Source organism: Acartia tonsa, chromosome 6 (genome assembly GCF_053477335.1).
Source record: "Acartia tonsa isolate MP-2025a chromosome 6, ASM5347733v1, whole genome shotgun sequence".
Classification (NCBI taxonomy): Eukaryota; Metazoa; Arthropoda; class Copepoda; order Calanoida; family Acartiidae; genus Acartia; species Acartia tonsa.
In genome coordinates this window covers 39336968-39544509 of record NC_137265.1, presented here as the reverse complement: position 1 = coordinate 39544509, position 207542 = coordinate 39336968, and the positions used below count along the sequence as shown (strand labels likewise).

Here is a 207542-nt window from a genome sequence, read left to right as displayed (position 1 = left end):
TAATATAATTATGTTTAAATATTAAATATTAATGATTACAAAGGGCGTGTCTATATAATATAAATTAAATATTAATGAAAGGCTAAAATTTTGTCAAAAGAGGAACATGCATTTAATTACTATTTTAAAAAGCCCACCAACTAAATTTTAATTTTAAAATTTAGTGAAGTAAGAAATTTTGGGGGGAAAATTTTCTTGAAGTAAAGTGCCTTTACTTATTTTGACTGTCCAAGTTTGCACAAGCTAGATGGTTTTAATTTTCTAGATAAACCTGGTAAAAAAGAATATTGAAATAGAACACTAAAATTGAATTAATTGCCCATTGCTATATCCCTTATGCCTGTCTTTTTCATCAAACAGGGATAACAACATCTGTAAGTAGCGAATTATAAAAATATTAACAAACATCATTAACAGGAATTTCGATTTGCTATACAGATCTTTAAATAAGGACATTTTGGTGTTTGGGTGAGGCTTGATCATGGGCATTGGGCATACCATCTCCTGTACTATTTTTATTCCTCATATCTCCCTTCATCTATTACTGGAAGGGGGAGGGGTAATAACTCAAAAAGCACACTTCGGGGAAAATGAACAAACAGAAAAAAATTAACTCCTCCCCCCATCAACAATATAAAAATACATTTATAAAATGGTGGAGAAAGTGGTCTTCAATATTTCATATAGTCCCAAAAGAGAGCTATAATATCCAAAACCACTTTTTGTGACGTTGAGGGTGGTCCTTTTATGAAACTCACGTTGAATCTTGCTTTACAAAGGAGTAAAATTCTCTGGTCTGTATATAATAATTACAGTTTTCTATCTTGAAAAGGAGCCGTGAAAATCACGTTTCCCCCAAAACATTTCAGACGGACATACGGACGGACATTTCAAATTATAGAGTAGCTTTGCTATTTGCAACAAAATATGCAATATAATGTAATTAATTTCTTTTTTTTAGGGGGGGAGGGGGCCACATAATTGGGCAATTTGAACCTTCAGGGATGGGCAGTGGCTGGGATGGGGAGCGTTTTTTAACACTAGAGGGGAGATTGCCCCCTACAGTTCGAACTCCCATGGAAGCTATTTCTTATGTATCAGATGGGGAAGGTGAGGGGGTGGGGTCTCTATGCACCCCTCTTTGCAAAGCTTCAAGCAAAATATAACAAGTAAAACCTACTTAGAGTTTCGGAAAAGTGTGTATTATATTATAACAATTACTTTAATTAAAAGTTAAATAGAAAAATTTACAATAAGTATTTAGTCAACGCTCAACAATGTTAGCAAAATGGTTGAGGATAATTTTTCAGATTGTGGCTGCTGTTATTTTTGTTTTTCAAGCACAGGATAGTTTTTACTATTTTCATCATCCTAGACCCTCAAAAAAAAAATTTTTGTTTGGGGGTTGGGCGGGTAGGTGAAAAAAGAGATGTCATTGTTCAATATGAATTTTGTTGTCTGCTTGTGTATTATTAAATATTTTCATTGGGTTTAGACTGCTATTAGCAGAAGAGATTCAGCAGCATTATTTGCGCTAGTCCCCAAAGTCTTTAAAATTAGCCAAAATAAGAAAAGTTGTATTAGTTTCAGTACCCAAAGTAAAAGAACAAAGAAATTAAATTTTAGGTCAATTGTTTTATCCCTATATCCCTGTTATTTGCAGCATCTTAGGAGTAATTATTTTTAAAAAATATTTAAGGTTTGCATCAAATGAAACCTAGGTGTAACCTAAAGCTAGATATGCCGCAAAAAGTTTTTCACATTTAGATAAAAATAATAAGCAATACATTTGTACCGAAATATTAGACTTTACCCCTTTTAAGAGCTGGTTTGTTATAAGTTAGCAAAAAATATATTTATAAAATATTACGCATTTTACCATGGTATGTTCAAATGTTGTATGTTTTAATATGGAAAGAAAACAAAGTCATTCCTAATTAGGACAGAAGTCACTGGAAATTGATTTAAGGAAGGCTACTTATGTCCTTAATCTAACAAAATCTAACTTAAGGAAGGTGACTTATGTCCTTTGTCTGACAAATTCTTACATTAGGAAGGCTGCTTATGTCCTTCATCTTGCAAAACATAGCAAATTCTTGCAAAACATAGTAAATTATTGGAAAACTTAGCTTTTCTGTCTTTCACATAGCAAATTCTTACAAAACATAGCAAATTATTGCAAAACATAGCAAATTCTTACAAAACATAGCAAATTCTTGCAAAACATAGCAAATTCTTACAAAACATAGCAAATTCTTGCAAAACATAGCAAATTCTTACAAAACATAGCAAATTCTTGGAAAACTTAGCTTTTCTGTCCTTCACATAGCAAATTCTTGCAAAACATAGCAAATTCTTGCAAAACATAGCAAATTCTTACAAAACATAGCAAATTCTTGCAAAACATAGCAAATTCTTGCAAAACATAGCAAATTCTTGGAAAACATAGCTTTTCTGTCCTTCACATAGCTAATTCTTGCAAAACATAGCAAATTCTTACAAAACATAGCAAATTCTTACAAAACATAGCAAATTCTTGCAAAAAATAGCAAATTCTTACATAACATAGCAAATACTTGCAAAATATAGCAAATTCTTGCAATAGGAGTCCCAAACTCAAAAACAAAGTTTCAGCGCGAACCGACCACCGGTTTTCAAGATATGGTGACCTGGTGTCCTTGGTAACGACGGTAAGATTTGGGAAATGGTTCGAATCCTTAGTAAATTTGGTCCAAAAATATTTTGACACTTAGTCAAATTTTTGAAGAAAAAATACCCAGGTGACACCAAGCATACCTACTGAGAGGACACCAGGTCGATAATATTTTAAGTGTCAAAAAATTTTCCAAATCTTACCGTTGGTACCAAGGACACCAGGTCACCATATCTCAAGAACCGGTGGTCGGATCGTGCTGAAACTTTGTTTTTGAGTTTGGGACTCCTATTGCAAGAATTTGCTATACTTTGCAAGTATTTGCTATGTTATGTAAGAATTTGCTATGTTTTGCAAGAATTTGCTATGTTTTGTAAGAATTTGCTATGTTTTGTAAGAATTTGCTATGTTTTGCAAGAATTAGCTATGTGAAGGACAGAAAAGCTATGTTTTGCAAGAATTTCCTATGTTTTGCAAGAATTTGCTATGTTTTGCAAGAATTTGCTATGTTTTGTAAGAATTTGCTATGTTTTGCAAGAATTTGCTATGTGAAGGACAGAAAAGCTAAGTTTTCCAAGAATTTGCTATGTTTTGTAAGAATTTGCTATGTTTTGCAAGAATTTGCTATGTTTTGTAAGAATTTGCTATGTTTTGCAAGAATTTGCTATGTTTTGTAAGAATTTGCTATGTTTTGCAAGAATTTGCTATGTTTTGTAAGAATTTGCTATGTTTTGCAAGAATTTGCTATGTTTTGCAAGAATTAGCTATGTGAAGGACAGAAAAGCTAAGTTTTCCAAGAATTTGCTATGTTTTGCAAGAATTTGCTATGTTTTGCAAGAATTTGCTATGTTTTGTAAGAATTTGCTAGGTTTTGCAAGAATTTGCTATGTTTTGCAAGAATTTGCTATGCTTTGCAAGAATTTGCTATGTTTTGTAAGAATTTGCTATGTTTTGTAAGAATTTGCTATGTTTTGCAAGAATTTGCTATGTTTTGCAAGAATTAGCTATGTGAAGGACAGAAAAGCTAAGTTTTCCAAGAATTTGCTATGTTTTGCAAGAATTTGCTATGTTTTGCAAGAATTTGCTATGTTTTGTAAGAATTTGCTAGGTTTTTGCAAGAATTTGCTAGGTTTTGCAAGAATTTGCTATGTTTTGTAAGAATTTGCTATGTTTTGCAAGAATTAGCTATGTGAAGGACAGAAAAGCTAAGTTTTCCAAGAATTTGCTATGTTTTGCAAGAATTTGCTATGTTTTGCAAGAATTTGCTATGTTTTGTAAGAATTTGCTAGGTTTTTGCAAGAATTTGCTAGGTTTTGCAAGAATTTGCTATGTTTTGTAAGAATTTGCTATGTTTTGCAAGAATTAGCTATGTGAAGGACAGAAAAGCTAAGTTTTCCAATATTTTGCTATGTGATGGACCAAAAACCAATTTTATGCAAGATTTTGCTATGTGAGGGATCAAAAAGCTAGATTTTGTGCGGTGAAGGGAATCTACTTATGTCCTCAATCTTGCAAAATCTTTGTTAAGGGAGGCAAGTTATGCCCTTCATCTAAAAAATTCTCACTTAAGGAAGGCTACTTATGTCCTTCCTAGGAAGGTGACTTCTGTCCTAATTTAGGAATGACTTTGTTTTCTTTCCATGATCCAAAAAATGTAAAACTATTTTGGTGTTGCATCATTTGAATTTTTGTGTTATAAATTTTTGGAAGTAATTTTAGAAAATATCTATATGGGCTAAAAGTCTTAAATATTCAACATCTTCTAAATATTCTTTTAAATAATGATTATGGATTTCATTCTTTTTTTTTTTTGAACAATTGATGATCTTACTTTCATGCCATATCTAACTATTTTTTATTAAGTAACCACCTAAATATAAACAACTGGTTAAATGGAAACTAGAAACATTTTTCCAGTATGGCTTCAAAATTATTCATATCCGCTGGATTAGGACCTGTTGTCATCCATACTGAAAAATCATATATTATAGCATTTTATTAAAGACAATTTTTAACAAATCTCAAAATAAAAATCATAAGATTAATACCAGTTTTGTTAACTCAGGCCTTTGGCCAATCCATTAATGTATGAAATGTTTAATTCAGGAGTCAATCTGGAAGTATTTTCAGTATCCAGTTGTGATGCAAACATCATCTATTCACCTGAGCCAATTATCTATGCCTCCACCTCTCATCTACATTTGTTACATCACTAAATTTGACTATGAACTTGCCAAAGAATATGGATATAGTTCTGTGTCAAATTTCCTTGCTGGAAGACTAAATGGTAATAGATACCCTGCCTTCTGGACAGGTAAAAAGAAATGACAACTTTGTTTTAAGCAACCAGTTAAAATGTATCATTTAGAAAATTTTTAAAATAAACATGTAACAATAGATCTTTCAGACACCTTTTCATTTGCACATAAATTTTGGAAAATGAAAAGGTTTTCAATTATATAAATTAAATTTTTTACATAATTAATTTTTAATACTTATTTTTTCTTTTTCACAGGCAACAAGAAAGGTTCATCATATGCTGATTTAGTAGAAAAATTCTTTGAAAAAAACTTTACACAGGTGAAAGAAAAAATTAAGTTAATCATATGATCATAAATTCTAGAATAGTTATTTCTTGCATCGTATTATAAACATCTTTCCGCGGATATAGAATGTACAATTCGGCACCTCGGGGCTAAAAAACTGGTTTTAATCTTATGATTGTACATTTTTATATTCGTAGAAATCTGGATATAAAACGATGCTAGACATAGTTTTTTCGTATGGATGAGAACCGGTTCCTATCCACCGGATTCGAATGAATACGAGAAAAATTTATATGAATTTTATATAAGGTTGAAGTTTCAAATGGTGTTCCTAAATTGATATTCTTTCCTCATTCTGGTTACTGTCTCAATGTTACAGGAACTTTCAACAATTACTTTACTTCAGATTTTAATAAACATATTAAATTTTCTGTGTTGATTTTAAATAAATAATTTTTCCTAAAAATTTAATGCAATGATAATAATAGTTGAAATTATTATGCAGATTACAAAATTGGTTCAGATATTAATATCAGGACAAAGAAGAAAAAAATTAGAGTTTATCTTGCAACAGGTAATGATTTACCCTAAAAATTGAGTTAATTTTGAATTATTGGCTTTCAAAAAACACTTTATAATTAAAAATCTTTTATACTGTCAATAAACTGATAATAAGTTAACAAATTTAGATAAAGTGTATGCCAATGCTCTAACCATGGATAGAAGTCCTCTAACATCTTTCATAATTGAAAAACATGATGAAGACAACTCAGACTACAAGGTTGATGATCTCTCATTTAGCATTGTTGATGATACCATCTTTGATGGAGATACATGCACTGACTATGCAAAGTATGACTCAAACTATGAAGATTGTTTAGTCAAACATTATGGAGAAGAATTGAGCAACATTTATGGTTGCCAACATTTTCCACCATGGATAGGAGGAAACTGCACTTCATCTGGTGAAACAAATAAAGAATATAATGATCCCTCACTTCTGGATAAAGTATGGGGAGACATGGACAAACTGACTGATGGATTGCCTATAGAAGTAATGAAGAAATGTAAACAACCATGCAAGAGGTAACTCTTTATTATTCTAGTATGAAAACATTCAGATGCTAATTACTTTTTGCAAAATTCCATAAAATTATCCATTATTAAACATTATTATTAGATAATCATAAAGATATTAAATAAGGTTGAAAATCACCAAGATTAAGAGAACAGATTGGCCATTTTACAAGTTAGATCCACGTCTAACCCTTCTGATGAATGATGAAACTGTAGTGGTCCAGACGGTAACAAATAATTTCATTTTTATTCAAATCAAAGATCTTAGAGATAAGACTATGTACAATAATCTAATGTATGAACAGCCTCAATGATGAAAAACAAAATATCCCCATCTGTAGATTAAACTTATAAGTAAAAAGGTTTGAATCAACCAATCAAAATTATAAAGTACAAGGAATTAATAAAATGTTGGGTATCAGTATGTAAATTACATTCCAATTTCCCCTCCTTCCCTGATCATAGCACATATTGAGGTATAAAAATAAATATTTGTACTTCATTAATTTAATGTGCATATGTTGATTTTTCAATTGTGCCTTTAAAAAAATTGAATAATTAATTTGTGAGTGGTTTTTTGTAACATGTTTGTGACCTGAAATTATTAAATAAAAATTGTTAGAACTAGTGGTGACCTGAAATATTGTTATTAAATATTAATCAATAAAACTGTTTTATATTTTAGGCAACATACAGCTTCACCATATTTACCCTCATAGTGGAACTAGGTATCAACAATTTGTTCAATATCTAATTTTTTACAGTTCATACATTTTGTGTAAGGTTGATGTTAAAAATATTCTGAGTTTTAAAAAGTTTTTTCATTAAAATGCATTAATATCCATCATATAGAAATCAAAATCTAGTAGCTGGAAAAAGTGTCCCAAAAATCAGCCATGTGACACCATAAAAATGAGTGAGATGAGAGAAGTGGGAAAGAAAACCCCAAAAAAGAGATTGATAAAACCTCATTTTTGTGACGTCAAAAGGCCGATTTTTTGAGACACTTTGGCCAGTTACTAAAATATATATATCTTATTTAAACTTTTATTTTTTTATCAAGCAAAATTAATGTATACAAAATAAGCTATTAGATAAAAACATATGCTGAATCTTTCAGGAAGTGCACTTGGATTGTGGTTAGGATTTTCAGCCATCAGCTTTTATGATATGGGTAAGTCAATTCCTTTTTATGTTTAATATAAATATGGGGGAAATGTGATTTTCTCGGCTGTTATTTAAAATAGAGAATTGTAATTTTCAGAGAAGATTCGTGAGATATATGTAAATAAAGTCTATACAATGTCTGTCTGTCATTCAACAGACCTAAATACGTTTTTTTTTAAAAGTTTTCTTAGATTTTCTTTATCATGACAACTTAATACATAATTTATATCTCAATTTTTCTGTTTGTCTATCAATGTCATTTTTGTACTTATGAATATTGTCATCCTTGTTTAGGAGTAGATGCTTGGTTTGGACTAAGAAAATATCTGGGAGGATACAATGTTGACAATCGTGTTCATTCATTTTAGTTGTTAGAATTAGGTAGAATTACATACTATTTATACTCATCTAATCTTATTTAACAATGTATGATTAATATTGTACATATTGCATATCTATGTAAATTTTGTTGTAAATATATATTTAGGCTTATTAATCAAAAGTGATTATATTTTATTGTTGTAAAAATATATTCTGATAAAAATAATTCTTTTAAATATATTCTTTACTACACTATAGTTATGGTTGAATGTTTTATGAAAAAATGACTTGAGTGCCAGATGTTATTGTGGCATATCAGTTTACTCTACTTTTCGGGACAAGATGAGGAGGGGGACACCCTCCACATTTAACAGTTTTCAACTATAAACTTTTTAAAGGGGAGGTTGGAAATTTAAGGCGATTAAGGTGTCCAACTAAAGCCTAAAAGCATGGTATATCAAGTAGGAATATTCCCTGCAAAGCAAACCAAATCAATCCATCAGTAAGCGAGATATTAAGCTACAGACAGAAAGAATTTTTAAAAGATCTAGCATCTAAAGGGATAAGACAATGGCCAATAAATTGATATAAATCCCAAATGATGATACACAAATTACCCCTTATGTCGATTAAAATTAGTGGTTGAAAATGTTTAAACTCAACTTAATGAACGAACCAATCAAAATTCTCTGAAGTCCTCAAAGTTGTTAAGCCAACGAATAAGAAAACATTATCATAATACTTTGGGGACCAGTGAATGAATAGTCCATTGTCCCCTCTCTCTCTGGAAAAAGATAAATCCAAATATAACCCTATCCTGATTGTGAATTTAGAAGATAGCTCTTTCAATAACACGTGCTTCTCCAGCTAAAATATAAAAAAACAAGAATGATTATGTTCAAGACTGGAACACCTCTCTAAATAAATAAGATATACATGTAAAAAATATTTAGAAAAAAATGAGTGAAAACCATTTTAAGGATAAGGCAATGGACGATGATTTGATGTACATTCCAATGATGATAAACAATATTAGTAGATAAGAATTTTGGATGAAAAGTTTAAACCAGCAAATGAAGATGATAAAAACAACCTAAAATTTTGAAACCAACTAATGAGGGGAAGCATGTTTATAAAACTAGTAAATTTACATTCTAATGTCCACTCCCTTCCTGCCTTTTTAGAGTATATGAAAGCAAGAACTAAAGAATCAATTGAACACCTTACACCATGCCACCCATTTTTAGTAGCGAAGCTACTCTATAATTCGATATGTCCGTCCGTCCGTCTGTCCGTCTGAGACAGAATAGGGGAAACGTGATTTTCTCGGCTCCTGTTTAAGATAAAAGGCTGAAATTTCTTGTAAACATTTCCCTTAATATGGAGCATAATTAAGTATAAAACATGGATGCCAGTCGGAACCCTTTTTAGCAGGTTTTAGGCTATTTTTATATTTTTCTAATTGTTCTCCATATCTTTGGTGTTTAGGGTCCGATTTTAAATTTTTTTTAGTTTTAGGTATCAAATTTAAATTTGCTGTCGATAAAAGAAATCAAACATGCGGTCCGATTGCCTTTTTGCAGGTTTTAGGCTATTTTTTTATTTTTTACATTTTTCTCCATATCTTTGGTGTTATTGGTCCGATTTTCAAATTTTTTTCAGTTATATATATCAAAATTAAATTTCCTGTCGTTTTAAGAAAACAAACATGGCAGTCAGACTGCCTTTTAGCAGGTTCTGGGCTATTTTTATATGTTTTACAAATTTTCCCACATCTTTGGTGTTTTTGGTTCAATTTTCAAACTTTTTTGGAAAAACAGTATAAAAATAATTTTTCCATTTGTTATGAGCATCTTTTATGTCGTCATCATACAAAATAAAACAAGGTTTTGTGTTCACTTTCTCCGATAAATCTATTCTTTATTTAAAAAAATACACTTTAAATCTACTTGTACACATTCCCATCCACGTTTTTGTGCTTCGCTACTTATGGATGTTGTCATCCTTGTTCTTAAATTATGAACTTACTTCGCTTTGAACAATGATGACTGGCTTAGATTTGTCTGAATACATCTTTTTAGATCTGAAAAAATTATAATAAATCTTTATATAAAAGTAACAGGATCTGTGTCTGTAGATCTGTCTGCACCAATGGAACTAGCCAACCCGATATGGTTCTCTTTGACAGTGATGCTTCTTTTAGTTACAGATAAGGTTTATAACTATTTCCTTACAAGAGAAAGAAAAATTTTTTTTTTCTAAAACTAAATTAAAAAGTGATGGGTAACCCTCCCCCTCCCCCATTAAGTGTCGCTATTCTATTAATCTGGTTAATTAATCTATTAATTTTCAAAGCGGAGCACCTCTACAATAAATAAAGTTATAAAAATGTCCTCAGATTTATGAATACAAAAAATTAATTAGACTTAAAAATTAATATTCTGCTAGCTTATTTGGTACTAATACTCTTCAAGTGTTAATGTTCGTTCGTCCTATTGATTTTAGAGCTTCGCTTTTGTGGGCGATGTCGTCCTTATTTTCAATAACCTGCAGTAATTAAAAATTAATGAAATAATATTAAATTCATTCTTGCAGTACTCTTGTATATACTATGTAATTCTGCAGGGACACTAGCATGTTTATCATACTAGTCCCCAAAGTCTTATAATGATAACATTTTCTTATTCGCTGTCTTAACAACCTCAAGGACTTTTGTTGAATTTTGATTGATTTGTTTATTTGGTTGAGTGTCCAAACGTTTAAACCACTAATTGTAATCTACAGAAGGGATAATTCAGTGTATCATCATTTATATAAATTTATCGGCCATTGTCTTATCCCTGGGTAAGCAAATAACACAAATAAATAAATAATTATAATTTAATTCTCAGTTATAAATTAAAACAAGGATGACAACTTCCATAAAATAAGACACTAGGACAAACGAACGTTAATATTTTTGAAGTGTCCCAACCTACTGAGCAAAATACTGATTAAATTCTAAACAAAATTGTACTTAAATTTGTTACGAAATTGAATAAATATATAGGATACTGTTTAAAGACATACATTTTTAAAGAGTTCATTAAAAGTATTAGCATGTTTTAAATGGACGTATTAGGAATTTTTAAAAATAATTAGTACGCCTTCCACATCATTTCTTAAAGTGAAATCTATAGAGCTATACCTACTAATATTCCCAATTTAACTATCAAAGCTATCCATTACGGACAAACCAACCATAAATGTATAAAAGCTTTGCTAGAAGATTGCGTCAAAGCAATTTTGTACGTACACAAGACTTTTGTAAAACACACATTTTATATAAATTTTTAAAATTTTTATAACGGTATTACTGTACATTACTACATTTATCCTCATATAAAGGTAACAGAATGATAGACCTGTCTCTGTGCATGATTCTAGCAACGTATCTCATTTACCGAGCAAACGATATTGGTCTTCCTAACAGATATGCTTCTTATATGTCCAACGAAAGTTTATATTTTTTTTTGGGAAGGATCTTCCGCCATCCCAAAATAAATCGCCCCAAAATAATTTCCTCCTCCAAATTTTAGTAAAACGAAGTAAGAGGTAAAAAAGGTTATTTTTATGTAAAATATTTTCAAATGCTCGGCAGCCTTAACCACAGTCACCTCAGCCGCGTAGCTTTCAAGGCCACTCAATTTGTCTTAGCCACTAAATTTCAATTTAGCTACCAGGCGGCCACGTGGCTTTCTCAGCCACCTAATAATTTTCAGACTCAGCTACAGCCACCAAATAAGCCTCAGTCACAGATGCGAATTTTGAATTCAGCCATCCATCAGCCGCGCGGCATCCAAACACTTTAACCTCAGCCAAGCGGTTTTTTATTTGATATAGTCATTTGAGAATTCTGGTCTTCTTTTTGGAAAAATAAGCCAATCTAAGCTGCAGCCACCCCAACTGTAAGCCACATTTAACCATAGGCACTTTCATCCTTCAAAATTATATTCAGCCACACTCTGCCGCAGCCACCATAATCTGCAGTCGCAGCCACAGCCACACGTCTGATAACCCTTGAAAATTGCGTTTATTGTTTACAAAAAATAGCAGCTCTGTCAAAAAGATAAGTTTTCTCGTCAACTAAGATTATACTAAGGGTGATAAGAGTAGGATATCTCTTTAAGTTTATGTCATTGTATTATACAATTTTAGTTCTCCAAAGAAATGTCAAGTTTTATGAGCATTGTTGTTGATAAAATATCCAACCTTTGTGAAGAAAAAAGTATAAATTATTTATTGATTTACTAATTGTCAATTAATTTTGCAGTAATAAAAAATGTTATTATGGTTTACATTTGTTTTGGTACTGAGCAAGTCTCTTGCTTTAATGGAACATGAGGTACTTATATAAATATAAAATGTAAAAAAGTTCTCTCAGACTTCATCACTATGATTTCCATATATTGTTTTTAATTTAATATCTTGTAAACTAGCATTATGTCTCTTTAACTTAGTTTTATAATTGTCATGCCTATGTGCCGGGCAACTCTATATCAAAGGCGTGCAGGGGGTTTTATAGGCAATTTAAGGGGGGTTGAATTCCTCTTCACAACTCCTTACACCACCATGAATAATTTCAACTAATGTGGAAGAGTGATCTGAATGTGATTTTGGATGCCTATAACCAGAGGTGGACAGATAGGGGATGTATGGGATTGGGGAGTATATCCACCTACCTAAATAAATTCACCTCCCTTGACAAAGATAAAAAACTCCTCTGATTCCCTCCTTTAAACAGCCAATCTGTTTTTTATTATGAAATGAGTTCTAAAGAGTATGCAAAAAAATGTGGAATTTTTAAAAATAAAATTGCGCGGCTTGTGTTAATAAAAGTGTTACACATACAGTTAGAACCGCTATGAACTCTATTTTTTTTAAATATAAGAACGGTTCCTGTGTGGTCTATAGATACCCAGCCGACAAATTTGCGAAATTTTCGCCAACTTTCGCAAATAAATTGCGAAAAAATGGCGAATTCGCGAAATATTTGCGATTATATGTTGCGAAAATTAGCGAAAGTTTGCAAAATCGCATATTTTGCGAAACCTTGCGAAATCACGACAAAACTTGCAAAAAAAAAATTGCGAAAATGTGCGAAAATGCTTTTTTTTGGCGAATTTTTTTGGGTTGCTAAAATATACAAAATCGCAAAAAAAAAAATTAGATAAAAGTTGCAAATTCGCAATAAATCTTAAAATGTGCTAAAACTTGCTAATTCACTTAAAATGAAAACTTCCAAATTACCTATCTTGCTAATAATTGCTAATGATTGCAATTTAGCACTAATTAGATTTATTCCCAATCTTGCTAATTAGCAAGTTTTAGAAAATTTTGAGATATAGTGCGATTTTGCAACTTTTATCTTAGCTTTATATTTGCGATTTTGCATACTTTATCAACCCTAAAAATTTGCCAAAAAAAAACTTTTTCGCTTATTTTCTCCCTAATTTTTTTAATTTATAATCTTGCTAATTAGCTAGTTTATCACATTTTGAGATTTAGTGCGATTTTGTATATTTTTGCCAAATTTTTCAAAATTCCCAATCTTAATTAGCAAGTTTAGCATATGAGATTAAGTGCGATTTTGCATATTTTCGCCAATTTTTGAAAATTTTCAATCTTAAGCTAATTAGCAAGTTTAGCATATGAGATTAAGTGCGATTTTGCATATTTTTGCAAATTTTTGAAAATTTTTAAGCTAGCTAATTAGCAAGTTAAGCATATGAGATTTAGTGCGATTTTGCATATTTTTGCCAATTTTTTTAATTTTCAATCTTGCTAATTAGCAAGTTTAGCATATGAGATTTTGTGCGATTTTGCATATTTTTGCCAATTTTTGAAAATTTTCAATCTTAAGCTAATTAGCAAGTTTAGCATATGAAATTAAGTGCGATTTTGCATATTTTTGCAAATTTTTGAAAATTTTCAAGCTAGCTAATTAGCAAGTTAAGCATATGAGATTTAGTGCGATTTTGCATATTTTTGCCAATTTTTTAAGTTTTCAATCTTGCTAATTAGCAAGTTTAGCATATGAGATTTTGTGCGATTTTGCATATTTTCGCCAATTTTTTAAAATTTTTAATCTTGCTAATTAGCAAGTTTAGCATATGAGATTTTGTGCAATTTTGCATATTTTCGCCAATTTTTTAAAATTTTTAATCTTGCTAATTAGCAAGTTTAGCATATGAGATTTAGTGCAATTTTGCATATTTTCGCCAATTTTTTAAAATTTTCAATCTTGCTAATTAGCAAGTTTAGCATATGAGATTTAGTGCAATTTTGCATATTTTCGCCAATTTTTAAATTTTTTTTAAAATTTTCAATCTTGTTAATTAGCAAGTTTAGCATATGAGATTTAGTGCAATTTTGCATATTTTCGCCAATTTTTTAAAATTTTCAATCTTGCTAATTAGCAAGTTTAGCATATGAGATTTAGTGCGATTTTGCATATTTTCGCCAATTTTTTTAAATTCCCAATTTTGCTAATTAGCAAGTTTAGCATATGAGATTTAGTGTGATTTTGCATATTTTAGCCAAATTTTTTTAAGTTCCCAATTTCCCTAATTAGCAAATTTAGCATATAAGATTTAGTGCAATTTTGCATATTTTCGCCAATTTTTTAAAATTTTCAATCTAGCTAATTAGCATACATATACATATATTAAAAACGCCTAAAAAAAAAGTTTTTCTAAAAAGTAAGAGACAGCTAGCGGCAAATATTTGAACTATATAAAGTAAAAATTTGTTTAACTCTATTTTAAATGTGCAATGGAAAAGACAGCTCTCCACAATTTTATACAAAGGGAGGGAGGGGACATTGGGCTGTTTTTTACACTAGTCCCCAAAGTCTTAGTATTGTTCCTTGGCTTAACAACTTTAGGGACTTTATTGAATTTTCATTGGTTGTGTTATTAAGTTGAGTATTTAAACATTTCAATCACGAAAACTAATCTACAGAAGAGGTAATTTGTGTGTCACCATTGAGGATATGCAAATCCATTTAGATTTTATTGAGAACATTTCCCGTTAGATAGACAATTGATGTTTTTTGGGTATTAATAGGGATGATGTGAATTGTCTTTCTTATATACCCATTATTTAGTTCAAAGATGAAAACGCACGAGCATTGTCGGTCAAATATGCGCACTAGACCAATAGCAGTTACATGAGGTGCATGTGAGAGCATATGAGCGGTCAAACTGGAAACGTAATAAACAGGGAGGGATTGGGGATTGGAATTTAAAATATGCTGCTACCCAAATTTTATAAAACGTTTGCTCATTTTGGTTGGCTTTTAAAAGTTGGATACTTTTCTAAAATTTATATAAATATTTACCTCAAACTAAATCAAATACAGGATGCCTAACATTTGAAAATTAAAAAAACAGTGGTGCTTCGCTGATAACTTTGTGTTTGTTCGTTAAGATCTCGGTAATCATTAAACTGATTAAGTAATTCATTTTAGGGAAGCTTCCATAGGTCCGTTTTTAAGCAATTTTAGTTTATCATCTTATCTTGTTTATCAACATTGGGAATGTATGTATATCAATTTATGATCCTCGGCCTCTCAGGGCTAATTAATTTTATCTTATAATTGTACATTATAATATCCGCGAAAAGCTGTTTATAATACGATGTTAGCTTATGAAATAAAATCTTTATGTTTTTTCTTCCAATATGTGAATAATATTCAAAAAGATGCATATTTTGTTTTATAAGTTGACCTCTAACTCATCAAAAAAAGTTGATTTTTAACTTTTACCTGTACAGAGACCACCTGGAGGCCTGGAGCTCCGGAAACTGGAGGACTATCCAAAAAATCTTAAAACTTGGGAAATTCATCATATAAGAATGATTTTACGTATGTAACATAAGTTGTGTATAGAGAGAGATAGTTGTGTATGTATATTTATATATTTTTAAAAGCGAAGCTTTTCTATAATTAGGGTAGGTCCGTCCGTCCGTACGTCCGTCCGTACGTCCGTCCGAGATAGATAGCTTTTATTCGTTAATTTAGGCAGGTTAGAATTGTCCTATCGATTTCAAATTTTGCATGATGATTCCTGTAGTAGTTAGGTACGATTTAGAAAGCGTAGCAACTCTATAATCATTACCAGAATGTCCGTACGTCCATTTTAAACATGTTGATTTTTCTACTTTTTTAACAACAAATTTTTATGTGATCTAGTTATCCGTTTGATCTGATTTTTTGTATATTGATTCATGGGACAACAAAGAACAATAGTATAAGCGAAGCAACTCTATAATCAAGTCCTAAAAATGTAAGTATGTCCAGAAACATTATCCCGTATCAAGCAGTTTTTGAACAAATTTACTTACAATTTTGCTTCGACTGTTTCGATTCTTTTATATTCTGATTATTCAGTTCAGACACTATACAAGTGTTAATGTCCGTTTGTCCTACCGTTTCAGTGCTTCGCTTTTATGGATGTTGTCATCCTTGTTAAAGAGCAATTGAAAATTTAATGCAAACTCAGGGATCTAAAGTGATAAGACATTGAATGACAAAATTACCCCTTATATTATCAAAATTAGTGGCTGAAACGTTTAAACACTTAACTTAATTAACCAACCAATCAAAATTCTCCAAAGAAAAAAAATATTACTATAAATATTATAAAACTTTGGGGACTAGTACATTAAACAGCCCATTGTCCCCTCTTTCTCTTCAAACTTTTCCAACAAATAATCTAATTGTTCATAAGGGGTAATTGTCAAAAAAAAATCAATCTTTTATCTTCTATAAGAGCCGAGAAAATCACGTTTCCCCCAAACTAAGACAGACGGACATTTCAAATTATAGAGTAGCTTCGCTACTGATAAAAAAAACAATAAATATCAGAGAGAGAGAAAGGGGACAATGGTTATATTACACTGGTCCCCAAAGTTTTACAATAACGTTTTCTTATTGGTTGACTTAAAAACTTTGGGGACTTTAGTGAATTTTGATAAGTTGGTTTATTAAGTTGAGTGTTCAAACTTTTAAACCACAAATTTTTAATCTACAGAAGGGGTAATTTTGTATATCAATTTATCGGCCATTTTCCTATCCCTGTATAACATACACTTAATCATAGAATAGTTGCATTTATTCAATTGTTCATTAAAATTTTTCCAGTTTGGCTTAAAAACTGACTATTATCCCCTTGATTAGAACCGGTTCTATGTTCTGAAGCCTAAGATCTCAATAACTACTGAACCGATTGGGCTTTCTATTTTAGGTAAGCTTAATATTTGTCTTGTGATAGTTTTAGGCTATTTTATTTTAAGTCGTGGATTGGTTTTAGGCTATTATATTTTAAGTCTTGGGAAGGTTTTAGGCTTTTTAACTCTCCCCTTTGAATACAGAGCCACTAGAAGCTAGGGGCGTAACCGCTAGTATTATATAATGGATTATTATTACATGGATTTTACACAAGATTATCATGTTCTTTAATAAATTGAAACTATTAGCTGGCTAAAAGAACAAACGCTCTTATCCACCCACTTTACCCCACCCCTCCCCTCCTACTGGAAGAACAAACTAACAAATAAATGATATTCAAGTTAGTGAACCATTCAATGAAAATTCAATAAAAGTAACTTATATAGTTAAAAATTTTCTAAGTTGTACCTACGTACTACAGGAATCACCTTGCAAAGTTTTAAATCGATGGGACAATTCTAACCTGCCTAAATTGACGAAAAATATGACAATTCTAACTACTTAAATCTATAATACAAAGTAGAACGATGTCTGTCTGTCCGTCTGAAGCTTAAGATCTCAGTAACCACTGGTCCTGAGATGGTTTTAAGCTATTTTCTTGGTGGGTGGGACACCCCCACCGAATGAAAAATCAGGTTAATCAAACATCTTGGTGCAAAGCCCCTAGAGGCTTTATATATCCTATATAAAGTAGTAAGCGTTTTTTGTCTGTCCCGAAGGATCTCGCTAACCGCTAAACTGATATTGTTCCCCTTTACAGTGAAGCTTCTTATAGGTCCTGGTAAGGTTTTAAACTATTTTTGGAAAAGGTGTCTTCACTTCCCTCCTCCCAAAAAAAAGAAAATAGGTTGAAATCTTTATTTTCATCAAATCCTAAAAGGAATAGATTATTTCATCGTTAGATGGTTGTCCGCGGATAGTAAAATGAAAACTTGTAAGATTAACTCCAGTGTTATTGATTTTATTTTACCCTATGCGGAAAAGTGTTTATTGTGATACATGACCCAAGAACCGGTTCTAATCCAGCATAAATTTATCAGATTCAATACCATACCGGTTAAATATTTGTCTGTTCTTGTATATGGAAATTTACGGATAATTAAAATTGACATTGAATTTGAAATTCACTTAATATAAGGTGTAGAAAACAGGGATCTAAAGGGATAGGACAATGGCAAATGTATTCATGTACATCCTCAATGATGACACACAAAATTACCCCTTCTGTAGATTAGAATTAGTGATTGAAATGTCTGAACACTTAACTTATTAAGGCAACCAATAAAAGTTCAATAAAAGTCCCCAAAGTTGTAAATCCAACGAAAAATACTAAGACTTTGGGGACTAGTGTAAAAAACAATGTCCGCTCCCTCCCTGTGTATAAAATTGTGGCGAGTTGTTTTTATATTTTTTCAATTTGCCATTTACATTGGATTTCAACAAATTTATACTTTATATAGTTTTAATTTTTGCCGCTAGATGTCTCTAACATTTTAGAAAATCATAATTTTTTTTGGTATTTTTGATATAAGTATGGTTGTTTAAAAATTAAATAAGTATATCATATTTATAATAATTTTCTTTTTCATTTTTTTCCGGTATTTTGAAATTTTTTGTAAGAAAGAATAACAAAATCTGAACAACAGACAACAGTATACAAAATTTGAAGATTTTCAGCATACGATAGAAAGTATTATAGCCTTTATCACCTAAGAATAAGTATATGAGATTCTCAATATTTAACTTCCGAACCATAGGTTAGAGTTAAGCATATCTCAAGTAAAGTAATATGAATCCGCCAATATTTGCAAGGAAGATTAGAAAAACATTGGCGAACTTGCAATACTTCTTGAGCCAGAGCTTACAATGTTTAGATGAAATATGACGTAAAATTTTGTGAAGAATCTGCAAATAAACATACGGATCCGCTGGGTAGATTAGGAGAATGACTGCTAATTTGCAATGATACGTAAGCTAGAGCTATAATAATAGCCGCGAAAATAAATAGACAAAATTCGCGAATTAGCAAGAATTTGGAGGGAATAAAATAGAGAAAAGCCGCAAATTCGCAATGATTTTGAGGAAAAAAGAGAATAGCCGCAAAAATAAAAAGATAAAAGTCGCGAATTTGCAAGAATTTTGAGGAAAAATATAGAGAATATCCCCGAATTTGCAAGGATTTCTTGAAAAAAAGCCGCGAATTCGTTAGTTTTATCTGCGATTTTTTTGCGATTTATAAAAGGCGAATTTATTAAAGGTGATGACAAAGAATCGCAAATATTTTGCGAAAAATGCTAATTCGCGAATTTTCTCTATTTTTTTTCGCTAAAAATTAGCGAATTTGCATATTTTCGTTCTCTCAAAAATCTAATTAACACAGTCGCAATTATTAGCAACTTTTAGCTTGCTAATTCACAATTTTTAGCAACTTTTAGCTTGCTAATTCGCAATTTTTAGCCTTTACATTTCGCACAATTTTCGCGAATTCGAAATTTTTCGCAAAAAATACAAAAATTTTGCTAAAAACTGCTAATTCGGCTTTAATCCCTTGCTAAAGTTCGCGATTTTGCTTGGCGAAATCGCAAATTTGTCCGCTGGGTAGGGAGCTACGTGTTAAAGTGTCCTAATTGAATTAAAACTTGGTATGCGAGTAAATTTTGGGACATTTTACCACCTAGCTCCTAGATTATTTGTAGCACAGGAACCGTTCTAATATTTCAAAAAAAATATAGGTTATAGCGGTTCTACCGGTATGCGTAACATTTTTCTACTATTAACACAAGCCGCGCAATTGGAAATTTAAAAATGTCCGCATTTTTTTGTTGCACACCCTTTAATTCACAAAGGAAGGATGTGGAATCTACCCATCATGCAAGCAGTATGGTCAAGGACAGTGGGAAATTCTAGAAGATTGTACAAAGTAAGAGCTTTTTTAGTTTGGCTTTGAAATCGACTGATTTTTGCTGGATTAGAACCAGTTCTCAGCTATATTGAAAAAATCATGTATAGAATCGTAATACAGACAATTTTCAACAAATATTTAAATAACAATTATAAAATTAGAACCAGTTTTCTTTGCCCATTGGGGCTCACAAAACTGGTTTAAATCTTATAGTTTTTGTTTTAATATCTGCGGAAAGCTGTTTATAATTCGCACCAATAAATAATTATTTGTGAATTGTTTTCTAGCATTTGAAAAGTTTATGTGATTAACAAATAATCATTTAAAAATCTAATCTTGCCTAAAATAATTACAAATTAACAATTTCAAGTATGTTGTTGATAGTATTGGTGTATTCAGGTACATAAGATGCACTTATAATGCTAATGGAGACCTTGTACAAGAGAATCTAAAGTGTCCTGGTGACCTGGTTTATGCTGAAGAATATGGAGAATGTGTGGAGTATGACAGGGCAACTCAGTGCAAAGTTTTTCAGGTAACAAAAATTTAAGATTGCTTAAGTTTAAATTTGAATTTAAATTTAGAATTTTTTAATTAATCTGTTGTTTTAAACATCAATTCACAAAGAATCATTTATCTTAATAAAATTAACCTGCTAAACTCTAGTTTAAAGGCATTGTATTTACAAACAAATACCATAATTATTTGATAATATTCAGGAAGGAATTTATCTCCTTGACTGAACAAAATTACTATTACATCATAATATTAATCCTATCTTTTTACTCTAGGAGACTCCATGTTTTCTACAATGTCCAAGAGTTTATTTACACTCACAAGGTAACCTGATAGTGATTCAAAACAAAATTCCAGCAGTTTGACAATTTTTTTTATATTTTGAGTTTCAAAATCAGATTAACTTTAGTAAGTCATTTCAGTGATTTGAATATTATACCAGGGATATCACAGTGGGATCTTTTGCCAAAAAACGGGACATTAAGGGTAGAAAAAATTAAACATCAATAAAAAAGCTTGTATTTGACAAAATGATGTAATTTCTTTTGCTTTAACTCAAAAATAACATAAATTTTGCTCCTGTTAACTTCTAATGTGCATTTGGTAAGTACGTCTGGCGGTTTTGGAGGAGCGAAGCTATCCTATTTTTAAAAAATCTATAAACCTTCATAACTTTAGTTAGGATAGGAATATTTTAACAAAATAAACGTCTATGTAAATATTTCTTCAATGCAGCCAATGTTTGTGAACATGAATATAGCGTCAGGTGCACCCAGTTCGAGTCCCGGCATTTTTAGGTAGGTCCAGTATAAGTAAAATAGGACACTAATAAGGCATGTTTTCTAATGTTTTTTTTACAGATATAAACAACAATAACATAATTTTCAAAACACTTTTGATTTTGTGTTAATACCTTTATTCTAAGTCTAGCTATCTTCATTTAAAGTTTGTATAAGAATATAAACATAATTGCTTATATTATATTCTCTCTCAAACGTATATTTCTTACTCTCTCTCAGACGCATATATAATGTTTTTGCAATATTATAATTAATCCCCGAATTTGAATTTCTGCTAAACCAAAACCAGTTAGAAATACAATTTTTTTCAGAACACATGAAATTTAGCAAATTTAATTGCTAAAATAAAAGTATTTTTAAATCATCTTTTTTTAAGGACTCCTTGTTCCCTTAAATGTCCATTAAAACCACGAGAACGGCAAAATCGTTAAAAATCACACCTACGGCGGCAAATAACGGCGAAACGGTTTGCCGGAGGTAAATAATGCATAAGTAAAGAAAGTTCCGCCTCAAAAAGTTAGAAAACATTGCAGAGATGACTTTGGGCTCTAAAATGACTCCTTCCCCCTCTAACAAGGGAAAATTTCAAATTAACAAGAACGAAATTGTTCAAACCATGCAATGTAAAATGCTAAATTACTCAAAAACGGCCGGGAGGCCCCAGGTTATGAAAACTGTTTTAAACACAATACATGTTGCATATTAATATTATTATTGCAAAACCCAGGGCATCCTGGCCGTTTTTGGGTTAAATGGAGAAAACTGATTTTTTGGGGTTAAAAATCTTAATATTTTTGGTGAAATTTTCTCACAAAATGTCAATTTACATCACCAAAAAAAATTTTTTTTTTAATTTTTCTTTAATTAGACATTGGTACAGGTATCTGAAAAGTACCTCAATCAAAAATTATTTTCATAAGATGAACATAAATGTATTTTTTGTTGCTTTGAAAAAATTGTGTAAAAAAATCTGGAAAATCATCAAAACTGAAAAGAAATTTTTCACTACCTTTCTTAAAAATGGCATAAATCCGCCAAAAATGAATATTTTTTAAAAATTTCTTTTCTAGCTGTCTACTTACAGCCATTATTAATTCCTAGGATAGATAAAAGTCAATTTTAAATTTTTTGGATGTCCCACTGGATCCCACTGTGGATATATGGGTTGGACATTGGATCTAAAATTTATTTTCTTGGCTGTCTTAGACTTTGGGTAATAGACCTAATGCAACTTTTATTAATTTTGCTAAATTATGAGACTTTCAGAAAAGATAAAATTACACTTACTATTATCTACATATTTTCACAGCATTAGAAAGAACTATTAAATTGAATTGATATTTCATTGTCCCATTTCCCTGCTTAATAACACATCTTTTAAGGAACTGCTATACAGTATCAGGAAAAGGCTATTGGATGCTTTAGACTTAGAGGTAAGCTATTTCATTTAATAATAATTCAATGATATTACATAGAGAATGGGTTACACCATTAATAAAGTCTTAATTTTGGAGAATCATAGAACCAAATCTTGCAAATAAGGTGCATGATTACACAACCAAGCATACTACAGACAACCAACCCCTTGATTGTACAACATTTGTCCAGAAGCAGATATGAATGGTACTGAGGTGCTTCTGTTTTGAGCTAATGCATTCTCCCTGCTTTTAAAATCAATGTTGTTCTTCTGACATAGCAGAAGTAGGAACCTTTTTTGATGTCTTTAGTTTTGATGCAGTGTTAGACCGAGCATTGACTAACAGCAGATCAACAAAATACATATTCATAATATGCTTTTTAAGGTCAATATTTTGGTGGCAATGCATTCTATCAAAACATGAATGGTTTGTACCTGTCTCCTGATGCATATTCAACACCTGTCATAACTCACTGGCTGGTCAGTGAACTGTATGGAGCTCAAAATGGTCGTATCAAGTAAGTTCATATGAACTAAAAAACAATAAGAAGCTCTTTATAATGCCTATAAAAAAGGGGATGAATTTAAAAACTATTGGCTGAAGTATCCCGAATGACAAATTTATCCCCTTTTTATGGGCACTATAAAGAGCTTCTATCAATAACTCTTTATCATCTTACAAATTGTCTCATCACTCTTAAGATGAAAAATGTTTGGCTAGGCAAATCATAAGTCAAACATGCATACTTAACTTTATTTCTTGGAACCTTACTGATGCTAGAAAAGATACTTCTTACCATTATTTAAAACAACATTAACATTAGCTAACCACTTGAACATGCTTTCAGAAATAAGAAGTATGAATGGGCACGTTGTCCCTTTGACAGATGGAATAATGGATGGGAAGTTTTGAAAGAAGCTGGAATATGGGTTGAAGATAACACCATGACAACAACATGTTTGAGAGGAGATGAAGATATTATTACAACAACTGCTGGTCCAACAACTACCCAAGGACTAACCACACAAAGACCAACCACCCAGGCAAAAATGATAAAACAACATTTGTTTTTCTTCACTTAGATCTACATTTACATTTCTTCCTGATCAGGGATAAGGGGTGGGAAACCTGACCAAATATTAGGTCTCAGCCTCCTTTTTAAAGTGATGGGGCAACTTTTCTTTTTTGCCTATAAAAACAACTCATTTCCTCCAGTTCCTAATTAACTGTAGGCCAATATCTAATATCCAATAGCCTGAAACTTGCTTTCAGCATTAACCAATTAATTAATAACCAACGCTTCTTCCAGTTCCTTATTGGCTAAATTATTTCAAGCAAATATAAATTTCTGCTATTAGAATGACAACAATGGAACTGCGTCATCTCGTAACTGTTTTTTTAGGCCTAGTTGGAAAATAGGCCTGGAATAATATTTTCTTATGTTTCCCATCCCTTATCCCTGTTTCTGATATTTCCAATGGTTCTTAAAGATATGGCAATGACCGATAAATTGATGTACATCTCCAATGATGATACACAAAATTACCCTTTCTGTAAATTACAACTAGTGGTTAAAACGTTTGGACACTCAACTTAATAAAAAATCCAATTAAAACTCAATATAAGTCCCTAAAGTTGTTAAGCTATCGAATAAGAAAACGTCATTATTAAACAATTGGGACTATTCTAATCAACAGCCCTTTTTTATTTCCACTATGGTAACTATTTGCGGAAAATATTTTTTATGTAGTATAAATGGGTCATCTTTTGCAAATATTTTCATTTGATTTGAATCTGCATGAATTGAGCAAGATAAACTTTATCATCTTTATACCTAGGCACCAACAACACAGACAACAACTGCCAGACCAACCACACAAGCACCAACCACCACAACACCCCAAACAACAACAACAACTTCTGGTGGTGTGACTTGTGTTAGGGTAAACCTATTAACTTAAAGACACAATGTGTTCTACATTGCTTAGTTTACACCACTCTGTTTGTAAAGCTGGTTTGCTTTATAACGTTTTTAGTAGCAAATCTACTGTATAATTCAAAATGTCCGTCCGTCCTTCTGTCTGTCAGACAGGGAAAGCGGTAAACGTGTTTTTTCTCAGCTCCTATAAAATATAGAAGGCTGACACTTTTTGACCACATTCTCTCTCATTAATAAGGAGCAAAACTAACCAAAAAACATCCGATTTTCAAACTTTTTGAGATAACAGTATCATAAAACTTTTTTTCGTTGCTCTGAGCATCCAGTATGTAATTTACTTTGACCATTGGTATGTTAGTCATCATACAAAATAAAATAAGATTTCTTGTTTAGTTTCTCCAATAAATCTATTCTCGATTTTAACAAATACTCTTTAAATCTACTTGTATGTATTCCCATCCACAATTTTTTGTGCTTCACTACTTATGTTTGTTGTCATCCTTGTTTAGATTATGATTTACATTTATATGATTAGGTTAATTATATGAAAATGAAATCATAATATTTATGGTTAATTTTAAATATATAGGTATAAATATTCCAGGGATCTAAAGGAAAAATACAATGCCTGATAAATTGATATAAATCCCAAATGATGATACACAAATTACCCCTTCTGTAAATTACAGCAGGTGGTTGAAACGTTTGGACACTGAACTTAATGAACCAACCATCCAAAATTCAATAGAAGTCCCCAAAGTTGTTGGGCCAGTGAATTGGAAAACGTTATTTTAAAAGTTTGGGCTTGGGGACTTGTTTAATAAACAACCCAATGTCTTTTCCCATCCTATAAATATTAAATATTCACACACCCTCAAAAATTGATGAAAATTTGTGCTTTATTTCAGGAGGGCCCAGTAATGATTGACAGATGTATGAGTGATTTCAAGTGTTGCAGATGGAGCGGTAAATGGGATGTTGTCAATTGTCATTGCAATAATGATTTTGTCTACTCTGAGGTATACATAAGTTTTTTTTTGTAGTAGCGAAGCTTCTCTATAATTTGAAATGTCTGGCTGTCTAGATATAGGAAACAGTATGGGTACAGGGTAATCTTTCAGCTGCTAATCAATGTAGATAGTTGAAAGTTTCTGTGAAAATTCCCTCCACTGATGAGCATAACTAATATGGTCCCTTGGTTTATTAGCCATACAAAAGAAAAGACAAATTCATATTTTATGCAAAAAGGTTTTGTGATTATTTTATTTAGACATTCTATTTTTTTGTATGATATTAAATATCTGTTCAAAACTCACTTCGAATGTATATTCATCCACAATTTTTTGTGTTTTTCTTATGGTCGTTATCATCCTTGTTTTGAAAATCAAATAGACAATTCCCATTGGTCCAATTCAGAGATTGGGGATCTAGATACTAGATATATCAATCTTTAATTAAAGATTTTAACACTTTACTCCTACTTTTGAACTCACAAAAATCGATACATTATAACTTGGATGTTGAACTAGATTTTCATGTACTCTAATAGAGTGATACTCACAGCTGGCTAAAATAACCATCCAGTCCCCTTAACCCCATACCCTAATGTTAGCAACCTACACTGTCGACAAATTTTCCTCTGTCAATAATAATATATCCACGTATATTCAATAAACTTACATTCTTACAAACTATCTGTTAATCAATGATTGTTTTACGCTTCTATACGTGCTGATGTTGTCATTCTTGTTAAGGATGTAGAGTACTGCACCTGGGCTGATGTAGAGGGATGTTACAAGTGATTCTCTTCAGCTAATATTCTTGTTAAGGATGTAGAGTACTGCACCTGGGCTGATGTGGAGGGATGTTACAAGGGATTCTCTTCAGCTAATATGACGGTGCCAAGATCTCTGGATCACACCTGCGATGATGCCAAGGACTGCTATTAATCTATCTATTTGTTTGCATAATATTATCTTTGTATAACCTAAACTAGCACTTTCACTTATACCTTTAAATGGATCACCAAACACCCCTCCAATTTTTATTTTTAAGGAGAAAAAAGCATGTTTTTACCCCCTGCGGGGCTCCTCTAAATCTTATTATAACCTAACCTATAACCTAGGTAAAATAAACTAAAATTTAGGGTTTTCAAATCGGTGGTCTATTTACGATGTGAGGAAAACCGCTTTATGTATTATGATATCTAAGTAAAAATAAAAATATAATTAAAGGTAGTTCTTTTTAGAAAATTTTCAACTGATGCTATTCTATTATTTTTTTGTGTATACTATAAAATCTCTAAAAAATTTACTGAGATTTAAAGCTTCAGACGGACATTAAGACATCCTGCTACTTTGGATCATAGACTAGTTGCTTCGTCTCTAGCATCTAGGGGAGGGCAGTGATGTAAGAACTAAAAATAGCTATAAAACCAACTCAAGACATTTTCAAAGCTTTTCTTTAAGAAAACAATTCGGTCCAGCTGTTTTAGAGATCTTGAGCTTCAGATAAACGAAAGTAGCAAATTTGCTTATATCGGGAGTCTTAGTTTTAAAAATCTACAAAACCTAACTCTAATTCACAAAATCTGCAAAACGCTGCTTCCCCTTCCAAAGAGTAGGCAGGTAGAAGGGGAGTGTTTGTTTACATCAAAATTTTCTGCTAGGCCTACCATAGCACAGTAAGGATATTTTAATAAAGTTCAAAATACTGTTATTTTTTCTTTCATTGTTCGTGTTCATGAATAAAGAAAAACTAGGATGCGTCATATGTTTAAATTTTTATGTGTTTTTAAATGTTATTTTGAGGTTTTCAAAGTTTTACTTTTCAGAGTTTAAATAAATAAAATGTAAGAAATCGACAATATTTGATTAATTTATATATAGTTTGAGATTGTATTTAGTTTGATTTGATTAGCAGGTTGACTATTTTAATTATAGCGAAGCTACTCTACAGTTATATCAAATGTCCGTAAGTACGTTAGAAGTCGTTTAGAATGTTATTTTTGAAATGCCTTTATTTTCAGGACAAATCCGCTGGTTAAAATGTCTAGAATATATATCATACATACATTCATTCTATAATATAATTCTTTAGTATATTTAATTGGATAGATCCTAGAAACTTAGCTAGCTACATATTTCTCTGTTTTCTTTTGACTGGGGGAAAAGCTTATTTAAAATCTCATATTATAAAAGACATTGACTGCTTGGAGGAGGAGTAATTCAGCTCATACCAATAACGAAATTAATTCGGAAAAAATTCACGAAACCTATACGTGTTTTTCAGCTGTCGTTGGGGGGCAACACATCGTACAATTGACGACCTCTCCATTTGCCCCCCAAATATTATTTTAGATTTATTTTACTTGTTGGTTACACCTTATTCCTGGGAGTAATTGAACTGTAAATTCTACTGGTCCCCAAAGTTTTATAGAAATCTTTTTCATTTTATTTAGATAGTACTACAAACTTTATCACAAATAAGGGGGGGGGAAGTTTGTACACTTATAGGAAATAAAAATTCAGTACCAAAGTTTGGGAGGGTCGTATGGGCTTGTTTTTAAAGTTATCAACCTAATTCTTTTTGTAGGCTCTCTTATATGACTTGATATACACGGAAAACTTTGAAAATTGAATTTTGGGACTTTCCCTCTAGGGGCTAGTGGGGCAAAAGACCCCCCGAAACACTAAAATTTTAAGTTATGAGCTTATTTTTAAAGATATCGAGCTAATTTTTTAAATGGAACCTTTTATTACATAGATGAGTTGATTAGCCACCCCATATTTCATTTTTGCACTTTACTTCTAGGGGCTTTTGGAGTAAAACAACCCCCCCAAATACAAAATTTATAAGTTTTGAGCTTACATGCCCCTAGAGGTAAGGTGCAAAAATGAAATATGGGATGGCTAATCAACTCATTTATGCAATAAAAGCTTCCATTTAAAAAATCAGCTCGATATCTTTAAAAATAAGCTCATAACTTAAAATTTTAGTGTTTTGGGGGGTCTTTTGCACCACTAGCCCCTAGAGGGAAAGTCCCAAAATTCAATTTTCAAAGTTTTCCGTGTATATCAAGTCATATAAGAGAGCCTACAAAAAGAATTAGGTTGATAACTTTAAAAACAAGCCCATACGACCCTCCCAAACTTTGGTACTGAATTTTTATTTCCTTTAAGTGTACAAACTTCCCCCCCCCTTATAACTTACAGAAGCGATTATTCTGTTCATAATTAATTACCATTGTCTTATCTCTGACATTTATAAATATTTTACTTCCCTAGAATGGCTACAACCCGTGAGGTAGTAACTGAAACACATGTACAGACCAATATCAGATGGGATCCAGGAATATTTACAATTACATTTGAATTTTGAAAAAAAAACAGCATCGGAGACGCCCCTAGAGAGCATTTTGGATACTTGAGGGAATGGGGTGTGGTGGAAGTCGACATTTCACTAACTTTTATAAAGGGATAGATATTCTTTTGTGGGGAGGGTGGGCGATTTCTCTTAAGGTGTTGGTACTCTCACCCAAATTAACTACAAATCTTTCATGACCTATAAGAACTTCACTGAAGAAAAAAACCTTATGGTTCAGCGGTTATCAAGATCTTTTCTACTATAGGAAAGGCACCTTTTATACATATTACATTCCTATTTTAAGTAAGTAAAATATTTCTAAAATGGCACTCATATCTTCGCTTTTTAAAAGACCCAACAGAAATTTTAAATTTCATAATAAATATATAAATCTTAGTTTATCGCTATTTCTTAACACCAAACGCTTTTCTACAGTATAGATTGTTGATATGGTTCACGGGATGGTTTTAGGCCATTTTACTCGAAATAATTGTGTAAATGTAAATATATGTGCAGGGTATATAAAAACACTTCCAGGAGCTTTGAAGCTTGTTGCTGTGGTAAGTCAACATTGTAATAAAGTACATTTTTTTCTGAAAAAAGATATGACATTAGAAAAATATTACTAAATTTCAAAAAGTTAGTTCCTTAAAGTAGGTAGGTACCTAGGTATGTATTTGATTTTATTTGTCAATCTAAAAAATCCCTATGATGCTAAGTAGGTAGTAAGTGATAAAAATCCCTTTGAATAATCCAAATTTTCTTAATTTCGAATTAGGCAGTCTAAAAAGATAGATTAGGTTAATCTTTAAATTAATTTTACGGACAGATGTATCTTTATACATATATTTATAAAGATTAGGTCCCTTGAGACAGCGGGTCAAGTACTTGTACTTGAGCTGGCCCTGGTGGCTAGCATACAAATAAAAGGTCCAAACAATAAGAAACCATGGACACACACACATACGGACAGATATGCATAGATGAACATTCAAACCTTTAGACCTACAAATAAATATATTATTATATTTAGATAGTTGATCTGGTATGAATGATCTGCCTGGTAAACTCTCCACCTTACTGGAGGAAAAATATATGAATTTAATATATTATTATATTTAGATAGTTGATCTGATATGTATGATCTGCCTGGTAAACTCTCCACCTTACTGGAGGGAAAATATATAAATATATTATTATATTTAGATAGTTGATCTGATATGTATGATCTGCCTGGTAAACTCTCCACCTTACTGGAGGGAAAATATATAAATATATTATTATATTTAGATAGTTGATCTGATATGTATGATCTGCCTGGTAAACTCTCCACCTTACTGGATGGAAAATATATAAATATATTATTATACAGGGTGTTTTTTTTAATGGAACAAAAGTATTACTTAATATAACCCACTTGCCATTGACAGAAATTGATAATCTATATCTTAAATTCTTCATTGGGTTGGGGAGTTTTGTATAAGAAAAAAATGTTTAGCGATTCTCAACAAATTATGCCTTAAAAACCGTTTTTTCCAAAGTACCTATTTTTGGAAGATTTTTGGATCATGATCAATTTAAAAAGTGTGCAAAAATGTGTACATTTTTAAAAATCAAATTGTACGGCTTGTGTTAATAGTAGAAAATTGTTACGCATACCGTTAGAATTGTCATAAACTCTAGTTTTTGGAAATACATGTATCGTATTCATGCTATTTGTAGTATAGAAGCTACGTTGGAAAATGTGAGAAAGGTTTAAAAGTTTTTTGTAAGTTTGGACATTTTACCACGTAGCTCCTAAACTATACACAGCACAGGAATACTTCTTAATCACCCAAAAACTAGAGTTTATGACAATTCTAACAATATGCATAACATTTTTCTACTATTAACACAAGCTGCGCAATTTGAATTTTAGAAATGTACACATTTTTGCACACTCTTTAAATGGGTCATGATCCAAAAATCTTCCAAAAAAAGGTACTTTGGAAAAACCGGTTTTTAAGGCATAATTTGTTGAAAATCACTAAATATTTTTTTCTTATACAAAACTCCCTAACCCAATGAATAAATTAAGATATAGATTATCAATTTCTGTCAATGGCAAGTGGGTTATATTAACCAATACTTTTGTTCCATTAAAAAAAAACACCCTGTATTTAGATAGTTGATCTGATATGTATGATCTGCCTGGTAAACTCTCCACCTTAATGGAGGGAAAATATAAATATATTATTATATTTAGATAGTTGATCTGATATGTATGATCTGCCTGGTAAACTCTCCACCTTACTGGAGGGAGCATTCAGGTAACGCAAGGTTTTGTATAGACCCGGGTTAAATTATTCCAGACCAAACGCGGTAAAAAATGAGTTTGACTGGTCCAAAAAGTTTTTTTTTTTTTGAGGTATAAATTGTCAGAAAAGGTCTGAGTCTAAGACAAAAAATGTTTGAGAAAGGTGGTGGGGGGGTTAGTCTATCCAGTTTAATTTCCCTTATAACATGGGTTTGAATATAACTACTTAAACCTGAATAAAAAAGGGTTTAATCAGTATTTGAGTAAGCGTAAAATAAATTAAAAAGACTAGGTAGGTAGAAAACTCTTTAAGTATTCATTAGTTAACATTATGTAGAACATTATCTTATATAAATATTCAACAAATTAAAAAAAAACTCAAGTATAAACCAGTGAGACCCTGTATATAAGAAAACTATACTAAACCTATATATTTATTTTCAAGTTGGAGAATGGTACATATTCGTGTGTATGACGGGGTTCTGGGTGTCAACCATTCTTCTCATCATGTACCTGCTACACTTCATAGGTTAGTAAATATCAGGGATAGCAGGGGATAAGACGTTAAAAAATATATTTCCTTTATAGATTGAAATTATAAGGAAAGTTGGACATTCTAGTTTGAACTAGCGAATAATAATGTAATTTGAATATAAAATTTTTTTTCCACAAATGAGAGATTGTGTTTTTAAAAAAACTTGGAGTACCTTCCTAATAAATTTTGGTAAATCCAAATTGGGAATAGGGGGCATATCATGTTATTTTATGTCATGAGAAAATATATAGGTATTATTTGCAACCCAAAAGTGTAAAAAATCAAAAATAACAATTTATTTAGAAAAATTTCATGTGATCCCCTGGTTGATGCTTGAGTTTGGTTTTTACCTGATATGGAGCTTCTTCTACTTTACAGCCGCCATTGCAGTAGCGGTTAAGGTAAGTTTTTTAAGGCTACTCTACAATTCAATTTTCTGTCGTTCTGTTTACACACGGAGGGACATCCTCTATTATATAAAGTAGTATGTTTTTTTTTCTCTGAAGCTTAAGATCTCAATACCTATTGAAATGATTGGTTTCTCTGTTTTAGTTAGGTCATGTGAGGGTTTTAGGTAATTTCGTTATCAGATTAAGATATTTTTTTAGCCCCTCTCTGCCCTTAGTCGATAGTTAAGAGATAAAGTAATGGACGATAAATTGATACATGTCCCAAATTACGAAAGTCATTAATATCCCCGTCATAGATTGAAATTAATGGTAAAAAAGTTTAGACATCGATAGTTTGTACCACCAAATCATGATTTTGTTTTCTATTAACTTTCTAACTAACGAATGAGCGAACATGGTTATAAACCTAAATCCCTCCCAGTTGAAAAAAAAGACATAGTAATTCTTTAACTGTTCTAGGCCACGGTTGTTCCCCTCATGGCGGCGGCGGTATTTGGATTTATTGGAATGTTAATCTACGGGGCCGACGCCATCTTAAAGTTCCAAGGCTGGAGGGCTGGTAAACTGGCACAGGTAAAAGTCATTTATCGCTTCATATTATAGACAGCTTTTTGTTGATAGTAAAATAAAAAGTTTAGGAACCAGTTTTGTTGGCATTTTTCATTATGGCTGAGAACCAGTTCAAATCCAGCGAATATCAAACGGTTTCGAAGTACACAACACCCTCCCTTATAAAAATCAAGACATTTTATCATGTCACCAAAAAAAGGCTAATGCTAATGCAAATAAATACCAAATATAACGTTTTTGTATTTTTTTGTAACAATTACAATAGAAACTTGGTGGAAAAGATTATTTTAACAAGAGCTTAAAGTAGGTATGTAATATAGAGATTAGGGATGGGCCGGATATCCGGTCTTGCCGGTTATCCGGCCATTTTCAATATCCGGCCGGATACCGGATATTAAAACTATCCGGTTACATGATATCCGGCTGATTTTTAACGCCGGATATCCGGTAAATTGCCGGATATTGAACGTTGGCCAGATATCCGGCAAGAACCAGATATCCGGCATTAGAAATCAGCCGGATATCCGGTATCCGGCCAAAAAAGTATCCGGCCCAACCCTAATAGAGATATCTTTATAAACCAAGCATTTTTGTTTAGGGTGAACGAAAGAAGACAACTCAAACTGTGACAACTGAGCCAAACTAACAAAATCTGCAATTTTAAAGCAAAGCTTTGACCTACACCAAAATTATTTATATTTTTGTACGCGACACCACACACCAGTTATGTAATGTGTATGATACGATACATTTTTTTCAGTATGGCTTAGAACCAGTTATAATCCAGTGCAGTGGTTATTAATCGGTTTCCAAGCAATACTGGAAAAAAGTTATCTCCCAGTCGTAATTTTGCGGCTACCTAACTTTTGGCCAACAATGCGATATTCGCGGTCCCCCCCCCCCCCCCCAATTTGGCGGTTATGATTGTTCCGTATGTCCGTCCTCATTTTGTACGCGGAGAATAATCTCATTTGACAAGCTTCATCAGTATTTTTAAAATTTTGACCTAAGCTATGTTTTACTTTTCTACTTAAAAAAATATAATATTTGTCCTAACAGTGATTCTAAGCACATTTCAACTGAAATAAAATAAAATGTATACCTTCATAGTTGTTTTATGTTTGTTTGTATATTTATAGTTTTTCTGAGCTTATTTATATAATGTATTTTAAAAGTTATAAAAATAATTAATAGAAATTAATTTTGGATTAAGACCAAACCCTCAATTTTCCCTTTTTGAGAACATTGTACAATATATTGGTATAGACGTTTCCTTATTAGGTAACTAACTGGGTATTTTTTAAAATCTTAATTGGATGGTTCAAACTTTGTTGATCATCATTAAGGATTATCAATGTATCGTCCATTGTCGTATCTTTTAAGATCCCTGACCTGAACCTACTGTATAGCTGTAAGCTCCAGTCAAAAATAAAGGATTGGCCAGACTTTGGTCTTTGTCCGCTATTCTTTCATTTAAAAAGTTGTGTTAACCATTTGAAACTTAATGTCTTCCTGTGTTCTGTTAGGTATTAACCTATTCATTTTAGATTAAATAATTTTTATTGCATTTAATTGAATTGTAGAAATAATAAGGGTAGTTTCAAAAAGAGCATTTAATAATTATTGCAGTATGGGGTCGAAAAGGATTATTATCCGCTGGATTAGAACCGGTTCTGAGCCATCATGTTAAGTCATGTATTGTATCTTACTACAAACAATTTTCCACTAATAATACTCATAAAATCATGGCCAGTAAAAGCAGAAAGCTGTCCATAATACGATGCAATAAAAAACATTGGAATTATTTTTATCAATTTACCATTTCAAATCCTCTTCTTGAAACTATCCCTAAGATTGTGCATAATAAAAATCTACTTAAATGTGATGTTTCTATATGTTTTGTGTTTTTGACTGATCTGAAATATATTTGTAATCGTTCGTTTTACTTCTATATATTTATGCGTGTCTGTACGTCAAATAACGCAGCCTAATTATAACAATAACAAAATTAAATTCGTAAAAAATTCACGAAAATCTTTGTAGTATTGACAACCTCTCCATTTGCCCCCCTGAAAATTATTTAAGGTCTGTTTCGTATTGTGGCTAACCCTCCTGATTGATAATATAGTAAATACCGAAAGTATTTAAAGTGCAACTTGGGCGAAGCGATGTTACATGGCAAATAGAGGGCAATTCCTCTTAATGTGCCTATTGAGCACCAAAGCCACTCATTATTTAAATATAATGGAAATAAGGTGCCCTATCCCTGTGGGACTAAGTACTCAATACAACAAAAACCTAACTGAAAAAAGAAATATTAAAACAATCCTTTATATTTTCAATTTATTTCAAAATATTTAGGGAGGGGATTTGCTTGACTAGGCACTTTGAAGGGAAATCGCCAAAAAAGGATTGATAAATTATATCTTTGCCTGATTTGTTCACAAAATTATTAACGTTTTAAGAGGTAACAGAATAACAAAAATAATCTAATAAAAAATTGGCCTAAAACTAATAATACATCATCGGTTACATTAATTTAACAAAAAAAGAATAATTAACACATAAAAAAACTTGAAACAATTTATTATTAAACCTAAACATCTTTAAATCATTAAATCTATTAATTTTACAACAATATTAAGAAATGCTCGAGTTGTTTAAACATATTAAGTAGGAAAATAAATAAGCTGGGCGAAACACAAAATTAACAATCAAACAATAAGGTGTGAATAATGGTAACGATATAATTCTATTATGGATTGCTTTGTATTTATTTATGCTTTAATTTCTTCGATATTTGAAACATCAGAAACCTGAAAATAAATATATTTTAAAATAATTTTTAAAGTTAATTAACAGAAAAATATCTATCAATTTTTGATTAATTTATTTTATAATTCCAGAAAGAAACTATTTTGTCTTTAACCTTTCTGCCATTAAATAATTCAATTCTGACTCTTAGTAAACAGTTATCTATCGCATCGTATTATAGACAGCTTTCCCTTGGTCCCTCAGGGTTAACAATACTAGTTTAAATTTTATGAATTTTCATTTTAATATTCGTAGAAAATTGTCAATGATTTTTCAGTATGGCTGAGAACTAATACATTGGATATTCATCGGTTTCGGAGACATACTGAAATAGTTATTTCTCGCATAGTATTATAAACAGCTTTCTGCGGATATAAACTGTACAATTATGAGATTAAAACAAGTTTATTAGGCCTGAGATGCCAAAGGCAGGGGCTAAAACTAGTGATGGGAATCCGGATCCGGAATCCGAATCCGGAATCCGCCCAATTTTCGGCCTATTTTGGAATCCGAATCCGGATCCGGAATCCGTTTTTTATAGCGGATTCCGGATTCTAAATTGGTAGGCTAAAATTACCGTCTTGAGTTTTTTCTTACAACTCCCTCTTAATTTTTTTTGTACATAACAAATTCTAATAATTACTAATGTGATGTAAATCAAATGTTTAACACTTTAAACAAATCAAGGCTTCAACCAAGTAACATAGTGTTAAATTAATGAAAAAAGCTATCCCTCTGTGACGGACAGGGGCGTCCAAGCTTTTTTTTTGGGGGGGTAAAACATTTTAGGGGGGGGGGGTAATTCGTGTTTGGGGGGGGGTAAAATGGCGCGCGAAGCGCGCCGAAATTTTTTTTTACCCCCCCCAAAATTTTTACCCCGGGGGTAAAATTTGATTGGGGGGGGTAATTACCCCCCCTAAAGTCTGTTGGGGGGGGTAAATACTCCCCCCAAATCTGTTGGGGGGGGGGGGGGTAATTACCCCCCCCAAACTAATTTACCCCGGGGGTAAAATTTTTGGGGGGGGTAATTTAATTATGTAAAAAAAGCACCTACCTAATCTATTAAGTTAATAAGTACTATCCTATACAGAAGTAGTAAGTAAGGTTTATTTGACTATAGCTTCAGATTTCATTACTTTTAATACTGAGTTCTCCTTTTTAGGAAAGCTTCACATAGATCCCATGATGGTTCCACACTATTATAGGTCAATCCTTTGAGTGGTTTTAGGCTATTTTTCTCCTCCCTTTTTACCCTTTAGAAAACACGAGTTCTTAGATGCTAAGGGCGCCACTACTATCTATAATACAAAGTAGAACGATGTCTGTCTGTCCGTCTGTCTGTCTGTCCCTTAAGATCTCGGTAACCACTGAACCGATCGGATTCTACTCTTCAGGGTATATACCTATTGGTCCTGTGGTGGTTTTAAGCTATTTTCTTGGGGGGGGGGGGGGGGGGTGGGACACCCCCAACCCCCCAAAAACAAAAAAATCTCCCCCCCCATTTTTTTTTTTTTTTTTTTTTTGCTGAAGATTTCCTTGGTCCTTCAACGAATTTCGCCTTAATTTTTTTTATCACCTCTTGGGAAGCCCCTAGAGGCTAGGGGCGAAGCCGCTAGTTCAAATATATAGTAGTATCTCATTCTTTAGAACATAAAAATACAATAATTAACTCACTAACCAATGAACTAATATGATTATACTTTAAAGTGAAGCGTCTTATAGGTCCTGGTAAGTTTTATAACTAGTTTTGAGACACCCTGACATCCTCCCAAAAGAAATCGCCTATAGAAATTCTTTTTCATTATTTAATGAAATATTTAATTTAGTTAGGTATCTATTTTATGGAATCTTCAGTGCTTTACAATTACATCATAGATCCCCGGGATGGTTTTAGCCCTTATAAAGGCCCAAGCAAATAAAACATGATCAAACTATTAAATTTTTTGTTATCATGGTTAAGAACTGTTTTAACTGGTTGGACGCTCTTTAAGGGGCGTTTCTTCGTTTTTTTCACATAAGCTTCTCTCCTATTTCTAGCCCCTGCGGGGGGCGAATTGCTTAACCATGTGGGGCAATCACCTAAACCAATATAACCTATCCTAAAATAAACTATCAAAAGCCATTTAGGATATACTTTTCATTAACTATTAGGAGACCAAACGAGGAACATAAAATATATTACACCTCAAGGCTCGAGTCACACTATGACTTTTTTTAGGGGGGGGGGGGGGGCGAGGATTACTCCCTCCCCCCCAAAAAAAAAATTTTCAGTAAAATTTTTTTTAAGAACATTCAATTTGGGGGGGGGGGGGGGAAATACCCCCCCCAAAAAATCTTTTTTAAAGAACATTTATTTTGGGGGGGGTAATTACCCCCCCCCCCCAAAATGGTTTGGGGGGGGTAAATACCCTCCCAAAATCGTTGGGGGTGCCTACGGCACCCCCAAGGTAGGGGTAATTTTTTTTGGGGGGGGGGTATTGTTCACAAAATTTTGGGGGTGCCAAATGGCCCATTACCCCCCCCCTTGGACGCCTATGAGTGACGGACGGCCTTTTAAAATACTGCTAGAATCCGGAATCCGAATCCAGAATCCGCCAAAAATAAGAATCCGGAATCCGCAAGAATCCGTCACTTTTTTTGACGGATTCCTTCAGAATCCGGAATCCGAATCCGGCCCAAAAATTCGACGGATTCCCATCCCTAGCTAAAACAAATGGTTTTAATCTTATGATGTACATTTTTATATCCGCAGCAAACTGGATATAATACGATCCTATACATGATTTTCAGTATGGCTGAGAATTATTCCAACGGATATTGATCGGTTTCGTAGACTACTAGACATAAAGGAAAATATTATTAACTTTTACATTCAAAGGGATTATTTCAGACTAAAACAAACCTTGATATTCTTAACAACAATATTATTTCACTGTGTAGTGTGTATCTTATATATAATCTTACCTTTTCTTCTATAGTTTCTTTTTGATTGTGTTGATTCTCCCCGCTAAGTTCAACGTCATCGTTCTTGCCATTAATGGACTGTTCAGATGTATCTTCACAAATATTGCTTTCTTCATCAATCCCATTTTCTAAATATAACAAACAACTTTTTAAACATTGTACAAATCAAGAAATGGCCAGGAATTAGGTGAATGCGCAAAAACGACTAGCGTCTTTTCTCTAGCTTCATGTGTATTATTGGGTCTTTAATGTTAGTAGTTGTACAGGATTTTAATCCGTGCAATAGCTCAAGACCAAAATTTATTTCTTTCAAATAATATCGAAATGTACCTAGACAGGTAGTTTATTACAATAGTCCCCAAAGTTTTTTGGTAACGTTTTCTTATTCCTTGGCTTAATTATGGGGACTCTACACTTAAACATATAATTTTTATCTACAGATTGGGGTAATTGTGTGTATCATCATTGGGGATATACATCAAATTATCGGCAATTGTCTTATCCCTTTAGATCCCTGAAATGTACCTGTAGCAACTTTACTATCATCAACCTCCATATTTTCATCTTTGTCTTCAGTCATTTCACAATCATCAACATCATCTTTACTTTCATTTTGTGACGCCATGTCATCACCGCCAGTCATGATGTCCTCACCATCAACTTGTTCCAACTCTTGTTGACTCGACACGCCATCATGGAGGTCAGTTTCTGTGGCATCAGCTGATGTATCCAGATCATCTCCGTCCTGTTGACCCAACATGGCTGTTTCTATTTCTGTGTTGTCGTCAATAGAGGGATTGTCCTGAATATAATTGATTATTATTGGCACCTAAGAAACAGCTTCCAATAATCAAGCATGCAGTGAAAATTAACACAATTTTTTTTTTTTTACTTCTTGTTCAAACTTTATATTATTTGGACTTTGAAAAGCGTTTATGTTAATAGTTAAAAATATAACAAAAAACGATTCATCTTTATTCATTCTTTTCGAAATAACTTTTTTTAACATTTACTGCTAATAGTAATCACTACAAAACTCTCCTACAACAGAAATTTTGTCTTTAATAACCCCGGGGGAATAATTTATTTGCAGTTGTCCTTTTCCGTCATGACTTAGATAATTTGCTTTTAAATAAATAACAATATAAATGGATATAGAATACGTGAATATATTGACAGGGTAGAATTTGTCGTAAATTTAGGTTGCAAATAAGAACCTCATATATTGGTCAGTTCATTCATCCAGTAGGGGGGATGGGAGTATCTTTATTTTAAACTGGGAGTATCACTTTCTTAGAGTACATGAATATCTGGTGCAACATAATATATGAATTTAAATAAAGTATTTGAACCTGTGTGTTTAGAGTTGTATCAGCCTGTTGTGTCTCTCTGTTGGGGTCATCTGTTACAGGGGCCTAAACATGATTACATTTGCATATTTTTATTAAAACATAGACAATTATGTACATATTTAGCGGCGCATTGGAGCTTGGATGAAATATAATAGAAACTTTTATATGGTAAATTCATTATCAAATATAGTGGATATGAAGAAACTGTGAATAAAAATGCTAAAACCTTATAGGTAAAAGTACTTCATTATTCTAAATTTCGGACGGACGGACATCTCTAATAAGCGTACCGTTTTTCATAGTAACCTACATGCATTAAAATATACCTACCTTCTTTGTATCAAAAATCTAAAAATTTATTAGAATAATAAAAATATATATTACCACAAAATTTTCTTTATCTTTCTGTTCGTGTGTTGCGTTATGTGAAGAAGATCTGGAATCTTTATTCTGTGTAGGTGTAGTGTCTGACCGGGACCCAGGAGCAGCGTCTGAACGGGAACTTGATTTCCTGTGATGTGAGGATGACTTGTCACGCAAAGGTGACCGGCTACGGTCCCTCCGACTACGACTAGATTGTCTGGAAAAAAAATATTGGTGTTATTTCGAAAGAAAACCAATTTGTTTTCCATTGATTATCTTAGTTTACAACCTTTATGGCATGGTAGAATATTATACAATATTTTATTTTTAAATTATCTGAAATGTGATAGAGCAATTAAACTGGAGGCAAAAGGGGTATTCTTTAAATGATTCCTGGATTTAATATATTACAGCTAAAAAGAATTGAATTTCAAGCAACTTAGCTAAAAAAAACGTCCAAGCCTTTTTTGAGGTGGGTAAAATGAGGGGTTTCAAAGGTTTACACCCCTCCCCCCCTTTGAGCGTATTTATGAATTGGTCGCTGATTTCGGCAAACACCAATGCTTTTTTTGCTTTAAAGTTTTTTTGAAAATGCATCTCCAATAGACTATAAAAGTTTTAAAGATTTTTAATCAATATAATAGATTTGAAATCTGCATAAAATTTTAATGATTTTTTATAAAATTCGTTTTTTATATAATTCTTTATTTAAAGGCGCAAATACGATTTAACTTAATAAATTTTGACCAATAGGATAGCTGGATTGGAAACTACCTACGCTCCAATTGGTTGAATGATGTACGTCACTTAAGCTTCTCCAATCAGAGCGCAGATAGTTTTCAATCCACCAATCACAGATCTCAAATTATTTAACTTAATTTGTATTTGCGCCTTTAAATAAAGAATTATATAAAAAACTAATTTTATAAAAAATCCTTAAAATTTTATGCAGATTTCAAATCTATTATATTGATTAAAAATCTTTAAAACTTTTATAGTCTAATCTCCAATGTTACCTGGTAGAAGATGATTTTTCTCTGGATTTGCTTCTTCGTCTGCCAATATCATACTTTCTCACTTTTATGCCAAAAGTATCACACTCCCCAACACTATCAACCTATTCAAATATAAAATACTAGCGGCTACGCCCCTAGAGGCCTCTAGTGGCACTTTAGATGTTTTTGTTTGTTAAAGTCTCTACGTTACTTCTTTATGTTACGTTGAAGTCTCCCATATATTTTTTTGTCATTTCTCTCGGGAGGGTGGTTATACCCTCCCCCAAAATAGTTATAAACCTTCCCAGAACCCATGAGAATCTACCCTTTTAAAGAGAACCCAATCGGTTCAGCGGTTAGCGAGATCCTTCGGTACAGACACACAGACAAACAAACATCCTGTTACTTTAGTATAAGGATATCGAAATGGGCACATGTTGTAATAGTTATGCTTCGTATTGTAGACAGCTTTCCGCGGATATTAAAAGGAGAAATTTTAAGATTAAACCTTAGAGCTAACAAAATTGGTCATAATTTTATGATTTTTATTTTAATATTCGTGGAAAATTGTTTGAAATTTGTGCTCTATGTGATTTTTCAGTATGGCTGAGAACCGGTTCTAATCCAGCGGATATTGATCGGTTTCGAAGCCATGCTGGAAATTTTGTTTTATTTATATTATACCTCAAATAAATGGTTGAAATCAACTTTCTTTGGTCCCAATTCTTTAATTTCTTCTTTTTTATCCGCAGGTTTCTTTAGTTTTTCTCGCCTTTCTCTGTCTAATTCTTTCTCTCTTAACCATGTCTAATAAAAAATAATTTATCAGTAAAAAATGAAAATATTTATTACGCTAAATAACGCTAATTGCCTTTGCCCCTATGATTAAGCAACTCAAAAAGGCAGGAAGCTTGAAGGGGGGAAAAACCTAAAACCATCCTATGAGTCATGACTATAGTTCTAAATTAAAATAGCTTAAAACCAGCTTGGGCCATCTGTAAAGCTTCCCGAAAAAGGACTTAAGCGTTTCAGAGGAAAGCAGTATTATTGGACAGAGAAAAATCTTCTAATATACATACTTAATAATCTTGTTGAACATCAGCCTGTAAATTACTCCCTTAAGAGCCAAACATATACTTTCACTTTTTGACGTATTTATCTTTAAGATAATATATTCAATAAATTCCCAAAGCTAATTTTATTCAACATTACTAAAAAAAAATGTTTCAACTTACATTCTTTTTTTTTTTATAAAAGTACAGAGTAGCTGCGCTGCCAATAATATTGTTACACCTACCTTTTCCGTCTCTGGCATGACAGCAAATTTAGCAGGAGGTGAGTAGAATCCGACCATACCTTTGTCTTTACACCGTGCAATATGATCTTTTCTAAACATAAGCATATTTTTACATTAACAATTAGGAAATTGTGCATATTTTGTAACATTACACCGACAATATATTTTCTTACATTAAAAACAAGGATGACAACAGCAAATCAGAAAAAAAGGTCAAACGAACAATAACTCTTGTAGAGTGTCAGAACTTAATGAGCAGAACAATAATTTGTAAGTCCAAATAAAATTGTATATGAATTTATTGGAAAATTGCGTAAATACATGATACAATAGGTACAAAGACATACTTATATTTCTAGCATTTGATTAGAGATACCTAGCTTATAATACTGTCCTTTGTTGTTCTAGGAATCATTATTTCAAAAACAGATGAATACGATAATTATATCATACATAAAAGTTGTTGTCAATAAAAGTTAACAATCAGTATGTTTTAAATGAACGCAGGGACTTTCTAGTACCGATTACAGAGTTGCTACGCTTCTTAAATCGTACCTAGTATGTTTTAAATGAACGCAGGAACTTCCTAGTACCGATTACAGAGTTGCTACGCTTCTTAAATCGTACCCAACTGTTATTGGAATCATCATGCCAAGTTTGAAATCGAATTTACCTTTCTGTATGGTCTTTCAGTAAATCTTCCCTTGAAAATGCTTTCCAACATAACAGACAACTGTACCGTCCAGAATTTGGTGTTTTACCCTAAAATTAGGAAAGTTAAAACCAGGGATCTAAAGGGATAAGACAATGGCGATAAATTGATGTACATTCCCAATGAAGATATACAAAAAACTCTTCTGTAGATTACAATTATTGGTTGAAACGTTGGGACACTCAAATTAATAAAACGACCAATTAAAATTCAGTTTAAGTCCCCAAATTTGTTAAGTCAACGAATAAGAAAAAGTTATTAAAAACTTTTAGGGACTATTTTAAAAAAACAGCTTGTTGTCCCCTTCCTTCCTGGTTAAAACTAAGATAAAATTAAGTGATAATAGGGGATACAATCAAAATGATTAAATTGATGTGCTTTCCAACGTTGATTAATAAAATGACCCTCTTAAGAAGGTTAAAATTACATTATAAGTTAGGATACTGCTGGTTTAAACCAACCAATCAAGATTTATTTTGAAAAAAGACTTGTATTCAAAAATAATACCTTGATTGAATAAGAATGATCTTTATGCTCTCTGTGGCTGTTCAGATGTTTACTGGAGTCAAAAACCAGGTTGCACAAAACACAAGACAATGCCTCGTCTGGATTGTCAACAGCTGGAACAATGCCTACCTCGCGGTCACCCTCAAATCCCTGGAAAAAATCTCTATGAGAACGGATTCACCCCTTTCCCCCTCCCTTTTATTTTTAAAATAAATTAAAAATAATGGGGAGGGGTTTAGTTTTCCAATAGTTTTTTATTCCTTCAGGTCAGATTAGGTAAGATTATTTTGGGTAAAAGAACCACCAAATATGATACATGATACATAAATCTAAATTATTTGTGTCTTATATTACTTTTTATTAAATGAATGGGAGATTCATTGAAAGTGAAAAAATTCAAACAATAATATAAGAGTAATTTGTATTTTAAAAAACATATCAAAAAGATAAAAAGATACTCGGATCAAACTGACAGATACAACCTAGGCATAGAATAGCTGCGTCACTAAAAATCCAATGATTACCTCCATTGTGATTTTCTTGATAGGTTTCTTTTGTTTATTATTGGAGGATTCCGGGCTTTTCCTATCTGTACCTAAATATTTACTTATTTTTCATCCAGAATTTTAAGCGCAAACTGAAAGACCTAAAAAGCTTGAATCTAAGCAAGAAATTAGAAATAAGGGCTGATAGATTAAGAAACGGAAAGCACGCAATGTGAAGGGGAGAATGGGGTATTTCATTAAAACATAAATCTTTAATTAAATAGCCAAAATTTTTTAAAAGTGAGAAACGTTGTACCTATTCTTTTTCTAAAATCACGCAGAAACAAATTCCAAGATGTTACTTTTACCGTTCGAACAGAAAATACTAAAAAAGTAAAGATTCAAAGGGAATCTAAAGCTTATAACTATGATTTTGAAAAGAACTTCTTACCAATTTAGACAAAAAAAGATGAATTTAACTATGAAAATTGTCAAGTGACAAGATATGTATAAGTTTCTATAAGCCACACACTTAAACTAACAAGTGTGAGGTACTGTACTATGTATATTGGTTGAGCTTGGTTTAATCAACCTGTACTATCTGTGGCAGGTGTCCCAGTCCCGGCAGTCTTACCACCAGAGTCACAAGCAGTCTCTCCACTAGCATCAGCTGTCTGATCTGCGGTAGCATCAACAACTCCATTCTCAACTGCGGTAGCAGTTTCATCAGCAGCTGCTAATTTGCTGCTAGCACCATTAGTTTCAATGGCGCTTTCTGTTGCAGCAGCTGAATCAATTGCAGCAGCACCAACTCTGTCATTCTCTGCGGCTGCAGCTGCGGAAGGAAGATGGTCTGATTCGCCAGCAACTGTGTCAGATTGGTTGGCAGGATCGTCGCCATTGCCATCGTCCTTCGCAGTGGTATCTTCGTCTCCTGTTGCTTGTGATTCCTGTGCATAGGTGTGTTCATTCATAGGTGTGTGTAGTAACATTCATCCTCTCGGGGCTTATCAGTGAGTAGTGCTTTATATTATTGCTAATGACGCAACAAAACTATATAAATTTACGAGGTATTGCGCGCATTTAGGCCAATTCAATTTCATAGATTTTGTCCTATCTTTTTTTTTCTCTTGCTAATTTTTTTTTAATTACTTTCAATTCTAATAAGGATAATAGTTAACTATTTTTGGTTCATGTTATAAAATTGGACAGAAAAAAAAGGTTTTACCTGTTGTATTTTCTCATCATCCATGTGCACATTGTCATCCTTGTCTTCGCCTGGAGGTCCAGATAGGTCAGGATACTCTTCCTTGAAATATAAGTCAAAATTATTTGTATTTTTTAGATTTAGGAGGTCGAAACTTATCTACACTATTTCCCCTAAAAAAAGTTATTAACCTTTCCAAGACATATAAGAAGCTACATTGTACAGAAAAACCATATCGGTTCAGCGGTTAGCCCAAAAAAATTTGTTTAAAAAAAAACTTCTTTTCATACCTACTGATTTTAAGTGTATGGTCTTCCCCCTTCCCCCCTATCAGTAAGGCCTCCAGAGGCGTAGCATTTATATAATACCTCATAATCTAGCTCCTCTCCAGTGTCAGTAAGGGAATCTCCCACTCCATGTTCAGCCATTTTTACCCTTCTTTCTTAATTATAAATCTGAAAAGGTAAAATATGGTTATTAATGTAAAGATATTATTTTGAAAAAAATAAACAAACGACAGAGGACAGACACCCATGTGGGGATAAGAGAGATAATGGGATAGTATAATAAAGCATTAGGTGGGGAAGGTTGATTATTCCAAAACCATCAGTCATTTGGAGCTGACTTCAGACCAATGCATTTTCAGGGTGGCCACAGACTTTTTTTCAAAATAGTATAAAATAGTATGCAAAAAAAAAGTAAATAGTATGCAATAGTATGTAAAATTTTAAAAAATAGTATGCAATAGTATGTAAATTTTTTAAAAATAGTATGAAATAGTATGCAATTTAAACAAAATAGTATGAAATAGCAAGCATTTAAAACACTATAGGGCCTTAAAATGTTGGTTAGCTATCAGGAAATCATTACTTTCTTGTCTTATTAGATTGAAAAACATAGTAACAAACACCAACATTCTATTCTGAAAAAAAATTTTAAAAAATGAGCTAAGAATTAGTAAAAAAATAAGTTGTTTATTGACTACCTATTAAAAATTTTGGACTAGTAAAATAATTTTGTTGTGCACAGTGTCATAATTCATATCGTGATTTTAAAAAGAAATATTATATAAAAAAATTGAAAGTTCAAATATAATAATAAATAAAGGTAAAGTTTCTGACAGGGGCGTGCAAGCTTTTTATTTTTGGGGGGTTAAAAATTTTTTAAGGGGGGGGTAATTCGTTTTTGGGGGGGGTAAAATGGCGCGCGAAGCGCGCCGCAAATTTTTTTTACCCCCCCCAAAATTTTTACCCCGGGATAAAATTTGCTTGGGGGGGGTAATTAACACCCTCTGAAATCTGTTGGCAGGGATAAATTTATTTTACCCCTCCCAAAATTTACCCCCGGGGTAATATTTTTTGGGGGGGGGTAATTTAAATTTTGTTAAATATATAGTATTAAAAATGCGCGCGAAGCGCGCCAAAAATTTTTTTTATTAGAGATTTTTTATTTTGGGGGGGGGGGGTAAATATCCCCTCCTAAATGGTTTAATAAATAATAATAATAAAAGTTCAAATAATAAATATTTTACAACAAAATGAGAGGATCTTTCTAATGACATAGAGAAACACATTATATTTATATTAGTTTGTTAGGAGTTAATCATAAACCTCAGTAACCTGTAGGATCATTTAATAATAAAAGTACTCCTCAATGATATTAAAATTTATAAGGAGAAATCTTTACATTGAATGTAGAAATACCAATAACTTTCAATAAAGGTACAACAATCTGAACTGAAAGACTACTTTCTTCTGTAAACATTTCTAAAAAAAAATTGAAAACAAAGTAGCGAGTTTGCCGCATTTTCACAGTAGCATAGATAGGCATTTAGGTTAGGTAAGTGTTAATGATTGCCCCGCAGGGTTAGAGCCCCCCGCAGGGACTAGAAATAGGAGAAAAGATACTGTGAAAATGCGATGAAACCTGCTACTTGGCTTTCTTTTCATGATCAAAAAAATCAGTTTGTTTTAATTACCTAAAAATTGAAGATTTATCTGAAATCCAAAGAAATAGTGGAAATAGTATGCAATTTTGGACAATAGTGGAAATAGCATATTTTTTTGGAATAGTTTGCATAGTATGCAAAAATAGTGGAAATAGTGGAAATAGTGGAAATAGTATGTTTGTGGCCAGCCTGCATTTTTTTACAGGCTGTGCATTATTTGAGGTTTGTTAAGCCCTAAATGTAGATTTATAACAAAAAAATTCAGCTTTAAATGCCAAGACGGTATACTTTGAAGTAAAATAAGGATTTATAAACCTTAAATGTAACAAGTGCAGGTCAGGGATCTAAAGGGATAAGACAATGCCAATGCATAGTATATTTAATATCTAGAACTTTTAAAGTAACAACTTTACATAAATAAACCATAGGTACCTACTCTGATTCAAATAATTAAAGTTACAAAAAATAAAGAATTAGATTTTTTCAATAATCACAGATAATTTTTCACAGCCAAATATAATAATTAAACGTAATATTTAGGTACTTATTTAATCAATTAAAGATTTTCAGATTTGACAAATGCTATTTTCAAAAGTTGAATTATAGCTATTTTCTTAATCAATAATACTAATTAAAATTCACTGGTACAAATTGGATTAACTTTGTAGAATAAATGATATAGAATTAACAATATACGCCAGAGAGGTTGGGGATATCTGTCACTAATGGTTTCAAATTCATAAAATAATTAAAAACTTCTTGAAATTCATTAAAATCCTTTTTGGTATAAACTATGCTAGCCTACCCTTAAATATCAATTACTTGAGTAAATTTGGTACAATTAGTAAGGAAATCCCGTTTTTGTTCAGGCAACTTTCTCATAATCCTGGTGATTTCCTTAAAAGTGACTTGTTGAGAACCGACCCCCTCCCCCCCTCCCTTAAGATCCTGCAGATTGTGGGGAAAAGACACCCTCAGACTATTTTATTTATCAATCTTCAAAAACAATTAGGGGAGGAGGTTCAGTGCTTAACAGGCATTTTAAGAGAAATCACCATAGTCTTTGTTTTTTAATTTAACTTAATATTTCCCGGATTTTGGTATGAATAGCTGTATAGACATTTCTGATGACACCATGAGAATATGAACCATACTGTCTTCAACTACATTCAACACAACTTTCTAAATTGAAAAAAATATATATAAAAAGTATCAATGAGAATTTTTTGTAGCGAAACTTCCCTAATTTTGGTCCTCAGTGAGTCTGTATTGTTAGGGTTTTTTAATGCTGTTTATTCAGAAATAAAACAGATAAACTTCTTATTATGATTCCCCTAAGCTTATTTTGTTCTTTCATAGGTTTGACACTTTCGTGCATGTCACCATAATTTTTACATTAAAGCAAATTACTGCAAAATCTCAGTGCTGTAACTCTTTTTTGATAAAGTCTCATTTTTTGGAGTTTCTAAAAGTGGCAAATATATTATTACTTCCAACTACTCAATTTTGTTATATTCTATTTCGCTAATTAAAGATATTATCATCCTTGTTTTTAAATCCCTATCCTTTGAACAAGAAACACTTGTTTGTTACTGAATTACTTAGGACAAAATGTAAGTAAAACTAAAGCAAGGATGTAAATAATAATAAAAGAATATTTTTTCAATAAAATTTTTTTTTCACTCATCCATGAGTAACGCAACAACAACAAAATCCAAATGTAAAATTTGATGTACTGACATAAAAAAAGCTAAGAATTTCAGGGAACTTCTAGGGATAAGACAATGGACTATAAATTCATGTTAATCCCCTGAAAAATTTGGAGGCAGCCCCCAAAGTTTTTAAGCCAACATTGGGTACAAATCAAAACTTAATACCCCCGGCCCTCCCTGATCAATATAGAATTTAATTACCTCTGGATTTATAATTTCCGCGGCTAGAAAATGATTAATCCTCTTGATATCCACCTTCACCCTGGCTGAGTCCATCTCATCCATCTCCCAGGGCTCAAATCCTGGTCTGAATAAATATATCCTTATAATGTCTCTCTGTTTGTCTGTATGTTTGTACTGAAGGATGTCGCAAACCGCTGAACCGATCAGGTTTTCCTTTACAGGGTAACTTCTTATAGGTCTTGAGAAGGTTTATAACTTTTTTGAAGGAGGGTATCATCCCCCACTCCCCCAAAAAAAATCACCCCGCAGAAAATTCTTTCGCTCCTATTATTGGAATGAATAATGCGCTACTGAACTTAAACAATTATGTACATCAGCTAGAAATTCCTGTTTATCTAAGTTTGACGGTTTATTGTGTCTAGAGTTATAAATCTATGTAAGAAACATTATTTTTTTTTGCAATTACAGGGACAATTTTAGCAGAATTGGTGGTGAGTGTTGCCTGCCTCCCTAAAACCTTACCTTAAAATCGGTGCTTTCAAATTCTTCAATGTAGTCTCGACCCTGACCTCGTCATTATGTATGTAAAGATTGAGAGTGCCCTCTGTCAGAGCATGTATGGAGAGAACAGAGCCAAAACTTTTATATTTTTCTAGCACTGTGCGAAATCTCTGTTTAAAATAATATTATTTATCTTATAATTAGCAACTGATGTATAGTATAGTTGTATATACAGAATCAGACAACTATCTCCCTCCCTTTTTCACTGAACTTTTCCGTATGCTACCAAACTGTTTTCTGCTACTTGGGTGAGTTAATATGCAGACTGGCCAGCCAATTTTGAAAATAAAAAACGTACATAACGTACACAAAAAAAATACGTTACGTACATAAAAAAAAGTAAAAAAACGTACAAAACGTACATTCCTAATAAAAATAAGTTAAATAATTTCCTAGTTACCTATTATCAATACATTTAAGTCTACTAGCAGCTACCTGTAAAGGAGAACCATAGCGAACTGACAGACACAAGATATCCTCTTACTCTATTTAAAAGAACTAGCGTCTACGCTCCTAAAGGCCTCTAGGGGCACTTGAGGAGGGGAGAGTTGAATTCAATAAAAAAAACCTGGATGACAACATACATAAGTAGCGAAGCTCAAAAGTTATTTATACACATCTGGAAAAAAATTAACTTAAAATCAGTGAGCAATTAAAATTCATTTTTGGGGGGAGGAGGTAGTTTTTTTTTCTAAAGTCAATTTCTCTTGGGAGGGTGGATGGTGACACTCTTCCCCAAAATAGTTATAAAACTTCCAAAAACCTATGAGAAGCTATCCTGTTAAGGAGAACCATATCGGTTCCGTGGTTAGCAAGATTCTTTGGTACAAACAAACAGACATCCTGTTATTATGTACAAAGTATATCCTATTATAAGGACCAGCGACTACGCCCTTAGAGGCCTCTAGAGGAACTTGATTAGGGGGGGGGGGGGAGTTGAATTAAAAACCCATTTTTTTTATTTAAAAATAAAAAGTAAAAAACAAGGATGACAACATCCTTAAGTAGCGAAGCTCAAAAGTTATGAATGGAAATCTGGGAACTATATAAACTATAGAGTAGTGTCGTAAAAAATAAGCATTTAACTTATTTAAATAAATCACAAAACCTTTTAAAAATATATAATAACGTGAAAATCTAGAAATAAATTCAGCCCCCCAACCAATAAGCAAATCTCAATGAAATTTAGTGGAAGTATTAAGAATGAAAACTAATACAGTCCCTGAAAATTACAACCGTCTATCAGGAATATGAGTAGAGAAAATCACAAAAACCTATACATCTAGGAATCGATCTAGCACTGCAACAAATAGACAAACCTTAAAGAAACTTTTTGAAAATATGTAGAATGTGAATTTATTTATTTCCTGAAAATTTCAGCCGTCTATCTTGAATAGAAGTCGAGAAAACCATGAAAAAAAGAAAATCTAGGAATAGATCTTCTAGCACCCCAACCAAAAGGCAAATCTCAATGAAAATATGTAGAATGTGAACTTATTCAATCAAAAAACAGGAGCCGAGAAAATCACGTTTCTCCGATAGCATAACGGACTGACAAAGTGATTATAGAGTAGCTTCGCTAATAAATTTTTTAGTGAGGGAGGGGGGAGTAGACCACCACCATTTCTGATTTCAATTTTAAAAAGAAAGAGAAAATAGGGGAAGGGTGGTGATTTTTTTCTAAGAGTAATTTCTCTTGGGAGGGTGGTTGTACCCTCTCCCAGGACCTATGAGAAGCTACCCTGAAAAGGAGAACCATATCGGTTTAGCGGTTAGCGAGAACCTTCGGTACAAATAAACTGACAGAGAGACATACATCCTGTTATTACGTACTAAGTATATTCTATTAAATAAAGTAGTAAGTTTTTTGTCTGATGCTTAAGATTTTCATAACTACTTCATACAGTTACCGAGATGGTTTTAGGCTATTTTTCTACCATTTTGAATACAGGTTCTTGAAGGGTTATGGAAGGACAGAGAAAATAGCCTACAACCTCACAATGATCATGTCGGTTCAGCAGTTAGCGAGATTCTTCGTTACAGAAAAAAAGGATTTATAGGATAAATATATAATAGGATATAGGGTTATTTTGTCTATTGCTAAAGATCTCAAAAAATACTAGTCTTTGATACAAAGTAAACTAGTGCCTGTCTGTCTAAAGCTTAAGATCTTGGTAACCACTGAACAGATTGGGTTCTAATCATCAGGGAATATATCTACTGGTCCTGTGGTAGTTTTAGGCTATTTTCTTAGAGTGTGGGAAACCCACCCTCCAAAAAAAATCAACCACCCCTCAATTTATTTTTATAAACTAATGGAAATCAGCGGGGTGGGGGAACCCCCACCGCACCCTGGGGCGAAGCCTAAATGAAAAAAATAATCACAATCTTTTTTTATATTTTTTTTTGGACAAATTTCCAACAAACGATTCTATAAAAGAGGGGACGAAGCCTCTAGAGGCTAGGGGCGACGCCTCTAATCCTAGTAGAAAGTAAAAAGCTTTAAGTGTCCCTCCCCCAAAGAAAAAAAAGAAAAAAACCATCACAGGACTATTAGGTATATTCCATGAAGAGTAGAGCCCAATAGGTTCAGTGGTTACTGAGATATTAAGCTTCTGATATACAGACGGACAAGCAGACGGACAGACATCATTCTACTTTGTATTATAGATAATATACTATTTTTGTAATACTTTTTGTACAAATACAAATAAATTTACAAATACTTTTATACTTATATTTGATTCTTATTCTTTAAAAACTGAAGATACCAAAAATCCTAAACTGAGCACCATATGATATCTCGGAAAATTTACCCAAGTATATAAAGAATTTGAAAAAAATTATCGTAAAATCTATTAAAGGGGTAGTTGCATGAAATGCATTTAAACTTGAATTTAGTCAACTGCATATCTCTTTCTGTTCAATAGTTTAAACTAAATCTATAGGACATATATTTCAAATCCATAAATTTAAACTGTAAGTTTTAATAACATATATGCATAATTTACCTACATATTTTTGTTCTATGAAAATTTAAGATAATATTGAATTTATTTAATATAATACACCTATAGTTTTTGTTAAAATTTTCGTACAAAACATACAAATTACTTTTCTGCTAATATTTGATTCTTATTATTTTTTAAAAAACGTAAAACGTACAAAAATACAAATTTCAAAATACGTTACGTACACATATCAAAATAACGTCCAGAACGTACACAGATTAGATGCGTAACGTACAAAACGTACAAAACGTACACTCTGGCCAGTCTGAATATGCTTGACACCATTGGTTGATTTTCAATGACCCAATTGAGAGTCGGCACAAGGACGTTGCGATGGTGAGATACAGTTATTTAACCCCTTCTTCTCCTAGTTTTTTACTATAATTAATTAGCGCAGCTATTCTATAATTAGGGTATGTCACAACGTACGAGTAGTTTAGCTTTTATTAGTATTCTGTTTTAGTAGCGAAGCCACTCTATAATTCAAAAAGTCCGTCTGTCTATTGGAATGGGGAAACTGATTTTCTTGGCTAATACTGTCAACTCTCCCATCATTATGGAGCATAATCTATAATACAAAGTAGAACGATGTCTGTCCGTCTGTCTGTCCGTCTGTCCGTCTGAAGCTTAAGATCTCGGTAACCGCTGAACCGAATGGGCTCTACTCTTCAGGGAATATACCTACTGGTCCTGTGGTGGTTTTAAGCTATTTTCTTGGGGGGTGGGACACCCCCAACCCCCCCAAAAATGAAAATTTACCCCCCCCAAAAAAATACTCCTGGTGCTGCTGGTGCAGCTGGTGCTGCTGGTGCAGGTGGTGCAGCTGGTGCTGCTGGTGCTGGTGCAGAAAATTATTTTTTTCTAGGGGCAAAGCCCCTAGAGGCTAGGGGCGAAGCCGCTAGTTTACTATAAAACGTCCATAGTGGTTACACAGACATAGAGATAATACTATTCCTTGATATCTTCAATGCTGAGAGAAACATTGACCCCAGGAAGAGGTGGAATTTTATAGTCGGACCAATACTTGCGTTGCAATACCTGAAAAAAAGTTTTCATAAACTTAGGCTAATCGGTAATGCTCGTTCTTGTTTGATATCTAAGAAGAACTATCATACAGGGATCTTAAGGGATAAGACAATGGCTGTATAACAAAATCACCCCTTTTGTAGATTAAATTGATTGGTCATAAGTTTGGACACTACTAGTTTGATACCAACCAATCAAGACTTAATAAAAATGAAGTAAAAAAGTTTTTGATTCCACGAATAAAAAAAATTATTGTTTAAATCTTTGGGTACCAGTATAATTTACAGTACATTTCCTTCCCTCCCAGACTATCAAAGATCTCACTAAAGTAAAACTAGCATTTTGTAGATAATATTTTAAAATTAGGAAAACTTTACAAAGTCTATTAATAAATATGAGACAAACAAAATCTACATTTCAAGATGGAACTTATTTCCCTTGTTTGTCTATTGGATGTAGGTATAAATTTATATATTATGGAGAACTCAAATATGTTTAGTTGATGCTTTCAAAAAAAAATTCTTTTTTTATAATGACTCGGTGAGTTGAGTTTTAATCTTAATAATTTTAATACAAGATATCAAGATAACAAAATTACAAAACTTTGAGGACTGGTATAATAAACATCCCAATGTCCTTTCCCTCCCTGATTTTCTAGTCCCATGTATAAAACTTACCGTAACAGGCACATCATGAACAACTTGTCTGTTAGAGGTAGCCCCACCGAGGTTCACCTCAAAGGTTAGGTTAGGAGAGTTGTTTCTTTTAGTCAGCTTCAACTTCAGTCCACGCACATTTGCAGATTTTAGTGTTGTCAAATTCTAAGCAAAAAAATAATTTCATATTTGATCATATCTACCTAATCAAAAGAAATATTTATCGGTAAAATTAAATTAGTTATAAACTTTCAAAATACAATAATTTGGCATTCTACCTTTCACTGCCAGTTGAGCATTAATAACTAAATTTTATTTTTTCTACTATGCCTAGCCCCAGCGGGGATACCTAGTACACAGTACCCATTATAACTTAACCTAACCTAAACTAGTAATAAACAAACAAAAAACTACACATTTTAAACATAAGAAAGTAGGGGTTCAGTAATCAACTAGGTATTTTGTGTGAAAGAACCAAATAATTTAAAGGGTACTATGCACTAACGAGAGCAAGTTATTTTAAGAACCTTCCTTAAGGTTCTTAAAACCTTAAGAACCTTCCACCTTGAGGACAACATCAATTTCAACTATCTGGAAACCAAGAAAGCCATAAAAGCTTGTAAAGCTTCTAAAGCAGCTGGTCCGGACAATATCTCCAACCTCCATCTCAAACACTTAGGAGACAACTGTATCAAATACCTCACCAAGATCTTCAACATCTCCATGAACACCAGCATCATCCCCGACATCTGGAAGACCTCCATCATTATCCCGCTTCTTAAACCCAACAAACCTGCAAATGAATCTGACTCCTACAGACCTGTTTCACTCCTCTGTCCTGCAATTAAAATCCTTGAACGACTTCTTCTCCCAACATTAACCAACAACCTCAACATTCCAGTCTTTCAGCATGGCTTTCGCAAAGATCATTCAACAGTCACAGCATTGAATGACTTTAACATCCAGATCTCTAATGGTTTCAATGAGAAAGCTTCTATCAAACCTGATAGAACTGTGCTACTCCAAATTGACCTAAGCAAAGCATTTGACATGGTCAATCATGACAAACTGCTTAAAGATCTAAATCAATCCAACATCCCTGGCGCCCTCAAAAGATGGTTTTGCTGCTATCTCAAAGGTCGTCAATCCAAGGTCAACTTTAGAAATCATCTTTCTAAAAGTCGGAATGTTAGAGCAGGAGTACCACAAGGAGCTGTCACCTCTCCTATCTTATTTAACTTTTACCTCCGCCATCTACCAAACCCTCCCAAGAACATTGTGGTTGTCCAATATGCCGATGACATCAGCATATATGCCACAGGTAAACCACATGCAGCACTTGCCGATGCCATCAATAACTATATACCTGAAGTGCTAGACTTTCTTGAGGAGAGGGAGCTAAAAGTTTCTCCTACCAAATCCACAGTAACCTTATTTACACCAGACACAAAGGAGTTCAAGGAACACCCAATTGTCGTAATTAAGAATGAAGTGGTAAAATTGGAGCTGAAACCTAAACTACTTGGTGTCACTTTTGACACCATGTACACTTTCTGTCACCATATTAAAGCTACAGTGGATTCTGCAAAGACCAAAGTCAACATTATGAAGTCCCTGGCAGGCGCCACCTGGGGGCAAGACCAGGAAACCCTGTCCATGACTTACTGTAATGAATGTTATTATTTAAGGACTTCTGTGATTTCCCCCAAACAAGCAAGTGGATCACGTGCAAAGGAAATTAAGAAGCCTAGAGAAGAAAGAATCTATAGTTTTATCTCTATTGTATTATGTACGTCCTTAGATGGTTTTATAATGTTGGAGTTGTACCAACCAAGCCTTCTTTGTATGTATAGTTTTATCATGTTTTAATGATAGGGCCTATCAATGTAATTTGATTAGGTTTCCAAGGTTTTATTTTATATTTATATCTAATTCTATTTTCAGACCAATTTCACTGTAAAAAATGTATGTACATCTTATGCTAATCTGTGATGTATTTAAGGTAAATATTTATGTATATTAATAGTATTGACGAGTCAAAGCAACCAAAGATAAAGTGATACGCTCCTAATACGCTCATAACTACGATTATTCTATTCATTATATAAGAAAGACACGCTCCTAATGATATAGAAATACGTTTGAAGAATGAAAGTTTCATGGCTTTAGCTTATACTGTATTCTCTAGGCCTATGGGGAATGCTGTGCACGCTGGATTCACTGACACAAGCAAAACCAAACCGAGAAGAATGCCATGGATTACTCAAAGATTAAGCTGCTTGGGATTGGCCCGTGCTTTACCAACTCTTGCACAATGTAAGATTTTAATATTTTATTTTATTATATTTTTCCATTTTTACAATGCCTTTGTTTTATGGTAACTAATCTTGTAATAATTGGACACTGTAAAAAATTAATGTCCACAACTTTTAATGTGAATTGGTCTGATAATTTTGTCCTTATAAAGCTTTTAAGAAATTATTAATAGATTCAAACAAAAGTAAAGTAAAAGACAATTAATTCTTTCTTTCTTTTTCAGGTTTTTAAACCGTTCAAAGTATAACCAAAGCTTTATAAAAGTATTGTACATGAGCTATATGTGAACAGTCTGAAACTGTGTTAAATTTTTCAGAGTGTAAAGTGACTAAATACGGGTTAGTTTGGCCAAAACCCAAAAATGATTTTTTACAGTGAATTGAATCCTAAAGGTGAGAAATAAAATATTTCCCGTACACTTACAAAGCCATAGTACGCAGTGTACTGGAGTATGCTGCCCCAATCTGGAGCCCCATTATCTCCGAAACTAGCTGGCAAAAACTACAAACCATCCAAAACCAAGCCTTAAAAGTTATCACAGGCAACCTGGCTATGGCTTCTGAAGAACACATCCACAGAGAATCTAAAATCCTACCTATCAAAGATCATTGTAAAATGATCTCTAAACAATTTCTGTTGACCAACCATATCCCTGGACACCCTGGATACAAACACGTTCATAAACGTCTACCACCAAGATCTCACTTAAAACCAACCATCCAAAACATGAGACATGAAATACAAGACCTCCTACCTGTATCCAGAGACAACCTGAAAGCAAAGCAAAAGATAATCCATACTAGAGAAGTATCGAGAATCTTGGCTAACTATCCACCCAACAAAGTACTTCAGGTTAATCCACCAGAGGTCAACAAAATGGAGGCCAATCTAACAAGATCTGTACGCTCACAGTTATCTCAACTAAGATCTGGTTATAGTAGATTACTAAACTCTTATTTACACAGAATTGACGATAATATAGAAGATAAATGCCCGCTCTGCAAACAAACCCCCAATGACACTGTTCACCTGTTTAACTGCCCCAAAAACCCCACACATTTAACTGTTTTATCATTATGGACTCAGCCTGTTCTGGCGGCGAATTTTCTGAAACTTGACGAGGGCGTAACTTGAACAGAACACAAAAATTCATCAACTGACGAGATTTCCCCTGGAGGCTAATCAATCAATCAATCAAGAACCTTCCAGCATTGAACCTTAGCATTTTTAGTGAATGTAATAAGTTTTTGTTTTTGGTTTTATATGAAAAAAAAACTTTTACAGTTATGTTCAGAACGTTTTGGTGCAATATCTTCAAATGTTAGGCATAAACCTAGTATGTATATTCACCAAAAAGTTACTAAGGTTTACTGCTAGAAGGTGCTTAAAATCACTGCTCTAGTTTGTGCATAGTCCCCTTTAAGATTTATCAAACTACATAGGTAACATTTATGGTAATATTTTCTAACCTTATGAATAGCATCTGGTGAAAATTCAATAAAAATCTCATTATCCTCGCTAGAAACACCTTCCATGTTGTATTCAGAGAACAGTTTATCCTAAAATGGATGCAAAATATACGTGGATATTATTACAGGGGAAAATTTGTCTCTCTTATTGGTCAGTTTGTTCATCCAGTAGGAGGGGAGGGGATGTGGGTTATCGTTATTTTCGCCCGTTGTGAGTTTCACTTTATTAGAAAACATCAGGGACTAGGGAATAGGATTCAGACAAACGATTACAAGTGAAAATTTTTCCACAACCCTCTTACCACTTCCCTTAAGCTACAACAAAAAACAAGTTTTACGCCAAAATATCTAATTTTCGGTAATTTAAAATGGAATTAATTGGCTGAACCACAGCCCCTAGAAAACCTAGAGTAAGATAAAAGTAATAATACATCCATTATCAAAGAAAAATAGCAGAACCTTTCATTATCAAATTGTCAAAACAAGAAGTTATATTACTGTATAGTATAAGAACATAAAACCGTTGCAAATGGGCTAAGATTTGCAACGGGTTGGTCCGGAGACCATTATTTTAAAGGTCCTTGGGACCATAAAAGTTACATGAAAGCATTAAAAATTATTTAGTGTAAGAGGTTAAATCATTATGCCTTTAGTTTTGTTGAAATGGGCGTAATAAAACCTTTTATAGTTGTATATCATATCAAAGTAATCTTAGCAGTTTCAAAGATCTTAAGCAGAAAAAAAAACATTCTATAATTCATTGTATATTATCAATGTATACCTTGTCAATTTCTCCCCAAGCACTAGGACCTCCCAGAACTGAATTTGGCTCGCTAGATATCAGGAACATATTATCTAAACAGCAAAACTTTTTTTTTCGCCTTTTGTTGCCGACTAAACTTTTTGGTTAACCACAGACTATAAAAGCGAAGCTCTGAAACGGTAGGACAAATGAACATTAAACACAAAATTGTAAAAAAATTTGTTGAAAAACTGCTTAAATACAGGATAATGTTTAATGACATACTTATATGTTTACACTTTATTATAGAGATGCTTCGCTTAGAATATGATTATGTATTGTGTTGTCCTAGAAATCAGTATTCCAAAAATTAGATTAAACGGAGAGGTTTATTCACCTATATCTAACCACCCTGCAGGCTTATACCTGTAGGGATAACAAGTACCTAATATAACATAACCTTATGTAATATTATATACAACTAAACGAAAAATTACCCCTCCCTTATTTTCATTTTGTTTCTAAGTAAGTGGGGGTTATCTATGCTCCACAAGAAACTAAAAGGTAAGCTACCTGGTGTCAATCTAAGCACACATTCCTTGGACATTTTCTCAACAGCTGTCAAAATTGTGTGGAACTTTCTGACCAGCCGTGGCTCAACTATTGTGGCGCGAAATCTCATTTTTAGTATAACGTAGCTACTCTATCATGTGTTTTGTCTGAAACAAGCAAGATCAGATTATATTACAGAAACAAATGTAAAAACAAATTAACAAAAGCAGAATGAATAATAAACAAAACGACATCATCCCTCCAATCGACAGTGGAGCATCTAAAAACTATTTAATCGAGAAAAAAAATTGGTAAAGCTTCTTAAGTTTTAAGTATGAGGAGAAAATAAGTGTTCCACTTGTCAATTACAAAGAATCTGCCAACAAACTTTTTTTAAAATTAAGACTCTTGTTTTTCCTTCTTTTCTTCACGTTGCTTTAAAATGCTTTCAATTTCATCTTTATGTGGGAAGTCATCCAGGGCCAGGGCTTTTTTTAAGGCTGATGTCAAAACAGTACTCAAGTCAAGTCCACGCTGCAGGGAGAATTCCAAAATTTCTCTGGTTTTCTCTGGATGTATCAGTAGACTTACTTTTGTTGCAGCATTGACGATGCCAGCGTCATTATTCAATGTATCACACAAAAATCTGAATAAAATAAGAATAGTTTAATAGTTTTCATGAAAGCTGATAGATACCTTTTTAAAATGAAATAATAACGTTTTTGTCTTTTCAAGCATGTCAAACAGACAGACGGACAAAAAATGTATGGAGCAGATTCGAATAAAAAATAGGAATCTAGACTAAAAATTAAAGCTGTCTATCTAATATAGCAGTTGAGAAAAACACATTTCCCTTACAATAAGGAATTTATCTTTTTAAGCATCACCGACAGACAGACGAACAGAATAATGTATACATGCACATATATCATAGGAATCTTCAATGAAAATTTCAGCTGTCTATTTTCAACAGCAGCCAAGAAACACATTTCTCCTAAAGCGTTACGGACGGACTGATCGACAAAGTTAAAGCTTCACTAGTAAAAATTGAAATAAAATTATTTTTTCAATAATAAACCTACCTTAATTGATCAAAGTTTTTCATGTTAAGACAATATCCTTTTTTCTCTTCTCTTGTATCCATGTTCCAATATCTAAAATTTTATAATGTCTTTTAACATACTATGAGTAATAAATGTAGCAGATCTAGATAACTAATACTTAAATTGGACCTATAAGAACATAGTGTAGGAACAATTCGGCCAATTTAGTTTTTATTTCATCCATATATAATAAGTTAATATTTTTTTTATCCTTAATTCAGCCATTTATAGGAGGGAGTGTGACATTCCCTCTCAAAAATCTCTCCCCCCCTTATTGTAACAGGTTAATACTTAAATTTTTTCCAAATTAAAAGTCCCCATATGAGTTAATTAAAATACATTAATCTTAAAAATCTACTTTATCCTCAGCAACTTTTTTCAAAACTTTAGCTCTAAAAAACTAGAATGTTAATTGAAGTAAAAAAAAACATTTTTATAAATTCTAATGTGGAAATGTATAGAGAACAAGGACATTTGCGTCTTTTAACAATTCATAAGATATATGCACTGCAAACGCTACTATTTGATTCCCTCTCAAAAATCTAACCCCCCCCCCCCCCCATAACCATTTTTGTAACAGGTTAATATCTACACTTTTTAAAGTTTTTAAGTTAAGGGCGCAGTTGCTATAATGGATATCCACGGATATAAAAATGTACAATAATAAGATTTAAACCAGTGTTTTTTGTCCCAAGATTTCAAGGGCATGGACAAAAAAAATTGTTTAATCTTATATTTGTACATTTGATTTTTATATTCCAGAAAAGTGGAAATATTACGATATTGGAAATGTTAACCTTACCTGACTAAAGCTTCTGCATCTGTCTCCAGAGCAGCAAGCTTGCCTAGCATTATTACAGCAGGTAAATGACCAGAACTGGCCAGAGACTCCAAGTCTTTCTTTATGGATGGATCCTTGAAAAGAAAAAAAGTAAGTACCAGGGAAAAGGGAATGTGATTCTGACAAACAGTTCTAAGAGAAAATTTCCCCCTTCCATTTTTTCTCACCCTTCTTACCCACTTCCCTTTCAGTTACCCCAAAAAAACAAGTTCTACTCCCAACAAAATATTTAATTTTTGACAATTTCAAATGGAATTAATTGGCTGAATAGCTGCCCCTGAGTAATTGCAAAATTATTGTTGGGTTAACTTGCATCTTTGAGAATCTTACCATAGCATAAAGACCACTTAAAATCATATATTTGTGAATGGGTATTACTTCCCAAAACTTCTGAATCATTTAACAACAAAATAGCTGGCGCTTCCCCCCTGTGGCTCAAACCCTTTAGTTGCCCAACAATATTTGAATTTTGTCATTTAAAACACCAAAATATGGGGTTTACTTTATATATGTAAAATTTTAAAGCTTATTGTTAAAGTTTATTTAAGGGGCGTTTCGTCGTGTTTCACAGTAGCTTTTGAAAGGTTATTTAAGGTTAAGTTAGGTTAAGTAATTGCCCCGCAGGGTCAGGCAATTTGCACTGCAGGGTTAGAGCCCCCCATAGGAGCTAGAAATAGGGTAAAAGCTACTGTGAAAATACGACATAGCCAGAGATGGTAAAAAAACAGGTTTAAAAAAAAAGAACAAACCAGTTTTTTTTTTTTTTGTTTAAACCGGTTAAAAAAAACGGAAGTTGCCCATATCTGCCCAAAAGGACCCGATAAAGGGCAGCCCAAAACCGCCGCCCGATTTAATGCCAACTTTGGACATAACTCTCCTTAAGAGGCACTGTCACGAAAGGGACTACACCCATTTATTTAAATCTTCTATGTGTTTCAAGTTTCAGAGAAATAGTACAAATTCAAAATATCTAAACGAAAAAATACCTCTTTAACAGCTTTATTCACTTCCACTATATTCGAATCCATGAGGACCAAATTATCTTCACTGGCAGCGCGCACTTTCTCAACAATTTTAGAGGGATGAAATGGGTTTAAGTACTCGTAAGGTTTGAAATAATTTCTGTGTTTCTGGGGCATACTTTCAATAAATTTTTCAAGAACTTCTCTTTGGTTTGTTTTGGATAAACGGGTTATCAGATTTCTCACAGCAATCCTAAAAAACATAGTTTTTAGTAGTGAAGCTACTCTATAAAAAATTTCCCTCCATATCTCGGGGCTAATATAATTGTACATTCTATTTCCGCGAAAAACTGTTTTTAATACAATGCGAGAAATAACTATTAAAAATTTAAAATAGCTGCACTTTTTTAATTAACCCAAGGGCCAGGGATCTAAAGAGATAAGACAATGGCCGATAAATTGATTTATATCCCCAAAATTACAACTTCTGTAATCAAAATTAGTAGTTGAAACCTTTGGGCACTCAATTTCCAATGAGATTTTAATAAAAAATCCCCAAAGTTGCTATGCCAACGAATATGAAAATGTCATTATAAAACTATGCGGACTTGTGTGATAAACAGCCTAATGACTCGTCTCCCAAATTTTCTTTGTGAATGTAGAGTTGACAAAACTAAAATCAATACTTTAGTCGATAATCATTATCTGCTAAAACTTGGCCAGCCTGTTCTAATCTGCCAGCTTTGATCAGCTCATCTACACCCGCGTGCCTTTCTTTGTCGGTTAAAGTCTCACTCTAAAATAAAAATAAAATTACAAATGATATGCCTTCCTTTACCCTGTCAACGAGGTGGTTTACCTGGGTTTTCAGTACTGGTGACACTGACACGTTATGGCTTATCTACGGGCCCTTCTTGCTTCCTATCTCCCCTTACTATCACCAAGGACACACCACTTTTTTTTAACTCCTCAATATCTTACAACCTTAAGTGAGAAATGTCTGAAAAAGTGTTTAAATCAAAATCCGATATTACCAATTTCTTCAATAGTCAAGCTAACCAACTAAACGAAATAAGTGATGGTGACGTAACCAATATTAAACAGTTAAAGCTTAATAACTTTGAAGAAGCATTATTCAGTTTTTGCTTGAAAGCAAACAAAAAAATTCAAGTATTAAGCGAGATGCTTGAAAGCTTCAAAAAAAGCAACGGAAACTTGGGGGAAAGGGAGGAGGGCATGGGAAGAGGTGTGAGCGCCTCTGTTAGCGGAGGGGGAGAGGGGAGCCCTAATTCTCGTCAAGAGAGAGGTAGGGCAAGAGAAAGAGAGGAGAGGAAGGATGAACAATGGGAGGCTTCTAATAGTTTCAGACAAAAATTTAACAGAATAAATAATAGACTAGACTATCTGGAAAGCCAGGTGGACGAAAATTCTACACGTCTTAGGAAAGGCACCCTGATTTGCTCCTCCTCTAACAAAGAAGGTCAAAGCCTCTTAAAACCCATCATGGCTATGTCTAATGCCACAAATACTGGTGCTAATAACAAATGCACAGAGGAAGATCTTAAACAAGTCTTGGAGCTTATTGACAAGAAGTATAAGGTTAAAGTAAAACCTTCCAGTGTATCAGCCTCTCATTGGCTGCCTAATGGATCCTTCATCATAAGGTTCACAGATAGAGGATTTAATTCTCCATGGCAACAGCTGGTCGAAGCCATGGCTGAAGGAGGGGACAGAAATGTAAATGTTTTCCTAAACTTTAACCTAACAAGGAAAAGATTGTCTCTTCTGACAGAGGTACGCAGGCTTAAACAAGAGAAGAAAATTGAAAAGTATGAAGTTAATGAGAACGGACAAATTTCCATCAGAATTAAAAGTAAATGGATGAAAATAACACACCATTATTCTAAAAAGACTGACATTCAACCAAGTGAGCTGATTTACACATACTCTAATTATAAACTTCAAACAACTGTAGAGGATTTGTATTCTCGCTCGTAATTTGGTATATAGTTATAAAGTTATGTAGATACTGCTGATACTCTAAATTATTTGCTCTATTATTTGTTCTGCAATAATACACTCACACACACACACTCACACGAGAGCCTTCTTTACATTACAATTATATTTCTCTACTCACACGCGCACGCACGCACACACACACACACTTCCTCTTTTCTTTTTTACTCACATGCACACACACATACATTTATACATATATGCAAACACCTACAAATATTTTTTTTTTCACATTTTTTTAATCATTTTTTTTGTCAAATGGCTTATATTCTACTTTTCATTTTGTCAATCCTTAATGTTTTTTTTCAAACATATTATCTACTTACTGCTTTTATTCATTTCCATAAGTATAATTTTCTTTTTCTTAACCCTTACTTTAAAATACATTTTTTTTGGATATCTTTTGCTTAAAATGTTTTATAAATGGAGCAAAATAGGATTCTGAATTTTGAATTAAACAGTAACTTTTTCTCAATTTTAAATAATGAAACGATAAATGAAGATTTATTATTTAATCCATATGAAAATATTGATATAAAATGCCAATACTTTGATATTTGTAAAGTTATAAACCACTTAAAATCAAAGAAAGGTCTCAAAATTATTGGTTTAAATATTCAAAGCCTTCAATCAAAATTTATTGATTTTCAAGAATTTGTTGATGAATTCTTGAGGCAAGGTTGTTATCTTGACATTATATGCTTAGGGGAAATCTGGAATATAAAAAATGATGATTATGTTAAACTAAAGGGGTATGATTTTATATACAAATGTCGATCTCAATCTAATGGAGGTGGGGTTGGTATATATTTAAAAAAAGGTATTGCATTCAAGGAAATAAAAGCTTTATCTAGATTTGAGGAAAAAATAATTGAAAGTTTAACTTTAGAGATTAGTATTGGGAAAAATGATAAAATATTTCTAACAAACGTCTATAGATCAAATTGTAAACATCCTAATCTAACTGAAAGTGAGCAGTTAGACAGGTTTATCAACTTGTTCTCTGACTTACAAGCAGATCTAAATAGCCGCAGATACCCTTCCTATATTATTGGGGATTTAAATTTTGATCTATTAAAATTTGATCAACATGATAAAACTAGATCACTGCTTGAAAATAGCTTTGCAAATGGTTTCTTAGAATTAATCTCATTGCCAACTAGGATCACTCATACAAGTGCTACTCTCATAGATCATATTTATACCAATGATAATAAAAATAAGTTTGAGTCATTTTTTATTACAGCAGATATTTCTGATCATTTCCCTACTTGCACTATTATTCTTGACAAAGTTAAAGAGTCTGGTCCTGTTTTTATTCAAACTCAAAATTTTAGTGAGGAAAATATTTCCTCTTTTAAACAAGATATGTTAAATGCTGATTGGAGTTCAGTGTCTAATAATTACAGTACTCAAGATGCATATAATAAATTCTATAGTATTTTTAATGAGTCATACTCAAGACATTTCCCATTTAAAAAAGTTAAACTAAATAAAAATATTCATAAAGTTGAACCTTTTATGACAAATGCTTTACTTAAATCTAGAAAGACAAAATTTGAGTTATATGACATTAAACTTAGAGAACCAACTCAAGAAAACATTTCTAAGTACAATGAATATAGAAAATGCTATAACAAAGCAATTAAAACAGGGAAGAAATTGCATTTTCAAAAATCTTTTGAAGAAAATAGGAATGATTTGAGAAAAACATGGTCAATATTAAGGGAAGCAATAAGGAAGCACAATGACAAAAGTTCAGTCATAACTGAAATTTTTAGTGATGGGGTTTACTATAAGGAGGGGAAAGATATTTCTAACAAATTTAATGAATTTTTTACAACCATTGCAGATGATATTACATCTAAAATAAATCCATCTGATAGAGACTGCACTTATTATACCACTGCATCTGACTCCATATTTTCATTTACTCATATTCAGCCTAAAGATATAGTAACAATTGTAAATGGCCTAGAGTCTAAATCAAGCCAAGACATGCTAGGTGTTTCTAATAAACTTATGAAAAAAATCATTGAAGATATTGCTATTCCTCTCACTCACATTATAAATTTATCCTTACAGTCAGGCAACATTCCAAATGAGCTCAAAATAGCCAAAGTTTTGCCAATTTTCAAACTTAAAACAAAAGAATCTGATCTATTAAGTAACATGTCTAATTATAGACCAATAAGTCTTCTGCCAATCTTCTCAAAAATCCTTGAAAAAATAGTTGCAAATAAACTTACTGCATATCTTGATGAAAATAACCTTATTTACAAACATCAATATGGCTTTCAGAAAAAAAAGTCAACCATACAGCCCATTTTTCATCTAATAAATGAAATTGTAAAGAATAGTAATGATAAAAAGTATACAGTTGGAGTCTTTTGTGATTTACAAAAGGCTTTTGATTGCTGTTCTCATAGGATCTTGCTGGACAAACTTTCTAAGCTTGGAATCAATGGTACAGAATTGACTTGGTTTAAAAATTACTTAGCAAATAGACAACAATTTGTTTACATTAACAATGAAAAGTCTGATATGAAATATATTAACAAAGGTGTACCTCAAGGATCTATTTTAGGACCCTTACTATTTTTAATTTATATCAATGACTTAGCTAAATGTACTACTCTATTTACATTACTTTTTGCTGATGATACCAGTTTTTTAATTTCGGGTAAAAACCTTCATGATATTATTAGTATTCTTAATATTGAATTAAGAAAAATAACTTATTGGTTTAGAACTAATGAGTTAAGCCTACATCCATCAAAAACTAAATTTATGATATTTACAAAAGATGAATCAACAATTGACTTTGATAGCATTAGTATTAATCTTGATCACAATAATGATAACCAAAATGATCCAAATTTGGTACACAAACTTTCATATGTCAACTCAAGGAGTGAAACTCCTGCAATTAAATTTCTAGGTGTTTATCTAGATCCTAAATTAAACTTTAAATATCATATTGATATGATAAATAAAAAGATTTCACGCTCATTATTTGCTATAAATGCTGCAAAACATATTATTGGCGGAAAAGCATTGCAAACTCTATACAACTCACTTGTCCATAGTCATCTTACATATTGTGCCCCAATTTGGGGAAGTGCAGCAGCATCAACTCTTGATAAAATTGTAAAACAGCAAAAAAAAGCACTGAGAATAATTACCAACTCAAAATATAATGCACATACTACAATCTTATTTAAAAATTTAGAAATTCTTCCTGTAACTCAACAAATTGTCTATTCTAAATTACAATTTATGTTTGATTACGTTAATCATAGGCTTCCATGTTCTTTTGATAACTTATGGATTAGAAATAGCACAAGAACAACAAGAGTTCTTAGAAATAATCAACAGTACAATGTTCCATTTGTTAGACTTGAATCTTTTAAAAAATTCCCTTACTCTGATCTACCAAAGTTATGGAATGAAATCATTATTCCTAATACTAATCCTAATCCTGAAAATGATAATAATAATGACGAGGTTATGTATACTTTTAGCACAGTTATGTCAAGAAAACAATTTTGTATGAAACTTAAAGATTTTTTTCTGGAAAAACTTAATTTTATTTGTAATAGAGAAAACTGTTCTGAGTGCATAAATAGATCTTAAAAATTGATTTCATATAAAAACCTGGTGATTTTTTTAAGGAGGGGGGGGGGGTTGTCTTTTTTTTGGCGGGGAGGGGAGGGTTGAATATAGGGCAAAAGTCAAAGTGGCATTCTATAAAAAGATATTATTTTGAATTGAGAAATTTTCTGTTTTTTTGAAAAATAATACAATGACATAGGCTTGAAGTATTGCTTTTTTTCCTTTTTATGAATTTTTTTCTTCCTCCTTTCTTTTTAAATTAAATCTCTACTTATTAATCTTCAATGATATTTTAAAACTTAAAATATGGTATTAAACTTATATACAACAATGATCCATCTTATTATTTTTTATATTTGATTTATTTTGTTTTACTTTTCTCTAAATTCCTTCATCTATTTTTTTTCTCCATCTTTCTTATTTTTTACTGATTTCTCTTACATAATATGAATGTTTATTTGTGTTTTTTTCTTTTTTTTTACCATCCTCACAACTCAATTTAACTAAATTAAAGTTTCAATTTTCCCTTTTTACAATTAATTTGTTTTATATTCTTTTTTTTTCTTTTCGTCCTCCTTAAAAAGGGGCTCCAGGAATCAAATACACTATCCCCATTTTGGTCAAGATAGTACTCCTGTAGCTCCTGGTGCATATCCTAAAAATTTCCTTTTTATGATAGTGTTATGTATACGGGTATATAACGATTTTAAGACAAGCAAAAATATAATGTGAAAATGACAATAAAACTGTGTTTATGACAGCGGTAAAGGTGAAGTTTTGTCGACAGTGGATAAAAAAATTGTTAAAATAACAGCAAAAGAAAAAATTGACAAAAACACATTGGCTGTACTTTTGCTAATGACAGAAGTGGCAGGATGAGAGGGGGTGGGGGGGGGGGGGTTCCTCCAGAACTACTGGAGCTATTGGGATCTAACTTTAGACACCTTTCTATTTTTTTCTGAAGAAAGGGAAAAGTAGGTTGCGGGTAAAATCCGTTAAGGTTGTGTGTTTTAAGTTAAAAACATTAGAACAGTAGAACGATAAAAATTTATATTTGGCAGTCAATGTTTTTCAGGAAGAAACTTTAGACCTTTAAATTTCAAGTTTAAGTTAGATCCCCTTCCCCCCATTCACGTAGAGTGCTAAGACTATTAAAATTAACATATCAAAATCAATTGTCCTGCCAAATTTCAGATCTGTAACTCTTTTATTGGTTGAAACCCTTTATTTTACGTTTGGTTAAAGTGTCTCCTCCTCTTAAAACTCATTAAGCATAAAATTTAAAAAAAAATTAAATGTAATTATATGCGACTTTAAAAGATAAAAAAATAACATATAGGTAAACTTTACGGAAAATCCGCGCTAAAAATGACCACTTTTGTCATTTTTTTTCACGAAATCAACAACTATACCTATACTTAGGAATAAGGTATAACCAACAGCAAAATAATTATAAAATAATATTATGGGGTAGATGTAATGGTCGTCAATTCTACTGTGTTTTGCCCTCCAACGACAACTGAAAATCACGTAGAGGATTCGTGATTTAAAAAAAATTAATTTCGTTGTTGGTATAAGCTGCTATCTACTGGCCCCTACCTTTAATGATTGAACCAATTTGTCAGATTCCTCATCAGTCATAGTAGCTGTAGCCACCTTTTCAGTATTAGAGACGCGTTTCTTTTCTAAAAAAAAACACAATTAAATCTAATATTGCCAAAATGCTTCACTGTAAAACAAAATGAAACCTTTGTCTGACTTAAAATTAAATAGAAATCAACTCTCTGTGAATAAATAACATAAGTTGAAACTCCATTAAATAAGCTGAGATATGGTAGTGATCTAGGTATACTTTAATCTTAGTTTTACTGGGTATAAAATAATCTAAGAACTTGAGATTTGAATTAATGGGAAAAAAGTAAAATCAATGTTCCTTTTGAGAAAGGGTATTGTGTCAGGCAGGGAGGGGTTATGGGGCTGTTAATTACAGTAGTCCCCAAAGTTTTATAATAACATTTTCTTATTCGTTGGCCTAATAACTCTGGAGACTTTTATTAGATTTTGAATGGTTGGTACTTTAAGTTAAGTGTTCAAACGTTTCAATCAATGATTGTAATCTACAGAAGGGGTGATTTTGAATATCATCATTAGGGACGTACATCAATTTATTGGCCATTGCCTTATCCCTCAGATCCCTGGTATTTTGATAAGTTATTAAAAAATTTACCTTTTATTTTCTTGGTTGTTTTCTTAGGAGTTTCCATTGCAACTTCTTGAACTTTAACAGGTTGAGCGACGGCAAGAACAAGATCAGTTGTGTCGAAAGGGACTTGTTTACCAGCCTTTGTAAACGCTCTGGCAACCTCGGTTTTAAGATCTACACTTGGTGCATGACCCTCATCCTTAAAAGTAACACTATCATGAACAAAATTTATTCTTACCATTTTCATTGCATCGTATAATAGCCAGGTTTCTATGGATGGTAAAATTAGTTCCAGTTTTTCCGCCCTCCCATATACCTACAAATATATAAACACCTAGATGCTAGGGGCGGCGCAGCCGCTAGTGTGACTTAAAGTGGTGAATACCTGAATTTGCATCCATATTTCTTCAATCTTGTCTATGTTATTAGCCTCAGCCTTCACCCAGTAATAGAACAGATGGTCCCTGTCACATCCAAATACATTTTTAGACATCACCACAAGATCTTCCAGGCAATCCAATCTTAAGATTAAAACGATTAATTCACAACTAAACATATCAGTGATATAAAGGTATAAGACAATGGCCGATAACTTGATGTATATGATATCCCCAATGATAATAAACAAAATAGTCCCTTCTGATGATTAAAATTAGTTCTTAAAACGTTTGAACACTGAACTTAATGAACCAACCAATCAAAAGTCCCCAAAGTTGTTAAACCAACGAATAAGAATTCATTATTATAAAACACTGAGGACTAATGTAATAAACAGCCTATTGTCCCCTCTCTCTCTGAAAACATAAACATTATATAGGTATGCTATTGCAGGCCTTTTTGAATTTAAAAAAAATTACTGTACTTTTGTCTACAGAGACACAAACATAGAATTTTCCGACCAAAAACGCCTCCTTTAAATATTTTTTTTTATGGATATTTTGACACATGTCAATTTTTTTTCGTACCTGCCCTGCTTGACGAACAATTGCATCATCCTATTGAACTCTTTGAGATTGTACATGAGTCCTGGAGTTTCCAGCATTTTCTTTGCCTGGCTTCTTCGTTCCTGTCCAGGCATACCAACATAATTAGGGAACTTCATTCAGGTTCGGGACAAACACAGGGGTGACAAACGTCGGAGTGGACAAACGCAGAAGTGTTAAAATATTAAGTACTTCAATACAGGTTAGGTTAGGTTAAGATTTGAATATACAAATAAGCCCACGCAGGGGTTTGGCATTTAAAAAAAAGGTAAGATGGTTTAAAATAGGTTCGGATATGTTAAGTGTCCACTCCATCGTTTGTCACTCCTACTATGTTTTTGGGGACACTTGTTTTAGATGTACTAAGGGCCATCCAAACGACGAGAAGGCATTGAAATTTGTATTTGAATTCTTTGAAGATGAATTTTTCAAAAAAGGTATAAAAAGTACAAACAAGGGGGGGGGGGAAGTTTGTACACTTATAGGAAATGAAATTCAGTATCAGATTTTGGGAGGGACGTATGGGCTTGTGTTTATAGTTATCGACCTAATTCTTTTTGTAAAAGCTCTTATATGACTGGATGTACACGGAAAACTTTTAAAATTGAATTTCGGGACTTTCCTTCTAGGGGATAGTGGAGCAAAAGACCCCCCAAAACACTAAAAATATGAGTTCTGAGCTTATTTTTAGAGATATCAACCTGATTTTTTAATGAAAACTTTTTAAAAATAACTGAACTTAGTAACCATTACACATTTCATTTTGGGACTTTCCTTCTAGGGGCTTGTGGAGCAAGAGACCCCCCAAAACTAAGAATAGGAGTTCTGAGCTTATTTTTGAAGATATCAACATGATTTTTTTTAAAGAAAACTTTATTAAAATAACTGAACTAAGTAACCATTACACATTTCATTTTGGGACTTTCCTTCTACGGTCTTGTGGAGCAAGAGACCCCCCAAAACTAAGAACAGGAATTCTGAGCTTATTTTTGAAGATAACAACCTGATTTTTTTTAAAGAAATCTTTTTTAAAACAACTGAACTAAGTAATATTTACACATTTCATTTTGGGACTTTCCTTCTAGGGGATTGTGGAGCAAAAGACCCTCAAAACTAAGAATAGGAGTTCTGAGCTTATTTTTAAAGATATCAACCTAATTTTTTATAGAAAACTTTATTAAAATAACTGATCTAAGTGACCATAACACATTTCATTTTGGAACTTACCTTTTAGGGGCTTGTGGAGCAAAAGACCCCCTAAAACACTAAAGATACTAAAGATAAAGCTTATTTTTAAAGATATTAACCTGATTTTTTTCAAAGAAAACTTTTTTAACATAATTGAACTTAGTAACCATTACACATTTTATTTTTGGGCTTTACTTTTAGGGGCTTGTGGAGCAAAAGACCCCCAAAACTAAAAATATTAGTTCTGAGCTTATTTATTAAGATATCAACTAGATTCTTTAAAGAAAACTTTATTAAAATAACTGATATAAGTAACCATTACATATTTAATTTTGGGACTTTCCTTCTAGCGGCTTGTGGAGCAAAAGACCCCCAAAAACTAAAAAAAGAAGTTATGAGCTTATTTTTAAAATATCAGCATGATTTTTGTTAAGAAAACTTTTTTGACATAACCGAACTAAGTAACCATTACACATTTCATTTTGTAACTTTCCTTCTAGGGGCTTGCGGAGCAAATAACCCCCAAAACTAAAAATATTATTTCTGAGCTTATTTTTAAAGATATCAACCTGATTTAAAAAAAAAAAACTTTTTAAAATAACTGAACTAAGTAACCATTAGACATTATTGATATCTTTAAAAATAAGCTCAGAACTCATATTTTCAGCGTTTTGGAGGTCTTTTGCCCAACCAGCCCCCAAAGGAAAGACCCAAAATGAAACCTGATTTTTTGTAAAGAAAACTTTTTTAACATAACTGTACTAAGTAACTATTACACATTTCATTTTGGGACTTTCCTTCTAGCGGCTTGTGGAGCAAAAGACCTCCCTAAACACTTAAAATATTTTTAAGAGCTTATTTTTAAAGATATCAACCTGATTTTAAAAAAAATCTGTTGTGGCTACGTAGTTTAGTTATGTGAAAAAAGTTTTCCTCATAAAATCAGGTTGATAGATATCTTTTAAAATAAGGTCAGAACTAATATTTTTAGTGTTTAGGGGGTCTTTTGCCACACTAGCCCCTAGAAAGAAAGTCCCAAAAATAAATCTGTAAAGGTTACTTAGTTCAGTTATTTTAATAAAGTTTTCTTTTAAAAAAATCAGGTTGATATCTTCAAAAATAAGCTCAGAACTCCTATTCTTATTATTAGTTCGTTTTTTTTTAAAAAAGTTCTTTGAAAAAATCAGGTTGATATCTTAAAAAATAAGCTCAAAACTCCTTTTTATAGTTTTGTGGGGTCTTTTACTCCACAAGCCCCTAGAAGGAAAGTTACAAAATGAAATGTGTAATGGTTACTTAGTTCAGTTATTTTTAAAAAGATTTCTTTAAAATTCAGGTTGATGTCTTCAAAAATAAGCTCAGAAATTCTATTTTTAGTTTTGGGGGGTCTTTTGCTTCACAAGCCCCTAGAAGGAAAGTCCCAAAATGAAATGTGTAATGATTACTTAGTTCAGTTATTTTTAAAAAGTTTACATTAAAAAAATCAGGTTGATATCTTAAAAAACAAGCTCAGAACTCGTATTTTTAGTTTTGAGGGGTCTCTTGCTCCACAAGCCCCTAGAAGGAAAGTCCCAAAATGAAATGTGTAATGGTTACCTACTTAGTTCAGTTGTTTTAAAAAAGATTTCTTTAAAAAAAATCAGGTTGATATCTTCAAAAATAAGCTCAGAATTCCTGTTCTTAGTTTTGGGGGGTCTCTTGCTCCACAAGACCCTAGAAGGAAAGTCCCAAAATGAAATGTGTAATGGTTACTTAGTTCAGTTATTTTAATAAAGTTTACTTTTAAAAAATCAGGTTGATATCTTCAAAAATAAGCTCAGAACTCCTATTCTTAGTTTTGGGGGGTCTCTTGCTCCACAAGCCCCTAGAAGGAAAGTCCCAAAATGAAATGTGTAATGGTTACTTAGTTCAGTTATTTTAATAAAGTTTTCTTTTAAAAAATCAGGTTGATATCTTCAAAAATAAGCTCAGAACTCCTATTCTTAGTTTTGGGGGGTCTCTTGCTCCACAAGCCCATAGAAGGAAAGTCCCAAAATGAAATGTGTAATGGTTACTAAGTTCAGTTATTTTTAAAAAGTTTTCATTAAAAAAATTCAGGTTGATATCTCTAAAAATAAGCTCAGAACTCATATTTTTAGTGTTTTGGGGGGTCTTATGCTCCACTAGCCCCTAGAAGGAAAGTCCCGAAATTCAATTTTAAAAGTTTTCCGTGTACATCCAGTCATATAAGAGCTTTTACAAAAAGAATTAGGTCGATAACTATAAACACAAGCCCACACGTCCCTCCCAAAATTTGATACTGAATTTCATTTCCTATAAGTGTACAAACTCCCCCCTCCCCCCCTTAGACCAGCCATTACCGGGATCATTAGCTCTAGACAAAAAAATCCCATACTACTTTATATTCTAGATTTTACTTTATGATTTGGCAGCTTTCCTGTAGTAGAAAGATGTAGGTAAGACTGTACAGTGTCAATTCTTCTCCAGCCACACTGATGGACAGATCTGCTAAATAAATCTGCATTATTAAAGTAAAACAATAGGTAGAGGGGGAAGGGGTTAATTAACTGTATGTCCCCACCCCCCCGTGACCCTGTGCCGACTATCAATTGGGATTAGAATATCATCCAATAGCCTAGTCGCTACAAAAGAGTAGAAAGCAATTTGCTAGCAGACCCTTAGACAGGGGCTAGATAGTTGTCTGAATTATGCATCTATACTTATTACATTTATTATAAAGAGCGGATATCAACATATTCTGATCTAGTGCAGTTATTGGTAAATAGTTCCTTTAATCGATTATTTACAAAAAAAAAAAACATTCTAAAAAATGACATATATACTTAATGAATCTGAATTTTCAACTGAATTAGTATCTAAAATGACAAGATAACCAAAAACATTTAAGCCAACACTAATTGAAAAAGAAAATTCATTCGGTCGCTTTTTTTTATACTAGCGGCTTTGCCCCTAGCCTCTAGGGGCTTTGCCCCAAGAGGTATAATTACATCTTCTATTACTTACCCAGCAGAACGGATTGCAAATTTTCGCACCTACCTAGCAGGAAAACATTTTCTCGTTTAAATAACGAATTCGTAAAAAAATAGGCTAATGTGTTCTCAAGAAAATTACTACTGGTGCTGCTCATAGTCTAATGTTTTCTCAAGAAAATTTTTTTTAGGGGGGGGTAAATTTTCATTTTTTGGGGGGTTGGTGGTGTCCCACCCCCCAAGAAAATAGCTTAAAAACCACCACAGGACCAGTAGGTATATTCCCTGAAGAGTAGAATCCAATCGGTTCAGTGGTTACCGAGATCTTAAGCTTCAGACGGACAGACAGACATCGTTCTACTTTGTATTATAGATAGATATAATAGGAATGTACTTACCGATGCATTTTTGTAGGTCATCAACATTTTCCTCCTGTACTAATCTAAAATATAATTCAGGTAAACCATAGATAATGTAATACAAAGATTGGATTGGTACTTTTCCAAAAAAAAGGGTGGGGGGATAGTTGCTCTTATCGTTAATTTACCTGTGTTGTAATTGTCCTATTGGTTTTAGACTTGGCATTATGATTACTCAACGAATTGGAAAGCGTAGCCACTATAGATTCATTATCAGAAAGTATGTAGGTCCATTTAAAACATATTGATTTTTTAAAAACGTTGACAACAATTTTTATATATAAATCTTTTCATCTGATTTTTGGAACAATGATTCCTGGGATAACAAGGAAAAAAAAGCGAGACCTAAGAAAAACAGCTGTCATGCCATACTTACAATAATAATTTTAATTTTGTATATCATAATAGGGAATATGCATAAGTTTATCTGTCTTATCCCTTAAGATCCATGAAAAGAAACAAAATTTTACCTTGTCATTAGAGCATCCCTGGCGGGACAAAATCTGTATTTCCTTGCATACTTCTCAAAAGCTGCCAAGGCACCTGAATCAATAATCAACAATTATTTTTAACGTTACTTTTAGGCATTTTTGAATGGTCCTATCGATTTTAAACTTGGCAGAATTTTAATAAAGGGAAGTCGATTCTCCACTTTCGAGACCAGTTAAAAGAAGAAACAGTTTTGGAAGAGGGGGGGGGGGGGGGGGATTTCAAGGAGATATTTATCAATTCTCTTTGGAGTGTGGATGTACCCTCCCTCCAAAAAAAGTTTTAAATCTTTGCTGGCCTTTTAGAATCTGCATATCGGTTCAGTGGTTAGCAAATCATAAGCTACAAACAGACACACACCCAATTACTTTTTAATGAGAAGGTTCAAGGACAAACCAGGAGTGTTAAAATATTAAGTTAATCAAGTATCTTTATACAGATTAGGTGGTAAGGTTAAGAATTAAGATATTAATATAAAAATAAGTAGGCATTTTATAAAACCTATAAAATGGTTTAAAATATGTGTCCACTCCGACGTTTGTCACTCCTTTGTTTGTCCTAGGGCTAATAAGAATAATAACAAAACACTTTACCGTTCATGTCGTCCCTGTTCAAATGAACCTCAATCAGGGGAGGCAACAAAGACTTCATCAGGCCCTTGTTTGTACTGAAATAAGAATGAAATAACGCGAGGTAAAATGAGAAAGGAGACAATATTTTGGTAAATAAGGGTTTTTTTAATGCAACAATCTCGTAGTCAATGCACAAATGGCACTTAGAATCCGAATTTCTTTATGAAACTTGGCATGAGTAATTCTTGGTAGGTTGGTAAAAAAAGGTTGAAAAGGTAACAGCTAACGGCTCAGCCGCTTGGCCGTTTTTTTTGGCTATTTTTAGGACAAATCTATCATTACTTACGTAGGAATCAACTGTTTGAAACGTATTTTTGCTTTAACTCATGTTTAATAAAACCAAAAACCATTTTTTAGATTTCTATTACCAGAGGCTACCGGCTAAAACCGGTTGAAAACGTCTGGGAGCGGCAAAGAGTATGATGTATAGATATGGCTTGTAACGAATTTACCCTGAAAATAGCCAAAAAATGGCTTAACAGCTGAGCCGCCAATCATTAGCCGTTACTCATGTCAAGTTTCATAAAGAAATTCGGATTCTAAACTCCATTTGCGAATTGATTACGAGATGGTTGCATTAACCCCCCCCCCCCCCCCCCCCAAACTTATATGATTTAACGATAGGACAATAGATTACAACCTCCTCCCCCTCCCTCCTACAATCTAAATTATATTTATTACATTTGAAAATTATGGTCTATTCAGTCAAAAATTCATTGCTTTTTTTGGCGGGGGAGCGGTCTTTGATACTTTTATAGGGACGAGTTCTTTTTTAAAAAAACTATAAACTTTCCTAAGACCTATAAAAAGTTACCCTGTAAAGGAGAACCATATCTGTTCAGCAGTTAGCAAGATCCTTCAGTACAAACAGATAGACAGACAGGTATCATGTTACTTTATTACTAGGATTAAGGAAAAATCTTACATTTTTTCTTCAAGAACTTGGAAAGTTTCCTCAACTTTGTCTACATCACCAGCATTCGCATACACTTTCAGAATATCAACACTTCGTCTGAAGTCAAGGTTTATGGTCTTTTTTCCCTCCATTGGGAAGCTGCGCAGTATCTCTAGCACCTTGTCGTGGTTACCCTGAATTTACAAAAAATTTCAAGTAAATTTCACGGTAAAAGTGGTAGTTCAACAAAGTGCATTTAAACTTGAATTTAGTGAACTGCTATTTTTTTCTGTTCAATAGTTTAAACTACATCTATAGGACATATATTTGAAAGAATTTCTATTTTCTACCAGATAGTTTTAAAAATATGAAGACTTAAAAATCATATTTATGAATATATGCAACATAAATGACTGTCCTGTTTTCACAAAAACAGCATGATGACTATTTTGGTGATACCTAATTGATTGCTATTTATTGTAATAAAGGATCATGGAAAGAAAACAAAGTCATTCCTAATTAGGACAGAAGTCACTGAAAATTGGTCTAAGGAAGGCTACTTATGTCCTTCATCTAACAAAATCTAACTTAAGGGAGGTGACTTATGTCCTTTGTCTGACAAATTCTTACATTAGGAAGGCTGCTTATGTCCTTCAAGTTGCAAAACTTAGCTTTTCTGTCCTTCACATAGCAAAACCTCACAAAACATAGCATTTCTGTCATTCACATAGCAAATTCTTGCAAAACATAGCATTTATGTCCTTCACATAGCAAATTCTTGCAAAACATAGCAAATTCTTGCAAAACATAGCATTTATGTCCTTCACATAGCAAATTCTTGCAAAACATAGCATTTATGTCCTTCACATAGCAAATTCTTGCAAAACATAGCATTTATGTCCTTCACATAGCAAATTCTTGCAAAACATAGCAAATTCTTGCAAAACATAGCATTTATGTCCTTCACATAGCAAATTCTTGCAAAACATAGCAAATTCTTGCAAAACATAGCAAATTCTTGCAAAACATAGCATTTATGTCCTTCACATAGCAAATTCTTGCAAAACATAGCAAATTCTTGCAAAACATAGCAAATTCTTGCAAAACATAGCATTTATGTCCTTCACATAGCAAATTCTTGCAAAACATAGCAAATTCTTGCAAAACATAGCATTTATGTCCTTCACATAGCAAATTCTTGCAAAACATAGCAAATTCTTGGAAAACTTAGCATTTATGTCCTTAACATAGCATTTTGGTCCTTCACATAGCAAAATCTCACAAAACATAGGTTTTTCTGACCTTTTTCTACCAGGAGATCAGAACTAAATCAGAACACACATAACAAGAGTTTTACATAATTTAACTCTGCATAAATTATGATAATTCATTATTATTACCCCTTCCCCCCCCCCCCTATTTAAAATTTACCCCTGCATAAATTATGATAATTCTTTATTATTACCCCTCCCCCCCCCCCTATTTAAAATTTACCCCTGCATAAATTATGATAATTTATGCTGAGTTAAATGTACTGTTTGAACTTCTATCTAACAGGATATGAGAACTTAATCAGAACACACATAACAAGAGTGTTTACATAGTACATTCAGATTAACAATTATTCAATTGGCCCCTTTCCAGTCCATCATATGACATGGGAAGGAGGTTGAGGAGCATTTTATGCAGCCTAAATTCCACTATGCTATGCCACTTTTCCTAAAAGGCGTCATAGCTGGCCTCTTTTGTGTCCATCATATGGGAGGTGGTGCCATGTAGGAAAAGTGGCATTGCATTCTTGGGAATTTAGACTGCATAAAATGCTCCTCAACCTCCTTCCCATGTCATATGATGGACTGAAAAGGGGCCAGCTATGACGCCTTTTAGGCCCTAGAATGCAATGCCACTTTTCCTACATGGCACCATAGCTGGCCTCTTTTGTGTCACAACCTCCCAGTTCTCATATCCTGTTAGATAGAAGTTCAAACAGTACATTTAACTCAGCATAAATTATCATAATTTATGCAGGGGTAAATTTTAAATAGGGGGGGGGGGAGGGGTAATAATAAAGAATTATCATAATTTATGCAGGGGTAAATTTTAAATAGGGGGGGGGGGAGGGGCAATAATAATGAATTATCATAATTTATGCAGAGTTAAATTATGTAAAACTCTTGTTATGTGTGTTCTGATTTAGTTCTGATCTCCTGGTAGAAAAAGGTCAGAAAAACCTATGTTTTGTGAGATTTTGCTATGTGAAGGACCAAAATGCTATGTTAAGGACATAAATGCTAAGTTTTCCAAGAATTTGCTATGTTTTGCAAGAATTTGCTATGTGAAGGACATAAATGCTATGTTTTGCAAGAATTTGCTATGTTTTGCAAGAATTTGCTATGTGAAGGACATAAATGCTATGTTTTGCAAGAATTTGCCATGTTTTGCAAGAATTTGCTATGTTTTGCAAGAATTTGCTATGTGAAGGACATAAATGCTATGTTTTGCAAGAATTTGCTATGTTTTGCAAGAATTTGCTATGTTTTGCAAGAATTTGCTATGTTTTGCAAGAATTTGCTATGTGAAGGACATAAATGCTATGTTTTGCAAGAATTTGCCATGTTTTGCAAGAATTTGCTATGTTTTGCAAGAATTTGCTATGTGAAGGACATAAATGCTATGTTTTGCAAGAATTTGCTATGTTTTGCAAGAATTTGCTATGTGAAGGACATAAATGCTATGTTTTGCAAGAATTTGCTATGTTTTGCAAGAATTTGCTATGTGAAGGACATAAATGCTATGTTTTGCAAGAATTTGCTATGATTTGCAAGAATTTGCTATGTTTTGCAAGAATTTGCTATGTGAAGGACATAAATGCTATGTTTTGCAAGAATTTGCTATGTGAAGGACAGATAAACTATTTTATGCAAGATTTTGCTATGTGAAGGACCAAAAAGCTAGGTTTTGTGTGGTGAAGGGAGGCTACTTATGTCCTTCATCTTGCAAAATCTTTGTTAAGGGAGACAAGTTATGCCCTTCATCTAACAAATTCTCACATAAGGGAAGCTACTTATGTCCTTCCTAGGAAGGTGACTTCTGTCCTAATTAAGGAATGACTTTGTTTTCTTTCCATGATCCAAATTGTATATGTTAGATGGTATTCTTGTAACTTATGCGTGCAATCAAACCTATCAAATCCCTGTAATAATGAAAAAAATTATGTTTTAACACATTTAGTTGAAGAAAAGTGAAAAAAATTTCCAACTTTTTTGTCGAAATTCGAAATGTGTCTTTGATTGCCGATAGTCAAATGCTAGTAATAAAAATTAAAAGAACATTAATTTATTCTCATATGTTTGTTTGTGTGTTTTTTTTACATGATTTCATGTGAATCCTCAAATATCTAACAGTCAAGTGTTTAAGTAAAAGATTTACCCCATTACAAGAATTTAAGTTTTTAAATCAATCATTTCTCATAAAAATTTACAGAAAAATTTTGTTATCTAGATTAGGTAGTGTAATTAAGTCCCCTGCTTAAAATAAACACAAAAAAATATTTAGATTAACTTCTGGAAGGTACTAAACATTACTTGCTTATTAGGGTTAGGCCGGATATCCGGATAACGTATATCTGGATGATTTCTAATTCCGTTTATCCGGCCATTTTCAATAACAGGCCGGATATCGGATATCCGGCATTAGAAATCAGCCAAATATCCGGTATCCGGCCAAAAAAGTATCCTGCCCAACCCTATAGCTCATGTTCATGCAAACACCCCTTTGAGGCCTATTCTCGGCGGATGCGCGGCTGCCGAGCCCTGTTCTGGTGTCAAAACTTACCTTTTTAGCGAAGGAAGCACAAATGTTAATAATGGTGTTATGGAAGTGTTCATTTCCATACTTGTTGAAAAACTCCCAAGCTTCTTCAGGTTTATTTAATCTATACAAAAAAAATATTTTACAAAATGTTTATTATTGTTTAGGTATTTTTTCAGTACTCAAATAATCGGCAATTTTACAGTTGTAGGAAATTCAGACAGAAAATAACATCAGGATTATCAAAAACAAGGATGACAACATCCATAAAAGCGAAGCTCTGAAATGGAAGGACAAACGGACACTAAGACTTGTATAATGTCAGAACTGAATAATCAGAATGCGAATGTATAAGAGTCAAAGCAAAATTGTAAGTAAATTTGTTGAAAAAATGCTTGATACAGGATAATGATTATGGACATACTTACATTTTTAGGACTTGATTATAGAGTTGCTTCGCTTTTAATATTGTACTTTGTTGTCCTAGGAATCAGTATACCAAAAATCAGACCAATCGGATAATTAGGTCACATACAAATTTGTTGTTAAAAATGTAAAAAAAATCAACATGTTCAAAATGGACGTACGGACATTCTGGTAATGATTATAGAGTTGCTACGCTTTCTAACTCATACCTAACTATTACAGGAATCACCATGCAAAATTTGAAATCAAAAGGCCAATTATAACATGCCTAAATTAACGAAAAAAGCTATTTAAAAAAGTAAAAAAATCAACATGTTTAAAATGGACGTACGGACATTTTGGTAATGATTATAGAGTTGCTACGCTTTCTTAATCGTACCTAACTATTACAGGAATCACCATGCAAAATTTTAAATCGATAGGACAATTATAACATGATTAAAATTAACGAAAAAAGCTATTTAAAAAGTAAAAAAATCAACATTTTGGTAATGATTATAGAGTTGCTACGCTTTCTAAATCGTACCTAACTACTAAAGGAATCACCATGCAAAATTTGAAATCGATAGGACAATTCTAACATGTCTAAATTAATGAAAAAAGCTATCCGTTACGGACGGACGGACGGACGGACCGACCCTAATTATAGAAAAGCTTCGCTTTTAAAAATCAAGGAAAGCGGATCTGCTGGGCAGACACCCTGAAACTTTGGATAAAATGCATATGCATATCACAAACAGAAGCCGAGAAAATATCAGGAATGAGGTATAACCAACAAGCGAAATAAATCTTAAATAATATATGGGGGGCAGATAATTGTAGACTGTAGAGGTCGCCAATTCTATGTGTTAACCCCCAACGACAGCTGAAATTACGTATAGGCCTCGTGATTTTTTTTCGAATTAATTTCATGGTTGGAATAAGCTGAGAAAATATAATTTGCAAGCTAAAAATCTAATAGAATCTCGGTTGGACAATTCGTATTACAGAGTACAGATGAATTGTACAGCAAAAACAAATCCTTTTATCTAACATATTAACTAAACTTGTATTACCTATCCCTATAAAAAATGTTCTCTTAATGCATTATGAACGTGAGGACAGTAAAATGTCAAGTAGAAGTTTTTTCTAATAAAACGTACACCAAATAAATTTCTTACCTATTGAAAGAATTGACAACATCGTCCAATCTGGTAGGATTTATGCCAAAGCTGGGAACTTTTTCCATCACTTCTTCCATCTCAAGTACAGCTTCGCCTGGTTTATCTGCCGCAGCCAAGCCCTAAAAAATATATTTAGATGTAGATAACGCGACCGCAGCTCAACACGTAGCGTATCAGCTCGTCATCGGGGATGTGATAGGTTGGAATCTCGGCCCGACACCGCGTCATAAATAAAGACATTAAGAATGGTTCCTCCTACTGCTAAGTCAGGTGCACGACATCAAAATTTGGAGTAGGGTGAATGCCTTGGACCATAAACAGGCGCAACTCATTACCATGCAGCACACTGCACAGTTAGTACATCTCAGACAAAAGTTGTGTAATTAAAGGGTGGGTTGTCAGTTAACCTAATATCCGTAAGTGTTTAGAGTATCGCATCACATTACGCGCGGATAAGGCTTCGATTATCTAGATGATCATTTAAAATCGAAGGAGAATCCCGCTCGTACGAGTTTAAATGTCCTTACGCCCCCCCCCACAGTGGTCTAAGGCCGGACATTTCGCCAAAAATCAACATTGGAATTCCTCATAATTAATAATTCATTTTGAAAATATATACCCTATCTCATATAAAACTGAGGAGTTTTTGTCTTTTCAACTACTGGTTGATGAATTATGGACTTTGAAACATAAAGGTTAATGATTATTTTCACGTCATGAATTTTACCTTTTGAATTTTCACCATCTTTGGAAAAAATATTTTTTTTTCAGTGTTACATCGATACAATGAAGTTTCTTCACCTATTTATATTCATAATATTACATGATATATTAGGAAACTGGTGTTTTAGAATTTTATTTTACTTTTTTCATCCATTTTATTATTGTTTTTTTAAAAAATTATGTCATTTCCTAAATATTTTTGCAAAAAATTTTGGCAATAATTTTCAGTTTTTTATGGTTTTCACCAAAAACCGGGCCCCGTAACATACCAAACCATATATTATTCTTAAAATACAGGTATAATGCCATAGTTTGATGTTTAGTTTAGGTTGTTACGGGGCCCGGTTTATTTCAAATTTTAACTTTATCTTTAGAGGGTAAACTCGAAAATTGCAACAGATAAAAGGAAAAAAAATAGATTTTTTCTTTTCTCTGTTAATTCTAATTCCAAATGCATTTTAACTTATTTCTTCTTAATAACATAATATCATTAATGTTTAAATTTGTTTGTTTGTTATGTAAGATATCTAAAACAGATTTTCTAACTATAATTTGATTTTTGTTAAACTATTAGGTATAATACCAATAAAAATGTCTTGTTACATTTATCAATTCAAGGGCCAATACAATGCCTATACTCTAAAATTAACGTGCCTAACAAAGCTGCAGCCTTTTTATACGTCTCTAGTATGATTATGTTTTACACAAAATAAAAAGTAGCAAACGCATTACCCTTTATGCTAGAGCCGCAGGTTCCAGCTAGACTAATGGATATAGAATCCGTGGATATTATGACAGGGGAAAAATTGTCGTCAATTTAGCTTGCTAACTTGGAACTCGTTTATTGGTCAGTTCATTTATCAAGTAAGAGAGGGTATGGGCTAGAAGAAGGTGGATTTGGGGGTATCGTTATTTTAGTCCGCTGAGAGTTTCCTAAAACATGGAACTTGTTTATTGGTCAGTTCATTTATCGAGTAGGAGATGGGATGGGGTAAAGGAGGGTTATTGGGGGGTATCGTTATTTTAGTCCGCTGGGAGTTTCCCTTTATTTGACAACATAAAAATCTGGTGTAACATTCAAGTAATAATAAATCCATTGCTAGGCTAAAAACCATCTGGAAATTCATTTTCGTCAAAGACATGGCATCTAAGGAACAATGCCTCCGACTTTTCAGTCATCGAATTTAATCATTTTTCATCCTATTAAAGTATTATTGCATAAGTAATCTAAAGGGATAAGACAATGGATGATTAATTGATAATGATATCCATCCCTAAACAAATTATCCCTTTATTATTGGTAAAACAATTTGGACACTTCTAGTTTGGAACCAACCAATCAATTTCAATAAAGAGTACCCAAAGTTTTTGGGCCATCAAACAAGATAACATGTGTATAAAACTTTGGGTACCAGTGTAATTTACGGTCGTATGTCCTATTCCTCGCTGCTATTGCATGCTGTATGAAACTTTCATTTGGAGGCCCAAAAGATTGTCTTCAAGTAACATATCCCTGTGTATTTATTTCGTGATTAGAAGCAACGACTTGGGTTACCACTAAAACTACATTTTTTTGATAAATTCCTTTCTAATAAAGTGACTTTTACCTATCCTTGTTTTTTATTACTAAGGGGGGGGGGAAGTTTGTACACTTATAGGAAATAAAAATTCAGTACCAAAGTTTGGGAGGGTCGTATGGGCTTGTTTTTAAAGTTATCAACCTAATTCTTTTTGTAGGCTCTCTTATATGACTTGATATACACGGAAAACTTTGAAAATTGAATTTTGGGACTTTCCCTCTAGGGGCTAGTGGTGCAAAAGACCCCCCAAAACACTAAAATTTTAAGTTATGAGCTTATTTTTAAAGATATCGAGCTGATTTTTTAAATGGAAGCTTTTATTGCATAAATGAGTTGATTAGCCATCCCATATTTCATTTTTGCACCTTACCTCTAGGGGCATGTAAGCTCAAAACTTATAAATTTTGTATTTGGGGGGGGTTGTTTTACTCCAAAAGCCCCTAGAAGTAAAGTGCAAAAATGAAATATGGGGTGGCTAATCAACTCATCTATGTAATAAAAGGTTCCATTTAAAAAATTAGCTCGATATCTTTAAAAATAAGCTCATAACTTAAAATTTTAGTGTTTCGGGGGGTCTTTTGCCCCACTAGCCCCTAGAGGGAAAGTCCCAAAATTCAATTTTCAAAGTTTTCCGTATATATCAAGTCATATAAGAGAGCCTACAAAAAGAATTAGGTTGATAACTTTAAAAACAAGCCCATACGACCCTCCCAAACTTTGGTACTGAATTTTTATTTCCTATAAGTGTACAAACTTCCCCCCCCCTTACATTAAGTATTATTATTAATCTAAGAGAAAATAACTTCGTAAAAAAAGGGTAAAGAAACGTCAATTAGTTGTATCAAATGTATGTTGCAGAAAGATTGGTGATAGGGCATTTACCTTCATATACTAATTTCTAAAGTAATATTTAATGCTTCAAGGTTTTAAAATGTTTTTTTTTGCTTTAAACATCGATTAAGGCCCTCTACGACCCAAGAAAAAATTATGAAAATATAAAATTTTAGCTAAGTTTTAAAGTATTTTCTAGACAAATTGGCTTTTGTTTTCCTCCCATAGATGCACATACTAGTTGCATTGGGTAATAATAAGGCGCATGCTTTTTATTTTGAACGATTCTATCAACTACAAGCTGAGAAAATTGACTTTGAGTAGAGGTAGGTGAAATGTCCACCAAAAAGCCAAAATAGACCACTGTGCCCCCCCTCTTTTTCTAAGCTTAAGTTTTTAATATTAAAAATCTATTGCCTAGTTCTGATGATTTTTATCAACAGTTATTTCTCGCATCGTATTATAAACAGCTTAACGCGGATATGAAATGTACAAATAAAAAGATTAAAACCAGTTTTATATTCGTAGAAAACTGGATATAATACGATGCTAGACATAGTTTTTTTCGTATGGATGAGAACCGGTTCTAATCCACCGGATATTAATCGGTTTCGAGTGAATACGGGAAATAGTATTATGAAATAATTACCTTGATTATGTTATTCTCTAGTTTCAAATTTGTATCTCCTCGTTTTGCAATTATCTTTTTAATTGCAAACATTCCATTCAGGTCTTCTGGCATAGGAAAGTTATTGCCCTAAATGTAAAACAAAATTGTAATTTTTGCCTGGGATCTGAGGGGATAAGACAATGGCCGATTAATTGATGTACATCCCATATGATGATACATAAAATTATCCCTTGTGTAGATTAAAATATTAGTGGTTCAAAGGCTTGGACACTCAACTTAATAAATCAAAATTCACTAAAGTCCCCAAAATAATAAAACATTATTATAAAACTTTTGGGACCATTGTAATATACAGTCCCTTGTCACGAACTAAAAATCTTTAAAATATATGAAGAAGATTTTTGGCTAGGATATAATATTTTTAATAAAAAAAGTATTCAAGATTATTCGACACCCGTCTTGTTAAAATATTAAATTTCGTGATACAGGTATTATATGCAACATACAATTTTAGAAAATATTTTACAGTAATACAGCAGGTTGTTTAACATTTTAAAATTTTAAAGTAAAATAAAACATTTATTAAATCTAGCCAAAAGCGGGATGGTTACAGCCCGCCATCTCTAGTACCTGATATCTGCGTGACTCCGGGACTGGAGCCTGTAGCCCCAACCTCTTATTTTCCTCCTTGTGATTTTGCTTCCTCAGTTCCAGAAATTGTTGAATAGATTCTGTTGTCCAAATAGAGTCATCCTCATAATCCTTGACTGCCTGAGCGAACAGGTCCTAAACAATATTAGGCTGCATACAAACTTGTATTGAAAAACCATCATTTCTGGTATAAGTACAAACCCTATTTACTGAAGAAAAAAATAAGGTTATTTCCAATATGGCTTAGTTCAATACCGATAAATATTCCCGGGATTAGAACCAGTAGGTACTCACTCAACTATATTAAAAATCATATATTGCATCGCATTACAGACAAATTTAAGTGAATTGATTATTAAAAAAAATCATAAAATTAATACCAGTTTTTTTTGAACGGGCCTTTATCCCGTGGGTGATTACAAAACTGGTTTTAATCTTAAAATTTTTCATTTTAATATTCGCTGAAGCTGTCTATAATATGATACGATAAATTATTATTATTATACATATTCAAATTACTAATAGCTTTTAAAGAAATATTTGATTATATTCCTACCTTAATTAAATTCTAATTTACCTTGATTTCACTATCCTCCAGTTTTTCAGTCAGCTGATCAGCAACAGCTCTAAAAAAACCATTTTATTAAATGGTTTTCTATTTAATCATTGCATACACACCCTACCCGAAGACGTGTTAGGTAAGAAAAAACCCCCCGCAGAAACGGTTTACACAGGATGTACTGGGACCTCATGGTGGTTTCAGAACATGCTTTCCCTAAATTGAGTTAGTAACATAACATAACACGCCTTCGGGTGAGGTGTGTATAGTTATACTCTATTTTACAGAAATAAATCCTTATAATAAAGTAACAGGGTCTTTGTCTGTTTGTTTGTCTACCTGTGCCGAAGGATCTCGCTAACCGTTGAACCGATCGGGTTCTCCTTAACAGGGTAGCTTCTTGAAGGTCCCGGGAAATTTTATAACTATCCCAAGAGAATTTACTTTTGGAAACTACCCCCCACCCCTTAAAAAAAAAATTTCTTCTCCTTTTTCTTTGAAATCTAAATTTCAGGGTTTCGGATCCGGATCCGCATATTTTTGAGTCCAAGGATCCGGATCCTTGGACTAAAAAAAATGCGGGAAAAATGGAAAAATCTACCTAAATTTATATGAAATCTCAGACATTCTCTTGATGAGAGCCAATCTTTAAGGTTTAGGTTCAGACTTAAAAATTAAAAGTATTTTTGACTTCGAATTGAAGAACAAAATGTTTTTGAAAAATTTGGTGATTTTATTTTATTGTCAAGGATCCGGAACCGGATCCGCATACAATCAATGCGGATCCGAAACCCTGCTAAATTTTAAAAAATAGGTTTTGGGATGCAACTTCCCTCTCAAGTGCCCCTAGAGGCCTCTAGGAGCAAAGCCGCTAGTATAAAAATATTTTAGTAAATTATATCTCAGCTTTTAGTAGCGGAGCTTTTCCACGTGAAGGTGTATCCTTCTATGCATTCATTATAAAAAGCTCTCATGGTAAGTAATGCATACAGAATTGTTATTTCATTAAAAAAAATAGACATTGTCAGAACAAGATGACATTTTTTAATACTTTTTTAATAAACGATTAAAACATTTTTTTAGTGGCACACATAATCTAACTACTTTGACAGAAAGACAACCAAAATATTGAAAGAAAATTACTTATTTCCCAAATTTCTAGTTGCTTTGATTAACTGTTGCAATATTTTACCTAGGAACACCAATTTTGTAGTTGTTGAGATCTTTTAACACTTCTTTCATTACGTTGATCAACACTTTTTCCTCTGTCAAAGCCATAAAGATATCTCTGTAAACTTCTTCGTTCTTTTGAGTAGAGTCCTGAACATGTATTTAGGGTTCAGAGTTGGTTCTTAAAACAATTGTCTATTAGTAGCCAAATAACCAAATTTAATACAATTTCATCTAAAACTTTCATAAAAGGGATCTAAAACCATAGAAAGCTCACTATCATAAAATACTATTCAAATTTAAGGATTTTTTTGTTGACAAAAAAATTGGATGATTTTGCTACCCATTGCTGTGATACTTTAAAAACCCGACTCAGCTTATTCTTTTTCAATTGATATGTAAAGTTTTAATTTTGCTATATTAGAATATACCTTTATTTTTAGTTTTCCGCGGATAGGAAAATCATAATATTAATTCCTGTCTTGTTTTCCCTGATTTTTTTATAAGATATTATTTACCTCACTATTATTGAGCTTGAGCTTGAATAGAATATTGATGATAACATCTGTAGATTTCACTACATGGGCATTGGTTACTAATGAATGCTTTACTATTGTAGCATTGAATCTCGCGGGTCTGGCAAATTTTAATATGCTAAATCATTCAGTATTTATAATAAAAAATGGGTAAAATAAAACTTTAAAAATTTACATAAATGGCCCCCCCCCCCCCCCCCACTCTTTAAACATTTAATTTAGGGCAGGTTATGTTAGGTTATATTGGGTACTGGGTAGCCAGGCAGAGTGAAGCCATTACCTCAGGACTTCCCCAAATTCCAATATCAAATACGTATTAAGTACCTACTCAACAATCATGTAGGAAAGCACTATCCTAATACTAAAGTAACAGGATGTCTGTTTGTCTGTGTGTTTGTACCGAAGGATCTCGCTAACCGCTGAACCGATCGGGTTCTCCTTGACAGTGTAGCTTCTCAGATGTCCTTGAAAGGTTTAATACTATTTTGGGGGAGAGTACCACCACCCTCCCAAGAGAAATCGCCCCTAGAAAAAAAATTACCCCTCCCCCCCCACCAAAAAAAATATAACCTCAAGGTTGACTTCCTCCCTCCTCAAGTGCCTTTAGAGGCGTAGCTGCTAGTTTTAAATAAAAATCGCAACTATTTATATGAAATTAATAAAAAAAAATTCAAACAAAAAATGGACTGATGATTAGCATTCCGTACGTGTTCAATAAGAAGCCGTTCAGTTCCTAGAAAAGAAAAATACCATATGAATATATAGTTAAGTTAGGATTAGCCGGATATCCGACCAAATAACCGAATATTGAAGTTGCCAAAAAAAGTTTTATTAGGTATATAAAAAATGGGTTAAGACTTAAAAAAAGGTAAAGGTAGGTTGCTAAAATTCCGTGTGAGGAAAAAAATAGGTGTGAGCCTAAAAGGCTTACAAACGGAAGTAGAACGATAAAATTTATGTAAACTTTAAAAAAATTGTCTAGTTCATTTTAATAAGGAATAAACATATTTAGTAAATATTATCATTCTTCTACTGTTTTTAAGCCTTAAAACTAGCACCCTAACGGAATTTTAGCACAACCCACCTCTCCCTTTATAGCTAACTGGTCATCATTGGGAGTAAACATCACTTAATCGTGCCTTGTCCTATCCCTTTATATCCCTGAGAACACTACGTAGTCAAACACAACAGGAAAAAAGTAAAATCAATTTAGTTTAACCTGATTAGCTTGCGGTGTATTTCTTGAGAGAAGATGTAAAATCAGCTGGTTGTTGATCGTTGCAAACGAAATATCTTTTAACTCGCTGGCAACCTGAACATAAAATAAAGGAATAGTTGCATGAAGTGCATTTCAAAAAATTTATTTCAAACACAAGTTACAAGTATATCATTAAACATATATAAGTTTTTATTACAATAAATAACAAACAATTAGACATCACTAAATTAGTCGTAATGCTGTTTTTGTGAAAAAAAAACCAGCTATATAAATTGCAAATATCATAAAAATACGATTTTCAAGTCTTGATATTTTTAAGCTATATGGTAGAAAATTAAAATTCTTTTACAATATGCAGTGCACTAAAATTAAGTTTAAATATATTTCGTGCAACTACCCCTTTTACAAACTTGCGCATTTGTCATCTAAGGCATTGCAAATCAATTGCATTGCAAACAAAAGTGAAACAAGATTAGTATTCATGAAACTGATGCCTTTTTGAAATGAAAAAATATTACTAATAAATGTCCTTAAGGCCATACAAATGATAAGCAATTTTATGAATTGGTGGCAGAAGTGACACTAGATGCCTTTTTTTTGCAAAAAGGCTTTAAAAGAGAGTTGTGCGAAAAATTCCTTGCTGAAATAGGTAGGAATAACTGTTTAGATTTGAGATTTCTTCAAACTTAGTAATCATACAACTGTCTGAAGCCTGTAAGATCCATGAATATGGATAGATTAACGTACACAGTGAAACATGGAACAGATGTTCAGTAGTCATAAAAATGAAAGAGAAAGATTTGATAAAATAAAATAACGAAACAATTATATAAATATTCCGTAGAATGGCCAGCAGCCTGACGGACCAAGTAAGTTGTATAGAGGATGCTTTTCACAAATAAAAACAGAGAACCTTAATTGGGAATAGTCTCTTTCGTGGCAACGCCCCTTAAGAGGCGATTCGCGTGTTCTTAAAATGGCTTTTTATAGGTTATATTAGGTTAGGTAATATTGCAATAGAAATAGCAAAAAAGCTACTGTGAAAAATACGAAGAATCGCCCCTTGAGGTGCGTTGCCACGAAAGGGACTATACCCCCTTAATTTACACCGGACAACGTGAATTTTAGATTAGCTTGACTAAAAAAATACTTACATAATTGAAAAGTGCCCCTGGTGTCATAGTGTTGGAATCATAGTTATGATTAATCATTGCTCGGGCTACTTTAGGAATCTGCACAAAACAGCCAACAGACTAAAATAAGATAATTTTATTAAGACGGCTTGGCTTCAATTTGAATTCACGCAACCTCCTCCTAGTTGCGTGAGAGAAGGGAGACTGTTAAGTAGTTTGGACGCCTAATAATCAAGTTTGTAACACAACACATCCCTTAATTCCAGGCTCCTCTGAGGAGAGAGTCATTTATTACGGTGACTTAATAAGGGACACATGGCATACTCAAAATCAGCGAAGGTGAGATAATAACGAGATCTCATGAGAAGGAGTGTCAAGTTTTACTTGAACGTGGAGTTTGGTGGCTATACAAAATTGTCTCGTCATAATCCAAAACTCTAAGAAACTATGGCTATTGGCTAATCAAACAAACAAACAACAAACATCTTGGCTAAGGATAGTCGAAACAGGGCGACAACCTCCCCAAAGCGAAGCTCAAATAAATCAGTATTCCAAAACTCAGATGAATAGTATAACTATGTATATCACATAAAAACATTTTATCAAAAAAGTTAAAAATTCAAATTTTTTAAATGGACTTACGAACATTCATGGTAAGTTAACGATTATACAATTTCTACGCTTTCTAAATCGTGCCTATCTATAACAAGTATCACAATGCCAAGTTTGAAATCGATAGGACATTACTAACATGCCTGAACGCTATACGGACACAAATACAAAAATTAATGAAAACAGAAAAGCATTTTGTAAAAAAAAGTAAAACTGACCTGAACATCCTTCATAGCCATGGCGCACTCAGACAAACTTTTAAATCCCTGAATAATTTCATAATAAGGTTTTTATAATTACACAAATATTTCATCTTATTTTGGGATTTAAAATACGAATAGATCCACGGATTTAAAGAGATAAGACAATGGCTGGTACAAAACAAATGTTAATAAACAAAATTTCCCCTTCCGTAGATTACTATTAGTGGTTGAAACATTAGAAGTCTCAACTTGATAAAACAACCAATCAAAATTCAATAATAGTCCCCAAAGTTGTTAAGCCGACGAATAATAAAACGGTATTATAAAACTTTGGGGACTTAGTATAATAAACAGCCTAATGTCCCCTTCCTTCCTCATTAAAAAATACTGTCATACTATAAACTTATTAATGTGACAGCTTTTTGTGGATTAATTTTACTTATGATTGTTCTTAATTTTCTTATTTATTGTCAGATTTTATAAACATAAATATTGAATGAAGTGTAAAAGTATTAACCTGAAGAATAACAAAATTTGTCATATCGCCAAGTTGAACTTTATTTTCCTCTGGTCTCTTAGACATTTCATTATGCAGGGCCTGATAATAAAAAATTACAATGTTAATTATAAATGTATTAATTGCCAGAAAGCTTGAAGACAATGTGGTGTAGTGACGTCTAAATGCGCTCCATTCTACACCCTTACAACGCCACCCAACAAAACAAGGATGACAACATCCATAATAGCGAAGCTCTGAAACGGTACGACAATTGAACATTAACACTTGTATAGTGTCCGAACTGAATAATCAGAATATAAATGTATTAAAGTAGAAACAAAAAGTTTTGTCCAAAAACTGCTAAAATACAGGATAACGTTTAAGGACAAACTTACTTTTTGAGGACTTAATTAAAGATACTTCGCTTATGACATTGTACTTAATTGTTCTAGGAATCAGTATTCCGAAAATCAAATCGATCGGATATGTAAACTTGTCGTTAAAAATGTAAAAAATCAACATGTTTAATATAGACGTACTGACAATCTGGTAACTATTATAGAATTGCTTTGCTTTCTAAAACTATTCTAACATGTCTACATAGAAGAAAAGAGCTAACTGCTTCGGACGGACTGACCCTATTATAGAAAAGCTTGGTTACTTAATAAATCAGGGGTGTATATTCTGCAAATTTTACCCTGCTAAAGGGGGGGGGGGGAGAATAAAAAATATGTGGTTGGGGGAAAAAAGGAAAAATTAGAAGAACTGAAAACACTTTTTCCATTTTTCTTCCCTCTTTAGTGAAAAAAAACTGAAAGAATGTGTAGGAGGGGGGATAATATGAATAAAATAAAAGAGTTCTGAAATTTTTTTCCATTTTTTTCCTTCCTTGCTGGAAAAAAAACTAGGAGGGGAAAAAATAAAAAATTTTGCAGCAAGGGAAAAAAATGAATCTTGTGCAGAATATACATCTATGTAATAAATTTAGATAAATTGTCCCAATAACCCAGATATTACCTGAATGTAATCTCTCCTATCAGATTCTATGCTGCGCATAACAAATGATTTTAACTGTTGGGTCTGTCCATTATCGTATAATCTAAATATATTTGTTAACACTAATCAGTAATGCTCTCTTGTTTTAGATAACCAAGAAGAACCATCAAATGCCTCGTGAAAGTCAAACAAACAGTAAATAGATATATATATTAAGTCACGAAACCTTTACAAAGACTCACAAAGCCTATCTGCAAAAAAAGAAGCACACAATACCTACATATCAGGATAGCGCATATTTCTCTTATTTGACTATAGGATGTGTAAACTGATGTATTATGGAGATCTTAAATATGTTGGACCGTTGGTGCTTTCAGAACAAGCTTTTTATGACCGGGTGAGTTGAGTTTTTGTCTTATTTATTTAGTATCATGCATTAGTTCGGTTTCCGGAACCAAAGATAAATCAAAATCAGTAATTATGGATGGAAACATGGACAAAGTGAGTTACAGAGCAGATTTTCAGTTGTCATAAAAAAGAAAACAAATAGGATATACAGGGTGAGACAGAAAAAACTTAGTTTTCCGATTTTCTGATACAACCAATAGGAATATGGAAAAAACAATTACAGGTTCTTGTTCTCTATAAAAATATACATTAAACTTAGAAAAGGTGTTTTAGAATATTTCTGAAATCAACGGCGCTTTTTAGAGCATAAAGATTTCAAAAAAATCACGAAACCCTAAACAAAAAATCTAGGTATGTCTTTTGAAGTATGCCCGTTAGACCGACGGACCAATTAAATTAATGCTGATTGGTGTAGGGAATCATCACTAAATATTTGAAAGGTCTATATAAAAAAGAAGCAGAGAAAATCATATTTCCCCCATAGCGTTACAGACGGAATGAAGGACATACAAAGTGAATTTAAAAAGTAGCTTCGCTACTAATAAAACAAGAATACTTTTCATAAATCATATGTATGTCAATAATAAAGCGTTTTATCCATATTTTTGAATATTTTTTTATACGATTTTGAAAGATGTAATACGAAATAACTTTGTTGATTTTTAAGAACACTACCTCACAAAATAGGCATAATATATAGATGTAAAATATTTTCACAAAAATTGATCGAATTTTACCAGGGAATTATAAATTGGCTGATTTATAGAGAATATTTAATCCTGTATTTAGTATCTATTACCATAACGTACAACTACACATAGACACACAAACAAAAACACAAACCGACAAATTTTCTGGGTACTAATATTTCTGGGTACCCCAAAAAAGTCATAATGAAAACTTACTTCATGACCATTTCCGCAGCCTTCTCTGGTTCAACATTAGACTTGACCAGAATATTCGTGAAAAATATTCCATCTGTCCTCTTCTGTTCTGCAGATTTGTTACCGTTTGCACCAACAGAATTCTTTTAAAAAATAAATTGATTGAGATAAGGGGGATAGGGATGGTTTAATTCCTAAGGGACAGTTGCACGAAGTGCATTTCAAGAGTTGGATTGCAAGCATAAGTTACAAAAATGCCATGTAACATATAAAATTTTCTATTACAATAAATATTAAACAAATAAACATCCCTAAATTAGTAGTCATGCTGTTTTTTTTGTGAAAATAAGCCAGCTATATAAACTGTATATATCACAAGAATGCAATTTTCAAGTCTTGATATTTTTAAAACTATATGATGGAAAATTAAAATTATTTTAAATATCTAAATTCAAGTTTAAATACATTTCGTACAACTACCCCTTAAGCAAAAAAAGTCATTGGGGTAGTTGAACGAAATGCATGCAACAAATCAGACGAATAAACTAACATTAACAAACATAAAAAGGTAGCACTTATAACATTAAAGGAAATTCCTTATTATAGAAATACTTGCTTAAAACATGGTGCTAAATCTTTCTAAGAATCAACATCCCAATCTACATTCTACATCCAGCTGTTCTTAATTATGACCAAACGCATAATTAAGAACAGTTTGACCTAATAAGCGCATTTGACTGGAAAGCTTGCACCCAACTTTACGGAAAATACGCGGAAAAAATGACTCCCTTTCATGTCAAACTATACATAAAAAGTCAACACTAAACTTAAATTATTATAAATTGACATACTTTTGACACTCATAGACTTTCCTAATTATGTCTTGTATATAAAAATCATAATGCGAAATTTTAAGTTGTTTGGACGATTTATAATATTCCTTATATAACCAGAGCTATACGTTACCGACGACAGACGGACCGACGTCAGTATTCATAAAACAGTCTAGCTTTAAAAGTATCATTTAGATAAAAAGACTTACTGCAAAATCTTCATACAGTTGGAATGCCATTTCTGCGTTTCCAGCAAAAATAATCGCAGGGAGTGAGTTACGCATTTCCTGAACAAATAATTTTAGGTTGAACATAATTTCTTAGCTAAATAGTAAAAAGTAGCAGTGTACATACATTTCAACCAATAATTCCAACCGTCGCTATCGCCGAATTATTTTTCGTTTTCTCGTCAAATCGAAGAATTTTGAATTATTTGATAAAACTAATTCCCGTATATTTTTATTTAAAAACTATGAAAAATAAGTTGGTCTTCTTAAAAATTGTCTATTTTGACGAGAAATAGCCCAAAAAAATCCGGCAGTAAAGGCAATTTCGCTTCTTGTCTTTACAGTTTTATATCATACCCAATTAAAGCGACTGCCATGCCAAATTTTAGCGTTCTTCTCCTGTTTTAAAGTCTTAGAACACATAATCTAACGGCAAAGAAGGATAAAACCTCCCATATTATAAGATTAATTTAAGCTTTGTTGGCTCCGAGATGATAAAGGCTTGTGCCAACAAAACTAATATTAATGATATGATTTTTCGTTAAAAATTGTCTATAATACGATACTATACATGATTTTTTTACTATCGCACAGAAATAGTTTTAATCCAGCAAATATTCAAACCATACTGGCATAATTAAAGTAAAACAATAGAGGGAGGAAGAGGTTAAATAACTGTATGTCCCCACAAAGTGGACCATTGCACCGACTTTCAATTGGTTCTTATAATATTATCCAATAGCGTCGAACACAGCCAAGTCGCTACAAAAGAGCAGAAAGCAAAAGAGCAAGAAAAAAGGTTCCCAACACTGGGTCCAGGTGGTTATCTGGGTTATTTATACTGGTATAATAGATTTATTAACCTGGAAGTATCCCATTTGTCTTGGAATCTTTTCAGTCAATGTTTCAGCTTTAGCTCCCATACCACTCTCACACAGGGACACCAGGAGCTAAAAAAAACAGATATCATTATCAGTACACTAGGAGATTTTTTCTCCGTTTTTTTTAAATTCACGTAGTACAGTTGCATTTATTATGCCTTTTGGTGAAAAAACACTTAAGAAAAAATTTAATCATTGTGAACATGTATTATGCCCAGTATTTTCACTTTGAAATTTTTAGGCTCCCCTTATGGGGCCAAAAATTCATTGCATTAGAACAATGGCTTCATAGTGCTTCAAGAAAAGTAGTACAGGAGTAGTATCGGGAACTTTTGTCCCTTTAAAAATATCTCGTTCCTAGCTTGAAAAAATCTCAAAAAAACACCATTTTTAGGGTCTTTGGAAATTGGACAATTTTTACAGGTTTTTTTTTTGCGGTAGGAAAGAAACGAGATATTTTAAGACTGACAAAAGTTCCTGATCCTACTACACTACAATACACAGCTCAAACCAACAACTGAATTAATTCGGGAAAAATATTTGGTATTTTCAGCTGATATTGGGGGGACTGCTTTCGTAATTACTAAATTGGCCCCCCTAAAAAGCTAAAGTACCGAAATATTTTCTACACTTGATTCAAAGTATAATAAAAATCCTCCGAGTATGTGATAATATAGGCCTACAAATGAATGTTAAGGCATTTTGGTAATAACTATAAAGAACTATGTCTATGATGCATGAACTGTCAAAAATCAAGGCAAGAAAACAAAGACCTTCACACAAACTGCATGTTGAGCACTGATACCAACCCATCAACGCCCTTCATTTTTAATAATAAATCAAAAATGAAGAAGGGGGGGGGGGGGGGGGTAGTAGTTTTCCTTTTGATTGCATATTACTTTACTTTGGGTTAGGTTGGGTTATTGGCATACCCTTCAGATTCTGAATGACGCAGGTACTGGCTTCAGTGCTTAGTGCTAGGTAAGAAAGCGCCTAATGAAGATTTAAAAAAAAAAGATATATCAAACCTTGAAATGGTCTCCAGCGTCTAGACGAATCTCCTTCTCAACTGCTTCTTGTAGTAGCTCTTCAACCTTAACGAGACAATGGATTTTAGTTAAAAACAAGAATGACAACATCCATAAAAGAGAATCTCAACAAGTATTGACCGGAGAGAGAGATGAGGGACAATGGGTTGTTTATTGCACAAGTCCCCAAAGTTTTATATTAACTATTTTCGTATTCGTTGGCTTAACAACTTTGAGGACTTTTCATTTTTTAGTAGTTATTATTGGTTAGATCATTAAGTTGAGTATTCATACGTTTCAACCACCAAATTTAATCTACTGAAGGGGTAATTTTGTATCATCATTTGGGATGTACATCAATTTATTGTCTCATCCCTTCAGATCCATGAGTATTGACTAATAAAGCATTTCATATAAATCAGAATTTTAATGAAAATTATATCCCAAAATTTGTTTGGACATACTTACATTAGGTATAAGACTAGATATATTAGTGATGCTTCTCTTATTTAAGGGGGGGGGAAGTTCTGCCACTTTCGCGTAAACAGTGTGCAGTGGACTAGGTATTGATTTTAGATTATAGGTTATTTAGGATAAAAGTTTACTTTTGGGTATTAGTTCACGTATATTTAATCATTTTTTGAATAGGTCTCCAGGTTCAGGTGCTGCAGGCTGGAAGGTCGTTTCTGGACAGGTAAAAAAATTAAAATTTTTTTGTTTGAAGAGTTAGAGAGCAACTTATGAAACAAAATATGCTTCTTTTTGAATGTTATTAACATATCTGCAGAAAAAATTAAATTCGGCCTCCAGGTTCAGGTGCTGCAGGCCTCCAGGTACACTCTGGACAGGTAAAAATTTAAAAAAATTATTTGAAGAGTTAGAGGTACACTTATTAAACCAAATATGCATCTTTTTGAATGTTATTACCATTTTAGAAGAAAAAATGACATCCGGCCTCCAGGTTCAGGTGCTGCAGGCCTCCAGGTACACTCTGGACAGGTAAAAATTAAGTTTTCTTATTTGAAGAGTTAGAGGTACACTTATTTAACCAAATATGCATCTTTATGGATGTTATCATCATATTTGCAGAAAAATTTAAAATCGGCCTCCAGGTTCAGGTGCTGCAGGCCTCCAGGTACACTCTGGACAGGTAAAAATTAAAATTTCTTATTTGAAGAGTTTGATGTACACTTATTTAACCAAATATGCATCTTTTTGGATGTTATTACCATATTTGAAGAAAAAATGACAATCGGCCTCCAGGTTCAGGTGCTGCAGGCCTCCAGGTACACTCTGGACAGGTAAAAATTAAAAACATTAATTTGAAGAGTTAGAGGTACACTTATTTAACCAAATATGCATCTTTTTGGATGTTATTACCATATTTGAAGAAAAAATGACAATCGGCCTCCAGGTTCAGGTGCTGCAGGCCTCCAGGTACACTCTGGACAGGTAAAAATTAAAAACATTTATTTGAAGAGTTAGAGGTACACTTATTTAACCAAATATGCATCTTTTTGGATGTTATTACCATATTTGAAGAAAAAATGACAATCGGCCTCCAGGTTCAGGTGCTGCAGGCCTCCAGGTACACTCTGGACAGGTAAAAATTAAAATTTCTTATTTGAAGAGTTTGATGTACACTTATTTAACCAAATATGCATCTTTTTGGATGTTATTACCATATTTGAAGAAAAAATGACAATCGGCCTCCAGGTTCAGGTGCTGCAGGCCTCCAGGTACACTCTGGACAGGTAGAAATTAAAATTTCTTATTTGAAGAGTTAGAGGTACACTTATAAAACAAAATATGCATCTTTTTGTATGTTATTACCATATTTGAAGGTAAATTTACAATCGGCCTCCAGGTTTAGGTGCTGCAGGCCTCCAGGTACACTCTGGACAGGTAAAAATTTAAATTTCTTATTTAAAGAGTCAGAGATACACTTATTAAACCAAATATGCAACTTATTGGATGTTATTACCATATTTGAAGGTAAATTGACAATCGGCCTCCAGGTTCAGGTGCTGCAGGCCTCCAGGTACACTCTGGACAGGCAGTTATAATATTTTTTGATACTTTTTGATTTGGACACCTTACCTGGATCCTGGTGACCACTGGTGACTGCTTGTGGCCGCTGGCAAGGTAAATTCCAATAAAGGTAATATTTGATATTAGAGGAAAGGTTTCTAAATAGAAAATTATTAAAATATAATAATATGACAAAAGGGGGAGGTCATTTTCTAGTAAATTCCGTAAAAGTGTGTGTGTTATAAGTCCTAAAAATAGTAGTAGAACGATAAGGTGCTCCCTATTGTTCTATTCAATAGGAAATACAAATATATAGAGCACCTTATCGTTCTACTACTATTTTTAGGCCTTATAACACACACACCTTTACGGAATTTACTAGAAAATGACCTCCCCCTTTATTAAGTGAGTCTTCTATTTTTGTTCCAGGCAGGCATTTTTTATATAAAGTTTCTTTTCTATTTCTACATAGTATACCTTTCTTTTAAATAAAAGATTACACATTTGATTTACCTGTCCAGCAGGCTCTTGGAGGCCGCCTACAGCCTGTCTGGAGCCTTAAATGCTATATTATACTAAATTATTATAATTTAGCCATTTTCTTTTTAGAAACCATTCCTATAAATTCAAAAATAACCATTTAGGATTTTTTAACTGGCTACCAACAACCAGCAGTCAACAGGATCCAGGTAAGGTTTCCAAATTAAAAAGTATTAAAAAATATTTTAACTGCCTGTCCAGAGTTGACCTGGAGGCCTCCAGTACCTGAACCTGGAGGCTGATTGTCAATTTATCTTCAAATATGATAATAACATCCAAAAACACGCATATTTGGATTAATAAGTGTACCTCTAACTCTTCAAATAAGAAATTTTAATTTCTACCTGTCCAGAGTGTACCTGGAGGCATGCAGCACCTGAAACTAGAGTCCAATTTGAATTTTTTCTGTAAATATGATAATAACATCCAAATAGATGCATATTTGGTTTTATAAGTGTACCTGTAACCCTTTAAATAAATTTTTTTAATTTTTACCTGTCTAGAATGGATCTGGAGGCCTGCAGCACCTGTACCTGGAGGCCGATTGTCAATTTACCTTCTAATATGGTAATAACATCCAAAAAGATGCATATTTGGTTTAATAAGTTTACCTCTAACTCTTTAAATAATTTTTTTAAAATTTTTACCTGTCCAGAATGTACCTGGAGGCCTGCAGCACCTGAACCTGGAGGCCGATTGTCAATTTACCTTCAAATATGGTAATAACATCCAAAAAGATGCATATTTGGTTAAATAAGTGTACCTCTAACTCTTCAAATAAATATTTTTAATTTTTACCTGTCCAGAGTGTACCTGGAGGCCTGCAGCACCTGAACCTGGAGGCCGATTGTCATTTTTTCTTCAAATATGGTAATAACATCCAAAAAGATGCATATTTGGTTAAATAAGTGTACATCAAACTATTCAAATAGGAAATTTTAATTTTTACCTGTCCAGAGTGTACCTGGAGGCCTGCAGCACCTGAACCTGGAGGCCGATTTTAAATTTTTCTGCAAATATGATGATAACATCCATAAAGATGCATATTTGGTTAAATAAGTGTACCTCTAACTCTTCAAATAAGAAAACTTAATTTTTACCTGTCCAGAGTGTACCTGGAGGCCTGCAGCACCTGAACCTGGAGGCCGATTGTCATTTTTTCTTCTAATATGGTAATAACATTCAAAAAGATGCATATTTGGTTAAATAAGTGTACCTCTAACTCTTCAAATAATTTTTTTAAATTTTTACCTGTCCACAGTGTACCTGGAGGCCTGCAGCACCTGAACCTGGAGGCCGAATTTAATTTTTTCTGCAGATATGTTAATAACATTTAAAAAGAAGCATATTTTGTTTTATAAGTTGCTCTCTAACTCTTCAAACAAAAAATTTTTAATTTTTTTACCTGTCCAGAAACGACCTTCCAGCCTGCAGCACCTGAACCTGGAGACCTATTCAAAAAATGATTAAATATACGTGAACTAATACCCAAAAGTAAACTTTTATCCTAAATAACCTATAATCTAAAATCAATACCTAGTCCACTGCACACTGTTTACGCGAAAGTGGCAGAACTTCCCCCCCCCTTGTACATAAATTTTACAGGAATCACCAAGCTAATTTTGAAATAGATAAGAAAATTAGGATATCCCTTCATTACCTATAAGACGGACTGAACATTAAAAAGACTTTTTTAACATATGTTTCTGACTCTTTTTATACAAAAAAAACCATTTAGTTAGAGACATGCTGTTTTAGCACTAGCAAGTCATCAACTTACCCTATCCCAGTCTTGAACCTTGGCAGCCGCCTGGAGCATCCAGGTATAGGTTTCCGCTCCTGGCAACAGGTTCGAGTTTGCCATAATATCAAGAGTTTCGTTGGTCGATTCCTTGTCCTAAAATGTATTTCAATATTAGGGTTACATGCAGAGGTCGTGATAAAATCTAAAAAAATAACTGCAAATTGTATTATTTGCAAACTTTTAAAATCAGAGGTGGATTCTAGTGGTTCTTACTGCAAACTATATGCATTTCAAAGACAATTTTTAATTAAGCTAAAATTGAAATTATCCAAACTTTACAAATGTACCTATATAAAATAATTATATAACTCCTAAGTGCTAAGCAATATAATTTTAATAAGGTTTTTGTAACAGTTGTCAAACTTAAAATTCATGAAAAAACTGCATTTTTAAAACTTGATTAGACTTCAGAGGATAGCTCAAAAATTAATATTAGTACAAAAACGTTATATACCTTTATGAAAACTAAAGGTTATGAGCTTTCCAATGGTATGCGTAGCGTTTTTCTACCACTTCTAGGTGCTGAGCAATGACATGTTTAAAATGTCTTTATATTTTTTGCAGGCTTGCCAATGTGAATTTTAGGTTAAAAATAGCTAAAATCTTTTTTCCGGATTTTCTCCCAAGAAGGAACGCTTTTGATTTCGTTTTTTGCATTTTTCATTAGTCTATATACAGGGTGCACCACATAAAACCGGACTTTTTCTAAACGGCCATAGCGTCAAAACTACTTGACCAATCAGGACGTTTGACCCCACTATAAAAAGCTTAGGTAATGACCTTTTAGCACAAAAAAAATCTTTGGATGAAGATGGGCTCGTACTCCGAGCTCGCCGCGCTTATGTTCAACAAGGCAGATTCGAAATCTGCTGGTAATATAATCTGGATTCTCGACTAGGGCCCACTATATCGGACCTCAGCCCATTTGTAGGTGAGCTAGAGTTATGCAACTTGCTGGGGATACTGTTAGATACATAAGTAAGACACTAGAAAAGACTAGAGCTCTTTATCTAAAATAACTTGGCTGTAGTACTCCGGCAAAGTGAAACGTGGCAGATTTAGAGTTGTCAAAAACGTCAAAAATCGTGTAAAATCGTGAAAATTTCTTGGTTCTCGACGTTAAAGACCCATATGGAACTTAAAAACTCATTTTCGACTATAGATTGCGCTGACAACCCTAGCTGAATCTTCATGCCATTTCCAAAAAGGTATAAAACGTCGTTCTAGCTCAACTGTGGTCCAAATGAAGGCCTCCGTGTCAAAGGGTAGCTTGAAAGTTTGGTTAATTTGGATCCTGCGGTTACTCACAATCCTAAGGAAATGTGGCCTTTCAGCAGCCCGATCTTAATTCAATGGACTTTTGGGGCGGGAGCTACTTTGAAGCATGCATAGACGTGCTCATACTACAAAGACCTCCCTCATTGCCACTATCAAGGAGAACTTCGCCAGCTTGGACAGGAACATTTTGACCTGGGACTGCCGGCGGTTAAGGAGGTGGGTAGAGGCGGTGATTGATACTGGCGGCGATTTTATTCAATGATCTAATAGTCATATACCTAGTTTGCTTTCCAGTTTTTACAATTTAATAAAATCTTTAAAATTGACGCTTTTATGTTAATTTGTTTACAATTTAGAAAAAGTCCGGTTTTATGTGGCGCACCCTGTATGTATAAATCAGAATCTGTAATAATCTCAGATAGCCCCTTTCAAAAAACTGCTTTACCCTTCCGGCGACCAGTGTGAAGTGTAGTGTTGTATGAAGAAAAAAAGCAATTAAGGGTGCTTATATTTTCAAATTTTCTCGTCATGCAACACTCTACTCAACTTCCTTGATTCAGCTGAGATGGATTCTTAAATAAAAATGAGGTCGCTGCATCGCTTGTGAGACAAAATTGTTTTTGTGAAAAATCACATAAAAATCCACCAAAAAAATCATAGAAGGGTTATAAGATTTTATTAAATTTTTATATGATTTTAGAGGATTTTTCACAAAGACTATTTTGCCTCACCAGCGATTCTAATGTTTTTTTAAGAATCCATCTCTGTTTGAGATATTAATTATTGAATAAACAGACATTTAGCCTTTTCATTAGATACCTGAGGTGAATTCTTAAAAAAACTTTTTGGCTCACTGCCTCACTAACACAGTGAGGCAAAATTATCACCTCTAAAATTTTAGCGTGCCTCACTAATTTTAGTTGCTACATAATTGAGCTATGTAGCAACTAAAGATTTTATTTTAACACTTTTTTTCTCGGGGATAGTGGGGTGAAACAACCCCAAATTGTTAAGTTATAAAATACAAGGAAGGGGGGGGGGGGAGTTTATACACTTATAGGAAATGAAATTTAGTATAAAATTTTGCTCTGGATGTTTGGGCTAGTTAATATAGTTATTAACCTGATTATTTTTGTAAAATCTTATATGATAAATTATCAATAAACATTAAGTTTGACAATTTCCTTCTAGTGGCTAGTTGGGTAAAACTTCCCCCAAAACTACTAAAACTTTAAGTTCTGGGCTTATTTTCAAAAATATTGGGCTGATTTTGTTAATGAAAACTTTTTTTCTTCAAATAACCTAACTAAATAATCACTATAGATTCCAATTAGGCACCTCTTTCAAGGACAAAATTATTTTTTTCTATGATGTGAAATAAGTTTTAAAGTTCAATATGAAATCTTTGAAAATAAGCTCAGAACTTATAATTTTTGTATTTTAAGGGTGTTTTACCCCACTAGACTCTAGAAGGAAAGTGCCAAAATTAAATCTGTAATAACTCCTTAGTTCAATTATGTGAAAAATGTTTACATTAAAAAAATTAGCCTAATGTCTTTAAAAATAATCTCATATCTTATAACCAATCTCATTGAAGAACCAACTTAAAAAAATAACTATAACAACAAGTCCAAAACAGCCAGGGCAAAATCAGATACTGACTTAAAATTTTAATGTTTTAGGAAGCCTTAAGTAGGAAAGTGCCACATATGGCTACATATCTAAATTATGAGGATAAATTTTGAGTTAAAAAAATCATCTTGATATCTTTAAAAATAGGCTTATAAATTTTAGTGTTTTGGAGAGTGAAATACCCCACTAGCCCCAAAACTGAAATCTTTAGTGACTACTTTGCTAAAATATGATAAAAAAAATTTACATTAAAAAAATTTGCTTAACATTAGATATGTCCAAAAATGTTTACATTAAAAAAAATAACTTAATGTCTTTGAAAATAATCTCATATCTTATAATTTTAGGGTTTTAGGGGCTGTTTTACCCCACTAGCTCCTATAAAAGATTTTACAAAATGAATCCGGTCAATAACTATAACAAAAACAACTAGGGCAAAATTTTATACTGAATTTCATTTACTAGTATATAAACTCCCCCCTCTCTCCTAGGTTCTTACTAAAAACTATACACATTTCAAAGCTTAAATTGAAAGTACCTAAAATATACAAATATACCTATATAAAATGATATATATAACTCCTAGGTGCTAAGCAATATAGTTTTTAAAAGGTTTGTGTAACAAGTATCAAACTTAAAATTCCAGAAAAAAATGCATTTTTAAAACTTGTGTATACTTTAGAGGATAGCTCAAAAACTAATAATAGTACAAAAACGTTATATACCTTAATGAAAACTAGAGGTTATGAGCTTTCCAATGGTATGCGTAGCATTTTTCTACCACTTCTAGGTGCTGAGCAATGACATGTTTAAAATGTCTTTATATTTTTTGCAGGCTTGCCAATGTAATGTGAATTTTAGGTTAAAAATAGCTAAAATCTTTTTCCCGGATTTTCTCCCAAGAAGGAACGCTTTTGATTTCGTTTTTTTGCATTTTTTATTAGTCTACATATGTATATATCAGAATCTGTAATAATCTCAGATTAGCCCCTTTCAAAAAACTGCTTTTCCCTTCCGGCGACCAGTGAATTCAATCAATCTTATTAGGACTAAATCAAAAGTCCTAAGGGGCAATGGCACTAGTCTTGATATTAACAAACGAACAATAAATATAATTGCTTTCTTACCTTATTGTAAACATGTCCATACAACAGAGAGTGGAAAACTGATTCATTGATGGCCATTCCCTAAAATTCAAATATTTTAACATCAAAGCATTAACGTTATTAAATAAAAAAGATGAAAACGTCCAAAATTAGCGACGCTCTTGATTATAATATTATGAAGATCATTCAAGCAGATGGAAGATAAAAATGAGGTAAATAGTAGATGTTTAAGGAGTTAAATGTTTCCACAAAATTCAATACATAGTAATAGTATAACAGTAAGAGAGACAGACATAAAATGTTGAGTAGGTGCGCTGTAAGCTTTCAAAAAATTCTGAAGTCTCTATCTTGATTAAAAGCAGAGAAAAATGGCTATTATATTAATGTAATGTAATGCATTACAGACAGACCGATAGACCATGTGATTTAGAGAGTAGATTCGCATTGTCCATTGCACCGTAAAATCTATCTTATAAAAATAGCAGCCGAGAAATTCTCGTATCTTAGAGACGGACGGGACAGTTAAAATTTTATTTCTGGTGACATACAAATATTTTTTACAATGCTTTATAACACACTTTAAATCAAAATATTACATAACTAAATATTATAAAATGATATACACAACAAACTAAGGCATTTAAAGGGATAAGACAATTGGCAATAAATTGATGTATAATCCCAATGATTACACACATAACTACTATTTCTGTAGAATACAATTATTGTCTAAAACGTTTGGACACTCAACTAAATGAACCAACCGATCAAAATTTAATAAAAGTCCCGGAAATTGTTAAGTCAACGAATAAGAAAACGTTATCTTAGTAGACTTTGAGTGTAAAAAAACAGCCCAATGTCCCCTCCCTCCCTCACAATAAAGTAGCATACCTCTTCTTTCATTTGTTCCAGAACTGTTGTTGCTCCAGTTATATTTCCCTCCATACAATATAGTCCTTAAAGCATATATAAATATTAAAACATGGAAGACGACAACAAAGACAAAATTTTAGCATAAAAATTACCTAGATTAATGATTTATTAATTGGCCATTGGCCTTTCAAAGGTTTAAATACCAACAGGTATAAGACAAATGAGATGATAAACCTTTTCTAGATCAAAATTATTGGTGATAAAGTTAGGACACTGAAGATTTGCAAGACCCAAACAAGATTTAATAAAGGTAAAAAGTTTCAAATATTTTTAAGCCAACGACTGAAAGATTGTGTTTTAAATCATACGGGACTAGTATAATTTACAGTCCAATTTCTTCACCCTCTCTGCCTACCTATTAAATAGTTGTAAGTAACTCTATTGGGTAGACAGCCAGCCCCCTCCATATCTGTCAGGAACTTGGAAACCTCCACCTTCTCACCATTATCCATGTGTAACTAAAAACAAGGATAACAACATTATAAGTTAGAATTCAACTTTCATTGCAAAGTTTGGGTTTAGTCCCTTTCGTGACAACGTCTCTTAAGGGGCGTTTCGTCCTATTTTCACAGCAGCTTTTCTGCGTGGGGCTCTAACCCTGTGGGGCAATCACCTAACCTAACCTCAAATAACCTATCAAAAGCTACTGTAAAAATACGACGTGACGCCCCTTAAGAAGCGTTGTCACGAAAGGGACTATACCCAACAGTTTTCTTTGATAAGAAGAATCTACACATAAAGTCGCAGAACCTAAACAAATAACACTGCTCAGTAAATCCCATCTCCCAAAATGCATGTTTAACATGAATGACAGTAGGTGAGAAGCACAAAAACAATCATAAATGGACAAACGAACACGAGTTTATCTGTAATAGCAGCTGAGAAAATCACATTTCTCCATTTTCTATTTTGAAAAGACGAATAGATAAATATTAATTACCTTTAAAATAGCGTTGAAATGGCTGACATCCAATTTGGTGATGGAATATAATGTTGATATTAATTCCTCCACTCGCTTTCGTCTAAAATACAAAAAAAGGATTGATACAATCATAAAAAGAAAGATATTCAGATTCTTAAGGTATAAGGGGGGGTGGGGGGGTAATGCAAACATCTTTTAGTCAATGCAAAAGTGGCACTTATAATTCAAATGTTGCTTTATGCTTAAATATGCCTTATTGTTATAAAAATATTAACAAAAAACAAGTTTAAAAGCAGCTTTGTAAACTTCTTCTTGTTGAAAATTAACACATACAGACGGGCGTTCTGATATACTCTAATTCTAAATCATTCTAAACTTCTTAGGGAAAAGAAAATGAACGATAAATTGATGTATGTACAAGTACATCCCCAATGATGATACACAAAATTATCCCTTCTGTAAATGCAATTAGTGGTTGAAACGTTTGGACTTTTAACAAACCAATCAAAATTCAAGTAAAGTCCCCAAAGCTGTTAAGCCAACAAAAGAAAATGTTTTTAAAAACTCTGGAGACTAGTGTAATAAGCAATGTCCCCTCCCTCCCTGTAACTAACCTGTCTTGTTTAGAATCATCTGTGCAAGCATTTTATAAATTTTGGGGACTAGTGTAATAAGTAATGTCCCCTCCCTCCCTGTAACTAACCTGTCTTGTTTAGAATCATCTGTGCAAGCATTACCACAGAATCTGAGGAGTAGCAAGGCCTGGGTACTTGAACATACTCCTCTACGACGCTGAAAAGAAGGAAAGTTAAAGTTTATTCATAAAACTTTGGGTACCAGTGTAATTTTCAGTACCATGTCCCCTTCCTCCATGCATCCTTACACTTTATCAAATAGAAATTATTTTCTGTGCCAAAAATTAAAAACCCGTTGAGAAATGGCAATAATTTTATATTGAAAGTAGCACATACATTCTACTACTTTAGCAGAAAAACAAACGTCCTTAAGATCATAACACACAAACCATCGTACAAAATGAATTATAGTTCATTAGTAAGAGAAAACTTAACATAAATTTCAGCCTTCTATCTTTAATGAAAAATCTCTTTTCTCCAGAGTCATACAAGCGGACAAAGTTGGGAGTTGATTCGTTTCTAAAATGCTATAAGGAGGGGGGGGGGAGGGGGAGTTAATACAACCATCTCGTAATCACTCAGAATCCGAATTTCGTAATGAAACTTGGCATGTGTTCAATTTTTGGAAAATAGACCTACCAAGGATTTCTCATGCCAAGTTCGATTTGAAGTGCCATTTGCGCATTGATTGCGAGATGGTTGTATTAAAAAAACCTCTATATAAACAAAAACACTTACTATAAACTGTATTGCTTCATCCAATTCATTAATCCTTATCCTTCCAAATTTTCTTAGCTCCATGTCCATTTTGTACAGGTTTCTAAATATAATATACAAATGTTTACACTAGGTTGAAATTGCGGATTCGGATTGTTAATTTTTATGACTTGTAGAATTTTAAAAAGGCCTTTAAAAAATAAAAAAGCGCAGCTTCTCTTTAACTCTTATTGCGACACATATTTACATATAAACTTTATAATGATTTTAAAATCTGATCTACTTTTATCCAAGAGTGATTCTCATTTCTCATACAATTTTTTTCACGGAACACCAGAAAAATTAGCATTAAGACTATTGGATGTTTTTATTTGAGGATTTTTTCACTCAATATTTTCATTTCGACAAATTTTTTTCTTAATTTTTTAAAAACAGAACATTAAAAATCTACCTAATCTTCTTTGGAATCGCTAAAACTTTCTAGTGCTTGTAATTACTGAGCTTCTTAAATAAGCAGCCATGTTATGAAACTTATTCAGTATACTTACTTGTCCAATTGTGCATCAGTTGAATTTATTGCCGCATTTCCTTCAACACCAGAAGAATTTGATTCATATGCCTGAAATAAATATTAGTATATGTATATAAGTTCAAAATGGATATAGAATGCGCGGTATTGTGAGAGATTCTTGCATATCCCAAAAAGATATTTCTCCCAGCAGCTGGCGATCATATCCATAGCCGCCACCTCCCCCCCCCCCCCACACTAATATGACTTAACCAATCTCCTCGTATTGCCATATTATGGCCGTAATATGAGGAATATATTAGCAACAAAACTTAACGACAAAAAATTAAATGTCCACGTTTTTCATTTTTAGTGAAAAACAGAAAAATAGGATCTTAAGGGATAAGACAATGGAAGATATATTGAAGTACTTCCCCAATAACAATCAATAAAATTAACCTTCTATAGATTAAGATTATTGACTAAAAAGTTTGGACACTGCTAATTTGAGCCAATCAATCAATTACCTTAAGTTAATGTTATATGCAGTTAAAATATTTTGCAATATGCTTCAATTTTAGCACATGAACCCCCCCCCCCCCATTCTAAAAGAACAAATGTTCTTACTTGTTGTACCTGGGCTTGTGCACATCTGGAGCTGCAGTGGACAAAGCTTCTTGCTTGCTGCTACCCCCCCCCCCCCCAATTCTAAAAGAACAAATGTTCTTACTTGTTGTACCTGGGCTTGTGCACATCTGGAGCTGCAGAGGACAAAGCTTCTTGCTTGCTGCTACCCCCCCCCCCCCATTCTAAAAGAACAAATGTTCTTACTTGTTGTACCTGGGCTTGTGCACATCTGGAGCTGCAGAGGACAAAGCTTCTTGCTTGCTGCTACCCCCCCCCCCCCCCCCACCCAATTCTAAAAGAACAAATGTTCTTACTTGTTGTACCTGGGCTTGTGCACATCTGGAGCTACAGAGGACAAAGCTTCTTGCTTGCTGCTACCCCCCCCCGGGCCCCCCCCCCCCCCCCACCCAATTCTAAAAGAACAAATGTTCTTACTTGTTGTACCTGGGCTTGTGCACATCTGGAGCTACAGAGGACAAAGCTTCTGGCTTGCTGCTGCTGTTGGACATTCACCATCCTAACAAAAGTGGAATGTAGCACAAATCCATATACTAAAGTAACAGGATGTCTGTGTGTGTATGTTTGTACCGAAGGTTCTCGATAACCGCTGAACCGATCGGATTCTCCTTAACATGGTAGCTTCTCATAGGTCCCGGGATGGTTTATAACTATTTTGTGGGAGGGTACCACCACCCTCCCAAGAGAAATCACAAAAATATCTAATCCTTTTTCTTTAAAGCAGAGACTCTAACGCAACAAGGTATTGTCGAGACTTGAACCAAAAAAGAAACATTTAAAGTGCCACTAGAGGCCTCTAAGGGCGAAGCCGATAGTTAAAAAAAAAGATTATATTAATCTTTGTTCTCTTCCATTCTGAAAATAAAACAAACATAATATTAATATTACCTGATTAAATGTGCAGGTATGACAAGCTGACCCTTGCCAGCTGTTCTGGACACTCTTGCTCCCATCCTGGGCAGTGCCAGACGTCCCACACGCAACCCCAAGCTAGACATTTTAACTGTCTTAAAAAACATATTTTTCTGTTCCATGACATTTTTTTACATAAATGGTGACATATACTAAAAAAAGGTTTCTTATATATGGCAATTTTGGTTCAATGCATCATTTAAAATAAATAAAAATAATTTTCTTTTATGAATGTTTTAATATAAATTTTGTACTTTGGTATATATTATATTTTTTTGAGCATGATCAAAAATCTTTTTGGATTTTTTTTAAAAATGGGTTAATAAAAAAAATACTGTTTGAAAAAAAAATGGTTATGTTAGGTATGCTTTATCACAAAATAAAGATTTCTTTTTGTTTGAGGTAGAATAAAAAAATATTCAATTGGTAGTATCAATATGAGTATAAGTTGCCACTGGGATTTATTTTATGCAAACTGCAAACATGTTTTTGGTATAAATATTTCTTTATCTTGACATATTATAATGATATTTTAAACCATGTAAAAAAGTTGGTTTCTGACTGTATAACTCTTTTGTAATAAAATAAAGAACCAGTTTCTCTTGATTTGATATTTTAAAAAAGGTTATATTAGTTTTTGCTTATACGATCTTTTTGATAAATGTCAAAATGAATTTTTAGGGGATTTTTTCGAATTCCAGTACTATTTTATTATAGGATATACCCTGTTATTTTCATATTTATTTCTTCATATATTTGCTTTGAATTCTCTCTCTGATGAAGAGACCCTTGACAAGTCTTCTCCAGTTATCAAGAATTCTCTTCTCTCTCTTCTCCTCCGCTTTTTCCTCCTAAAAAATGAGGGAAAAATATTAGAATTATTGCCATACAATTGAGGTCAGTTCGTCTGTAACTCAACAAAAGTTAAGCTATTTTTCTATGCGAGTCAATTTTCATAAACATGAAAATCTTATTTTGTCTGTTAAAATATCGAAAATAATTGTTGTTTGTTAATATTTTCATCCATTTATTTTAATCACTCGTTGAAAAGGTAAAAACTGTTCACTTTGATCCCATTCATAAAATTTCTGAAGCTAATGTATGATTTATCTTCTAAGCAGAGTTGCGGAGCCGTTTGATTTTGGTGCTGCTCCGGCTCCGCGAAGCAGCCTGTGAAAAAAACGGCTCCGGCTTCGACCTAAACTTAAGAAAAACTCAACATATTTTTTTTGCCAAGTCTATTTTTGACTTTTGAAGGTTTTAAAAGTTCAATTTTTGATAAAAATGGACTTGAAAAACGTAAAAGGGGCATTTGCACACGACAAAACAGAGTTACCAAATTATAATTAATAAAAAATCTCCTTTTTAGCTAACCCGGAGCCGTATTTGAACAAAAATTACGGCTCCAGCAAAATATGGCGCTTTGGCTTTGATTGTTAAAAAAATCTTACCCTGTCTCTTTGATCCTGATTCCACGCATCCACGACCAAATCCGCAAACTCCTCACAAACTACGTATCCGTCAAACACCGGGTGACACCCGCCCCCAGAGAAGTCCCAGCCCATCATTGCTGGGGCAGCGTCCACGTTAAGTTTCCGCAGGACACGCTGCAGCCCGTTGATTGGAATGTGCACAGTTCCCTTCGGCAACATCCAGGGTTTGAAGAGCTCTACATTGCCATACTCGTTTCTTGGCACCTTTTAATAATCATCATGTTTTGGATGAATTTTTAAATCGTTTGAAATTAACTATTTTGAGACAATTTAAATAAAAGAATAATTCCACTAACATGAACATAAAAATTGTTCCATTATATTAATTTATCAGTGTTCAGTATTACAAAAGAGTTGGCTAATAAAATTATTTCCATTAAATGATGAACAAATTCTGTTAGCCTAAAAATGATCAGGGCCAAAACAAAGCTTCCTTAAAAGTTTAGAAATCTATAGAACAAAGTCAAATTTCATAACATCTTTAGATTGTCGTTTTATTACAATAAGACTAAGTATTATAAAAGATTTATACCTTTCCATCTTTAGCCGGAGGTGGCACGTACAACTCAGTCTGCCAGTGGCCAAAACATTCCAAAGGCTGGTCTTTTACAACAGTACCGGTCATCCGGTCATACTTGGGCCTGGCGGTCACAATTTTGTACGGATCCTCCCCCACTTTAACAACTCTGCCCTCCTTTAACCAGGATGTGCGACCCTAAAATTTTACATTTCTTTCATTTATTCATTTCTTGGAGTTCAAAGTGTCTCATACTACTCCAGAAACCTTATGTTAAAACAAACAATAAATATATTTCATTTGCTTACTGTTTTAATATCGACCTGGCAAATCAAATTGTGCACGAATATTATATTTCATATCAACGAGATTGGAGATATAGAGAAAGGACTACAGCATTTAATTCAATCTCCTCCAATGAAAAAAAAAATAATGTTTAGATAAACTTTTAAAAATGGCTTTAATATCTGAATAGCCATGTATTAATTTCAGACTTATAAATTGTAAAGCTATACATGATTATACCATCATATACATATAATAAGCCTAAGAAAAAGAATAAATCTACGAAGTTCCCTCTAAAAATTCAAAATTTGTTCTACCTGCAATGTGTGAACACACTCGCGGGCGTAGACTGGCTCTGACCGACACCAGCCTAGCGAGGGCGCCTCGGGCGGGTAGATGGCCTCGAACTTCAACAGGTGACGTTTCAGAACATAGAGTGGGTGATTCTTGAAACCGGAGACAGTCGTTGGCATAGGAGCTTCCTCCGCTTTACGTGATAATTCCAAGTCTTCTTGTTTAGCCTAAATATTTAATCACATTGTATTTCTTGTAAAAGTAAGACTAAGATTTTCTTTAAAATATTATGTACGTTGGTATTTTAAAGTGGCAAAAAAATTGTAGAATAACTTTTGAACAGATCATACCATATAGATAGAAACATAAAACGACTGGATTTATATTCATATAGGCAAAAATAGTTTAAGCAAAATAATCTTTACCTTTGCAGTGGTGGATTTCTGTGTGTACTTCTTGAACGTTTTCTGGATCCATTTCTCGTCATATCTGATTTTTCTGGTGGATGTCATATAGTCAGATGCATATCTTCTGGTAACATCCTAAATATTACATTAGTTTTGCATGATGCTAGGTAAAATATCTTATTTTTTTGAATGTTGGAATGTTGAAATTATAGTAGGTACATTAATGAAATTTACTGGTTTATGTGTGCCACCACTATCACCAAATAAACCAAATAAATCATTTTTCAAGAAGTTATTAGTAGAGTACAAATATAGTCCATTCCCTTAACTCGTCATTTAACTATTATGTTATCATTTATTTGTCTATTAATATTCATTAAGACAAATAAATTTGATCTCATATGAATCTATAACTAAGTTTGTCTTACCTTAAAAAATCCTTGGTTATCCACGGATAAGATGTAGAAAATAGGTTTGGCTAGTCTTTGTTCTATTTCAGGAGGTTTGTTTATTTTTCCATTAAATAAATCAACACAGATCCATTTCTTATCCTGAAAGAATAAAGTTGGTTATTGGCAAGTTTTTAAACTCAATTAAGATAAACAAAATTAGTCATATTGCTATATCAAAATAATATTTACTCTAATAAAATTGGTTATCAAAATATCATTATAAAAACTGCTTACTTTCTCAAGGTAAACTTCAACCCAATAGTTCAAACTTGTATCGGGCTTCTTCTTTGGCACAATGGAATTCCTGAAGCAAAAAGTTAAATACTTATTTTAAACCGTATGCTTAACAAAAAAAAATCACATAGAGCGACTGCAAAATATATTGTTTTAGCCCCAAAATTTTCGATTTCAGATGAAAAAACGCCATGAGCTATATTTGATAGGTACAGTTTGACAATTAGAGCATTGTGGAGGTCTTTAAAAACAAAGAAATGACATTTTTTATTATGGAAAATTAAAAACACAATTTTTTTTAAAGCTGAGTAAAAAATAAAAACCTTGAACTTTTGCTAGGACCAGGAGGACTAAACTCAAATTCTTCACCAGAAGATTTGCGCTTCTTTGTCTGCTGCTTTTTCTTGTTTGAGCTGCTTGGGGTAGGTGTATTTTTGCTGGGTTCAAAGTCCTCATCTGAACTTGAAACACTGTGTTTCCTGCTCTTTTTTGTCCTACTAAAACATAAAAGTGGATTTCACATGCAGAAATTCACAGGACGGGAAGACATAACGAATAAAACAGGCATTGTTTCAAAAAGATGAATTAGAGGAATAGGTAGTTGAGTTCTATCTTTAAGGTAAAGTATTTCAGCCCAACAAGACTTTGCTTGCAAGTTCTTTTAAATAAAATTCTAATGGTCATAACTTTAGATACACATAATAAATTCTGTTTATGAGTAAATATTTTACCTTACATCATTACTTCCATCCACTTGACTGCCGCTCATTCGCTCTTCTCCCTTTACGTTAAAAATTGTATCATTCAAGTAATGGCTTTTATTCAAATTATCAATAGTTTCATAGGGGAGAAATGTTGGATAAACCACTTTTTAACCGCCATTTTTGTTATTAAAAGACTGATATGTTAAAAAAAATTGTTAAAATTTACCTTTGTATTATTTATAATTTCAATGACAGCTCTACAAGCCTTTCTTTTTGGCACCTTTTCTTCGTCCTTCTCATGGATACCATTCTTGCTCTCTTGTTCGTTCTTTACCTCATCTCTTGATTTGGCTCTTGAACTACGTGAAGATGGCTTGACGACAGAGGGAGATTTGTACGCAAGTGAAGAGTTGCCATTAGAGGATTTGTCCTTTGAGGATGATTTGTCTCTGGAGGATGAATTTTCCTTGGAGGACGATTTGTCATTTGAGGAAGATTTGTGATGAGAGGAAGATTTGTCTCTAGAAGAGGAAGATTTGTCCCTTGAGGAGGATTTTTTGTCTCTTGAAGAGGACGATTTGTCTCTTGAAGAGGACGATTTGTCTCTTGAAGAGGACGATTTGTCTCTTGAAGAGGACGATTTATCTCTTAAAGAGGAAGATTTGTCTCTTGAAGAGTTGGATTTGTCTCTGGAAGAGTTTGATTTGTCCCTTGAAGCAGATTTATCATTCGAAGAGGATTTGTCTCTAGAGAAAGATTTGCTATTTGAGGAATTGTTACTTGAAGATTTGGATTTGTCCTTGGAGGAAGATTTTTCTTTAGGTTCAGCTTTGAGTTTTGAACTTTCCATAGACTTCTTTTCTGCGAGTTTTGAACTTAGTGACTTCTTTGGACTTTTAGCCTTAACTTTTTCATACTCATCTTCATCCCCCTCTGAATCAGACCCTTTTAGTTTACGTTTGGTTGCATTTTTGGATTTAGTTTCTGTAGTTGTGGACTCAGGAGTGGTCTAAATGTAATTGGAAACGATTGAAATTTTTAAAAACATATAAAATCAAAAGGGTTTTAATAAAAATAGTTTAAATTAAAGGGAATAAAAGAGATATACAAAATAAAAGATCAATACTTTGACTATGTTTAGTTATAACTTTTTATTGAGATAAAAGAATGAAAACATAAAAAAGACCTTGACTGGAAGCTACTAAGGTTTTATTTAAGTTTAAAGAGTTGAATGATATCTAAAATGGATATTGTTTCATCCCCCTAAGTGTATTTTGTAAGAAAAGAACTTATCTTACGTTAGCTTTTGAAGCAGCAGGTTTTTTATCATCATTTTGTGGCTTCAGAGGTACAACATCCAGGTTCATGACCAGCCTGGTGTCCAGGCCGAGTGCCCGGCAGACCAGGATGAACACACACACTTGGTCGAACAGGTCCATGGGGAAGTAGGTTTCGATCACCTGGCAATTTTGATTGATCTTATTTGTCATAATTTTTAGCAGCGCAGCTTCTTTATAATTGGGATAAGCTCACTCGTACGACGATCAATTACCATAGTTTAATAGATAGCCACATAGTCATACACACACTTATACACACCAGGGATCTAAAGGGTTAAGACAATAGCCGATAAATTTATGTTCATACCCAATGATGATACAAAATTCTGTAGATTAAAATTAGTGGTTGAAACGTTTGAACACTCAATTTAATGAACCAACCAATCAAAATTCACTGAAGTCCCCAAAGTTGTTAAGCCAACGAATAAGGAAACGTTATCATAAAACTTTGGGGACTGGTGTAATGAACAGCCCATTGTTCCATCTCTCTCTGAAAGCACCCACCATCATTTATCAAACAGACTTCAGCAAGCATTGTCTTTGCAATCTTATAAAAATTTTGCACTTTCTACGATTTTCCAAACAGAAATTACATATACTTAGATAAAAGGCAACCTTTCACTTTTAAAACTTGTGCACATTCTCGGATTTCTGGGTATCTGTCACTAAATAATTTGGACAAATTAGAAACCTTCCTTTAGAATTCTGGTTCTGCCGGTACCAGAGCGAGTTATCAGGTCACTCCCAGGTGCAAGGTCCAGTGAGTACCGTTCTCGTATCCAGCCCACTAGGAGAGGGTAACAGATTATAAATTAGACAAAGACAAATGGAAGTAGTTGTAGGTAGAGCTTCTTTAATAATGGTTTAGACATAATTGAGCGCTTTATCCTAAAGTGACTGTTGGGCACTGTACCACACTTCACACTTATTTAACTTACATAGAAATTTTTTCTATGCCTAACCTCTCAGGGTGGCCCTCATCCCTATCCATGCAGGGCTAACCAGTGCCCAATATGACATGACCTAATATAAATTAAAGTAATAAACAAACAAACAGAAACACCCTTATTTTTAATTTATTTGAAGTTTAGTTAGGGAGGTGGCAGTGCTCGACAAGGCACTTTGATGGAAACTACCAGTAATTGAAATAAAAAAAGTAGTCACTGAAAAAAAATCATCCAGTTTTGTACTAATAATGTATAAATATTTTGATAAACAATCATATTTTATTTCTTACCCATGGCGGCAAGATTCATAAGCGTAACATTGGCAGGTGCATGCGTGTGGGCTGCGGGAATAATTGATAGAGCAGCTGCGCGCAAAGTTTGATCACAGAGTACAGAGTTAACATAGTGTAGGTGCGCTACCAGACACACGAAGTGGCTCTGATGCATCAGCTCCTAAAAATATTAGTTAATATTTTTAGAAGCGCAGCTACCTATATAACGTATACCTACTACGTATATCGTATATCCATACGTATGTTACAGAAGAAAATCTATGACAAAAATGCCCTAAATTGGTGATTTTTATTCAATACATCTGTTTTGTTGTTGTTATATCTAGGGGGATATTGACGTTACTAATCCCCATTCCCCATTCGATCACTTAAAACCCTATGGGTCCCTTTAAAAAATATCAATTCCTTGGTTCAACGTTTTCAACCTATAATTCTATTCTACATAAGGGGATAATTTTGTTTATCATCATTGACAATGTAAATTAATTTATAGTCTATTGTCTAATCCCCTAAGATCCCTGGGTTACATCATCTCATCCAAATGCATAAGAATACTGTCTTAGTTTAAAATAAGAGTTATTTTTCACCTGAGTTTCGCGTCTAGCTTTTGAAAGTTCCCGCTTGACAAATGCCTCAACATCAAAATCCTTCTTCTTTCTTCTAAACAAGAAAAAAACTTTAATCCTAAATACTTAAGTAACAGGATGTCTGTCTATTGCTAACAAGGTTTATCTGTAAAGGAGCTTTTGTACTAAAATTCGTCTAAAAATAAAAAGGATAATTTGAAATAAATTTCTCCAAATATCTAATGACTACAAAAGACATAATTTGAATTGCATTGTAATGCATAAAATCTTACTTTGATTTTCCGGGCATACTGATGGTGACCTGGATGCCCTCTGCCGGGAATGCATGTTGGTTATTCTGTTGCTCCGAGTCTTCATTGGCAGTATCATCTTCCCCATCAGAATTATCATCTTCACTACCCTCACTGTAGTTTTCTCCGGCAGCTGAAAACATTTCATTATTTATCAAACTATATTGACAATCAGAGAGGGAGGACATTAGGCTGTTGATTACACTAGTTCCCAAAGTTTTAATATTCGTTGGCTTAATAACTTTGGGGACTTTTAATGAATTTGATTGGTTAGTTCATTAAGCAATGTGTCCAAACGTTTCAATCACTAATTGTGATCATCAGAACAGGGGCGTCCAAGCTTTTTTTTGGGAGGTAAAAATTTGTTACGGGGGGGGGGGGGGGGTAAAATGAGCAAATTGTTTTTACCCCACCCGGGGGTAAAATTTGCTTAGGGGGGAAGGGGGTAATTACCCTCCTGAAATCTGTTGGCAGGGGTAAATTTCCTCCCCCCTCCCAAAATTTATGTTGGGGGGGAGGGGGGGGGGGGTAATCCGCACTTTACCCTCCCCCCTTTGACGTCTTTGCATCAGAAGATGTAATTTTGTGTATTTTGTTTATATTTAGTCACATGATTGTTCAGAAGACAAAATATTTAGATGATATAATTTTCCTAGAGCTAGCTTTTTAAAAGCTAATACAACGTAACACAAACTTACAGACATTATATATTGCATACATCTAATACAATAATACAGTACATCTGAAAAATATTAAATCAAACTAACCTAAAAGTTTAGAAATACTGTTCATATTTGAATCATCTAGACGAGAGGTTTTGGCTGGAGTTTTTGTACTTTTGTCTTTTCTGGCATGGCGAGTCTTTACTGGGGATGCAATGTCTGGTTTGAAGTCAAATGGTTCATCTTTCACATCCTCCTAAATGAAACAAGGGTAACACCATCCATAAAAGCTAAGCTTACCAAATGAGACAGAAAAACGGACATAGAGTAACAGAACCTTTAATATTAATGAAACAGAAAAATAATTTGGACTAAAAAAACACATTCAACTCCTACTTGAAATAAATATAAAATTGCCTTACCTTGGGTAATCCCGAATCAGTCCAGGCATTATCCAACTTGTTTAGGTTCTGAGCCAGGGCTATGAGTGTCTGACTGGAAGCAACGTCATCGCTGGCTGCAGTTGTACCTGAATATAATAAGTTGATTATGCGATCAAAGGTCCTACAAACAACGCTTGCATGACTTTTGTTAAAGTCCTAATTGTGTATGGTAATGAAATTATCTTGCTTTAAGCCAAGGCATTCTCCCTACGATAACTATAAATGTCGCGCACCTGACACAGCAGCAGTAGGAACCATTTTAAACGTCGTCCTTATTTATGATGCAGTGTTGGTTCAGGACAAATGGGAAATAGAGCATACAAGTTTTTATAAACAAATAGGTATTATAATAAGAAACTTTGTTATTGAAAAAAAAATATATCTGAATCAAGTAGGTAATCCTTTCTAAATACTGACCTGAGGGGGACAATTTCTCCTCATCTTCAAAGCTACACACCCGCATTTCTGTTCTTGGTGCGCCTAAAAATACATTAATATAAAACCACCTTTTTTCAAATTAACACAATTTTGTCGATTTTATAATATGATAAATAAACAACAACAAAAACTTATATAAAAGTATCACTATGTCTAATATTGTCTATGTATATGTTTGTAGCAGATATGGCTCTCCTTTAGATTGAAGCTTCTGAGGGTCAAGAGAATGCACTTTTAATAAGGATGAAAAATTACCAATGGTAGCATTCTTCTTTTTCCTTGCTTCAGCCATTTCTTCGTCACTTGACGATTCAGAATCAGACAGATTCAAACTTAAACAACAATATTTTTACACAGGGCACGAGAAAGATCATCTTAAACATTATTAGATGCTTTCATCGGATGATTTTATTTCTCAATGTTTTTCAGATAGAAGATTTTTTTCTTTCAAGGTTTAGAAAACATTGAAAAAAATTGAAAAACAGTGAAATACATAAAAAACAAGGATGACAACATCCATAAAAGCGAAGCACTGAAACGGTAGGACAAACGGACATTAATACTTGTATAGTGTCTGAACTGAATAATCAGAATATAAAAGTATAAGATTCGAAGCAAAATTGTAAGTAAATTTGTTGAAAAACTGCTTGATACAGGATAATGTTTATGGACATACTTACATCTTTAGGGATTGATTATAGAGTTGCTTCGCTTAAAATATTGTTCTTTGTTGTCCCAGGAATCAATATACCAAATATCAGATCAAACGGATAATTAGATCATATAAAAATTCGTTGTTAAAAAAGTAGAAAAATCAACATGTTTAAAATGGACGTACGGACATTCTGGTAATGATTATAGAGTTGCTACGCTTTCTAAATCGTACCTAACTATTACAGGAATTACCATGCAAAATTTTAAAAATCGATAGGACAATTCTAACATGCTTAAATTACCTAACTAATAAAAGCTATTTAAAAAAGTAAAAAAATCAACATGTTTAAAATGGACGTACGGACATTTGGGTAATGATTATAGAGTTGCTACGCTTTCTAAATCGTACCTAACTACTACAGAAATCACCATGCAAAGTTTGAAATCGATAGGACAATTCTAACATGCTTAAATTAACGAATAAAAGCTAACTATCTCGGACGGACGTACGGACGGACGGACGGACCGACCCTAATTATAGAAAAGCTTCGCTTTTAAAAACTATTCATGAGAATCGCTAAAACTTCCTAGTGCTTTAAAAATATTAGGTAGGTAATGTTTCCACGACTAAGAAAAAAAATATATTGATAATGTTAAACCCAAAGGTAAAAAAAAAAATCGGAGCTCAATTATGTGCATTAAGATATACAAGTTTTCCGGAATTTTAAAGTTAGGGGGAGATTTGAAATCTGCATCAAATTTTGAGGATTTTTTAAAAAATTCGTTTTTTCTATAATTCTTTATCTAAAAGCGGAAATGCAATTTAAGTTAATTAATTTTGGCATCTGTGATTGGTGGATCTAAAAAATCTGCGCTCTGATTGGATGGCGTACATCATTTAACCAATTAGAGCGCAGGTAGTTTAAAATCCACCTATCCTATTGGTCAAAATTAATTAACTTAAAATGCATTTCCGCTTTTAGAATTATACAAAAACCGAATTTTATAAAATATCCTTAAAAGAGGACTATCCACGAACAAGAGCACGTGATTATAAGTACCTTCCAGCATTGATCCAAGAAATTTTATTTCAGAATATAATAGGTCACTATTAATCATTAGTATATTGACGAGAAAATTTATATTTCACCACTTCAAGTTGAAGAAAAGTAAAAAAATGTCCAGCATTTTTAATCAAAATTCTATCAAACGTTTTGTTGAGTTCGATGTGTCTTTAATTGCCCATGTTGTCAAATGCTAAAAATAAAAAAAAGTCAAAAGTACATTAACCATTTCTCATTTGTATGTTTAAATTAACGCGAATATGGATTAATTTACAACATATATAACATGAATATTCGCATATGTATCATCAAATATCCATTTTATTAAAATAATTAGCTTCATAAAAGTATGTTACTATTATCAATTTCTTGTACATAAAAGTAAAACATATATATTATAAACTAATATATATTGAAAGTCATTTTTACTGTACCCAAGTCGTAGTCCAAATTAGTGTTTGTACAAGTCAAGTTTTTGAGGAAATTTACCACATATATCACATTACTATTAGTTTTCAAAATCAATCAAAAAACCTAATAAACATGGTGAAACATAAATTTTCGCGTCAATATATTAATGATTAATGGTGACCTATTATATTCTAAAAGAAAATACTTGGGATCAATGGTGGAAGGTACTTAGAATCGCGTGCTCTAGTTCGTTGATAGTCCTCTTTGATGCAGATTTCAAATCTCCCCCTAACATTAAAATTCCGGACAACTTATATATCTTAATGTGCATAGCAACGCAACATACATATTAGTCAACCAATCTTTAAATAGGATAAGAACAATACAATTTAATACAGTAATCTATAATACAAAGTAGCTTGATGTCTGTCCGTCTGTCTGTCCCTTAAGATCTCGGTAACCACTGAACCGATTGGATTCTACTCTTCAGGGTATATACCTATTGGTCCTGTGGTGGTTTTAAGCTATTTTCTTGGGGGGTGGGACACCCCCAACCCCCCCCCAAAACAAAAAAAATCCCCCCATTTTTTTTTTGTAAGAAATATCCTTGGTCCTTTGTAGAAGATTTCCTTTGTGGAATATTTTTTTTACAAATTTCACCTTACACTATTTTTACCATCTCTTGGGGCAAAGCCCCTAGAGGCTAGGGGCGAAGCCGCTAGTAACAGATAAAATAACATAAGGGGGGGGGGGGGGGGTTTAATGCAACCATCTCGTAATCAATGTATAAATGGCACTTAGAATTCGAATTTCAATCTGAAATTTTGCATGAGGAAACCTTGGTAGGTCTATTTTCCCTAAATCGAATAAAAAGTTAGAAAAAGTAACGGCTGGCAGCTCAGCCGTTAAGCCGGTTTTTGGCTATTTTCAGGGCATATCCATCATTAATTACGGAGGAATCAACTTTTTGAATGATAGTTTTAAATTATTCGGTCTAAAAATGATACTCTTGGTATTTTACAGCTTCTACCAGCCTTTTTTAGTCGATTCTAGCTGTTAAACAGCTAGTACTAGAAATTTTTAAAAAGTTTATTGGTGTTTTTATCGATAATTTTGCCCTAAAAAAAGCCCCAAAACAGCTAATCGTCTGAGCCAGCAGCCGATAGCTGTTACTTTTCCAAATTTTTAATCGATTTAGGGAAAATAAACCTACCAAGGGTTCCTCATGCAAAATTTCAGATCGAAATTCGAATTCTAAGTGCCATTTATACATTGATTACGAGATGGTTGCATTAAAACCCCCCCCCCCCCCCCCCCTTGATAATTCAATGAACGTCAATGACGTGACTGTAGGATAAAAAGGAGTAACCCTAGTTATAAAGTAGCTGCGCTATTAACATATGAACTGAGTTAAAAAAAAAATACCTTTTTTGAATGCCATGATTATTAGGGCTTATTTTGTTATTAGCAGCCACAGGGCTCTTCTTGGCACTTGAGGCATTCTTGTTTTTCTTTATATTCATTATCTCCTCCTTCTCTTCCTGAGTTTACAGAATAGTTTAAATTGAGATGACTAATTAAGGGAAATCCGATTTAGTCAGGGCTTAAAATCTCATAAACTACTGAACTGATGGAGTTCGTTTTTTTAGGTAAGCTTCACTTATGTCCCTAGATGGTTTTAAGCTCTTTTATAATTTAGATTTAAGCCTTTGGATGGCTTTAGACTATTTTATCTGCCCATTCTTTTCCGATTTGAATGCAGAGACTGTAATTAATTTCATTTTTCATATTACTGTCCACGAAAAGCTGTCTATAATACGATGCGATAAATAACCATTTCCAACACGTTTTTGTAGCATACCAAAAATATCAAAATAGTAGTAGACCAAGTTTTGTTATTACAAGACTATTCTTTCCTGGAGATCATCATTCATATTTTCTTCATTATCACTACTAGAATCTTCTGATAAGTCAGCTCCAGCTCCATTCTAAGATGCATATACAAATTATTTGTCGATAAACGCAATAGTGCAGCATTAACAAGATAAAATTATCCTTATAATAAAGTAATAGGATCTGTGACTTTGTGTGTACCGAAAGGGTTCTCCTTTACAAGGTAACTTCTCATAGGTCCAAGGAAGGTTTAAAACTATTTTGGGGGAGGGAACCACAACCCTCTCAAAAGATATCACCCATAGAAAAAATGACCCCTTCCCCCCTCGAGACTGTAGGTCCAGGGGCTTGGCCGCTAGTTTTAAATATAGTAAATCAGTCAGGCACATAAATGGATAATAATAAATTGACGGTAGGTTGATGCACATACCGATGATTGGCTATTCTATTACTTAAGATTATTAGTTGTAAAGTTTGGACACTTCAAGTTAAACAAACCATACAAAGTTTTATAAAAGGTACAAGTACCCAAAGTTTTCAACTCAACGAATGAGAAAATTGATAAATAATATTTGTAAACAAATAAATACCTTTTTGATTTCCTTTTCAAAGTCCGAGTCTGCATCACTATCCTCATTCAACATCTGCTTTAGTTTGGTTTTGGCAGATTTTGTTGCAGGGTCATCACCCTCTTCGTCGGAACTAGACGCATCCTAAATAAAACAGGGATCTTAAGGGATAGGGCAATGGAAATTAAGTTGGTGTTTATCCCAATAATGATAAGAAAAAAAAACACCCCTTCTTTATACCTATTAAAATTGTTGGCTGAAAACTTTGAACACTACTGTCCTAACCCAACTAATCAAGATTTAATAATATTACCCAAAGTTTTTAGGCCAACGAATGTTATTGTTGAGTTCAAGAGTAGCTACGCTATTTTTTCAAAGTAGTATGTCGTGTTTCTTATCAAACTAGGTATAAAACTAATTTTATAATATAAGCGCCCAGTGTATTGTTAGAGAGTTATAGATAGAGTTGCTTAGCTTTATAGATAAAATAATATTTTTAAATGGCCATTTTTATTAGAATTGGGCATGGCGGGGGGGGGGGGGGGGGGGGGGTTATTTTTAATAAATGTTCTAGATGTTGTAAGATGACATCTAAATTAAGATATAAATGAACCATTTAGCAAGTTATTTTCTTTACTTTAATTGACCATAGAAGTAGGAACGGACAACCATCACTCTGGTTACAGCGTAGCTGCTCTACAAAACATACCTTATATTTGACTTGCTGTCGTCCGCTCCTCCTTCGTGTTGACGCCATCTCTAAATAAAATATATCAATAGATTACCTACTCAATGAGTCAATATCATATTCAGGAACAAATTGTAGGTGGATTGTAAATTAAACTGTTCCCAGTAATTTTGTTATAATAATTGTGTGGGAAATTAGAACAATCTATTTACAATTGCCTTATCCCTGAAGATCCTTAGTAACTGAATGTCTATTTAGAGGCCTCTTGGTGCGAAGCCGCTAGTATTACATAAAGTCATAGTCAGTGCTTCGGAGCCGGAGCCGGGAGCAGCAACATTTTTGGTGGAGCCGGATCCAGAGCCGTATTTTTCGTTAAAAACGGTTCCGGCTCCAGATTAGCTAAAAATGATTTTTTAAAGTAATATTATAATTTGGCAATGGTCTATTTCCATATAATAAACTGAAAAACTATTGTTACTTAACAAATAGACACACATCCTTCTACTTTTATATAGCTTTAATCAAATAAAAGCAAAATATTTTATATTATTTATTTTATTTTATCAAATTCAATAATGAACAAGAATTGATATATTAATTTTAAGGTAGGAGCCGGAGATGGAGCCGGAGCCGTATTTACAGATACGGCTCCGCGGAGCCGGAGCCGCATCAAAATTATACGGCTCCGACACCCTGGTCATAGTAGTATATGACTTTTAAAACCTTTATCTTGAAGTTGGTTTGGTTATCAGAGATCATTATATACTTTAAATTTAGATTATCTATCTTAGATATGCTGATTTCCTATCTTTTTAAACTATAGATAATTGTTTAAAACTTAAGTTTCGAGTTCAGTTTTAATTTAGATTGGAACGAACTTTTTGTTATTTTGTAACAATAAAAGTTGACTATCAAAATAGTGAATAGTTATAAGATTGTGTACTTCAAATGTTTTCTAATTTCAAAGCACTTTAAAAACAGTTTTTAAAAAGCAGATTATTGAATCATGACTTCCTTTGGTGTCTTTAATATTACTGTGAATTAGTTTTTTTTAAAAATATTAACAACCTTATATTGAAGTAACAGGATGCTAAACGGATATAGTTCTCCTTTGCAGTGTAGCTTTCAAATGTCCTGAGAATATTAATAACTTATTTGGGGGAGGGTACCACCGCCCCCCGAATAGAAATAAAGACTAGAAAAAAAGACCCCACCAATTTTTTTACTTTTACTTATATAACGTTTTTTAATTCCGTCACACTTAGTCAGAAAATTTAAAATGTGATATCAATAAATAACCCCTTCCTATTTCATTGCAAAGTAGTAGAAGGAGGTAAAAATTTTAGACTATCAACACAGAATTTCGTTTGGAGATAATTAGGATGAACTAAAACTATCTTTCATTGCCTTACCCCTGTAAGATTGTACCCCCAGGGATCTAAAGGGAAAGGAAATGGCGGATAAAATTTTGTACATCCCAAATGATAATACACTAAGTTACCCCTTCTTTAGATTAAAATTAATGATTGAAACATTTGAGCACTCAACTAAATGAACCAGCCAAACTAAATTCAATAAAAGTCCACAAAGTTGTTAAGCCAACAAATAAGAAATCGTTATCACAAGACTTTGGAGACTAATGTAATAAACAGTCCAATGGCCTCTCCCTCCCTCCTGCGTTACCCGTCTGGTCTGTTATGTGAGAATTATATTCAATATTTGCTAATAGAATATTTGTTATTAAAGTTCTAAAATTATCATGATAATGAAAAAATAGAGAACAAATAAAACAAAATATTGTAGAGCGCTAACTAAAGTAAAATATTATCAATATCCACCTTGTTATCATATGCCTTTCTGTATTGATAACGATGGCAGCATAATATATAATATTTAACCATCATAACAAACAATGGGTAATGATGTCCCAATAGTGAGTTTTTTTTGGGGAAATAGGAATTTTCTTGAATTAAAAAAATGTTATGCATTTTTATAGCAAAATAACATGTTTAATATTAATGATATAGAGAAGCTACGCATCCCGAATTGTTTGTTTAATCATAGATGTATAGAATATTTCTTATCATGATTCAAATGATTTAAAAGTGAAAATTTGAATGTGCCATCACTCCCGCACCAGAGCCAGTCCAATAAAATTACCAAAATAAAAAAAAAGAATCTAGAACTCCAAATAAAAAATGATGTCCGTCCGTTTTCAAGAAACGTAAATTTCTTGTTTAATGTTCAAGATAGACGGATGAAAAAAATGTGCAGATTACAAAATACGAAGTCCAAAACATATTTTCCATTTTTTTCTTTCAAATATTGAAAATAAGAAAAAGGAGCGGTAGTTTTCGTTTGTTTGTTTATTACTTCAGGGCAGGCTAGGTTAGGTTATATTGGATACTGGTTAGCTCTGTAGACTAGCACCGCTGACATAAACCCTACCCCGCAGGGGTTAGTCATAGGAAAAAAATTACCACCACTTTTATTTTCAATTATATTTTAAAAATTAAGAAAAGTAATTCAGTGCTCAAAATGCACTTTGAGAGAGAGCACCGTTAAAGCTCTATATTCCTGCAAATTATTATTAGTTATAAAAATTTACTTTTCTATGAATGCCTGATAAATATGCAATATTAAAATGTACTTATGATAAGCGGAGAAGAAGGGGGGTTTCATCTAAAAAGGGAAAGAGAAAATGTTTAAGCTTATCGGTCAACCAAATTCAAGATAAAAATATCTTCAGTATTGAAGAGAACATCCACATATAAGTTTCCTTATCTACCAACCTCTTTTAAAATGGAAGAAAGAGAAATTTACAATAACTGTGGTAGTCAAATTATTAACTATTCTCCTAGGAGCAAGTTTTCATCTCAAGAAAATAAAGGTAAATAAATAGATGAGTGTATTTTTAAACATAATTTTTAAAAATTGAAAGAAATTTGATGAAATATTTCTATGCGGACCTACATACAAATCAATCCTAGGTATAAATCTTAATGGATAAGGCAATGGACGATAATTTGATTAACACTCCCAATAATAAACAAAATCGATGTTTTTTAGTTCAAAATTGTTAAATAAAAAGTTTTTACATTATTATCTAGAACCAACCAATAAAAATCCAACAAAGGAACTGAAAGTTTTTGAGTCATTGAAAGAAATTCAGTTATAAAACTTTGGGTATCAATGAAATTCACAGTTCAAAAACACAAATTATTCTGAAACTATTTTTAGTTTTGATTGTATATAATACATAAACATAAATCAATTAAAGATGTGTAGCATTAATACTTTTTTATCAACAGGCGAGCAAGGCATCACAAACCCAAGGGAAACTGAAGAAAACAGAATACTAATTAGAAGGGGCCACTCCAGAGACCCAATCCTTTCTGGAAGGGACTACCAGAATTCTGATCTGGATAAGACACGTCGCCAGGACCCTATCCTCGAGGCCATGCGAGAAAGCGAAGTACAGCCAGGTTATTATTCAGCTGCTGCCCACCATGATCAAGACAACTCACCAACTCTCAGTAGTTTTACTAAAGAAGGTAGGATATCATATATTTCAATGGTTTCATAGCTTTATGAAATAATAAATGAATAATAATGCTTAACCTTCCCCCCCCCCCCCAAAAAAAAAAACAACAGATTTTAAAAAGTATATTCTTACTACTAGAACACAGAAACCCCCTTCATTATTTTTAAAATCATTTAAAAATCAGGGGAGCAAGGTATTTTTGTTTCCTTTGCCTTAACCCTGCGGAATTACTCAGTATCCAATATAAATTACAATAACCTGATCAAACATAACTACCCCTTATTTTAATTTTGACTTTCATTGTTTTCTTTATACCTAAACATTTTATTTTATTTCAGATTCTCCATCTGGTTCTGAAAGTCCTATGTATTCGCCAGGTGATTACACCCGTTCATCTGATGCTAGGCTTCAATCAGATACAACAATTCAACCAGATCCCTCAAGGCATCCATTAATTGAAACTATTTATGTGCATGATAGCTATAATAATGCTACAGCAACTGAACCACTTCATAGTATTGAATATTTGCCCATTGTGACTGGAAATGTTGCAAGACCTGTAGAGCACAATGCCGCGGAAACAAAACTGCCCAGCATTCATGACTATTCTATGCATACAGGTATTCAAATATTTTAGTGGCGCAGCTTCTTTTTAGCAAGGGTTTTTCCACCATATGTTCATTTACGAGCAACTTTAATTCAAACTCGACAAAACAAATATCTTGACAAGTCTAAAAAACTATTTTAAGCGGTACGGAATTCTTCTTATACTAAAGACAAAAAAACACCTACATTTGAGTTTCCTTTTAGTTTCCTGTTACTTGACACTATCCTAGTTGATCAGATAATCCAACTTTGTACAGTGCTAATTTTACAATTAATTTGCAAGATTTTTTAAGAACTAAAGTGAACAAAACATAACAAAAAACATGATTTATACCTACCACTTTTAAAATCAATATTTTTTTTATTATTTGCCTATGTACTTTTAAACTTAAAGTAAATAATTTTAGGGGTACAGGAACCGGAATACCTTGATCTAACAACAGACTACAGCACCCCCTCCTATGCAACAGCACCCAATGACTATTCCACAGCTGCGCTTCAGGCATACACTGGTCCTGGTGACCATCAAACTGAGCATTATGGCCATCAGCCTCATATACCACCATCTAACATACATAGGGATGAAAGAGGTGGTATCAACACAGATGGACAATCTATTCAGCCGCTATACAAACTAGATTATTCATCGCCATACTCGGGTTATAACCCCCCATCAGATTATAATATGGGCTATAATGATTATAGACCATCAATTGAAAGGGAGGGTGCTAGTTTTACAAGTGTTATCAAAAAACGCGATAAAAGCGTCATAGTTATCCTAGACGAACGTGAAATGCCCAATAATTGTACTCGACTACAATATGAAAACTCTCCATTAAAGTCCGAAAATTCAACCTGCTTACCAAATAATCAGAATAATGAATACCAACCAATTTATTCAGACCTTCAGGGTTATAGAGTACACGACGAAGGCATGGCAGAGCAAACTTTGTACAGCGGCGTTGTTCCCGTTATATACACACCAAATCCACAATACCCAACAACAGCTGTTGGCGGAAAATCGTTAATTCCCCAGACGACAGCAGCTGCCCCAGCCGCAGTAATGCCGCCACGAAAGCGTTTCCGGCTGCCGGCACACCGCCTAACAAAGTGCACAAACTGTGGCACGGGACAAACAAGTTTGTGGCGCCGTGACGCCAACGGAAAACCGGTTTGTAATGCTTGCGGGCTTTATTTTAAACTGCATGGTAAATATAGGCCAATCAGTTGGAGGCGTGATGTCACAAGTTCAAGGAGAAGGGAAAAGAAAGGAAAAACTGGTTCAAAATGTCTGTAAATGTATGTGTAAAAATGTAAATAGTTTTGTGTTAAATTTTCATAATAAAAATGAAACTCAAATCGAATTTTTCTTAGACCTTCTTAATAACATCACTTCATATTAATAATAAATCTTCAAAACTCACCTTACTTTTGAGTATCCTCTTTATAAACAAAGAATAAAATATTGAATTTTCACATTTTATCTGAAATGCATAATAACTGTTATCAACGTTATTAGAAATATGAAAAGTTGATAAAGGATTGCTCTCCCTACGTCTAAGATTTTTATAGATGCCAAAGTTCTCCCCCACCCCAGCAAATGGTTTTATTGACTGAAAAATAAAAAAGTAGTTTCTTATTTCAGTTTGATTCCTATGTCTATTAGGTAATGTTTTGTAAATGTAAATAATAGTGGGGATTAGGGCTTTTTAAAAAGTTTAATAAATTTCATTTTCAAATTTCTTTAGGCAATGTTGTTTTCATTATATTGTAGGATTTTTCTATAAAAATTACAAAAAAACAAGCAATATCTATATATCACAGTAAAATAATCAATGACTTATTTTGTATCCACCTATCATCTTTCTATCCTCCAAATTTTGATTATGGCATCGTCACTACAGCTTACAAATACATCAGCATCCTGAAAAACAAAAATGCAAATTATCTTAAACAGCGCAACTAATAAAAAAAAGGTCTGTTCTTATGTCTGCTAATTAAGCTTAACTGACTATGAACAACATAATCTTCTATGTAAAAAAAGTAAAAAAGAATTATTTCTAGGGCTGCCCTAAATGCTAAGGACACAGCCACTATTTGACAATATTTGATGAATTTTACTTAAACATTTTTAACAAAGGGGGGGGGGGGGGGCTTAATGCAACCATCTCGTAATCAGTGAGCAAATGGCTTTTTGTTCGATTTAGGGAAAATAGACCTACTAAGGATTACTCATTCAAAATTTCAGATGGAAATTCGAATTCTAAGTGCCATTTGCTCACTGATTACGAGATGGTTGCATTAAACCTCCCCCCCCCCCCCCTTTAAGTAAAGCGTACTGATATTACTTTTAACATTTAAAAATCTAGTGCGTGCACATGGTTTTGCAAGTTAAGGGGATGTAAACCTTGAGGGATAAAAAAGAGTAGTTTCAAATATTAAGGGGGATGTTGGTACCCCCTGACGCAGGCGTATGGAAAATGTAAAAAAATTACCCTAGGATTCCACTTGACACAATTGACATCCATAGAATGAGCTGAATATTCTGTGTGATCACAAACCCAACCTTCTTCTCCCTCACTAAATAAAAAAAAACATGTTTTGTAAAGGGATATTTCTACGATTTAAACTACATATATTTTAATGAAAAAAAAATCAGTACCTAATTAGGTTATCTAGTTAACAAAGTTAGTAGAAGAAAAAAAGAAATATTACTTGGTTTGCTAGTACCAGAAAAAAAGAGAAATAGTATAAAGTGCTTTCATGAAGTTCATTACTTTGTGCGGGTTGAACGTGAGCAGGGTTTTTTTTTAGGAAAGGATTGTTAGCCCCACCCAAACCCCATGGAATGGAAATCCCTTAGACCAGCTTTCATGAAGGGATTTCATTTTACAATGAAAAGCTTCTTATCTTAATACTTATTCCCCAAAAACACAATTAAAGGAAAACGACTACAATAATAAGTTCACAACATCTTTTTTTCAAAAGGCAGAATTTTACACATTTAGTAAGATTAAAGTGACGTCTACTCAGGAGTTTAATAAATGACATAACTACCTAAAAATTCTGATAGCATCATCACCGCCAGCCGTGAGAATGAGATTATTTTGTGTCCCCCAGTCAATGTCATACACAGAGCGGGGATGGATTCCTGATATTGTTGATTCACATTTCCATGCGGGGTCCTTCCCCTATAAACAATACAACAATTTTGTTCTAAATTTTACGAAAGTTAAAGGTAAAGATTACGCCATTATTAGATTTTTAAAGATTTTTACAGAATAGATTCGTAGATTTTTATAAACTCCAAATTAAATTAATATAATAAAATATCTCTTAAAATTCTCTACCAGAATATTTGAAAATTGTAATTTGAAGAAAGAGTGTTATCCTTTAAGAATGAAAGACTTTATTATCATCCTATACATCCAAAAAAAGAATTCACCATATTTTGGCTTAAAACCTACAAGGTTTAACGATGATTGAAAGACAATACCTGAGTAGGAATGCCCTCATTATTGCCAGGAGGAAAGCTCTTCCATATCCTCACAGTGCAGTCTTCAGAACAGGAAGCTAATCTATCACCCTGAATCAAGAAAATGTTTTTTTTTAAAATAAACATGTCAATTTCTCTTTTGTAGATTTAAATATTATTGATGGAATGGTTTATTTTACTACCACCCAAGTAAGATATAATGTAAGTCCCCAAAGTTTCTATAAATATTGTTTACCTGAGGTGCCCAGGCTAGTGCCCACACTGTGTTTGTATGAGAACCAAGGGTTGCTGTGCTAATCCATTCGTCATCATCCTCTCTATAAAAAATTTGTTAATTTTTAAGAAAAAATAAGACTTCATTAAAAAAAATTAAAAATTTTAGAAAACTAGATGGTAAAAAGCTAAATTACTTTTAAAACTTTTTTAAGTTAAGAAAAGGCACCATCACCAAGACTTTTTAAAAGGCTAAATAAAAAACTTGACTTAATATACATGACTCCAGTGAAAATGTCACTTTTAAAAGTGAAAAAGTTTGTTTATAGACACTAGATTCCAGAGACTATATGATATTCCTTTAATGAACCCCTTGGAATTATATCAATCAATCAATCAATCCATCAATTAATCAATCAACCAATCAATTTAAACACTTCCTTACCTGTACATTTTAATGTTATTGTCATAACTGGCAGACGCTAAAATATCTTCTGAAGGATGCCAGGCTATTCTTTTTACATCCTGTTTTTAGGATTATAATAAGCATTTTTATTTGTCATTCAGAATTAAAAATTTCCAACAGATTTTTTTCCCCATATCATTAAATGTTTACTTATTGGGATTACGTTAAGTAGTATAATTTATTTTGTCTGTTAGTCCGTAACGCTTTGTGGGATATGTGATATCTATGTGATTTTCTCAGCTGCTATTTAAGATAGATTGTTAGATTTTTTTGTCTTTCCGTCTTTTTTTTTATAATTTGCTCCTTATGGATGTTGTCATCCATGTTTTACTCAAGCCAAACTTGCCAATGTAGTAGATAAACAAAAACAAACCCAATTTAAACTTTAACAAATTCCAAGTCGACTTCTTTAACTAACTGCTTGAATATATAACCTTCCTGTGTATGAGAATGCATAACACTGGCACACATATATTCCTCATCTTCGTTATCAACATCCCATAGCCATACTAAATAAATATTTACCTATAATTTTAGTTACTACATCTAGAGTCGTTGAAGAGGTAATGGGTTCTAATCTCGGCCCAAACAGTCAGGGTTAACAACAACAATCTTCCCCAATTCCCTATGCAGGGATGTATAAACTTCACAAGATTATTTTTTTTCCCCAGCGGCAAAAATATTTCATTTTTCAACCCCTAGTTTTTCCCCAAGGAGAAGAAAAAAATATTTTAATAATTTTTTTTCCCTCTCCCACATGTTTTCTAGTTTTTTCCCCCTAAGGAGGGGGAAAAATGGAAATAAGTACATGTTTTCAGTTTCAGTTTTCAGTTTCAGTTTTCAATCTTCCCCCAATTCCCTATGTGTAAAATTCTTTTACTGTTTACCTGATTTATCTCTGCTGCAAGTGGCCAGAAAAAGTCCAGATTTAGAGAATGCTGCACATTTAACTTCATTCTCGTGGCCCTACAATTAACATACATGACTATTATTATTTTACTAATGTTGCTGTGTTGACTATATGGGCATGAAATTAGAAGGAAAAGAAATATATTTAGTAGGTATGAGCTAATAGCTTAAAATCATCTCAAGACTTAAATCCAGAGGTGTATTGTATATTCTGCACAAGATTCCTTTTTTTCCCCTGCTGCAAATTTTTATATTTTTTTTCAGATAAAAAAACCTCACTACTTTAAGATCATATAAAAGGATAAAATCCTGTCACACAATTTTTTCTCATACATGTTAAATGCGACTAGAAAAATTAAATAATATGTGTTTTCTACTGCCTCTTATTGTTTTACATGATAACAAAAGCTCAATTTATGTACCTCTAATTGAACTGTACATTCCCAGTCCCCACTTTTCTTATTCCAGATTGAAACTGTGCCTAAACAAACATAAAAAATGATTATCAAAAGAAAATTAAGTTTTTCTAGCCATCATAAAAATGTACAATTGGGATTAAGTTATAATTTCAGATAAGTCATTTATATCTCAAAAAGAATTTCTCATATAATTGAGCATTAAGCATCGTCTATTACTTTATGTAGAACTACTTCTTTATTAATATCTAACTACAGAAAATGATTAAAACTGACCGTCAAAGCTAGCTGAAGCCAGGTATTTTCCACACGGAGACCAGGACACACTTCTGATTGTTCTGGTGTGTCCATCACTCAATACATAACTACACTTCCAGTTATCTCCATCCCCCTGGAAATAACATTAATCATATTAAAACTCAAGGATATAAAGGATAGTACAATGGACGATAAATAGATATAAAACCAAAATAAATACACCTCATCTTCTGTAGATTAAAATTAAAATTATTGGTTAAAAAGTCTGGACAACACAATTTTGGAACAAAGGAATAAAAAAACAATTAAAGCACTAAAAGTTTTTAGTCAACGAATAATATAGAAGAATATAAACCTTTAGAAAGCAGAGTAATTTACAACTGAATGCCCCCCCCTCACAGAGTTGAACCAATTCATAATTTGGGAATGTTCATGCATCTTAGGCGAAATAAACTTTTATTTTGTTGACAATTTTACAAACAAAAAACAATAATAAAAAACCTAAGTTTTATTTATTGAAAAATTATTGACACAGTCTGTATAAGTTTTTCCACTTTTTCACAAGAAATTATGGGGTTAAGTTCAAATAATCTTGTATAATCCTATCTTAACTTACCTTGGTCCACAATCTGATGTTCTTATCCTCTCCAGCTGAGGCGAGCAAGTCAGCCTGTGGATTCCAGGCACAGCTCCACACCCTCCCACGGTGACCTTGTAGCTCACACAAGGTCTTCAGTTGCATTTTACACTACTGAAATTATAATTTTACATAAATCAATATTGATGGGTAATAGTTAAGTGCAGCTACATTAAAACCTAATTATGTCCGTACGTCCGTCCTTCTGTATGTCCTCAAAAATCGTCAAGATAACAGAGAAAAGCTTACTCTGAAAATACGATTTTCTATACTAAGTTTACTGTTGTACTTATTATTTTACTTTTTTGTCTAAAATAATATTAGCTTGTTATTACTGTTACACTTATGAACATTAATTGTCCTTGTTAACAACAAATATAAACTATAAAATATTCAAACTTAACATATTAAATAGATAACTTAATACTATAAATATCATACTTATATAAAACAATAAAAATCGGTAAAAATACACTATGGTAAGGTATCACAGGTGTCTTAAAAATCAGTATCAAAATGCTGTAAAATATTTTTAAAAAGGGAGAGGTCATTTTCTAGTAAATCCCGTAAAGGTGTGTGTTATAAGGCCTAAAAATAGTAGTAGAACGATAAGGTGCTCTATATATTTGTATTTCCTATTGAATAGAACAATAGGGAAGAAATTTTTTTTTTTTTTTTGATAACCGTACCTGGAATATCTGAAATTTCTATCAAACGCTTTGTTTGGCTCAAACTGACACAAATAAAAAAAAATATAATTATAATAAATCAACCTGTAAAGAATGACTTCTTCCTTTGTTTAATGGTATAGATTGTTCTTAACCTTTACCTTGTACCTATAGAAAACATTATTATTATAATTATATTTTTTTTTTTTTTGTCAGTTTGAGCCAAACAAAGCGTTTGATAGAAATTTCGTATTTTTTTTAGATAATCCAGGTACGGTTATCAAAAAAAAAAAAAAATTTCCCTATTGTTCTATTCAATAGAGAATACATATATCTAGAGCACCTTATCGTTCTACTACTATTTTTAGGCCTTATAACACACACCTTTACGGGATTTACTAGAAAATGACCTCTCCCTTTAAATTCCCAAAAAAAATAACCCTTTAATAAAAAGCTTTTTTTATGCTCTATGGCTATTTACTTTCTTTTTAACTAGTTAGAAAATAATAATGCTAAGTATTATTAAATGTTGTTATAAATAGCCCCTTTTAAACTTTTGCCATGAATATTTTCTCATAATTGAATTTATAAAGTTTTGTAATATAATCAGGGATGCACGGATAAGACAATGGCAGATAAATAGATATTCTCGTTTTTCAATCTATATTTAGGAACTTGGAAATATTGGTTAGGGTAGATGTTTATTTATTTGCAATTGTCCTCACACTTTATGTATCTAAATTCTCAGATCTTTGAAGTATTAGTGGTGTTGATATTCGAATGCAAGGCGGCATGAGTGGGGAATGTTGGAAATAATGTGATAGGCAGGTCCCACACCATTGTTTCAATATCCAACCTGGTTGGTCCCTGCCACTCAGAGCCACCCTCCTCCTGGGGAGGGCCTTGGCGCGACAGCGGGCATACACTTGTCACAAATTCAAAGTGTAGGTTGTAGGATAGGCTAAAATATAAAATTATTTTTATAAAATAACCCAAATTGTTTTAGAGTTTCAAGAAAATAATATTTTATGTAAGGCAAAAAACATGGTTGTACATTTTTAAGTCATTGAAATGTTTGAAAACTATTTGCCAGAAAATGATGAAATTTCAGCCATTTATTACTAAAGAGATTTGTCAAGCATTCACGCGATGCAAATTGGAAAGTTGATATCAATTTTGACTTCGGATAATCACATACTTTTCAAAATTGAGTCAAGATGTAGAACATATAAAGGGGGAGGGGGGGGGGGTTTAATGCAACCATCTCGTAATCAGTGAGCAAATGGCACTTAGAATTCGAATTTCCATCTATAATTTTGCATGAGTAATCCTTGGTAGGTCTATTTTCCCTAAAACGAACAAAAAGTTGGAAAAGTAACGGCTAACGGCTCAGCTGTTTTGTCATTTTTTTGATATCTATATTGCAAATTAGTCACGAAACCTCTCTCAACATAATACTCTTTTCTACTCCAAAACGCTATCAAACGGTTCTAGACGGTAGCTGTTGGTACTAGAAGTTTTAAAATTGGTTATTGCTATCATTTAACATGAATTAAACCAAAAATATGTTTCAAAAAGTTGATTACTACGTAATTGATGATGGATTTACCCTGAAAATAGGCAAAAAACGGCTGAACGGCTGAGCCGCTAGCCGTTACTTTTCCAACTTTTTGTTCGATTTAGGGAAAATAGGCCTATCAAGGATTACTCATGCAAAAGTTCAGATCGAAATTCGAATTCTAAGTGTCATTTGCTCACTGATTACGAGATGGTTGCATTAAACCCCCCCCCCCTTTTAGTTGAATATTAAATGGGTTGTTAAAAAGAACATTTTGTTATAAATAATGAACTATATTAAAAATGTTGCATGGGATGAAAATAATCCTTGAAAATAATTTTTACCTGCAAATGTTTGTGCTAAATGAAGGTGTAAGGTGCAGAGGGACTGGAAGCACTATATTAGACTGGGTAAACCCAAGACTTACTTCATGCTGCTTACTCTGGCTTATAATCTAAAAAATAAAAAGATTAAAACTTTAAAAGGAGTGCAGCTATTTTGTATCTATAGAATCAGACAATCCATCAATAAAATAAACTGAATTACGAAAACAAAACACGGTTGAAAAGTAGAACTCTGTACCTTATATGTTTCGTAATCGTCTGTTTTTGTTATGTATCTGACATATGGAATTTTGTAAATAAAATATAATACCTTATCTGGTTGATCTTCCTTGACTTTGAATTCTTTATTAACAGATTCAATAGATTGTAGACTAACAGAATACTGTACGCAGTCAACCTAAAAAAATAATCTATCAAACTGTTCATAATGATATAAAAATTATTTATAACATTGCGTTATTAGGTTTTTAAGACACTTAAATTAATTAGAGAAAAACTTAAGGTTCTTTAGATTAAAATTATTGGTTGCAAAGTTATGACACCACTATTTGGGAGAAAATCAATCAAAATTCAATACAGGTTGCCAACGCTATTGAGCCAACAAATTAAATTACGTGGTTATAAAATTTTGGGTACCACTGTAATTTTCATCTAATATTCCCTTCCTTTCTACTCAACAAGACTGTTTAAAAATCCCCTGTGCAGATACCCTCTTTGACATTGTTCAAAGATCTAGTTACAGAGCAGCTGCGCAGTGCGACTGCGTAACTATTGAATTTCTTACCTCGCCGACAGTAAAATCAAATGTTCCGACGATATCTTCACCCAGGCGAAATTTTCGTTTGTACAGACAAAACTTACAAACTTTACCCCTGAACAAAAATACATAAACTCTCTGTGTAAAGAAGGGATCTAAAGGGATAAGAAAATGGCCGATAAATTGATGTACATCCTCGTTGATGATACACAAAATTTAATTACCCCTTCTGTAGAATATAATTCAGGGGTGTATATTCTGCAAATTTGAACTGGCTGAGGGGGGGGGGGGGGAAGGTAAAAAAATGTTTAGTCTATTTCCAAGGGATAGTAACATAAAGAGTAACTAAAGAGAAATTACATGTTTTCAGGGGTGTATATTTTATAGAAATTATACATCCCTCCATTTTTTAGTTTTTCATTACCATTTGAAAAATTCTTTTCAATTGATTTGTGTTAACTTATCACTGTCGATATTGAACATTAAAAAAACTTGTAAGTTAATGTTTTGAAAACTACACAGTAGAAGGTAAAGGTGTTATTGGTTGCTGTTTTACCTAGAATTCGCGATTACAAAGAAACTGGCACTTTTTCTTGAGGTAACCTCCTTCAGAAAATAAATAACATTAAGCATCATATTTTAAAATATTTTCGCAAGAAGTTTGGAAATCAAAGCTCAACGGGTTCTATGTTTCCATTTCTACTAGGTGAACAGTAATATATAAAATAGTGATGGGAATCCGAATCCGAATCCGGAATCCGGAATCCGCCCAATTTTCGGCCAATTTTGGAATCCGAATCCGGATCCGGAATCCGTTTTTTATAGCGGATTCCGGATTCTAAATTGGTAGGCTAAAATTACCGTCTTTTTTCTTACAACTCCCTCTGTTTGAAGGCAAAGATCCAAAAAAATTTCTACATAACAAATTTTAATAATTACTAATGTGATGTAAATGTTTTAGTTATGCTGGAAGTCAACACTTTAAACAAATCAAGGCTTCAACCAAGTAACATAGTGATAAATTAACGAAAAAAGCTATCCCTCTGTGACGGACGGCCTTTTAAAATACTGCTAGAATCCGGAATCCGAATCCGGAATCCGCCAAAAATAAGAATCCGGAATCCGCAAGAATCCGTCACTTTTTTTGACGAATTCCTTCAGAATCCGGAATCCGAATCCGGCCCAAAAATTCGACGGATTCCCATCCCTAATATAAAATAAAATGAAAATGTCCTTACTCTATTTTTCATTTCGTCTGTCCGTCCATCCGTTCGTAACGCTATTGGCCAAGTGTGTTTTTCTCGGCTGCTATTTAAGATATGCAGCTGAAACTTTCACTGCATAAATGAGCTTCCACTAAATAATTCATGTACATTGTCCGTCGGTCTATTGGTCAAGCCTAAAAAATACATAAAATTAAATACCTACTTATCATTTTATAATAGGTTCGTGAATATTTGAAAAAGGATTATTCTTTCTTTTAAATGACAACTGAACATCTTCCCTACAATCAGCTTGGTCCGTTTGATCCTCCATGATTTTTAGTGTGATTCGATAGTTACTTATTAATGTTTTTATCGTTGTTTAAGATAATTTCTATATGTTATTTAATTCCTGAACAGTCTGCATGATGACATCAACCAGAGGATCTTTATTTATAGTTTCTTCTAGGAAAGGATTTGAGGGACCCAGCTTTTCCTCTTCCTTTACAAGATTAGGGATGTACGTGTCTACTGATAAAACTCTGAAAAATAAATATTTTTTTACAAATGAAAGAGGACTATCCACGAACAGGAGCAAGTGATTCTAAGCATCTTCCAGCATTGACCCATAGTATTTTTTTAGTTAATATACTAGGTTTATGTTTAATATTTGCTTTATCGAATAAAAAAATAGGTTTCACCATGGTTTTATATGAAAAAAAATTTGAAATGTTAAGCATTGTTTGGTGCAATATCATCGAATGTTTTGATGAGTTCAAACTGTTGTTTAAAAGCTTTGACACAAAAGTATATTATTGTGATTAAAAATGTATATTTAGAAAAAGGGTTGGTAACTTGTAAACAGTTTAATAATGTACTTTTGCAATTTACAACATTTAATGCTTTTCTGCAGTGTTATTTTATTTTGTCCTTTGAACTCAACAAAGCATTTGATGATATTGCTTTAAAAATTGATTTACATTTCAAAGTTTTTTTTCATATAAAAACCATGGTGAAACCTAACTTTTTAGTCGATAAAGCAACTATCAAACATACATAAACCTAGTATATTCACTAAAAAAATACTATGGGTCAATGCTGGAAGATGCTTAGAATCACTTGCTCTGGTTCGTGGATAGTCCTCTTTCTACTGTGCCAATAGTGCATTAAATATAAAGAAAGGAATTATAATATACAAAAGCATCATTTAAATCTGATTTAATATTTGTAAATGAAAAGATAACTACGGAAAAGCAATTAAGTAACCTAAATTGTTTCGTAAAATAAACTTACCTAATTGGCAGTCTTTGAAGTGATGTATTTTCTCCGAGCTTTTGAGATCCTATACAGAGCTTGTAGCTGTACTTGACACTGTGACCTCTGAATTTTAGTAATTTTGGTTGAAGGAAAACTTAATCAGAAAAGATATATAACTTTTTAAACAATAAATCTCTGAATATGAGTAAAAAACAATTTACCAAGCTATTAAAAATACTGCGATAAATTGTAAGTATCCTAACATGCAAAAATAGATTTTTTTATTTCATGCAATGGGGATTCTAATACCTACCTAAAATGAATTTTTAGCTTGCTATGTTTCTAAATAAACTAAACACTTGTGACTTAGTTTTAGATAAACTGGTAATAACCATCAATTCTGTTATACATGTTTACCTAAATGAAGGAGGCGCATTGTGTGGTATGTTTTCTTTAAATAATATTCTTTTGCTTTCAAATGGGCCCAATTCTAGACTGCATACTGAAAAAATGACAATACATGTATCAATTCTTTAGATCAAAACCAGGTATAAGGTATAACCAACAAGCAAAATAAATATAAAATAATGTTTGAGGGCAAATGGAGAGGTCGTCAATTTTACGATGTGTTGCCCCCCAACGACAGCTGAAAAAAAAAACATATATGTTTGGTGATTTTTTCCCGAGTTAATTAAATTGTTGGTATAAGCTGGATCAAAACAATTTTATGCGGATACAAACAGGGCCCTGCAGGGGATTTAAATAAAATGCGTTTCCCTGTCGATCTCAACGACCTTTATTTGTAGTGGGACAAAGTGTCGCAAAAATGAGCCATGAGATGAGAAAAAAAGTGGGAAAGAAAACCCCTAAAACAGTTAGATAGTCCCTATTAATGACGTCACATGACTGATTTTTGAGACACTTTGTCCCGCAGATACAGAGGTCAAAAACGAATTTTATGACCAGCTTGACTCTGTATTTAAGAATGGTCATAAAGAGAAGGACCTGACCATGCTCCTAGGAGATTTCAATGCTCAAGTGGGGAGTAATAATGAGAATTTAGAAGAAGTCATGGGCAGATATGGCCTAGGCTTAAGTAATGGCAAAGAAAATGACAATGGTGATAGACTTGTAAGTTTTTGTACTGAAAACAAACTTGTCATTGGTGGAACCATCTTTAAACACAAGAAGATTCATACTGCCACCTGGAGATCACCAGATCAAAGAACCTTTAATCAGATAGACCACATCTGTATATCTAGACGTTTTAAAGGGTCTCTCCTTGATGTCAGGGTTGAAAGAGGACCTGATGTTAATTCAGACCATTATCTTCTATCTTCTAAAGTTCAACTTAGATTTAAAAAGCAGGACACAAAGCCTAACCCCAGGAAAAAAAATAATTTAACAACCCTTCAAAACTCTGAAAAGCTACAAGAGTTTAAGCTCACTCTAAAGAACAGATTTGAGTTGTTGACTCTTCAAGAGGATGATGGAGTTGAAGATATTTGGCAAGGTATCAAAAAAGTTTATAATGATACTAGCCAAGAAAAATTAGGTTTCAAAAAGGCTAACCAAAAGCCGTGGATCGCTCAAAGATCCATTGATCTCATGGATCAAAGAAGAGAGGTAAGACAAAAGACACTCTCTAGAAACTCTCCAGAAGATAAAGACCTGTATAAGATGCTTAGCAAGGAAATCCAAAGAAGTGTCAGAATTGACAAAAAAAGAACACTTGGAAAACCTTGCTATGCAAGCAGAAAATGCTGCTAATCAAAATAGAATGAAAGATGTCTATGAGATTACTAAGAGCATTGCAGGTAAAGTACACAAATCAGGATCACACATCAGGGACAAGGATGGTTCACTCCTTAAAACTGATGAAGATATTCTAAATAGATGGGCAGAGCACTTCACTGAACTGCTGAATCTTCCAGTTCCAGAGGAAGAAACTGAGATTCCACCCTCAGATGCACTTGACATTGACTGTCGAGCGCCAAATCTATTGGAAATCAAGGAGGCCATTAAAAGTTTGAAAAATAACAAGGCCGCTGGACCTGATAACATCCCAGCTGAGGTCATAAAAGCAGACCTAGATACGTCTGCTGAGGCATTCCTACCTTTGATCACAAAGATATGGAATGATGAGTTATGCCCAGAGGACTGGAAGAATGGACATATTTCAATACTAGCCAAAAAAGGAGACTTGACCCAATGTGGAAACTACAGAGGGATAATGCTCCTTTCAGTACCTGGCCGTATCCTTAGTAAGATTCTTCTTAATAGAATAAAGAAGAAGGTTAATGAAAAGCTAAGACCTAATCAGGCTGGATTTAGACCAAATCGTTCCACTATTGATCAGATAACCTCTCTAAGAATCATCATAGAGCAATCCAAGGAATGGAACTCTGAGCTTTTTGTAAACTTCATTGACTACAAAAAAGCATTTGATTCTTTAGACAGGAGATCTCTCTGGAAAATCTGCCGACACTATGGCATTCCAGAAAAGATAATCAATATCATTAAAGCTATCTATCATAAAGGAGGTGGAAATGTAATGTATAAAGGTAAACTATCAACCTTTTTTGAGATTGTAACAGGCGTCAGACAAGGATGCCTTCTTTCTCCCTTCCTTTTCCTCCTTGCCATTGACTGGATCATGAAGAACTGTGAAAGTAATGATGGCATTCGCTGGGAGCTATTTGGCAATCCCAAATATTTAGGAAATCTGGATTTTGCTGATGATATTGCTTTGTTAACAAGCAATAGAAGTCAAATGCAAAGAAGGACTAACAGGATAGCTGAAACCTCCAAGAAAATTGGACTAGAAATAAATGTTCCTAAAACCAAAATACTCAGATTAAATGCAAATTCCCAAGAACCAATTTCTATTGGAGACCAAATTCTTGAGGATGTAGATTGTTTTAAGTATCTTGGAAGTAAAATTGATGAAGCTGGAGGCACTTTAACAGATGTTAAAGCTAGAATTAACAAATCTAGCACAGCCTTTGCCAGCCTGAACAAAATTCGGAATTCCAACAACATCTCCATAAAGACTAAGTTAAGACTGTTCAAGTCAAATGTTCTTTCTGTTTTGCTGTATGGGGCTGAAACTTGGTTCCTAAACACAGCAGTGGTCTCCAAGCTACAGACATATGTCAATAAATGTCTCAGGAGAATCCACAAGATCTTTTGGCCAAATAAGATCACAAATGCTGAGCTTCTAGAGCTCAGTGATATGTCAGACATTAAACTGACAATAAAACAGAGAAAATGGAGATGGTTGGGGCACACTCTAAGGAAAGGTCATGATGAAGGAAAGAGGAAACCAGGTAGACCAAAAACAACCTGGAGGAGGGAACTCTTACGTGAACTGAAAGCTAAGGATATTCCATCTTTCAGCAATGCCTCAAAACGTGCCGAAACAAAGGAAGATTGGAGAACCATTGTGCATGGCCTACGTTCTGCCGAGAACTAAAAGGCAATGATGATGATTAATGACGTCACATGACTGATTTTTGAGACACTTTGTCCCGCTACCTTTATTTTAATAACATTTTGTATGCATTAAAAATTAAAATTCGAATGAAGTATGTTTTATGTTGAAGTTTCTTACCTAATACTTTTGTTTTTGTAGAAAGTACAGCCATTCCAGTTTCTCCTTGAGTCGGAAGAAATGAGGTTTTATTTGAAGATTGATTTTCTATACTAAAATGATACATATTGTTAGCATTATATAGATATTTACAATACTATTAAAGAGAGGGAGGGTCTACAAAGTAATTTGTAAATATAGAATCCTAGACAGTAAAAATTCATGTACAGCTATCCATATTTAGAAGCTGAATTGTGACATTTTTTTTATTATATTTTGTCCATTAAAATCCAGCAACTTAACCCTAATACATTTGTTTTTCCTTTTATCCATTTGAGTTACTAAAATCAAAGGGGTTGAAAAATCAAATATTTTTTAAAGTTTTACTTTGTGTTAATTTCTACTGATCTCCCTAATATCTCATTATAGAAAACTATACAATATAAATATAAAACTTTCTAGAATCTTTATAAGTGTACTTAAGAATTTGTTTAACGGCATTTCTAAATTAGATCCCTCTCTTCATAAAATAAAATTGCAAATGTTTTAAATAAAATCAAATAACATAATTTTATTACCTAATTTTTCTAGTCCTGGATTCAATGTTTGTAACTTTATCATCGCTAACAGTACAGAAACAATTGAGTTGAACACTGGCCCATGCAAGCGTTTCATTCCTTTCTAAAATAAAATATCATACCTATTATTTTACAGTTCCAGAATTATACTTTAACTGGGTACGTATTCTAGGGTTTAATTTATTGCATAAAAGCCTAAACCTAAATTGGTGGTACCTGATGTATTTTTAATAATAACCCAACATTCGATATCCTCTCCAGTTAAATAAACCGGACCACGAACCAAATCACATTTTATTTCCATTGTTTGCAAATAAGTATCTGAAAATTTATTTCACAATACGTTGAATAAATATACTTTTATATGTTGATAATCACGAGACAAGATTAGGTTTCTCCATGACAGGTTAACCGATCAGGATAATTTTTGGTTAATAAAAAAATTAATTTGCAATTACAATTATGATTTACGATCACAAAATTTTTATTAGATGTATCAAAAATGTTTTTAAAACATATTTTACAATAAACTAAAGCAGTGCTTCTGAAGTCTTCAATTGAACCTTTAGAAAAAATTTTTATTATGAGTTAGGTTAGATTAAGCCATATAATTGCAATGAACAGAAGGGTAAGGTAGGAGGGCATTTCTCATCACCTGTGACGAAATTAATCATGTGATGTAATAACTCTACAAATCCTAGTTATATGTAAGTTATACAAATTTACGGATTATTAACATATTTTTAATTAAACTATCACCTAGACTGAGATGAGAAATACCCTTCGCCATTTACATTATCATTAAAATTAAGTTGTATTCTAGGTACACAATACGAAAGTATAAAACTAATCTAATAAATTTCGTTTCCTCAAATGAAGAAAAATGCATGAGTAGAATTATTTATGTCCTTGGTCTCGGGGGAAGTGGTGCTTGCCTGACTGGACTTAGCACCTGATCTGACCTGCGCTGCTGATTGTTCCTGGCCAATAACTCGCGCATTTTGTCAATCTTGATTCTGCGCATGTGAGCAAGCTTTCTCTTGTCCTTGTACATGTTGAGGAACTCGTCCAATGAGTTGTCCTGGCTGGACATGAAGGATTCCACCATTTCCTCGCTCTCCTCCTCTGCCTCGCTGCAAGCAGCTTCCAGCAGGATGAGCAGACTGTCTGGTGTCATTTTTCCAGACTTGTTGTCTATTTCTGCCTTCAATCCTTTTACCTAAAAGTAATACAGAAATATAATAAGGTAAATTGAAAGAGACAAGTATCAACATCTTAATAATAGGTTTTAAATTAAAAAAAAAACCTTGTTAATAACAATGACAACATAAAAGTAATGCATATGATAACCTACCTTTTCAGCAAGACTAGAAGCAGCTTGGAACTTCTCCAATAATTGGGCCTTTTGCTCTTTGACTAGAGGCTCTTGAGACAGATTATACTCAGCTAAAGACTTATTACTGGCCATGATCAGCTCTTTCTGCTCGTGAAGATTTTTTATCTGTTGCAAGTTTTGAATAAAATTGTCGAATTTATCCTCATTATTGAGTATTTCTTTCAAGCTGTCAACATCCATGTGCTGTAGACTGCTGAGGGCAGCTGGATAGTCAGGCTGCGAGTCTGCTGGCTGCTGTGAAACTGGATAAGGTGGATAACTCATTTTTAACTGCAAGTATTTTAATTGTCTTTTTTCTTAATTCAACTCTTTTCTAGATATATTTATCTTTCTTTTGTTTTGAAGTATTTAAATTGAATGACTCATATTTGTTCTAATTATCTGAAATACAATCAAAAAGTATGTTAAAACGATACAATAACATAGATTACTCACATAGTGTGTAATTTCTTTGTTTTATAATGTAGAGATTGTTTTCATGAAGTATATATAAACAAGTTAGATAAAGAGCAATAATAATACCAGTAAAAAGATAATTCATATATAAAATCAAGGGACGCTATGAATAGGGAGGAGGTAGGCCCCTAATTGTAGTTTATAAATAATATGTATATATTAAGTTAATAACAGTGTACTTTCAATGAGGGGAACATTGATATAAACTATATATAGGGCGAATGCGCTGAGCACAGTGGCCCTAGCGTATCTTTGGCTTAAAAATCTTGACCTTAACAGTTAAAACTGTCATAACTTTTTTATTTTTAGGAGTTATGACTTAATTTTTTCCTTTTTCGTAATGGGATTGCATGTATTTTAATAGGAAAATTTAAAAATATAATTTAATTCATCAATTCTACTGTTGTTTTACCAAGATATGCAAATTTTTGATAAAAAAATCGTATTGTTTTACTCAACGCAGGGAGGGAGAAATTCAGACACATTGCTAAAAAATTGGAAAATTTAAAGTGCAAGTAATACTTGAGTTACAAGAAATCTAAAATATGTTTTGGAAAGGTCTTAAAAATGTCTAAAACAATTGGTTTAAATTTTAAAAATATTGCCCTCCCCCAAGCCGCCAGGGGGGAAAACCGAAACGGTAAGAAAAAGTATGCCTCATACGGGGTTAGATGGGGTGAACTTCCCACGGATAAAATCTAATGAAATTTTGCACACACACTATTAAGCATGTCTTGTTGCCGCGTTTTAATGCGTGTAATGGTAGCACTATTTTTGGGCTAATAGTAACCGCTCAAAAATACCTTATATTAAAGGACTTACAATTGCCCTAAAAAAAAATAATATTTAATTTTTTTTGTAAAAACAATAAATGGGGCCATGATTAAATTATTTATGCAAAAAAAATTATTAATTTATCTTAAAAAAAACCCCAAAGATATGATGTTTTTGACACCTACTAAAAGGATAAATTTTGTCGGGATTTGGCCAAAATATCGCATTGTTTACTAAAGATACACTACACTACGCTGCAGGGCCGCAGTGTGAGCTGAGGACAAGTGAAATAACCCTTCCTTCCAGACCCTATAGAAAGCTTCACTGTGAAGGATAACCATAACGAATAAGTGATTAGCGAGATCCCTGCAACACACTCAGGCCGACGTATATCATGTTTTTTTTTATGTAAAGATGGATATAATAGCAACAGACAAAAGATATTATTAAATTACTACCTACCTAGGTACAAAAAAAATATTTTTTTTTCTGAACCCAAAGTTGAACATATATAATCATGCATTAAAATCATACATATTACTAAACTAAACTTTGAAAATCAAGAAAATTTAATCACAAAATCATAAAAATGACATCCATGTTGATAAAATCGGCCCCTGCGCGCATCTCATGTATGAAATGCCGAGTTCAATGTTTTTGTTTTGTTTTGTAACACAATGTCGTCGTCTTTATAATAATCCGCGGTATTTGCGCTTTGCTAATATTTCTCTGTATATTTTTCCCTTTTTCACTTTATAATTTTCTCTTCAAATAAGCTTGTTATTAAGCTTTAAATTTTATGTTTTATTAAATATAAAATTTATTTATTTACTTACAAACTAAAAATAATTATATTTTGTCTTTAATCAACATTTTTTTGATATACAATGTATTTATTTGTTAAGGAAATATTAGTGTAATAGAATTTGCCCTGTAAAGTTTATTTTGGTTAAAATATTTCATCACAAAAATTATGAAATTGCAAAAGTTAACATAACAATAGTACTTTATTTAAGGAAACAACTATTATAAATTATATAGTATATATGATTAATTAACTAAAGTATTAAATGACCTTAGATTTTTACAGACATGGTATTAAAGATTAATAATGAACTTATTGAAGATTTTTCTTCTTTTGAGGACTTGCTAAACAATTATCCAGACCTAGCTGAAACTTCCATTAATTGGAAAAATTCTGAGATAAAAACAGTTTATAAACATGACAGGTGAGATAACTCCTTGATTTTTCTATTATACTCAATTATATAGCATAAGTTCGTTAAAAAGAACAAAACTTAGGTAAATCATACATATCTTAATGAATAACTTGAATTAAATGGGTTATTCCCATTTAATATATTTCGCCAGATAATATCTCTCTACAGCTATCCAATCTTTACACCATCTCAATTCGAATGGTTGTTTAGCGTAGTGTAGTAATTAGGACTTGGTATTACCCTATTTGGACATGTTTCAGTGTATGTATTTCAAATTTTACTTTGTTTTGGCTAGATCTGGGCTCTGCCATCATGTCAAAATCATATATCATTATAGGTTTGTGTACATTGGACAAAGAGAAATGGGAATTCTTGATACCAGCGACCAGAATGTTAACGTCATTGGAAGTGAAGATGCGACTACTTGTCATATTGTTATCTTAAAGGTAAATTGAAAAAAACGTTATTTATGATGTAAATTGTCATATATGGCTTAGTTTCACTTAATTCAATTGATGTTTAGATAGTAAAGGGGAATCCACTTACCTTAATTATCCTTGACCGTCAGACCTGGCGTTGAATAAAAAAGCCTTACCTAAAGTATGAGTTTATGTGAGTTGATATAATGAATCATTATATCCTCAGGTCAATTTATGTAAAATTACCATATTTATTGAATTTTAGTATTTAGATCCTTTTATACGTTGATTTAAAAGTAAATTGATTGCTTGTTTCAGAACCTTACAACCCAAAGCTATGGAATTATACACATAGACTCCCATCGTGAAAACCAGTTGGAAAAACTTGTCTTGGCTATGGTACAAAATTACAAAACTGACAGTGAGACGTCACAAAACAATCTCAACACAAAATTTGAAGTTTATATTGTTGGTGGGTACAATGATGAAAAGGATACCTCTCGCCAAATAACAAGAACTGTGATGAATTACATGATTTCTGAACAAACAAAATTATTTCATTTAAAATTAGCCTGTGCAGGCTTTATTAATACTAGGTTAATTTACTCTACAATATCAATTAAAATGAAAGATATTAAGAAAAAGACTAAAAGTTTACCTAATGCACCTGCAGTAAAATTAGAAACTTTACTTTTTGATATTAATTGCATGCTATATTGTTTTGTTTTATTTTCTGTGAACTTTACTACAATTTAAAAAGGCACCCATTTTTGTTAACCTACTAACATGTAATTTCCTCTTAAAATTTTTGATAATATTTTAAACTTAATTCTATATAATACCCTTTTACAGTAGGATTACTATATTTCTTAATCATTAAAATACCTTCAATACCCCTTTTGTTATTTAGTTGATTTTAACCTAGCATGTTTTCAAGGCTAATGATGATCAATGTAAAACATTAAATTTCTTATCAGTATTTGTAGGAGAAAATTATTAACCTAGGACAGTAGAAAATTTGGAGAATGAAATCCTAAACTATCCAGCGCCAATACACTATGGAGTCGCGGTGAATGGAAAGTCAGGGCTGATTTTTCCTGCCAAGTTTATAAGTCACGCCCCTGATAAGGATATCAGGATGTTAAAATCAAATGTTGTCCTTGTTTACAATAGTAAAGAAGGTAAGATCAAAATCATATTTAATTCTAAGGATTTAAACTAAATTTTTTTTTGATTTTTCATTTTGATAGTTACTTTTAAATTAGGTATTATTATGATATGAGAATAACCCGCGATCGTGATGATAGGTTCGAATCTCGGTCCGACAACGCGTCATAACTAAAAGACGTTAGAAATGTTCCCTACTGGTGCTATGTCAGATTAAAAGTTAGAGTAGGAAGAATGCCTTGGCCAAAAACAGGCGCAAGTCATTATGTTAAACAAGGTTAAAACCATGTATATTTGGAAATGCGTGCTAGGTAAGTTATGGAGTAACTACGCAACCTATGTCTGTCATTTTCTAGGCATTGTGACATACTGAAATAGTGTAAACATAATTTAAAACCTCCATCCTAAATCTGTAATGATGGACAACATGATAAGAATAGATTAAAACACAGAACCAAGCTGCATCTTATTTTATTGACATAGACAAGATATAAACATGAATATAGAATAATCATTATAATAAAATAAGCTGCGGATAACTGGAGAGTAGGACAATTGATGAGCAGGCAAACATCCTGTAATAAACATAAGTTTAATATTACTTATGCTTTGTCTCTTACTTGTGTTTCCTTTTCTCTTTCTTGGCCTTCCTTCTCTCTTTCTTTGACAAGCGCAGCGCCTCCAACTCTTCCTTCAGCTGGAGATTTTCATGATGAAGTCCGTCTTTGACACGGAACAGTTTATCGTAGGCTGACTGCTCCCAGGACGCGGCTTCACGGAGTTTTCTGACCTCTAGCTTAAGATGATTGATCTCAGCCTCCCTTTCAGTGTCCCTGCTTTCCTTGAGGAGGTCCATTTCCAATTTGAGCGACTCAAAGTCGATACTCAAACGTGTCAGGTCAGTGCACTTTTGCTGATACATTCCAGCAATGCGGCTCGTTACTCTCTCCGCCTCGCGCTCACGGACAAAGTCCTGCTGTCTCCCCTTGTTGCTTCCCTTCGACACTCTCTGCAACAATCTCTCTAGGAGTCCTAGGGAGTTTGGGCTACGGGCTCCGTTGGGTCTGGCGCCACTCACAAGGCTCTCACTGCGCTCCCTACTGATTGTACGGTGCGACGATCTCCTCAGTGGTGCTTTCCTCGACGTGCTGCGTGCGCGCCTGCTATGAAGCATCCCCCTGCTCTTGAGAACGCTGACCATGAAGGGGTCATTGGCGTATTCTCTAGTCATAGAGACAGGGAGTGGTAGCGGCAGCGGCGCCAACACCTTCTGCTTCGGCCTCCTCGGGTGTTGATACGCATGGATGTGGTGCCTCTGTATCCAGTCCAGCAGGATCTGCTCGGCCATCTCTGTCGGCTTCCTCCCCAACGACTTCTTGGTGTGGAACTCGGCATAGGCGGCTGCGAACGTGGCTAGGGCGCCGTCCTGGACGGTGAGAAAGCATTTGTGCAGAGACAGGGATTGCTCACCTGTCTCTTGCGTCACACGCCTTATCTCATTGTTCAGGTCGCCAAGACTAGCCCAATGACGTTCGAAATCTGCACAGAATCTCCCTGTAGAGAAGGTGACTCTGTGCCGGCCCGATGCGACAGCTACCTCGGTTAGCGCCTTCACGGCGTTCACCAGGTTCTCCTCCGACTCCTCCATGAAGAAGTTGGTTATGACGTCATACGTGACGTACATGGGCCGCTCCTCGGACTCAAGCATGTCAATGTTGGCCTCCAGGAATTGTTCCAACGTCTCTTCGCCGGTCTGCTTGAAGACGATGTCGACCTTCGTGGTGAAGGGCTCCAGCAGATAATCCGCCACATGAAGATGGATGGGCTTCGCGGCCTCCTCCTCCAGGCTCTTCCTCTTCTCCCCCCGGGCGGTCTCAATGGCGTCACGGGCGAGGCTATCAGCTCTTTGCGACATTCTAAAATTTGGAAAAAAAATTAGTTTATCTTTGTTTGTAAATATAAACTTATTTGTCGTTTCGGGGAAAAAAACGTTACATATTATATTTTGGAGAAATTTGGAAATCTCTTAGTTTACTGTTTGATTTTTACACATTTGAAAAGTATTATATAGAAGGAAAAAGGAAAATTCGTATGCATTTTTAAATTATTTTTGGTAAATTGTCGGCGAAAGAGCTTTGGAAAGCAAGAGGTTGTTTGTTAAGTCAACGATTTTAATTAATTTTTATGTTTGAATACACTATGTACATATAAAAAACATATTTATAACTAGAATTATAAAACATATGTAAATATATCGATTTTCTGAAACTAAATTGAGAACAAAAATGCGCGGTTTTGGAAATAAAATATTCGGCAAATCGCATTTTTTTATAAAACATTTGGATAAAATATCTACCTTGAAAGTCTTGAAAACAAGCTTAAATTATCAGGTGGGCGTGTGCAGGATGAGATATCCGAGACAGATGCTTTTATTTGATTTAAGCACATATCTTATCACTTTTTACCCACAAAAAATTACCAATAGGGTTTTTACACATACGTTCAGTTCCGTTTCCTCGAGATGACTACGGCCATGCGCGAAAAAGCGGGGAATGCCGCTGATTGTGTTTTTCTTGTGGGGTTGCGTAGTCGTTACTGTTTGTTGTGAACCTTTTAGCTCAACTTCCGGTAAAATGTGTCTACTACTCGACTTCTAGACGTAGTAATTGGATATGTGAAGTCGTCTTTGATTTTAATAAATACATTTGGAGTAAGGATTTTTGGGAATAATGAATTTTTATACTTTAGATTGGAAATTTTTAATATATTAAACCGAAATTATATCTTTCTCATGAAATATTTAATATATTTTTGAAAAGAAAGTGTGTTTTTTATAAATTTGGGTATTTTTTATTTGTAAAAGACAGAAAACAGAAATAAATGAATGATAAAAAAAATATTGTTTGTAAAAAAAAATTGTTTGAAAAAATTTTGTTTGTAAAGACAAACAATTATTTGAAAATTTAGCAAATTTTCTTGATAGCCCTGATGTATTCAGGGCTGATTTTTCCTGTTTGTAAAATGACCATGATCTTGCTTGGGTTCACGCCCTTCTTGGTAAGGACGTCTGCGGCTTGTAGCTCTCCTGGAACCCAGACTAGCTCTTCTATCTCCTTGTCTTTCAGCCATTGTTTGACCATTCCAATCTCTCTTCTTAATCTTCTCTCTCCTACATCTGTGGCACTGTGAATTGCTACATTAGCGTCTTGGTTGTCAATGATGGCAGTGATTGGAAAGTTGTATTTGTTTCCTAGAATCTCTTGTAGAAACCATCTGGTGGCTATGGCTGCATCGATACCTGTTGTAAGGCTCATGGTTTCTGCTGCTAGAGTAGAGTTGGTAACTCTTTGGATCTTGTTAGATTTCCACTCAATTGGAGCACAATCTCCTGTTTTTGTGTTGACAATGAACATTATGTAACCTTGTGCACTGTCAACTCCATTGTTGAGGTTACCAAAGCTTGCATCGGTGAATATCCATATTTCTGCCTCTTTCAGATCCTTGATGTCTGCTATTCTGACTCTTGACACATCCTTCATCTTTATCAGAGTTTTCCTTGCAGCTTTCAAATCAGCAACCGTGCCTCCTTGCATCTTTGTGGATGCTTCAATTAGCTCAAAAGCTAAGTCAGGTCTTGTTGCCCTTACTGTCCAGTTTATGGCTCCAGTCATTTGTCTGATCAGTGTCAGCTCTTCTGATGTCATGCTTTCAGAGGTTTGACTGAGACGCTTTGCTTCAATCTTTGGTACAGTTACCCCTTCCACATACTTTTCTTGATCTAAGGTAATACCCCTATCATCTTGTTTCAGCATGAAACCAGTGTACATGAATGAATCACTTTCTGATTTTCCAATCTGGAAAGCACTCAATACTTTGTTGAGTATCACATCATTGAAGTATTCTGTTCCACAGTGAATAAAATCATCCACGTGAATTCCAATCAGTCCTTCTAGTCCTCCACTACTATTTTGCAGAAAGAAAAGACCTGAATCATATATTGATTTCTTGAATCCCAGTTTTTCCAGGTTGTTCTTTACTTTCTCATACCACTTCTTGCTTGCATCTCTGAGTCCATACAGACATTTCTTTAGTCTCCATAGTTTCTTTGCCAGTTTTGCTTCCTTTGGAGGCTTCACCAGTACAATTCTGTCTAGTTCATTGCCTTGTAAAAAGGCAGATTTCACATCACTGGCACTGATCTTCCATTTGTTTGCTGCTGCAATCGCAAGAATGATTCTCAAGGTGTGTTTGTGCATAGTGGGAGATTCCTTCGGTACATCTTGTAGTTCTTGAAATCCTTTTGCTGTGAGCCTTGCTCTTAGCTCTTCACCTTTCTTGGTTACCACCCACAATGTGGTGATGTACTCTTGACCTTCATCATCAATTATTTCATAAGTGTCAAACTCTTGAAGTTTATCCAGTTCCTTCTGTTTTGCTTCAAGTGCTTCTGGAGTGTTGGTTTCATCTTTTGCAACTAGAACTGCTAGGATCTCTTCATGTAGATTCTTGGCTGAGTTGTCTTCATTTTCTTGTCTCTCAACTCTTGCTTCTTCTACTTTTCTCAGCTCTATGTTCTCAACATCATCGCTTATTATTTGTCCATTCTCTAGAGCAAAGTTGTACCAGTTTGGGTACTTTCCTGTTCTTTTACCACTGCTTATCACCGTTGCGTTGTGCCATACCCCATCCATTTTTATTTGCACTTTTTCAGCTCTTTTCAGAATAGCAATTTGTTTGTTATTGGTTTTCTTAGCTGGTCTACCTGCTTTCTTCTTGTTGTTCTGAGGTTCAGGTATGTTCTCTTCTTCTGTTTCTTCAGTGCTCTCCTCCTGTGCAATTTCATCCTCATTGTTTGTTTGAGTATTGTCTTGTGGGGCTTGGTTTGTGATAATGGTAGTTTCTGTGACTTTTGTTGTTTGCTCATTATCTTGAGATTTCTGATTGTTGCTTTTGTTGACACTTTCAGTCTCGGCACTTTCAGCCTTGTCAGTTTCAGCTTCGGCACTTTCAGCCTTATTATCTTCGGATTTTATCTTCTCAGCCAGTTCTGGTTTGACTGGATGTAGTCTGTTTGCATGAACTTGACCAAAGTATCTTCCATGCCTTACACAGATTACTTTGCCGTCTTGATAGACAACCTTTGCTGGTCCTAGCCATTTATCATCTTTCTCTCTTCTGTAATATACATAATCTCCAGGATTGTAGTTGTGCTGTGCTGTTCTCATTTTTGTTCTGAGAGCTTGTTTGATCTTTTCACAGTTCTGTGACTTGATGAATGCTGTCCTGCATTCATGCATTGCTTTCAGTTGATCCTCAAGCGCTTTGCTGTGAGATTTGATCTCAATCACATTTGGTGGTTCATCAATGATGTTGGGGATGCTAGGTATTCTACCATACACTAGCTGAAAGGGTGAGAATCCATATACTGTTGATAAGGAGTTCTTTGCCACACAGGCCCAGGCTAGTGCTGTCTCCAAGTCCATGTCTGGAAAGTCCACCAGAATTCTCAGCAGTATGTTGTCCACTAGGTAGTGGTTTCTCTCACATAACCCATTACTCCATGGGCTATAGGCTGCTGTGGTATGGCATATTATATCCAGTTTGCTCATGGCTTCCATCATGATTGATCCAGTGAATTCATTTCCTTGATCTGTTATGATCTCACTTGGTTTTTGGAAATATCTTACCCAATGAGTCATAAAAGCTCTGACTACTTCTTCTGGCGTTTTGGCTTTGATAAATGTAGCTACTGTATATCTTGTAAAACAGTCAATCATATAAAGAATGGGTTTTCCTTTCCATATCTTTAAATCCATTGCTACACATTTGTTGAAATCATTAGCCAATGGCATTGCTACAGAAGGTCTGTCTGGTGATCTCTTTTTGAGTATACATCCTTCGCAACCATCAATGATTTTATCAATCATTTCATCAAAATGGTCATGCCATTTTTCTGCTCCCTTCAACAAATCTACAAATTTGGATTTGCTTCCATGACCAAATTGTCGGTGAAGCTTTTCCAACATTTGGTATTGTTGTCTGATCGTTGCTTGGTTAAGATCAATGAGCATGATTTGTTCCATTACTATAGAATCTTCATGGTCATCTTGCCCAAGTAGATTAATGATATAATGTCCGGCGCTGGTTGTGTGTAGCTTGATGGGTTTTCCATTAGCTGTTGCCGTGTCATTAATCAGATTGATTGCTATGCCCAGTTGTTTCATGTGCTCTTTGGACATAAGCAGTGGGATGTCTGAATCTATTATATCAATGCTTAGTTCATGTAGTTCATTGGCAATAATAACTGGAAGTTTGTAAATTCCCATTGAAACTAGTGATTGTTGGTTGCCGAATGTGAATGTCGTCTTACTCATGTGAGGGCCTGAGAGTAAGTGCTTGATGTGTTTGGGAATGGCTTGCATGTATATTTTAAGCCATTTCATGCCTGCTACACTGCTAGAACAGCATGTATCTAGTGCAGCGGCGTTTAACGCTTCGGCTGTGAATTTGGATAATTCATTTTTATCTTGAGTAAAGAAAATGTGTTTTTGGTTATTATCACTTTCTGTAATTTCAGCCTTTTCTATCTCTTTGAGAATGTGTTCCGGAATGTCGTCTTCCGTGTCTGAATTTTGTCCTTCAATGACGAACGCTTGTCTAAACCTGTTTTGATTTTGGATATTAGGCCTATTGCCTTGGTTATACGGACATTGTCTTTGTAAATGTTTGATGGACATGCAGTTTCTGCATTGTAAAATACGCCCCCTCTTATCTTTAGGGTTAGTTCCATCCTCTGATTTCTGGCTATAATTAGTAGCCCCATTTGTACTGTTGTTTGGATAATTGTTCTGTTTGTAGCTGTTATTAGTTGCGCTATTATTGCGACCGTTGTTTGGGTTAAAGCTGCTTTTATTATTTTGGAAATTTTTCTTTTTGGACCATGCTACAAACAGTTCTTCATGCTGTGCTAAAAATGCATCTGAGAGTTTTTCTGAGCTATTTTCATTTTTAAGCCCAAATACATTTGTTAGCATGTCGAACATTTTTGATTTGACGTTTTTGTACAAATTTTCGTCATCTGATAGATCAACTACTGAGTTGAGTAGTTCTATCTGTTGTACCGAGAGATTCGCGTTGTTCATTAAAAATCCGGCTTTAATGTCGCTTGATAGGGTTTTAAGCCCTGCATTTTCTGCTTTGGAAACAAGATATTCGAATTGTTTTGCATATTCCGAAAATTCTTGCCCTGCAGTTCTTTTATATTCTACTATCTCTCTTAGACATTGAAATTTTAAATGCTTGGACGGCTTACCTATGTGTGAGTCTAAGAACTCTATGATTAGATTTACGCTGTTTTTGTTTGCGGCTATTTCCGTCGGCCTATATTTTTGAAACAATTGGCGTTGGATGTTATCTCCAAAGCTGCTGTGTTCATTTTTAATACCGGCTAATAGTAACGCACCTCTTTTTGTCTTTGGGATGTCTGTTATCATATCCCATAGAATTACATTGTCTTTGTAATCTGAGTATAATGTAAAGTCCGACAGTTTTGGAGCTTCTGTCGTCACTTTTACCTCCGCCATTTTTGAGATTTCGGACGAGGTTTCGTGATTTTTGGAAAAGTTTTTATTTGAAAACGAGGTTTCGTGATTTTTGGAAAAATTTTTGTTTGAAAATTCAAATAATTCCTGAGCGTTTGTTACCTTTTTGTTTTTAAGGTTGAAGTTAAAAGCTGTGTTTAAAAACTTGCTTTTGCTTTTGGTATGACGGGGTTTGGTTATACCCATTAATTTTTGGAAATTTGCGCTACTTTTGTATATCTTTGTCCCTGCGGGATCTTATCTTGGTTTTTGGAAAAAAAATGCTACTTTTGGATATCTTTGTTCTTTATTTCCGTACGGGAGAAAAAAACACACATTGATTTAATATAATAATATATCTTTTTATTTTTCAAGATATTACTACAACAAAATAATAAATATTTGATAACACCAGCTACTACGAGCTTATACAGACAAGTTTTGAAAAAAAAACTTGATTTAATTTTTAAAATTACACCAGCCAACTACGGGCTTAAACAGAATATTTGGATATTTATATTTCACCAGCCTACTATGGGCTTAAACATATTATAAATATAATTCACCAGCCTACTACGGGCTTAAACATTTTATTATGTAATTATTTCAGTATGCCTTTCCTTGCTTTGAAAAGCTTGTTACACCGATCTCTACGGATCTAATTTTGAATATACTAATTAACAGAGTAAGGTTTAGTTTTTCCATAACTTTCCGTAGATCTTTTCTTTGAAAAAAAAAACTAGCTACTGCTACTATTGTTAAACAAGGTTAAAACCATGTATATTTGGAAATGCGTGCTAGGTAAGTTATGGAGTAACTACGCAACCTATGTCTGTAATTTTCTAGGCATTGTGACATACTGAAATAGTGTAAACATAATTTAAAACCTCCATCCTAAATCTGTAATGATGGACAACATGATAAGAATAGATTAAAACACAGAACCAAGCTGCATCTTATTTTATTGACATAGACAAGATATAAACATGAATATAGAATAATCATTATAATAAAATAAGCTGCGGATAACTGGAGAGTAGGACAATTGATGAGCAGGCAAACATCCTGTAATAAACATAAGTTTAATACATTACCATGCACAGGGATTGGTTTTCTGGTGGGTGTTAGTTATCCTAGGCGATTGAGAACGTTCAACTTCAATTCAAAATGCACATTGCATAGTATGTTCAAAGGTGACATGGAGAGGACTTGTACCCGAAGCGTCACCAAGCCCCAAGTCATCATCATTATGATAAGAGAATAAATAGGAGAATAAAAATATACTAAAATTGTTTAGCACTATCCTATATCTACTATTGAACCCTTGTTTGAAATAAATCATTTGTTATGAATTTCAGGAAGGATATGTGTACCTGTATTTGACTATGATAGCTGCAGCTCTGCTAAGCTCTGGATTCAAGTCAACGATGACATTATATTAAACAATCTCTCTACTAGTCCAAAGGTTAATTAAGATTTGTTTCTATTGTCTTACTTTTTAATCACGTTTAAATCAAATTAGGATTTAAAAGATGATTTAAAGTGGCTGGTTATTACTTGGCTTAGTGCCTAGTAACCTTAAAGCTTTCTATTGTCCTGTTTTAGGTATAGTTTACTGCTTTTTTTTATCTAAAATATTGTTAGCTAGATGTTGCGTATTGACATATTTGTTATATTCTACGACAAATTAAACCTGCTTTTTTCTCCATTTAGGTGGAACCAAGTCATTTCTGTGATGATATGAGAAATATGTTTAAAAGGATGGTAACGGATCCTGATCCACACGAAACATTGTTTAAAAACAACAGTGATAGATATTACAGGTTAGAATTTAAAAGAACAGGGGGCTCGTAATCAGTTTACATTTGGCAACATCAGATTGTATAAGGAAAGATATTAATATATCTAGCGTTGATTTCTTTGTAAATAATGAATTTTTACCCTGAAAACTATTTTAAAAAATCTAACGAACAAGCTGATAGCCGTTACTTAATCACATTTAGTTTAATTTTTTCTAATTTAAACAATGAACAAGGAAATCTCCTTACTAACGTTTGTATCTTCTATTTTAGTCTAAACAATGAAACGCTGGACTGGGAGCTTGACAACCCAGAACTGTATGGATCAAATCATACCAAAGACAAGCAGCAATTTAGTCTCACAGATTTTATCAGAACTGCCAAGAAAATATGATCAAACAAAATTTATTCTATTTTTTTTATTTTTTAGCTTACACATTCCAAATACACAAAAACTTTTAAAAAAGAAAGAGATCTAGTACCTCAATAGTCACTTGTATTGATAATTTTTAAAAGATACCTATAGGTACATTTTATTTATTTTTTTTTGCAATTCCAAAAAATCTAGTTTTTTTTATGAAAAAAAAAATAATAAAATACAAAAAAATATTGTATCCAATTTTATATGTCAAATTTACAAATGAGATAGTGATGATAGTAATGATTCACTTTTAACAGTAATTGCAAATTGAATATTTTTTTATAACTTCTTCATAAAAATACGAAAGGCAGCATTTTTTAACTGAAGAACTATTTTGGTTTAACTTTTCTGTCAATTAAGGATTTCCTACAATTTTTGAGAGTTTTAGCACAGTAGGTATTATCTTAGAGTATTGGAAGAATAGTTTTTTTAGATTAAATTTCCATTTCTTGTATAAAATTAACTTTCATAGTTATTTAAAATCTACTGTTTGCACAAAATCTTGAAGAATTTATTACTTTTGCAGAAACTTATGTTAATTGCATTTAATCTCCCCGTTAATGTATGAGGTAGTTAATCACACAAAATGGACGTTTCCAGAGTTTTCATTGGAAATCTACCAGATGGATGTTCAATCAGAGACGTGGAAAAGTTTTTCAAGTAAATACCTATTTTAAAGCAGCAGGATATTTGTCTGTCTGTGTGTTTGTACCTAAGGATCTTGCTAACAGCTGGACTTATAACTTTCCTGTAGTGGAGCTTTTTACAGGTCCAGAGAAGGTTTATAACTATTTCTGGGTAGGAATGGGGGGGGGGGGGGGATACATAAATCCTCCCTAGAGAAATCGCCCTAGGATAAGTCCCCCCCCCCCTTCCAAAATTTTATGATCTTATCCGTTTAGATCTAAATTAGAAAACAAGGGTCAAGTATAAAAAACCTAAATGTCTTATGTCACAAATGGCATACTTAATGAAAGATTCCCATATTGCAATCAATAACTGGTTTCAATGTTTAGCTTTTAACAATTTAAAAATTGTAGGTAATGAAATGTATCCTAAAATTTTTCCAAACTAATACATTTTTATTTGCAGGGGTTATGGTAAAATAAGAAGTGTTATCCTTAAATCTACAAAATATGGATTTGTAGACTTTTACAAACATGAGTAAGTTTACTTATTTTAATTTCTACTACTTCCATGTAGAGACACTGTAATGAGATAGAGGAGGAAGGAGTAGTATTGGTGAGAGAGATCCCCACATAAATTTTCATCTTGCTATCTTAAACAGCTGACGAGAGATTCATTCGCATTTAGCGTTACGGACTGACAGACTGACGAATGGAAATCAAAGTAAGTTTTACAGTGGTTTGCAACTATCAAAGATATATATCAGTGTTTATTATCGCTTTTTATTCCCTTAATTTCTCTTTTAATTCATTTAAAAATCTAGGGATGCAAGTAAAGCTGTTATTGAACTGGATGGACAGAAATTAAACGGAAACAGAATACCTGTAGAACATGGAAAGGTAATATCTTTTTTTCCAACTGTTGAGAAAAAGGATGTTGGAATGTAACCTACTTTTATTGAATCTTAATTTGTTGGTGCAAACCTTTAGTGTAACATTGAACCTTATCGTCTTAGAAATGAATATTACAAAAAGAAAGTAAAAAGGATAATTATACCAAATACATTAAAGTGTGTGTGTGTGTGTGTGTAGCCATTATTTCTTAGTAATTGGACCTAAGTAGACCAAATACATTTCAATAGGGTAAAAATCGCCATGTTTAAAATGGACTTAAGGACTGGTAATGACAAATAATTACGATAGGGTTATTCTGACATGCCTATATCATTTACAAGACCTATCCGTTACGGATGAACCTACCCTTAATACAGAAAAGCTTCGCCTTTGCAAATTATGTTGTTATTTAGGGTGTTAGAAAAGCCAAATCAGGTGAGCAGGCAAGGTGGACATCTAAATATGGAACAATGGCAAGAACAGATTACAGGTACAGATCATAACCATGCATTGCACAGTTTCGACTTCTGGGCAAATGTCAAAAAATATGGTTGGTATGGCAAAATAGTTTATATGAATAGGTCTCACCCTCAGTTTAAAATATCGACATAAAATTCTTAGTGGTAAAATATAACTATTACACGTTAAATGAATATTGCAAGTAGCTTATTGTTGCTGTGCTACTTCTAGATATAATTTAGATTGTTAGTTGAGAATCTCAGTAGCAGTATAACCTGGCAGGATCTGAAGGATATTATACGCAACCATGGACTTATGGTTAGCTTATTATTGCTGCGCTACTTAGGAATATAATTTAGATTGTTAGTTGAGAATCTGAGTAGCAGTATAACCTGGCAGGATCTGAAGGATATTATGCGCAAACATGGACAGGTCACATATGCTCAAGCCCATAAGGTAATATTTTTACTTTACTGCTTGTAATTGTTATTATTTGTAAATTACTCTATCCGCCTTCACCAAAATATAACTTACTTTGCTGTTGGATGGTCATGTAGTTTTAAAGAATTCCACATTACAAAAAATTATATTTTAAGTCTATATTAGTTAGCAGTTGATTGCTTTTAGTTACAAAAGTTTTAGTCACCCTATTCTAGTTTTATGATATTTTACTTCAATTTTAAGAAAAAAGCATTTTTTTTTTCAAGATTTAACTTAACTCAAAGCACATCTTAGCATTAGATGAATTTAGGTGTCTTTGTTTATTTTATAGCTGCGCAACATGTGCACATAATCGTCATTTTTATTATCTTTCAGGAGAAGAAAAGAGAGGGTCTAGTTGAATTTTCCTGTGAAGAAGATCTGCACCGCGCCTACCAGAGAATCAATGGAGAAATAATCAATGGACGAAGAATTCAGGAATATTCCCTTAGATATTTACATATTAGTCAGGGACCCCCAATGATGAAAAATTAGATAAAAATTATTGGTTGAAAAGTTTGGACGATTACTAACTATTCCAAATTTGGTTCAAATTCTCAAAGTTTTTGGGCCAACGAATAAGGTATTCCCATCTCTTGTTGATAAAAACAAGTTGATTCTGTTTATGGGATGATTCATAATTCTAGTGTTTTATTCGACATTAATGTAGATTTAAATACTAATTTCAAAAGCCTTTTTTTGTAGGACGGGCCCATTCTTGAAACTACCCTTTTTTTCAAGATTAAAATAGTAAGGACTCTTAAAAGTTAAAGGATTATTTTATGTTTCAGTGCACAAAATTGTTCGAGCCTCGACCAAGGTCAAGGTCATGGTCTCGCTGCGAGGTCACTGAAAGGTCGAGGTCAGAAGCAAGGTCTGTTAGTCCAGAAGGATCAACCTTGAAAGAATTGTCAGATGAAAATAAAAACGAGGAACATGAAAAAGAAGTAGAACATGATTGATAAGTAGAAAGTAAATGGCCTAATTAAAAGTGAGAAATAACTGCAAAAATAGTTATTTGATGAATTATACTTGGTTATGATCAGTAAATTTTGAAATGGTTTTAATATCGTATCTTTATGTTTTTAGGAATTTAAAAATCTGGCTGTGAATAAAAGTATTATCTATATTTTCAGATATTAGAATGCAAGTATGATAAAGAAAATTTTAGGTTAATGTCATTAGATTTTGAAATATACAAATTACCTTAAGCAAGAATCGTAATTCTAATAAGATTTATATAAAATTTTCGAGAAAGATAAATTTTCCATCTAAATTTCTTAGTATGAACTTAAAAAAATGGTTCGTATACTTTTAAAGCCATCTCTAAGCAAGAAAGATACGTTAAAAATTATTTTTTGTTGATTATTCATCTCAAATTGTCTTAAAAAAATAAGAGTGTCCTTTTTATCCACTTTCTAATAATGTGACCATTTAAAATTACTCGAAATATTCAGGGAGGTAGGGAACATTTAGCTGGATATTGCACTAGTCCTTAAAGTTTAAATTAACGTTTTCTTATTCGTTGGCTTAAAAAATTTAAAGACTTTAATTGAATTTTAATTGGTTGGTTCACTTAGTTGAATGTCCACTTATTGAATATAAAGAAAGAGTTATTTTGTTTATCATCATTGGGGATGTTTATCAATTTATTGGCCATTGTCCTATCCCTTTAGATCCCTCCATTACATCCGATTTCTAATAATGGGGCCATTTTGAATTTCCCAAATATTAAACCATGAAAGTGTATTTAGGTTACTATAATGTGTTAAATACATTTAGTAATAAGTATTACTAGATTAAACCAAAGAATTTGGCATGGATCTCTTGAACATTTAATATGGTTAATTAATCTTTCTGTTGGTTTATAGTATTAAATGTACACATGATAACAAGAGCTAACTATTAAGTAGGGACTATATTTAGCGATCCAAAGGGTATAAGACAATGGCCGATAAATTGATGTACATCTCCAATGATAATGGAAAAAATTACCCCATCTGTAGATTACAATTAGTGGATGAAACGTTTAGACACAGGACTTAATGAACCAACTAAATAAATCCAATAAAAAATCCAAAAGTTGTTGATCTTACGAATAATAAAACCTTTGGGACTAGTGAAATAGCCAGCCCAATGTTCCCTCCCTCCCTGGGCTAAAGAGTTTGATGTTTGACTGTTATTTAAGAAATCATAAATGTCTTGACTTACAAGTCTGATATTTTCAAAAAGAGTGGGTTGTTAAAACAAATGTTATCTATAATACAAAGTAGAATGATGTCTGTCCGTCCGTCCGTCTGAAGCTTAAGATCTCGGTAACCACTGAACCGATCGGATTCTACTCTTTAGGGTATATACCTATTGGTCCTGTGGTGGCTTTAAGCTATTTTCTTAGGGGGTGGGACACCCCCACCACCCCAAAAACAAAAAAATCCCCCCTCATTTTTTTGAAGAATATGCTGAAGATTTCCTTGGTCCTTTTACGAATTTCGCCTTAATTTTTTTAAAATCACCTCTTGGGGGCAAAGCCTCTAGAGGCTAGGGGCGAAGCCGCTAGTACCTAAAAAACAATAGGTACATTCCCTCAAAAAAAATATAAACTTGATGAAAATTATAAATACTTAATATTTCCCTAATAGCTGAAGCAAGCACACACTAATATGTAAATAAGTGGAACGAAAATTAAGTTATAATTTTGAGAAAGTTTGGAGCAAGTTTTGAATATTTATTCCAAGTTGGTAATGCACTTGATTCTTATTATATAATGTTGGTTACAGCGAAGCAAGTCTATAGCTAACATTTAATTGTACGATATTTACTGCTACATTAAAGTAGGTTACACTTACGTTATGATTACTGTAAATTTCTTGTTCCAGGGGATTTGAAAGATTTAAAGACATATTTTATGGGGAAATGTGGTGACTCGTGCCACGACATACCAGCAATTTTATTTTGGGTGCTACTCCCTTAGTTTTAGAGATAATTGGGTGAAATCTTTTGGGCTGGGTCACTAATTACCCCAACTAGAGGTATCTTTCAAAAAAAACGGCGGCGGGTCCGCCGTTCGCCGCCATTTTCCGCCGCCGCCAAAAAAAATTTTTTTATTGCATTTCTCGCCGAATTAGGCAATTTGGAATCATTTGAGACCATGTTATTTTTTTCAAAAAATTTTCCCCTTATAACCAACCCTGCAGGGGGACTTATATATATATCTTAAATTCAGTGCCTCTCCTAAGCTTTTAAAGATATTGAGACAAAACCTTTTGAGGTAAATCAGTAAAAAATATTTGAATAAAAAATGGCGGCGGTACCGCCGCTCCCGCCGTCCACCGCCATTTTCCGCCGCAAAAATTTTTTTTATTGCATTTCTCGCCGAATTAGGCAATTTGGAATCATTTGAGACCATGTTATTTTTTTCAAAAATTTTTCCCCTTATAACCAACCCTGCAGGGGGACTTTTCAAATTCTCGTTTATTATGGTATATCTTAAATTCAGTGCCTCTCCTAAGCTTTTAAAGATATTGAGACAAAACCTTTTGAGGTAGATCAGCAAAAAATATTTGAATAAAAAATGGCGGCGATACCGCCGCTCCCGCCATCCACCGCCATTTTCCGCCGCCCACAGGACGGCTTGTAAGGGGAAAAATTTTTGAAAAAAATAATATGGTCTCAAATGATTCCAAATTGCCTAATTCGGCGAGAAATGCAATTAAAAAAATGTTGGCGGCGGCGGAAAATGGCGGGAGCGGCGGTACCGCCGCCATTTTTTATTCAAATATTTTTTACTGATCTACCTCAAAAGGTTTTGTCTCAATATCTTTAAAAGCTTAGGAGAGGCACTGAATTTAAGATATACCTTGATAAACGAGAATTTGAAAAAAATGACCAAGTCCCCCCGCAGGGTTGGTTATAAGGGGAAAAATTTTTGAAAAAAATAACATGGTCTCAAATGATTCCAAATTGCCTAATTCGGCGAGAAATGCAATAAAAAAAATTTTGGCGGCGGCGGCGGAAAATGGCGGTGGACGGCGGGAGCGGCGGTATCGCCGCCATTTTTTATTCAAATATTTTTTACTGATCTACCTCAAAAGGTTTTGTCTCAATATCTTTAAAAGCTTAGGAGAGGCACTGAATTTAAGATATACCTTGATAAACGAGAATTTGAAAAAAATGACCAAGTCCCCCGCAGGGTTGGTTATAAGGGGAAAAATTTTTGAAAAAAATAACATGGTCTCAAATGATTCCAAATTGCCTAAATAGGCGAGAAATGCAATAAAAAATTTTTTTTTGGCGGCGGCGGAAAATGGCGGCGAACGGCGGGAGCGGCGGACCCGCCGCCGTTTTTTTTGAAAGATACCTCTAGTTGGGGTAATTAGTGACCCAGCCCAAAAGATTTCACCCAATTATCTCTAAAACTAAGGGAGTAGCACCCAAAATAAAATTGCTGGTATGTCGTGGCACGAGTCACCACATTTCCCCCCCCCCCCTTTAGTTATCATAATTATCATCTTTTCAGGTATACCATAACTTCTTAGTATTTTCCAGAGTGTTTGTCTGTGTATGGAGTCAAAGGCCTTAGAGAAATCAACAAAATTTACATGGAGTGGCTTGTTAAATTCAACACATTGTTCAATAACTGTCCTAAGGGTGAAAATTTGGTCAACACAGCCTCTTCCAGCACGGAATCCAGCTTGTTCTTCTCTTAGTTTATTGTCAATTTTCTCATCAATTCTGTTCAAAATAACTTTACATAGGACCTTGCTTGGGATAGAAAGCAGCATAATTCCTCTCCAATTATCACAATTATTCAAATCTCCCTTCTTAGGTAGTTTTATGATTATACCTTTAGACCAGTCAGTTGGTATCTTTTCTTGTCTCCAAATTTTATCAAAGAGATCAGTCAGAGTCCTAGCAGAAAGATCTATGTCTGCCTTAAGCATTTCGGCAGTTATCAAGTCAGGTCCAGGTGCTTTGTCATTCTTTAGACTATGTATAGCAGCTTTAACTTCTTGAATAGTTGGTGGTCGTGTGTCTATGTCTATTTCATGTCCTGGTTCTGGTTCAGCAGTAATTTCAGGTTCAGGTCTGTTCAACACTTCTTCAAAATGCGATTTCCACCTTTTAGCAACTTCTTTTTCTGTAGTGAGTAATTTACCATCTTTAGCCTTGATAGTTTCACCACTCTTGTTGTTATATTTGCCACTTAATTGCTTGGTTATGTTGTATACTGTTTTCATGTTACCGAAGTCAGCTGCTCTCTGGGCCTTTTCAGCCAGATTGTCAATGTAATCTCTCTTGTCTTTCCTTGTGCACTTTTTGACTTCTTTGTCTTTAGCAGTATATTCAGCTCTTAAATTGCCCATGTCAGCCAAATGTTGAGCATTATGAATTTTGTTTTTAAGCTTCTTTCTCTCTTCTATTTTGTTCCATGTTTCTTCAGAGATCCAGTCCTTTTTCTCTGGTTTCTTGTGTCCTAGGATTTCCTTAGCAGTAGATTGAAAGTTTTCTTTAATTGAAGTCCATGTGATCTCAGTCTCGTCATTTAGGTCCTCTAAGACTTGAAATCTATTTCTGAGTTTTAAGACAAATTCATTCTTTATCACTGAGTCCTTTAATCTTGAAGAATCATATTGTCTACCAATCTCACTCTTTTTATCATGGCCAGTACGCTTCAGCTTTAATTTAATCTTACTGACAACTAGTTCATGGTCACTGAATATGTCGGCTCCTCTATAGCTCCTACAGTCTTGCATTGACTTGACCCATTTTCTGTTGATCATAATATGGTCAATCATGTTTCTTGTTTGTCCATTAGGTGTTGTCCAGGTATATTTGTGAATGTTTTTGTGTTGGAATAATGTACCTCCTACGACCATATCATTATTTAAACAGAAATCAAGTAAAAGTTCTCCATTTTCATTTCTTGTACCTATGCCAAAGTGTCCCATTGCATTTTCCACTCCAGTCCTGTCAGTTCCTACTTTAGCATTCATATCTCCAAGAACTAGACACATGTCATGTTTGGGTACTGAGTTTCTGATTGATTGCAGTTGATCATAAAACTCTTGTTTTACTTCTTCACTTTTGTCATTTGTTGGGGCATAGCATTGGATAAGGGTCAACTTGCAGTGCCTTGATTGGAATCTAGCCTTAATTATTCTGTCTGATATAGGTTTCCAGTCTATTAGTGAATTGACATGTCTTATAGCAACCCCATACATATGTTGACTTTCATGACCAGAATAAAGTATTAGGTGGCCATCTTTGGTTGTGGTTTGTCCTTGTCCTGTCCATCTACATTCTGCAATTCCAAGTATTCCGATATTGTAACTTGTCATTTCTTTAACTACTTGGGCTGTTTTAGTTGACTCATACATTGTTCTAACATTCCAGGTTCCTATCTTACAGCTTTGCTTAGAACTTATTGGTCCTGTCATCAAGTTGATAGCTTCCTTTCGGATTTCACCATCATCTTTCATATTCTCAGTAAACTGAGCATCAGTTCCAACAGTTCTTGTTTCATGCACACCTCTGGCTGTGTTAAAGCCATAAGTGTTTGAGGTTTTGTGGGTGGTTTCTGTAACTGTGGGGATTTTTACAGGTAGGATAGTTAGTCCTACGCAAACCTTTCATATCCCTGGAAGGAAGGGTGACTGGTAAGGGGAGGGACGTCAATATCCCCCAGTACTTCAAGAAGTACCTCCTGCCCTCTGTATAATATCTTACTGTTCTTTTTTATCAAATGTTAAATTGTTATATCCATGCTACTTATGGACATAATTGTCCGTGTTAATATTATATAATGTAAATTTTCATGCAGCAACTAATCATAATTTTGTTAGATAGGATTATTTGTTTTCAGACATTGGTTTTTCTAAAATCTATCCCAACATATTTACATACTAAAATGTATGTTTTCTTACAATTCGAAATGTCTGTCTATTTTAAACATTTTGAGGAAAAAGTGATTCTATTTAAGATAGATGACTCTAATTATTTGTGACAATTCTCTGTATTTATGAATATGCCTTATTTACTTGACACACAACTTAATGAACCGACCAATAAAAATTCAATGAGAGTCTCTTAAGTTTTTATGCGAACTAATAGGGAAAACGTATTATTAAACTTTGGGGACTAGTGTAAAAAACAGCCCAATGTCCCCTTCCTCCCTACTTCTTATATGTAATTAAACTTTTTACCATGTTTTGACCATGTTTTGTGTAAAATAATTGAAATCCTTCAAAATAATGTACTTTAGACTAAAGCATAACATTTAATACATTTTTACTTGTTCATATTTTTTAGGAAGAGTTAATAATCCGGGTATAGTCCTTTCCACGACATCCCTCCATAAGAAGCGATTCTTCGTATTTTTCACAGTAGCTTTTCTCCTATTTCTAGCCCCTGCGGGGGGCTCTAACCCTGCGGGGCCAATTACCTAACCCTATGGGGCAATCACCTAACACAATATAACCTAACCTAACCTAAAATAACCTATAAAAAGCCATTTTAAAAATACGAAGAATCGCTCCTTATGGAGGGATGTCGTGGAAAGGACTATACCCAAAATTTTCCTCTCATGGGCGTCCCTGCCGGAAATATCTTTTAAGTTTTAATTTTAGGGAAAAAAATCTAATGACCTTTGTTTAGCCGTTCTACTGAATCATCCCAGGTTTGGACCACAACTTATACAGAGGCTTTCTGAAACCTATCCAATCAGGAACATAAAATAATCTTTTGTAATACCTTCATTTTCTTTTTGTTATTAATAGACGGTCTATCAATAAATAAAAGCTAAAATAACACTAATTAAAATATTTATAAACTCGAATACACTTAAGCAGGAGTTCTGTTTTTTTTACCTCAAAGCTTTCCGCGGATATTAAAATGAAAAATAATAACATTAAGTCTAGTTTTGTTAGATCCATTAACAAAACTGACATTAATTTTATGATTTTTCATAGTATTCGTGAAAATTGTCTGTAATACGATGCTATACATTATTTTATAATTAATATATAATATACAGTCTGTTTTTTTTTATGAGAACTTTTTTGAAAGCAATTTTACCCCACTTATAGTTATCAGAATTTAATGATTAACGGCTTATTTTCCTCTTTTTTTATAACCATTTTTAGAACATCAAAAAATGATTTCAGTTTTTATTTAAAAAGTACAGTAAAATCAAAAATTCAAAACTTAGGTGTCAACATCTAAAAAAGGTTTTAGCGCATTTTTCTTAAGCTCAAATCTTCTACCCTTTGCAAGAAAAAAAATAGATTTTCAGTAGTCCACTTTGGGGGGCCAGTACTCCCTCCCTGGTTGAGATATGGCCTTCAAACTTTAATATGTTCTAGTACATGTCCCCAAAAGTATCTGTATCAATTTTTAACTCTGTATCTCAACTATCTCAAGTCGGGCTCTTTGTTAATGTCAAGAAGACCGAAATTATGAATATACCTACAAACCCTGATCAAAATATAACAATAAATGGTGAACAATTGAAACAAAGCAACAAATTCACCTATCTGGGGAGTGTTATCAGCAGCGAAAATGGCTCAAAAGCTGATATTAAGACCAGGATTGATAAGGCTAGGGTTGCTTTCAACAGTCTACACAACGTTTGGAATTCAAAGAAACTTGCTCTGAAAACAAAAATCAGACTTTACAACAGTAATGTGAAATCAGTTCTTCTTTATGGAGCTGAATGCTGGAGAACTGTGAAAACTGAAACAAATCAACTTAATGCATTTCACAATAGCTGCCTAAGAAGAATTTGCAAAATATTCTGGCCAAACAAAATATCAAACATTGAGCTGTATGCTAAGACCAAGTGCAATAGTATTGAAGCAGAAGTGAAATATAAAAGACTAAGGTGGCTAGGACAGGTGCTCAGAATGGAACAAAATAGGTTTCCAAAAAAGTGCTTAAAATGGAACCCCACCACTGGTAAACGTAAACGGGGACAACCAAAAATGACCTGGAGGCGGAGCACTGAAAAGGACCTCTTTAAGTTGGAATTAACATGGGGAGAAGCTGAAGCACTTGCCAAAAAAAGGAATTCATGGAGGAACAAGGTGTCCGTATTCTCTGGACTTAACAGTCAAAAAGAGAGATGCGCCTGATGATGATCTCAACTTTGAAGCGTTTTGCAGTTATTCTTGCAAAGGGTAGAAGATTTGAGCATGAGAAAAATGCGCTAAAACCATTTTTAGATGTTGACACCTAGGTTTTGAATTTTTTATTTTACTCTACTTTTTTAATAAAAACTGAAATATTTTTTTGATGTTCTATAAATGGTTTTAAAAAACGAAGAAAATAAGCCATTAATCATTAAATTCTGATAGCTATAAATGGGGTAAAATTGCTCATAGTTCTCATAAAAAAAACACACCGTAGTTTATAAAATTTCCTTTTTAATTATGAATTTGATCAAAAAATCAAAAAGATAATATTATATAAATATTCCCTCTGCAAACATTTAACTTCTGTTTATTCTAATTAATTTCTGATTTATTCCTTCCAACCTTTTTAAAAAAACTTTTGGGGAATATTAAATTTGTCAACCTAATTACCCTTTAATTGAAACCTTAATATTTTTTTGCTGGAAATGTCATTACTTGAAAGGATTAGAGGTGGGGGATTTTAAGGGACTATAGTACCAGCTTCCTTATTTTCAGCGTTGCGGAGCCGTTTGATTTTTGTGCGGCTCCGGCTCCGGATTTGGCTCCGGCTTCGACCTAAAGAAAAACTCAACATATTTTTTTGCTAAGTATATTTTTGACTTTTGAAGGTTTTAGAAGTCTATTTTTATTAAAAATGGACTTGAAAAACTTACAAGGGACATTTACAGACGACACAACAGAGTTATTAAATTATAATTAGTAAAAAATCTCTTTTTTTTAGCTAACCCGAGGCCGGAGCCGTTTTTGAACGAAAATAACGGCTCCCGCTCCGGCTCCACAACGCTGCTTATTTTTCAATTTAATTTTATTGAAAACATTGCCGGAACTGACGATCATTTTTGTTTTACACAACTCCCATAAAATCATTATTCTTAGATAATTCGAAATCAATGGATATGAACCTTTTTAAATCTTTCAAGCTAAAAAGGTATGTAGTTAATGATCGGTATGTAGTTACTGATCGGTATAAATCTAACGTTATATTTTTTTAAAATGTCATGTAGTGTGGGGAATCTACTACATAAAAATATCTACATTATAAAAAAAGGATACTAATTCTAACGCAAATGCATATTAAAAAGTAATAGGATGTCTGTCTGTATTTACTGAAGGATTTCGCCTACCGCTGAACTGATATGGTTCTCATTTACAGTGTAGCTTCTCATAGGTCCTGGGAAGGTTTATAACTATTTTGGTGATAGTACACAACCCTCCCAAGAGAAATTTTCTCTGAGGGTGTGGAGAGGAGAAAAACTTACAATAGAGGATTCTTATAAAGTATAGGTAAATCAAAAAGGTTAAAATAATTATGCCCTGTATATTACCCTGTCCCGTTTTAGAAAAATTTTGTTAAAATTTTTGCCCCCAGCCATAATATGGTTGATATATTCAAAATAATGACCCATGCAAAATATTTTTTCTGTAATGCAAAAATTGCGATGGTACAAGCACTGCAAAATTTTTAAAATTTGCAAAAAGACCTGTTTTTAAAGCTCTTGTACCATCTCAATTTTAAAGATTTTTAAAAAATCTCAATTCTAGTGTGTCAAAATAAACCTGAAATTTACCAAAAAAAATGGGGGCAGTCTCAATTCTAACATATGAAGGACAAAGGTGTAGCAAGTAATCTTTCAAAGTAAAAATTGCCAGATTTCATACACAAATAATAGGGTTAGGCCGGATTGGATGGATACAGATATCCGGCTGATCTATAATTCTGGATATCAAGTATTTAGGTTTATATTGACACACTAGAATTGAAATTTCATAAAAATCTTTAAAATTGAGATGAAACAAAAGCTTTAAAAACGGTCTTTTTGCAGATTTTAAAAAGTTTGTACCATCTCAATTTTAAAGATTTTTACGAAATTTCAATTCTAGTGTGTCAAATACTTGATATCCAGAATTATGAATCAGCCGGATATCTGTATCTATCGATCCAGCCCAACCCCATTATTTGTGTATGAAATCTGGCAATTTTTACTTTGGAAAATTACTTGCTACACCTTCTTCCATTATATGTTATAATTGAGACTGCCCCCATTTTTTTTGGTAAATTTCAGGTTTATATAGACACACTAGAATTGAAATTTTGTAAAAATCTTTAAAATTGAGATGGTACAAGAGCTTTAAAAACAGGTCTTTTTTGCAAATTTTAAAAACTTTGCAGTGCTTGTACCATCGCAATTTTTGCATTACAGAAAAAATATTTTGCATGGGTCAATATTTTGCATAAATCAACTATATTATGGCTGGGGGCAAAAATTTTAACAAAATTTTTCAATACCGGGACAGGCTACTGTAAATTATATTTTCTGAACCCAAAGTTTATATTTTCTAGATTATTTCTCCATGTCCCTGAAATATCTATTGTTTTGAAAAGGGTAGGAATGGGGGGAACAGAATAACTTGGAGTGGTTCCTAATATAGGTAATCAAAGCTTGAATCACAGCACAGTTTAAGGGATATTAAGGGGAAAATTGAACTGTCATACTGCTGTTTTTGATAACCATTGAACCAATGTTAAAGCAGAATATTCATCCCGCGAGAGTCTTCATTTAACTTTGCTGTTTCCTCTAGTTATTGAATTTAAACTTGGATACATCGATATTATTAATCCCCGCTGTTTACCCGAGAAATCAAGGTATTGCATTATGTAAATTTAGTTTAGGGGTGCTAGAATAATCACATTTTGTTTCTTTACGGCCCCATTACTGCTTTCCCACATAGGGCCATTTGAGCACTTATAACCCATCCTTATTTTTGGAATACATTAAAAGCAAGGTTTTTTTTTCAAAGCATACCGTTGCGGGGTACTGTAACCCAATACTTAGTACCCCGATATAACTTAACCTTAACTGACCCAAAGCAATAAACAAACAAACAAAAACCTACCCTTCCTTATTTTAAAATCAAAATGGGGAGGGGGTAAAGGTGTAGTCTTTAGTCTAATTTGTATATTTTTGAGAGATTCAATTTTGTTGCAGCTTTGCGAATATTTGCTTTTCAATACTGAGGTCATGGTATCAACTTTTTTGTACAAGGGCAATATAAACATAAAAATTACAAATAGCACAATCCCTAAATAAAGAAGATTCAAGATTGTTTTTGATAAGTGATTTTCCAAAGCTGAAAAATACAAAATTACACTTTTACATATTCTTTTATATTTTCGTTTGTGTTATAGACATTAATGAGCTTAATTACTTGATGATACCTCCCTTAAAATTTGAATGATATTTTGCTTTGATTTTATTAGCCTTATTTATATTCACATTCACAAACACATATGCTTGTAAATAAAGGTTGGGCTGTAAGGACAATCATTAAGTTTTCCGACATTTGATTTTTTCAATTTTATATTTATAAAATAAAAAACAACAGTTCCCATTAGATTGGATCTTTTAACGCATGTATCAAAAATATTTCTTGTTGTGGGGAAAAGGTTTGAGGCTATATTTATTTTTTAAAGTTGTCAGACAGGAAGGGACATTGGACTGTAAATTATACATAAACCCAAAGTTTTATAAACACCATATCTCTTTCGTTGGCTGATAAACTTTGTGAGACTTTTTAATCTTGATTCAGTTATTCATACCTCCAGTATCCAAACTTTTCCACTAATAATTTTAATCTGCATAAGGGATATTTTGTTTATTTTAATTTATCGTACATTGTCCTATAGCTGAAGATACCTCAAGTGTTATTTTAAGATAGTTTTGAAAAAACAACAAATTACCTAAAGCTAATTAGAAATATGTTACGTATTATCCGAAAGCATCTGATTTTTCCAAATTAACCATTTCAATCAATAGAAGATGTGATTGTACAATGTACAATTACAAAGTACCTACTGAACATACATTGTGTACTTAAATCCTTATAATAAAGTAAAAGGATGTTTGTCTGTGTGTTTTTGTGTATGTTTGTACCGAAGGATCTTGGTAACCGCTGAACCGATCGGGTTCTCTTTTGCAGGGTATCTTCTCATAGATCCCAAGAAGTTTTATTACTATTTTGGAGGAGGGTCTCACCACCCTGCCAAGAGAAATCACCCCTAGAAAAATTAGCCCCAACCCCCCTAAAAAAGATTATTTTTCTTTTTATATCTAAATCAAAAAAATGGGTTATCAAATTCAACTCCCCCCTCCTCCAGTGCCCCTAGAGGCTTCTTGGGGACGTAGTTGCTAGTGAATAGATAAAGAATTAAACTAAGTGACAACTCCTCTTAAGGGGCGTTTCGTCGTATTTTCACAGTAGCTTTAAATAGGTTATTTTAGGTTAGGTTATGCTAGTTTACGTTAGGTGATTGAACTGCCCTGTAAGGCAAGAGGCCCCGCAGGGGCTAGAAATAGGTAAATTCTACTGTTAAAATATGAAAGGGACTTATACCCAATAACCTAACTAATTTATCCTTAAAATTTTTTATTTACTGATTAAAACTACCTAAGTTGTTTTGAATGGCATTTTTTATTTTCTTTTCTTATAAAAAAGATTATTTAATGAACAGACGTGCTGCAAGATTCACCGCATACCTTTACTTTAAAGGAAAATTAGTAAGTAGTTTTTTTTATTATTGCCTTTTTAATAAATATAGGTATTATTTGTAAAAACAAAAATATGCAATCTATTTAACAAAGTTCCCGTTTGAATACCAATAGCCCCCCCCCCCCTCCCCCACCACCTTATAGTTAAAATAAATTGAAATAATAAAATAAAATAAAAATTTTCAAAATTTTCAAAATAAAAAAAATATTTCTAAGAGGATAATGCCCACCACCTACCCCAAAATGTCATCACTGCCACTAAGCTTTCTTTGAAAATTTTCAATTACCTAACTATAAACATTTTATACAGTATATAAATTTTTGTGTGCAGTAATTAGTTTATAAAGCTCAGTATCACTTTTATGCATTTATAATTGTGCAAACTTTAACCAATTATCTACCCTCATTACTAGGATTCAAGATAAGTATTCTTGTGATGAAATTTATGTAAGAAAATTGTTATGGTTAAATCCTAACAACTCTAGCATTTTTAAATAATGCTCCTACGGCCTAATTTAGACCTATTGTTATTTAATCTAAACACTAGTCTAGTAGTAATAGGTTAAATCAAAATTACAATGGTTTAAGCCAAAAATCTCTATAATTGAGTCCTATATATGGAAGTATGTCATGAACAGTATCCTGTAATCTAGGTAATCAGTTTGCTACAAATTTACTTACAATTTTATTTAGACTTATACATTTATATTTGCTTTTTCAATTCTGACACGCTACATGTGTTAATGTTTGTTTATCCTTTCGTTTCAGAGCTTCGCTTTATAATGTCATCCTTGTTGCTTTATAATCCTCTAATATTTCTTTATCATTTTTGTTACCCTCCTAGTTCATTACCATATGTATCTCTATCTTTCTCTAAATTCTGTCAGGTCTTTTAACAGAGATTTACATTTCTATTTCTAATTATAAAGTTTATAGAAGTTTTACCCTTGTATTTGCATTAGTTTCAACTTTACAATTTTCCACATGGAGATGGGGAGGAAGGGGGATTATCTTAGATTGTCTTTCTTTCCAAGAGGAAGGGAGGGGCAAGGTCAACTCAATTGAAAAGTCATGTTTATTGACTGAATTCGGGGTTGGATGTTAAATTTTAAAAAGAAAAGTTTTCCTCCTACCTTAACATCAGGGAAATCATTCTTTTACTCTGCAATTTTGCTGTTATCATTATCAATAAAGAAAATGATCTTAATAAGATGTTTTAGATAATTTTCTGGAAAAAAAGAATTTATGGTTATTTCTCATACCTTTTAAAATGTGGAAATTTTGTTTATGCTGAGATAATAATTTTATATTTTACAAAATTTATATTCTAATCAGCTAATTAAGTGTACTTTTAACTTTTTCATGGCATTGACACCGATTAATATCCGCTTGATAAGAACCCGTTTTCTAACACAAATCTTATAAATTTTCATTTTAATATCTGCGTAAAGCTGTCTGTAATACGATGTCACGTGATAAATAACTATTAACTATTAATGTTCTTTCTATAAGAAAGATAAAATGAAAAGATGAAAATTAAAACAGAGAAAGAAAGGACAGCAGCTCTCTTAACTTTATTAAACTGATTTATGCTAATTAGATAACTTCTACAGTTCCAGTATCAAGAACAGATATTTCCATGGATAAACGGATAAAAAATAAGAAATAGGTTGTAAAACCTTTAGTTTTTTTGTGGAATATTTTAACAAAAGATAGCAAGACCTCACATATTACTTGTTATTGAAGGTTTTCAGCTTTGATCCAAGAAGGGAAGGAATTTGACTTTAAATAATACCGGTACCTAAAATTTTCATAATTGTAAAAAACTTTGGGTACATTAATCGAGTTTTTATTGGTTTGTTCCAATTCTGATTATTATTGGAGATGTACCTAAAAATTATTTTATCGTCAATTGTCCAATGCTAAAAACATAATTATTTTTGCCTTTCCTTTCATCCCCTTATTCATATTATTCATCCTTTTAAAACATAAAGTTGACGGTGAAATATTCTCTTTGCAGGGATGCCGGAATAAGGATTATTCTTACCTCCAATTTTTTTATGAGAAAAAAAAACTATTATTACTTAAAATTGTTGATTATTTTAGTCATGATACCTTACTTATTGTTTTTGGATCATAGAACTTCCACCACCTTATTTTTTATTTAAAAGAAAGATATTTAGTTTTCTGGTTCCTGCTGGGGGCTTCAACCCACTAGGTCCTTAATTCTACGGGGATCTAACCATATGGGGCTCTCATAACCTTTACCTAACCTAATGTGGACCACATGGATATGAGTGAATCACCTAAAATTTAAGGAAAAAGAAATGGGAGGAAAAAGAGCTATAGTCCCTTCCTTCCCTGATTGTGTTCTATTTTAAAAAGTTATCAATATTCATAGTAGAACTAGAAAACTTTAGTCGTCATTTCGTCTGTCCTTTTCATATTCGTGGTTATTATGTTTGATTAATGATTATGACTAAGGTCTGACTTTAATTCTAGAAATTTCAGCAATAGTGTTCAGTTTGCAAATTAACATTTTTGACCTATTCTAACATTACAGACAATAAATTCTTTAATTGCACTATCTTTGTATGTTTTGTCTTTAGTAAAGAATTTCAATTGTTTATTGTCAAAGGAACTACCGGCCCTAAGCTCTTATGATTTCAAAACACTTATAGGTCAAAAGAAGGAATATGACAATTTTTGGGGTTGTAAAAAAGATAAATTGCCCTCCCCCCCCAAAAAAAAATAATACCTCCTTTTCCTGCCAAAACATTCTCACTTATTTCCGTTTATAACTTGATTGAAAAGAGAGGCCCTACTTCCCCCTTCCCTTGTCCAAGCACCCCTAGAGGCCTCTGGGGGTGCATCTGCTATTTAATTTATTATTTTTTTTCTAATCTTAAACTGTGAAAGTATTTTTGTCGTTACATTGAACTTTTTTAGGCCATAGAAGACGCAGCAAAGAAACAAATATCAAAACAGGCAGAAAAATTTCCACAGGCTTCAAAAGGATTTGACATTGATAGGTAACCATTTTTGATATTGTTATCGGCAAAGCTTCAATATAACAAGGGTATACTTGTACGAATTTATAAAAAAAAGTTTTTTTATTCTTTGACTAAATAACATTGGGAACTTAAATGAATTTTGATTGGTTGGTTCCTGTAGTTTGTTGTCCAAACGTTTCAAACACTAGTTGTAATCTACAGAAGGGGTAATTTTGTCTGTCAATGGGGATGTACATCAATTTATCGGCCACTTTCTTTTCTAACATTTTCATTTTAACTTATAAAAAATAATCTTCTTTCCAGTATAGCTTCTAAACCGATTAATATCAACTGGATTAGAACTGGTTCTCAGCCATGGCCCATGTATAGCATTATTTTTCAGAAAATTTTCTACGAATATAAAAAAATCATAAGATTAAAACCAGATAATATCCGTTAAAAGCTGTCTATAGTACAATGCGATGAATAACTATTATTTAATCAATTGACCATGTATTTAAATCAATAGTAAAATTATAATATGAAACATGATCTTGAGGACAATAAAATATATTATAAATAACCAAGATTAAATAATTTGCTAAATGGTGTTTAACTATGTTGTAAATGTAGTTAATGCAATAAGAAACAGTTTAGGAAATTAGTGTATTGTAAGAATTATGTTGTACCCATTACTTACTATCAGGGATAAGGATTAGGAAATTAGTATATTATAAGAATTATGTTGTACTCATTACTTACTATCAGGGATAAGGAATAGGAAATTAGTGTATTGTAAGAATTATGTTGTACTCATTACTTACCATCTGGGATAAGGATTAGGAAATTAGTGTATTGTAAGAATTATGTTGTACCCATTACTTACTATCAGGGATAAGGAATAGGAAATTAGTGTATTATAAGAATTATGTTGTACCCATTACTTACTATCAGGGATAAGGATTAGGAAATTAGTGTATTATAAGAATTATGTTGTACCCATTACTTACTATCAGGGATAAGGATTAGGAAATTAGTGTATTGTAAGAATTATGTTGTACCCATTACTTACTATCAGGGATAAGGAATAGGAAATTAGTGTATTGTAAGAATTATGTTGTACTCATTACTTACTATCAGGGATAAGGAATAGGAAATTAGTGTATTGTAAGAATTATGTTGTACTCATTACTTACTATCAGGGATAAGGAATAGGAAATTATTGTATTATAAGAATTATGTTGTACACATTACTTACTATCAGGGATAAGGATTAGGAAATTATTGTATTATAAGAATTATGTTGTACCCATTACTTTCTATCAGGGATAAGGATTAGGAAATTAGTGTATTGTAAGAATTATGTTGTACCCATTACTTACTATCAGGGATAAGGATTAGGAAATTAGTGTATTATAAGAATTATGTTGTACTCATTACTTACTATCAGGGATAAGGATTAGGAAATTAGTGTATTATAAGAATTATGTTGTACCCATTACTTACTATCAGGGATAAGGATTAGGAAATTAGTGTATTACAAGAATTATGTTGTACTCATTACTTACTATCAGGGATAAGGATTAGGAAATTAGTGTATTATAAGAACTATGTTGTACCCATTACTTACTATCAGGGATAAGGATTAGGAAATTAGTCTATTATAAGAATTATGTTGTACCCATTACTTACTATCAGGGATAAGGATTAGGAAATTAGTCTATTATAAGAATTATGTTGTACCCATTACTTACTATCAGGGATAAGGATTAGGAAATTAGTCTATTATAAGAATTATGTTGTACCCATTACTTACTCTCAGGGATAAGGATTAGGAAATTAGTGTATTATAAAAATTATGTTGTACTCATTACTTACCATCTGGGATAAGGATTAGGAAATTAGTGTATTATAAGAATTATGTTGTACCCATTACTTACTATCTGGGATAAGGATTAGGAAATTAGTCTATTGTAAGAATTATGTTGTACTCATTACTTACTATCAGGGATAAGGATTAGAATTTAGGAAATTAGTGTAATATAAGAATTATGTTGTACCTATTACTTACTATCAGGGATAAGGATTAGGAAATTAGTGTAATATAAGAATTATGTTGTACCCATTACTTACTATCAGGGATAAAGATTAGGAAATTAGTGTATTGTAAGAATTATTTACACATTACTTAATTAGTGGTTTCTCTCAAAGGGCCTGGCGACCAACCACCTTACCTTCCTCCCCATCCATGTCCCTTCTCCGTTAATTTATCTTTGCGGTACCAATTGTAGAGTTGCTCCGCTTTCTATATCATACCTAATTATTACAGGACTCATCATGCACTGCTTGAAATCAAAAGGACAATTCTAACATACATAAATTAACCATAAGACCTATCCGCTACAGACGGACGTACAGACTAACGTACAACAATTTTAAATCCTATCTTTCCTTTGAAAGTAATATCTTCAAACCTTTTCCTCCAGTCATTTTAATTCATTTAGCAAATAAATAATTCAGTTTCCAGTATGGGTTGAAATCGATTAATACCCGCTGGATTATAACCAGTTCTTAGAAATAATAAAAAATCATATATAGGCATAATAGTACAGATAATATTCCGCGAATATTGAATAATAATCAAAAAATCATTACCATTGCCTTTTGTTTTAATCTTATAATTTTTCATTTTAATATCCGCGGAAAAGTGGTAAATATATGCTGCGGTAAATAACTATTTTTTCAACTGAGCTGTGGTGGGGAAAGGTGGGTTTGTGTAGGGGATATAATTTTATTGTCTGTTATTGTAACCCTAAATTCCTGGGAACCAGTTAGTATGGCATCAGCCCATTCTTTGCACACAACTAAAAGTGCTCAGCTGCAGATTAAATGGAATAGGCCTGACTCTGAGTACATTTTTCCTAGGATTTGGTTCTGGGGACATTTGATGCTGTTGTATTACAGCACACGTTTTTAAGAATTTCAGCTTGGAAGTTCAGCATGGAATGGGTATCTGAAGGGATAAGACAATGAACGATAAATTTATATACATCCCAAAAACAAAATTAGCCGTCCTGTAGATTCTAAAATTATTGGCAGGTAAAAATGTTTTGACTCTGCTAGTTTAAACCAACCAATCAATATAGTTCTCAAGAGGTTTTTTCATTCGTTGGATTAAAATGGAGTGTTTTATCAATCTTTATTGGTTTGTTTACGTTAGCAGTGTCCAAACCTTTGAACCAAACTGATAATTTTAATCTAAAGTACAAGTATTTTTTTCATGTTATTTGGAATGTAGATAAATTTGTCTGACATTGTCTTATCCCTTTAGATTTCTGGTTTCAACCGCTTTTCATACTTTGAGCTTCAGTCGTGTGGTGTTGTTAATGTGATTACAGGGCTACTGGTGAACCATAGGAACCAGTCTAGTACAATATTTTTATTGCAAGATAAATCCAATTTTGCTGTTACAATGTGTAACATGAATGCAGAGAGTTTTCTTACCACAGGGGTAAAGTTATAGGCAGTCACTGGAATAAATGTATTAAGCATAGATGTATAACATCTTCCTAAATCCAGTGTATTCGTTTGCTAGCAAATTGCTTTCTGCTCTTTTGTAGGAACTTGGCTGTGTTAATATAATCGACGCTATTGGCTGATATCCATAGACCCAATTAAATGTATGCATAGGGTCCACGGGGTAGGAACATACAGTTATTAACCCCTTCCCTCTCTATCATTTTACTTTAATGTCAATGGCATTGGAATTTTTAAATGTAATTGATTTGTTAAAGTTAGGGAAATACGATGTTTAAAAATAATTATTGGTCGAATTTAAAAGAATGATAAAAAATTGTGAAATCAAAATAATACATTTTCTCGTATTCATTCGAAGCTGGTGGATAGGAACCGGTTTTCATCCGTACGAAAGAACTATGTGTAGCATCGTATTATAAACGTCTTTCTACGAATATAGAAATGTACAATCATAAGATTAAAACCAGTTTTTTTAGCCGGTGCCTTCGGCACCTCGGGGCTAAAAAACTAGTTTTAATCTCATAATTGTACTTTCTATATCCGCGGAAATCCGTTTATAATACGATGCGAGAAATAACTCCCAACCCCCCGTCGATTCAAAGATTATTAATTACACTGATTTTATATTGATTAGATTCTGTTAGTTTTCATTCTCAAACAAGACTTAGGTATTGATTTAAAAACCATCAAAATTCTAATTAGTCTTATTTAAGACCAGTATACAGCTTCAAAATAAGTATAAATACTCTCCATACAATATTTGGAAAAATAAAACTGACCAAAATTTTAAAATTTTACTTATCTGAAACTAAAATAAAGACACATAGCATACAATAAAATCTGCAATGTGTATTGCTCAGGGATGCAGGGATATAAACATATATAATAAAATAACCTCATAGTTTGGTAAAGTTAGGGTTAACATTTGGGGGGAAAAAGACTTGTAGATTAATTTAGCTACCATTATCCCTATATCATCCTGGTAATGTGTATTGTGCCGCTTTCCTTGTTTTCGATTTATCATGTGACAAAACCAACAGTTTGGCAACTCTTTTTATTTTAGTTGTTTTGTTACATTACACATTTTATGTGTGTTAATTTGAAAGAAAAAGTAAGGATTCACGAGTTGAATCATTGTCATTAAGACATGTTAGAATTGTCCTATCGATTTCAAACATTGCATGGTGAATTGATTCCTAAAGTACGATTTAGAATTTGTTTAGACTTACAAATTTATGTTCTGCTCATTAAGGTCTGTCACTCTACAAGAGTTAATGTTCGTTTGTCCTACCGTCTCAGGGCTTCGCTTTTATGAACTTTGTCATTCTTGCAAACGAAAAAAATATGGTAGATTTTGTTACATAAAAGAACATTTCTCTGAAAAAAATGCTGCTTTGTTTGACAGTATACAAATTGTTTTTAAACATTTAACATGCCTAAAATATCTATCTAAAATATATAAGCCCATGCATGATACAAACTGTGCTACATCACTTCTGCATTAAAGCCAGTTAAAATCAGAGATCTAAAGGGATAAGACAATGATAAATTGATGTACATCCCCAATAATGACACTTAAATTACCTATTCTGTAGATTACGATTTGTGGTTGAAAGAATCAACCGACCAATGAGAATTTACCCAAAGAAGTCCCCAAAGTTGTTAAGCCAACAAATAAGATAACGTTATAGAACGTTGGGTACTAGTGTAATAAACACCAGTCTTTCCTTATTCTATACATTATCATACAGGAATTAGACAATTATTAGCCAACAATTGTTTAAGCCTTGTAGATGATTCAAATAGCTTTTTATCAGGGAGTGGACATTGGACTGGTCTGGTAGTTGACACCCAAGGTTTTCTTTTATGTTGACTTAAAAATTGTGGGTATTTAAATGAATCTTAATTTGTTGTCCAGACTAGTAGTGTCTAAAGGTCTCAACCAATAATTTAAATCTACTGAAAGGGTACTTATGTTCATCAACATCGGGGATTTACATCAAATTATCTTCCTTTTCTTGTCCCCGATGATGCCTGAGGTATAATTGTAATACCTGGCTAAACTAATAATTTCAGGGAGGGAGGGGTTATTTGGCTGTTTATTAAACTAGTCCCCAAAGTTTTATATTAACGTTTTCTTATTCGTTGACTTAACATTTTTGGGGACTTTAATTAAATTTTTATTGGTTGGTTCTTAACTTTGAGTGTCTTTACGTTTGAACCATTAAATATAATCTATGTACCAAAGGAGTAATTTTGTGTATCATCATGAGGGATGTACATTATTTTATCGGGAAATGTCTTATACCTTTAGATCCTTGAATAATCATTTTTACAACATATCTACATGCTATTCTTGGCGGTAACTTAAATTTGCGCGAAAACAATTGCTCACTAGTTCAAACTGGAATTTGTATTTAATCCAATTTTTCAGCACAATTTGATCATTTATCTCGGAAACAAACGATTTTAGAATACTGAATAGTATTGGAAATTACGTCAAGTATTTTAGCATTAAAAAGGTTTTTGAATATTTTTAGATGCAGGAACTCTAAAAATTTGACGGTCTGTAAAAAATACAAAATAACATTAAGTAATTTACTGACTTTAACTCTTATTCATATCATTCATCTTGATGATAAATTGATGCAAAATTACCTCTTCTGTATATTAATATCATTGGTTGAAAAGATTTGACACTAGTTTTTATTAGTCAAGGTTTAATAAAAGTAACGAAATTCTTTGAACCACTAATAACCCAGCAAGATATTTCGCCATAGAGTCGCCTTCGAGCTCGTGCAATATATGAACCGATTCCTATGCTAGAGAGAGAGATCATACCCTTCCCGGCTTAATTTAATAAAGAGTAAGATATGTTTTTCTCTCTCTCTTTCTCTCTCTCTCTCTCTCTCTCTCTCTCTCTCTCTTTCTCTCTCTCTCTCTCTCTCTCTCTCTCTCTCTCTCTTTTAATTTTTGCTACTCTGCTACGATATCGATGGCGAACTCGCATGCTACCTTTTGCTTGAAAGGCCGATTTTTCAACGTTTATCGCCAAAAAATTAGGTGGTAATTCATAAGCTACCATTTGAGATATCGAACAACGTACCATGCTAACTTTTTTTTTAAGTTTCGCTGGGAAGGGAGCATTTTTTAAAACTTTGGAAACCAGTGTAATTTATTATCAACTATTTATAAATCCACTAATCTTAAAAAATACAATGTTAAATATGCATTTACTAAACAAAATTGTGCTGCTTGTTATCTCGCTTCTTAGACTTTGTTGCTTTTAAAAAGAATGGATATTAAATTAAATTTTTCCTTGTAATGCGATATTGAAATGTGCGAATATTTGAACTTTTTCAACAGATTTACAACTTTGTTGTGCAGACTGCGAAGATCACACCAATAGACTTGTAGAGTAGCTGCGGAAGAGAAAGAAACCAGTAGTTCCCTCTTTGTTCTTTCTTACTTAATATTCTTAGGGATCTTAAAGGATAAGACAATGGTCGATATATTTTTATTTTTGACACTAATAGTTTGGAAGAAACCAAAATTCAAGAAAAGTACCAACAGTTTTTGAGCTAACGAATAAGAAAGAATGGTTGTAAAACCTTGGGTACCAGTGTAATTTAGAGTACAATATAATCTCAATCCTCCTATTTCTGAAATCAGTTCATATTTTTATTATTATACAATATACATAAGGATAGTATTTCAAGTTATCTATTTTCTCACCTCCTATCTTAAAGCTTACAAATTGAATTTTGCAAACAACGGCTTTTATTGTTTTGCTGTGAGAGTGAGTTTGCAATAAATCTCAATGGAATTTCAATTCTTAAGAGGAAAGGTTAGCTGGTACAGGGGGAAAAAATCTGCAAAATTGGAATTTTTAATAAAAGCATGTCTGTGTGTAGCTTAAAACGCAAGAAAAATAATTAAATTGAGGGGCGGGGGTTAGTTTGTTTGACTTATTAAACTGCGAACCAAAAAAATAGGCAAATCTGAATTTTCAAAATGCCAGCTTCATTATTCATTTGAGACGAATTTACTGTAAATATAATATGTAGATGCATCTTTTTGTTACAAGTTTCCACCGTTGACTTTTTATAATTCAGCACCAATGAAGCACAAGATCTCAAAAACAGCATTTTGGGTAAAAACTGGTGAACCAAAAATATATGCAAATCCAAAACAAATCAATGGAAAAACGATTTTTTTGCACTTTTCTTCTGTTTTAAAGATTGATTCTGATCAATTCACAATTTTTTAAGGGGTTTATGCATTAATTATTATGAAATGTAGTATAAGGTAGAAATTAATAATTTTTTAAATAAGAAATATTAGAAAAAAAAGAAATTCAACCCTTATCACTTTAGAGGTCAGCTGCTGACCTCCAGTTTACTAATACATGTTAAAGAAAAAAATTACCCTGAAAAGTATACAAAAATGCTTTTTAATGTGCTAAAAAAAAACATTTTAAAATCTTGATTTTGAGGATGATGTCCTTTCAGATGCTCCTATTGGTGATGATGGTGAGCCAAATGTTATCTAAGTAGGTACATGCCCATTACAACAACTTGACTATCAACCTATGTACCATTTTTTGTATTCATAGCAATCTTCAATGGAGCCTCAAGACAAGAAATATAAACATCTTCTAAAAACGACAGTATTTACCTTATGCATTGGAGTAATTAAAATTGCAATTTTTTTCTTTTTTATTACTGCTTGGCTGGAGGCTGCTATGAATACAAAAATTGGACCATAGTTCAATATATAAGTTGTCATCATAGTCATGCACTTTGATAACATTTGGCTCACCAACACTACCCATAGGAGCATCTTAAAGGCCATCATCCTCAAAATCAAGATTTTAAAATGAATTTTTTTAACACATTAAAAATCATTTTTGTATACTTTTGGGAGTAATTATTATTTTTAATATGTATTTAGCTTCATCCATAAGACTGGAGGTCCGCAACTGTCCTCTAAAGTGATAGGGCTCGAATTTATTTTTTTCTAATATTTCTTATTTTAGAAAATCATTAATTTCTACCTTATACTACATTTCATAATAATTAATGCATAAATCCTTTTAAAAATTGTTAATTTATCAGAATCAATCTTTAAAACAGAAGAAAAGTGCAAAAAAATCGTTTTTCCATTGATTTGTTTTGGATTTGCATATCTTTTTGGTTCACCAGTTGTTACCCAAAATGCTGTTTTTAAGATCTTGTGCTTCATTGGTGCTGATTAATAAAAAATTAACGGTGGAAACTTGTAACCAAAAGATGCATCTACATTTATATTAACAGTAAAATCATTCTAAATGAATATTAAAGCTGCTATTCTGCAAATTCAGATTTGCCTATTTTTTTGGTTTGCAGTTTAGATTAGGTTAGGTTATGTTGTACTGGGTATACTTACAGGGCTAGGTATACCCGCAGGAGGCACATAAAAAAATTATTCGCCCTTCCTTATTTTGAAAATAATTGTATTTGGAGGGGGGGGGGGGAATAAGTGCTCAACCGGTCAATTGTTTGAAAGCACCAATAAATGCAATGTAGCAAAAAAATCTTAATCTATTTCTAACATTATAGAAGTTTTAATCTGTTATGATCCCCTGTTTGTATATTTGTACTCTCTGTATATTTAACTAGCGGCTGCGCACCAAGCATCTAGGAGCTCTATATTCAAAGGAGTAAGAAAAGTAGGAAATAGCCTAACACAAAACTTAGATATAGAAATTAAGTAGCTTAAAACAATCCAGGGACCTATAAGAAGATTCCATACATAGACGTCCAAGGGGGGGGGGGTAATGGGGCGATTACCCCCCCCCCCCCATTTAAAATTTACCCCTACCCTGGGGGTGCCGTAGGCACCCCCAACCATTAAGGAGGGGGTATTTACCCCCCCCAAACAATTTTTGGGGGGGTAAATACTCCCCCCAAAATAGAAAATCTCTAACAAAAAAAATTTTTGCGCGCTTCGCGCGCATTTTTAATACTAAATTTTTGATAAAATTTAAATTATCCCCCCCAAAAATTTTACCCCGGGGGTAAATTTTGGGGAGGGGGTAAACATATTTTACCCCTGCCAACAGATTTCAGGGGGGGTAATTACCCCCCCCAAGCAAATTTTACCCCCGGGTAAAAAAAATTTGCGGCGCGCTTCGCGCGCCATTTTACCCCCCCCCAAAACCGATTTAACCCCCCCTTAAAAAAATTTTACCCCCCCAAAATAAAATACTTGGACGCCCCTGATTCCATAAAATTAAGAAACTCAATCGGTTGAGTAGTTATCGAAATCTTAAGCTAAAGAAAAACTTATTACTTTATATAATGGGATTTGAAGCTTTAATCGTTAAATTAAATGGTTTTTATTCCTAAACAGCTGCCTATAAGTCAACATTGAGGTCCTTTTCAAAACTTTTAAAACATTATTCTGCTTTTCCACTGTTTAAGTTAAAATTGTGGGATAAGGAAAGTTGAAAGGGCATAGAAATTTAAATTTTGTGAGATTCTGAATTCCCTAGCACAGCTGATTCTTGTTGTAACCTTTCTTTTCACAAACATTCAATGTTATACATTAGACGGTTTCAAATGTGTTTTGTTCTGTTTCTTCGCACATGTATAGATATATGGGTGCTTGCCTATAAAGTTTCATCGACTACTGAATCCCCTAACACCCGCCCTTTTTTTATTTAAAAAGAGAAATTAAATATAGAGACTGGTTTTACAAACATGGTCTCTCATTCATTAGCTTATAAGTTTGATAACTTAATTGATTTTGATTGGTTGGTGCTATTACTTTTTTATATCTACAGAAGGACTTTTCAATACTGTGTGTACATTTGAACTTTTACTAAATGATATTTTTAAGTCGAATTAAGAATATTTTCTTGTGAAACTTCATGCAGTCTAACTAATTAATAGAAAATTAGAAAAAGCTTGTCACCAAAAGAAATTATAACACAGTCAAAACATTTGTGACAAAACCAGGGATCTTCAGGGATAAGACAATGGACAATAAATAGATGTATACTGCATCCCCAATTATGGTTAACAAAATTGCTTCATCTGTAGATTAAAATATTGATGGAAAATTCGGGTCACTGCTAGCATGTACCAACCAATCAAGATATCAAGTTTCCAGAGTTTTTTTCATAGTAAATGAGCATATGGGTTTTTGGTATAATTATAAGAACAAAAAAGTTGCACCATTTCTAAAAGATTTGGAACCCTCTATTTTGCATTGAATAATATTTGTATGGAGGTGTTATGGTTGATATGTAGGTAAATATTTCACCCCATTTTCTATTCATACGCAATTTTAGGTCATATATAGAATTCATATTAATACCGTTTGCCTTTCTGTTTGGAAATTTTATTAATAAAATGTGATTTAAACTGAAGTTTTATTTCTGTTAAGTTAAAAGTCCTTACGATTAATACCTATGGCTAAAAACGAGTAAAAAGACTTTCTTCAATTAAATTATGACAATAATGGGCTAGCTTAACTCATTGGTCAATTTTGAGTTCTACAAAGTTATAAGCATTGTTTTCTGTAATTTTTAAGGGAATCAATGATGGCATAAATGTCACGTTGTCAGTCGCGTTGATAGTTTTTTTAAAAAGCCAAAAAAATACTCTGTTATGGTTTTTTTTGTAGCGAAGATAATTTACAGTTCACTTTGTTTACCAGGCCGTCAGTCCGTAACGCTATGGGGAAATGTAATTTTTCTCAGCTGTTAAGATAAAGGTCTGATTTATTTTAGAAGATTCCATTGCATCCAGTATCTAATTTTCTTTGACCGGTGGTTTGCATTTCTTTAAAGCTGCTTTTATATTAATCTTGTACTTAACTGTTGTTGTTTGTTTTTACGAGGAAAGTCTGTTTTCCGGCCAAATAATTTAATTTACCATCTTAAGTTTATTGCTGGTCACATTTCTAAAGAATTGCTTCAACCTAGCTTACCCTATACTATTCACCTTCATAGATAGGGACACATTGTTGTAAAATAATATTGATAACAAAACCTGCAAAATGTAAAAGTTATGAATGGTCAGTTTGCTGAAACGGAATATTTGCTTAGTCCATCCCTTTATCCATTTGAAAAGACTGTATATTTGTCTAAGACAGCAAAAGCTTTAGTGTAAATGAGGCTTCAAGCAGCAATTATTTTTGGATGGGACTCTATTTGGGGGGGGGGGGGGGGGTGCTCAAGCTGCTTCATATGTTATTGGATACATAAAGAAATGAAAAATAAATTATTGAAAAATAATTGATTCGATACTTATGGAGATAAGTGTATTTCTTTTTAAGAATTTAATTCTAGATCCTAGGTAACCTTTAGCTCATGATTTTCAAAGGAAGTTTAAATATGTCCATTGTTTGCTCTAAATAGAGTAAATGTGTGAGGGAACAATTTAGAGATTGCCAGAAATACAGGTATAGGACAATGGGGGAGGAATAATATATTCTCAATTTTTGTATGAAATATTGTATATTGGGGAATAAAGGGTTGTAGATTAATTCAACATTCCATTTTCCAATATTACTTTTTCAAGTCAATAATAGCATAATAATTTCAACACATAGATGATTAGGTACAATTTTGTGGTATCTTTTATTCATGGTTAATCACTTTTAGTTCTATCAATTTTGATGTATTTATTAAGATGCTTTTAAACAAGGATGGCAACATCCATAAAAGCGAAGCACTGAAACGGTAGGACAAACGGACATTAACATTTGTATAGTGTCAGAAATGAATAATCACAATATAAATGTATTAGAGTCGAACCAAAATTGTAAGTAAATTTGTTAAAAAACTGCTGGATACAGGATAATGTTTATGGACTTACTTACATTTTTAGGACTAGATTATAGAGTTGCTTCGCTTATAACATTATACTTTGTTGTCCCAGGAATAAATATACCAAAAATCAGATCAATCGGATAATTAGATCACATGAAAATTTGTTGTTAAAAAAGTTAAAAAATCGACAAATTTAAAATGGACGTACGGACATTCTGATAATGATTATAGAGTTGCTTTCTAAATCGTACCTAACTACTAAAGGAATCCCCATGCAAAGTTTGAAATCGATAGGACAATTCTAACATGCCTTAATTAACGAAAAAAGCTATCCGTTACGGACGGACGGACGGACCGACTCTAATTACAGAAAAGCTTCGCTTTAAAAAACTGCAGGTACACTTAATACTAAATGACACTTTATAGGGGTTTTAAATGGATTGTAATAGTTATTTATCGCATCGTATTAAAGTCAGCTTTCTGCTGATATTAAAAAGAAAAATTAAAAGATCAAAACCGGTATTCTTAAACCCGAGGTGCCTACTGATTTATATTTAAATATTTGTAGAAATTTGTCTGTAATACGATGGTATTCATGAATTTTCAGTAATGCTGAGAACTGCGTTTGAATATTAATCGGTTCCGAAGTCATACTGAAATAATCTTCATCCTAGAACCTTATTTGTTTTAAATCAAGAATGATTTATGAATTTATTTTATCATCTGTAGTATACATTCTTGAAAACTAAGAGGCCAAGTTTGCCTATTTCTGTAATAAAATATTTTGCATAATATATGTATATGAAGCACAGTAGGAAATAATAAAAATATTGGGAGGAAATTTTTATGAGCTCTTTAGTTTTCTAGTTTTATCAGGAATACAGGACTAGGTCTTGTTCACCTAATTCTTGTTTGTTATATTTTATCTTTGGTAGCTTATAATTAACAAATGAAATAGAGGGATGATGATGAATTTAAATTTATTGTCATTTCCTTCCCTGTAGTTTTGCACTTTGTGTGTTGTTAATTGCTACATTTTATGGCAATATAAATTTTCTCAATGCTCTTAATAAAACATTTCAATATACAGTAAATATTCTTTTTGTTTCTACAGATTGTTATGCGAACAAGATCAGCTCCAAATGGATTTCCTATTCTAGCCCTAGTTTCCTAAAGTTTACAGCAGATAACCCAATTATTGCAGACCCTTTTTTCAGCTACTCCGGAAATTTGCGAAAAACAAAGCGATTTATACATTATACATTTAAAATTTTAATGTTTAAAATTTTAATTTTTTTTTGGAAGTTTGAAGCTTTTTTAGCTAATAGCAAATTTCGAGATAGGACGCGGACGCTAGGTACACTTTCGGAAACTAAATTGGAGTTCATCGCGAACAAGGGTAATAATGTCCATAATTAACGCAAGAATTATGGACTTGTTGGTGCATAATACCTTTTAACATAAAATAATAATAAAGATTTCTAAGTATTTTTGTTGATTATAATTTTAACAAAGAGAATAATGCCAAAAGTAACAGCACTTTTAATTAAAAGGTTTTTTTAAAACCTGTAGGTAATTTAATTTTTATAGAAACTCGTTAGATAAACTGTAATATTAGAAAAGTTTAAAATTTAATTGTTGCAAAATTAGATTATTGCATGTTCTGTCAACAAATCACCATTATGCTGTAGTCCCACTAATTATTGAGCACTTCAGTTTTCAAATTTTTGGAATTCTACCAAAAACGTAATTTGTATTAACTCACTGTAATGTGTGGTAGTATATATTTAGTTACAGAGTAGCTGCACTACTTGAAATAGTCAAAAATGGAATCCAAGTTCTTGATTTACAAATATGAAAAAGAATGAATATATTTGTCTCTTATGTTTGGATACAAAGAAATATATTCCCCCATTTGGCTTTAAAGATATCATTACTTATTCTGGCTTCCACTCATCCTTTACATTGATTCCTATGCTTTTCTTAATCATTTGCAATTTCCAGTGAATATTGTTATTATTCTATCATTATAAAGGGAGGGAGAGAACATTTGAGTGTAAATTACACATGTACCCAAAGTTTAAAAACTTTAACAATATTATCTTATACGCTGCTGGCTTTAAAACTGGTACTATAAGTGACTTAGTTGTTTGGTAACAAAGTAAATCAAAAAAACCAAAAACTAATTTTAATCAATAGAAGGGTTAATTTTGTTTATCATCATAAGTATATTTATTATATTAATATTTTTATCAATGGTTCTATATTTCTCATGGGCTAAAGAAAAAATGATAATCTCTTATGAAAGAAAATCTGCCTATAGATACTTTGAAAAATTTTCCCCACCTTGCAAAATATTGCATAAGAAATAGTATGTGAGACACAAGGTTGGTAGAACAGGACATATTCATATCAGGGATCTAAAGGGATAAGACAATGGCTGATAAATTGATATACATTCCCAATAATGATACACAACATTTTATTTCTGTAAAATACAATTAGTGGTTGAAACGTTTAGACACTCAGCTAAATGATCAAACCAATCAAAATAAAATGTCCCCAAGATTCTTAAGCAAACGAATAAAAAAACGTTTTTTTTTAGGGATTAGTGTAATAAATAGACCCATGTACCCTCCCTCCCTGCATACATATGTAAAGCTAGGCAATTTTTAACACATTTTGCAATTAATCAAAAAATGCAAAAGTTTTTACATTTACATGTACGACTTGACAAGAATATAAAATTGTCTTGAGATTTAGTTATATTTTAAAATAGGGAGGATTTCTATTTGTTACTTATGATCTCTGAGCAACGCTTTTATCTATCCATTGATATGTTAGGATATTTTATAAAATTTTAAAACTAATAATGAACTTTGGGATGGTATTCCTAAAGTTCTTAGAAATCTTATATCAGTGTTTAAATAGTTTTTATATTTAAAATGCAGTTTTAAGGGAATTTTTGCCCATTAATGATATAACACAAAAAATGAGAACAAAATTATTTCAATTTCTAAAGGCTGGTATTTTTTTTTATTTTGATGGCAAGGGCGTGTGTAAAACTTTTACTAGGGGAACTAATTAAAATTCTCAAATTTAGTTTGCCCTTTTTAGACTTATTTTAAATCTTATTTAATTGCCTACAAATATTGTTACCATAGTAATTAAATACTTTTTTCATAAGCTTGGGGGAGGGGGTGGGAGAATACGTCTAAACTACCCTGCACCATTTTTCGCATTGACATATTAACCTTGCACTTGATGCATTTGTGCCAAAACATTCTAAAGATGTCAAAAATGCAATAAAAACTGAACATATTATTTCACCAAAAATATGTAGAAAATATTACGAAATTCAAATCATTTAATGGAAAATTTATAAATTAAGTATTGAAAATTCCTCCTATAAAAGTAACATGATGTTTGTCTGTGTGTACCAAAGGATCACACTAAACGCTGAGCTAATATGGTTCTTCTTTATAGTGGATCTGGGAAGGTTTATAACCTAAATCATATAAGTTGTAAAATATAAGAGTGTATTTTTAAATGATTATTAAAAAATTATCTACCATTTTGTATCCCTACCTGTCAAACATATTATACAAACCTGCAAAACCACTTTTCTTCTCCTCCACCCTCTCTCATGGAGGGAGGGTAATTGGACTGTAAATTGCACTAGTCCCCAAAGTTTTATAATAACGTTTCCTTATTCATTAATTTAACAACGTTTGGAACTTTTCTTCAATTTTGATTATTTGGTTCATTAGGTTGAGTGTACAACTGTTTCAACCAATGATAGTAATCTAAAGAAGGGGTGATTTTGTGCATCATTATTGGGGACGAACATCAATTTAACGACTATGTCTTATCCCTCAAGATCCCTGACTCTTTCCAGTTTTACTTCTCCTTCTCGCTTTCTTTCCAGGGATGTAAAGGGATAAGACAATGGCCAATAAATTAATGTACATCCCCTATGATGATACACAAAGTTACCATTTCTGAAGCGTAAGGTTAGCCAAATGCCCATCTCTCTCTGCTTTCACTCACTCGGTCATCTTTTGAAGTGAAAGGTAAAATCATTGAATAAAAATAAATATACAGTGTTAGTGATTATTAAAGTTGTCAATTCATTAAATGTTTGTAGCATACATAACAAGAGAATAATGATTATGTCTAACTGAAAGACTTTTCAAATTTGCATAAGTCACAAGTTCAAAATTTTTTTACTATTTTATTTTGTAAATGAATTACATGTTAGAAAATTTTAATACTTAATAACTTAAACATAATTAGAAATCAAAATATCGTTATGCACTAATTTTATATTGATAAAGTCTGCATGAAACTCCTCTTTTATGATTATGTTTTTTTTTATAACTGGTAGTTTATCCTAAAGTTTATCTGTATCCTATGACTAGTTTAGATTAGGGGACCCATGGATTTGGTCTTGTTTAGCAAAGAAACCAGACATATCAAAAGTAAAGTAATGTGCCTTATAACATTTTACTTAGAAAAATTCCTCTAAGAGTTTATCTTTAAGGGCAGGCATATTATTCTTAAAAGTTTTTCTTATTATTAAGCATTCTCTCTTATCGTATGTTCTGGTTTCTTGAGTCCTCCATGGCAAACTCCGTGGGTCCCCTCTAGTGTGGATGTATAAATTCCAAACTGTTCTCTGATGCAGTTTTCTTGTAGTGTGTAGAAGTAATGCAAAATAAGGTAGTTTATGCCAAACATCTAACATCATAATATTTCTTTCCAGGGGATATTTTTCCTCCAATGAATGAGGGGAAGATTGTGTTTGTGTGTTTATCTTTGTTTCTTTATCTTTTTGTATATCTGTGTGTATTTTTGTTATGTGTTCACACTGCTATTGAAGTTGAAATATGTTGTATCACGGCTGGTTTTTTATTAAATGAATAAGTTAGGGTACAATGTTTGGCACTTTCGATATAAGTAAATGATAATAAAAAACCCATAGAATGCGATAATAACTTCAGAAAAATCGAAGAAAATAGTTTTCATACTTAATTAACGTTTTTAAGTTTTTCTTCAAAAAGTTTAGATAAGATGCCTTTAAAAGTCGTCTATGATTTTGTCAGGGATAAAAATGTAACTTTAAAATAAGAATTACAACATATTTTGTCAATTAGTACAAAGTAAAATTTTGAACATTTTATTGATCAGTATATTTTTTAAAATGTGAAGTAGAAACCTGAATATTTTATCATGAAAATTGTGTTATGATTTGATTGTCTGCTAGATTACAAGAAAAAAGATACTGACAGTACTTGTTGGTTCTTTAAAAAAAATTAGGTAGATTACTTTCAGAACCCCTCTTTTTGCAACGTTATTTTAATAGAACAGAGACGTAATCTTAGTGTACTCAATATCTAGACAGCCAACCATTGTTTTAGAATTGTTCAATTTTTTTAACTTCTGATAAAAACAGAATTAATGGTATTTTTGTAAATATTATACCTCCAAGAAATGGCTATACTTCCCAATCATATGTTGTGTGATATTTAAGAGGAATTATTTTGATATAATGTCATTAAAATATTCGTTGAAAAAAGTGCTATTCTAGCTTATACTTTACATTTTAATGTGTATGATAATTCAAATAAAAGATAATGAAGATTTATATTATATTTAATTGTTATAATTATAAAGAAAAACCTGGAAACAGTAAAAAACTGACTTTATTTTATTGACGTAGGGAAAATTTTGTCAAATATTTGAATAAAAAAGCAATATAAAACAAAATAAATTATTTTTAATATAGTCACAAAAAGGCTTAATGAGTTTAGGAAATATTTCATTCACTAATCATGTCATTTAAACTCTATTACATAGAATACAGTGTAAATTTTAATTTTAAGTAATTTCAAATGCATTTTAATACCTTTTAATGATTTATTTTTTGAAACATCTTTTTATAAAATGTTAATGATTTTTGAAGTTATATGTTAAATGTTTTTAAATTATGTTAACATTTTGTTTTAAATGTAGAAAATTGGTAATTCTAAACATTCTAAAAATGATTTTATTAAATTTTCATCACTTAAATTGCATGTTTGATGAAATTTTCAACTGATAATTCAAGAAAAATCGTTTAAGTTTTATTATATTTTACTTTGAAATGTTAAAAAAATATATTATTGTCAAAAATGTGGAAGTTATACTTTCCTCAAAAAAAGACCTAAAACATGCAAATTAACACGTGTAATGAGATTTTTTTTCTTTCAGGTTTAATTTTAAGTAATTATTGATATTTTTTGTAAAAAGGATTTTATATAAAAAGTTTTAAAACTCGAGTTATGTAGTGGTTCTAAAAAAGGTTGCGAATTTATGCAATTTTCTTGCAAAAAAAATTTTCTAGGATTTTAAAAATAGCAAAGGATGTTATTAGACGTACTTACAGATACAATTGCTAAGTCATTTTGGCCAAACACTAAAATAAAGTTTTGACATCTGAGGGCCCATACGTGGTATGTAAGAATGGATTTAGTATTACTTTGATCCTTCACCAAATTATCATTTATTCTAATAAAGTGAAACTTGTAGCTGGCTAAAATAACGATACACCCATTCACCCCTTTTACTCCATCCCCTCCCCTCCTACTGAATAAACAAACTGACCAATAAGTTATATTCAAGCAACCTAAATTGACGACAATTTTCCCCTGACATAATATCCACGTATGTTCTATATCCATCTATGTAAGATGCCTAAAAATTTTGGTTTCATTGATTTTTTAATTCCATTATTTTTCTCATGAAAGCAAGGAAGCATTAGATAAACACATTCTTTATTTTCAGAGCAATTTTTTGTTTTTATCGCAAAGTAGTTGGAAAATCGGTGTACATCCCTAGTGATGATAAACAAAACTACCCATTCTGTAAATTACAATTAGTGGTTTAAACGTTTGGACACTCAACTAAATAAACCAACCAATCAAAATTCAATAAAACCCATTACGGTTGTTAAGCCAACGATAAAGAAAACTTTATTATGATTATAACTTTTACTTTCAATTTCTTTAATAAAGCATCACAGTGTGTGTTGTAGAGTTGATGTGTTGAATACTTTAGATTGTTATTTCAGAGATGGTTGCTTTCTATAGTTTATCTTATAAACAATACTAATATAGCAAAAAGTTACAAAAACCTAAAATGAACTTGGCATTTAAACTGTCAATTCTTACACATTTCCAGTATGGCTTCGAAACCGATTAATATCCGCTAGATTAGAACCGGTTCTCAGTCACTGAAAAATCGTGTATAGCATCGTATTACTGATAATTTTCCACGTATATTAAAAGGAAAATCATAAAATTAATATAAGATTCTTTGTCCCGGAGTTCGGCCCCTCGGGGTTAACAAAGAAATGAATTGAAATTACATTTTGTTTATAAAATTGTTTCAACTATACACCCTTCCTTTCCTCTCTCTTGTTACATAGCCAGTTTCCCCACTTCTCCTTTATTTGTTGGTTGGTTATGTAAAAGTAAAGATCTATACAGTAGCTGTGAATTTAAATTTTATTTTTTATGATATATTTTAACATCTTGACTACTTTTGTATAATTCTTAATGCTTTTTTTCATTTATTTATGTTGTTGTTTTGTATTACAGATGCGATTGATAATGAAATTTTCTTTGAAATATATTTCGTTATGAAGCAGCAGTAGTTACTAATTTATAAATGTTATGGTTGAGATAGATTTATAACTATAAAAAGTGTTTCAAGTCCTTTTTGAGATTTTAAGCTTCTATGTTTATATTTAGGTTTAAACGAACTTTCCAAGCTGAGATAGAGAAAGGTTTGAAAGACGCCAGAGAAAAGAAGAAATTTTAATCATGTTGTTGAATTTTGCTTTAAAAAAATCAGGTTAGTTTAAAAAAAAAAATAATTCGGCGTTCCCACTCAAAGTGCCTTTTAAATAAACCTCTATCCCCCCGGCACCCCCCCCCCCTCCCACCATATATTATAAAAGGGTGGATGGGTCAGGTCAGGTTACATTGAGCAATGGGTTGTCGCACAGGGGTAGTTTATTGGGAGAATAGCTGGGGCTCCATCTCCTACACTTCTGGAGGGGCGGGGGGTTGAAGATTTTTTGTATGAATTCTTGCAATCCCTATAATTTTATTTTCTCTTCTCTATACATAAGAATGCTGCAGTCAATATAATAACTATAATAACAATCATAAATGACAAGTAAAAATTAAACGGTGAATATTCTTTTTCAGGTGTAGCAGTTGGATTATTAAATAACTATACAACAAGAGTTGCTCTTACTAGAAATATTCATTCTAACATTAAAAATCTCTCAGAGCAAGATGTGAAACATATTCAGGTCACTTTTAAAATCTATGTATTAATTTTATGTTTAATTGTTTCTATAACAACTTGAATTTGATAAAGGGAATAGTAGCATATTCAATAATCCGTAAAATTGTGAGCAAGCTTCCAGTCAAAAGCGCTTATTAAATCTTATTTTTCTTAATGTTGACCAATTAATTATAATAATTATACGCATGTTTAAAAACAGTTGACCTAATGTGCGCATTTGACTGGAAGCTTGCTCACAATCGCATAAGCTACTATTCCCTTTTGAAAGGGGAAGAACAAAACACTCACTTTTCGAACCCTCGGTCAAGAAACTCGGAATGAAAAAATCACTGTAACCGCGTGATTTTGTACGATAGTTGATTCACAAAAGTAAAATATAAAACTTAAAAAAACACGGCGTTGTAACCGTCACTGCTGCCGAAACTGCCATCTCTCTGTGATCCTAGTCTAAAACTTTTCAGCGGCTTTTGTCGTCATTGAAATACAAAACTGGTGTAACTTACTTCTTATTTTATCTTGTAAATTATATATTTTCTTTCAGGAAAAAGGTGAATTTATAATCGAAGTGGAAGGACATAAGCCAGCTTTCTTAAGATACCACAAAAAGGAAAGGTAAGATTTGCTCAAAAAAGACAAATAAATTGTAAATAATATGTAAGTTGTACATAAGTTGTATTTTTATGGAGCTTTTAGATGCTTAACTTATATTTTTATCTTAATAAATCATTTAGGTAATAAAATATGAATATCAATTTATGTGGCGATTCAATTGTCTAAAATGTCGCCTCTATATGTCTGATGGCAATTATTACCAAAAATAATTTTCAATTTTATATGTATTAAAGGCATTTTTTTGGTTTTCAAATTCTTTTTCTAATAGTTACATTCTTGTTCTACCTAAACCTATATTGTAGTGTAGAGATAGACCTATATACGACCGTGGTGCCACCGAGTATGGAAGGAAACGGAGTTGCTAAAATCTTGGCAAAGGCTGCCTTAAAGTTTGCTAGGTAAACAGACACAAATATTTTCCAGGAGGATCTGGACAATCATATAGAAAATTGGATGGTTTCCCTCAAAGTTTCTAGTCGTGCACACAGACACAATCCCCCACACCTTCACATTTTAAAGTAAATTTAAAAATACGGGTTGAGGGAGGAGGTTCATTTTTCCTGTGTAAGTTTTAACATTAGGTTAATTGTTGGGAAAGTACCAACAATTATAGAGTTGCTACTCCACTATGTTCTATTGACTGTTACTCAATTTATTATTTATCTCTTGATATTTTGTTTGAAAATTTTAAATTGATTTTATTCTCTATGCACTTAGTAGAATCTTACATAAGATGTTACATATTATTATTATTACATAATTAATGGAATTTATTTAGTTTATTTTGGATATTGCAATAGTATTGAAACTTATTTTGATTCATGAAATGGGAAATTAAATGAATAGGTACTTCCATATAGGATATTTTTATGAGTTTAGCAACTTAGGCCAATAATCTTTAACAAGTCATTACTACAAGGTCTTTATTAAAATTTTCATACTTTTTATATTTATAGACAGTTATCATAAAGATTAAATAAATACATATAGAAAGTAAAAGTAACATTCCCTTAATTTAGGATTAAATCATAGAAGAAATCCTTTTTTTGAGTTGGATGTATAATTGTGTCGGATTTGATTAACCATCTGGGGGTAATACATCTATTGATTGATCAATTGATTTCAGGGAGACTGGACTACCTGTACGTCCAACTTGTTGGTATATAGATGGATACTTAGCAAGGTTTGTGTTATTAGTAGCGCAGCTACCCTATGATTAGGGTATATCAGTGCTTCCGTCCGTATGTCCCTACTTCACAAAGTTCAGCTTAATCAAAGATTTAATTAGAGTTGGTCTGTCTGTATGTATGATATAGTAGGTTTACTTATATTGTAATTTCCTAGATGCTATAAAAGTTAGAGGTTTAATTTTGCTAACAGTTATAGCATTGACAGCCTAAACGCTCCTTAAGTCGAAACTGTTTTTTTTTATATGGGGATTGAAAAAAAACACATAAAATTTGCTAAAAGATTAATATTTGTTCTGTTTCATTATCCTGCAATGTCATATCCCTTTAGATTCTTGGTTTTCTTATTCTTACAATTTCATCACAGCAGTAGTTGGACATGTATCCAATAAAGTAGCTGATCATTTGTCAATGTCATGGGAATCTTTTTAAAATAGACATCTATCTTAAATCACAGCTATGGGTCACGTATTGCAGACAGACGTGACGGACATTTTGAATCATTGAGTAACCTATTTGTACTGTCTTGCCACAAATTTTGGTCACTAACAAAGTGAATTAAAATCTATCACGACAGTAACTGCTAATGATGGATATAGTATACGTGGTGGATATTGTTACATAAGATTTTTTTGCCGTTAATTTTGGTTGCTAATACAGTTCTCATATATTAGTAAATATGTTCCTTCACAGTCAGAGGATGGGGCTAAGTCATAAGGGGGTATATTTATATTAGCCAGCTTGGAGAAAACAATATTACGTATTCTATACCTATCTATTCTTATAATTTTTGATTTTAGGCATCCTGACCCGACCATTAAAGTAATTCCGCCAGAAAAATAGTCAAACTATTGCAGCAAAATGGTTCAAACTTGGAAGAAACCACCGTAGACATTTTCTAGACACATTATCAAAGTTATTTTATAGAATTTTTAAAGTATAATTTTGAGACGTGATCCTTTGAACTTGTAAATAACAATCAATCAAGTGTATCATCATTGGGGATGTACGTACATCAATATTTGCACCTCTAGTCCAATTTTTCATGTCTCACTTCCCTCAATCCCTGTAATGTAATGAATTCAAATAAATCGGATTGTTGTATTGTAGTTGTTCAAATTGCTCATAACATTATTGGCCACTGACCTTAAGCAGACAGATAAAAATTTGCACATGTTATATTTGTCCTTGACTTATCTGTGCTACAGGGAGAAATGAATAAGTGAATTCAGAGGTGGGTTCTTAAAAACATTTACCCCACTAAAATCAGTTTGGAACATTATAACCAGTGGGGCAAATAAAAAATTTGGTAATATTGATTCTTAAAAAACTTTTAACCCACTGGTTATAATGTTCCAAAATGATTTTTTGAGTGAGGATAAATTATCCCCCCTAGACCACTTTTTTGGGACAAAAAATTACTTGACACAAAAAATCCCAAGCTTAAACACAGCTTCACATTGTAATTTTTTTTAAAAATAAAACTAAGAAATCAAAGTAAAAGGAATTATCTGCCCTCAATTGACTCCAAAAAAAATCGCTCATAAAAAAGGGAACAAATTGCTGAGAAAAATTGTCCTCTCATTTTAGGTATAAGCCTATACAAAATGGCAACAAAACGGGGTGCCAAGTTTTATTTGAATTAAAATTCAAATTTTTTTTGTCTTTGTTGGTATTTGTTTTTTTAGACATGTTTTTTTATGCTTAATTTAGATATTTGAAAATTTGAAAAATCTCTGAATTAAAAAAAAATATTCCAAATTTAATTATGGCTACCCAACTTAATCCACTGAACTAGGGAACACTCTTTGGAACATTATTTTGCCCCACTTTTTTTCTCAATTAATTTTTTTTTTAAAATGAGAATCACATTTACCTCATTTGATGTTCCAAAAAAATGGGAAAACAAGGGAGCAATTGAGTGTTCCAAACGAGTGTTCCAAAGTTCAGTAGGGTAAGGTTTTTTAAGAACCCACCTCAGATCTAGAAATTATTTATTTGAATTAAGCAATTATAGACAGCTCTCCTTTAATATTAACATGAAAAAATCAAGGGCCTGGGCTGCCAAAACTGGTGTCAGTTCTATGATTATTATTTTAATATTCATGGAAAGTTATCTGTAATACGATGCTATACAATACATTACATGATTTTTTTAGGTTCTAATCCAGCGAGTATTAATCGGATTCGAAGCCATAGTTGAAATTTTCTTTATAGTTCTGTAGATCACCGTTTTTCTCCACCTTATTTTCAAAAAAAGGTCTACCTTGCATATGCAAAGCATCACATTTAAGTGGTAATAAGAGGTACAATTGCATAAAGGGCATATTTGTACAAATGTCTTTTTTCGGGCTTGTATCAGTTTTCTCTCCATTAACCTATCCTCCTATTCTTACTTGTTGACAACCACAACTTTGATCCGAACAGTTTTAGGTATTCTTTTATTTGAATTCCTGAGCAAACAAATATTTTTTTTCAGGGAGGGGGGGAGACATTGGGCTGTTTATTACACAAGTCCCAAAGTTTTATAATAACGTTTTCTTATTCGTTGGCTTGACAACTACGGGGGCTTTAATGAATTTTGACTGGTTGTTTCATTAAGTTGAGTGTCAAAATGTTTTAACCACTAATTGTAATATCTACAGAAGGGGGAATTTGTACATCAATTTATTGGCCATTGTCTTATCCCTTTAGATCCCTGATTTTTTTCAACACTGTCCTACAAACAATATTACAAATCTTCACAGATGATTTGAGCTAGATTCAGTTTTTTCAGGAG

The 207542-nt window shown here is 32.9% G+C and overlaps 15 protein-coding genes and 2 long non-coding RNA genes across 33 annotated transcripts; 8 read left to right on the top strand and 9 right to left on the bottom strand.

The window, feature by feature from the left end:
* Positions 1-4831: 4831 nt before the first annotated feature.
* On the top strand, positions 4832-7811 carry LOC145323100 (uncharacterized). The gene is made up of 6 exons (XM_080165483.1): positions 4832-4967; positions 5889-6285; positions 6404-6503; positions 6962-7004; positions 7397-7450; positions 7738-7811. The coding sequence occupies exons 1-6, from the start codon at positions 4832-4834 to the stop codon at positions 7809-7811; spliced, it is 804 nt and encodes a 267-aa protein (XP_080021609.1).
* A 4198-nt stretch (positions 7812-12009) lies between these two features.
* LOC145322634 (uncharacterized) lies at positions 12010-26664 on the top strand. Of its 2 annotated transcripts, none has more exons than XM_080164792.1 (10): positions 12010-12148; positions 19882-19955; positions 20337-20472; positions 20729-20777; positions 22636-22686; positions 23056-23188; positions 23519-23714; positions 24510-24614; positions 25519-25629; positions 26440-26664. In XM_080164792.1, exons 1-10 carry the CDS (start codon positions 12086-12088, stop codon positions 26557-26559), a joined length of 1038 nt encoding a protein of 345 aa, XP_080020918.1. In that variant the 5' UTR covers positions 12010-12085; the 3' UTR covers positions 26560-26664. The 2 variants fall into 2 exon arrangements, with proteins under 2 accessions (XP_080020918.1, XP_080020919.1); XM_080164793.1 differs by lacking the exon at positions 26440-26664 and adding an exon at positions 26365-26429.
* Positions 26665-27441: 777 nt separating this feature from the next.
* Positions 27442-34724, top strand: LOC145322635 (plasmolipin-like). The gene is made up of 8 exons (XM_080164794.1): positions 27442-27532; positions 28897-28962; positions 29493-29535; positions 31221-31284; positions 31717-31800; positions 32110-32207; positions 32676-32789; positions 33385-34724. The coding sequence occupies exons 2-8, from the start codon at positions 28898-28900 to the stop codon at positions 33430-33432; spliced, it is 516 nt and encodes a 171-aa protein (XP_080020920.1). The 5' UTR covers positions 27442-27532; position 28897; the 3' UTR covers positions 33433-34724.
* Positions 34725-35355: 631 nt separating this feature from the next.
* On the bottom strand, positions 35356-46106 carry LOC145322633 (uncharacterized). 4 transcript variants are annotated; one of them, XM_080164787.1, is made up of 15 exons: positions 45851-45939; positions 45504-45584; positions 44868-45225; positions 44592-44660; positions 44315-44385; positions 43791-43940; positions 43245-43333; positions 42572-42662; positions 41959-42081; positions 41296-41396; positions 40301-40496; positions 39917-39979; positions 39090-39366; positions 38565-38692; positions 35356-35602 (listed from the first exon to the last, which is right to left on the bottom strand). In XM_080164787.1, exons 1-15 carry the CDS (start codon positions 45908-45910, stop codon positions 35564-35566), a joined length of 1896 nt encoding a protein of 631 aa, XP_080020913.1. In that variant the 5' UTR covers positions 45911-45939; the 3' UTR covers positions 35356-35563. The 4 variants fall into 4 exon arrangements, with proteins under 4 accessions (XP_080020913.1, XP_080020914.1, XP_080020917.1 ...); XM_080164788.1 differs by having other exon boundaries at positions 44910-45225; XM_080164791.1 differs by lacking the exon at positions 44592-44660 and having other exon boundaries at positions 44910-45225; positions 45851-46106.
* A 1756-nt stretch (positions 46107-47862) lies between these two features.
* Hus1-like (Hus1-like checkpoint clamp component) lies at positions 47863-59846 on the bottom strand. 3 transcript variants are annotated; one of them, XM_080164784.1, is made up of 9 exons: positions 59680-59846; positions 59146-59219; positions 58365-58454; positions 54601-54744; positions 53854-53935; positions 49848-49998; positions 49344-49449; positions 48486-48612; positions 47863-48327 (listed from the first exon to the last, which is right to left on the bottom strand). In XM_080164784.1, exons 1-8 carry the CDS (start codon positions 59786-59788, stop codon positions 48511-48513), a joined length of 858 nt encoding a protein of 285 aa, XP_080020910.1. In that variant the 5' UTR covers positions 59789-59846; the 3' UTR covers positions 47863-48327; positions 48486-48510. The 3 variants fall into 3 exon arrangements, with proteins under 3 accessions (XP_080020910.1, XP_080020911.1, XP_080020912.1); XM_080164785.1 differs by having other exon boundaries at positions 47863-48316; XM_080164786.1 differs by having other exon boundaries at positions 47863-48303.
* On the top strand, positions 56592-57212 carry LOC145322614 (uncharacterized). Its single transcript, XR_013880765.1, has 2 exons — positions 56592-56895; positions 57119-57212. It is a non-coding gene; the product is annotated as an uncharacterized LOC145322614 (long non-coding RNA).
* On the bottom strand, positions 59820-112762 carry LOC145322629 (leucine-rich PPR motif-containing protein, mitochondrial-like). 3 transcript variants are annotated; one of them, XM_080164779.1, is made up of 41 exons: positions 112640-112762; positions 112169-112250; positions 111147-111217; positions 110620-110701; positions 109950-110038; positions 109265-109346; positions 108680-108782; positions 108283-108347; positions 107413-107472; positions 103352-103468; positions 99001-99066; positions 97955-98041; positions 97074-97151; positions 96053-96174; positions 94761-94842; positions 93762-93842; positions 93260-93307; positions 92451-92549; positions 91297-91389; positions 90785-90810; positions 90060-90177; positions 89564-89691; positions 88390-88438; positions 87792-87947; positions 87180-87287; positions 83394-83515; positions 81832-81931; positions 78028-78191; positions 77064-77137; positions 76452-76524; positions 75961-76004; positions 75014-75080; positions 71367-71471; positions 70787-70922; positions 70426-70600; positions 69798-69883; positions 63251-63360; positions 62589-62817; positions 61564-61676; positions 60741-60812; positions 59820-60304 (listed from the first exon to the last, which is right to left on the bottom strand). In XM_080164779.1, exons 1-41 carry the CDS (start codon positions 112747-112749, stop codon positions 60058-60060), a joined length of 4119 nt encoding a protein of 1372 aa, XP_080020905.1. In that variant the 5' UTR covers positions 112750-112762; the 3' UTR covers positions 59820-60057. The 3 variants fall into 3 exon arrangements, with proteins under 3 accessions (XP_080020905.1, XP_080020906.1, XP_080020907.1); XM_080164780.1 differs by having other exon boundaries at positions 75014-75077; XM_080164781.1 differs by having other exon boundaries at positions 112178-112250.
* Positions 112758-125805, bottom strand: LOC145322630 (uncharacterized). Of its 2 annotated transcripts, none has more exons than XM_080164782.1 (20): positions 125604-125805; positions 122305-122381; positions 122029-122091; positions 121591-121697; positions 121274-121424; positions 120489-120639; positions 120217-120289; positions 119627-119789; positions 119087-119176; positions 118348-118511; positions 117276-118058; positions 117077-117126; positions 116669-116842; positions 116346-116415; positions 116088-116210; positions 115678-115794; positions 115276-115479; positions 114689-114871; positions 114115-114360; positions 112758-113514 (listed from the first exon to the last, which is right to left on the bottom strand). In XM_080164782.1, exons 1-20 carry the CDS (start codon positions 125699-125701, stop codon positions 113404-113406), a joined length of 3198 nt encoding a protein of 1065 aa, XP_080020908.1. In that variant the 5' UTR covers positions 125702-125805; the 3' UTR covers positions 112758-113403. The 2 variants fall into 2 exon arrangements, with proteins under 2 accessions (XP_080020908.1, XP_080020909.1); XM_080164783.1 differs by having other exon boundaries at positions 116669-116839.
* Positions 125806-126002: 197 nt separating this feature from the next.
* On the bottom strand, positions 126003-133027 carry LOC145322628 (uncharacterized). Its single transcript, XR_013880770.1, has 4 exons — positions 132903-133027; positions 127350-127399; positions 126662-126784; positions 126003-126166 (listed from the first exon to the last, which is right to left on the bottom strand). It is a non-coding gene; the product is annotated as an uncharacterized LOC145322628 (long non-coding RNA).
* Positions 130092-132842, top strand: LOC145322623 (uncharacterized). Its single transcript, XM_080164772.1, has 4 exons — positions 130092-130218; positions 130640-130882; positions 131211-131492; positions 131886-132842. The coding sequence occupies exons 1-4, from the start codon at positions 130131-130133 to the stop codon at positions 132773-132775; spliced, it is 1503 nt and encodes a 500-aa protein (XP_080020898.1). The 5' UTR covers positions 130092-130130; the 3' UTR covers positions 132776-132842.
* Ciao1 (cytosolic iron-sulfur assembly component 1) lies at positions 132957-138009 on the bottom strand. The gene is made up of 11 exons (XM_080164775.1): positions 137853-138009; positions 137255-137369; positions 136985-137043; positions 136541-136619; positions 136096-136162; positions 135633-135716; positions 135210-135291; positions 134975-135064; positions 134536-134669; positions 133974-134058; positions 132957-133402 (listed from the first exon to the last, which is right to left on the bottom strand). Exons 1-11 carry the CDS (start codon positions 137976-137978, stop codon positions 133337-133339), a joined length of 987 nt encoding a protein of 328 aa, XP_080020901.1. The 5' UTR covers positions 137979-138009; the 3' UTR covers positions 132957-133336.
* A 942-nt stretch (positions 138010-138951) lies between these two features.
* Positions 138952-148184, bottom strand: LOC145322624 (RAB6A-GEF complex partner protein 2). Of its 2 annotated transcripts, none has more exons than XM_080164774.1 (11): positions 148046-148184; positions 147830-147932; positions 147273-147364; positions 144077-144161; positions 143696-143782; positions 142812-142944; positions 141757-141803; positions 141228-141315; positions 140754-140840; positions 140444-140553; positions 138952-139502 (listed from the first exon to the last, which is right to left on the bottom strand). In XM_080164774.1, exons 1-11 carry the CDS (start codon positions 148131-148133, stop codon positions 139286-139288), a joined length of 1137 nt encoding a protein of 378 aa, XP_080020900.1. In that variant the 5' UTR covers positions 148134-148184; the 3' UTR covers positions 138952-139285. The 2 variants fall into 2 exon arrangements, with proteins under 2 accessions (XP_080020900.1, XP_080020899.1); XM_080164773.1 differs by having other exon boundaries at positions 141757-141808; positions 142817-142944.
* On the bottom strand, positions 148150-149609 carry LOC145322627 (vacuolar protein sorting-associated protein 37B-like). 6 transcript variants are annotated; one of them, XR_013880768.1, is made up of 3 exons: positions 149184-149609; positions 148624-149048; positions 148150-148392 (listed from the first exon to the last, which is right to left on the bottom strand). XR_013880768.1 is itself a non-coding variant. In XM_080164778.1 (3 exons), the coding sequence occupies exons 1-3, from the start codon at positions 149487-149489 to the stop codon at positions 148383-148385; spliced, it is 573 nt and encodes a 190-aa protein (XP_080020904.1). In that variant the 5' UTR covers positions 149490-149608; the 3' UTR covers positions 148150-148382. The 6 variants fall into 6 exon arrangements, 2 of the variants coding, with proteins under 2 accessions (XP_080020904.1, XP_080020902.1); XR_013880766.1 differs by having other exon boundaries at positions 148150-148484; positions 148610-149048; positions 149184-149608; XR_013880767.1 differs by having other exon boundaries at positions 148610-149048; positions 149184-149608.
* Positions 149610-151419: 1810 nt separating this feature from the next.
* Positions 151420-163058, top strand: LOC145322620 (protein N-terminal asparagine amidohydrolase-like). Its single transcript, XM_080164768.1, has 7 exons — positions 151420-151684; positions 152013-152121; positions 152413-152690; positions 153100-153275; positions 162200-162306; positions 162555-162664; positions 162914-163058. The coding sequence occupies exons 1-7, from the start codon at positions 151548-151550 to the stop codon at positions 163032-163034; spliced, it is 1038 nt and encodes a 345-aa protein (XP_080020894.1). The 5' UTR covers positions 151420-151547; the 3' UTR covers positions 163035-163058.
* On the bottom strand, positions 153535-155938 carry LOC145322613 (uncharacterized). The gene is made up of 2 exons (XM_080164762.1): positions 155618-155938; positions 153535-155177 (listed from the first exon to the last, which is right to left on the bottom strand). The coding sequence occupies exons 1-2, from the start codon at positions 155707-155709 to the stop codon at positions 153878-153880; spliced, it is 1392 nt and encodes a 463-aa protein (XP_080020888.1). The 5' UTR covers positions 155710-155938; the 3' UTR covers positions 153535-153877.
* A 526-nt stretch (positions 163059-163584) lies between the features above and the next one.
* LOC145322621 (serine-arginine protein 55-like) lies at positions 163585-166657 on the top strand. Its single transcript, XM_080164769.1, has 7 exons — positions 163585-163721; positions 164154-164225; positions 164512-164587; positions 164995-165071; positions 165400-165496; positions 165857-165958; positions 166312-166657. Exons 1-7 carry the CDS (start codon positions 163648-163650, stop codon positions 166480-166482), a joined length of 669 nt encoding a protein of 222 aa, XP_080020895.1. The 5' UTR covers positions 163585-163647; the 3' UTR covers positions 166483-166657.
* A 15547-nt stretch (positions 166658-182204) lies between these two features.
* LOC145322622 (protein NATD1) lies at positions 182205-206001 on the top strand. 2 transcript variants are annotated; one of them, XM_080164770.1, is made up of 7 exons: positions 182205-182287; positions 202400-202502; positions 202862-202968; positions 203506-203576; positions 203879-203974; positions 204703-204759; positions 205564-205998. In XM_080164770.1, the coding sequence occupies exons 2-7, from the start codon at positions 202472-202474 to the stop codon at positions 205604-205606; spliced, it is 405 nt and encodes a 134-aa protein (XP_080020896.1). In that variant the 5' UTR covers positions 182205-182287; positions 202400-202471; the 3' UTR covers positions 205607-205998. The 2 variants fall into 2 exon arrangements, with proteins under 2 accessions (XP_080020896.1, XP_080020897.1); XM_080164771.1 differs by lacking the exon at positions 182205-182287 and adding an exon at positions 186873-186896 and having other exon boundaries at positions 205564-206001.
* The last annotated feature ends 1541 nt before the right edge of the window (positions 206002-207542 follow it).

Excerpts from the sequence above, each read along its gene's own strand:
- LOC145323100 (XM_080165483.1), top strand. The coding sequence starts at position 4,832 with ATGCCTCCACCTCTCATCTACATTTGTTACATCACTAAATTTGACTAT. Across the intron at positions 4,968-5,888 it reads ATACCCTGCCTTCTGGACAG|ATAAAGTGTATGCCAATGCT; the intron begins GTAAAAAGAAAT and ends TAACAAATTTAG. Across the intron at positions 6,286-6,403 it reads TGTAAACAACCATGCAAGAG|GTTGAAAATCACCAAGATTA; the intron begins GTAACTCTTTAT and ends ATATTAAATAAG.
- LOC145322634 (XM_080164792.1), top strand. The coding sequence starts at position 12,086 with ATGTTATTATGGTTTACATTTGTTTTGGTACTGAGCAAGTCTCTTGCT. Across the intron at positions 12,149-19,881 it reads TTGCTTTAATGGAACATGAG|GAAGGATGTGGAATCTACCC; the intron begins GTACTTATATAA and ends TAATTCACAAAG. Across the intron at positions 23,715-24,509 it reads CACAAAGACCAACCACCCAG|GCACCAACAACACAGACAAC; the intron begins GCAAAAATGATA and ends CTTTATACCTAG.
- LOC145322635 (XM_080164794.1), top strand. The coding sequence starts at position 28,898 with ATGGCTACAACCCGTGAGGTAGTAACTGAAACACATGTACAGACCAAT. Across the intron at positions 31,285-31,716 it reads TTACTGGAGGGAGCATTCAG|TTGGAGAATGGTACATATTC; the intron begins GTAACGCAAGGT and ends TTTATTTTCAAG. Across the intron at positions 31,801-32,109 it reads GTACCTGCTACACTTCATAG|AAAAATTTCATGTGATCCCC; the intron begins GTTAGTAAATAT and ends CAATTTATTTAG.
- LOC145322633 (XM_080164787.1), bottom strand. The coding sequence starts at position 45,910 with ATGGCTGAACATGGAGTGGGAGATTCCCTTACTGACACTGGAGAGGAG. Across the intron at positions 45,226-45,503 it reads ATGATGAGAAAATACAACAG|GAATCACAAGCAACAGGAGA; the intron begins GTAAAACCTTTT and ends ACCTATGCACAG. Across the intron at positions 42,663-43,244 it reads CTGAAAGACCATACAGAAAG|AAAAGATCATATTGCACGGT; the intron begins GTAAATTCGATT and ends GCTTATGTTTAG.
- Hus1-like (XM_080164784.1), bottom strand. The coding sequence starts at position 59,788 with ATGAGATTTCGCGCCACAATAGTTGAGCCACGGCTGGTCAGAAAGTTC. Across the intron at positions 59,220-59,679 it reads TGTGCTTAGATTGACACCAG|ATAATATGTTCCTGATATCT; the intron begins GTAGCTTACCTT and ends TTTGCTGTTTAG. Across the intron at positions 49,999-53,853 it reads TCTCAGCATTGAAGATATCA|AGAGATTTCGCACAGTGCTA; the intron begins AGGAATAGTATT and ends ATTATTTTAAAC.
- LOC145322629 (XM_080164779.1), bottom strand. The coding sequence starts at position 112,749 with ATGTCTAGCTTGGGGTTGCGTGTGGGACGTCTGGCACTGCCCAGGATG. Across the intron at positions 112,251-112,639 it reads ATACCTGCACATTTAATCAG|GATGGTGAATGTCCAACAGC; the intron begins GTAATATTAATA and ends CACTTTTGTTAG. Across the intron at positions 70,923-71,366 it reads TTGTTCGTCAAGCAGGGCAG|ATTGGATTGCCTGGAAGATC; the intron begins GTACGAAAAAAA and ends TTTAATCTTAAG.
- LOC145322630 (XM_080164782.1), bottom strand. The coding sequence starts at position 125,701 with ATGAATATAAAGAAAAACAAGAATGCCTCAAGTGCCAAGAAGAGCCCT. Across the intron at positions 114,872-115,275 it reads AGTGTGTTCACACATTGCAG|GGTCGCACATCCTGGTTAAA; the intron begins GTAGAACAAATT and ends GTAAAATTTTAG. Across the intron at positions 113,515-114,114 it reads ATCAGGATCAAAGAGACAGG|GAGGAAAAAGCGGAGGAGAA; the intron begins GTAAGATTTTTT and ends CTCATTTTTTAG.
- LOC145322623 (XM_080164772.1), top strand. The coding sequence starts at position 130,131 with ATGGAAGAAAGAGAAATTTACAATAACTGTGGTAGTCAAATTATTAAC. Across the intron at positions 130,219-130,639 it reads TTCATCTCAAGAAAATAAAG|GCGAGCAAGGCATCACAAAC; the intron begins GTAAATAAATAG and ends TTTTATCAACAG. Across the intron at positions 131,493-131,885 it reads TGACTATTCTATGCATACAG|GGGTACAGGAACCGGAATAC; the intron begins GTATTCAAATAT and ends AAATAATTTTAG.
- Ciao1 (XM_080164775.1), bottom strand. The coding sequence starts at position 137,978 with ATGCAACTGAAGACCTTGTGTGAGCTACAAGGTCACCGTGGGAGGGTG. Across the intron at positions 136,163-136,540 it reads TTGCAGCAGAGATAAATCAG|TATGGCTATGGGATGTTGAT; the intron begins GTAAACAGTAAA and ends ATATTTATTTAG. Across the intron at positions 133,403-133,973 it reads GTGTCAAGTGGAATCCTAGG|GATGCTGATGTATTTGTAAG; the intron begins GTAATTTTTTTA and ends TTTGTTTTTCAG.
- LOC145322624 (XM_080164774.1), bottom strand. The coding sequence starts at position 148,133 with ATGGAAATAAAATGTGATTTGGTTCGTGGTCCGGTTTATTTAACTGGA. Across the intron at positions 147,933-148,045 it reads TATTATTAAAAATACATCAG|AAAGGAATGAAACGCTTGCA; the intron begins GTACCACCAATT and ends ATTTTATTTTAG. Across the intron at positions 140,841-141,227 it reads TTGATTTTACTGTCGGCGAG|GTTGACTGCGTACAGTATTC; the intron begins GTAAGAAATTCA and ends TTATTTTTTTAG.
- LOC145322627 (XM_080164776.1), bottom strand. The coding sequence starts at position 149,489 with ATGAGTTATCCACCTTATCCAGTTTCACAGCAGCCAGCAGACTCGCAG. Across the intron at positions 149,049-149,183 it reads CTTCTAGTCTTGCTGAAAAG|GTAAAAGGATTGAAGGCAGA; the intron begins GTAGGTTATCAT and ends TATTACTTTTAG.
- LOC145322620 (XM_080164768.1), top strand. The coding sequence starts at position 151,548 with ATGGTATTAAAGATTAATAATGAACTTATTGAAGATTTTTCTTCTTTT. Across the intron at positions 152,691-153,099 it reads GCAGGCTTTATTAATACTAG|GACAGTAGAAAATTTGGAGA; the intron begins GTTAATTTACTC and ends TTATTAACCTAG. Across the intron at positions 162,307-162,554 it reads ATCTCTCTACTAGTCCAAAG|GTGGAACCAAGTCATTTCTG; the intron begins GTTAATTAAGAT and ends TTCTCCATTTAG.
- LOC145322613 (XM_080164762.1), bottom strand. The coding sequence starts at position 155,709 with ATGTGCTTAAATCAAATAAAAGCATCTGTCTCGGATATCTCATCCTGC. Across the intron at positions 155,178-155,617 it reads TTGTTTTCAAGACTTTCAAG|AATGTCGCAAAGAGCTGATA; the intron begins GTAGATATTTTA and ends TCCAAATTTTAG.
- LOC145322621 (XM_080164769.1), top strand. The coding sequence starts at position 163,648 with ATGGACGTTTCCAGAGTTTTCATTGGAAATCTACCAGATGGATGTTCA. Across the intron at positions 163,722-164,153 it reads GACGTGGAAAAGTTTTTCAA|GGGTTATGGTAAAATAAGAA; the intron begins GTAAATACCTAT and ends TTTTATTTGCAG. Across the intron at positions 164,588-164,994 it reads TACCTGTAGAACATGGAAAG|GGTGTTAGAAAAGCCAAATC; the intron begins GTAATATCTTTT and ends GTTGTTATTTAG.
- LOC145322622 (XM_080164771.1), top strand. The coding sequence starts at position 202,472 with ATGTTGTTGAATTTTGCTTTAAAAAAATCAG. Across the intron at positions 202,503-202,861 it reads TTTTGCTTTAAAAAAATCAG|GTGTAGCAGTTGGATTATTA; the intron begins GTTAGTTTAAAA and ends ATTCTTTTTCAG. Across the intron at positions 202,969-203,505 it reads AAGATGTGAAACATATTCAG|GAAAAAGGTGAATTTATAAT; the intron begins GTCACTTTTAAA and ends ATTTTCTTTCAG.